We start from the raw sequence: 288,358 nt of genomic DNA on the forward strand, positions 1-288,358 counted from the left end.
TCCTTGCTTTTCAACACTTTAAAGATATCTTGGCTATCAGATTTACCCAAAGAAGTGTGTCATTTGATTTCTTGGCTGCTTTTTCCAAGAACAGCATTGATTGTGGATCCAAGCAAGAAAAAATCCTGGACAACTTGAACCTTTCTCCACATCATGCTGTTACCTATGGTCCAATAGTGAGGATTTTTGTTTTCCTGACATTGAGTTGCAGGCCCGACTGAAGGCCATATTTCTTGATGTTCATAAACAAGTGCTTCAAATCATCCTGACTTTCAGCAAGCAACGATGTGCTATCTGCTTATCTCACATTCTTAAACCATCCTCCAAACTTAATGCCAAATTCTTCTTCATATAATCCAGCATCTCTGATGATCTGATCAACATAAACACTGAATAAGTAAGCTGAGACAATGCAACCCTGTCTAGCACCTTTCCTGATTTTTAACCAGCAGTACTGCCTCTTGGTCCATGTGCAAATTCTACATGAGCACAATGAAGTGTTCTAGAAGTCCCATTCTTCTCAAAACTTTCGGTAGTTTGTCATGATCACACAGTCGAATGCCTTGCATAGTTAATAAAACACAAGTAAACATCTTACAGGTGTTCTCTTCTTTCAGCTACGATCCACCTGAACAGTGATAGTCTTGTCCACATCCTACCCTGAATCCGGTCTGAACCTCTGTCAGCTCTCTGTCAATGTACTGCTGCAGCTGTGATTGGATAATCAACAGCAAAGTTTTACTTGCATGTGATATCAATGGCATTGCTCTATTATTTGAGCATTCTGTTGGGTCACCTTTCTTTGGAATGGGCACGTGTATGGATCTTTTCCAGTCAGTTGGCCAAAATGTATTCTTCTAAATTCCCTGGCCTAGAAGAGTGGATGCTTCCAGTGCTTCAACAGCTTGCTGAAATATTAAAATTCATAATCCATCAATTCCCTGTAATACTTTCAATGCAGCTTGACCAACTTCTTTCAATACCATTGGTTGTTGCTCATGCGCTATCTCTTGATATAGATACATTTCAACTAGTTCTTTTGGTACGTTGACAATGTATACTTTTACTATTTTATTTAGATGCTTCCTGCATCACTCATTATTTTGTCCATAGAGTTTTCCAATGTTGTAACTCAGGGCTTGTATGTTTCTTGTGTTCTTTCATGTAAAGATATGCTGAACATGTTCTTCAGTTTTGCTTTTCTAACTCCAGTTCCTTGAATGTTTCATTATAATATTGTACTTTGTCTTACTGAGCTGCCCTTTGAAACTTTCCAGTCAGTTCTTTGACGTCATCATTTCTTCTTTGCCTTAGCTACTAAGCTGAGAGCACATTTCAGAGACTTTTTTGACATCCACTTTGACCTTTCTTTCCTATCATTTGAGTGACCTTTGTTTTCTTCATGTGTGATGTTCAGATTTCCCACTTCTTTGTGGGAGAACGATGAAGCTGTCTACTTCTGTGAGCAAGTTAGTCTGTCCTACAGGGCAGTTTTGAGTTGGGATCAATCTGATGAAGTATAATTTGGTCACTTCCTAGGAATGTCCAGAAATGATCTGGACATTCAGGTTTCTCTCAGATTTTTTTCTTGTGCTGGATGCTGATTTCTGCTTGTAGGTATTTCCAGTCTCAGTTTTAAGACTAGATGAGCTTTCCAAACAAAATAATCATCGGCTAAAGTATAGGAACAATGAAACCTCTCTACTTTCCCTGGAGAGAGAGAGAAAAAATATTGCATCATATCAGTGCCTGTCTATTTTTTCACCATTTATTTATCTAAAACAGCTCTTTAATTTGTTCTGTTGCATAAATATATAGGTCATAAATACTGCGTTGCTATTATTATGTGGCCATCAGTCAGTTCCGACTCAGAGCACACCTATGCACAACAACAACAACAAAAACAAAAAGCAGTGTTAGTCCTGCACCAGCCTCACTAATTATCTTGTGTTTGATCCCGGGATTCACAGCCACTGCTGTCAATTCATTTTGTCACAGGTCTTCCTCATTTTCCCTCTCTCGCTCGACTTTACCAGGCATGATGTCCTTCTCCAAGGACTGGTTTCTCATGTTTTATATGTGCTATTTTTTTTCAAAGCAGGATTTTATGTGATTGAATGATATCCCTTAGAAATATATATTAGGAACCCTAGCCCTCATAGCTATGGCTATAATTCCATTTGGGAATTTTGTTGTCATTATGTTAAGAGGTCTTATTCCTATAAGGTATGTGTTAACTTAATCAAATTTGAAATGTTAGAACAATACATTTTGCATAGAGAAGTAAGCAGAAATAAAGAGAGACAGATTCCACATTGCATAAAGATTACCAGGGAACCAATGAACACAAGGCTTTGCTCTAGAGACTACAAATGGAAAATAGCCTCTTCTATATCTGGCACCCTGAATTCTGATTTCTAGCTTCCTGCACACATTGCGAAGACATACTCTGCTAAAGTCACCCACGTGATAGCGGTGCTGGATAACTACAATAGTCCTCAGAGTGATGTTATCACTATAAATATAACTTAGGCTTTTATTATGTTTAATTCAGCAAAATCTTGTTACTGTGACTATCCTGGCATGTTTACATTTCTAAATACTAATTACTGTCACATGATTACAAAAACTTCCTTTGACTAGAATTTACATTTCAGCTTGATTTTTTTTTTCCGTTTAGTCTTATAAATGGTTCCGGGATAGCATTGAAACATCCTTAAATAAGTATATCTGTCTAAAAGAGTAAATCTGCCCATCAATGAGCTTGACTTCATTCTCATTCAATTTGTCTTAAATAAAACTCTGATAGTCTGGACTATTGACATGGTGGTCATTAGGGGCACTTTGGATAGTATAACTATGTTTTAATAATTACTAAGGAATGCCAGGTGTAAAACTATCTTTCTGGAGAAGACAGGGTATGCGGTCAATATCATCACTGGATATTGACCGCATAATTTCACTTATGGATTATGGATAGGTCATAGCTCAACCTTAATACGAAGATACCCCAAGAGGGAAGGCTCCTTCAAATAGGAAAATGCATGCTGGAGTGTGAGGGGCAATCTGAAGAGCTGTCTCGAAATGCATCTAATGGAAATCCAGCATATGAGGTGATGAGCGTAAGTCTTACTCACTAAAGACAGTCACTGAACAATACCAAGAGGATGAAGACCTAGTAGAAAAAAGGACCAGGAAGTTTGACAAGGATGCTGATAGGTGTTGTCTAGTGCAGAGGAGAGAGTTGGCTGTAGTCCCTATAGCTGGTGAGCGGGCACAATCAGAAAGGGGCACCTCATTTTTCAGCTTTTTGATTGTGATTTGGGTGCAAGTTTACAGAGTAATATCGGTTTCCATCCAACAGTTCATACACATTGTGATTTGTGACTTTGAACGCAATGGCCCCCCGCCCCCAATGTCACAGTACTCTTCCCTCTGCTTGGTCATTTCCTGTGGTCTTGCATTCCTATCCCGCCTGCCTTCTGAGCTTTATCCCTGGGAAATGCTGTGCTGTGATGTTGCATGGGTCACCATTCCATGGATTGTGTACTTCCCTGGTGTTATTGTTCACTGTAAAACCTGTGTATTATTTGGCTGAAAGTTGAGCTACCAGGCAGAAGGGAAGATTCTAAAAGTGTCCAGCTGTACACATTAAATTGTTGCATCTACTTTCAATGTATTTTTCATCAGCAAGAAAAGCAGTGTTCTTTTCATATGTCTAATGAAGGCTTTTGTTATAGATTGTAACTAGATTGATGATAATCAAAAGTTATGCTATCAGGAAAAGTTTTAGAATATTAAGAATTTGGATCTAGAGTGTCTTCATACATAATATACAACATATGTATATAAATACCTTTCTGACAATGATGCCACCCATTTTACAAGGATATAAAGAAGGATTTACTAGTAAACTGAAATATCACCTTATTGCTGGTATTGAAGTATTAAGTTAAAGTCATTCATTAATATCTTGTTCTGGAAATAATTGCAGTTAGAAAAAATAGTGACCTACACCATCCTTCAAATGGATGCTGTAACATGCACAGCTGCTCCTGGTAGGATTCTTTATGTGCCGATGCTTTAGAAAATACTAGAACTGAGCAAATAGATAACTAGGATGGCTGACCTGGGAGCACCTTTTTTGTCTGTACTATGTTTTTACTGGCCTGAAAAGTCCCTAGGATAGCATTTAAAGTTATGTAAAAAAACACGAGTAATTTTAAACTTTTGTCAGGAGGAAGGAGAGAGTTCGTTTTACCTGCTTCAAAGGGCAAATCCCAGTGTTGGGAGCACCGAGGGTGCAGAAGGAAAATATAATTGTCCCATGAATTTGGCCCTTGGGTTTGTCACTCAACCCTGAGCACTGCAACCAGTCAGAAATGTCAACAAAGTGGCATCTCTAGGACTTTTTCTGTGAAATCTAATGCTCTGTCTCACAGACATAATAGAAAACACTCTGTGCGTCTGCATTATATAACCTCTAACCACATCATTCCATTCTTGGCTCAAACTCTGAAATGTTCCCTGAACAATATATATGTAAAGAAATAATAATAGCATTAAATGTGAAGTCACTCACATTTTAATATATGGGACTTTTACCTTACAAGTGGACTACTCTGGACTCTCTGCTTTAAATAATAACTAATCTGAACCAGCTTAATACAGTTTCTGATAATGTTTCATTTCATATTCAATTCTAGAAGTCTCTGGTTTTTCATTTTCTTTTAAATTTGTGCTTTTGATACTAAATAAAATTTAGAGAAGTGTATTTATTCAACTTAGCAAAGCAAATATTGATTGTGTTAAAAACAGTCACTGCCATTTGTCAAGCTTTCTCATATTAAATATGCTAAAGTACACATGATTTTATTAACTCACCACTGTAATCATATGTTATACAATCAAACCCATTTCTAGCCATCAAATTATCTTAAGGATGTAGAAGAAAATGTTTCTCGTGAAGAATTAATGAAAACATCGAAAATTTTGAAATTTAATTTCACTTGAAATAGAATATTGTCAGTGTCAACTATCTATATGTGAACCTTAATTTAATTAGCTCTCTGAAGAATTTCTTGAGAAACATATTCTATTATTCCCATTTCAATGGAGCCACAGGAGAGAGCATATCTTTTTACTCAGAGTTCATGAACTTTAATTTTGGCTCCATTTTTAATTCTAAAAACAAATAGACTTAAGTACGTTATGAGGTTACTAAGCGTTTTTTGCCTCAAAAGCAGTTGGCTTTTAAGATGCTTAGTCAGATGCTGTCATTGAAAATGACAATGAGAAAGATATTTTGTGTAATAGTAATGTTAATTTCAGACTAGTGGAAATAATGTATTAGATCAGAGATCTAACGAGATCTCCAAAAGTCTCAGCTACCCACATCGATCTTCCGCAGGATTAGGGTGGCACTCAATTACTTGCTCAGACACTGTTTCTGGAGGGAATGAAGCTGTCGAGGCTATTAAACAACCAGGCCATGGGAGTACAGCAATGACAACAACAAAACCTATCCCTCTGATAACTTTTTAGGAAAACCTTGCGATGTAGCTAATGTGCTTCCTTCGCCTTTTCTCCTTGGTTCTGCGTTCACTTGTAAAGTCCTACAATAGTTACTAACGTTATCAACAGGCACTGACATGTACATTTTGAAGCTAATAAATGTTTTAACAGAGAGTAAGTTTAGTTCTGTAATTTTCTTTTCCTAATACATTTTTCTTCAGAAAGTTTTCTAACATTTGCAGGAATAAAACTTGTTAATTTATTTTTTGCTCCAAAGGTAACTTAAACTCAAGAACCATTCTATAATTACTTGAGATCAGGGCATTAGGTAGATCATGTCCTGTTGTAGGCACATTCCTTCACTGGATTTAGAGCATAGAGTTCGTAGTTAGATGGAACAGAATACCAGTTTTATCATTTCTAATTCTCTGAAACCATGGATATGAGTCATCAGTCCAAAGGAAGATGGAGGAAAAAATGCTGAGAAGATGACTTCAGAGGAGAGGGCATTTTTTAAGAATGGTATTGTCCATAACAATTGAAAGGAAGAAAGTTACTATAACAATGGTGGTATTAGCCTATGGACATATATTTATAAGCAATATACTGAAGCTGCAGATGGGCCTTGGGCCTCGGCTCATACCTTCCCTCAATATAAAATCACTTTGTTCTAATAAATTGGCTGTCTGTGATACTTACCCCTCTCCCCACCTACATGATTGCTGCTTATGGGTGTACAAGCAGATGTGGTGAAGGCAGAAGATGGTGCCCAGCTATTCAAAGACATAGTGTCTGGGGTATTAAAGGCTTGAAGTTAAACCAGTGGCCATCCAACTGTGAAGAACCAAGCCCACATGGGAGAAGCACACAAGCTGATGTGATTGTGAGGTGTCATTGAGACTGGGCAATGGGCATCAGAATATTCACAACAAACAGTAAACAAACAAGCAAAAATTAATTGGTGAGAATGGAGGGGGGTTGGAGTGGAGATGCAAAGCCCATCTATGGACAATGGAGCATCCCCCCACATAGGGGGTCACAGGAGGGGTTGAGTCAATAATGGTGAAGTAGAGCACTAATAGGTCACACAATATACCTCTGATCCCTTGAGACCTTCTCACCCCCCACCCACCTCTGACCCATTATCATGACCCCAGTGCCACTTCCCAATCTAGACCAGACGGGAGCGTGTACATAGGTATAGGCAAGAGATAAAACTCATAACACGTGGAACCCAGGAACAGGAATAGGAATAGAGATACCAAGAGGGGCACTGATCACAATGAATGGCACATAACCACACACCCCCATCCAGGGGGAAGAACAACAGAAACCAGAGGGGAAGGGAGACAGTGATCGGTGTGAGATTTGAAAATAATTATCAATCTACAATCTTTCAAGGGGCCATGAGGGATGAGGGGTGGGGAGGAGAGAGGGGAAAAAAAGAGGAGCTGATCCCAAGGGCTCAGTGGAAAGTAAATGTCTAGAAAAGAACGATGGAGTGTCTGTACAAATATGTCAGATACAATTGATATATGTATTGTAACAAGGATTGTAAGAGCCCCCAACAAAATGATTATTCTAAAGAAAGAAAGAAAGAAAGAAAGAAAGAAAGAGAGAGAGAGAGAAAGGAAAAAAGAAAGAAAGAAATTTACTGTAGTACTCACAAGCTGTAAGTGCCTGGGCCAGTTACTTATTCTCTCTGCATCTTATCTCTACAGAAGAAGCGGTCCTTGTTGGCAGAGCAGGTTAGGCATTTTGAAATGATGAACAACATTCGCAAGTATGTCTGCATGTCCACTTCTTTAGAGTCTTCATAGCCAATTTCATCATCCAACATCCAACATACGCTTCTGACTGTATTGAGGAACACAGTTATCAATCCTAGTTTTTAGACTCCACCATCACTTGGGTTAAAGTTATGGATTTTTCTGATTTGCTTCATTAGAGAGCTGCTTTTGAAATAACACGTGTAAATTTCATAAGGACCCTGGGCATACTTCATGAGCGTGACTAAGAAAGAATATCTATCCAGTTAGAATTTACTCTACCCTGTCTCTGACAACCCAGAGGCTGACCTGTCTAAGAATGAACATGAGACATTCCCGTAAAGATCAATCCTTTAAGGATCTTTAATGAAAAATAATATCTCTTCAAATATGTTCTCATTGTATATATTTTAAATTTTATATAAAGTTTAGTTTGGGGAAAAGTTTGGATTTACAATAAAGTTGCAAAGATAGTAAGGCAGTCCTGGAATTAAAAATATTCAACAGAAGTAACAAACTTATATCTGTAGATCCTATTATATTAAAATTTGAGACAAATATAATGGTTTGTATTAACAAATGGATACTATTTGGAAACAGGAATCAAACCATTACAATGGCCAAAGCACATATTGGTGCTTCAGATGTGAGACGTGTTTGGGGGGATATTTCACCTGCTGATCCCCCAAAATGGCACCAGTTTTCTCTGATCAACTCTAGCTTTTGAGATTTAGTACATATGCCATATGCTACTCTTCACTCTGTTTGCCCATAAAAAGTCAGGATCTTTTAATGTAGTGTAGCTAGCCTGAGATGGAGTATATGATGACTTTATTTGAAGTCGTTTCTGTTGTACTAAATATTTAGTTCAGGTTATATATACTTCACATGGTGGTCTTTGATCCAAAGATAAATTTGAACAGGGCACATTACGTGAACTTGGAATTTTCCTCAAGTATTCATTTACTTTTCTAGGAGCTGAATAGCAGGTGGTTCCAATTTGTAATTTTGAAAAGGGCCCAGAAATAAAAGTTACTCTCTAATAAATGAGGGGCCCTGGTGTTGCAGTGGGTTATGGGTTTTGTTGTTAACTGCAGGGTCAGCAGTTCAAGCCCATCAGCTGCTCTGTAAGAGAAAGATGAGACTTTCTGCTTCCACACAGGTTTTCAGCTTCAGAAACCCACAGAAGTACTTCTCTGTCCTATACCGTTTCTATGAGTCGTCATTGGCTGACTGGTAGTGAGTTAGATACAACGAGTAGAGATTCAAAAGTTTTGAAACCCCAAATGAATCTGCCAGAGTTCAGACTCCTTTATTAACATTGAAATGCTCCAGACTTGTTACAAGATGGCACAGCTGCACTACCTGTGCACAGAAACCCTTCAAAGAAAAGTTGGAATTATTCTTGTAAAGAAGAGCGTGGAGGCAACTTCACCTCTGAAACATTGGCAACGAGTCAGCCACTGACTAGTAGATGTGAAAATGGATTCTGAAACATTTACTGCCTAATTTGATGAAGAAAATTCAGAACTATAAACTATATATGAAAATAAATTGCTATGAAGTCTTACATTTTTAACACACTAAATTGTCATCACACCTTCCATACATATATATACACCTTTTCAATTTTGTGTGTGTGTTATCTCTTCTTGAGCTGTTGTCTGGATTTGCAGTCTCCCACTTGTATTATCTGTATATATTGCATGGCCTCCCATACCAAACAAACAAACAACCTTCTGTCACCTAATCCACTCTAATTAATAGTAACTCTAGGACAGAGAAGAATCACCACTGCATGTTTCCAAGCCTTTAAATCTATGAAAGACTGTGGAGTACCTGATGGCTTCCAAGCTCTGTCTTATGACTGGCAGCTCAATGCATAATCCCTTAGCCACTAAGGATCCTTACACAGCTTCCTGAAAAAGTCCCCGAATACCTAATTCTTTTTCAAATATCCCTTACATTTTTGTCTTATCCTGTATTTTTATGGCCCTGAATTATTCTCATACTTAAAATTAAGATGATAAATGAGCAAATTCATAGGACTCGGTACCTGAAAGTAGAGTGGACCACCATTCCAAAGAAACTGGAGTTGGTGTGGTTGATCCGATGCAATTTTCAAATCAGCCACAAGCAACGCCACGAAGGAACCAGAAAACCACAACATGAAGGGGAAAACAATTGAAGGCTGTGTTATTACTATTATCACTCTATTATTGTGTTAAAGAATTTCCTCTTTCTGGACATTTTCATTTTATGTACTCTATGCATAGAAAGGTATGCTATATAATACTATATTCTAAGACAACAGTTGACTAACTGAAGTCAGATAGGAACATTCGCCAACACAGGCAAACCTCCAGTTACTAGGAAATATCTGACTTTTGCATAACCCATAGTTCTAAACTTAAAGCTATAAAGTCTATTGTTGTAGTTACATAATCTGGTGTCAATTGGGAACTTGGTAGGATTAAGAATGAAGAGGAGTCTAGTCTATCAATCAGATCATAGCCAATGAGTCCTCTGTGTGGGCATGAGCTTCTCCTGAGGATTCTGGGAATTCCTGGATTTTCCTCGTTGGAGGCGGAGAGACTGTCTCTCTTTCTCTTCACTCCCTTGGAGATGCTCTACTGACAAGACACAGGGTGCTATGCCCTGGGAGCTGGAGAAGCCACGTGTACCTACCCTGATGCAACCAAACTTCTGAAGCCAGAGAAGCCACGTGGAGACCCCTACCAGCACTGAGATGCTTACAACACCACTGGATGCCACAGACTTCCAACCCACTGGACCGTGCTTGCCCTGCGTATGGCGTCATTGCATGTGTTTCGTGAGTCTGAAGGGGACTTTATAGATTGGCATCGGACAGATGAGCTAATGTCGAACTTATGGACTTGGACTGGACTGGGTTGAGATGCTTTCTTAATGTACAATGACCCTGTATATAAAACTCTCTCTTATACACATATGTGTTTCCATGGATTTGTTTCTCTAGTCTACCCAGACTAACACATCTATCATATATAAAAGTTTGAAGAACATATAAAAATAAATGGGCACTACTTTGTTATGTGTATTAATGATTAGTAGTATCATTGAACACCTAGATTAGGAGAAACCCTGGTCGTGGTTATGTACTGGGCTGAGAACGGCCAGGTTGGCAGTTCTAAACCACCAGCAGTTCCATCGGGAAAAGACTAGGCTTTCTACTTTCATAAGCAGTTACAGTCTCAGACACCTTCAGGGTGTAGTTATGAGTCAGCCCTGGGTCATTGATAGGGAAATTGGTATTTTGAGGCTTGGTGTATCCAGAAGTAGGTTTTTAACGTTGTTCTATACATGGAAAGGTATGCTGTATAAGAGGTGATTTAAAAAAATTATAATGCAAAGAAAAGATAATGAATTAATTTCCACACATTCTTCAACCACCCTCATATACACCAAGACAAACACTTGACAAAACGATGATAGATACAAACTGGGCCTCACTTCGAATTTACATACAAACTAGATTTAATTTAGGATGAAACTAGTTCTCAGTCTGAGGACAGCCTTTATAGAGAGTTTTCCTATACTCTGCCTGTTCTCTCTACTGTTATTAACATCTTGCATGATGAACCATCCATGGTACCTATTAACTAAACCCCCACTTAGTTTAGAGGTCACTTGTTTGTCCCTGTGCTCTTTGTGTTTCAGGACCCCATCCAGTTGTCCCGTCTCTTGAGCCTCCTCCAGTCTGTGAGTTGCTGAGACCTTCCCTATCGTGGAGCACCTTGAGAATGTTAAGGAATACTAGGAGAATGTTTGGTACACTGCCTCTCAATGTGGCTTTGTCTCATGTTTTCTCATGGCTAATCCGGGGTTATAGATTTTCAGGAGGTCTTCTGTTGACTTTTAAGTCCAGGATATATTTTGTCTAGCTGAGGTCGTCAGTACAGAAAGGTGAAAGAGAAAGAAAGAGGGAACAAAAGAAAGAGCCTTTTCTCGAGAGACAGAGACATCATCCTGCTTCTTGTAGTTCCCCTCGTTCAGGTTGACTTAGTGATTGTGATGAAAGCTACCCAGAGAAGTACCAGATGAGCTGAGAGGATGCTAGCAAATAAATATATAAAAGAAACAGAAATGGTCGCCTAGTTCTCTGATTATATAAAATTCCTCCCAAGTATATTTTCCTGAATGCCCCTTCACACGAAAGACAACTAACTGTTCACCACATCTTATTGCTCAGTGTGTTTCTTTCATTTTGTGTAAGAAAAGGTCAACCTGAAAATATACATCAAACTTGCACAAAAACCTCCTCTTTTCCTGGGCAACATATCGGTGCTTGAAGTTTGTTCTTCCAGCATTATTTGTTTAATAGAAATATTTTCCATACCACCTGGTTCTGGCAGAAAGTCAAAATTTGCATTTATATGAGGTAGTTTATCAAATATAACATACAGAAGTCTGTTAAGTACACATTGCATTTTGTTTGTGAGAAAATCTGTTTGTATTTAATGTAGTTTTTAAATTAACCTTAATGAAAGCTTATGAAAATTGTTGTTCTAAGCATTTGAAATATGCGACAAGAACTGGAGGAAGACATAAACATGTTTTCTATTATATGTTATCAGATAGCCCAAAATTACTACAAAAAAGAATGTGGGACTATGTTAAATTAGAAAGATAAGCAGCATTTAGTTAAAAGCAAAGGTCTTTAGAAGCCGAAAGCATCTAGCACAGTTAACCCCAAACAGCTTCTGACATCTTCAGTCAGAGGTATTTCAACATTTTTAACTTAGTATGTTACTGAACATACATGAAAACTAAGGCTGTTTCCACCAAACCCTAGCATTTTTCTTGATCTTAGATTTTTTGTTGTTGTTAAATATAGACTCATCACAGCCTTTCTGAAGCACCCAGAAAGGTAATTTCAAACACAAATCTATTTAACTTGAATGTATTAAGCTAACAATTGAATCACACCTACTTCCCTGCTTTTAATCATCTTTGTGTGATAATGTATTTTTTTATTTTCAAGATACTAAGGCCATTTTCTCATCAATAATTCTTCAACTATGGATACCTTATTTTTAGAAGATCATTTTATATCAAATAGACAGACCCAGCTATCTTTAGAGTTTAGAAAATTATTCCATGAATCTAAGAGGCTAGACAGGTGCTCAGGTAAGTGTGTGGCATCTCTGGAGGAGAAATGACTTCTACTTGATCCCATCCCTCTTCCGTGCATAGCAGAAATGCCCACTGTGAGACTGTGGAAGTTTACAATTGAAGCTAGAAATCCAGATAATGGTATAAAAATCACGGCATTCTTCAAAGTTAGAAACTGACTTGTACATGATTTAAAATAGTGTTTAAACTAAACTAAAATACTGCAAGGTCCCAGGTTGCAATAATGTTATAGTAATAACCATTCATATAAAGTTAACCCTGGAATATGACTACATGCATGAGCAAATATTATATTCCTCTGCACAGAAAGCCAATGTCTGCTTAGAAATAAATAAAATATTACTAGGAGCAATTGTTCTTCAATTCGTATAGCAGTCAACAAAGTCCAGGTTAAGGTCCCTAATCTTATCGCTAGTGACACCTTTGTTCACAAACTTCTTTGAAGATATTTCAGTATTGTTCTGATGTTATAAAAGAAAGAAAGGGGGAAAGAGGAAAGACATCAAGAAACAATGTTTTTTTATGTGATTTGTCACATAATCCTACCTCTGATTCAACTAATTTAGCAGTTTTAGCTTCCTAAGTTCCACTTTTCCTAATTTTAAATTTGTTTACCATCTTTATCTTATGAAATACTAATATCACTTATTTCTTTGCTAACACTATACCCAGAAGATTTAAATCTTCACATATTTGTCACATGACTTCCCTGTTTGTATAAGGTGCGCGTTGATCGAAATCATCGTATTTTTCAGTTGTTGCTTAGATTTCTGTCCAGGTGGCTTAGCTTTAAACGGAAAGGTGAGTGAACCTGTGAATTTCAATTGTAATAATTGTTTAAAAATGTAATCTACAACTAATTTTCTCCTTACAACTATAAAGGGAGGGGAAAGAAAAGACAAATGTAACTTCTCCAAAGCAAGTCCCTTTGAGAAGTTCAAAAGACACTGGGAAGGCTGACCATGAACATGACCATCATCCTTCCTCTGTATAAACCCAGCCAAGGCTTTGGAGAGGGAAGGCTTGAGTCCTTCGCCATGTTTACCACTTCCTTCCAGGTAGCCCAAAGTCAATGTTTTTAACAGACATCCTGTATAATGTGAACAAATGTTTCAGTTCCATTATTAATATTTCTATAATACATTCGAAGTATGATTCAATGGGTTTGCGCCCAATGGTAACAGAAAAAAGAATGCTTAGTGGGGATTTAGGCGTTCCTGTGCTTTAGTTTTATACATAGGTATTTTTCCTTGCAATTTTTTTGCACTTTAAATTCCATTTGTCAGGAATTCCATCTCAAGTAGATGCTGTAGGTAGAGTTGGGAAGAAATTATACGTTTGCACATGTGAAAATGAGTGGTTTGCCATTAAAATGTCTAAGAGATCACATTGAAAATGTATTCATATTTTATTGCAAAGCTGAAGAGTAACAAATATTCAAAGTTACTTTTCAAAATGTAGTCATTTCTTGAAACAAAATTATTAAACTTGGATTGGGCCATATATTGGCTAAGACTATAAAGTAGTGTCATCCAATTTCTTCATTAAATACACATTCAGTATTCAGTAAATGCCTACGATACACAAAGAAAGCATTTCAAAAATGCAAACTTATTTAGGTTTTCATATTTTAAGAGGATCATGCTAATTTGGAGATGTATGTTTCCATACATTTTAATTAACTAGTGCAATTATAGTAATTAACATAACTAATTAGCCACATTGTTTATAGTCATACGAATATAAGGTACAATTTATCAGTCATAAAATTCTTATATCAACATCTTTATTTCTATGGCTGTTTTATAAATAAATTAGTGCTACCTCAGTATAAAAGAATTATAACCATGGGAAAAGGTAAAGACAGAAAATAGTTTGTTGTCAATCATTTCCATGCTCATGGAGTGTGGTCAGTCAGCATGCCTGGGCACAAACACCTGGACAAACTCCTTAGAGGTATAAACCCTATGAACCAGCTGGAACCCACCTTTGTACCATCACCAGGGATAGTCTTGAGCACAGAGAACAGGGGCTGCTGGCCTACATACCAGAATAAACTCATGATGATGAGCTCATACCCTTTCCAATGAGTCTCAGAAACCTTTAACAGCAAGGCGCTAGTGAGTTTGCTGTATCATGGGAAATGTGCCTCTGTAAAGACCAAATTTCTCTGAAAACCTGTTTGACACAGTTTTGATTTTTCGTGAGGCATGCATTTACCTCTATTAATGAAGTGTTGGGTTATTTTTGTTTGTTTGTTCTTTAAATTAAATTTAACCATAATATCTCTCATACCCCATATATGTCCTTAGAGAATGCCGCTTGGCTTGAGACAGTACACATGATACAAAATTACATTTTTGGAAGTTAACTCTCCCTGAGTTGTTAAAGAAGAAATACGTACTATTTAATGATTACTGTTTTTCTCCTTTTATTCTGATTTTTTAAAATAGTTTTACAAGGTTAATAAAGAATGCTTCTAGCCTGCACATCTCTCTGTTTATAATAAAGATACAACCAGAAAATATCTACTAAAGGTATTTTTAAAAGCATATTTTATCCACATATGAAAAATATTGCATAAAATTAAGGACTTAATCTTTTCACACACTGAGACTTGCAAGTAATTTAATAGTTTTATCTGCTTATACGTCTTAAAGTTATTATATAGGACAATTTAGGACTTATATAATTCAAAAGGAAACATTCTCTGTTCACGTACAATAGATATTATACCACTAATAGTATAACCTTGTAAGTTCCTAGATATTTAAAAGTGTTATGGTTTGAAGGTCAAGTTGTCTGTCTTGCTGTAAAAGAAAGGCAAAGAAATGAATGAAAATCAGAAAGAATTAATTCTTCAAAAAGTTTTTACAAATCAAAATCCTGCAGTTTCACACTGAGAACAAAAGAAGCATATTAAACACCAAAGTTTATCAAGACAAATTAGGTCCCAGTTTCAAATTTTCTTTAATCTTTTGCATCTGAACATTTTTTTCCTTTTTTTCTTCTTTTTTGCCTCATGCTGTTTTCCCTAGTTAAATGTTAAAATGAATTCTAGCCAATACCATTGACTTACTCCCTTAAAAATATTGAGACACATAATAAAAAATTAATTACTTCCCCTAATTTCCGTGTGATTCTTTAAAAAGATGTAAAATTCATTTAAAGTAAGTGGTGACTTTGTCTTTGAAGATCACGACAATTAACATGGATCAAAGCTTAGGTTCTGTAACGATGACAGCTTATTAGCATAATGAAATTAACTTAGAGACAAGAATCTTTAATAGGTACAACAAGAACGCTTTAATAATACTTGAAGAAAATTATGTATTTGCTAGAAGTACAACAGTTTCAGATTTTCTATCCAATTAATAAGTTGTTAATTAACTCCTTTTCCAAACAATGCATCCTTTAAGTTAACATCTGCCCATTGGAATACACTATCTATTATACTTCATTTTGGGGGAAAGGATATAATAGTTTTGCCAATGATACTCTGCATATTTTTATTACTAGTCAAATGCAAATTTATACTTCCACCTGTAAAACAAGTATTTTCATCATTAAAATTTCAGAATACTTATTTCATACCCTGGCAAAGTAGTGAAGATGTCCCAGTTATGATTACAGTGTGTTTGGTAGTTTATAGTCAGGCTTTTAATGTTTCAGGGACAAATACTTTTAAGATCTCTCTGGAGTGTCTATGATAGTTGACTCACTACTTCAATACAATAAGAAAACAAGTATTCATTTAAAACAATAATAATTTTGGTTTGGGTGTACATGTTGAGAAAACTTAAATTGATGAGAAAAAAACAGTGCTTATATATATTCCAAGCAGTATGCTTATCGTTTCAAAACCAAATCTCAAGACTTTCTTTTACCCCTGGAGAAATGCGATTGTCATTTATATGTAACGATTCCTTTATTAAAGCAATATTTATTAAGCATGATTATTTATTAAATAATCAAATTGTCAAATCATGAAAAAGAAAGGGTTGTGTTCCTATATGTGAATGATATGTTCATTGTTATTGGTGCTTTTGTTTGAAATAGTTCATTTTTTTCCTTGTCCACATAGAAAGTGGTACTCTGACCAGGTGCTTGTCTTCCATTATACTCAATTGCCATGGTGTTGTTCTTGCTGATACAGTGGGCATATCACAAAAGAAAAAGATAAACTAAAGCTAAACAAAAATAAACCCCAAACTAAAAAGGTTAACTATCAAACAATAGTGCAATTTGTTGTTCATCTTAAAATTGTAAAAGGACTTTCTCCCTATCCTCCTTACCACTCCTACGATTTTATCCCCTACAAACTCTTCCTCTTCCATATCAAACAGGATGTGTATGTATGCTTTACATCCCGTGAGTACATATTAATAACTGCTGCTTGGTGGGGTTTTTGTCCACAGATTAATGAATAGTCCCAGTTATTATGTTGCCCTTATTCCACACCCTCTGTTCTGGTCCCTCTGGTAAACATCAAGTTCCCCAGTTACCTCTCTTTATCACCTGGGTGCCCCAGCCCACAGAGCTGCACTAATTAAGCTTCTTTTCTATTAGCTATGGTCCGAAAGAGGAAACAGAAAAGGTCTCCTAGCTGACAGACAGAGAGAAATGCCAGGAGACTGAGAATCTCAGGCAGACAGTGGTGCAGTGGGGACATAATTCTCTGATGCTTGCAAATGTAGCCCTAAAGTACAATAGAGTCTGCTCTGAGTGAATTCAAGCAAGGCAGCCCTTGTATCCTGTTTCTTTCTTTCTTTTTTTTTTCTGATCAGCTGCTAATTCTCTGTCCTTACCTGAGCCCTAAGGCATTTGTTGTCTTTACTTTGATACCCACAAAATCAGTCTTGTAGTATAGCTATTTGGGGAGGTGTCTTCTAATATCCTTTACGTATAACCTTCTGGGTGACTTATTTTCCTGAAATAGTGCATATTGACTTCTAAACAGTAATACATGTGAATGCCCAGACTCATAGACTTAGCCTAAGTCTTAGCAATTGATAGATATTTACTTATCTCGTACACATATTTTGAAATTTTGCAAGGCTATCAAGATATCAGATATATTTAGGTGTTAGTGGTAAATATGTATTTCTTCTTTTCATTCACTGGCCTTCACTTTGCCAAGAATGAGATACTTTTTCCCAAGACTAGTCTCTCTGACAACCTGTCCAAAGTACATGTGATGAAGCCTCTACATCTTGCTTTTGACAGGATTCAATCTGTCCTCCTGAGGGTATCCCATGCACTGACCTTCCACTTTACCAAGCACTACTCCTAGTCCCAAGAACTCATCACTCCTGACAACATGCCCAAAATCATGCAAGGCAAATATGCCGTCTTCACTTGTAAGGAGTGGCGCTTTTTCCAAGACATATTTGCTTGTCCTAGCAGGTGACGGTACTTTCATCGTCTACATCAATTCTTGTGCCGTCTTCCTCATTCATTGTCCAACTTTCACATGCGTAGGGCGTGATTGGAACTATCATGGCTTGGTTAAGTGATCTTGGTCCTCAAAGTGCCCATTCTGCTCTTAAACTTTTTAAAGGCCTTAGCAGCAGATTTGCTTGCAGCAACATGGTGTTTGCTTTCTTGACTGTGCCTTCTGTGAACTTTGACTGTGGATCCAAATACAGTGAAATCCTTGATAACTTTCTCCCCTTCTTATTTTGCTTTTTTTTTAATAACATTTGGTTTTCTTTACACTGAGTTGCAATCAAAATAAATGGGCGCATTCTTTTAGAGCATATTAAGTAGCTCCGTAATTGCTTTATGCATACCATTTATGGTAATTAGAAACTTTTATTTTAACTTAAATTTGTATGGGGTTGAGTCTAACCTTTCAATCAGATCACAGCCTGATGATGCCTCCTTGATGGCGTGGTCTTCTTTCATGGGGGCCTGGGAACCTCTCTCTGTCTTTCTGTACGCTTTCACCCTCGTGCTTGCTGGAACGCTGCCACTGACCCTTTGAGCAGCCAGCGTCATCTCATGCTTCCACTGACCTTGGATTCACACAACTCTGCACCCACCAGCCTGTGATTTTCCTGCATTTTCCATCATTACAGGTGGCTATGTGAATCTGAAGAAGTATTTATGGACTAGGATTGGACTTGTGGACTTAAGCTGCACTGGACTCAGATGCCTTCTTCATACATAGCTACTTCTTGAAATAAAGCTCTTTCTTAGACATAGATGAGTTTCACTGGAATTGTTTCTGTGGACAACATGGCCTGGTACACCAATGCTATAAAAATACGGAGCCCTGGTATTCGTGTTGGGTAAACATTGGGGCAAGGTCGCCAGTACAAATCTATAAGATGCTCTACAAGAGAAAAGATTTACAACCTCAGAAACACGTGGAGAAGTTCTACTCTGTCATCTGAGGTCATTATGAGCCAGGTCTAGTGTATGGTAGTGAGTTCTTGAGTTAATAACTATTAAAAGAATTACTCCTGGTGACATAGCGAGCTAGGCATTAAACTACTAACCTCTAGGTCAGCAGTTTGCACTCACCAGCCACACCAAGGTAGAGAATTGAGGCTTCTTGCTCCTTTCTAGACTATAACCTGGAAAACCCAAATGGGACCATTGTGTTCCATATTGTCACTCTGGTTCTGAATCAACTCACTGAGACCGGGTTTGGTTGTTATAGTTATATGTGTTAACTCATTGCCAAAGAGTCAGTTGCAACTTACAGAAACCCGATTGGACAGAGTAGAGCTGCTCTTCTGAGTTTCTGAGGCTCTAACTCTTTAAGGGAAGAGAAAACCTCATTCTTCACAGTTTCAAACAGGGTTCTGGTGATACTGTGATTTAGGTATTAGACAGTTATCCTCAGGATACACAGTTCAAATCTACCAGCTGATCCACAGGAGAAAGATGATGTATTCTCCTGTTGACAGTGAGGTTTATAAATATAAAAACAACTCAACAAATTTCAGTTTCATTGACCTTAAGGGTTGTGAAAAATTGTACCTTTGGGGTATTTTTGATCAGTAATTAAAACATTATCATACTTTTCTCTGAATTAAAATAGATTTAGTCATTTAACTTAAAAAACATTTTATTAGGGGCTCATACAACTCTTATCACAATCCATACATATACATATATCAATTGTATAAAGCATATCTGTACATTCTTTGCCCTAATCATTTTTCAAAGCATTTGCTCTCCACTTAAGCCCTTTGCATCAGGTCCTCTTTTTTTCCCCTCCCTCCCCGCTCCCCCTCCCTCATGAGCCCTTGATAATTTATAGATTATTATTTTGTCATATCTTGCCCTATCCGGCGTCTCCGTCATTTAACTTTTTAATTGCTCATTCCCTTTGACTGTAATCTCTTTCCATCTCTGCGTGGCTGTTGCTACTTTTCACTTTCTAAGGTATTGCACAGCTATGTCCTAAATTTGAATTTCCCTTGATGACCCTGTTCTTGCAATGTTGCTATTCTTGTTTGTCTGCAGAATAATTTATGTTTCACACTTCATTTGCATGTTTTTCCTCTACCTTCATGAGTTATTACAAGAATGCTTAAAAAAATCAAGAGGTTGTCCTGGGTAATTATTTTAAGTGCACATTAGCCATTATTCTGCAAGATAAAGATGAGCCTTTCTACTCCTGTTAAAGGTGACAGTCTCAAAAATCCACAAGGACAGTGCTATGCTGTCCTGTAGGGTTGCTATGAGCTGGCATTGACATGATGGCAGTGAGATTCGATTATCATTACTAAATGTATAAAATCCTTAAATTACTATCAGAGAAGCACCTAAGTTAAAAAACAAAGGAGGAAAAAGAGTTGAAATGTAAACTTCTATTCTTATTGAGTCATCCTTCTTGGTCTTGCCAACGGTTGTAACCATGCTGTTAGAGCACTGTTTACCGTGTTACCACTGAACTTTAGAAACGAAGTGCAATCTGATGTCAAAAGACCAATACACAAGCAAATGGTTAAGCACCGATGAAGTACAAGAACAAAAGGGACATGAAAATGCTAGCCATTAAGTGGTTAATGCTTTTATTTTAAAAACACAACTATTAAAATAAATACAAATGCACTAAATGTGTGTGACTGATACAATAAGAAGAAGAATCTGAATTGTCCAGAGATGGCTGTCTTCTGATATCTTCAAATACTTTGTGCAAAGCTGATAGTCTTTTCATATATCTATATATAGTTTGCATAGCATAAATAATGTGTTTACTTTTCCATTTCATTTTTGTTGGAAAATGTCAAACAGATAATGGTACAAAGGATGGCAGTCATTATTTATATACTTATCCTTCAGATTCAGTGATTATTAACTGTTGGCCCAAACTGCTGGATATTGCCATTCTTCTGTGTTTGTTGTTTATGTTGATTTATTTAGATGAGAAATTTGAGAGCAAATTCTAAACATAATTCTAACCATCAATAGTTTAACATGTACTCCTATGAATAGGAAGAAATAAAAGCTAATCACTAAGCTAGTGAACATTTAACTGATAAACTATTATTTAATATCATTACCCAGCCCATGTTTGAATTTCTATAAATTTTTAGATGATGTACTTAAATCAGGATCCATGAAAGTTTTATATTTTAACTGTTAAGTATACTTCTCAGCTTTCATAACCATTAACAGTTGTCCCTCTCACTATTTAAATTATGTTTTGTTCCATTTTGGAAGGTGTGAGTCTTTTTTCTTGTTGAGTTGATCTCATTCTTGACTTGATTATTTCTACATAGTGTTGCATAATCTTTCTCAGGTTTCCTGTGAACTGGCAAGTGGAGTTAGAGATAGGACTCAGAAGCAGACCGGCTCACTGCCATCGAGCTGATTTTCACTAGAGGACAGAGTAGAACTGTCCTTGTGAGTCTCTGAGACTGTGACTCTTTACAAAAGTAAAGAGCCCCAAGAATAAAGAGTAAATGGCGAGCCCAGAAGAAAGAGAGTATGAGCATTTCTATAACTTTCTCATATCACCTCTACACTTAAGAAATACAAGAGAATCTCAGCACAGAATTCTAATGATCATCTCTTTGAATCCTGAATAATCACCATTGATTTTTCCCAAATAACTAAGTGAAAAAATTTAAGAAGCAATTTTTTCCTTTTTTTACATTTTATTATGGGCTCATACAACTCTTATCACAATCCATAAATATACATACATCAATTGTATAAAGCACATCTGTACATTCCCTGCCCCAATCATTCTCAAAGCATTTACTCTCCACTTAAGCCCTTTGCATCAGGTCCTCTTTTTTTTTTCCCCTCCCTCCCCGCTCCCCCCTCCCTCATGTGCCCTTGGTAATTTATACATCATTATTTTGTCATATCTTGCCCTATCCGGAGTCTCTCTCCCCCCCCCCTTCTCTGCCGTCCCTCTCCCAGGGAGGGGGTCACATGTGGATCCTTGTAATCAGCTCCCCCTTTCCAACCCACTCACCCTCCACTCTCCCAGCATCATCCCTCATACCCTTGGTCCTGAAGGTATCATCCACCCTGGATCCCCTGTGCCTCCAGCCCTCATATGTACCAGTGTACAACCTCTGCCCTATCCAGCCCTGTAAGGTAGAATTCGAATCATGGTAGTTGGGGGGAGGAAGCATCCAGGATCTGGGGGAGAGCTGTGTTCTTCATCAGTACTACCTCACACCCTGATTGACCCATCTCCTCTCCTAAATCCCTCTATGAGGGGATCTCCATTGGCCGACACTTGGGCCTTGGGTCTCCACTCCACACTTCCCCCTTCATTCAATATGGTATGTGTATACACACACACACACACACACACACACACACACACATATATATATATATACATATACACACACATATTTTTTTTTGCATGATGCCTTATACCTGGTCCCGTTGGCACCTCGTGATCGCACTGGCTGGTGTGCTTCTTCCATGTGGGCTTTTTTGCTTCTGAGCTCGATGGCTGCTTGTTCACCTTCAAGCCTTTAAGACCCCAGACACGATCTCTTTTGATAGCCGAGCACCATCAACTTTCTTCATCACATTTGCTTATGCACCCATTTGTCTTTAGCAATCCTATCATGGAGGTGTGCAGCCAATGATATGATTTTTTGTTAAGAAGCAATTTTTATACCATTCCAATAATAAAATTTTAAATCTTAGCTAATGAATGGGAAATATCTTTGATTTACTGATAATGTTGCTGTTTGGTGCCATCGAATCAACTGTGACTCTTTAATCTGTGGGACAAGATAAGATTTCACAATAGGGCTTTTAGGCTGTATTCTTTGTGGGAACAGATATACAAGCTTTCCTTCTGAGATTCTAGGTGTGTTGAAAACACCAAAAATGTGTAAGTTGTAGAGAGCTTACATGTTGTAGCATCGGGGTTCTGCTTACCAATGCATTGAATGCAGCAAGCTCTTAAAACAACTTAGAATTCAGCTGAGTGTTTTCTCCATAAAGACTCAAGTTGTGAACACAAATTCTCTATAATTAGAGAAGGTACACTACCTACTACTAAAACAAACACAATGAAAGGTGCATGCCGTTGTCGTTGTTATGTGTTATTGAGTCAGTTCCAACCTATAGAAACACTATGGATAACAGAATGAATCACTGTCTGGTCCTGTGCCATCCCCAATTGTTCCTATGCCTGAGCCCATTGATGCAGACACTGTGTCCATCCCTCTTGTTGAGGACCTTCCTCTTTTTCACTGCCAGTCTACTTTAGCATGCATGATATCCTTTTCCAAGGATTGGTCTCCTGTCCAAAGTATGTATGAGGAAGTCTCTCCATCTGTGTCTCTAAGGATCATTCTGGCTGCACTTCTTCCAAGAAAGATTTGTTTGTCCTTAGGAAAAGTTCATGTCACTTTCACTATTCCTGGCCAACATAGCTGTCCAAAATACCGTGGATGAGTTCAATATATAAGAAGTAGTGATGTCTGGCCATTACTCACAGCTTGATTTATTGAGAATTTCCACTTCAGTGACCTAGTTTAATCTACACACTTCTCTTTGAAGACCTGAAACAGTATTCTTCTGGAAGATCCAAAGATTTGTGTTCAAAATGTGCACACTGATCTTGGTTCAATTTTCTGGTAAATTCATGGGTGAATCTGAGGCATGTTTGAACAGCAGAAAATACTAGACCTGAATATTAATCATCATCTTCAGGGCTGTGCCCACCTTGAAGTGAATACTTAAGGCCAAGGTCACCTGACCAGAAAGTTCATTTACTCTGGTTCTGCCTGAGTGAGACCCACCAATCTGTACTGCACTGTATCACATAGGGCTCAACTGGATGATGTAACATGATATGAACATTCCACACACAATCTGAAAACATAACATTTTTCTTCTGGTGTGTCTCATATGACAGAATAAGCTAGCCTGCAAATTTTGACAGTAACTTACATTCTTAAGAACAAATCTTGTGTTCCTACTGATATCAAATGGGACATAAAATCCTCAGAAGGCTCATTGGGATAAAAGACTTACAGCCTTCAAGTTTTGATGAGAAAAATATAGAGTTCTTGGCCAGAGCCCTGGCCAATGTCAAGTGCACCATTGTGATATCTAGTACTCTTAACCCTGGTGACTTGGTGTGTTACACATTGGGCTACAAACTACAAGGTCAACAGTACAAACCCAGCTCTATGGAAGAAAGGTGAGGCGTTCTGTCCTCAGAAGCCCACAGGAGAAGTTCTACCCTCTCCTCCAGGGTAGGGCACTACGAGTTGGGATCGACTTGATTACAGTAGGTTTTGTTGTTGTTGTTATTGTTGTTTTTGATCACTCACTGGACTGATTATGCTTGTAAAACTATTTTGAAGTCTTACCTTCCTAGTTATAAAAGCACCCCTTCAGCATGTACATCATGCGTCCGTCCCCACAGTTGAGCCGATAAGTGTTCCTCTCTTCCCTTATTTTTGGCATTTATTGGTGGACAACAAAGTTTCACATCATTAACAAAGAACATAAAATGCTATATATTGTTATTTTCAGAAAGTAAAATTGGGGCATTATATTTTTCTACTTCGTTATTTTTTTTTAATTACATACTGTTAATACCTGAGAGAATTATAACAGGTGGTATTGGTAATCCCCAGTTTTAAGTACTTCTTTTATTTAATAGAAAACTGCTGTTTATCAGTACCCATATTTTTAAACTTAATTTTATTAGTCAATAAATTGCAAGCCAGAGAGCCAGAGAACCAAGCTACAAAACAGGTATTGTCCATCAGTTGGGTGGTTTTTTTAAACTCACATAAATGTATTTCAAAACAAACTGGCCAAACTGAGGATTAAAAAGAATGTGGTCAAAGTTTCAACACCTAAAGAAAGCAGGTTTTCTTAATAATTTACAAATAGCAAAGACATTGTGCGAAAGTGTTGAGAAAAATCCAAATACACCTCAGGAGTGGGGTGGTGAAGGAATCAGGAGGCCCAACATGCTAGAGACCTTGAAATAGCCAGAAGAGTTCCACTGTGTGCCAAATAGCTGATATCTACTAACGATGCGCCACCTGATAGAAGCACCCTTCGCACAGTCCAGCAGTTGGAGCTCTACACTGGCATTTCCTCACAGGAGTCCCCATCGACAGCTACAGAAACAAATGAATTCTCACTTTGCTTTTCATTGTAGTTGTCACTAACAATGCCTCCACCTTCTGGCTTAGCAGCTCTATATTACCTTACAAGCATGGAGCAAGAACTTAATCAGGGAATGCTTAGGGATTTACTTTCCAGCAGCTGAGATGCTGAAGGTGAGGTAAGAGCAAACATTTGGTGGTGTGGGACAGTAATTAGGTCCAGACATAAGGTACAAAATTGCAGTGTTAGCTAAATCTGTTTGTAGCTGGTGCCTCATCTCAATTAATGAAAACAAAATATTACACCACAAGAGTGTAACAGGAAGGAGTGAGAGTTATTGCCGAAGAGCCCAGATTGGAGGCATCTTGTTAGCGCTCTGATACCTTCAAAGGTGACAAGTGGTTTGTTCCTGAAGATGCCATTTCACTAGTGCTTTGTTCTTCTTTTTTTACACGCTACCTGACTGTGCGAGCAAGACAGAATCGCTCTCCCACATATCTAGAAAGTTTATAGGCTGTGGAAGGACTATTGGTCACTTAAAAAATGCCAGATAAAGGCGCTTAGGGTCAATTGTCTCCCCAAATGTGGAGACAGACACATGTACATGCTGAAGGATGATTTTACAACTAGGAAGGTAACACTTCAGAATATTTCTATAAAGTGATCTCTTTGAGGATTCACAACGGCAAAAATAGCCACTGTAATTAAGTTGATTCCAACTCAAAGTATCCTACAATCAGAAACAAGATTCGCCCGAGCAGTCCTGCAGTCCAAATGGACAATGCTAATATTCACTGGTTCTATTGCCAAAGCTGGTCAATGGTTCCTCCATGCATCCTTACATATTTCACACGGTAATTCTAGGGGTCAATTAATCTTTTATTAGTGTTTTAAAGAATATAACTTCTAAGGTGAGATCTTTGAGATTTTGACAGAAGATATAATAGTCTATGCCTCATGTTTCTTTTAAAATGTGGAAATCATTGTCTCACTTTAACTTTTGCACTTGCTGAGACTAATTTGATTTCTGCCGCTTACAGAGAAGAAAGACTGATTTTCTTCAGCGATCTGCCTGGCTGACTCACTGGCTATGACTCTGTGAGACTGCAATCTCGGATCGTGCATCTGAACAAAATCTAAGTGTGGATCCTCAGACACTCAGAGCTGAGAAGCATTCGTTAATACTCTCTGGCTGCAGAGAACAGAGGACCCAGGGGGAGCAAGTGTAAGTCTGTACTTTCTGAAGCAGTGCCGAGTCTAATCAAATAATATTATCCAGAACACAATTTACTTCTATTTTAGTTCTTTGGTTTTGTAAAATGTTGCTCTTAAAGAACAGACAAAAAGGGCACTGTTTTTATTTGGTTGCTGTTTATAGCACCGCATATGAAATGTGCAGGATCCCTCAAGCAAAGCATTCTTCCAGTCAGAACCTTCAAATATAACTGTATAGGTTTGTCCATTCGCGTAGAAAACTAAGAGGTCTTCTAACTGAATTTCTATTTGATAGGAGTTTGCATTAAGGTAAGTGGGACTTATATCGTAAGCTTTTTAGAAATGCGATTTTTAAACCATTGAAATCTATGACGTTTATTGTTATTGGGTGCCACTGAGTCACCTCTGACTCACAGTGACGTTTGTGCAACAGAATGAAACTGCTCGGTGCTGTGACCGAATCACAATAGTTGCCCTGTTAAAGCTTTATTGCTGCAGACTTTCTGTCAATCCATCACAAAGTCCTGATTTTGTCACAGTTCACTAACTGCTTCACCAAGCACGAAGTCCTTTTCCACAGATTGGTCCCTGCAAATCACATCTCTAAGGTGGGTGAGACAAAGTCTCACTGTCCTCTCCTGTGAGGAGCATTCTAGATGTTCATTCTTCTGGCAGTCTATGGAATGTTCAAGACACTTGCCAACAGCGTGACTCAAATGTGCCAAGGTACCAGTCTTCCCCATTCAATGCCCGGTTTTTGCATGCATTTACCTTGATTGAAAATATCGGAGACGGGTAAGAAATGTCAACCTTCAAAGTGACATGCTTGCTCTTTAACACTTTAAAGAGATCTTGTGCCCTTGGTTTGCCTAATGCGAGACTTTATCTACTTTTCTTTGGTAAAACCTTTTCCTTGATATTTGGGTGTTAGTTCATTGAGAAAAAGGATTTTCAAGGAAAAAAATACATGCACATTTTGTTTGGGAAATGTATTGCAGTCTCCACAATGTAAGGCCATTCTTCCCACCCCGTTCCTGTGTTGTTAATTCCCATGAATCCTTCTTTTCTTCCCCTCCCCCTTCTGAGTTTTATCCCTGGAAAAGGTTGTGTTTGCATCCCATGTGGTGGATGGTTCTAAGGACTGTTACTCCCTGGTTTTGTTGTTCACCTCATAACACGTTCTGTTGTTTGACTGAAAATAGAGTCCTGGGGTTGGGTTAGATCAAGTCTTAAAGGATGGGTAACAGTTATAGTTTTGGGCAATTCAACCAGATCCTTGAAGGCCAGTAAGGCTGGTCTTTTTTTTTTTTTTTAATACTTTGGAGTTTGTTCTGCATTTGCCCGCTCTACCCAGAACCTACTAGTGTGTTCTCCTATATAACGGTCCATTTGGGAGGCCAGGCACCATTTAGTTCCTCCTGTCTCAGGGCCAAGGAGGCTGAGGTTCACATGGTCTATCAGTTCTTTGGAGTATTTGTTTTCATTCATCTTTGATTGTGTAACATTCAAAGAACCTTCCTTTCTGTGTGGAAACCTTTTCTTGACTTTTTAACCTAATGGTCTCATACAGCATTTGTCCTTTTGTGATTGACTAATTTCACTCAATACTGTGTCCTCTAGGTTTATGTATGTGTGTTTCACAGATCATCGTATTCTTTTACATTACATAGTAATATAGTGTGCTTCTGTACCATAGTTTGTTATCCATTCATCCATGGGTGGGCATTTAAGTTGTTTCCATTAGTGTACTATAGTGAATAATGCTGCGGTGAGCATGTGCATGTATGCTCAGCCCACCGGTTTATTTCTGTAAGATATACACATAAAGGGGTTGCTAGAATGTATGGTATTTCTTATTCATTTTTTTATAGGAAGCACCATATTGTTTTCCACAGTGGTTGTACCATTTGACTTCCACCAGCCGTGTATTAGAATTCCATTATCTCCATACCCTCTTCATCATTTGTTCTTTTTTGTTCACTGAGCTTTGTTATTAATGTGGAAATGCGATGCTATCTTACTGTGGTTTTAATTTGCATCTCTTTAATTGTGAATGACTGTGATCATCTCTTCTGCATTTGTTGGCTGGCCGGCCGCATGTCTTTGGTAACAAGTGTATATTTGTGTATGCCGATACTCATCTTAAATTGGATGCTTCTTCTTGTTAACATGGTGACATTCCCGATAACTTTCAGAGATTCAGAGTAGATGGAAGAGGAATATTAAATTAGGTGGCGGGAAGATAATAAACAACAAAGGCTAGGTGAGTACAAACTGGGACATACGATCTGGATGTTGAGGCTGAAATATGATTCCCCCCCCCCCCGTCTGTAGGTTGTATTTAACCCTTTCATGAAGTATTTTGATGCACATGCAAGTCTAATTTTAGGAGGTTACAATTGCTTAGTGAGTTGTCTGCCGTTGATGTGTTTTAAGCTATATTTAATAGCATAGAAGTGCCATGTATTGTTCTTGTTGTTGTTGTTGTTGTTGTTATGTGTCATCAAGTCTTAATGACCCTATGCACAACAGAATGAAGTGCGGTCCAGTCCTGGGCCATCCTCACAACTGTTCCCAGATATGAGACCCTTTTTGCAGTCACTATAATTCCATCACTTGAGGGACTTCATCTCTTTCATTGGCCTTCTAGTTTACCAAGCATGATACCCTGCTCCAGAGACTGGTCTCTCCTGATAATATGTCCAAAGTATGTAAGACAAAGTCTTGTCTTCCTCACTGTTAAGGAGCATTGTGACCTTCTTTCTTCCAAGACAGATTTGCTTGTCCCTTTGGCAGTTCATGGTATTTTAATGTTCTTTTCCAGCAGCAGAATTCAAATGCATCCATTCTAATTTGGTGTTCATTGTTCAATGTCCAGCACTCACATGCTCATGAGGAAACTGAAAATAGCATGGTTTGGATCAGGTGCACCTTAGTCCTCAAAGTAACATCCCTGTTGTCAATGCTCTAAGGGAATCTTGTGCAGCAGATTGTGATGTCTTGACTACTGCTTCTACGAGCATCGATTGTGGATCCAGTCAAGATGAAACCCTTGAGAGCCTCCATCTTTTCTCCATTTATCACCTTACCTGTTGTGTTAGTCTGGGCAGCCTACAGAAACAAATTCATAGACACACTCAGATGTATATAAGAAAGAGGTTTCTATACAAGAACAATTGAATGTTGAGAAAACATCCCAGCCCAGTCAAGATTAGGTCCATTAGTCTGATATTAGCCCATATGTTCAATACCAATCTATAAAGTCCTCTTCAGACTCACAAATCACATGCAATGATGCTGAATGCAGAAAGGTCACAGACCAGTGGGTGCAAAGTCTTGTGGGTCCAGGAGTAGAAGCATCGCAGCACTGGCAGGGGTCTCCACGTGGCTCCTCCAGTTCCCAGGGCACAGGGTCTATCAGCAAAGTGCCATGTGTCTTGTCAGTAGAGCGATTCTCAGGGAATGAGCAGAGAGAGAGTGAGTGTATCCCACCTCCAAAGAGGAAATGCCACAATTCCCAGAGTCCTCAGGGGAAGACCATGCCTACAGAGAGGCCTCATTGGCTATGATATGATTGCCAGGCAGTACTCCACCCTGACGCTCTTAATCTTCAAACCGACAAATGATCCTATCACTAGCACACCTGTCGATTCAGTTGTGAGGATTTTGGTGTTCTCCACATTGAGCTGTGATCCATAACGAAGGCAACAATCGTTGGTCTTCATCAGCATGTGCTTCAAGTCCTCCTCATGCTCAGCAAGTAAAATTGTATTATCTGCTTATTTCAGGTTGTTAATAAGCCTTCTTCTGATCCAGATGCTGCATTCATCTTTATACAGCCCAGCTTCCCTCATTATTTGCTTAGCACACAGATGGCGTAAATATAGTGAGAGAATACAACCCGGGGACACTTTTTATGATTTTAAACTATGTATTAGTCCCTTGTGTTCACACACAGCCTCTCAATCCATGTACAAATTTCACCTAAGCACAATTAGGTGTTCTGGAATTTCCATTCTTCTCAACGTTATCCATAGTTTGTTATGGTCCACACAGGCAGATGCCTTTGTATAGTTGATAAAACACAAATAAACATCTTTCTGCTATTCTCTGTCCTCAGCTAAGATACGTCTTTCATAAAAAGGTGATATGCCTGTCCTATGTCCTCTTTCTGTAAATGTATTGCTGCAACTTTTGTTGGATCATCGTCAGCAAAATTTTAGTTGTATGTGACTTCAGTCATATTGATCTGTAATTTGAGCATTCTGTTGGGTCATCTTTCTTTTGAATGGGTACAAAATACTCTGTAGGATGGCTCTTAAATTTGTCCTTATTCTTTGTTTTGTGGTCTTTGTAGTTTTGAGTTTTACATTTATCTATTTGATTAATCTTGAGGGTTATATTTAATATGATGAGAGATATGGGTCTTGTTTCATTTTCTGAAATCAAATATCCATTTTACCAGCACTATTTGTTAAATGAACTATCTCTTCCCCAGTTCATTGGCCCCCTTTTGTTAATGTTGAGAATGAAGTTATTTTTTAAAGAAATATTCAGATTAGATATTTATTTATGAACAAACTTGTTTGTACTTAAGCAAGTGTGTTGGGATAACTAAAATTATATTCTCTTTTCTGTCTCTCAAGTTTGATATGTAGTGGGACAGGGAAATATGTAAGAGTTCTCTTCCCGTCAAGACATGTGTTTATTCCTTGTCCTTCTGAAAATATATCAATCCTCAGAATAACTAGCTTTAGTAATGGCTTTACATTATAAGTAAACTAGATGATAAGTAAACTTTCTTCTTGACTTCAAAGTGGTCAGATGAGACTTTAGCAGCTAAACTCTTTGGCAGCCTCCTTAGGCGACCAGCAATCTTGTCTTTTAAACCTGTATATGAAGTATGGCTAAAGTACTTAGCTGCCAATTGACAGGTCAGCAGTTTGAAACTACCAGCTTCTCCCATGGAGAAAGATGTGTAGTTTGCTTCAGTAAAGATTGCAGCCGTAGGAGCACATTAGGATAGGTCTGCTCTGTGCTATATGATCACAGGAGTTGGAACTGACGTGGAAGTAACTTACCTGGTTTTGTTTTCAATGTGCACTATAACAGAGGCCTGGTAATGCCATAGTTAAGTGATCAACTGCTGCCCAAAAGTTTCCATTTCAAACCCCCCAGAGGCCTTGTGGAAGAAAGAATTAGCGATCTGCTCCTAAAAAGATCACACCCTGGAAACCCCATTGGGGGTCCTACTTTGTCCCGTGAGGTTGATATGAGTCCGAATGAACCCGGTGGTTTAATGAACCCGGTGGTTTAATGGGTACCTCCCATGCTGCTGACTGCACGGTCAGCATTCCCAAACCAGCAGCTGCGCCACGGGAGAAAGAGGAGCACCTTCCCCTGTTACAAAGACTTAGAGACTGAAAGCCCTGCTCCACTCCAAACTCTGGGTTCGTATCAGTCAAAGTCCACTTTGTGCCAGTGACTTTCGCTTTGTGTAGCAACACCTACAGAATGCTTGCTCCCATTTCTGATATAGGCCATATCATTTTAAACGTTTAGAAGCACTGGAATTAGGGGGGAGTTCCCTGGTTTTGTTCAATATATCAAAAGAGTAGATAAGGGTTTTTTTTTGTCCAGTAAAAAAATTTAAGAAGTTTTAAATCCTGTAATTTTCCAACTTTTCCCACTAACCATTCTAAAATCGTTTTGTTTTTCCTACTGTTCTTTCATAATAAGGTTAGATCAATGATATGAAGAGAGAATTACCTAAGATAAACATTTAGTACTGGCTTCTTAAATTTAAAAAATGGGGTGGGGGGGAAGCCATTGTCCTTCTCCAGAAGCTTAGAGACATCGACTACCTAGGGCCTGCCGATCATGGTGTACCATAACATTCTGTGGCAAGTAGCAGGAAAAACAACAAAGACTGAAGATGGAGAATCAAGCAGGTTTCAAGAACCACTGGTCTGCAGAGCTTCCGGGGCTGTATGTTCCTTTCCTCTCTGCCTCTATCTCAGCCTCACTTTATTCTGCCGTGACTTGATTTTTCCATAGGTTCTTCTCTTAAAATATAAAGAAAACTTTCGTGACTTACTTCATGCTATCTTAAATACCATTAGCAACAACTTCTCTGCAGGCTTATCCAGTCCAAATTAGCTACTGCTTTCACTCACCCATCACTGCTGCATTGGTTCCCGTGAAAGAGGAGGGTACAAACCTTACTTGAGTGGATTAAGAACAGTGGAACATCAGTTTTCCTACACAAATCAAGTTAACCTTTGCATAATAAAAATGAGAATAAATAAAACAAATATCCACTAAATTCGATCATTCAGAACAATGGCTCAAAAGCTAGGGCATTCCTTATCTTGTATTTCCTCAAAAATAAAAAAAATAAAGTGAAAAGCACAGAGTCACATTTTATTGTCCAAAGTGTTCCTAAATGAATAAACTCCCACCAGTACAAACTGCACCTGTCAGAGTTTTAAACCAAAATAATTGGGAAATGATTCTGAGTGATATTAGTGAGTCTTTTTGCCTTCCTTGCTACTGCCTCTGCTGGAGAACTCCTAGTAATGGTTTTATCATTATTATTATTATTATTGGACAAATGTAGTGGAATTTCTATCTTAATTTGAGCTTGTATCAGACTTGTCATCATTTATCCAGTGTCTCTAATTGTTCTCACTAGAGTCATCGGATAATGTGTTCTAAAAAGCAGAAATCACATTTGGAGGGCCATATATTCTATTTGAAGAATTCTCAATATGTGAGGCAAGAAGTTGCCACCAATAGAGCCAAATTTAAAATGGAGCCAAATATGTTTTGTACCCAGGATTAGGAATTTGAAAACTTCATCATTCTAGTGGGTTTCTAAAATATTTCTCTGATATGCATATTGTGGAGAAAACATCTCTCTAGTGGGAAAATTTTGATAGTAAAAACAATTTGAATTTAATATCATTGTAAAAGGCAAAAGAGACCTACTGGTGTTGTGATAATGCATTGGGCTGCTAATTTCAAGGTCAGCAGTTCAAAACCACAATCTGCTTCTCAAGAGCAAAACAAGGTTGTCTACTTCTGTAAAAAGTTGCAGTCTGAGAAACTCATGGGGTGCAGTTCTACCCTTTCCTACAGGGTCACCATGAGTGGAAATAAGCTCAGTGGCAGTAAGTTGGGTTTTTTTTTTATAATTAGAAAGCAATTTGACTCTTCTTTTACTTTCTAAATCCATATGGATTCAGTTCTTAAATATTCCTATGAACTTTTCAGCATAGTAATTCTCAGGCAAGTTTTAAAAGCATATTATGTTACTGCAAGCTTAAAAAAATTTCTCTACTTTCCTTTTTATCTCCCTGTTCACATTCCATCATCAGCACCAACAGTAATGTTAAGGAAGGGATTAAAACATTATTAGAGGCTGTTACTTTCTTGGTGGAAAGTACTCTTTTGGGTGGCTGTGTGTGGATCTACTTCCAAAAAAGTGGTCATTGAAAGCCTTGTGGAGCCCAGCTCTACACTGACACACATGGGCTTGCCACAAGTCATCAGGAATGACTCCAGTGAAACTGCTAAAGTCTACTGAATCACCTCTTATCTCTCCGATCCCCAAACACTGGCAGGGACTTTAGCCTACTTCCTTCTCCAAACAAAAAAACTATCTGAAGGACATGTATGGCCAGTCCAGTATTAGAATTTTCATGGATTTATTTTTCCATTGTAATTCTTCATAGAGGTGTAGCTTATTCTTATTCATATATATATATTCCATTTACATATATGTGAGAATATATATATATATATATCCCTCAAATTATTCCGAGGAAATAGATGGCTGAATTCAAGGTTTCAGAAATACCGATCTCAGCTCCATACCCCAAACCCATTGCTATAGAATTGATTCCAACTCATGGTCACCTTGTAGGATAGAGTAGAACTGCTCTATCAGGTTCTTCTCACTGTAAATCATTTAAAAAAAGTGGATTGCCTCATCTTTTTACAAAGGAGGGCTGGTGGATTTGAACCATTGATCTTGTGGTTAGCAGGACAATACTCAACCCATGCCCCAAGGTCTCTTTTGGCCATGCCTGCACAACAAATATGGTATCTGACACATCAAAGTGAGTCGAACATGTGGAAGATAGATCTTATGGCTTAGTCAGTTGATTAATGTGAGAGAGAATTCGCGCTGAAAATAGATACCTTGGAGCGTCTTCGGTTTGCTCACTTTGGGACATGATCGTAAGTGTCAGGTTAGTGTGCTATTCTCTAGCATCTAGATTCTGGGTCCTTCTTCAAGAGTTAACGAGTCATTATCCTTCCTCTTTGTTCAACAGCCTCCCTAATATCTCTGCGCCATAGCAAACATGAATAAATGAAAATATCATTTAAAAACAAAATAAGAAAGAAATCTAAAAACCTGTTACCAAAGGTTCCTTCAATACTTGTGACTCACGTGTCCTTCAAATATCTGCTTTCCCATGCACTCCTGCTCACTGAATTGATTTTTGAAGCTGTCCTTGTAAATGGCTTAGAGTCTTTTTTTTAAATCAGTTTATTTTATTAGGGGATCATACAACTCTTATCACAATCCATACATACATCCATTGTGTATAAAGCACATTTGTACATTCATTGTCCTCATCATTCTCAAAACAGTTGCTCCCCACCTAAGCCCCAGGCATCCGCTCCTCATTTTTCCCCTCCTTCCCTGCTCCCCCGTCCCTCATAAACCCTTGATAATTTATAAATTATTATCTTGTCATATCTTACACTGTCCGACATCTCCTTTCACCCACTTTTCTGTTATCCGTCCCCCAGGGAGGAGGTTATATGTAGATCCTTGAAATCGGTTCCCCCTTTCCACCCCTCCCTCCCTCCACCCTCTGGGTATTGCCACTCTCAACACTGGTCCTGAAGGGATCATCCGCCCTGGATTCCCTGTGTTTCTAGTTCCTATCTGTACCAGTGTACATCCTCTGGTCTAGCCAGATTTGTAAGGGAGAACGTGATTATGATAGCGGGGTGGGGGGCCGGGGAGGGGGAGAGGCAAGCATTTAAGAACTAGAGAAAAGTTGTGTTTCATTGTTGCTACATGACACCCTTACTGGCTCCTCTCCTCCCTGAGACCCTTCTGTAAGGGGATGTCCAATTGCTTACAGATTTGGGTCTCCACTCTGCACTTCCCACCTCATTCGCAATGATATGATTTTTTGTTCTGATGATGCCTGATACCTGATCCCTTTGGCACCTTGTGATTGCACAGGCTGGTATGCTTCCATGTGGGCTTTGTTGCTTCTGAGCTAGATGGCCGCTTGTTTACCTTCAAGCCTTTAAGACCCCAGACGCGATATCTTTTGATAACTGGGCACCATCAGCTTTCTTCACCACATTTGCTTATGCATCCATTTGTCTTCAGCAATCATATCAGGGAGGTAAGCACACAATGATATGATTTTTTTATCTTTGATGCCTGATAAGTAGAGGGCGGGGGAAGTTAGTGGTGTTAACAAACCCAGGGACAAGGGAACAACAAGTGATCCAAATCAGTGGTGAGGAGGGCATAAGAGGCCTGGGTAGAGTGTGGTCAAGGGTAATGTAACCAAGAGGAATTACTGAAACCTAAATGAAGACTGAGCCTGATAGTGGGACAAGAGGAAAGTCAAAGAAAATAGAGGAAAGAGCTAGGAGGCAAAGGGCATATACAGAGGTCTAAATAAAGGCATGTACATATGCAAATATATTTTATATGATGATGGGGAAATAGATCTATGTGCATATATTTATATGTTTAGTATTAAGGTGGCAGATGGACAGTGGGCCTCCACTTAAGTACTCCCTCAATGCAAGAATACTTTGTTCTATTAAACTGGCATCCTCTGATGCTCACCTTCCCGACACAATCACTGAAGACAAAACAGGTGAATAAGCAAATGTGGTGAAGAAAACTGATGTTGCCCAGCTATCAAAAGACATAGCATCTGTGGTCTTAAAGGCTTGAAGGTTCACAAGCAGCCATCTAGCTCAGAAGCAACAACACCCACATGGAAGAAGCACACCAGCCTGCGTGATTAAAGGTGCCAAAGGGATCAGTTATCAGGCATCTAAGAACAAAAATCATATCATTGCTTGCTTGTAATCTTTAAAGCCTTTTCTCCTCAACCTTTGCCACCCTTCTCAAAGAACTCACAGATCTATTGCCTGTTTTCTTTACAAGGTGTGTGATTCATGGAGATAGGGTCATTACCTACAGGCAAAATGTTTTCATTGCTCACCATACTCTTTGCTACTGAGTGCCATGTGGACGATAGAAGAAGCGTCGCTAGTGAGATGGGCTTTGTGAGAATAGAGGAAACTCGAATCTTATGCTTTCAGATGATAGAGGATCCAGCAAAGGGAAACCCTGAGAAAGCATCGAAGTCTGCAGTCTTTATATGTGTGTCTGAAATCCCGAATAGGTCCACTTTGGCTTAGTTGTGCAGCTACTTTAGTCTAAACCAGTCACGCTGACAGGGAGATGAGCAAGATTGAAGTATGAGGTGGAAAAAAGTTAGGGATTTTGCTTCCACATATGTTTCCTCTCCTTTCAATGTTATTGTCTCTGTTTTATGAGTTGTACATTTATAAAAGTAATAAATTGATGGATAAACATAGTTTATGAGAGTATCAGCTAAATCATTTCATGGCTTAAAAAGAGTTTGGAGTGTATTTTCCTGAGTAATTTTCTGATAACATAAGTTTGGGAATGGGTTCAAGAGAGTGACAGCTTCTCCTCCCTATTTAACCCCATCCAGTTCCAGTGCTATAAATCTCCAAGGATTTTCCCTTCATTTCTTCTTGCCAGTCGTGCCAACATTTCGCATCATCATCGTTTTCTGTGGTCTCTTTCCTTCACCATCCATCCTCTAAATCAACTTTGTGCAAAGTGTTGAACATAACAAAAAGATTTCCCTCCTTTCAGAGAGAGTTCATTTGACTGAACAAACCTGGCTCCCACTCTTGCTCTCTCTTACACACACACCGCGTGCGCACGTGGAAAGCTAGTTGCACCCTACTCTTTCTGATTCTCAATTAAGGGACATTGGGTGCTTTTGAGGTATGTCCCTAATCAGTGACATTAACACAAAAGACACAGAATCCTTTAAATATCCTGCTCTTGGTGTGAGATACGGTCCAGGGGTTAAACACTTGTATATGAAGTTTATTAGTATTTCTAGCCAAGACAAGGTGAATTTTAAACTTAACATTTGTGTTATTTGACCTCATCCCTTCCCTACCTCTCTTGTGAAGGAGTTGTAATATCTGTGGTCTTATTTCATTGTTGCATTCTGTCCCACAGTGACTTTCATTTAGTAGCCACTCCATGAATTCTTGTGGGGTTGGCAAAAATTGCTTTAAGATAATGCTTTTTACTAATTGTAGACATTAGTGCTGCAACTTTAGTGTGACTCAGAGTCACCTGGAGGATATTTTAGACTGCAGATGGTTGGATCACACCCTAGAGTTTCTGATTCATTCGGGCTATGGCAGGACCCAAGAATCTGCATTTCTGTCATGCTTCCAGGTGCTGCTGATGCTGGTAACCAGGGAACCATATTTTTAAGGAGTGTGCTAAACACTCTTCACACGCACAGAAAAGAACAATAGGAAAAGAGAGGCATGATCCATTGGAGAATTTTTTCTTTCCTTATGAGATGTGGTCATATCTGAATTTTAAAAATCATTTTATTGGGGACTCATACAGCTCTTATCACAATCCATACATCCATCAATTGTGTAAAGCACATTTGTACATTCATTGCCCTCATCATTCTCAAAACATTGCTCTCCACTTAAGCCCCTGGCATCAGCTCTTCATTTTTCCCCTCCTTCCCCCTCCCCACTCCCTCATGAAGCCTTGATAATTTATAAATTACTTACACTTTCCAATGTCTCCCTTCACCCACATTTCTGTTGTCCATCCTCCGGGGAGGAGGTTATATATAGATCCCTGTATTTTAAAGGGAAAAAAACTATTAGAATGAAAAGTAACTGATACAATGGAAAATATACCCTACCCAAATGTCAAACTCACTGCCATCCATTCAATGCTGACACATAGCGACCTCCTATCAGTTTCTGAGACTGTAACCGTTTACAAGCATGGAAAGCTTAGAGTTTCTCCCTCAGAGCTGCTGGTGGTTTCAAACAATCAACCATGTGGATTGCAGCCCAATGTCTTACCACCCCACCACCAGAGCTACTATTATACTATATAGATGTACATTTATCTATCATCTATTTACATATACATGTATATACATACATGGAGGTTTCACAACTTTTATGGGACATTGGAATACAAAATAACAAAATTAATTTTTCCACAAACTTTGTGAATCCCCTTTGTATTTCTTTTCTTTTTATTAATGTCTATTTTAAAAAATACTTTTATTGGGGCTCTTACATCTCTTATCACAATCCATACATTCATCCAGTGTGTCAAGCACATTTGCACATATGCCCCCATCATCAGTTTCAAAGCATTATCTTCCCAATTGAGGCCCTGATATCAGCTCCCCATTTCTTCCCACTCCCTTTCCTGCCCACCCTCCCTCACAAACCTTTGATAAGTTATAGATTATTATTTCCATATCTTACATCGTCTTCCATTACCCTTCACCCCCTTTTTCCATTATTTATCCCCCTGGGAGTGGGTTATAGGTTGATCCTTGTGATCAATTCCTCTTCCCTCCCCCACCCCCACCTTCTCCTAATCCTCCAATATCACTACTCTCATTGCTAGCCTTGAGGGGTTTATCTATCCTGGATTCCCTGTGTTGAGGGCTCTTATCTGTAGCAGTGTGTATGCTCTGGTATAATCCAATTTGTTAGGTAGAGTTGAGGTCCTGATAGTGGGGGAAGGAAGCACCAAAAACTAGAGGAAAGTTGTGTATTTCATCGGTGCTATACTGCACCTGCCTGGTTCATCTCTTCCCTGTGACCCCTCTGTGAGGGGATGTCCAATTGTCTTCAGATAGGTATTGGGTCTCCATTTCATGCCCGTGTCCCCCCTTTCATCTTGGGTATGATTTTGTTCTAAGTCTCAGATTCCTGATACCTGACCCTATCGGCACCTCATGATCACACAGACTGGTGTGCTTCTTCCATGTGGACTTTGTTGCTTCTGAGTTAGATGACCACTTGTTTATCTTCAAGCATTTAAGACCCCAAATTCTATATCTTTTGATAACCAGGCACCATCAGCTTTCTTCCCCACATTTGTTTATACACCCATTTTGCCTTTAGCTATCGTGTAGAGAAGGTGAGCGTCACAGAATGCGGGATTGTTAGAACAAAGTGTTCTTGCATTGAGGGAGTACTTGAGTCGAGGCCTGATGTCCATCTGCAACCTTAATTCTTAACATATAGATATAAATACATATACTTCTATTCCCCTCTCATTATATATATTTACATACGTACATGCCTGTTTGGGACCTCTTAAATGTCCTTTGCCTCCTGGTTCTTTCCTCTATTTCCTTTTACTTCCCTCTTGTTCCACTATCATGTTCAACCTTCATACAGGTTTAGTATTCCTCACTGCTCCCGCCCTTGATTAAGCTCCATTAGACATCCTACGACCCTCCTTCCACTGATTTTAGTTCACTTGTTCCTTTGTCCCTGGGTTGTTTTCCCTGTCCTTACTCCTTCCTTTCTCCCACCTCCCCTTCTCCCGTATCCCACCGGAGCCATTGGTCCCATTCTTTTCAACTCCAAATTATTTATCCTGCCTATCATATCTAGATAGACATGCAGATACATTAATAAGGGAAAAAAAACAGACAAAGCCAAACAAAACAACAAAGGAAGCCCAAACCAAAAAAATAATAACAATAAGAACAGAAAAAAAAGTCACTGACATAAATGGAAAAGCCTATACATAGGGCTAGATCTGTTTGTTGGCCCTTACAAGTGTTTCCAGTCGAGTCTGATGGGGTGCCACATTCTGTCTCCAAAGTCTGTTTTTGGTATTCTCCACAGATTTCATCACTCTGCTCCCCCTGCTGCTCTGCTGTGTGCCCTCAATGTCTCACCCCAGCGTGATGGGGCCAGACCATGCACGTTTCCTGCACTGTGTCTCCAGTGCTGTCCCCACAGCATTATGGTTCAGTGAGTGATGCCCATACCCCATGGTGTGGCCAGCCCTATGGTCCTTTCATGTGTTGTCTGCTTTGAGTGGGAACACCATCCTCAGTGCTTGGTGGGCCAGGATGTCCTCTCCTCCCTCTCCATCCCTTTTCATTTCTCCCATGTGCTCTAATCCAATGCACCCCTCTCACCAAGCTGTAGCCCCTAGTGCTGTCCTCTGAAGTGCATTCTTCTGAGGGGGGGCGGGGCGGTTCACATAACTGGGATTGGGGCCAGCCCCACAAACCTCACTATTGGTTCCCTGGTACAAGCCAGTATGTTCTGTTCATGTCTTGCCAACATCAGGTTGGTCTTTCTCTCCCTCTCCTGTGGAGAGAAAAACAATCTTCCACTTGGGAGGGTTTGTACCCTACCCGTTTGTACCCTACCCTCCACTTACATGTCTTTTTCTTCTCTATCTTTCTTTCCCCCTCTTATTTAGTTGGCTGCTGTATACATCCCTGGATTGGATTTGGCCCCTACCATTGTTGCTGGACCTCACCCCACAGATATATGTATATAGTAGCTTTTCCACTATGCCCTATTTTTTAAAATCATTTTATTGGAGGCTTGTACAACTCTTATCACATTCCATACATCCATCCATTGTGTCAAGCACATTTGTACATTTGTTGCCTCATCATTCTCAAAACATTTGCTTTCTACTTGAGCCCTTGATATCAGCTCCTCATTTTCCCCCTCCTTCCCCTTTAAGCTTACCTCAGTGGACTTACTTCACTTAGAATGATTTCCTCCAGTTCTTCCCATGCAGCAAAGTGCTTCATGAGTTCACCACTGCATTTTAGGTACATGTAGTACTCTACTGTATGTTATGTACTCCAGTTTTTTGATCCATCCGTCTGTTGATGGAAATTTGGGTTGTTTCCAAATCCTTGCAATTGTGAACTGTGCTGCAATGAACATTGGAGCACAGATGTCTGGCCACGGTTTGTTTCTTGCCTCTTATGGGTATATGCCCAGTAGGGGGATTGCTGGGTCCTGTGGTAGCTCAATCTCCATCTGTTTCAGATATCACCAAATCCATTTCCATAATGACTGTACATACCTACAGGTCTACTAGCAGTGGATGGGAGTTCCTATCTACCCACACCCCCTCCAACACTTGTTACTTTCTGATTTTTTCAATCGGGCTAGCTTTGAGTGTGTTAGGTGGTATCTCATGGTTGTTTTAATTTGAATTTCTCTTATGATGATTGATAGGGAATGTTTTCTCATATGTTTATTGGCCATTCAGATTTCTACCCCCGTGAAACTTCTACTCGGGTCCTTTGCACACCTCCTCAGTGGGCAGTTAGTTTTTCTCTTATTGTAAGCTTTCAAATTATTATAGATTTTAGTAATAAGGCCTTTGTATCATGTGTCATTGCTAAAGATATTTTCCCAGTCTGTGGGCTCTCTTACTACTCTCTTGGTGAATTCGGTTGATGTACACAGGTGATTTCTTTTCAGTATACCCCACCTGTCAGTTTGTGACTCCTCTGCATTTGAATTCTTCCCTATTATCAATAGTCTGTGTATTCCCTGTGCCAATGTTCTCATCTTTGTCACAATTCCCGCATTGATGGTCCTAAGAGTTTGTGGTTTTACCTCAAGGTCTGTGATCCACCTTGAGTTTATTCTTGTGCATAGAGTGAGGTAAGGGTCTTCGTTTTTCTGCAGGTAGATATCCATTTTTCCCAGCATGATTATTGAAGAGGGCATCTGCTTCCCATTTGATATTTTTGGGGCCCTTATCAAATATCAGTTGTTGTATGCTAATGGTTTTATATCTGGGTTTTCAGTGCTTTTCCATTGGTCTGAATATCTGTTGTTCTACCAGGGCTGCACTGTTTGACCACTGTGACCAGATAATATGTGCTAAACTCAGGTAGAGCAAGCTCTCCCAATTTTTTCATCTTCTTGTGGAGTTCTCTGCTAATCCTGGGCCTCTTCCCTCTCCATATGAAGTTGGTAATCATTTTCTACAATTCTTTGAAGAAAGATGATGGTATTCGTATCAGGATAGCATTAAATTTATATAGTGCATTAGGCAGAACTGACATCTTTATTATATTGAGTCTTCTAAGCCACGAGCATGGAATATTCTTCCGTTTGTTGAGGTCACTCTTGCTTTCTGTTCATAGTGTTCTGTAGTTTTCCTCAGACAAATAGTTTGTTTTTTAAGTCAGGTATATCCCTAGATATTTCAATTTGTGCTTGGCTATTGTCAAGGGTACTACCTTTATAATTGCCTCTTCTGTGACCTTGTCTGATATGTATAGCAGGCCAATAGACTTCTATAAGTTGATCTTGCATCCTGCTACTCTGCCATATTCCTCTATCTCTTTGAAAACTCTGCCTGTGGAGTTTGGGGGAATTTTTATATATAATACCATATTGTCTGAGAATAATGATAGTTTCACCTCTTCCTTCCCCAGATGAATACCTTTGATGTCTTCTCTTTGTCTTATGTTGTTAGCTAGGACCTGCAGTGTGATGTTAAAATAGGAGTGGGGACAATGGACATCCTTGTCTACTCCCATTTTTCAGTGGGATTGTTTTTTGACTGTTGATGTTTCATATGTAGCTTGTATAATATTGAGGAATTTTCCTTCTATTCCTATCTTCTTGCATGTCTTAAAGAGGAATGGGTGTTGGATGTTGCCAAATGCTTTTTCTGAATCTCTTGATATTATCATGTGGTTCTTATAATATTTCATGTCAATGTGGTGAATAATACTAATGGTCTTTCATATGTTGAACTATCACTACATTCCTGGTATGAATCCCACTTGGTCATGGTGAATTTTTTTTATATGCTTTTGTATTCTATTGGCCAGCATTTTGTTAAGAATTTTTATATCGATGTTAATTAGGGATATTGGTCTGTAGTTCTCAATTCTTATGTGATCCTTGAACAATTTAGGTATCAGGGTTATAATGCCTTCATAGAAAGAGTTTGGGAGTTTTCCATCTTTTCTATGTTCTGGAAGAGTTTGTGTAGGATGGATGTTAGTTCTTCCCTGAATGCTTGGTAGAATTCTTCTGTGAAGTCACCTGGCCAAGGGGGATTTTTTTTTTTTTTGGTGGTAATCCCTTGATAACCTTGTCTATTACTTATATTGCACTCGGTCTGTTGAGGTTCTTAATGTCCATCTGGGATAGTCTAGGGAGGGATTGTTTTACCAAGTATTTGTCCATGTCTTCCAAGTTGTTCAATTCATTAGAGTACAGGGCTTCATAGTATTGTGTAATTATAATTTTGATTTCATTAGGGTCCGTTGTAATGTCCCCTGTTTCTTCCCCTATCCTTGTTATTGAAATTTATCCCTTACTTTATTTGTTTAGTTTTTACAGTGGTCTATCAATTCTGTTAATCCTTTCAAAGAACCAACTTTCAGGTACATTATTTTTTCCATTGTTTACTTGTTTTCCCTCTCCTGTATCTCAGCTCTGATTTTTATTATTTCTTTCCTATTGCTATTAGTAGGATTGTTCTGTGGACTAAGCTCCAAAATGTATAAGTTTTGTGCAGGCGATCAACCATAAGTCTCTCTTCCTTTTTTATGTGTGCATGTATTGCTATCAACTTCCTCTGATGAATGCCTTTGCTGTGTCTCAAAGGTTTTGGAACGTCGCATTTTCAATCTCATTTACTTCTAGAAACTTCCTTATTTCATCTCTCATCTGGGCCAATACCCGCTGCTTTTTCAATAGTTAGTTATTCATCTTCAGGTTGTTTGCCCTTGTTTTCTTCATCATCCTATGGTTGATTTCCATCCTTATGGCACAGTGGTCAGAGAAAGATGTCTGTATAATCTCTCTGTGCTTGAATTTACTCAGGTTAGACTTTTGTCCCAGCATGTGGTCTATCTTCAAGAATGTGCCATGTCGACTTGAAAATTTTTTGCATTTGGGTGGAAAGCTCTGAAAATATCTATCAGGTGAAGTCATCCAATTGTGCTGTTTAGAACTGTAGCCTCCCTGTTTTCTTTCCCTGTGATCTGTCTTTTTCAGAGAGTGGTGTGTTCAATTGTGTACTATCATTGTTGAGCCTGTAATTTCTTTTTACATCTTTTGGAGTGTTTGGTTCAAGAATTCCGTGGGTCTCTCGTTGGACACGTATATATTTATTATCCTCATTGATTCTTGGTCTATGACTCCCTTTAGCATTATATCGTGCCACTCCTTGTCTCTTGTTATGGCTTGTACTTTTAGATCAATTTTATCAGAGATTAAGATTTCTACCCCTGCTTTTTTTGCATAGCTGTTTATTTGGTATATTTTTCTCTATCCTTTAATTCTCTACCTGTTCTTGTCTGCAAGCTTGAGATGTGTTTCCTGTAGGCAGCAGATCAGTGGGTTATGTTTTCTGAGTCCATCTGTTAACCTCTGCCTTCTAATGCCTGAGTTCAGTTCATTGATATCCAGAGTTATTATATCCATCTGTGGACTCTGTGATGTCATCTTGTACCTTTTGTCTTGGGTGTCTTCCTACCTACCTTTCTTATCTGTTTGTGTTGTGTCTGTATGTGTGTTTCCTGGTTGCCTTCTTTCCACTATTGAGCTACTGCTATCTTTGGGGCTGTTTCTCTTTGTCATCCGCTGGGCAGAGTTAGTCTATATGACGATCTCCTATTTTCAGTCAGTAAGTGTTGATCTTCTGCCCATACTAGGTTGGCAAGGCTCTTTTCTAGGGGTGGGTTTCTTTTTATGTGTTCTTTGAGTTGATCATTGTCTGGGAAGACTCCTACTTCTCCATCTACCTTAATAGATAATTTGGCCAGGTATAGTATTCTTAGATATGCATTATTTTCCTTGAATTTTTGGAATATGTTACTTCACTCCCTCTTCTTCATCGTGTCTGCTGATAAGTCTGAAAGTATTCTTATTTGGGTATCTTTATAAATGACTATTTGTATTTCCCCAGCTGCTCTAATGATTTTCTCCTTTTCCTCATAGTTGGATAATTTAACTATTAAGTGTTGTGTTGACTTCTTCTTGGGATATTAGTCTGGCTTGTGTTCTTCCAGCTCTTGAATGGTTGCCTGATTTTCATTTATTAAGCTGGCTCTCAGGTTTTCTTTAGCTTTTCAGATTATCTTATTTGACTGCTTTTCCAGTTTGTTGATGTCTGCCTGGTTATCCTCTAGGTCACTGGTGTGATTCTCTGCCTCCTCAAGTCTCTTGGAAAAGTCTGTAATTTGCTACTGGACTTTGTTTTTTGGTCCCTTAGTTCTTGGATTTCCCTTTGGTATGTTGCCATTATCTCCTTTATTACTTCCTCCTTTTTCTATGTTGCTTCTCTCATATCCCATATGACGCCAGGCAGCATTCTGAAATTTTTTTTCGGTGGCAGGTCAATGTCTGCTTCTTCTATGCACATCACCAGGTTCATGACTTCTCCAGGCATTGTCTACTGTTTCTCCTGCTTTTTTGTTGAGGCTCTTAGGAATGTTTGCTGTTTGTATGCTGTTTTATAAGAGCCCAGTGTCATCCTCCTGAATCGAAGAGAACTCGGCTCTTTCTTGGGAAACTCGTATGCGAGGTAAGGCTATCACTTTGTCTTCCTGTAGTTTAACTCTTACCCTAACCAACCAGTATTTCATTATTTGGAATGTGAGTTGGATAGTGGTTGGATAGCCAACCAGAATTCCATTATTTGGAATGTGAGTTGGACACCATCGGTTGGTTGTTGTCCCATGAGGAATTGCATTTCACTGGCCGATCTCCCAGTAAGCCATAATGGTGTGTCTCACTGGGCTTGGAGTGCCTCAGATGGCATGTGGTGTTTCCTCTGCAACTGGAGTGCAGTGGAGGGCATGTCGGTGTACCCTCCTTGGTGTAGAGTACAGTAGGTGGCAGGTGGAATTACTCTAGTTGGAGGGATCACCATGGAGGTTGGGTGGATATTCCTGCAGCAGTGTGGAGACCACAGATGGTGGGCAGGATTTCCCCCCAGTCACTTGTAGCACCTTGGGGTATAGGTAGGAGTTCTCCCGGCCATTTGAAAGTGAGATCCCCCATTTGCTTAGGGTATGGTGAAGGATAGATGTGATTTCCCCACCTGCAGGTAAAGCCAACAAGTGCACGTGGGCACTCCCACAACTGGGTGTCAGAGTTGCCCTAGGTGGAAAGGAGTGGCCTGGAGGCCAGTAGTGGCTTGTAAAAGGAAAGAGTTGGAGAAGAGAAGAAAAAGAAGAAAAGGAGAAAATAAAGACAAGGGCAAAAATAAAAAATCTAACACACATACACAGAAAAATGCAAAGACAAAACAAAGAGTCAAAATAAAGGAAACAACAAAAGAAAAAAATTGAATCTGCTGAGACTGGCAGGAAAGAGAAGAGCTAGAAGAAGAGAAGAAAAGAAAAAAGAACAAGAGAAAGAATAGATAAAGTGATAGCTGAGCCCTGGGCTGTGCCGTGTGTAACACTGCTTCATGACGTGTGCAGCACTGTCACAGGTGGGGGGGCTGTAGCTCTCCCCACTGGGTGGGCAGAGTAGCCCTAGTCAGAGTGTATGGGGCTGGAAACCAGTAATCACATGTGGAAGGAAAGACAGGGAGAGAAACAGAAAAGAAGAAAAAAGAAGACGAAAGAGTGAAAGAAAGGAAAAGAAAGAAAAAGAAGGGCTGGGAAAACACACTTTGTTTTTTGCTAAGATTGGCTGTGGTGGGAAAGAGAGAAGAAAAAATTAACAGTAAAGAGATAGCTTATCCCTGATCACCTGAACATGGGCCTGGAGGGGTTTAAACCCTGCCCCAAGGTGGCAGCTTGGGGTGCCATTTTAGTGCAGGCTCCCACCGGTGTTGGGCAGAATTGCCCTAGTCGGCCAGCTCACTGTAGGGGGCAGGCTGAGGGTTCCTCAGCAGCATGGAGCGCTGTAGAGGGCTGTCACAGCTGCCTTGTGTGGTGTGCAGCGCTCCCACAGAGGGCAGGCTGGAGTTCCCCCTGCTGTTTGGGTGGAGGTGCCCTAGACGGAGGGTAGCGGCCCAGAAGCCAGCTGTGATGTATGAAAGGAAAGAGAGGGAGAGAAAGGAAACAGAGGAAAAGAAGAAATAAGAAAGAAAAAGAGAAAGAAACAAAACCGGGCCTGTTGAGAGCAATTGCAGTAAGGGAGAGAGAAGAAAGAGAGAAAAAGAAAGAATTGTAGGTAAGGAGATAACTGAGGCTTGATCACCTGACCATGGGGCTGCAGGAGTTCAACCCTGCCTCAAGGAAGCAGGGTGTTTTGCCCCCTTGGTGCAGGATCCCACAGATGCTGGGAGGAATTACCCTCAGAGGCAAGGTCACAGCAGAGGCCAGGCAGCGGTTCCCGCAGTGGTGTTGAGTGCTGGGACCACTGGTATAGTTTCTTTGTGCCATATGCTATACTGCAGTGGGTTGGAGTTGGGGAGGGACTTCCCTCAGCCATGCATAGGCCCCCAGGACAGGCAGGACCTCCCCAGCTGGGTGTAGGATCACTGAGGGCAGACAGTAGCTCCCCTGTTGGGCTTGCAGAGCTGCCTTAGCTTGTGCCATAGCCGCTGATGCCCTAATAGCTCAGTTTGTTTTTTCGCCTTGTCCAGCTTAATGGAATTAAGTTATTCTGAATCTGAGGCTTGCCCCTGGGGGTCTTTGTTAAATTGAAAACCTCTGGGCTCTGTAGCTAACTTCGGGTATTCCTAGCACGGCCCCCTTATTATGCTCATGTATGTTAAAGCACATGTTCTACCAGTTGTCTTGGAGTTAAATAATGAGCCTGGGATTTGCAGAAATTTTAAAATCTTTTTTATATTGGGTTTACGGGGTGCCCTGATTTCCGGGTTGTCACGCTGACCTCCAGAGGAGGAGATCCAGCTTATCAGAGAGGTTGTTTTCTTCTTGACCAGCTGGAACTGAATTCACCTCCTGGGCTTTGGCTTCCTGCTTATGTTCTGCCACAGAGCAATCTGACACAGGTAAATTTCCTTATGTCTTTTTAATTTCTCCAAATCTATGGCTACCCACACTGACCCCGAGCCCCAGGCTATGAGCTCAAGACAGCTCGGACGTGGGGAGCTCTGGTGTGGGGTCCAGTGACTAGCTTTAAGAGGTTCTCCTTGAGTCTGGGATTATGACCCCTTTAGGCAGCAGCCTGGGGAAAGGGCTACTCACTGCCAAACTAGGGTGCTGGTAGCTGCTTGCCAGAGCCCATGTGTCCAGCCCCCCGAACCTAGAGTGATTCAGTGCATTCTCGATTTGCTTTGTGAGTTAAAATCAAAAGAATTGGGATTCAGGACAGACCCTAGTACCCTGATTCTAATTTTAGGACTCTGCCCCTCAGTCTCCTTCAACTTCCTTCGCAATTTTCTGGTTTGGTAGCAGGATCTCCAGGTGGGTAAATCAAACTGGACACCACCATCTTCTTCCATCCCTAAATGTCTATACCCATTTGTATTTCTAATTGAAGAGTTTGTGATGGTTTCATAGGAATATGGGTAATATTTAAATGACATGTAATTTAAAAATCATTTTCTGAAATAATTTCTTATTTCCTTTAGATAACAGTTTTTTAAGTTAGGGGTTGTTGCTGACTGTCACCGAGTCAGCCCCCAACAAGCTTAGGCACAATGTGTCCTGGTTCTGGACGAACGCTCCATTGAAACACATTCAGCATTACAGCAGTGCACAAGTTTACCTGAACCTACGTCCACTGCACATAGGTTCCATGCAGAACACCCCGTCATATGACAGAATAGACTACAGGCTGGCCCTGTACCATCCTCACAAGCATGCCTATGAATCAAGCCATTTGATGCAGCCATGGCCCTGAAACATCTCACCCATCATTTTGCTCATTTTCACTAACTGTGTTTCACAAACTTTGGATTTTTTAAAAGGAGGGAGAAGTCCCTGGAGAAGAGTGCCAGAGATGAGGAAACACTGCCTTCTAAAGTGTATTGACCTAGATATACTACTCTAGAGAAACTATCGCTTCATAATTTGATCATTTTGAAATAAAGGTTTCCACAATAACTTAAAGATTTGTAGATGTATTAAAGATTTGAGGTCTGATATTAAGCAGGATCTGATCATAACTTGCAATAATTTATTCTAGAAGTGTCTCAGTTGACTATAGACTAGTTGCTACCATGTAAGCTTAGCAGAGCAATTTGTAAGATAAAATAAAAACACGGAACCATATAGTTAGGGAATGATCTACCCTTTGGAACCAGTGAAAAACTATGTTACAAGTGGTTACATATTTTGAACTAAGTCCACAATTCTGTTATGAGGAAAGAAACATCAACAGTGCAGCTGTTTCCCCAAAGGGGGAGGGGGACTTTGATTCAAACTTTCCCTACCGGCTTCCCTCCTTTCTTCCCTTCTAATACTTTCCAAAAATTTTTGTAATGTCTGTTTTCTGAATTTCACATTTGTTCAATAATCTCAGATCATATTTTTTGTTTTGTTCTCTAATAGCATGGTATTCTCAATGCCATGTATATTTAAAACATTTCTCTTGTTGACCTTAATAACTCTAACTTGCTTGGGAATATATTTATGTAGTATTTCTAGAATCCCAGTCCTCCTATAGCTACTTCCACTTGTATTTAGTTCAACTGAACCACAGAATATTAGAGACACAAAAAGCTACCTTCAGACAACATTAAGTCCCAAGCCCCTCATTTCACAGATGAGGCAGAAAGGACCCTAGACTAATGGTCAAAATCACACAGTTAGTTAGTGACAATGTTTCTACTGGATCTAAGTTACCCTTAAACCTCCAGGACATCTTTCTTTTCACCCTATTTGGCTACTCCCTTTGGAATTTACACCTTTACCTAGAAAACTAAGGGATATATTACAGCCAAATCAAAGGTCCTACTGAGACGCTGACAATAGTGGGTGGGGGTGATGGGGGGAAGTACAGAACACAAGAGTAAAGAGAAAACATCTGCAATCAGATGACCTACACTGGAATCCTGGATCTGTATTTACTCCTTTGTGAAATACGGAGCAAAGAGAGATTATTAGAGGGTTGTTGGAATGATAAACAGATAGCCATTTCTGCCCAAATGATAATAAATCGATAATAAATATATCCTTCCTCGTGTCCTCTCTTGTTTCATTTCCTTCTGCCTCACCATTCTTTCTGTCCTCTGTGTAATTATTCCATTCCGGGAACGTTCTCTCACCTCAGTGATAGTTTCTTTAATATCTCCTATGCTAGCATTCCATTCCCATCTAGCCCTTGCCTTTTTATTATGGGTAATTTCAAAACTATTTTTTTTGTCTCCTTGACATCCTTTCCACTAATTTCTTCCAGAGCACCCACCCATAATGAGGGGAGGTTTTTACCATGAGAAGAGAAGATCCTAGGGAGATCCTGCTGTAGTTTCCCCCTTCCTGTTGCTATGTGGCTTGAGGGCTTTTTCAACCGGGCATTGCATGTGTCCTTGGTTCCTATTACAGGGTGAACTATGTCCTCTCAATATTTATGTTGAAACCCGAATCCCTGTACCTAGAACTGTGACCCAATTTGGAAATAAGAGTTCTATTCTATTATGTTAATGAGATCATAAAAGGGTAGGATAAACCCTAAACCTAATAGGTTCTTAGTGGTGTACTATAAACAGAGCAGAATAGATACAGATATATGTCCAAAAGGAAGAGGCAACAGGAGGACTCAATTACGAGCAACGGAGTGCCGTGGTTTTCAGGCCAACAGCAGAAACTGGGTGAAAAGCCCACATAAGGAATAGACCTTGATCTTGCCTTACAACCTCCAAAACTGTGAGAAAATAAGTCTCTGTTCTTCAAAGTCACCCACTATGGTAATTTCTTGGTTACGGGAGCCCTAGATCAACTAAGACAGTTCCTAACAGGCCATAGAAAAATAGAACTGGTCATTTATTTCCAGCCTGTCCTACAAATGTTCGAACATCATTAATATTAACTTTCAAATGTTTGAGGAAAACTGTTTTCAGCTGGTATAGTTTCCCTTTTCGGATGTCTTCCTTTTATACCCGCTGCCTTGGAAAGATATTGACACTTGTCCAAATTCCACTTTGACCTCCTACTGATATTGAATTATTACCTTTGAAAGACTAAGTGGAAATAGGGATTTTCTTAACATAGTCATAGAGCCATTCATTTGCAATTTTCTCCATGATTTTGCAACCCTGAGACGCTGCCAGCATCATTGTTAGATTTGGCCTGTGTACACCTGGAAAATATGAGACTTAAATATTTCATGTTAACATGCTGGCTTCACTTCCCCTGGGGGTGGAGGAAGGAGGCTAAACCACACGTGTTAAACCTGTCTCTAAACTGTACTTCAGCATCTGCTCAAGGGGGCTTCCTGGTGGCTTCTTAGACTTTCAAAATTCACTCCCCACCTTTCACCCAAAATGAGTTTATTTAGCTGTTCAAGGATTGGAACAAAATGCCGTCTGGGTCAGCTGTAGCCCCAGGTAGAAAAGAAAGATGTTTATGGGTCATAATTTAAAGGAAGTCCAAAAGCCTCCTACAGAACATATTTTGCCAGTAGCCTTGCAGATACTCCCATATTAGTCACTTCCTTGCAACGAAGCAGTGAGGGCAAAAAGAAGAAGAAAGAAGAAACATTGATAAAATAAACAAGCAATCTAAACATTGCCGCACACATAGAAAGCCCCTTTCATTTCCTGATCAAGCTAGATAATCAGTAACTTAGAAGAAATAAAAAGAGTGTAATTGTGATAGAAAGGCAGAGAAAAAGCAAGGCTTGGAGTATGTCCAAACTTTGAAAGGTTGCACAATTTGAATAGCTGAAAGAATTAATAGAAAGGGAGATATCATTAAAGAAACCCATCATGATCTCAAAATAATCACTTAGGACAAACTCTGATGGGGTTGGTCATTGGTACATCTGTTTCTCTTCTACCCACCCACTCATTTGTTCACCCAACAATCATCTATCTATCTACCTACCATCTATCCATTTTTTAGCTATAAATTCTTTCACCTATCCAGTTAAACCAAAGCAAAGCAAGAAACCAACAGCCATTGAGTTAATTCTGCATGAGAGTGACTCTATATGTAAGAGTAGAACTACTCCATAGGGTTCTGAGAGTAAATATTTATGGAAGAAAATGTCCTTATCTGTCTCCTGTGGAGAATTTCTTGAAAAGGCTTGTACCAAGCAATGAGGTGGTATATAGTGTGCTGGTTAGGTTTTGTGCCAACTTGATGTGCCTGGGTGAAAGTAGGGTTGTAGTCAACCCTATTGATCAGCCTACAGCCTGATGATGCCTTCAGGGTATGGGGGTGTTTTTAATATAGAAATATTAAAGGACTGACGTATCGCTTGTCCTTTTTGCCTTCCCTCTTGCCTGGCTTATGCATGTGGCTTTGGGGTTAGTGGCCCACGGGAGCCATGGCTGCTCTTGGAGCCACATGACTCTACACCCACCTGCCTGTAATCTCCCAGCTTCCTGCTTCACCTTCCTGCTGCAGCTGCATGAGTCTGAAAGTCTCCAGCTAGTATCTGAGCCATGAACTTGAGCTGGGCTGCTCTCTTGATATAAATTCTTTCATTAGATACTATTCTATCTTATACATACATGAGCGTCACTATTTTGTTATTGTTGTTGTTTCTCTAGAAACTCAGCCTACCACAGTCAGGGACTCAGAGATGAAAAGGATTTAAGTCTTGATTCTTAAAGAGTTTACAAAAGAATAAAGGCAGGTAATTAAAATTTATAAATCAGAGTCTTCGGTGTTACATTAGAAATCAACTCGAGGTGCTCCAATAACAAGAGTTAACATTTATTACTTTATGACAAACACTTTTCTACATATTAATAATTAATTCTTCAATAACACCGAGGTGGAGATTTTATCCGGTCCATTTTACAAATGAATAAATGGTCATAGACCTTAGGGAGCTTGCCCCAAATTCTACAGCTAAAAAGAGGCGAGATTAAGATTGAAACTCAGATTTAATCTTTCTCCAAACTCTATTTTCTTAACTCTTTATTACATAATTCTCAAGAGTGCGTAAGAGATACCACTTATTTTCCACATTTACCCCGTGGTAAAAGACAACTTCTCCTTCTCAAAATTGGAACACAAATCCCCTCATAATTGCTCTGTTTCCTGGGTCAATTGTTCATCCTTGGGCCTCTTTCACTCCTGCCATTTCGTGGATGCCGCCTCATAGCAACCCTGTAGGCCCGGGTAGAACTGCCCCCTGTGAGCTCCCAAGACTGTGGCTGTTTATGGGAATAGAAAATCCCATCTTTCTCACAGGGAGCAGCTCATGGCTTCTGTTGACCTTTGGGTTCACAGTCCAATGCATAACCGATACGCCATCAGGGCTCCCTTCCCAAAAGATAAGAGCTAATCAAGATGAATTCTTGCATGGATGAACATGAAAAATATCACAGACATTCTTTGTGGTTGTCTCTACTTGAATGTTCAACTATTAAAAACGGCATAAAAATTCAAATTTAAACATCAAGACTATTCACCAATGAATTGCATCCTCAAGTTTTTATCTTTCTCTCTTTTTTTATGTTTAGGAAGGCCCCCTTGAATTACTAGATTTGGCCATTTCATTGTGAGTAGATGTAGGCATTGGGATTTTCACACATTCATAAAGCAAATAGGTGATAAAAGTATTGGGAGGCGAGTGAGGATTTGTGAGCAAGAAAAATTGTGTCAGAGACTAGGGAGGGGACCTGGGAGACTGTAGCATCTAATTTGATACACTTATAAGCCACAAACTTGTCTAAATGACCACGAGCCAGCCACCACCACAAAATAACCAGGATAGGTCCAGAGTCAGCAGGGAAGAGCTGGGAATAAGGCCAGACCGATAATGAAAGGGGGCATTAGGGTATACATTAAAGTCTCCAAAGGGGAAAAATAAGCAAAATTTCCAAGCCATCCCTAACAAAAACTTGAAGTATTAACATTTTTGCTAAAGTAGCAAAAATGGTCAATTTGCTAGTTCCTCTAAGTCTGTTATATTGCTTCCCCTCCCCTTGTAGTGGGGAGGTGGTAACGCTTTACTTAACAGTAGTAAGTGAGGATGTAAGAGACTTTAAAAAAGTGGTACATCAACCAATTACTTGGAGTTCAGAGGGAGCAGTTTATTTCCCTGGCATGGGCAAATCAGCATATTCGGAGCTGGCATTCAATGGCTTAGCCTGGCCCCTAGAGCAACCTGGGACTCCAGAAGAGGGGCAGGAGCCTTCTCATTTTGTAGAGCAAGGCTGCCGCTGGCACCCCGGGTGCTTGATTGAAATTTCAGACATCTGATGTTGTCAGAGTTCGGATCCCTTTCCTTGGAAAGGCCCTGCTTTCATAACCACTTTAACCCATTGCCAATCTTCCCTGCAAACATGTCTCCCTCTGATTGGGAAAATTAATGAACAGGCACTAGCTAATCTAATTAAACCCAAACACTCCTGATTTCGGTAAACGAAAAATCCACCGCCCTGATTTTCTCTTGACAACACAAAGCCCTGGCATCCCTGAACGATTTAATGATTGAAATGACCTGCATGAGCACCCCGGATAGGGGCAGAGGTCGCTGAGCAGGACTGGAAGTCAGAAAGCGGGCAGTGGCGGACAGAGGGGCCTGCCAACCCCTCGCGCCCAGCTGCAAACCCCACAGGTGTTCGCGGGCATGCAGAGGTGATAGGTAGCCCGAGGGCGGGACTAATTTGCCAGAGCTCCGAGGGCCCGACTGTGCTTGCTCGTTTTAAAACAAGCCCAAATATGCTGCGGCGACCACCACGACATTGCAATTCCCATGCCCTGCCGCAGTCCTCTTTCAGATCCCAGGCATTTTGTTTTTGTTGTCTTTTTTTTTTGGCCTCCCCACGTGCAGTCCAGGATGTAGACAAAAGTGAATTCTGAGTGACCTATGGGAGAGCGGATATTTTTAAAGAACCAAACAGCAAGTCAAAAAGAAGAAAGAAAAAAAATTCTCACTCTTCTTTCCTTTTTCTCTTTGGAAGGAGGGCTTGGGTTTATTTATTCAGAGACACCCTGTGTCTACCACAGAACTCAGTTCTATCCAAGTGTCCTTCCTCCTTTCCCAAATTGCCAAATAGTAAGCATGAGCCCTCTGTTCTAATTTTCTTCCCTGCCCCCCCCCAGACATCATAACTCTAACACTCTTTCTTTCTTTATAAATAAAGATCCCCAACTTCCTATGGTTTGAGGGTACCACTTTCTGCTGGAGATGAGTCGTGTTTTGCCTGAGATGATGGGGATAATATGAGGGGAAGTCAAAGTATTGCTATTAGTACCCCAGTTCATATGATTGGAACAGTTAAACCAATAATTAATAACAATTAATAAAGGCTCTGAGATCAGGGGCCTATGCCACAAGGATTATAGACAAACTGCTTTGTACGTCGCTAAGCATTATTACAGAAAATTATGAAAAGCTAAAGAAACTGGGAAAGGTTGCTAAAGACATTTGCTCCGGTAGATCAGAATAAAAGCTTGATTTTCAAATATTATTTAATTTCTCTAAGTTATTTATACTCAAGAAATTATACATTAAAGTACATTAAATGTATTAAAATAAGCTCATTAAGGGGATATGCAAAATAAATAAGCTCATAACATAGACTATACAGGGTTAAAATGAGTCAGAATCATCTCATTGACAGTGAGATTGTAAATACATATCTGTTTATGCAAACATCTCAGGTGTTCTGAGTTACTTTATTAAGGAGATTTACAGTACCACGGATGGCCTGAATCCCACTTGGGCAGAGGCATGCTCTGCCTTCCTCGCCCTCACCATCCTCTACACCATCCTCCTTCATGCCACCCAGCTCCTACTCCACACCCAGACCTGATGGAACCTGGCATTCCCCTTCCGTGGTATCATCACTTCCCATCTCATACACTCTATTAAAACTTCCTTTAAGGTTGCTGCTATTTTTTATCCTTCTCGTTGATCCCCATTGCTTATGTGTGACAGGAGAAATAACTTGTGATCCATAAGGTGGGCAGATTTTCACAAGGAGACCACCAGGTCTTTCTTCCTCATCTTCCTTCGTCTGAAATCCCTGCTGTACCTTATCAGGGATAGGAAGTGGCTATGATCGAATTACTACCCTGGCCAGGCTGGAAGTCAGATTCCTACGTGGAAGGCGAGAACAGTGTCCCTGCGTGAAAGCCTCAACGGGGACTGCCTGGTAATCTTCTTCTAATAGAACGTGGATAAGGGCTCCCTTTGGAAGACTGCATAATCGAAGGAGTGGGCATTACTACACATGTATATCTCTTTTTCTTTAATCCAAATGGAAGCAATCTGGAGAATGAAAGGGGTGTTGCTCATGACGACACCTGGGTTAGAGGGCCTGCACCTAAGTGGGGGAGTTGAGGCACTTCTCAACGTGCTGTCGTACAGAGAAGGAAATGCTGCCCAGCCCAAACGATACTCAGTAAATGACCTCAGGTTTGCACATGCATAAGAAAACCATATCCTGCCTTTTCCAAACCAGACCACCCTTCACTTATCCCTAGCTACCCACCTCTCTGCAGCTTGATTTCTGAACTCTGTCCGTACTCACAGCTCCCTATGGACTCATTTTAATTTTTCCTGAGACTCCCAGGTAATCTATCTAGAACATATGCTAAATGCATGGTTTGATCAGGGGGCCAAAGCTCCATGTATTTAATAAGTCTATATGGATGTAATGGATATGTGGGCCCCCAAACAATGGTAGATTTTATATTTCTTTGTCATGGTCATGACAATGGAAGGCCATGGGAGCTAGGTGTAACCTTTTCTGAATGGCTAGTTGTTATTATTGTTGTTACTAGATCCTAACAAGGCATCTGTTATTTATGATCCCCTTATGCACAACAGAATTAAACATTGCCTGATCCTTTGCTGTCTTCATGATTTCGAGTATGCTCAAGTCCCTGATTTTGCCCATATGGTTGCAGTTCAGTGATTTATTAGATATGACACATTTAACCATTGTCTTTGTACAGCATATCATCATACAGCTTAGGTGTATGCCCTTGCTTCTTGGTGGGTCTGGGTAAGAAAATGTGGCAAGATGCTGATAGAATTCTAAGATTCAGGTATGCGTGACTATTAACAGGGTTAATTTTGATAATAAACACTTGAAACTTGGTCCATGTTTCCAACTCACTGGACATAAAATGAGCCATCGTGTAGCAGGCTCACTTCCATAAGTCAGGGATGAAGTAAATCCTTTGAACCCAAGGACCGTGCACACTGAATAACCTTGGTCTAGTAAGCAGGGCGATGGCAAGGGAAGCAGCAGAGACCTGGCAGCAGCACCAAAAGCATGAGACAGAGTAGGGGCTCCAAGAGGATCTTCTTTGGGAAGGTGGTTCCCTTCTGGAGGGGGGTGCCTCCAGGCACTTAATCAGGGGCAGTTATGTTTCTTTACCCTGGGAGCTGAGTACCTTTGGGCTGAGGCTATTAGTGGAGTAGTGTGCCCTTTGTGCATTTATTGGCAGTGTAAGGCATCTTTGTAACATTGCCTGAGAAGGGCAGAGAAGTCAAGGACTGAGAGAGTCCTGCTTGTGGGAATGACTGAGTAAAAACGTTCCTGATCAGAACTGTGTCCTGGATTATAACCTCTTAACTTCCCTAATAAACCTTAATTGTAACCTGGTAACTTCCCCAATAATTGTGAATGTGCTCTGTGAATTCCTGTGGCCATTGCAATGAATCCTGGACCCAGCAGAGAAATCACACTGCCAATGAGTTGTTTATTACTCACAGGACTCCTATGTAGGTTTTCCAAGGCTGGAAATATTTACTGGAGCAGAAAACCTCATGTTTCTGCAACCTTGGAGTCAGCAGTTCAATGCTTACCCAACATTGCCACCAAGACACAGTTCATTTGAGGGATGGCTGGTTAAAGAATTGGTTAAGAAGTTTGGAGGTTGGAAGTTGGAGCCAGTCCTGATCTCAGCCTTGGACCCATGTTGAGTTTGACAATCCTGCCTTGTGAGACGGAGGAGGTTAGATGTTAGCCCCATGCCATTCCCCCAGTTGTCAATCCATCTTACTGAGGATTTCCTTCATTTTCACTGGCCCTGTGTTAGCTGCTGGCTGCCTGGAGTCACCCTTGGCTCACAGTAACCCATGTATTATAATATAGAACTACCCCAAAAAGGTTTCCTAGCTGTAGTCTTTATGAAAGCAGGCGCCAAGCTTATGTCCTGCAGGACCACTGTGTAAGTTTGAACTGCCAGCCTTTGTGTTGAACCTGATCGCAGATTTCTCAGACTATCCAGGTGCATTTTGCTGACCCCTGGAGTGCTTATTTTCTAAGAATTTTGCACAGACTAACTTAAATCTAGACAAGAGATTTCCTTGTTCCTATGAAAAATAGATAAATGCTGAATTTTAGACCAATTTGGGGATATATGTAAAATCAGAGGCTAGGCTCAGTCTCTGGTCTCCAGAGAAATAATGTAAAGTAGAGTCTAAGCCCCACTCAAGGAAGAACTTAGAGTCCCTTTATGATGCAGGGGCGACAAAGAGAAGTTAGAATGTGACTCAGTCATCTCAGCGATGTGCAGGAACCAATTACAGGGAATTGGAATGAAATTACTGTTGGGAAAACATCCGAATTTTTCAAAACAAGGTGAGTTTTTCTCCTCCGTTGTCTAATTTAAGATTCCTTTATGGAAAGAAATCCAGTATCTGTAAACTGTAGTTAATCCATTCTTTAAATAGCACTTCACACTGCATTTGGTTGTTTTTGTCCAGAGGCTTTAGCACTGGGCCGAGACTTGCGCTGGGAGGCCTGCGGATTACAGGAAATAATGACCTGTATATATTTAGTTGTTCAAAGGAAATTAGAGTAGCCTGATTTTTATTATTCCCCATTGCCCTACGTTCTCTGGTGTAATAACTTGCCCTGTTCTCTAATTTACTTTTACATCATCGGAAATGTATACCATTTAGTCTAGATTCTCCCATGACCAATCAAGACCTGCTGCTAGCTAGGTTCACAAAACCTTCCTGGGAGTGGCAAGCCTTCCTAATGCAGGCCAGGCAAAGACACCACTGAGCTGATCTTTCTGGAAAACATGTGAACTGGAGAAAGTAATTCACCAACTTCTTGCCTTAGGTAGCTGGGGATCACTGTATGCCCCTGTATTGAAAGTGACAGCTAACCTTTCCAGGTCTGGTGTCATTTTAGATTAACCTTGTCTCATAAAAATGTGTAAGCAATTTCCTTCTGGTTAATTTTGAAAATTATTCATATATCAGTTTATTTCCCGTGACACCGCTTCCCTGCCCTGTGTTTTTGTTTCTCTTTTTCCACCTTTTGCCACCGAATTTTATTTTCTTTTTAATGTCTATATCCAGAAAACAAAATTCATCTGCTTGCTTTTTCTTTAAGCAAAGTGAAGAAAACTTTCTTTGCTGTTATTGTTGTTAAGAATAATGATTAAATATTTGGATTGGGATTTTGTGGAACTTTGCTACCCTATTCACACATCATCTGCATTTGCTACACTCTGGTAAATAGGGAGGAGAGTCAGGAGAACGACAGTCATTTGTGAATAGATAGCATAAAGTTACTAGAATCTTCACTACTTCTTAACCTTTCTTTTAATTAAAATTCTATGTACAGTGTTCATGCATTCTTTGAAATGAGAACAACATTAAGTAATCATGCTAAACAGAATTTTAAAATTTTGTTAAATTTGCTGTGTTTTTCAGGATATGTAATGAATTCTCATGGATTTTCAAAATTCTAGTACAATCGTTTAAGCTATACACTCTTTCACTAACAGGCTTTGGCAGGATTAGAATGAAAAGCAATAGTCGGTAGTTTTAATAACCACAGCTTCTGAAACTCACTCCAATATGATCATATTTTAAGAACTCAATAAATTGGGCCTTCCTAAACTCCTTTTTCATCCTTCCCCAAACATTTCTTTTCACTCTGGGCAGTTGTCTCAACATTAAATAGTTCTCTAATCCAAAACAAACTCAAGTCATTCTTATTCATAGTGCTTTCATTTTGCTTAGTCTCGTATATATTTAATATTAATTCTTGCATTTGTGTTCCCTCTATACCCCTTCTGAACATCAGTGTTCCACCTCATTTTCCTATCTACACTTTCTTTGAAAGATCATTTTTCCTTTTTGATCTTCTATCAAACTTGATTCTTCTGAATGTATCTCAATTTTTCCTCAATTTTCACCAAATTCTCCAAACTCTGCCAAGTACAAAGCTTTGGTTCTGGTTCAAGAGGTAATTTGTAAACAGTGTTATTTTATAGTAACTTTAATAAATGAACCAAGATTTTTATAAATAGCGCTTAGGCAAGTTCTCTCACTAAGTTATTCACTTTGCTCTAAATTCTAATCTGTTTCAATGTTATCTGTCTACACAGGTCCCAGAAATTTCTCTTCTATGCCCTAGTTCACTAACTTTCCAGGAGTCATTGAGCTTCAGGAAATATTTGTGATTAGGACACTTTAGACCTCAGTATGTTTTTAAATGTTAGATGTCATAGAGTTGACCAGGTGCTTGATCCTGGGCTAAGGGAAGGAAGGGGCGGTGATACAAGGAATTGTATCTAGTAGAGAACAGAAATACTGATTATTTTCTCTTCAGTGACAGTAATAGTCAATTAATTTTGCTTTCCAAAATGACTCTATCCATTCCAAAATGATTCCTTACAGAATCAAGAAAAAGAAATTTTGCAAGTTAGGCAAATGGATGACATCTTGAGTTTTCTTGTGATAGTGATATGGATGTTTTCTTTCTGCCTGTTTTACTGCCACCCACACCCCCAATCCTATGATACTAGCACTTTTGTTGCTTTAATAATTTTAATATACCTTTATTTTATATTTCCCATACTATACCATTAACTCCTATAAAGTGTAAAACTCAGTGGGTCTTAGTATATTCCCTGAGTTGTGAAACATCACTATAATTACTTTTAGAACATCTTCTTCACTCCAAAAATGTAGCCATGAATTCAGCCCACATACCCTGACAAATGTCATTGCATTCCAAAGCTAAATAAAATTCACTGCCAGCCACTTGTTTCTGACCATATTTACTGTTTGGACTCTCTAGAGAAACAAAGCAAGGATACTTATAATTATCTAGATATCTAGATATAGATATTTGATAAATGCAGCAGGAAGGAATATTACAGCTAATTAGTCCACACGGCCTTGCAGAGGGCTCAGTACAACTCACTTCCATGGAACAATTAGTATACTTTAAATCCTTCAACTCACGAGGGTCCAAAGTCAAGGAAGCAGACAGCTTAGTCTTCTCTAGGGCAAGGGAGGCAGTCCAGCTACAGGCAGAAAACAGCAGGGCAGGTCACCAACAGTTAACAACTCAGGAGCTTACCGAAGCAGGCCTGGCTGTGATAATGAACTCAAGCAATCAAGACAGCAGGATCCAACAGCCTTAAGCTCAAGTGATGTATAACAGCAGTGTGGCAACGCAGGTCTTGAAGGAACTTCTAGCTCTGGCCACACGATCCATGGGTTGGCTGTTCCACAGGTAGTGTCGCTCACAAGCAGCATGCTGGTCCTATCACCAAACAGCAAGAGAAAGAGGGGTGGGATTTGCTGAGCCATTTATCTCTTTGCCCTCCAATCAAACTGTGACTTTACTAATCCCACATGTTCTCATTGGCCAGGTTGGCACAATAAACCTATCTATCACAGCAACCCTATAGTACAGAGTAGAACTGCCCACTATCAGTGACCAGAACTGTCCATTTTTGTAGGAATGAAAAATATCATAATTCTCACAAGGAGCAGCTGCTGATTTCAGCAGGTCAACAACCCAATGCATACCCAACTTTCATTGTTAAAATACTATTCCATTGTACAGATATGCTGTTTTTGATGTTGTTGGGTGCCATGTAGTCATTTTTGACCCATCCTGACCTTATGCATAAAGGACAAAGCACTGAGCCATTGTCACCATCGCTCTGTACTTGAGCCTATTTTGCCATCCCTGTATCAGTCATCTTGTCGAGGGCCTTCCTCTTCTTCACTGCCCCTCTATGTCACCAAGCATGATATCTTTCTCCGGGGACTGGTCTCTCCTGACATGTCCATCATATAGATATGAGGGAGTTTCAAAAATACTCATGGGAAAATGAAATAAAAACACAATGGAATTTTGCCACATACTTTGGAAGCTCTCTTAAAAGTTAAAACACTTGTTGTCATTGCATTGATTCCAACTCAGCAACCGTATAGGCCCTGGTAGAACGGCCTTTGTGGTTTTCTGAGATTGTAAATCTCTACTGGAATGGAAAGCCTCATCTTTTCCCCACAGAGCTGAAGGTGCCTTTGAAGGACTGACCTTGCAGCTAGCAGCCCAGCGTGTAACCAATTCTGCCACCAGGGTTCAATCAAGAGACCTCCTTATGTATCATACTTTATCAATTGACCAATTGATAAACACCAGGTTGTTTCCACACTTTAAACTACCTTTAATGTGGGCATATGTTTTAATGGCTTTGTGTTACATAGCTAGAAGTGAAATATCTGAGTCAGAGGACCTTGATTAATCTTTTGAGGAACTCCTGGTGGTTTTCCAAGTGGTTTTGCCATTTCTACTCACATAAATTTAATATGAGGGTTTCAACCACTATTTTAAAACAGTTTTTAAATTATGAATTAACTGGGAGTTTTACATTTCCGATCTTTAGTGTTAGATTCAATAATTTAAACTACTTATCAAGCCCTCTACTCCCCTCCTTAGATTCTCTTCTCCCACGTGTGAATTACTGTCTTCCCCTTCACCCAAGTTAGTATTTGTCAATACAATTTTATCCAATTGCTTCATCTTCCCTCATTGGTGTTCCCTCTACCCCTGAAACTTCCAAAGGTACATCTCTTATTTTTGTTCCTTTTTTTACAGTTACCTGAAACAATATGTGCCTCATCGTGATTGACAAACTGTAATCAGCATAAGGTTCATCATCCTTGTCATGAAGTGCTTAGTGGCATCTACATTGTTGAGGTAATTAGTTTATTGTGCCAACCTGGCCAATAAACACATGTTGGGTTAATTGAAGGGCAGAGGGTAAATGACTCAGTGAGCCTCGCCTTTCTAGTTCTCTGGTGTCTTGCTTTGTGATGGTCGGACCAGGGTGCAGCTGTCTTTACCAGATCCTTGCTTCACCTGGCAAGGCTCACTTCCTACAAGACATTCCCGAGGAGAAGCCACATGGACCTAACCTGATGCAACCCTGGGTGCTGGAGCAGCCATGTGGAGACCCCTGCCAACGCTGAGATGCTTACACATTCACTGATTCGGCGTTCTTGCTACAGTCAGTCTCAACGTGTATTTTTTGAGACAGAGGAGGACTTTGTGGATTGGTGGAAGACATATGGGATAATGTTGGACTTGTGCGTTTGGGCAGCACTGGGTTGGGATGTTTTCTTGATGCACACTTAACCTTTATATAAACTCTCTATTATACATGAGTTTCGGTGGATTTGTTTCTCTAAAATACCCCAGACGAACACAATTGGTTTTTTGTGTGACATATAATATTCCATTGTGTGTATGTACCACTGTGTCTTTACCTATTTTGCTGATGGGCTCAATAGCATCTTCCTGCTGTTGGTAATAGTGCTCTGAGTAAACATGGGAGCTCATATGCTTATTTGTGCTATGACTCTTTATTCTCGAGGGTATATACCCAGAAGATATCTTATGGGATTACTATTCCTTATTGTTTGAAGTAGCATCATAATGCTTTCCTCGGTGGTTGTACATACTTACAGTCTCAACAATTTCTCAGCAGCCTCTGTAGCATTTGTTCTTTTCTTTAAAAAATAATTTACATTGGAGCTCTTACAGATATCATAACCATCCATCATTCAATTGGAATAAGTGTAATTGTACAGTAGCTGCCACCATTTTCAAAACATTTTCTTTCTTTTTGAACACTTTGATATCAGCTCCCCTTTGTCCCCTCCCTGCCCCACCCTAGTCCCCAGGAGCCTATATTATATTATTATTATTTTCCCATATCTTATACCATACAATACATCAGTTCTCCTCTCTTCCTGTACCCTCAGGGAGTCATTACTCCCATTATTTTCTGAAGGGTTCTTTATTTTGGAGTTCACACATCAAAGAACCTTAATTATACAAATAAACATACATAGGTTTTACAGATTAATGAGGTGAAAATAACACTATAATAGTAAGTGGAGGAAATATTAAAGAATTAGAAGATATTTATGTGTTTCATCAGTGCTATACTACATCCTGGATATATCTCATCCCTCTGTGTGGCCCTTCTCTAAAGGACTGTCCAATTGTCTTACAGGTGAGTTTGGGGTCTCCACTTTGTCTACACTCTTTTACATTAATCTGATTGCTTTTTAAATTTTTGATACCTATTCCCATCGACACCTCATGAGTACATGGTTTGTTATGCTTCTTCATGTGGACTTTGTTACTTCCCTGTTTCATGACCCTTTGTTTAACTACAAGCCTTAAGAATATATATATATATATATATATATATATATATATATATATATATATATATATATATATATATATAACTTTTTTCTTCTTTCCTCCTTTTCTTTGTTTTCTTTATTTTGAATTTGACTGTCAATGTCAGGTAGCTTCTCAACATTATTTTGATGTGCATCTTCAAGATGGCTAGTGATTCTGATCATTTCTTCATGTTTATTAGTCACTTGGATGTCAACTTTGGTGCACTCTCTACTCATGTCCTTTGCCAAGTTTTAAACTTTTTGTTATTGAGGTATTACAGTTTTTTAAAATCGATTTTATAGAGTTTTCCATGTTGTCATTGACAAACAATGTTCCACTCAATAGGTTTTCTTTCTACTCATTTGACGAAGTTTTTTTGATGCACATAAATATATATTTTTTGCTAGGTCCCAGACATCTGTTTTGTTTTTTATGGTGTGTATTTCCTCTTTTATATTTGATAATATGTTTATACCATAAATAGAGCCTTAATTTCTTATCAATGATCTTTAACCTCCAGGATTCATATTTAGGTCTTTGATCCACCTTGAGCTAGCTTTTGTACATGAAGTGAGATATGGGTCCTGTTTCGTTCTTCTGCAGAAGGAGATCCAATTTTGCCACCACCATTTGTTGAAGACATGTTCTCTTTTCCATTGAATGTTTTTTTGAAGGGCTTTGTGTTCTCCAAATGAATTCCTCCACGTTCACTGTCTTCTCTTTTTTTTATAGCCATCCTTGTGAAAGAGACACATAGTTGCTCCCACTCTAAAGAATGGAGAGCAAATGAAATTAGCAAATCATAGCACCATTAATATCATATGCAAGCACAAATTTGTAAATGATGATTCAGAGATGACTGGAGCAGTATATTGACAGAGAGCTAATGGACATCCAAGCCATATTCCAAAAAGAACAAGGAAAGAGACATACTCTCACTGATGTCAGACAGGGCATGGCTGAAAGCAAGGAAAGCAAAGAATACCAGAGGGTCCAGAAGAGCCTGTGTCTGTGAAAAGACGTTCAACTGTGCAGATCATACCCAATTATGGCGGGGAACTCCAGGACACTTCACTGCACTTATGCAGAACCCACACATAGACCAAGAGAAAGCCATTTGAACAGAACAGGACTCAAAGTTAGGTATGGGTCAGCGTTGAATACATTCCACATATTGATTGCGTCTGTCAGCTGAGCAAATAATCTGAAAAACTGGGCTACACGAAGGAGAAGGTGGTGTCAGAACTGGAGCAAAAATCATGATCAACCTCTAATATGCAGATGACACAGACAAAATAATGAGCACAAAACAAGACAGAGCAAAACAAAACAGCAAAAGAGAACCAAGAAACAAAATGACAAAAATAACAATACCAAAAAAATGACCAAAAAAAAGATAAAAGAAAGGCCTATAAATAGTTTCAGGTCTTTTTGTTGACCTTTAGGAGTGTTTTCCAGTAGAGTCTGATGGGGTACCATGCCCTGGCCCCAAAGTCTATTTTTGGTATTCCCCAAGGACTTTATTGATTTACTTCCCTTGATTCTTTGCTGTATGCCCTTAGCTTGCCCCGGTGTGGTGGGGTCAGATTGGGCACAATTCCCACACTGTGCCTCCAGTGTTGTCCCTCATAGCAATATGGGTCAGTGAGAGATGTCTTGTCTCATGGTGGGGCTGGCCCTATGGTCCTTTCTGTGCATTGACTGCTCTGAGCAGGAATATCTTCCTCGTGATTGGTGGGCTAGGATGTGCTCCACTCTCTCTCCTTCCCACTTCATTTGCTCCAGTGTGCTCTGATAAGATGCACCATTCTCCCTGAGATGTAGCTTCAGTGCTGTCCTCTGTAGTGCATTCTTCTGGGAGGGAAGGAGGGCTGTCCACTATTTGGGATTGGGAGACAAAGGGTATTTATAGAGGTCTAAATACAGGCATGTACATATATAAATATATTTATATATAACAATAGGGAAATAGATCTGTGTACATATATTTATATGTTAAGTATCAAGGTAGCAGGTGGACATTGGGTCCCTACTCTAGACTCCCTCCAAGCAAGGACACTTTGTTCTAATAACCTGGCATTCCATGATGCTCACCTTTCTGACATGATCGATCACTGAAGATAAAATGGGTACATAGCAAATGTGATGAAGAAAGCTGATGGTACCCAGCTATCAAAAGATATAGCATCTGAAGTCTTAGAGTCTTGAAGACAAACAAGTGGCCATCTAGCTGAGAATCAACAAAGTCCACTTGGAAAAAGCACACTAGTCTGTGTCATCAAGAGGTGTTGATGGGATAGGGTATCAGGCATCAAAGACTCAGAACAAAAAGCATTTCAATGTGAATGAGAGAGGAGTGCAGAGTGGAGACCCAAAGCCCATCTGTAGACAATTGGACATCCCCTTACCAAAGGGTCACAAGGAAGAGATGAATCAGTCAGGGTTCAATATAGCACAGATGAAACACAACTTTCCTCTAGTTTTTTAATGCTTCCACCACCACCAGCACCACCACCATCACAACCACCAATATCATGATCTCAATTCTACCTCACAAATCTGGCTAGATCAGAGCATGTACATTGGTACACATAAGAGTCGGAAACACAGGGAATCCAGAACAGATAAACCTTTCAGGACCAATCATGAGAGCAGTGATACCAGGAGGGTAAGGGTAAGGTGGGGAGTGGGGGGAGAAAGGGGAACCAATCACAATGATCTACCTATAACTCCCTCCCAGGGGGATGGACAACAGAAAAGTGGGTGAATAGAAACATCGATCAGTGTAAAACATGAACAAATAATAATTTATATTATCAAGGGTGCATGAGGGAGAGAGGGTTGGGGAGGGAGGGGGAAAATGAGGAGCTGATACCAAAGGCTCAAGTAGAAAGAAAATATTTTGAAAATGATGGCAACACATGTAGAAATGTGCCTGACCCAATGGATGTATGCATGTATTGCAATAATAACTGTATGAGCCCCCAATAAAATGATTTAAAAAAAAGAAAACAAATGTCTTCAAAAAGGGACTGATACCTTTAAGCCTGCCAGTGCTATTGTTACTTAGAGCTGTTTTGGTATGAGTTGGTGATGCTATGCTGTTGTTTTGAGTACATTTATCTTCCTCAGGTTGTTACCTGCTGCTTCTCTTCAACCCACCCCAGTCTGGCTTGTTTCCCTGTCCCTGTACCTCTGATCTTCGTGCTACTAAGTCTGATGGACACCTCTCAGTTCCTGTCCTACTTGATTTCTCTCCTTTATAAATTGATTGTGGTGATGATGGTACAACTCTTCTGGATAAGATTGAAATATCTCATTGTGTGATATATGAATTATATTTTCCAATAAAACCGTTTTTGTTAAAGGGACTAATAAGCAACATCATGATAAACAGAAAACAGTTTAAAGTTACCAAGGAATTCATTTTACTTGGATTCTGATCTGTGGGCAGGAAAACAGCACTAAATAAATTAAAGAACAAATTGCATTGGGAAAAGCTGCTGCCAAAGGTCTCTTAAAATTGTTTAAAACGCAAAGAGGCCACTTTGAGGACTAAAATGAGCTTGACCAAAGCCATAATATCATAGATTAATTTACATACCTGTGGCAGCTAGATAAGGATAAGGGAAAACAAGTCTTTAGACAGGTGGATGGATTTGAATTAAGATGTTAGCCAAGAAGATGAGGCGGTCGGTACACTAGAAAAATGGGATTTCTTTCAAAACTCTAAATTATTTTTTAAAACAAAACAACCTTATTGCCTTCAAAATTCTCTCCATTACACTTAACACATTTGTTAAAACTGAGATTTTGTTCTTGGAAACATTTTTCAAATACATCTGTGTGGATGACTGACAGTACCTGTCTCATGTTTTTCCTCACCTCTTCTATGCCATCTTTTCTTCCCCTCTTCATTTGTAGAAACAAAAAAGCCACACAGAGTGAGGTCAGGTGAGTGATGTGCAAGGGGCAAGAGAGGCCCGACATTTTTTTGCCAAAGACTGACGCCTGGAGACGGCTGTGTGAGCAGGTGCTTTGTTGTGGTGGCAAAACTAGTCCCCCATCTGCCATAAACCAGGCCTTTTTTGTCACACATTATTATGCAATCTTTTCAGTAGCTGTCAGTAGGAAGCTTGATTAACAGTCTGACCGGGTGGAATTAACTCCACATGCACTACGAGCTGACGTTTTCATCTGTTCCGAACAAGCTTTGTCACCAATTGACATTTCACCTTTTTTGAAATGAGAAAACCACTCGTACAATTGAGTTTTCCCCATGACTCTGTCCTTGTAAGCTGTGTTCAACATCACAACAGCTTCTGCGGCATTTTCCCCAAGCAGGAAACAAATTTCACAGTCACACACTGTTCTCTTAAATTGGGCATCACCAAAAAATAAATGAGGCTTGAGCAAAACTGCGTTTACAAAAAATTTCACTGTGCCCAGAGAGAACCTACCCAGGTGACATCACAGGGTGCAATCAGTCAGAGTGAGTTGCTGGAGGCTTGCCTAACAGGGAAAATGCTACTCTGAAAGCTCTGCTCTGCCAGGAGCAATTCCAGTGTCGGGGGCTACTCCTTTGTATCAATCATACCACAGACTGCTTGAACAATGGAAAAATCTGTCCTGAGAGAACAGGCAGAATACTCTTCAGAAGCAACAATAGAGGCGCCTTATCTCACCAGCTTTGGACATGTTATTAGGAAAGACCAGTCACTGGAGAAGGACATCATGCTTAGTGAACTAGAAGACCAGCAACAAAGTGGGAGATGCTCAGTGAGACAGATTGACACAATGGCTGCCGCCATAGTGCAGGACTGCCAACTGCTTTGTTCTAGTAGAGGGTCTCTGCTAATGGAACCAAGGAGAGGCACGAAGCAATAGCAGTGTATGAAGTGACGCCTCATTGAATGTTGCTTTGCATTTTCTGGTGTCTAATAAAGTTAATCATCTTTTCAGGTGTTTATTTTCTATTTGAATGTTTTCTTTAAGGAATCCTGTTTTGTTTTGTTTTTACAAAATCTATATAAATCTTTGGTTCATTTTTAAAGAATCAGATTATTTGTCTTATTATTATTAAATTATAGTAGTCATTGATACATTTTTTCCTTAAGTCTCTTATCAGATATATAACTTGAAAATCTTTTGTCTCACTTTGTGTGTTGTGTTCCGTACCACAAAGCACATGTTACTTCTTCAGTTTTGTTTTCTCTCAGTCTCAGCTTTTCTACTGGGTTCCATCATTCATTGCATTTGCCACACAGAACTCACAGGCAATGCTCATGATTATGAGGTTTATTATGGAAGTTAACAAGCTACAATTCATGTGGAAATGCTCAGGGTACAGTTGTCCAGTCAGAACATTTGCAGAGCTCTTTTAGGGCTGATACTAAATGCCCAAAAGGCATGCCCCTAACTGAAAGCCTTAACCTAACGACACTCATGGGCCAGTGAACCTATCTCCCAGAATCCAGTTCCCAGAGGCACCCAACTCCACAAGTCATTCTTCTGCCCCGAAGCACTCATCTTTATTTGCTCTGTGAGCTGGAAAGTTCACTGCTCTGACTCATGCTCGTACTCTCGGTTCTGCTGCTGCTCCGTTGCCACTCCTCTGATGTGGTATCTGTCTCCTGGATCAAGTAAGTTCACTGTGTAAAGACCTTGTGGTACAGAGGATGCTCTCCACTGGTAGCAAGATCCTACATCCTTCTGAGGGGACCCATTTAACACACAGCAGGATGGCAATCTCAATGAATCCTGTGATCAATTACAGCTGAATCCTTTCAACCTTTTTCCCAAGCTTGTCAGGAAAACGTCTTTGATGAGAGTCTCAAAGACTATGGCTAGAAGACCACAATAAATAGTGAACTATCCCGAATGTTGTTTTTACTTTCTTGAGAGTATCCTTTGAAACCTCACATGCTTTCATTTGGAAGAAGTCGCATTTATCCCATTTCCCCCCATCATTTGTTCAATTGTGTTTTGGTGTCATCTGTAAGATAGGTTTGTGTAATCCAAAATCATGAAGACTCACTTGTACTCATTATCGTAAACAATTGTTTCTGCTCCTTCACTTAGGATCTATGATCTACTTTGAGTTTATTTTTGTACATAGTATGAGAGAGTGGGTTAGGCTGGGTTCTCTAGAGAAGCAAAATCAGTGACCCTTGTATGTCTTGGTCTATACTCACTGCCATTGAAATGATACCACATTCTTAATGGGCCTATAGGACAGGATAGAACTGACCCTGTGGGTTTCCAAGACTACCTGTTTAGAGGAGCAAAAGTCCATCCTACTCCTTCTAAGCAGTTGGTGGTTCGACACTGTTTTCCTTAAGGCTCTTGAGGCTAGCAGCCAAACACATAACCACTACACCACCAGGCTGACACAGCTTCAGAAGGAGGTATATCCAGTCTGGTTCAAGTCAGGCGTCTTGACTGGTGGAAGCTGATGAACAAGAAGCAGGATGAAGAAGCAAAGCCAGTGGGGGTGGGGGGTGAGGGAGTGGGGGGAAGGAGAAGTAATTAATAAAAATTAATAAAAAGTCAACTGAATGAATCAGCTGTCAGGCAGGAGATGCACTGTCAGCAGAAGGTGAAAGGCCTAAGAGACTTTCATTTCACTCTGCTCAGTTTCTCTCTATACAAAAGACCACACACCCAAGGAGGTGTCATTAGGCTGCAAGCTGACTGACGGGTTGGGCTCTACTTCCACCTTTAGCCATGAGTGTCTAGTTGGCAGAATCCCTAAACAACGTAGTTAGGCTCCAGCTTCTTTTCTTTGGCACGTTGTCTCAGCATCATTTTGTGAAAAGCTTATTCTTTTCCCATTGAATTTACTTGTCACTCTCATTGAAAATCAAATGACTACCAAAGTTTAATCCTAGTATTTCCAGTCTATTTATTTGATCTATATGCTTATGTTTATGCTAATGCAGAACAGATCACTGTAGTTTTTTATTATTATTTTTACATTTTTGGTATGCTTTGAAATTGGAAAATGTGAGTCCTTTCAACATTGTTCTTTTTTCAAGATATGTTTTGCTATTCTGGGTCTCTAGGGTTTCCATTTGAATTTTAGGATGTGTATCAAGTTTGGGGGGGAAATACTAGAAATGTTACCTAGAGTATTGATAAGGATTTTTATTTGTAGATTCTGCACATCAGTTTGGAGAATATTTCCTTCTTAACTAAAAATATAAATGATCCCAATTCATGAATAAGAGATACTGTCCTATTCATCTAGGTCTTCCTTCTTTAACTTTGTCAATAATGCTTAAAAGTTTTAAGAGTATACATTTTATACCACTTTTATTAAACTTATTCTTAAGCATTTTATCATTTTAATAGGAAAACTGTAAATAGATTTTTACATTTCACTTCACCCAAGTTACTAGGCATCTGCTCTCAAGTTCATAATTTACTCTCATTCTCCCTCCCAACCTTCTCAAAAAATTCACTGTTATTGCTTGGATTGATTCCTCATGAACATATAAGACAAGGTAGAATTCTGCCTATGAGTTTCCAAGGTTGTAAATACTTACAGGAGCAAAGAGCCTAATTTTTGTCTGATGAGAAGCTATTGGATTTGAGCTGCTGACCTTGTTGAGGTAGTTAGTTTATTGTGCCAACCTGGCTGATAAACACATGTGGGGTTAATTGAAGGATGGAAGGGATAAATGGCTCAGTGAGCCTCACCTTTCTAGTTCTTGGGTCTCTTGCTTTCTGATGGTTGGACCAGGATGCGGCTTCCTTAGCCAGTTCCCTGCTTCAGCTGGCAAGGCAGACTTCCTGCAAGATATCCTTGAACAGAAGTCTCATGGACCTACTGTGATGCAGACCTGGGTGCTGGAGCAGCTGTGTGGAGATTCCCCCGCCATTGCTGAGATGTTTACACTTTCACTGACTCGGCTTTCCTCCTGTAGTCTACATCATTGCGTCTGTTTTGTGAGATGGAGGACTTTGTGGATTGGTGTTGGACATATGGGTTATGTTGGACTTTGGGTTTGGGCAGCACTGGGTAGGGATGTTTTCTTGATGCATGCTTAACCTTCATATAACACTCTCTCTTATACATGAGTTTCTGTGGATTTGTTTCTCTAAAATCCCCAGACTCACACACTTGTGGTTAGCAGCCCAATGAGTAACCCACTACCCCACCAGGACTCCTTGTATCTCTGGTGCCCATCAAATACTATTTCTCTCTCTTTGAAACCATTGTTGTTTTATGACAATTGTCTCATACAATATTTGACCCATTGAGATTGATTTATTGCACTTAGCTTAATGTCCCCAAGGTTCATCCATGTTATGAGGTTTTAGGAACATTCATCTTTGTACTTTAATTTTGCAGAGTATTTCATTATGTTCATGCACCGTAATTTTTTGTCTAGTTATCCACTGACAGGAATTTAAATTGTTACCATCTTTTTGCTCTTGTTAGTAGTGCTCTTATGTCCTGATGGTGTAGTGTTTACAAACTGGGCTGCTAACGGCAAGGTCAACAATTCCAAGCCACCAGGAGACCCACAAGACTTTCGACTCTTGTAAAGAGTTGTAGTCACAGAAGCCCACGGGAGTTCTATGCTGGCCTATAGATCGCCGAGTAGTCATCAATTCAAGGGCAGTGAGTGGGATTATGTTTTTATTTCTAATGTTTTAGAGTAACGCTATACTATTTTCCAAATCTTAAGCTCTCAGCAGTAGTGTATGAAGGTTTCTATTCCTGTACACTCTTGTCAACATTTGCTTTATTTTTTAACTTTCTATTAATCCTGGAGCAATATGATACCTCATTGATTTGCTTCACTTCAAGGGCTAATGAACATTGACCTTTCTACATTTTTGCTGGCTGCTTGAATAGTTTTTTTGGGGGGGTCAAGTGTCTGTACGTGTACTGTGTCCAGTTTTAACTTTAATTGTTTTTGGTTTTGTGTTGAGGTAATAAGTTTTTTATATAAATTTTAGGGATTAGTCCCTTCACCTGTTTTTCCTCCGTCTCTAGCTTCTCCTTTTCTCCATCTGATGAAATCTTTTGATGGATATAAATGTTTAATGTTTAAAACGTCTCAGTCTTTTGGGGTGGTTTTTTTTTCTTGTTTTGCACTTTTAGTTATATTTTACAGGATTTTTCTAGTATGCATTAGGGTCCCTGAGGTTGTTCCTACTTTTTCTTTGATGATTTTTATTTTTATTTATATTTCATTCTATCTTTGGGTGTTTGATCCATCCAGAGTTAGTTTTTGTATATCATAAGAGCTATGGATCCCATTGTACTTTCTATAATTAGATATCTAGCTTTGCCAGCACCATTTGTGAAAGAGACTGTTTCCTGTTTAATGGGATGCAGCCCTTTACTACAGAAGAAGTGTCCATAAGTGGATGGCTTTGCTCCTGGGTTCTTAATTCAGTTCCCCTGTCTCATGTGTCTTGTCCATGTATCTATCTATGCGAGGTGGTCTGGACTACTCAAGCTATGTGGTAGGTTTTCAGAGAGGGAGGGTGAGGCCTCCTAATGTGTTTTTCTGTATTAGTAGTGTTTTGCTTATCCAAGGTTCCTTTTAGTCCATATAAAGTTTGTGATTAGTTTTCCCATCTCTTGAAGAAATGTTGATGAATTCTGGATCCAGATCGATCGTGTTTTAGATGGTTTTGAGTAGTATTGATATTTTCACAATGTTAATTCTTCCTATTTACAGATATAGAATATTATTCCACTTATAGGTGTAGTTTTGTTTCTAGTAGTCATGTTTTCTTGTTTTCTTTGGACAGGTCTTTTAGCCTCTGATTCAAATGACTCCAAAATCTTTCATTTTGTATTTTTTTAAATGTTTGAAATGAACTTTTTTTATATCATTAATGCCCACTCCAAATTCACTTCAGTTTTACTTTTAATACTTGTTTAGCCATTCAGACCAAGATGGAGATCTAAGGGGTAAGGGATCTGGACAGGTGTGCCTTTGGCCAAGGTGTTCATTTCCTGATTGCTTCTTCTGAGTTCTCTGTGTTAGTGTAGAAAACTGAACTGCTTTTCCTATGTTGATCATGTGCCCCACAGCTTGGCTGAGTTTTTCTATTCCATCAGTTTTCTTGGTGAGTCTCTCAGATTTTCATTGTATAGTTTCATATCCTCTACAAAAAGAAATAGTTTAATTTTCTGCAATGCACCTGCTTCTAAGTTCACTTATCTTGTCTTATTGCTCTGGCTATGACTTCTAATGTAACTTTGAATCAGATCAGTGATTAAAAAAAAAACGGTTCCCAGATTAAGGACAATGCTCTCAGTCTCCATTCATTAAGAATAATGTTGGCCATTGGTTTTTCTTTTACCAGATGCTCCTAGTTATGGTGAAGTGTTTCCCTTCTATTACTACATTTGCCGAGAGCTTATTATGAGAAATTAGTGTTGGATTTTTTTGAGATGCTTTTTGGCATATATTAATATAATCATGTCATTCTTTACCTTTGCTTTATGTATGTGGTGACTTACACTGATTGCTTCTCTACTTTCAAACCATTCATGTATATTTTACATGAACCCCACTTCGTCATGATGTTAGATTGTAGCGGAAAGGATTTTGAGGAATGTGGAGTCTGTGGTCATGAGGACATCGGTTCTTTTTCAATGGTGACTTTTCCTGGTTCTGGCATCAGCATTCTGCTTGTTTCATGAAGTGAATTTAGGGGTATTCTCTGTGTTCTGAACAAATTTTTGTGGAATTATTATTATTTATATGATTCACTAGTGGAGCTGTCTGAGCGAGGCTTTTGTTTGTTTTGGAGTTTTTAAACATGATATTTTATTATGGATCTATTTTGAACATTCTACCTTAGTCTGTTAGTTTAGGTAGGCAGTTTACCTTTAGAAATTTTGCCTTTTAATTAGGTTTTAAAGTGCATGATTCTTCATAAAATTGCATGATTACAGTATTTTATGTCAGTATTATTTACAGTATTTTATTTCAGTATTATTTAAGTACTGTTATGATATCATCAATTTTATTGTTTATTCATATGGTTGACACCTTGTACTCTTGCTTTGTTAAAATGTCGAGTGGTTTGTCGGTTTTATTAATCCTTTCATTATTTCCTAGCTTCTTATAAATATAGGTGCGCTTTTTCTGCTGTGACTTTTCTAATCATTAATAGTGTTAGGTTAAAATACTGCCCTTGCGCCTTCTCTTATCCTAAACTCTTTACAGCTTTTATTCCTACTATTTGAAAGGACTCTCTGTTTGCTGCGCGTCTCGTTTTCCCAGCCAGATGACTGCCAGGCTGAGTGCTGATCTTTAAGGCAATCATCCTGAACACAGACCAGACCCCTAAGAATAAGTGTTGTTGCCATCTTCATTTTACAGATGAATAAATAGGTGAAGAAAGATTTAGTCCTCGGCAAATTGGTGGCAGTTCTGGTTAACAGATTTGATCTCCCATGTCAGTAGTTTTTGCTGCTTCTTACTGTATAAGATCTGTGAATGTAATTTTGGTACAGATCTTGGATTACTAAAGCTAAAACCAAAAGATTGTTGTTTTCTATAAAATATAGCCTAAACCATCAGCTTTCATTTTCCATTCTTTCCTTAATTTGGTCCAAATCTACATTTCCACCTTGACTGCTCACTCACGCCACCTTCTCAGGCTCAATACTCTTTCATCAAAACATATAACTTCTCTCAGAAGAAAGATGTAGTGACCTCTTCCAAAGGAACAGCCAGTGAAAATTCAGTGGAGCCAATTTTGCTCAAGCACACAAGGGGTTGCTATATATCAGAGTCCACTATACAGCAGCTGGTTGGGGTTCTGTTTATTATTTTTATCCGACTTAAAATGGTGCTGTTGAGTAAGCACTGATCTACAATGCAAGGTTCAGGTTCCAACCCATCACATGCTCCATAGGACAAAGATAAGGCTATTTGCTCCCAGAAAAATTGTAACCTTGGAAACCTTTTATAGAATTGCTATGAGTCAAAATCAAATGGAAAGTAATATATTCTATAAGATAGATCATGTCCTTGTTGCCCACAGAATGGGTTTTTAAGTACTTTGTTTATTTTTAGTATTCATCTAACGCAACATTGATTTCCATTCACATTGTAATGTAAGCTCCATGAGGGCAGAATCTAAACGTGACTGGTTCAATGTGTCACACTTAAGGTCTAGCTGAGTTTGGTGCTTGACTCACTGTAACTGTAGGATAAATGTTGTTGAATAGACTTTGCTCAACTATTTATATTTCAATAGTCAAGGTGCATTTACTGCTTGTTCTTCAAGCTTATCTTCAGACTTTCTAATAAGAAATATATACTTCTTTTAATTTAGGCATAATTTTTAATTTCTAAGCTAATCTTGTACTTCTCTGCAAAGATATTTTTGTCCATAACATTCCTTTTTACTAGCATTCTCTTCTATGCAGTGGCATCTTTGGGATAGGATATTTTTCCTTGTAGACATATAAGATTTCCTCTGCTTTAATCCCTTAGCAGTTTGTGTATAGCCATCTTGTCATTTCCACCATTCTGCTTCATATATGTATATATCAAAAATACTAGAAAGAGGGTGAGATTTTAAGAATAACAGGGGAAGGAATTTAAAGGAAAAACTGGAGCCTGACTGATAGATAAACATCTTTCCTTTCAGCTAAAGCAGTTAAGTGGAGAAACATATAAACACAAAGAGAAAAATGTAAGTAAAGAATAAAAATAACGTTATACTAAGAAAGGAACAAATTCTTGATTTTTCCCATAATCAGGATTCATTACTGTGTGATGGTAGTTTATTTTCAACACACAGGAATCAGAACAAAGCACTACATCTACCCACGAGTGGTTAGATAGGCAGGTGGAAGAGTTTTGGATTTCTCTACAAGAATCAGAGAAACTGAGAAAAAAGTGTCTTGAGCCTAAGTTAAGTGTGGCATCTTATGACTATAATGCATTGTGTTTACAGATTAAGACATAAGGTCTTGGGTTGAGTTGTTATATATGATTACCGTATATACTCGAATATAAGCCTACCCGAGTATAAGCCGAGGTACCTAATTATTACCTGGGAAACCAGAAAAACTGATTGACTCAAATATAAGCCTAGGGTGGGAAATGCAGGATGTGAATTAACACAGAGACCAGATGGTAGAGATGGAGCGCAGCCACAGACACATCCTTACCAGTTCAGCTGCTGGCCTAAGTGAATCACTACGGGTGCTTCTACGAATTGGAGCCATCCACATCATAGGACAGCTCTGATTGGTTAGATGTGAGTAAACAAACATTCAAAGCCCTGCAGTGCCAGCGGGGCTTTTAATGAACAGCGGAGGAATGGCAATCACCGCGGGATGTTACACCTCGCTGGGGTACCAATGACCCATGTATAAGCTGAACCCCAGTTTTTCAGCACAGTTTTTTGCACGAGTATATATGGTACATCAAAGGAATGGTTCACACTTGTAGAGGTAGTCAAATTCTCAATCCATGGGTCATGTATTAGGCTGGAAGATTCTCCTGACTCCCATAGTTTCCAGGCTGGTGAACCCACGAACACCAGGTCAGAAAACATGTTCCTACCTGCAGAAACAAATGAATCCAAGATTGTCAGGTAAGATGGCAGACTTCTAGAATTGGCAAACAGTATAGCAAGTCATTGGTTCAAGTCCAAAGACCCAGAAGTCTATGAGCCAGATGCAGGTTGGAGACCCAGTAAAAAGTAAGCAAGCTTTTCAACAGCATATATTAGAAGCAGGCTTCACTTGCAAAGATGAATCATCATGGGGAAGTAGTAGTTATTAACTGCCAAATCGCCAAGAATCCTGGCCCAGTCAAGTCCACTCAAAACCTTAATGATCACAAAAGGTTTATTAATCTCAGAACTATTTCCAATTTCTTCCAGCTTATGTTTTTGTCATGGAGGCCAGTTCTGTACCTTCTAGGATGTTTAGTAGCATCCCTGGACTCTACTCATCATTCCCCATACTTGCCGTTAAGGTGATTTCCACTCATGGTACCTCGATAGACAACACAATGGAACATTAGCTACTCCTGCACCATCATTTACACACTAAAATGCCAGTGGAATCCCCCAACTTCTGATAACCAAAAATAATTCCTGACAGTACCAAATATCCCCTCTGGCACATTATAGGCAGTGGACCAAAGGGAAGCTTCTTGAGAGATGCTTACCCCCAAAGTTATTCCAACCCCAATGTGGAATGTTCCTTTGAAGGGGCTCCTCAAGAGGGAAAATTCAAGTATCCCAGTGGATAGTTGGCATTCAAATGTTAAAGAATATACTAGGAAGTGAAGCCAAGAGCAATTCCTTCAACAAACTAGCTTCCAGTTACTGCGGTCAAAGTCTATTTCAGCACAATTTAGGAGCTGATGCTGGCAGAAGACGTAGGTTAGGTTAAATAGCTAAGAAAAGAAAAGAAGCTTGGAAGAGCAGCCCATGTTGGTGGTATCATCTCAGTCCTAGGGTACAGATAGAGTAGAGCTTCATAGAAAATCATCAGAATGCTTCATCAGGGAGGTCGGGAGGCATGGTGGATGGGTCTATGTAAGTAGTCTCATAACTATATAATGTCTATGTTCTAGAAGGCCAGATTTATGAGAAAGGAGAACAAGTAACGAGGGAAGCAAGATATGTGACATAAGCAAAGCTTGCCCCTTATTTCTAATTCTGCTTGAAGGAATCTGAGAGCTGACTTAAACAATGGCTGAATAACTGGGCACATTCTTGGACCTGTGGCATCAGGGAAGCCTCTGTCTTGAAACTTTATGTGATTAAAGGGATGCAAAATGGATTTTGAGTTCAACCCGGAAACCCCGAGGTAAGCAGAAATCACGCTTGGGTGAAATCAGTGGCAGCATTGACTCAGCATGAACAGGATCACCCGCCTTGCTACAGCAGCATACCCCAAGGCACTTCTATTAATCCAGGGGATGTGAGTCCAAAGACACTAACACACTCCCTGTCTGTCCTGATTTTGTAACAGTCTGGTTAAAACACCCAAGATAGGACAAGGCATAGAGAAAAGTAATAGCTTACTGCATATTCAGTTATATACACGCATGATACAATGACCTATGGAATTCCTGTGGGGTTCAAATGGTTCAAGCTCTCAGTTGCTAACCAAAAGATTGAAGACTTATGACCACCTAGAGTTACTTCTGAAAAAAATCTACTTCTAAGAAAGCAGCCATTGAAAGCTCTATGGAGCACTCACGTGCAATAACCTAATACACGTCAGGTTGCCATGCGTCAGATTCCACGTTCTGTGCATTAAAGGAGAAAAAGTTATAAATGTAGCTTAACAGATATGAATATCAATATTTAGAATGCAAAGAAGGATAGAGCAGAAATACTATTTAAGATGTAGGAGAAGAGAGAATTGTGGGTGAGTTTTATTTCTTTATGCTCTTCTTTATCTCTGTGTTTTGGATAGTGAATGTAAAATACAATGATAAACATTCTAATGTATTCTAAAATATGCACTTCCTGTCTCAATCCAGGGTTGATATCAGAATTAGGAACAGCTGACTCTCTAAGTAGGCTGAAAATATCATACCTTGTTATGAAAAGGTCTGATGATGATACCGCCTGAGGAAAGTATGGGAAATGTGGAAAACGTGACTTGCTCAATGGAAATGAGTATCCTCCTACAGACACTTAACAACAATTTAACATGTGTCACCAGAACAGTTTCTTCTTAACAGACAACTATTTGGTAGTTTTGTAATAGGAGGCAAGATGTTTCCTCCTGTCCTATCTCTGCCACTTGCTTTATGGGGTTTTTAAAAAAAAGAACCCTAAACCCTTTGGCCACATGTAACTGCATACTCGGATTGGACTATGGAGTACATGCGGGGTTTGTTTGGAATGATGGATGGTTTGACAATATAGCAAAATCAGACAAGAGCAGCCATCAATCACTTTAAATCAATGATAGACCCTGGGTATGTTCTGTGCCACTTTCATTCATTTTGGTGCCCAGAGAGTTGCAAGGAGCAAACTCGTGACCTCATATGAGCAAAGAAAATGGCTTTTAAAGTTGTTTCCAGGCTCTATTCATCACTCATTCCTGGGTGAGATGCCAGGAAATAACTTTCATGGTTATCCCCCCCTTAACTCATCTTTCTCACCTCAAACGAAGTAACGATGAGCGATATGCCTACATATAAGAGGCATGAAAAAGAGGACACCGCAAAGGTTTTGTCATGGAAATGAATTTTAGTTACTGCTTTTTAAAATGTATGCTAAGTCACCAAACAATATGCTCAGAATTTCCTTCTGTGTTCCTTGTATAAGTTTTTCTTTGGTCATGATTTCTTCTGCTTGGGTCATACTAGATAGAATATATAGAAGATACACTCTAGTCACTAAGACAATAAAACATTGCTATTATATTCATCTCAGCCAAGTCCAGCCATGAGCCTTTTTGGCTTAGGTACTGTGAGTCCCATTCAAGAATTGTGTAGTTAATAATGACATCTCACAGGAACAAGATTATGTAGAACTAGGGGTGGGAGGGTGAGTAAAGAGCTGTCATCTCTTTGATACCTTCCCTCCCCCGCCTTCTGCTCCCCCCAAGAAAAAATCCAAACAAAATCCATTGCTGCCAAGTTGATCCCAACTCATGGTGCCTCCACAGGACAGAATCACACTGCTCTGGAGAGTTTCTGTACATCTTTTCAGAAGCAGACAGGCTTATCTTTGTTTTCTATGGAGTGGCTGGTAGGTTTGAACCACTACATCCTTATCAACTCAATCTATTAGCTTAATTCTGATACATGACTGAATCCTCTTCAATGGTTCTGAAACACAGCAATACTGTGACACTTGCCATGAGTCAAAGTTAACTTGATGGCAGTGAGTTGTTTTATGGTTGTTAGTTTGCTGCCTGCTACTCCACTACCCAACCCTTCTATCTTCAAAGATGAATGGAGAAGAAACAGCCACCAAGTGCTTCAAAAACAGGCCAATTGCACCAATTTTGAGGAACGCTGGGGAAAGGATGTGTATGTGTGTTGGGGCATGGGTAGGTGGGGATGGGGATTTATCTGATCATGTTCTACGTGTTCTAAATACAAGGCTTGCTTGAATTAGTAACATTTTACTTCTTCCCATAACATGTGAACCCCCAAAAGTTCCATTATTTCCCACCTAGGAAAGGAGACAGTTTATTATCTATCTTGTGATACTATCTTACTACTCTTTAAACTGTATCGTCATGTGGACACAATTTCATTTAATGATGAAAACAATTCTGAACATTTTTTTAGTGTCAAGGTTTATTTTCACATACACACTACTGAATACAGGTCAGGGAGATTGCATTTAAATAAGGAATTAGTAAGGCCTGGGATGTCAACACCTCTGGTGACAAGACAACCTGGGAGAAGGAAATTCCCTGTGCTAAGAATCAAAGCCCTGCTTTGACTGCAGATAGGATGCTAGATGTAGGATTACTAGCATGGTGCCAAGCCTCTCCTGCGAGCTACAGATTCCAAGTCTTTTGAAAGAATTATTTGTGTTCTGGGGATTCTGTGTAGATTCAAAACTCTTTCACAGCTGGGTCAAATTCTCCATTTCCCATTTATCTAGGATAAAATCTTGTCTTCAATGACAATTATGTAATAATGAAAACATTGTCTTCGATTTTTCCCTCCCCAGTAATATAGTGTCAAAGAAAATGTGAATATTTCTGGTTAAATTATATATATATATATGTATATATATATATCATGTGTATGTATACATGTAAATGTATGTGTATCTGTCTATCTATATATCTGTCTATATGATCAATAGTAAAAATTATGGATCTAACGATAATATTATTTTTCTCAAGGAAGTCAGCATATGCCAGTGGTACTGACACAAAACGGCCATAATCAATTTCTTGATAATATTATTTAAAAAGTGTCAGGAAGCACTTTCTTTTAGGTCATCAGCAAATTGAAGTGGAATTCAGATTGCAGAACTCTATTTACTCCAATAGAAAGAAAATTATATTTTTGCTTAGAGAAAAAGAAATCACCATCTAAAATTATTCAAACCTGAAAGTTATTTATGAAAAGAGGGGTGTGTCCATCAAGGGCTGTCTCAGAGATGACAGACAATGCAAATGCAAGCCATGTACTACTCAATCTCAGTCCGTGGTGCAAAAGTAAAACTCCCCTTAACATGAGTTTCTTAACTGAAATCTAGTGTCAGGTAAAGAACATAGTTCTGGCAGCAAAAAAAAATCAAGTCGTTTTACTGCTTCCAGGGCAGATCATCCAAGAATACCAAAGTAGATCTATATTTTTAATTTTCCTGTTACAGCAAAGATCTTCTTGTTTGGCTACCAAAATTACTGGTTGTGTCCAGTTCTCACAAACTTCTGGTTTTCATGCACCGAACAGGAAAAGTAATAGCAGGCTGCTCCTTTTACTTGTGGGATTTAGGTATTCTCCATTCTAACATGGGTCATTTTTCTAAGAAACCTGGCAGTTTGAAGACTGGAGGTGTATGCTATCCATCTGGGGGTGGAAACCCCATGAAGAGGGAGGCTCTTGGTCAGAAAGAGTGGGTTCTAGTTCCTTGCCCCCAGATCTCAAGGGCAGGTTTCTGAGTCATGCCCTTACTCTGGCCTAACCCTCCCGTCTCCTCAAGATCGCCAGCATTGAAATGACCACTTCAGAGAAAGATGCCTGGGAACTTTTCCCAAGAAGAAAATTATACACAGCCACTGGGTTTGAAGCTAAGCACTCTGCATATATTTTTCACTCATTTTTAAAAAATGCTGTATTGATAATCTATAAAAGACAATTAGACAAAGTCTAGCAAATACTTATTAAATGCATGATGTCTGGTGTCCTAGACAAGAAGCCTAGATTAGTATAATATAGCTATATTGAAGAAAACCACCACACACAGATATCACCAATTAGTATATGAATCGATCGACATTCATAAAAAGATCGTTGGCTTCTTCTGTCAGTATGCGCCTCTGCTAAGGCACGAGCGGCACTGAACGATTTGTTTGAATGTTTGTCTCTGTGAGAAATCCTGGCCCCAGTGATCCCAACGGACAATCAGGAGAATTTCAAGGGCATTCTGGTGAGAATTGCCTTTTTCGTTTGACCCAACACAAAGCAATATTAAGGAGCTGCACAAATCAACATGGGAAAGAACCTTGGAATTTTGACTCATCGGAGAATTTCTAAAGAACTCTTTTGGCAGGCAGGATCTCTTTTGAAGACATCTGGATTTCTTCAAATTCAATTCATTCATTTTTGTATCTTAAAATATATAAAAAGAAAAAAAGGCATTTCCTTACCACCCAGTCATTTATCTTTTTCATAGATTAAAAAACAATAACAAGGCATTATCAGCTATCTTTCACTTCATATTTCTGGAATAAGAAGCTATTTTTTATACTGCTAAAAGAGGAACTGGAAGAACACGGAGTCCAAATGGTTTCTTCTGAGTGAAGAAGAGAAATTCATCAGTGCTGAGTGTCATTCTGAGGATTTGTAAATATACCACAAGCAGAGGTAGAGAGCGCTATGGATAAGTCTAAACTTCTAATCTGAAGAGATTCCTTGTTTTATAATCCTCACTTGCAAATCTTCTCTATGTGAGTATGCTTCCTCCCCTGGCCTAGAAGATCAAGTTCCTTCTGGGTTTATCACCACCACTGCCAAAATATCCACGGGCTGCGGATTCGAACAATGTAGTGTCAATTTACCACAATCCCGAAAAAGCAATCCATAGTGCTGGCCTATGTACATTATATAGTTTATAAGAAATTACCATCGTGATTTTGTACTCAAGGAGCCAATGAAGATAAAAGTGGGTGATAGGTTAATAAAATTCCTCGTCACCAAAGTATTAATTAAAAACAAAGGAAACTGTATTATAATCCAGATATGCTGATTTGGGTAGCCATAACTAAAAAGCTCACAAAGTTGATGCCCGAGGTGGGACAGAATTTGTGCCACTAAGGTAAAACATTAGCAGAGGACATTATTGAACTGTTTATCTTTAAGATGAACATTCAAACCCTGCATATTTCACGGATTATAAAGTCACATTCCACTCAGTATTTAAGCAGCAAGCAGGAGACATTTGCCCAAACTAAAGCCTTTCAAATTCATGTTTAGAGTTTTCTTTGGGCTATTCTTATACAGAATTTTACCTCAAAATCTTCCCCGTTTTCTTTAGCTATTTTTAAACTTCATAAAACCATTTTCATTGCCTCTCTTTTAAAATGTAGTGTGCACAAGATCTTGCTTAAGGTGAAAGCTCTGATTTTTTGGCTTATTGGGAAAACAACTAGGTTGTATTTTTGTGTCATAACATTTCCAAGTCTCTCCTTAACTGAACTTAGATTTTTTTCCTGAGTATTTATTTTCATAAATAGCTGACCGTGATTGCTTCATACTCACTTTAAAGCAAGCAACTCATGTGAAACCCCAGGTGGGGTTGAGTGACCTCTTCCAGGACGATGCCATCCCCTGGCGCTCGGTGCTTCTCGATGAGGTGATTAACTGATCTTGTTGACCCAGAGTTCCTTTATTTAATCAACAAGAGAGGATTTGGAAGCTGAAATTTCCCTTAAGCAGCTGACGTCAAAGCTGCAGCAGAAGCAGCGCCCAGCAGCGAGCGCTGCAGGTGTGGCCTGGAAATCAATGTGTCTTTCCTTTCTGGGTACACCCTCCAGAGAGCAGGCTGCCTCACCGCACATCTGGTTCATATTAATTGGTTTGAGAAAAAGAACATATGAAGAGTCTGCATGTGTGATTGCATATTTACCAAAATGTCACAAGGTTTGATGGGGGATGGTGGGAGGAGGGGCTATCTCTCTGGCCACTGAGATAGCAGGAAAACGTAAAAGTGGGGCCGCATGTAGTGCTTCCAGTAGCGTCTCCATGCTTACCCTATTCCTATGTGTAGTAGCATGCATGTTTCCACCGTGATCGTGGGAGGAACAGTAAGATCAACCAAGGCATTTCCCTCCTTGTGCCAGAAGGGTCGCAGTAGCTTCATCAGGGAGCCCCGAGCACCTTCTTTGTCCTCCTCCATTGATCCACGACTCAGTCTTCTTGTTGAATGCCAAGTATGATTTGGGCATTCCGCTGCTCAGCACCAGCCATGTCATTTCCTGCAGAGTAAAATTCACATTTTTCGCAAGGGTCTATAAGGGTCTATAAGATGCACCCTACCTTATTGCTCTAAACTAACTTTCCTGTATTCCTTCCTTGACTCCTGCGAGGGAACAAGACATACCTCTGTGAGTCTCAATCAACTTGATGACAAAGGCTTTTAGCCCAACACCGGTTTATCTTCCCCTGTTTCTCTTTCCCCAAACCATTTGTTGCTATTGTTAGGTGCGGTAGACTTGGTTCTGACACATAGTGACCCTCTGGACAACTGAATGGAACGCTGCCCAGTCTGGTGCTGCCCTCGTAATTGCTCTTATGTTTGAACCTCTTGCTGCTGTGACTGTATCAATCTATCTCCTTGAGGACCTTCCTCTTGTTAGCCTCTGAGCAATGTCAAACAACCCTTGCAGTGTCGTGGGCTACAATCTGTATGGTTTTCAGTTTAGAATCCACCAGCAGCCCCATGGCAGAAAGACTGGGCTTTCTACTCCCATAAACAGTGACCAGTCTCTGAAACCCACAGAGAGTCACTCTGAGTTGGTGCTGACTCAATGGCAGTGAATTTGGAGTTTGAAGTTACTTGACCAAGCGTGATAATCTTCTTTAGGGAATGGTCTTACAACATGTCCAAAATACATGAGACAAAGTCTCGCCATCCATGTCTCTAAGGAGCACTCTGGCTGCACTTCTTCCAAAACAAATCTGTTTGTTCTTTGGTAGTCCAGGGTACTTTCAGTATTCTTCGTCAGCACCATTGTTCAAACCTTTAAATTCCTTTTTGATCTTTCTTATTCAATGTCCAACTTCCACATGCGTATGGGGCAACTGAGCATACCATGGCTTAGGTCCAGTGCACTTTAGTCCTCAAAGTAACATCCTTACATTTCAACACTTCAAATAAATCTTACACAACAGATTTACCCAGTGCAATGCTTTGCTTGATCTCTTGACTGCTGCTTCCACTGCCATTGGTTATGGATCCTAGCAAGATGAAAGATTGAAGGTGGACATCGTCAGTCTCTCCTCCATTTATGGTGATGCTGCTGATTGGCTATCTAAAGATAGCCTTTGTGGCTATCTAATTTCCACTTAGCTAAATTATTTTTATTTATAATATATCTTCTCTATCTATAGCATAAATTCAATATGTATAGAGCTACCCAAAAAGTTTGTGGTTCAAACCTACCTGTAGCCCCAGGGGCGAAACACCTACTTCATCAACTTCCATTTAAATTAGAGCTAATAAAACCCTAGGAAGGAATTTTACTTTGCTATATTGGGGCACTATGAGTCAAAGATCCAGATAAAATAACAACAGAAAGGATGGAGTTTTTCTCTTTCCTTCACTGTTGTGAATAGTGCACACCACATAGTAGGTATACAGAAAATGGACACACTGTTCCATACTCCAAGAGAAAGGCAAATTGTGTCCCCCTCTCTAAATACTGTGCACTGCAAGTCACAAAGGTAAGAGGAGACAGATTGCATTGTGTCATTCAGGGCATGGGTTGGAGGGGAGAACATCATTATAGCAAGCACACAACCTACCCAAAGAAATATCGCTAGAAACCTTCTTTTTTTTAATTAAATCATTTTATTGGGGTTCATACAGCTCTTATCACAATCTACTCATACATCCATTGTGTCAAGCACTCCTGTACATTTGTTTCCCTCGTCATTCGCAAATGAGCCCCTGGTATCCACTCCTCATTTTTCCCCACCCTCCCTGCTCCCTGTTCCCCCCTCCCCCATGAACCCTTGATAATCTATAAATTATTATTTTGTCATATCTTATACCGTCCAATGTCCCCCTTCACCTACTGCTCCACTGTCCATCCCTGTGAGGTTATATATAGATCCCTGTAATTGGTTCCCCATTTCCACCCTACCCTCTCTTCTCTCCACCCTCCCGGTATTGCCATTTTCACCACTGGTCCCGAAGGGATCATCGATTCTGGATTCCGTGTGTTTCCAGTTCTTCTCTGTACCAGTGTCCATCTTCCGTCCAACCAGACTTGTAGGGTAGAATTGGGGTCATGATAGTGGTGGGGTTGAGGAGGAGGAGCATTTAAGAACTAGAGGAAAGTTGTATGTTTCATCATTGCTACTGATAAAGTTTTTATTTACTGGGCTGCTGCAAAATACAATGATTTTCTTGGGCTTCTGTCATGCATTTGTTCAGAAAGTTATGATAGTGTAAGAAAGATCTATGTAAGTGATAATAGTTATAAGAGATGTAAAGTATCTTTTAAAGCCAAATAAAACCACAAATATTTGTTTATGCTTGGTTAAATATGCCAGTAGTGGTCCTCTTACAAAAATCAAAACATTTAGTTTTACTAATATTATTTGATTTTGAAAAATATGTCCTTGCTTGTAAAAAAAATCCAGAAGAAATAGTATGTCTGAACAATTGGAGCAGTTTGGGAATATTCATTAAAAATATATAACCAGAGCAACCTGGTCATTAGAAATCACATAATCTTGACTAAATAAATAAATAAATAAATAAATAAATAAGCAATTAGCCTTTAACAAAGGCACGATGCTAATTAAAAATGACAATGTGCTCATGTAAGCAAAAGCTCTGGATCAGTAAGGCAGCAGTCCGCTCTGCTGGGAAGTGATAATGCCATAAACTATGGTCTGAAATCACATCTTTTAAAATCCCCGTTTTAAACTCTTCACAGGTGCAAAGTCCTCACATGCTCTTTCCTGCCAACCGCGACCGACTTACTCTCTGACGGTTACTTGTTTATCTAGGTACGACTACGTCCACACAAACCTTTCTTTAGAAACTCCACGGTGCCTAAGTCAATGAATCTGCAGTTAGCCATGGTAGGAAACCCTGGAGATGCAAAAATCTCCAAAACAAACAAACAAACAAACAAACCACAGAGGTATTTGTAGGAAGGATGTTCAGATCAGGTTATCAGAGAGTATTTTGTTTCATGATGTATCAATTTGTCAACTAGGGAGATGTACAGTACACAGTGAACCAATGTAATGGAGAGGGGCGAAAAGAATTCTTTTTACAAATTCACCTCATTTAAAACCCTCAGGTAAAATGAAGAATACTTTTTAGAAGACAGAGAAGATTGGGAAATGTATGACATGTTCCCTGATTCCTCTATTTCATCATTCTTATAGCCTCCGGGTGCCCTGGTGACATAATGGCTGCGCATTTGGGTTGCTAACTGGAAGTTCGGAAGTTTGAAACCACCAGCTACTCCACCGGAGAGAGGTGAGGCTTTCCTAAGGCAATACAGTCTCAGACATCACGGAGGCAGTTCTTCCCTGTCCTGTAAGGTCACTATGAGTTTGGTTTGCGAGTTACAGTCTCATCGCTTGCCCCTCTCCACCTTTTCTGTTGTGTGATCCTTTGTGTCTTATAGCAAATTCTGGGTGCTAGATTTGTCTTCTATATTTACTCTTCACTTCACAGACATGAGCATGTACGAGGGGCACCCCTCAAAACAAGCAGAATTGGGTGGAGTGGAGCTTTTATACTACACATTTTCCCCTCTAGGTGAGCATTGAGCAACTTTCTCTGGGTTAGTGCTCCCAGTGGAGTCGCCTGAAAAGGTTTTCTGTAGTCACAGTGAATTTTTCATAAAAGCAGTTTTGCTCAAACCTCTCTCTCTCTCTCTCTCTCTCTCTCTCTCTCTCTCTCTCTCTCTCTCTCTCTCTCTCTCTGTGTGTGTGTGTGTGTGTGTGATGGCTAATTTATGAGAACAGCGTGTGGCTGTGAAGTTTTGTTTCCTGTTTGGGAAAAATGACGCAGAAACTGTTGTGATATTGAGTACAGATTACAAGGACAGTGCCCTGGGAAAAACTCAAGTGTACCAGTGTTTTTTTCATTTTGAAACAGGTGAAATGCTGATTGATGACAAACTTCTTTCGGGACATCCAACAACTTCTCATACAAATGAAAATGTTGACTTGTAGTGTAGTTAAATCCACCAGGTCAGACTGTTAATCAAGCTTTCTATTTAGATGTTCTGAAAACAGATAGTGTAACAGTATGCGACAAAAAAGGCCTGATTTCTATGCAGATGGAAGACTGTTTTGCCACCAGAACTATGCACCTGCTCACACAACTGTTTCAGTATGACAGTATTTTGGCAAAAAAGCAGCATGCCTCTCTTGTCCCTGCACCTTACTCACCTGACGTCGGTCTGTGTCATTTCTTTTTGTTTTGGGGAATGAACAGGGACATGAAATGACAGCAATTTGATCAAGTAGAAGATGTGAAGAAAAAAACGAGGGAGAAAAAACTCATCCAAACAGATGAGTTTTAAAAAATGTTTCCAAGAATGGAATCAAAGAGTTGACCAATTATTAAAGGTAATGGAGAGTACTTTGAAGGTGATAAGGTTGTTCTGTAAAAACTTTTAAGTACATAGCTTTGAAAACGAATTCTATGTTTGGGGAGGTACCTCATACGTGTGTGTGTGTGTGTGTGTGCGTGTGTGTGTCAGAAAGAGAAGCTCTGAGTTTTACTGAAGTGGCAAAGCGTCGTGTATTCTCACACACTGCTTGGTTTCATTCAGATAAGGCTGTTTGTTCAGATAAGGCTATTCATTCAGTGTTTCCCAACAAAACAGATTTCTGGGGAAAGAAAAGTGTGAGAGGAAGGAAATAGAGATTGTATGACATTTCTTCTTAGACAAAAAGCCCATAAGCTCTGACCCCATCTCATTTCTGTATTATGTGTAAGCATCGGCTACTTGTGGGTTAAGGTCTGACAAAGAACTACTGATATGTCAGGCAGTTCCGGATGACTGTATTTTGCTGAATGATGAACTAGCAACTGCTGGAAATAATAATAGGCCTTAAGATAGCAAAAATTCTTGAATGACTATATCAGAGAGTAACCAATTTCTGTCATGTGTTGATGTCAATTTTGACCATAGATATTCTCTAAAGGAAAAAGAAATGGATCTTAGACCTGCTCTTTTTGCAAGTGATTTAAACAACATACAAAAGCCCACCTAGACTCAGCGACAAGGAATAAGGAAATGTTAAGAGAACAAGTAACAGAAAATGTGTCAAGTATCATTGTACTACTCTCCATGGCTAAGAGCCCAATAGGAAAACCTTCCATCGTGTGGCATCCCCGAATGGCCTTGAAACTACACATTGCCACTGCTACAAAGCTCGGGGTTAAAGGAAAACGTGCAGACGTGACAGCTCAAGTTGATCTTAGAGAATTCTTCTAAACAGGAACGTTTAGCTAATGTCAGTAACTCTAAGGTATAATTAAAATAATATTTTATAAGAAACCGTGATTTTTGAGTACCTGAATCTTGTCAGGTAGACCGAGGTGGAGATAACATGGTCAAATAAATATTTGTTCTTGTTAATTCTAATGTAGTTGATCAGAAGCCCCAAAGAGCTAAGCTGGTCCAGGAAAAGACTCTATTATTCTATCCTGAGAACTAGATTAGAACTACTGCCGAAGTGGGCATAAGAGCCCCGTGGTACCTTCTCCCTGTTGACCACAATTTACAAACTTGTTCCTATTACCTGGAAAAGGCTCAAACAGTGAATTTCAGAAAATATGGAGTACATTTCAAATATTGCAAAATCAGAATATTTCACATTTTAAATACCAGATTACTGTTTCTCTTGGGGAAAAAAAATTCTGGAGACCTCGGCATCTTGTCCCTATTTGGAAACATTTTGTCCTGAGTCAAAGCTTGGCCTCACTGTCCATGTGGCAGACAGAGCCAGCCTCGGTCACCGTGTGGGTTTCTTTACATCAGATGTGTGTCACTCACTTTTACTGATTATTTGACTTTGAATTGGAGATATTTTACCTAAGCTATATACCTTGGTCTTGGACTTCTATATCTTTAAATATCAATCACAAAAAATAATGAGACTAAAAGAAATTTCCCTTCAAGACAGAAGGGGAAGAGTAAGTGATTCTTATTCCATAAGAATGATGTAATTGTTCCAACTCACATCTTCTCAAGACATGTCCTAACCTAAAACACCTGGAGATAAGAAGGGGTGTTGACATTTATCAAAATGATCAAATGCTGAGCTTAAGAGAAAGAATGAGTGAGAAAGGTAAGATAAAGAATGAGAGAGAGAGGGAAAGAGACAGATGCTAACACATCAGCATTATAAAATATTATTTTATTCCTATTTAATTGTTGTATTAGCAATTATTTTATTGCTAGTATTATGACTTCTACTTTGGGAAAACAAAAGCCCTGGTGGTGTAGGAGTTGGCCTGCTAATAGCAAGATCAGGAGTTCAAAACCACTGGCTACTCCTCGGGAGAAAGACGTGGCTTTCTACTTCAGTAGAGAGTGAAACATCTCAGAAACACACAGGGGCAGTTCTATAGACTTGCTATGAGTGGGAAATGGCTCAATAGCAGTGTTTGTTTTTTAATTTTTGTTTTGTTTTGGAATTTTTAGGAATGAAGCCTAATACAGATGCCACACGTTTTATTCACAACTCACTGAGAAGCTAAGGGAGCTTAAGTATCAGGCTACCTCATCAGCAATTGTTCCTTCCTAGCTCTAGTTCAGACTTTTGGGTCTGTAATGCTGTATTATTTTCCTTAGGCAGGTCCACCAATTTGAATATGTTTCAGGCCTCAAAAATTTGTCACTGTCCATTTCCAGAATTCTGCTTGTTTGGGCCAAATTTATTAGTCCAGGGAATAAAATGAAAAATGTTCATATGCATTGATACCATGCCAAGTATGTGAATTTGTGATGAAGCCAAGCTGTCACAAACAAAATGATAATCCAAAGGTAACTGAATTATATACTGTGGGTAAGTGAACCCACAAACTCAGGCACATGGCATGACTAAAGTGACCGCCCAAAGTCTAAATTAGACTCCATTTTGAGAAAACAAAACAAAACCACACACACACACACACAAACCCGACATTTGGGCCTATCTGTTTCTTTTGCTCTGTAAGGGCAATTCAGCTTCTTGGAAAAGTTTAAATGCTTATAAGTCAAAAGAAACAAAGGTCAAATTTTTGACTTGTGTGAGAAATTATTTGCTGAACGATGTTTGTGGAGAGTGTTTGTGGGACTTAATCCAAGAGGAATGCATTGATGACCAAGTTAGAAAATAAAAATACCAATGCTAAGGGATTGGAGTTTAACCATAGCTTATAACTCTTTGCCATATCTGCTCATCATGACTGTGAGCACATGGTCCACTGTTTACCTCACCTGATCAAAACCTTACTCTATTAGTTCAATTTGGTTCTCTATATTCCTAGAATGAATGTAATGTACTTCCTAATTCCTGGATATCCCAATTCCTTTCATTAAAACACTTTCTTTACTTTTGTTTCAAACCAGGTACAAGATTTGTGATGCTGCTTATTTCATAGAACAGTTTTGCAGTCATTTTATCAGAGAGGAAGCAATTGCGAATGATTACCAATAAACTGTAATCCTATAAAAGACATTTTTTAGACATGAGAAACACTGATCTGTTCTCTCTGTGATTTAATAAAATGTATTTTTTAACTCTTTTTTAATAAAATGTATTCTATGTCATCTTAGACTTGAGAGGAGTGATCTGCTCACTGTATAAACACGTTTATACTTCAGGAGAGTTTGAGAAGATTGTCCCTAAGAAGAGTCATTAAGAAATGAAGTCTCCAAGTATGCTCTAGAACAGTGGTTCTCAACCATCCTAATGCCACGACCCTTTCATATAGTTCCTCATGTGGTGGTGACCCCCAACGAGAGCATTATTTTCGTTGCTACTTCATAACTGTAAGTTTGCTACTGTTATGCATTGGGCAACCCCTGTGGAAAGGACTGTTGACCCCTAAGGGGTCGTGACCCACAGGTTGAGAACTGCTGCTCTAAAATGACATATATCAATGTTCGGACCCTCACTAGTGCAATAACAGATTCTTTTCATTGTATCTTCTTATGGCATATGTGATAGCAAGATATTGAAAGATCTTACTCTTAGGTAATAACATCTAAAACTATGATCTTTGTGTCCACTGAAACTGGAGTCTCATGACTGGAATAAAACTGATGTGAAAGCATCTAGTATTCAGATTAGATCCACTGGTTCTACTGAGTGACAGGTGAGCTTCCTCAGAGGCTTGATGCTATCCGTGCCGAAATCGTTCTGGATTCAAATAGAGAAATTCACTATATTTTGCCGCTGAAATGTAAAATTGGGCATGCATCAATAGTGTGGCCTAAAAGAGATTCCATATGCATGCTTGCTCAGTCAAGGAAATCAGTTCTGACTCATAGCAACATCGCACACAACACAAGAAAACGCTGCCAGGTCCGGTGACACCCTCACGATTGAGGGAGTCCTTATGTACAAGCAGGAAAGAGTGAAGATGCTTTGACTAGAGCCCAAAGAAACAATATTAAAGCAAACACTACAGCACCAGAGGAAATGGTTTAATACGATCCTTTTTGTCAAATATTTAGAACTCCCTCTGTGTGTTTCCAAGACTGTGCATTTTTACAGGAGTAAAAAGACTCATCTCTCGCCCTCAGAGACTAGTGGTTTCTTGTTAGCATCCCAACCGGGAATTCACTACGCTTCCAAGGCTCCTTCAACATATAATATGGTGAGTGATATAAATAGGAACCTAGAAAAGCATTTTATAGAGATGATTTTAATGTGTCCTTCGATATAAATTAGACAGCATATTTTCAATAGCTGAGTTAGCTCTACCTAGAAACTGAGCTGCTCACTGGTAGGTTGGTGGTTCAAATCCACCAGCAGCTCTATGAGGAAAAGTGGCAGTTAGCTTCTGTGGAAGAAGCCCTATGGGGCAGCTCTGCTTTGTCCCATGTGGTCACAACAAGTCAGAGATATTGACAGGAGGCAGCTCAACGTCTCCAGGCTCTCTACTCTCCAGAAAGATTTCAGATGAGGGACAAAATCCAACCAGAGTCACAGAAAAGGGTTGAACAGGAAAAAGTGAGTTTATTGAAGAGGATGGCTTCGGAAAGAACTCAGCAGGACCCAGAGCTCGTCTAAAAGCTTGATGGAATATGGAAGACCTCCCTCCACTGGCCCGCGGTTTGTCTGGTCTCCTGCTGTTGGCCAGGTCCCTGTCGTGTGCCTTCTCTTTCCAGCTCTGTGAGTCTCTGCACCTCTAAACCCCAGACTTCATACTGTGCCCCTGTGTCCGGACACAAAACCCAAGAGTCTATTCGTTCATTGTGAAGGTAGTGTGAATACCTTGTCTTTCTCCACCCAGCCTTTTCATTACCTCTGGTCTCATCCACGGACGAGGACATGTCTTAGCTTCCCTTTACCTTCCTCTGTGCTGGGAAGGCCTGCGGGGACAGGTCTCTTGTATCGGATTCCTGTCACATTCCGGTCACCCTCACCTCTCTTCCCATTGCCCACTTCTATCCAGCTAACAGAAGTAGGAATGACAAGACTTGGTCTCATGTACGTTGCCCATGTTACAGGAAAACCGGCCTCTGGAGAAGGACATTGTGCTTGGTAAAGTTAGAAGACTAGAGTAAGAGGACGGCCTTCCACGACATAGATGGACATGGGGGCGTCAGGGGTGCGCTCCAGCAGCAGCAGTTAGAAAGGTGGTGCAGGACAGGGCAGGGTTTCATCACAGTGTTGTCACAGAGTGACGGAGGCCGAGCAACAGAAGCCAAACTGGGCTGGAGAGAGACAGCTTTGATTTCTTTGGAGTCAAACCTACTTAGAATCCTCGCCAGTTTGAAGACCAAAATCCTCAGGCTCATAGCGCTCCATAGAAAGCAATTTTATTTTACAGCAATTAAGCAAAAAAAAAAAACCACAAACAAACCCAAAATTAGTATATTCAAAAGAATTCATTTTTACACAGTTCTAGATTTGTGCAGTCTTTGCTTATGCGTATGTACATACATAATCACAGGAATACACCAAATTCTTTTTTTATACCAAATTCTTCCCTCAAGATTTTTTAATAAGAAATACATATTAAGGATGAAATCAGCAGGAGTCAATGAAGATCAATGACAAGATCTTGTGTCTATGTGTGTGAATGTATACTTGTGTTTCCTTCCTCCTAATAGTGTGTCTGTTTTGGTATTTCATGGCTGGATTTTTGAGCTGCTGGTGGTAATCTGTGTTGGTTTGGGTTTTGTGTGAAAAGTCATTTTTTATATCATGCGTCTCCTAATTATAACTATTAATTTAATTATTACCATTCAAATTGCTTTTACACAACAATGAATATCTCAAGAAGTGAAAAAACTAAAGGTGAGGAATTTCTTTTCTTTTAAAAAAAGCACGTTGTTCTAAAGAGAGGGCAAGAATTCCGTCTTTGGATAGATCAGGAATTTATCTTTGTCCAATTGTCTCAGCTAAACTAGGTTTCCCCCCATCTTTTATGTCTTCCTTTTTATTGTGTGAAGTCATAAAATATTTAAATAACTGATACTTGGCAGAAACACTTATTCCCACAGTATTTCTTGCCAAACTGAAAGAAGAAAGTTCCAAATATCAAACAAGGGATGCTGTATTTGTGAGATTATAAGCCTGATTTTCCACATGACCTCTCCCTTAAATTAAAACACAGTAAAATAACATAATATAAAGTAATTGGAGCAATGGGGATCCAGAGGACCTTTGTGAAATCATATAACATTCTTCAATCAATGACAAAAGTTGAAAAGTTTAAAAGGTACAATAAGGAATAATCTTGCTCTGACAGTAAGTGGATCATATAACCAAATCATTTTTCAAGTTTTGATATTTGTTCAATTTTTAAAAGGAACAGAAAAGTTAGGACAACTTGACCCATAACTTGTTATTATCTAAATAAAACTAAATGCCTTTTACAAGTTTTCCACTGGGTAGGGGAGCAGAGAAAATCAGAAATAGTGTATAATCCCTAAGCTTGTTTTAAAGAACAAAATTCTCTACTAAGTAGAAATGTCAGTAATCACATTGCATGCAGTTTTCATTTTTGTAAACATCAAATTGGCAAATATGCAGTGACTTTCTTCAAGATGTGCCTTACAAAATTTTACAAAGAACTCACTTTAGTAAGGCCCCTCCATTTAATTATCGCATCCAAATTTTATTTTAAAAAGAAAACAAAAACATTTGTGAGCCATGGGGACTGGTGGTAATTCAGGTACCAGGAAACTAGGGAGATCTGGTTCCAGATGGAGTGGCCTGAGCCCCCTGGCACCTATTACTTGCCAAATGTTTTGTAAAGTAAACATATGACCTAAAGATTTTGCAAGTGTGGGGTCTTCAAAAAAAAAGGAAAGAAAGAAAAAGAAGAAAAGAAAGAAAAAAGTACACACTTGCAAAAAAATATGTTCTTATTTAAAAGTCACTTCTTAATTCCTAACCATAAGTTGTTTTTAAAAACACACACACTTTTAATATTTTTCAGCTGTTGTGCCCACTTTTAGTGAGTCTACATGTGTGGGTACTCCATACAGTCTCCGTGGTGGTGGCAGATGTCCCCTTTGAAATATTTCATCTGCTGCACGGGGTGGGGGAGTGTCACTTTGGTGCCATGAACACCATTCTTTCGGAAGGGCTGACTTGTGGCAGCCCCCTCCGGAGCAAAGGCAGCATGGCTTGATGTCATTCAATCCGGTGCTACAAAAAGCATAGACACACATGACTATGGGAAGATAAAAACAGGAATCTTAAATATTAACATATTTCGGAGGCCCCTTAACAACAGTGAAAGGAGTACTATAAAAAGAATTAATAATTGTTATAATTAAGGCTCTGGGAGATTAAAAATGTACATCTGCTATTTGAAGTGACCAAACCCTATAGACGTATGCAAATCCCCTCCATGAAGACTTGTCTGGTCACTGGAACCTCACATTCTGTCTCCCTGTGCTGCCTTCCTCTAGGAGTTCCAATCTGTACAGCACATTTTAGCACTTAATTGCATACTCTCTTGCTTTTGCCTCTAATTATTTGGGGCTTAGGAATTTTAGGCATTTTTAATCAGTTTGTATTTTTCCTCTTTCAAAATCCTTACTATGCTAGATAGAAGCTACTCAATAAAATTTTCATTGGCTCATTTAGTCATTCAGTACATTTTAACAAGCACCTAGTCTGAGAGCCCCTGGGTGGCACAGACAGGGAAGGGTTGATGACTGGATGGAAGGATAGAAGCTCAAACAGGACAGAGGCTTGGTGATCTGCTTTCAGAAGGTCACAACCTTGAAAACCCTGCAGAGAAGAGTTCTACTCAGCCATACACAGAGCTGTCTGGAATCAGAGTGGACTGGATAGTTGGTGTCTTGTCCTCTCATGTATACAAAGGAGTTTCTAAAAGTGCATGGAAAAAAATCCATTTTTGTTTCATTCCATCTGCCACCAACTTACTGAAGCCCCTTCCGACATCTTTCCAGTAGACAAATGGACATTAAACCGGTGTTTCCAAAGTTTGTGATACTGCCCCTTGGGATGTATGCTGGTACGATCTAAGGGGTAGGTAGCAGCAAAAGCAGACAAAAAACCAAACTCACTGCCATTGAGTCAATGCCAACACATAGTGACCCTAGGCCAAGGTAGAAATTAGTCTGTGAGTTTCTGAGATTGTGTTTGTTTGTTTGTTAACAATTTGGGGGGGGGTGGCTCTTACAACTCATATAAGAATCCATACATCAATTGCATTAAGCATACTTGTACATAAGTTGCCATCATTATTTTCAAAACATTTTCTTTCTACTTGAGCCCTTGGTATCAGCTATTCTTTTTCCCCCTCCCTCCCACACCTACGCACCCACGTGAATCCTTGATAAATTATATATTATTATTGTTATTTTCATATTGTACACTGTCCGCTGTCTCCATTCATCCATATGTCTGTTATCTGTCCCCCTGTTTGGGGTGGGCAGAGGGGGGTTATACATTGATCACTGCAATTGGTTCCCCCTTTCTCCCCTTCTTCCCCCTATCTTTCCTCTTCCCCTCCTTTCCCTGTACCTTCATTATTGTTCTTGAGAGGTTAATCTGTTCCAGACTCCTTGTGCTGAGAGCTTATAGATATACCAGTGCACATGCACTGGTCTAGCTGGATTTGTAAGGTAGAACTGGGGTCATGGTAGTGGGGGGAAGGAAGTATTGAAGAACTAGAGGAATGTGGTGTGTTTTGTTGGTGCTATAACACACCCTTCCTTGTGAACCTTCTGGCAGGAGGTGTCCAATAGTCTACAGATAGACTTTGGGTCTCCACTCTGACCCTGCTCATTCATATTGATATGATTGTTTGTTTGGGACCTTCTGATACCTGATCCTATTGACACCTCGTGATCACACAGGCTTGGGTGCTTTTTCCATATGGGCTTTGTTGCTGCCCTGCTAGAGGGCCACTTATTTAACTTCATGCCTGTTAAGACCTTGAAGAATACATCTTTCAATAGCAGGACATCATAAGCTTTCTTCACACAGTTGTTTATGCACACATTTTGTCTTCAGCGATCATGTTGGTGACACAGAATGCCAGGTTGTTAGAACAAAATGTTCTTGCACTGAGGGAGTACTTAAGTAGAGGCCCAATGTTCATTTGCTATCTTAATACTTAACATATAAATAGATGCATCGACCTGTATCCCTATCATTATATATGAGTATATTTACATATATACATGCCTATATTTATACCTCTGTCAATGGATTTTGCCTCCTTGTCCTTTCCTCTATTTCCTTTTACTTTTTCCTCTGTTCCATTACAAACCTGTATGGGAGTAGAAAGCCCCATCTTTCTCCCACTGCAAAATAAAATCCTATACTTTATCATCGATTATGGGCTATAGTACAAAAGCTTCTAATTCCCAATATTGTAGTTTTGCAATGATGTAGTTTGGCAGTTACATAATGAGGTAATCATCTCAGAGTAAGATTTTATATGATTAGATAATTAATTGAAAGGAGTTTAAGGTGGGATGTAACAACCTTGCTCCGGTCAAAGGTCTAGCATGATATGTTCAGAAATCCCCAGGGGTGTAAACCTGTGCACCTTTTATCTTCCAATAAATAAATGGAGACAAGCAAACAGAGAAAGAGGTCTCCCTTTACCACCAGGAAAAAGGAGGCAGGAGCAGAGTGCAGCATTTTGTACCTGGGCTCCCTGTGCTGAGAACCTCATACACCCAAGGCAAGACTGATGTCAAAATAAATTGAGATCTCCAGGAAACAAAGAGGCCAAAGATGTTGAAAGTAGGCAAAGACCTGACTCCAGAACGGCTACAGAAAGAGACTTCCCTTAAAGCCAGCATGCTGAATTTAGACTTCTAGCCAACTAAACCATAAAGGGATTAATTTCTGTTTGTCAAAGCTGTCCACTAGTGGTATTTGTGTCAGAGCAGCACTGGATGTCTGAGACAGTGTGGAAAGGGAAAGGGGGGCAAAGTGAAACTGTGGGGCTGGGTCACACAGAGGATGAGGTTATTCACACAGGGCAGGTAATAGGAGATGGTGGATATCAGGTAACACCTGTCAATCACCACCACTCACAACAACAGTGATAGGGAAGGTGTTGGTGGAGAAGCTTTGCGATATGCATCCTGATATTCACCATGGGTACCCAATAGCAATTCAAGACCAGGAAACACAAACAGCAAGGAAGAGATGCAACTTTCACATATTACATAGTGTTAATTTTGCATAATGACCTTACCTTTGGAATTTAACCATGTAAATAAATGAAAAATGGTTATAACTACAGAACAAATAGCCTACACTAAGCACAGTGTCATCTTCCTTGGGACCAGAAGAAATATATGATGCCTATCTATCACTGCCAACTTTTCTGATCAGGCCCTGATTGATCAGAAAGATTGGTAATAGATGAACTCTATAAAATAGCAGTAAATAAGGCAAATACACACTAATGTCTTTTTTTTAAGTTTTAAACAAACAACAAATACATATATCCGACTGGTGAGGACTGGAGGATTCCCTGAAACTACGCTAAGATGTTCCTGAAATAGTAACCCCAAATTAGAACCTGTGACCAAATTTTAGCTAAATAAATAGTTTGACACACAAAATAAAACCATCAGTGTGGATTACTGTTCTTCATTAATTTTTAAGGATTTCTTTACATCCGTAAAAATATTTCTGAAAAATAAATCAGAAAAATGTGCCCTACACAGTTGCCAGCCAAAAGATGAAATGTTTAAGAATAAATCTAACCAGAGAAGGAAAGGATCTATGCAAAGAAAACTACAAAAGAAATAAACAAACAAAAAAAACTCAAATATGTAGAATACCCCATGCTCATGGACAGGAAGAATTAACATTGTAAAAATGTTGCTACTATGCAAAACTATCTACATTTACCAAATCCTGATCCAGATTCAAATATCATTCTTCAAAGAGATGGAAAACTCAATAACCAAATTTATATGGAAAGGAAGAGCAGAGTAGATAGACTTAATACTTCCTGATCTCAGAAACCACTACTTTACTAAAATAATCCAAACAGCTTAGTACTGGTATACTTGGAGACCCATGGACTATTAGAACAGAATTCAAAATGCAGAAATAAAACCATTTAACAGCTGAACTTTGACAAAGTGCCTAAACTCATTAAATAGGGAAGAGATGATCTCTTTAACAAATAGTGTTGGCAACATTGGATATCCAATTGCAGAAAAATTAAAGGAAACTCATATCTCACACCACAGACAAAACATGAACTGAAGATGTATTGAAGACATCCATGTAAAACCATCAAAGATGTAAATGTAAAATAAGCAATGAAAGCTGAAATATAATCATAGAGGTTCTTACAGATGCCTACCAAGCATAGTCCAAAAAATTCAAATACCAGAAGACAAACTTGATGACTGGGACTTCCTAAAAATTAGACATATATGTGCAGCAAAGGCTTCACCAGGACAGTGAAGAGAGATCCCACAGACTGGGAATAAATTTTTGCTAACAGCCTGATTTCTAAAATGTATGGAAAACGTCAATACCACCACAACAACAAACCAAATAATCCAATTAAAAATAGGCAAAAATTGTTGAACACAAAGTTGATCATCTGAAGTGTAAATCCCCATCTGACCCACCATAAAAAAAATCTCATTTAAACCATGCACAGGGGACATAACAGACATTCCCTAAAGAAGACATTGAAGAGGCCAAAAAACATTATCACTCACCATTAGAAAAATCAAACTCGCTGTGATGGCGTGCATGACGATTCCTGGAGGCCCTGGGGCAGGGGAGAACCATCCCTGTGGGTTTTCAAAAGTGTCACTCTCAATGAGAGTAGAATAGCCCCTCAATTTCCCATGGGGTTGAACTGCTGACCTTGTGGTTAGCTGTCAAACGCTTAACCATTATGCTACCAGAGCTCATCAGTAGCGATTAGAGAGATACAAATCAAAACAAGAGTGAGACATCATTCTTACGCCAGTATTAATACCAAAGTTAAAAAAAAAACAAAAACAGAAATCAAGAAATGCTGGTAAAATGGTAGAGCTGGCTACCACTGCTGGTGGAACTCTAAAATGTTGGAACCACTGTGGAAAAGGAATAGTGCTTTCTGGAAAAGTCAGAAATAGATATAGCACATGATCCAACAGTCCACGACAGCTCTACCGGAAAAGCAGCACCTCCATGGAGGTATGTACTTCTTCGGATCAACCATCTGTGATCAAACAGACGCCAAGGACACATTTCAAAGGAGAATGAGGAAAGAAACCAGGAAACACAGGAGGAAGTGGAATCAATGGTGTCATACTGTGAAGATTTCGATCAATGACATGAGATGAAATGTGTATGTATTTATAAATTGCCGAATGGATAACTTATTTGCTCTGTAAATTTCCAACAAATCACAATTAAATCTTTGAAAAGTCCATGAGTATTTGAGACCAAATGGTCAACAATGACTTGAAAACTCATCTGAGAATATGAGGAAGGAGAGTCTCTAGATTAATGGAAGCAGCTCAACTGGAATGAAAATTCTGAGGATGTTCACATGATGCAAAGAATGTTGCTAACTATTTAGAAACTATTAAATGAGAACCCCAACTCTTGCATAAACTTTTATAAAAATGCAATTAAAATAGAATTTACATAATAATTTAAAAAACAGACGTCTCCCTTGAACAACTAACTGAGAACACCATGGTACCCATCACCTAACAAGAGGGGAAAACAAAATGGAGAGTGGGACTAGCTTGGGGAGGCTTGAGAATCATTTAAACTCAAACTAAATGTATTGACATCAAGTCTGTTCAGACTCATGGCATCCCTGCAGGATAGAGTAGAATTGTACCTGTGGGTCTTCAAGATGCTAACTCTTTACGGGAGTGGAAAAACTCTTAGTCCAGTGGTTCCAGCTGCTGGCCTTCTCATCACAGCCCAATGTGCACCCCTACACCACCAGCACTCCCTGAGAATCTACTGTTGTTTCAAATCTCACCCCTGAGTTATCAAAGTGTAAGTAACCAATAAGCAACTGGATAGATTGTTATGTGACCACAAGAGATACTTTCTGTGGGGAGAAGGCAGTTAGGAAGTCACCGACCTACAAAGCATTTGGCAAAAGTGACTGAAAAAGTTCACTAGGTAGAGTCCTAAAGGAGAAGAAAAGAGTCCCCAGGAGGAAGTCTATAATTATGTCACACCAGACAAGAAGGGGGCACAGAAAATCAGCCTGCGAACGAGGGGCCAAAGAAGTCAAGTGGAGCATTAAGAAATTTATAAAGGAAGCCCTAAGTGCTCACTATTTTCACACACAAAAAAATAGTCACTAATAAATGCTTTTAATCCAACAGTATCTTCATTGAACTGGTCGTTTGGTACTTTGAATCAGTGTTAAGAATTCAATTTGGCCCATAAGACCTGGAGGATGTTACCCTGCTCCATACAGCCAATGCACAGAGTGGGCCATGTGGCTGATCCCACTATGAGACACAACGTCCCTCGCTGACCCATGGCCCTACCAGGGGACAACACTGACCCGGTCTGACCCTGCAACACCAAGGCAAAACACGAAAGGCATACGGCAGAGCAACAGGGGAGAGCAGAGCAGGGAGCTCCCCAGGGAGTGGAAAGGATAGACTCTGGGGTCAGAGCACGGCACCCCATCAGACTTAACTGGAGGACATGCCTAGAGGTAAAAAAATCAGACCTTCATCTATTAACACATTTTTTTTCTTTTTTTTCATTTTTTAAAATTAATTAATTTATTTATTTACATTTTATTAGGGGCTCATACAACTCTTATCACAATCCATACATATACATACATCAATTGTATAAAGCACATCCGTACATTCTTTTTCCTAATCATTTTCTTTTTTTTTTTAAATCTTTTTATTGGGGCTCATAAGGCTCTTATCACAATCTGTACATACATCAAATGAGCAAAGCACCCTTATACATTCGTTGCACTCGTCACTCTCATAATTCACCTTCCACTTGGGTTCCTGGAATCAGCTCGGTTTCCCCTTTTTTCCCCCCATCCCCCTCCCTCCCCGATCCCACCCCTGGTCCCTTGATAGTTTATAAATAATTTTTTTTCTTTAAAAAATTTTTGATAATTTATTCTTTTCTGGGCCATTGGTTTTCTTTTTTGTTGTCATCATTGTGTTCTTGTTTTTCACTTTGTCTTGCTATGCCTTGTTTTTTGGTGCATATTATTATCTATGAAGATCTATCTAGATAAGATAGGCTGGATGGACAGCCTGGAGGAGGAAACAACAGGACTGGTGGTTCCAGGGAGACATGGGAGAGGGGCAGGCAGGAATAAGGAGGTGGTATTGACCAACCCAGAGACAAGGGAGCAACAAGTGATCCAAAATTAGTTGCAAGGAGAGTGTGAGAGGCCTGGTAGGATTTCAGCAAGGGCAATGTAACCAAGATAAATTACTGAAATGCAAATGAAGGCTGAGCATGATAGTTGGACAAGAGGAAAGAACTAGGTGGCCACGGCTATTTATAGAAGTCTAAATATATTTATATAGGATGGTGGGGAAATAGATCTATGTGCATATATTTATAGGTTTAGTATTAAGGCAGCAAATGGACATTGGACCTCCACTCAACTACTTACTCAACCCAAGAACACTTTGCTCTATTAAATTGGAATTCCATGATGCAACCTTCCTGACACAATTGCTGAAGACAAATGTGTGCATAAGCAAATGTGGTGAAGAAAGCTGATGGTGCCCGGCTATCAAAAGAAATAGTCTCTGGGGTCTTAAAGGCTTGAAGATAAACAAATAGCCATCTAGCTCAGAAGCAACAAAGCCCACATGGAAGAAGCACTCCAGCCTGTGCGATCACGAGGTGTTGAAGGGATCAGGTATCAAAGAACAGAAAATTATATCATTGTAAGTGAGGGTGAGTACAGAGTAGAGACCGAAAGCCCATCTGTAGGCAACTGGACACCCCCTTACAGAAGGGTCGTGGGGAGGAGACTAGCCAGTCAGGGTGCGGGGTAGCAACGATGAAACTTACAACTTTCCTCTAGTTCTTAAATGCTTCCTCCCCCCACTATCATGATCCCAATTCTACCTTACAAATCTGGCTAGACCAGAGGATGTACACTGGTACAGATAGGAAATGGAAACACAGGGAATCCAGGACAGATGATCCCTTCAGGACCAGTGGTGAGAGTGGCGATACCAGAGAGTGGAGGGGAGGTGGGGTAGAAAGGGGGAACTGATTACAAGATCTACATATAACCTGCTCCCTGGGGGATGGACAACAGGAAAGTGGGTGAAGGGAGATGTCAGACAGCGTAAGATATGACAAAATATTAATTTATAAATTACCAAGGGTTCATGAAGGAGGAGGGGAGGGAGGCGGAAATTGAGGAGCTAATATCAAGGGCTCAAGTAGAAAGAAAACATTTTTAGAATGATGATGGCAACAAATATACAAATGTGCTTGACACAATGGATGTGTGTATGGATTCTGATAAGAATTGTATGAGCCCCCAATAAAATGATTTCAAAAAAAGAGTTCAATTGTTTCACCTGAAAACATATATCAAATTAGTTAGGCGATGATTTTCAGTATTGTGTAATTAGTCTCCATTTTGTGATCTGAGGCAAATGTCTTATGTGTTGTGAATCCTAAAATCTGTAGTGGTGATGATTACTGGCAGTTCTATTAATGAGACATGATGCAATCCACAGAATTATCTTAAGTCTATCGCTTCTATATCCCTAAAATGACTGACCAAGGAAGCAGAGATCAGAGGGATTTTCTGCCACCCGGAAAGCAGAGCTGGAAGACAAGCGTGCCCTTTACCCTCAGTCCTTCCATGAGTAGGAACCTCGATCGGTTGCAGGAGAGCTCCCCAGAGCCAGCCAAGAACGAGCAGCTTTCCGCAGAGGCGACTCCCTTGATGCAGAATTTTAGCTTCCTAAATTTTGAAAGAAAAAATATATTTTTTGTTTATTAAAGTCACCCACTTAGGATCTTTCAGATGATTACGACACACAAAGGGATATTTTGTTTTATCGATATTTTGTTTTATCATTAATGTCTGCATGTATTGGCCAGTTTCCTCCCAATTAATAACACATGATTTGCTTGGGAAAATAATTGTCTATCTCTATGAGAAGAACATTAAAAGCACCATGGACTGCTAAAAGGACAAACCTATCTGTCCTTTGGCCAGAGTTCTCTTTGGGGACAAGGAGGACAAGACTTCATCTTACATATTTTGGGCATGTTATCAGAGAGACCAGTTCCTGGATGAGACATTGTGATTGGTAAAAGTAGAGGGTTTTTTAAAGAAAGGGGGGACCCAGCGACTCTAACAATGGGCTCAGCATAGAGCAATTGTGAGGAGGCTACAGGATGGGCAGTCCTTCATTCTGCTGTGATGTGAATTGTAATTGACTCAGTGACACCTACCACCACCACCAACAGAAAAACAATAGGTCAGCAGTTCACAGTGTTTCCTGTTCTGTCTATGGTCATAGGTCACTTTAGTTAGATTCAGTTCTTGGGTTTAGCAGTGGGTAATCAAATGTTTCTTATGTTTAATTAATTTAAAAGATTATAATTCATGAAGAAATGTTTTCATATGTTATGAGTCAATGATTAAAGATGGGCTATTGATCCTGGAAGGATTCATAGTCTTGGAAATGCTAATTCTACTTTATCATAAAGAGTCCCTCTGGGTCAGAACCTCCACTTATCAGTGTGTCATGCTGTGGTGTTTTGTGTGTGGCTGTGGTGCTGGAAGCTCTGTCACTGGTATTTCCAATGCCAGCAGCGTCACCCAAAGGAAACAGGTTTCACCAGAGCTTGAGTCCACAATAGAAACGGAAGCAGCATCGTGCTGCCTGAGAAAAAAATGCAGCCTTCTTATGAAGTTTAAAAGTAAGACACTTAGTTTAGTCATTTGAATACGTGACAATCAAATAAATGCAAAGCAATGATTAACATAAAATTCAAAAAATATTTTGAAGGGAGGCATATGTAAATGAGGTTTGGAGTAATGTATCATTCAGACCATGACAATTTTGGGAGAGAGAGATAGCACTATTAATAATTAAATCCAGACAATAGTAGTGAACAAAGTCTGTCCATGGGCAGTCTTTCAGTTTAATGATGGGTCCATCCATGGGAGTTCCTTATATTTTAATTCATTAATTAACTTAAAATATGATAATTCATGAGGAAATGTTAACTATGTTATGAACCAATGATTAATGATCTAATGGTGGATAAATTTGAGATCCAACTATACAAAGAGCTTTGCGAAATTAAAAATGCTATCTATTTAGTGCTATAGACCTCAAATTAGTCCTCGGAGTAAAGATGAAGAGGGATGGAAGAGAATAACAATCCAGAAAATCTATTATAATTCAGGTAATTGAAATAAAAAAGATTATCCCTACTTCTTTTTTCTCTCCTCAATAACCACAAACCCAAGGATTATATAGTACCAAACATAAAGAGTCAAATCAGTATTTGATTTCATACCGACTGAAGTTGTCCTTATTTCTCTCGTCAATTAAGTGGGTTGAAGGCTTACCCATGGATTAAGTCAGGATCTACAGAACCTGAGAAAATTGTTCAAATGGCTTTGGACTGCCCTGTGACCACTATGGTAGTGTTGAAAGTCAGTTGACTCTTAAGGCTTCCAGGAAGTCATAGTCAAAGTATCCAACCACCTGTAAAGCACAAGAAACAGAGCAATATCCTATAGTCTCCTTGTTGCACTGGCATAACATTTCAGTTATATCAAAACGATGTCTAAACCACCAACGATATGTCTAGGTGGCTAGAATGGTAGGAGCGACCCCAATGGCCTTGTATGTGATTAGTAACGGACCAGTTACGTGAGCAGGCCGGTGTGTTCACAATTGGTGCAACAGATGCACACACAGAGCGTGTAAGGAATAAATGAGCTTTATGCAAGCAGCCCTTGTGGAGAAGACCGGTTCGGGAATTGAGTTGTTAATGGCAAGGTCATCAGTTCAGCTTCTCAAGAGAAAGATGGGGCTTTCTTCACCGTTAAAGATCCACAACCCCAGAAACCCAAAAGGTCACCAAGAGTCAGAAGTGTCTTGATGGCAATGAGTTTTACTTTGGACTTTGAGGTTTATTTGGAATCAAATTGACTACATCTGTAAAAACTCAATAACAGCAACTATACCAAGGCCAGGAGCTGGCTGTGGGATGGATAATTATCAGCTCGCATGCAAATTTAAGTTGAAGATTAAGAAAATTAGAACAACTCCAGATAGCCCAATATGATCTTGCAAATATCCCACTTGGATTTAGAGACCATCTCAGGAATACATTTGACACATTGACTACTAATGCCCAAAGACCAGACTCACTGTGGATGATGTGAAAATATAATACACTGAGAAAGCAGAAGGCCATGAAAAGAAGAAAGAATGAAAAAATCAAAGTGGATGGCAGAAGAGACTGACATTTGCTCTTGAGCATAAAAGAGTTAAACCTATTGAAGTAATCCTTAAGTAAAAGGACTGCACAGAAATGTTCAGAGGGCAGATGAAGTAAACAGTACAGTCGACCCATATCCGGCCTCTTCTGGTGTTTCCAGTCATGAAACAGGGGTAGGACACACCTCCCTGCTCCATCCTTCTTCTCTTCCTACTCTGACTCTAACTGTTCCAGCCCCCGCAGTCTACTTCTATGCAGGGGTGCAATAACTCACTGCGATGGCTACCCAGAACTCGCAGGCAATGTACACAATTACAGGGGGATTTGTGCTAGGAAATATTAGGGGGAATACTAGGGGAGTTCATAGTTTGCCATAATTCAGGGTCAGTGAAGAGTTGAGGATACTGTCATTGGTTCACAGCAATAGTTTTGTTTTGTTTTGTTCCCAGGCAGCAACCAGAACTCCTTCCAGTCCTTAGGTTCTCAGCCACATGGTCCTTTAGATTCTGCCCCTGTGGGCTAGGAGGCCGGCCCACCTGTCACTGTCTCATAGCCCATAGTTTCAGAGCAGAGGAGGAGCAGGTACCTCATGGTTCTGCTCCTCTTGAGTCTTTGTCCTAGTGTCTGGGGCCTCTGGTCTAGGCCTCCATTGTTTCAGACAGAGATCTAGAATGTGCTCTTCTCGTGGCCTCTCTCTGCTGCTGCTTTAAAGATGGTTCGTGCTCATAGCATGGGTGTGCTGTAACACAAAGTCTCTAATCCCTTCTATTAGTGTCCCACATGCCCTATTTGTATAGTCTCGCCAGTCATTTGGTGGCAGATTTGAAACATGGGGAGAAAAGCCATATTAAGAAATGTCAGTCCACCACAGCAATCACAGTAAGGTATTATCATGAAACGTGGAAAGACCTAGAGTTAGAAAGCTGAGGTAGAGAACGTGCGGAGCAATCTCCAGCTGAAAGAACTGAAAAAGAAAAAACAAACCCAGCCTTTCATTGAAATATTAATGGTACATGAAGGAGCAATATTCAACCATTTCAAGATATAGCATATAATCAAGAACCAATAGTGTTGAAGGGAAAGCTCAGAGTACACTGAAGACATTAGGAAAAACAATACTCAAATTAAAATGTTTGGACAAATTGATGTAGCACTGAAAACACTTACTAACCTGTGTCAAGACATTTGGAAGACGGCTACCTGACCAAACAACTGAAAGAGATCCATACGTGCGCTCATTCCAAAGAAAGATGACAACAGAATGTGGAAGCCATCAAACAGTGCTATTAATATCACATGCAAGTACAGCATTGTGAAGATAACTGAAAAATAGTCGCAGCATGACATTGACTGAAGCTGCCTGACATGCTCGATTCAGAAGAGAATGTGGAACAAGGTATATCATTGCTTATGTCAGATGGTTCTTGAATGTAGAGAATGCCAGAAAGACATTCACTCATATTTTCTTGTCTATGTAGTTATTTGATGGTATGGATCATAGTAAACTATGGACAAGATTGTGAAGAAAGGGAATTCCAGAACCCCTAATTGTGCTCATGTGAAACTTATACACAGATCAAGCGAAAGCCATTCCAACAGAACTCGGAGACATTATCTGTTTTATAATCCAGAAAGGTGGGTGTAAGGGTTGCAGCCCTTCACCATATTTATACCATCTGTATACTATGCAAATAATCTGAGAAGCTGGCCTATATAAAGGACCCGGGATCAGGATTGCAGGAAGCTCACTAACAACGTTTGCTGCACACATGACTCTGTCTTGTGTGCTGAAAGCCAAAACGACTTGAAGTACCCAGTGAAGAAGACTGAAGACTACAGCCTTCAGTCAGGATTGCAACTCAATGTGAAAAAAGAAAGAAAGAAAATCCTTACAACTGGACAATAGATAGTTTCATGATAAATGGAGGAAAAAGTTAAAGTTGTCAAGGATTTAGTTTTATTTCTGTCCAGACGAACACTTTTGAAAATAGCAGTTCAGAAATCTAACAGTGTATTACATTGGACAAATCTGCTCAAAAAGATATCTTTAAAGTGTCAAGGAGCAAGTATACCACTATTGCTTCTCGGCCTTTTAGCTAAGATCAAGTGTAGTAAACTATATTCTAGGGGAGAAATGGAACCTAAATTTAAACATAATTTATCAAGGCAGATGTCTTAAGTCCTAATTGGGATAAACACAAGACACAGACAAGCACAGTTCATTGGAATGAGAAAGCCAATCAACACAAAGTCATAATGGACATTGAAACCAGAACAAACTGTCACCAAATCCTGGTTAATCAATACCTGTGGTTGCTGGCACTGTTCCAGAAATAGGAAAGGGAGCACAAGTGGGACATAGCATTATTGCAGATTTGTTAGAAGATCGTAAGATCGGTCGGGGTGCTCTGACTAAGGCAACGTGACCATGATGACCTTTTATTCCAAGTGGCATCAAAGACACACCCAAGTTAATCCCTGCTCAGCCTTCCTGCCAGTACTGGCAAAGGGGGTGAGAGCACACCACTTATAAATATGCGCCTTGCCTGAGGGCAAAGCTACTCACATTGCCAGTGACTTATTGGGGAGATTTAAATGGAAGCTGAATCAATGTGGAGCCTCAAAAAGAGATTTAAGGCTTTCACTGTAAGTCCTAGACTTCTGAAACCTGGAGCTTAGAATTTCAGTTCTAATACAGGTGGGCCTGAGCCAGGACATTGTATCTTCAATCACTTCATATCTATGTGAAAGGTGGACTATAAATTAGGACAGAGTGCAGTGTAATGACTGCCTTTGCATTGCTGTCTTGGGAAGAATGTTGACAGTCCCATGGGCTGCCAGAAGAAACAACAAATTGGTCTCAGAGGAAGCATCTTCAGAATACTCCTTCAAAGCAGGGATGGTTGGAATTGGTCTCATGTACTTCGGACCTGTTGTCAGAAGGCACAACCCCCTGGAAAAGGACACCATGCTTGATAAAGTAGAGGGCAAATGACAAAGAAGAAGCCTTCGATGAGCTGGATTGACAGCAGCGGTAACAATGGGCTCCCACAGAACAGCAGTTGAGAGAATGGCACAGCACCTGACAACGTTTTGTTATGTTGCACACAGGATTGCTGATATAAATTGGAAACAACTTCAGGACACCTCGCAATGGCAACAAACATTTCAACTAACCTGATGGCAGGGTAGGTTAGGGCTTATTTGCTAACTGAATGGTCAGGATTTGAACACATCTATCTCTCTGAGAAGGAACTCCTGTGGCCTAGTGGTTACACATTGAGCTGCTAAGCACAAAGTCAACAGTTCTAAACCAGCAGCTGCTCCAAGAAAGCAAGGTAAGGTTTTCTACTTTCTGAGATTTGACATCTCAGAAACCTTCCAGGGCATTTCAACCCTAGTCCTCCAGAGTCAGTGTGCCAGAACTGACTACGAAAGCAAGGTTTCTTGGCTTTGGTCTCTGGGGGAGATGAAGCAGTGTGTTTCCTAGAGATTACAGCTCTAGAAACAGCATGGAACCATCTTGCTTTGTCCTATAAGATTTCTAAGAGCCAGAATTGACTCAACAGCACTGGCAAATTTAATTTTATATTTGCTGTTGCTAAAATAAAAATAAATTTTTAAGAAAGACCTCAGGTAAGGTCTCTCCCAGAACCTTAAAAGCTTCAACATTATTAGTTTGCTGGCAATCTGTCTCTGGCTATACCCCACGTTTAAATGTACCAGCTATGTGTCTCAGAGTGAACTAGACCTTCATCAGAACTTACTCTTGATGAAAATGCCAGAATATAGACACAATCAGTATATTTTCTGCTGCCATTTACTTTGTACGTGATTCAACTGTAACTTAAATTTCTCTTACTACAGGAGCATGCTGATCTATTGGGGAAGATCAAGGTTGTTGTGCGGTTTGATGCCTTAAAGCTGGTTCCTATGTTCAAGAAACCGATATGCAATAGAGCAAGGCACTCCAAGTCATGTGCCGTCCTCCTAAGTGTTGTGTTGTGCCCATTTTGGCAGCACGGTGTCAGTCCATCTTGTTAAAGGGAATCCCGTTGCTCACTGACACTCCATCACAGAAGGATCTCAAATACGAGTGGGTTTGGCGACTCTATAATAGAGCACAGAGTGTGGTTGTAATCCTCAAAATATGACACAACACCATGCTGAAGGATCATGTTGAAAATATGACACGATGCTCAAACCTAGTGAAGGATAACATAAGTTTGTTGTTTGAATAAATCACCCCCTCCCCATTTAGAGCTCTGCCTTTGTCACACATCTGTGAAATAGAGTAAAATGGGGAAGAGTAAAGTTGAGAAAATAGGGAAGATTTCATATAGTCTCATTCAAAAAACTCACTGCCATTGAATTAAGCAATAGCAACGCTCTAGAACTGAGTAGAAGTGGACCCTTTGGGTTTACAAGGCTGTAAATCTTTATGGAAGCAGCTTCACCTTCCTCCTGTGGAGTTACTGGTAGATTCAAACTGTTGACCTTATACCTATCATCCCAACTCATAACCCACTATGCCACCAGCCCCTTCTGAATATAGTTTTAAAACATGAGGTTTTAAGCCCCTAAAAAAATGCAAACAGGCCTGCTCAAACAGATCTCAGAATAAAAACAGCCCGGTTTCCCTACCATTCAGGATGTTCCAACTAAACTAGAGTCAACAGGAAGACTAGGCTTACAGCACTGTGACTAAAGCCCAATGTTATCAAGCACTGTGAACTCCACAGAGATACTGAATTGAGAAGACAGAGTGTGTGCTCTAGATGTCAGCTTTGAAGACAGGAAAGAAATAAATCACAGCAATATTTTCTAACTACTCTAGGGAAAAATGGAAGACTGTACTGCCAACACAATATCCAAATTTTTGACATATTCTAGATAACAAAATAGAACTATATTTGGCATGAATATTTTTGAAACAAGTTGTATTTAATGAATGACTAAAATTTATTAGACATTAAAGTCCTCCCTTCTTAGCATACCCAAGCAAAGATTTTTTAATTCATGAATTAAAAGAAAACAAGAGAACCGAGAGCACAAGAGAAAGAAAAAAAATCAAACAACAAAATTATCTGCTTTGTGATTTTGACTAATGCCATTACCGTACTAAGTGATTGTTAGGTTATTAACACCGTTACTGACTGACACAATTCTCATGCCTTATATATAATGGAGCTATTAATATCTGTTAAATCTAGGAATACAATAGCATTATGTAAGAGTCTTCTTTCTAGGAACTAGTTTGTAAAAGAAGGAAATTTTGTATTTCATAGTTTAATCATTGCCATTAAATTTTAACTATTATGTTATCATAGTTAACTCATCCAAAGAAGTAAGTACTTTTATATGTCAAATCAAGGCTTTTCCATCAGATTTCATCCTGTTTCTCACTTCCATTCTCTGTTATTTATATTCCCAATTATCAACAAAAAGGATCTTGAGAAGTAACTCCATTTCTACCTCTAGCTACATTGCAAAATATGGAATATTGAGTCTACATGGAATACCCAATCTCTGAACAATTTTCCTGTGGCTCTCACAGGATATATTTAATCGCAGTTTAGAAGAGCAGCCAATATTTTTTTATGGTCCTTAAGCGCTTTGGATGACTGGAAGACCACCAAGGAGAGGAAGACATTTCCAGTTCTGTGCATCTTAGTAGAAGGGATTTGCTAAACCTACAAATTTCCTTCTCAGGTCATTGGAGTCAAAGTCATATATATATATAATCTCTATGTGCTTGCGATGTCATTCCTTTAGGTTATAAACGTAAAAATAAGTTTAAAAAACAATCTACCTTAACTATTTCTTAAAACTATTCAGTGAAAACAATAACTTACAATATGAGAGATCACTTTATGATTTTATTTCCATAGAGATTTTCAAGAGTAACATGAAGTACACTCATTGAAGGAAAAGGTTCACTTTGACCTATATGCTTGTTTCATCTCAACAATATAATTTTGAATTTGTATCTTTGTTCTCTTAGAGGTAAACTATCTTATGTGCACATTATAGGTTTCAGGAGTTCTAATAGAAGATAATATCATAACAATGAAATTTAATTATCAATGGTGAACAAGATATGGAACAGAAAAACATATATTCACATTTTAATAACAATAATAGTTAAGCTCTAAAAACAGATTTGCTTGTACAAGATATTGTGGTAAGCATAAATTTAAATTATCTTGTTTAATTTAATCCTCATAACAATTTGATAAATCAAAGAAGAGTCAGAATTGGGGATTTAATCCTCAGTAAAATTAGAGATTTTCAATGAAAGAATAAAATCTTCATTCTATTTTTCCCTAAAATTCTGCTGCTCAAAATAGGTAAATACATAAGTGGTTCTTGAACTCCGCCACTCAGAGTCATTGCAGTATCAATCAGAAGACTTAAACACCACCATATCTTTTGGAGGCAACAGTTCTATTGCTATAAATTTTATCCTAAGGCAATACTTTGAAATTACGATAGGATGAAAGGCAAGGATACTCATTAAAGTCTCTGAAGAAAAAAATTTTTTTAATTCAGAAATTATGTAAACTATGGAATCTGACAAAAGAAACCATGGCAGATGTATGTGGTAATTTACTACGCATCACTAAAAATTACAGATGACATTGCTGAGCATGAGGTGAGAGTGTTCATAAAATATTGATAACTTCAAAAATGATCCGATGTAGATGGAAACAACAACAGCAAAACCCAAAATGTATGTACTGTGAAGAGATCCTGAGAGAAAACACAAGAGAATGTCACTGTGCTGCCATCCAGCAGCAGTGTCAAGCATATATCCACGACAGCATCAGTGGTGACAAAGAGGTGGCGGCAGCAGAAGACTTAAGAGCAGCACTCTGGTATGACCCTGGATGTTATTCTCAAGGCACCTCCTAGTTCGGTGTTCTGGCCCTCAGTTAACTCCTCTGAAGAAGTCCACATTACTGAAATAACCAGGGGTTGTTTTTGTACTGAGCATCAAGGATCCAGAATGATAAACATATTTCTGAAAATCTTCGTAAAGTCCTGTGTGAAACACAAAAGCTTTGCTCCAAGCCAACCTTCTGGGATCAGACTGAGTAGAGCTTCTAGTCCTGCTAGGTCTCTCTCTCTCTCTCTATCTTTCTCTCTCTCTCCCTCCCTCCCTCCCTTTCTCTCTCTCTCTCTCTATTTTAACTCAGGTCACCAGTTTGGAATAATCAGAAACAGTTACTCCCATGGTTTATGGAATTATAAAATACAAATTTTCTGCCACAAGATAACTTTTGAGAAATAACAGAGACACTGGGAATTTACTAAGATAAAATTGGTCCTGAGGGAATGGCTAGAAGCTCGATTCCCTAGATCTCACCCAAACAACTGGCTGTGTACAATTTGCCTAGTAAAGATACCAATTATCCCACTGAACATAGCTCTTCAGAGGAATTCCGTTTTAACGCCAGGGTGTAGATTCAAGGAAAATGACTCTACAAAAGTCTATGCAGTCAGTCAACAGAATGCAGACCAAGCGAAAGGTTAGAGAGAATATTTTATTATTGCCATTCCCAGGCTGCCAAAGAAGCATTAATGTAAAGTATTTGCTCCAACTACAGAATGTCCTAACATCACCCTAAGATTAATGACCAAGGAGAGTAGATGGACAGATAATTCCAGCAAGCAGAACAAAATAGCAGTCATTTTAGAGTCAAAGAGAACTGATTTCACGCTCAAATCATGTATCCCTGGCAATTCCTACTTCTCTTTACCCGCACTGTAAGTTTATTGAGGCGATCCGATGACCATCTGACGAACGAAGCAAAGCTCAGACATGCTTATACTTGAGGTACATGATATGCTGATACTACCTATGTTAGACAGGGCTCCCTAGAGAAACAAAACCAGGACACTTATGATTTTATATAGACTTATATAGAAAGATAGATACAACATAAGAGATAAACAGCTAATTATAGAACACTACAAATGGCTCAGTGCAACTCACTTCTGTGAGACAGCTAGTACACTGGCAATTCTTCAAGTCTTGAGGGCCACCAGGTACAAGTCAAGGAAGCAGACAGCTGAGTCCTCTGCAGAGCAATTCAGGCTATCCGGCCACAGGCAGCAAACAGCAAGGCAGGTCACCAAGAGTCAGCCAGATGACAGGGTCCGACCGTCCCCAGCTCAAATGATGTATACTCCAGTAGTGTGATGAAACCAGTCTTGAAGGAACCTCAAACTACAGCGACACAGTCCATGGGTTAGGTGTCCCACAGGTAGGGTAGCTCACAAGTTGAGGCAGACAACAAGCTAAGGCAGCTACACACTGGTCCTATCATCAAAGAGCAAGTGACAAGAAAGGCAAATCTCACTGAGCCATTTATTTCTCCGGCCTTCAATTAATCCCACATGTGTTCATTGGCCAGGTTGACACAATAAACCTACTTAACACACTACCCCAAAGTGCAGTGCTGCTATTCTTCAGCAGAACGCAAGCCTGTCTCTGAAGAATGTGATGAACGGATACCCTCTTTCATTGGCAAAATGTGAGCCAGTAAATATTATCTAGTTTTCTTTGGAAAAGAAGCTCCCGGTGGAACAGATATCTAAGCCGTCAAGGGTCATTTGGCTGGTTGGCTAGGAATTGGTATTAGAAGACTGGTGAGCCCTATCTGGCAAAAAGTGACCTGTGTGCTGTGTCCAGGATACAGATAATGATGATTCTCCCGCAGGTAAAATGATCACTGAAAGCCATGGACTATTCAGGAGACCTTCAACAAATCAACTGACAAAATATCCAGACAGCTTATGCCCCCAGGCACTCTAACGCTTATTCAGTGGACCATGTATAAAGGTGGCATGGTGACAGGACCAGAGGTTAATAAGGATTCAATATCATGACCTTCACCTCTGCTCTACCAGTATGACATCATTCCCCTTGTACAACCTCAATGGCCAATTCTGTAGTCAAATGCTCTACCACTGAGCTATACCTCCTCTATCAATGGCCAATTCTTAAACACTTGATGCAGTCCATACCCCTAAAGATCAGCAGCTTTATAAGCAGGTTCATCAGATGAACCTACACCATTTTGGGAAAGATCACTAATTTGTCTTCAGCTAATCTGAAAAGTAATTCTCTATGCTTTTATCAGCATGAACTTAGATTTACGATCATCATAGAGTTCCACAGCACTTTGCAGTTCATTGCAGATCAGAAAGTGCAGTGATGAGTTCACAACAATGGCACTCGCTTGTCTTGTCATGTACCCAGTTGCCTTAAAGTAAGTGGCCTAACAATAAACTGAACACTTACTCATGGTGTCATCTGAAAGACTGTATCCTGAGATTGCAAGGTGCTTTACGTAAGCCACTAGTAAGAAAGCTGTGTCTACCCTGGTCAGTATGCAAAGTCTTGAGATCAAAGGAGTGGAAGTGGGAGTTACTATTTTCCCTGTTATTCTAAATACTAATATTTATGCCATTTTTGTTTCTTGTCCTTATAATTGAAGACAACATGGCTAAGAAAGAAACTCAGGGTGACCAATGATTGCCATGGCTGAAAGAGGAAGAATTTCTGCTTAGAGGGCACAAAAATAAGTTAATGTTAATAGAGGTAAAATAATTTGGAAAAGGATATCAGTAATGGTAGAACAACACAAAGAGTATAATTAATGGCACAAAATAATATACATAGACATTGTTGAATTAGAGAATGTTTTGTTGTGTACATTTTGCCAAAACTTAAAAAAGAAATAATGAAAAGAAAATAATGTACTGTCAAATGGTCTGTAAATGTAAGTTAAGTTCATGTAGGCTTAGGTGGGTAGAATTTCTCCCTCTGTTTACTTAGATGTACCTCTGGTAGCAAGTAAATATTAACTCTGCTTGTTATTTCACTGATTTTTTTTCTTTGTACTAAGTCCATAATCATACTCTGTGTAGTTAGATATTCTCAAAACAGAATGTTCATTTTCAAAGTAAAGTCACCTGTGGAATCAGTCGAGAGAACAGAGAATTTACATTGATTGAGAAGGGACCCTTTAAAATATACATAACAGTTGTAACTTCTTTTGTACTTTGTATGAGCCCCAACAAGGACAGCATGAATACATGTGTCACAGCAGGGGTGGCCAAATTCACTTTAACGATCAGCTAATATTTTCAACTTTCAAGATTAAAAATTAAAAGACTGCATGCTTACAAATCATATGTCCTAAAAGAGAGATAACCTCATTAATGGCGCCATTTTCCCAGTATGTTTCAAGGTGAGCCTATCTCCTGAGTGTGTGAGAAAGATGAGGTGGACTAGTCCTAATGAGAGGTCATCTCAGAATCCCTCAGAGGCCATTCTACTCTGCCCTGCAACGTCCCTCAGAATCAGAACTGACCACATGGAAGTGAGTTTGGTTTTTGGACCTCCTGGATGGTTTGGACTTATCAAAACCAGTATACAGAAAGAGGAGAAAGGGATTTAGCTGCTTATCAGCAGAAAATCAATTCAATAGAAAGGATTCCTTAGGGCTCCCTTTGGAGTATTGTCATGTTCACTGTGGTTGTTAGATGCTGTCACGTCAGCATTAGCCCATAGAAACCCTAAGTCCAGGAGAACAACACATCGCCCCATCCAGAACTATCTCCACAAATGTTGGTGCCAATTGTTGTACCTACTATGCCAATCCATCTTTTAGAGGGGCTTCTTCCTTTTAGCTGGCCAGGCATGGTGTCCTTTGCCAAGGATTGGTAGCTCTCCGGCTAACATTGCCAGGGAATGTGAGACTAAGTCTTGCTATTCTTGTTTCTAAGGAGCATTGTGGCTGTAGTTCTTCCAAAACAACTTAGTTTGTTTTTTGGGCTGATTAGTCTAGTCTAAATATTCTTCACCAGCACCGTAATTCAAATGCAACAATTTGTCTGTGGTTCTCTTTATTCATTGTTTAGCTGTCACATGCATATGAGGCAAATGAAAAAGATCTTGGCTTGGATCTCAAAGGGACATCTTTGCTCCTCAACAAGTTGAAGGGTCTTGTGAAGGAGATTTTCCCCAGGCATTATGCTGTTTGAATTTTTTTTCTCTTATGCTTCCATAGTCCTTGATGGTAGACCCAGGCAAAATTAAACCCTTGACCCTAGCTCCTGGGCCCTTAATAACACCTCTTCCATTGCCCACTAGGACTGGGCAAACTGATGTCTGGGCAGTGAATGAGCCTTATTCAGATCTTCCTATACCGTTCTGGATTCACTGGGTAGTGCAAATGGTTAATGCATTCAGCTTCTTAGCCCAGGATTAGAGGTTCCAGTTCCCCCAAAGGTGTCTGGAGAAAGAAAGAGAGAGAGAGAGAGAGAGAGAGAGAGAGAGAGAGAGAGAGAGAGAGAGAAGGAAAGGCCTCACAATCTACTTCTGAAAAATTAGCCATTGCAACCCTATGAAACAAATTTCTATTCTGACACACATGGGAGCATCATGAGTGGTTCATTTGTTATTGTCATGACCTTTGGGGTAGAATAGTTGGTCCTTCGCTGAAACAATTGGACCTTGATTCTGTTTGCCTCATTTGACCATGACTGAGAGCAGGGCCATCTCAGGGCTTTTATTAAAATTGGTGATGGCCTAAACTAGGGTGCTGGGGTAAAAGCAGTCAGAACCAACAGAATTAGAGTAGAGGAGTTGCGGGTGTACAAGGGTAAGGTTCTACTTTATACATGCACAGGTTTATTCCAAGTTAAATGTATTTCAACATGCCCCTGTGATCAATGGATGGCTGTGGAGCCATTCTTTCAGTGGCATGACATCTTAGTCTGCTTATGAAACCTTCAAGAAATAACCAATCAAAACAAGGGCTTCCAAGGGATCTTCTTTGTCAGATAAATTCAAGATGATCGTGACTGTTTTGGGAACTTCAAAACCAAAATCGATATATATTTCCTCAAAGGGCACAGGAAGATCACAGGGGCTTATTATTAATTAGGATGTCTTAAGAAAATGGAAAACTACACAGGTAAGAAAAAGCTTGGACGTTTTCTATCTTTATTATGGCAATGCACCTATCTGTTTATTCCTCAAGGACTGTTCTGCATGAATTTCATTGAGAAACCTTACCCTGTCTACCCCGCAGTACTGACCTACCCTTTAGACTTCCTTTCCGTTCCTCAAACAGGAAACAAAATTAAAGCACAATTTCAGTCTGTTTGGGATGCCAAAGCTTTTGATTTGATGAATTAATAGGAAACTGGTTATCAGACAGAGAATATTGGAGAGGTGACCATGGAAGATGAAAATGATCATTCGGACTTGAATGGTTATAACCCTGTCACTTGATCTCCTCTTGAATATGCTTTGGGTTTGATCTGGTTTTTAAAATTTTCTGGATTTTTGTTCTTTTTCACATTGGGGTTTATCTTCATTGTGTTTGTCATTGCAGACAGCCTTCCTGGATCTCTGTATGCATTTTGCTGTTTCTCTCTACATGAAACTCAAAATAGCTGAACCTACAGAAACACCACCTAGAAGAAGGGCTCCTGGAGAATGCAGTCTGGGAGGTGTGGGGATAAAGAAGGACTGATATGCAGAAGCTCAAGAAGGAAGAACATGTTTTAAATCGGATTTTGGTAGTCATTGTGCAATACTGCTTGATGTGAGTGAATGATAGAATGGTATGATGCCTGGATTAGCTCCTAATAAAATAGTTTTGGAGGGAAAAACATAGAAGAGAGCAAATTTATTTGGGGAAAATGTTAGAGAGATGGGAAAAAACACTTTCAGAAGTGTATAGACATAAATAGATTATAAATAGATCAAGAAACAGTAAGTTCAAGTTTTAATGCTTTTGTTTAGAAAACATGAAAAATTTTGGAACCATATATGTTGTTTTACTTACTTCTGTATAAATTGCAAGTGATGAAAGGAAGAAGGTGCCTGTTTTTCTACTTTGAGCAAATAAATTACAGAGATGCGCAAGATGGGAAAGGAAATGGAGGTAAGAATAAAAAATCCCATTCGGCATGTATTCATTGCTGTGGAGAGTCTTTTAGGATTGCAAGTGGATTTCACTGGTTGGTGATGCCTACTGGAATCTAGAGATTTATGGGAAGAATCAACCTCCTTCTTCTTGCTTTAGGATTTTCTTTTCACTTGCAATTTTAGAATGGTGAAATGCCAACTTCTTTTCTGTTTTGCTTTCCAAGGAAAAAAAAATTCTCGGAATTACTCACTGACTGCCATTGAGTTGATTCTGACTGACAGCAAAACTGCTGCACAGGGTTGACGGTCCCTTTACATTTCTGAGTTTTTAAGTCTTTAAAGAAGTAGATAGCCCTATCTTTCTCTTCTTTGATTCATGATATTTCAATACCATAAAATATTTGACTGGGTGCTTGTGTTTTCTAAAAATGAGTTTACCTGATTCTGAAACGATGAAAACAAGTGAGAGTATAAACAAGGGAGCCTTGTGGCAAAATGCAGTTGTTTGTTGTGAAACTTGAGAGTAATGGGAAGCCAAATTACTCAACAGCCAACTGCACTTTAACAAGATCTTGGGAAACTACCCTCAGTAAACATTATCTTTCAGAACATAATCAATTGACTCCCTTAGTCTCAGTCAAATTTCATCAGATTAAAAATAGGAGAAAAGTAACCACTGACCTCAGAAAGAGATTCTGCAGTCTAAATAAAAACTCATGAGCCCTTTGCTGCCCTAAGGGATTGTAAAGAACCCAAAACCAAACCCACTGCCACTGAGTAGATTCTGATTCGTGACCCTGTAGAGCACACTAGAACTGCCTCTTTGGGTGTCCTAGACCTGAGAGTTTTGTGGGAGCAGATAGACTCACTCTTTCCCACAGAGCGCCTGGTGGGTTTGAACTGCTGACCTTGTGGAAAGCAGTCAAACTCCTAGTCCACTGTATCAAAAGGGTTGGTTGGAATTTAGCAAAGTTTCATGATCCTATTCCCCACAAGGTATCATCATCATATAAAACTTATCAAGAATTAGAAATTATTGGTCAATAAGAGCAGAATCCCTTTTTATAATATATTTTACACACGAAGGCAATATATACTATATTTAAATGTGGTGGCATGCTATTTTACTAAATTTCATTCATTTAGTGTTCGCTGTTATGTTTTATTGAAACCTTAATTCAAATTCATCGTACCCATTCTTGTGGTGATAATGTCTTCTGAAAGATTTATGAAATGTAACATAGGTAGGAATGCACTCAAATCGCAAATCTGTTCTCTATACTTCTGCTAGATGTACTAAATCTGCAGTTAATGTGCGTGGGATTGCTCTCTCTCTCTCTGTGTGTGTAAGGAATGTATCGTTCCCACAGACATTAAGAAAAAAAGAAATGATAAGAAATAGATTGGGGAATTCCCCTTCTTAAGAGGTTTTATGAAACTGAAGATTCCCATGTTTGTAAGGTCAGAGACAGAATGAATGCACTTAGGAAAAAGAGACCCCCTCATTGATCCAGATTCAAAGTAAGCAGAAGGAACAAAAATGATGTCATCCCTCAAATATGACATGAAGAATAAAGAGTGGGAATTTGCTGGTTGACTACAAGGACCATTCTTTCAGTTTGAGAACATTTCTGGAAAGAACTTGCTCTGAGAGCAGCTCTCTATGAGGAATTATAAGAAAGTATTGAAGACAAAGTTTGGTCATTAACCTTCTTGATGTGGTTTAATCAAGCTGTAAGTGCAGCAAGAGAAAAGACAACTGCTTAGGGAAGAGGGCACTCAAAAGTCACAGCTTTTTACCTTTCCTCCCTGACATGAGTCAGGTATAAGACACGAGTGTACAATAAATCTCTGCCCCATGCCTTCAGAGGCTACGCTATAATAACGATCAACTGTAAATCACAGAAACATGTTACCTTTATTTGGGAACAGTCCATAGCTACAGATAGTACTCACAAAGAGCACAGATGTCCGTGAGATATCAAACCCAATGCTCCCCAGTTGTTTAATGATGAGGAGTCAGGGGTTGGAGCTGATGCATATGAGAGACTAACGCCAGTTCTATTGTTTTGTCAAGTTTCCAGTTTTGCATTTCATGATCTTTATTTTTAAATCCTATTTTCTGTTTTATAGGAGCCCCGGTGGTATAGTGGTAGTACGTTGAGCTGTCTCCCCATGGTCGGCAGTTCAAAACCACCAGCAACTCCACAGACGAAAGATTGGGCTTTCTACTCTGGTCAACAATTACCATCTCAGAAACCCAGAGGGGGTTGCAATACATCAGCCGTGACTCGATGGCAGTGAGTTGTTTTTGTTTTTTTATGTTCTGTTTTAGAAGGTATAACTGGGCCTTGGAAGATTGAAAATTAAAAATCTGTTAAGCATTTCGAAAGAAACCTTGTAAATACCTGCCAACTGCACATGCGTACGTGAGCTGTTGTGTAAATGAGTTTCTGGGACTTTAAGAATAAGGGAAAACTGAGAATCAAGGAGCTTGTACACAAATAGGAGGTCCCAGCAAGGACCCAAGGAGATTGAAGGGAGGGCTTCAATGCACCAGCTGTTCACTAGCGGTGAGCACGATACTCACTGGCCAGTCTCACCGATGGCATTGCCACATCTACCCTCGAGGAGCTGTTAAAAGAACTGCAGCATGACCGAGTGCTCTACCATCCGGTAATGAATCCATGCAGATCATTTGCCCACATAACTGTGCCATTGCTAAGGGGCACAGAATCTTCACGGGCCCGCCCAGAGAAAGAGGTATTTAAACTGAATTACGCTTTAAACAAATTTTTCTTTTTCCTTTCTCTTTTTTTCTTGTTCCCCAGTCTTTTTTTTTAGGGGGGGGTCAGGGTTAGCAGAGAGGGAAATAATTAAGACATTCGATGGTACAGACAGTTGATTTATTAAACTATTGTAAACCTAGAGAAATCTGTCTCATAACTTCTGAGGGTAAAGAACAGAACTCAGTTTCTTTCCTGCAATCTCCTATTTCCTGGGCTTCCACAGGGACATGGATCTTGAGAATTAAGATATGGTGAGAAAGACCATCCTCCTAAGAAGTTCTCACCCTAGCAGGAAAGTACCAGACCAGAAATTTCACAAGAACGTTTGCTCCCATGAGACCCAAGGCCAGCCTTTCAACCATTTTATAAGTTCAGAAGAGCACCAATCAAATCACTTTCAAATTCCTATCCCAAATGACCCCACAGATCCCTTTGAGAGTCACCCAACACCACTTCATAGTTCCCATAAACACTTGGACCTTTCCCTGTGAAAGCTGACAAATTTCCCCCAAAGTCCTTGCATACCACAGTCAGCCCCGCCATGCCAAATATGCTATCTCAGTGGAAACTGCTGGAACTTTCCAGACAGTTTTATGCTACAGGCAAATATACCTCAGTCACTAATGTGCTCACACCATTTCCCGGGATTGACAGTACCTCAGTATTACATATGTGATGTATAAAGTCCCATATTTTTTCCTCCTTGTGTTACTAAATATTGCTTCATAGCACCGTGTGAAAAAAAGTGCCTCATAACTGCAAGTAATTACTGATGTCAACGCCCCTGTTAATATTCTGGAACTGCAAACATTTCACATCAAATCTCCACGTGGAAAAGGGACTATTCACCTCCACTTTGTAAATTAGCTATATGATTTATCTGTGGGAAACATTTCAACCATACAGATTCAGAGAGACATCCACCACATGATAGCATTTCCATATGCCATCTCGTAATTATTTTGCTGTGTGTGAACATGAGGCAAACCGTTTCAGAATTCTCCAAGGGTCAGAGTAAATTATTTCAATTAGATAGATTTCAGAGCAAACATTACCTTAGGGCTTATTAATAATATTACCTGAGAAGGAACAGCTGCCTTTTATGCATAAAAAAGCTGTCAGTTTCTCACTGTTCTACACTATAGAAACCCTTTTGTGGCTTTAAGAAAAGGCAGCCTTGCTCCTGCTTTACCTAAACACAGAACTCGACAGCAGGGACCTGGTTGTAATCCTCAGCATGGGAGCTAGTAGGTAGATTTTTTTTCCCTCAACAAACTCTTGAATAAACCACACCAGTACCCTGGTATTTATTCTGTGTAATGCTAGAAATTGTACACAGATTCAAAAGGCCATGTGAAGGAGTTTTGTAACTTCCTGAAGCCCTTTCACACAAAATCCCTGGTCTGATGTGATTTCGAAAGAACAGGACAACTTAAAAGGAAAGGTTTTTCTATCTTTCCCCTTTTCTCTTTGGAGCCTTAGAATACAAAATTGGTCAATTGGGGCAACATAAAAACAGCAATTAATATGACATTAATTGACCTATATTGAAAATTCAATGCCTGTTAAAGTAGCTTCAAAGATAAATCACATAGGTAGTTCGCTATATTCATAATAATTAAGAATTGGAAATTTTCTCTGCAGATTGGTTGTCACTCTATAAGACATAGATGGAGCTACATATTACCACAGCACATCAATTAAATTTAGCATTATCAGAACTACTCATGTCTGAGCAGGCATATTAAAAGATCTAAAGGCATGGGATTCTATGAGGTGTGTGAAAAAAGAGATTAAATATAATAGTCTAAACTCTGTGTTTAAGAAATATATCATCTTATCCCAAATGTTTCTCACCTCCCACCCCAAAATAATGGCAATGATAATAACGATGGGTTAATGATTTACCTTGGTAGAAAGGGCAAATTATTTAAGGTTCAGGTGTTTATTACTGGTTGGATGAAGATAAGTGTGGTAAGGGGCAGTGGTGATCAACATCAATTCTTCAAATAATATTCAACTCGGCATTGAGGCCCCAGTCTATCTTCAAACTTTGAGAAGACCCTAAAGCAGTGAACTGGTCCACAACTCTCACTCTGAGTATCTCTTGAAACAAACTTAATTTAAGAACTGTGGCTGGAAGCTTAAAGTTCACAGATGTCAAAAATCTGTATTTCATATAACAGCATACAACTTTCCTTTCCACACACATGCATGAAGCCAAGTGTGGCAAAGAGAAATTTCTTACTTGGGATCTTCTTCTGTCTCTGTGACCCTCACCAATGGTCGGGTGGGACCATGCAAATAGGGCAGGCGTGACACCAATAGAGGGGATTGATCCACTGTTGTTACTACCACTCTGGCTATGAGCATGAGCCATTTTTGAAGCAAAAGCCAAAAGAGAAAGCCCAAGACCACCAGAAGAACACGTTTCAGATGCTTGGATAAAACGCCTGATGCAGAGGCCCGCGGCATGGGAGCCTGTGGCACCGAGACTGTTGGACAGAGCAAGAGCGGTGGGGAGCGTGTGGGACTGAGACACGGCAACATGTGGGTGTCCTTTACTGACAGGCCAAAAAGTGGGAATTTGCTGGTGACTGATTCAAAATGGCCAATGGCAGTCCATTGCAGCCCATTAATGGCTAGCACGTCGATCTTTACACATTCTACTTCATATTTGATGACTTTCCACTTTCCTAGACTCATGCTGCACGCATTCCAAGTTCTGATCATTAGCAGAATTTTCCAGCTGTTTCTTCTTCCCTCGAGTCCTGCCCCATTGGTAAATGAAGGTCCCGTGAGCTTTACTGGGATCATGTCACCGTGTCCAACTCCACTCCAAGAGAGCGGAACTTCCGGAGTCACATTTCTTGTGACCACCTGAAGGGCCCATCCTCTCGCCCCGTCTCTGACGACATTCTGCTTCCAGTCATTGGCTTATCAGAGCCTGACAATGCTCTCCAGGAGGTTTTCAGAGACTTCGTTCTTCAAAGCGGACAGCAAGTCCTGCTTCATTGTTTGTTCTTAGTCTGGAATGCTGATGAAACCTGTTCACGTGGGGTGACCCTGCTGCCATTTGAAACACAGGTGGAATAGCATCCGTTATCAACAACATACAAGCACCACAGCATGACAAGTGACAGGCAAGTTGTGATGTGTATACACATACCTCTAGTGGCACTTTTTTTAACGTTTTATTAGGGACTCATACAACTCTTACCACAATCCATACATATACATACATCAATTGCATAAAGCACATCCATACATTCCCTGCCCCAATCATTCTCAAAGCATTTGCTCTCCACTTAAGCCCTTTACATCAGGTCCTCTTATTTTCCCCTCCCTCCCTGCTCCCCCCTCCCTCATGTGCCCTTTGTAATTTATACATCGTTATTTTGTCATATCTTGCCCTATCCGGAGTCTCCCTTCCCCCCCCTTCTCTGCCGTCCCTCTCCCAGGGAGGAGGTCACATGTGGATCCTTGTAATCAGTTCCCCCTTTCCAACCCACTCACCCTCCACTCTCCCAGCATCGCCCCTCACACCCTTGGTCCTGAAGGTATCATCCACCCTGGATTCCCTGTGCCTCCAGCCCTCATATGTACCAGTGTACAACCTCTGCCCTATCCAGCTCTGCAAGGTAGAATTCGGATCATGGGAGTTGGGGGGAGGAAGCATCCAGGATCTGGGGGAAAGCTGTGCTCTTCATCGGTACTACCTCGCACCCTGACTGACCCATCTCCTCTCCTAAGCCCCTCTGTGAGGGAATCTCCATTGGCCGACACTTGGGCCTTGGGTCTCCACTCTGCACTTCCCCCTTCATTCAATATGGTATATATATATATATATATATATATATATATATATATATATATATATACACACACACACACACACATATTCTTTTTTTTTTTTTTTTTGCATGATGCCTTATACCTGGTCCCTTTGGCACCTCGTGATCGCACTGGCTGGTGTGCTTCTTCCATGTGGGCTTTTTTGCTTCTGAGCTAGATGGCCGCTTGTTTATCTTCAAGCCTTTAAGACCCCAGACACTATCTCTTTTGATAGCCGGTCACCATCAGCTTTCTTTGCCACATTTGCTTATGCACCCATTTGTCTTCAGCGATCCTATCTTGGAGGTGTGCAGCCAATGATATGATGATTCTTTTGTTCTTTGATGCCTGATAACTGATCCCTTTGGGATCACTAGCTCACACAGGCTGGTGTGTTCTTCCATGTGGGCTTTGTTGCTTCTGAGCTAGATGGCCGCTTGTTTATCTTCAAGCCTTTAAGACCCCAGTCACTATCTCTTTTGATAGCCGGGCACCATCAGCTTTCTTCTCCACATTTACTTGTTCACCCACTTTGGCTTCAGCAGTTGTGTCGGGAGAGTGAGCATCATAGAGTTCCAATTTAATAAAAGAAGGTATTCATGCATTGAGGGAGTGCTTGAGTAGAGGCCCAAGGTCCTTCCGCCTCTAGTGGCACTTTTAAGGAAACATTGAATAGCCAACTGCAGAGTTGGTGATTCAAGCACACCAAAACATACTTAACTACTTAAAAATAAAGTACAGCCTTTGACACCTTAGACAGGATTGCTGTGAGCTGGAATCAACCTGACGGCTGTGATTTTTTAGCATATAATATATATATGTAGCCTGTGCGTACACATATATGAATGTGTGTATGCATTTATTTAATTACTGCTACCTTCTACATCAGAAACATAAGCTCTATGATGTCAGAGACTGTGTTTTTGTTTGGTTTGGTTTCTGTCATTATGTTCCCAACATAGTCCCTGGGTAGTACAAACAGTTATGAACTAGCCTGCCAATTGAAAGGTTGCAGGCCCAATTAGGTGTCACAGAAATGCATGGATAGAAAGAGCTGATGATCTATGTTAAAAATAGAAGCCACTGAAAATCCGGGAGCAGATGTTTGGGGACATATATGGAGTCACACGGGTCCAAATGAACTGTCGGGCAACTAATTGGGAATTTTTTTTTTTCACCATAAAAGGGCATCTTTATTTAATTATTTATTTTTTAAATGAAATATTATTGGGGACGCTTACATCTCTTATCACAATCCATACATTCATCCAGTATGTCAAGCACATTTGTACATGTTGCCATCATCATTTTCTTTCTTTTTTTTTAAATTTTTTTATTTTAACAATTTATTGGGGCTGATACAATTCTTTTCACAGTTCACACATATACATACATCAATTGTATAAAGCACATCTGTACAGTCTTTGCCCTAATCATTTTTTTCTCTTTTCTTCTTTTACATTTTATTAGGGACTCAAACAACTCTTACCACAATCCATACATATACATACATCAATTTTATAAAGCACATCCATACATTCCCTGCCCCAATCATTCTCAAAGCATTTGCTCTCCACTTAAGCCCCTTGCATCAGGTCCTCTTTTCCCCCTCCCCTCCCTCCCCATTCCCCCCTCCCTCATATGCCCTTGGTAATTTATACATCGTTATTTTGTCATATCTTGCCCTATCCGGAGTCTCCCTTCCCCCCTTCTCTGCTGTCCCTCTCCCAGGGAAGAGGTCACATGTGGATCCTTGTAATCAGTTCCCCCTTTCCAACCCACTCACCCTCCAGTCTCCCAGCATCGTCCCTCACACCCTTGGTCCTGAAGGTATCATCCACCCTGGATTCCCTGTACCTCCAACCCTCATATGTACCAGTGTACAGCCTCTGTCCTATCCAGCCCTGCAAGGTAGAATTCGGATCATGGTAGTTGGGGGGAGGAAGCATCCAGGATCTGGGGGAAAGCTGTGTTCTTCATCGATACTACCTCACACCCTAATTAACCCATCTCCTCTAATTGGGAATTTTTGAGTGATGGACAAGGTTAGTGTGTTCTGTTGCTATCCTAGAGTTTGTGGGTTCACCTAGGGCAGCGGTTTTCAACTTGTGGATTGTGACCTCATTGTGGGTCGAATGACCCTTTCACAGGGGTCGTCTGATTCATAAAAGTAGCGAAATTACAATTATGAAGTAGCAACAAAATAATGTTATGGTTGGAGTCACCACAACATGAGGCACTGTATGAAAGGACCATGGCCTCCAGAAGGTTGGGAGTCACTGCCCTTGAAGCACTTCACAAGAAGGACCTAGAGGCCTGCTTCTTTGCAAAGTGGGGAGCGGATATCAGGGGCTCAAGTGGGGAGAGAATGCTTTGAAAATGATGACGGCAAAGAAATAAAGAGAGAGAGAGAGAGAGAGAGAAGTATGAAAATGATGATGGCGGCGTATGTGCACATGTACTTGACACATTGGAGGAATGCATGCATTGTGCTAAGAGATGTAAGAGCCCCAATAAGAGTATTTTTTTTAAAACTCCTGTGTAGCACAGTTCTCTTCTGACATGTACAGGAGTTGGGATTATTTTGATTTATATCTCTAGCACTTAGAACACCACCTGTGCTATAGTCAGTGCTAAATAAATATCTATTCTCTGAACACTAAGTTTGAAAATAAGGTTGATAATAGGATACAGTATAGAATTCCTACCTTTCCCCATTTAAAACAAAAAAAAGTATTAATTACTACTTAGCTAGCAACTTTAAAACAACTAGTCTATACTTAAAAATAGCTAGTCTGTACTTAAAAATAACTAAAGTCAGTTGATAGTGTATATTTTAACTTGTTAGTGGAGCTGCAGCTTTCAAAATGAAATATTCTTAGTGAATGTCCCTGATAAATATTGAAATCATAAGAATGAATATTTTATTAAGTATATGCATGATATCTACTACATAATTTGTCATTCAACCTAAACAAATTACCTTTGTTTTTACTTTAGTTCCCTCACCTATAAAAATAACATTGCTGTTAGAACACTTATAAGAAATCATCTTAATTTAGTCATTAAGCAGGCACTGAGAGTTAATCTGGCAAGTAAGATGTTTCAAGGGTTCAACACCTGTTTGGGGGAAGGAAAAGAGGCAGGGTTGGGCAGAGGGAAAATGGGGAGCCATGAACACAGGTCTATCCAAATCGTGGCCAAACCCTAAGGGACAGACAACTTATTGTTGCTCATCAAGTTGATCCCCCCTGAGATGGTCCCCATGCTTGTCAAGGAGAACGTCTCCAAAGGGTTTCCAAGGCTGTGACCCGGATTGCCAGGGTGTATTTCTGAGATGTTTTCGGGTAGGTATGAACCATCAATTACCTTTCAGTTAATAGTCTTGAATGTGAGTACTTGCCTACTTGTATCAGCCGGGTCCTTCTCCCAGACCCACTTAAATCAGAGGGGTTGATAGATGGAGGCAGTCTGAATAAGTCTTCCTTATTGGGGAATCTGGATGGCATAATTTCATTTCTTCCATGGTTAAAGAACCATATAGCAAATCCCCTTTTTTTGTTTTATACAAAACAAAAGGATTTGTCATTTATAGTTGCCCCCTTCCTAAAGAGCAGGGGCATAGTTCTATATCTGTGTATTACCATTTGCATCTCATTTCAAGCTTTAGTGGACAATGGAAATACACATTTATATGCCCTACAGTGAAGTGTACCTATTTCTGCGTGTGCCCGTAGACTTCTGTGCATCAAGGGAAGAACTTAAAGTGTGTCCTGAGAAGGCTAAGCTCTATAACAGAGAAGAGTAGTAATCAAATTAATAAATTATATTTAGCTGGATTCCATCTTCTTAGACTTTTCTAGAGCGTTGCTTGTAGCTATGGCCATACTAACCTGGTGGCACGCTGGGTAAGGTGCTAGATTGTTAACCTCGAGGTAGGCACTTCAAATCCACTAACTGCTCCTTACAAAGATGAGGCTGTCTGCCCTCAGAAAGACTTACAGGTTTGGAAACCCTTCATAAGGTCTCTGTAGGGCAGAAACCACTCAATGGCCATGGGCGATGTCTGCATATTTAACTGACTGTGTGTGAATTTTGCACATCTGACACCTCACGTCACCACAAAGCATATATCACCATGCTTCTACATGCAGCAATAGTGAAGTGCATGGGTCTATCACAAAAGTAAACATTCAGCTCAATCAAATGCAATTCTTGACTCCTCTAAAGAGTCTTTGCTATATGGTTTGGTCCATATCATTTTGTCTAGAACTGTTCATCATAGAAAATACTGTTATTCTCTGGCTCCCTCCTCACTTAAGTACTTTAGAAATCATGTGGGATTTTCCCCTCATTTTTCAAAATTATTCTCAGCCAATGCCTTAACCCTCCCAGTCTCCCACACCCACCCCCACCTTTTTTCTTGCTGTGTCACCTTTTACACCTTTTAATACAAGTTTTCATCACCTCTGCAGAAGATATATTTTTTTCTCCCCAGCGAGAAAGATGGATTGGAAAAAGGTCCCACAACCTATAAAATGTTTCCTTTTAATTCAGGCTCTAGCAGTTGGGCCTGGCTCATGTTCAGGTAGTACTCTAACTTGTCTGACGCCCTTCTAAAGAACCCCCTGCTTATGTAGTTATGCCTGAACACTTGGATGAGCCTCTGAATAGCCTTTTTCAAGAGTGATGGGGTCTGTCCACATTGTAATGAATCATGCCCCTTGCTTTTAAAACCCTTAGGTCTGACCTCAGCAGGTGAGTCTCCCTGGAAACGCCCCCCTCCCTCCTCAGGTTGATCGAGATGGCATGTGAAAAACACCAATAGTACCTTCACTCAGAGCTCCCCCCTCTCGTACTGTCAGCTTCTCTTGTTCCCACAGAGTCCCACACTGGAAGTATTAGGAGGCATTTCCAAACAGCTGAAAGGTGAGCCTGTTCAAGCTTCCCTTAAACGCTCACAGTAGTCAGTCTTTATGTGAATCACAAATTTTGCAATAGCGAGTTCCCTTTAAGAAGGGTGATACAATATGCAAAAGAAAAAAAAAACCAAAGAAATCTTTTCATCAGGAATGCCATTTCCAAGAACAGAAACTGATGTTATTTCAGCTTTGATCTTTGTTTCCCTACCCTCCCCCCACTGCTTAATTCAATTATGTATCCTGCTTTGCATAATGCAAGTGCCACTCCTTCAGGACTCCTCCTTAATTACAGACTATTCAAGGAACTTAAATATTCTGAGTTTGAGCCAGTATATTTTGGCATTGCTATATTCAAAATTCTACCAGGTACTGCATGTTCAAGACAATTTCCTTTTTGAAGCCCCCAAATATCAAGCTACGTAGATAATAGCTCATTCAGTAATCAGTAGATTATGAAGTGGTTGAAACTTAGAGGAAAATTAACAGATAGATTGAGACAAAGAGGCTACTTAGATTCCTCTGATGAGATGGTACAGAATCTTAAATCTAACCTAACTGTCAGCTTCTGCCTTTCTCCCACCTATCTATGGAATTGCAAATTTAGTTAAAAGAAAAAATCCAGACCAAATTTATATTAGGGGTTTTGTGAGATGCAGTTTTAAAAATAATTTTTGTACAGGAATAAAGATTTAAAAAGAAAATCACAAACTCTTTTCGTCCTAGTTCACTCCTTTACCTGACAGTACTGGGACTTGCATCAATTAGTCTTCTCATTTTGCGAATCAAAAGGAGTGGCTGCGTTGCTTGATAATGTCAATAAAAGGAAGCAGTAGACGCATTACTAGATCTTTCAGCATATTGTTGGACTAATTCTAACACCAAACGCGTTGCCTTTGAGTTATTTTCTATTTACAGTGACCTTGCCCATCCGCCACAGGGTCTTCCATGGGAATCTTTCAGAAAGAGTTTATCAGAGCTCTATTCTCTATTCCTGCAGGGTGCATTCTAATCACCATCTTTGCCCTAATCATTGAATACAAAACATGGCTTTGTGGAGTAGGCACTGGACTGCCAAACTGAAGCCCAGCAGTTCAAATACCACTGGCCCACTGTAGCAGGAAATGCTCCTGTAAAGACTTGGAGTTCAGGGAGCCCCAAAGGGCAGCTCTACTCTGACTTCAAAAATCACTATTATTGGAAATTAACTCCATGACAGTGGATTTCACGCCCAAGTTTAGGTAAAACTCATAGTATTCTTGAACTGTAGAAATTTACCATGTATGACTGAAAGAGAGGCTATGAACAAATGAAAAAGCAATAATATAGGATTCGTATAAGAATTTATAAAGACTTCAGAGAGTTGTATGCAGCAAGATGATGGGGAATACATCATAACCTAGCTTTTCCTGTGTGGAAGAGATGCTAATTGTGATGACAAGGTAGATGTTTAATTGTTTCATGAACTTCAGCTGGGAGCCTGGTCTGAGAAGACCATCAGAGGATAAAGCTATTTGTTCTGAGCACTGTCTTTCTTGAAGCATCATGAGTCAGCTTCATAGCTGTTACCAAATTTTGATAGCCATCGCTTGATTTTTCCATGATTGGTTCGAAGCCTTCCATAAATTGTAATTACTTCCCACATCACCAAATACAGTTTCTTTGGAAAAGGTGATTATCAGGTATTAAATTCCAATCCCAAAGGAAATTTATGAATTGGTAAGCCTATTTCTTAGGAGGTCAAGAGCAAATCCGTCCTACTCAACTTGTCATGATAACATTGCCTGATATCACATCTCCGTATCTGCTTGCGTGTCTGGAGAAACTTCCTCGAACAAAGACATTCCCTCCAGAAAAGCCCAAGAGCAATTACCTTGCTCTGACTGTATCATAATGGACTTAGATCTTTCCAGTTCTCCTCTGATAATTTTAATTTTTACCCAGAAAAGTAGTGCATACATTTAATTGTACGAACGAAAATGTTAGCTTAAAACAAAAATGTATTTAAGAAAAAAGCAATCAGGCTACAAAAAGTCATTTATACATAAAAATTACACTTTAAAATAAATTGTTAAGAAAAGACACAGATCATTCTCCATTCAATAAATTATATCATTGACTATAATGTGAAAATGGATGGAGTTAGAACTTTTTTTATTTTATCATTTTATTAGAAGCTCTTACAGATATTATAACATTCCATAGTTCAATCACATCAACCAGTATTGTACTATTGCTACCAGTCAGTTTGAAAACATTTTCTTTCTTCTTGAACTCCTTAATATCAGCTTCCCTTTATCCCCTCCCCAGCTCCCATAGGAACCCTTATTTTTAATTTATTTTGCTGCATCTCACATCATCCAATATATCCATTTACATACAATTCTTTTGTTCGCTCCCTCAAGTGGGGTTACACAGTCCCCGGTGCTATTAGTTGATCCCCTTCTGCCCCCCTCAACCCCCCTCATTTCCCCTTCCCTCAGGGAACAGTTACTCCTGTTACTGTTTCTGAAGGGTTATCCATCTTGGCTTTCATATACTGAATAATCTTAATTATACAAATGAATATATATAAGTTTACCATGATTAATGAGGGAAAACAAATACGCACAACACTAGTAAGAACTAGAAGATAGTTATGTGGTTCATCAGCGCTCTGCTGCACCCTGGATCTATCATCCCTTCCATGTGGCCCTTCTGAGAGGGACTGTCCAGTTAACTTGAGGTGGGTTTTGGGTCTCCACTATATCCATGTCCCTTCACGACCATGAGGTTGCTTGGTTTTGAACTTCTGATACCTCATCCCATTGACACCTCATGATCACACAGGCTGGTGTACTTCTTCGATGTGGGCTTTGTTGCTTCCCTGCTAGGGGGCTGCTGATCTAATTACAAGCCTTTAAGACCCCAGAAGCTATGTCTTTTAATAGCTGGGTAAGTGGAACCTGGGATGCAGAACCCTGAAAGAAAGGCAGATTTGACTGATGGATTATAACATGTCCTTTTCTCTACTTAACAGAAAGATATTCATCTGCTCTGTGTCAGGATTCCGATAAACTTGTGACTACTGGTATCTTCTCGCTCTCGCTCTCGCTCTCGCTCTCGCTCTCGCTCTCGCTCTCGCTCTCGCTCTCGCTCTCGCTCTCGCTCTCGCTCTCGCTCTCGCTCTCGCTCTCGCTCTCGCTCTCGCTCTCGCTCTCGCTCTCGCTCTCGCTCTCGCTCTCGCTCTCGCTCTCGCTCTCGCTCTCGCTCTCGCTCTCGCTCTCGCTCTCGCTCTCGCTCTCGCTCTCGCTCTCGCTCTCGCTCTCGCTCTCGCTCTTTATTTGTTTATCTATATAAGATGGGCAGGATAGGCAATCTATGGAGACAGTGACAGGACCAATGGTTCCTGAGGGGCATAGGAGGGGAGGAGGTGGTGGGAGGCGAGCAGTGAGCCAATAAAGGCACGTACAGAGGAATATAGTAAAATGGATGGTGAGAAAACTGTAGCTCTTCTGGTCATGTCTGATCAATAGAAATGTATCTGAGAGAAATTACTGTGGTGAACAATGGGTAAACATAATAGAGGTGCAGGAGGAAAGAAGACAAAAGAAAAAATATATATATGTTTATATATGTACATAAATGAAAATGTAACAAGGAAACAGATGAACTTTGGGCATCTACTTAAATATTACTTCAGTACAAGAACAGTTTGTTTTAATAATGTGGCCTTGTATGATGCTCACTGTGTTAGTCTGGGTCCTTTAGAGAAACAAATCCACAGAAACTCATGCATAAGAGAGAATTTTATATAAAGTGCACATCAAGAAAACATCCCAACCCAGTGCTGCCCAAGCTCACAAGTCCAACATGAACCATTAACCCATATGTCCAACACCAATTCACAACATCCTCCTCCATCTCACAAAACACACACAATGACACCCACTGCAGGAGGAAAACCGAGTCAGTGAACATGTAAGCATCTCAGCACTGGCAGGGGCCTCCACACGGCTGCTCCAGAACGCAGGTCTGCATCACAGTAGGTCCATGAGGCTTCTCCTTAGGGATGTCTTGCAGGAAGTGAGCCTTGCCAGTTGAAACAGGTAACTACTAAGGCAGCTGCACCCTGCCTGACCATCACAAAGCAAGAGACCCAAGAACTAGAAAGGCGAGGCTCCCTGAGCCATTTATCCCTCGGCCCTTCAATTAGCCCCACATGTGTTTATTGGCCAGGTTGGCACAATTAACCTAAACTATCTCACTCACACCTTCCTGACATCATCTCTGAAGACAAAATAGGTGCATAAACAAATGTGGTAAAGGAGTCAGCACTTTTGTGGGAGTGTTCTTGTCTTTGATGTGAGATCAAGAAAACTTACAAATCATTAGGAAGACAAGTAATATGGCTAAAATGATGTTGTTGTTGTTAGGTGCCACCGAGTTGGCTTTGACCCCTAATGACCCTGTGCACAACGGAATGAAGCACTGAACAGTTTCACACCATCCTCACAATTGTGCCTATGCCAGATCCCACTGAGGCAGCCACCGTGTCCGTCCATCTCTTGAGGGCCATCCTCTTTTGTCTGTCCCTGTACTTTAACAAACATGACATCTTCTCCTGGGACTGGTATCTCCTGACAATATGTCTAAATCATGTGAGTCTACATCTTGACATCCTTGCTTCTAAGGAGCACTCTGGCCTTACTTCTTCCAATACAGGTCTGTTTGTCCTTTTAGCAGTCCATGGTACTTTCAGTATTCTTCTCAGGAGCCACCATTCAAATACGTAGATTCTTCTTCAGTCTTCCTTATTCAATGTCCAATTTTCACATGCATATGATGTATGGAGAATACCCTGGCTTGGGTCAGGCACACCGTAGTCCTCAAAGTACCGTCCTTGCTCTTCAATACTCTTCAAAGATCTTGCGTTGCTGACTTACCTAAAGCAATACATCTTTTGATCTCTTGACTGCTGCTTCCAGGAGCATTGATTGTGGGTCCAAATATGACAAAATCCTTGACAGTTTCAAAGTTTTCTCCATTTATTAAGATGTTACCTATTGGTCTAGTTTTAAGGAGTTGGGCATTTCTTACATTGAGTTGTAATCCATACTTAAGGCTACAATCCTTGATCTTCATCAGCAAGAGTAATAATAATCAGATTAATAGCTATATTTTAAATATGAAGTTTACAAAGACTATGCCTTCTTTTGAAGTATGTCTGACACATACAGAAAAATATTTATTCACCTGCTGCAATTTCATCATATATATTATTTGTATCAACAATAAAAACAAAATGGACATAAATTTGAATATAGTACTCTGCTAAGTAAAAATTACACTGTCTCATTCTCTGACCCAAATTGCAGTGATATTAGATAAAATAATTAAAAGGTAAAAGAAATTAGAAAAATGTCTTTAAAAACAATCTTAAGGCCACTACCATTGGATCAATTCAGAACCAGAGCACACTTATACAGGATGTCTCAGGTTGTAAATCTCCACAGGAGCAGACAGCCTGCTCTTTCCCCCACCAAGCACCTGGTGGGTTTGAATGAAGATTTGCAGAGAGAAATACAACCGTGACCCATCAGCACTTCCAGGGCTCTCTTAGGAACTCTAGTGGGAAGGATTAAACATCTTCTAAATAATCTTTATGACCATGAAAGGATACAAATGAACAGTCATACAAGAGACAAAAATCAGTCTTGGAATATTTTTACAATTACATAAGAAAAAAAAGAAAGAAATCAAACACTCAACTCAACACATTAGAAAAAGAACACACGCTTAAGGGAATTAAAAGAAAAACAATAGTGAGGATAATGGCGGAAATTATTTTTTTATAAAAGAGAAAGGTAATAGAAATATTAAATAATGAAGGAGTGTAAGACAACAGAGAAACTCCTCATCAATAAATCTAGGGGGAATGATCATGATAATAATTATAATAATACTACCATGTACTATGTGCTTTTCCCGTAACAGATGTTGTCCTTAATGCTTTGCATATTATTTCAGTTAATCTTTAAGACAACATTGTGTGATGTTTGTTCTTTTCCTTTGTTAACAAATTTGGTGACTGTAATTCAGTGGTCATGGGGAGGGAGGGTTACAATGGCTAAGTACTGTGACCAAGTTCTTTGTGTAGCAGAGTTGAAATTTCACTAAAACAGACACACTGATTCCAAGATCTGTGCTTCTAGCCACTGTGCTGTTTCTAACAAACTGTTTGATAAAATGGCCATAAAATATTAGAATGTAGGAACTTTAACTTATTTTATAAGACAGTTGGATGAAATTGACAATTTTTAGTAAAATACACATTTTCAAGTTGTATCAAGTCTAAAAACATAACCTACATATATGAGAAAACAATGCAATGAATTGTAAGTTTTACCAAACAATTATCCAATCATGACTTTAGGACCAAGGCTTTATTATTTCTGCTTTAACTAGCAAGCTTTTGTTTTTAAATTTTCCAGGAACAGAATTGCCTGCATTCTATTTCCCCCATAATCTCTATTAAAAAATAACATTAAAAGTCCAGGGTAATTATACAGCCAAGAAAAAATAATTCATGAAAGCTAAACAGAAAACATTTGGAGAAAAGGATACCCAACTATGCCTATTCAGACCCCACTGAAATCAATAATTTCGCCTTAAAATTTCCAAATATTGGTGACACATAAGACTTTCTGCTCTCATAAAGATTGATATCCCTGGAAACACCTGTCTAGGACTGATTCAAGTTCTAATCCACTTGGGGGCGGGGGGCGGGCGAGTTTAAGTCCCATTTATATTCAAGTTAAACTACATGTAAAAAGAATACCTGGAGATGGCAATCTCTATGACCCAGTGCTAGCCATCCTCAATCTCTATGACCCAGTGCTAGCCATCCTCAATCTCTATGACCCAGTGCTAGCCATCCTCAATCTCTATGACCCAGTGCTAGCCATCCTCAATCTCTATGACCCAGTGCTAGCCATCCTCAATCTCTATGATCCAGTGCTAGCCATCCTCAATCTCTATGACCCAGTGCTAGCCATCCTCAATCTCTATGACCCAGTGCTAGCCATCCTCAATCTCTTTGTTATCACAAGAATTCATGAACATTTTATTGTGTGCTCACTAGGCACCAAGATTGGTCCAGATGCAGAAGAACTAACACTTAAAAATATTTACACATTTGATATATGAAACCCAGGCTTGATGAACCCAGAGAGAACCCAACTAGAATAAGGGTTCCTGGGGGTACAGGGAGGGGTGGGGGGCAGTAAGGATGGCAGATTTCAAGAAGTTCAAGAATGAAAAAAAATGTTTTGAAACTGATTGTGATTGCAGTTGTACAATTCTATTCACTGTGATTGAACTATGGAATTGTAGGATAGCTATATTACTTCCCAATAAAGTGACTTTGTGGGAAAAAAAGATTTACCCAAGTTTGCATACTGTGAAGCTTGCAATCTGTTGCATGAAGAGAGTCAAGCAGAATGATCTGAATAAACATTATGCTTCGCACCTAAGATGGCCCTGGGTGCGTGGGGGTAGAGAGAAACAAGTCCCCTCATAGCATGGCCAACATTCCCAGAGAATCATTTTCAGGGAACAGAAATAAACCCTGAACATACCTCCCTTTCAAGAGTTCTATGAACCGCTGGCCTCTCGGTGCCCCCTATTTTCTCTCTTTTTCAATGAGATGACCGCTTGCAATGATTCTGCCTCCCACCATTGCAAGGCGGTATACCCGCTGAGTTGGGAGGGGGTGCACCGGTAGCAAAGAGCTTACGTGGACCTCATAGAATGAGCAAAGTCCTAGACTCCAAGGGGGTGCCCGAAGGATACGTGTCTTTGGGGAGTATTAGATAGAATTGAACTTATTTTGCTTGTTGGAAGAATGTACATAATTTATGAACAAGTGACAGAAGATGTAGATGAATGATGTTATAATTCGGTGGGGTCAAATCACTTCAAAGTCAGAGTGAGCCACAGTCATAACCAATCCTATGCAACCATTGTATCAAACTGTTTCCTTCGGGGTGTTTCTGTGTTTGGCTTATCCTTACTTTACAAAGGTGTCTTTGCAGCATAGTGGGCTATGCATTGGACTGCCAACCACAAGTTCAACTGTTCAAAACTACCTGTATGGGAAAAAGACAAAGCTTTCTATTCCTGGAAAGGGTCTTAAAAACCCACAGGGCAGGTCTACCCTGCTCAACAGGGCCACTGTAATTTGGAATCGACTCAACTGTAGTGAATTTGGAGTTTGGGCTTTACTTTACCAAATGTAAGGTCCTTCTCCAGGACTGCTCCCCCTAATAACTAGTGCAAAGTACGTGAGATAACATCTCCCAGCTTTGTTTCTAAGGAGTATTATAAGTGCGCTTTTCCCGAGAGAGATTTGTTCGTCTTCCTGAAGTCCACAGCTTATTCAATATTAATATGGTTTTTGTTGCTAGGTGTCATCCATTTTGTTCCAATGCACAACAACCCCCTCTCTACCAAGCACCCATTAGTCCTGCACCGCCCTCACAGTCCGCCCTACCGTTCAGCCCATTACCACAGCCACTGCCTCAGCCCATCTTACTGAAGGTCTTCCTGTGGTCAAGTTACCAAGGATGATGTTCTTTTCCAGGGACTGCGTTTTCCCGATAATATGTCCCAAATGTGTGAAGTGAGGTAATACGAGCCCATTCTTGCTTCTGAATTTTCTGGCTATATTTTCAAGACAGATTATTTTGTTCCACTGGTATCCCATGTTACCTTGATTATTCTCCGCTAACATCATACTTCAAAGGCACCAAATCTGCTCCAGTCTTCCTTGTCCACTGTCCAGCTTTCCCACACACGTGGCTCATTGGAAAACCCCACGGCTTGGGCTGGGTACACCTTAGTCCTCAATGTGACATCCCGCTTCTCAACCCGAAAGAGGTCGTGTGCAGCAGATTTTCCTATTACAATATGGGCTTGTTTGTTTCTTCAATTTCTTGATTGCTGCTTCCATGGATTGATGTGAAATCAAGTAAAATGGAATCCTAGACAACTTCAATCTTTTCTCCATCTATCATGATGTTTTCTATAGGTCCGGCTATGAGAAGTTTTCTTTTCTTTTAATTAATTTGCCGTATCTACTGAAGTCTGTAGTCCTTGATTGTCATCAACAGGGGCTTCAGGGTCTTATGACACTCATCTTCATCTTCTCCAGCTTGTCAAATTAGTTGTTCAATGTAAAGATGGAATAAGCAAGGCAAAAGGATAAAACTTTGATGCAAAACTTCCTTTCTTTCAAACTTTGATTTGTTAGAACAACTGCTTCTTGGTCTGTGTACATTGCAATTGGTATTCTATCAATTACTGGAGGTTTACTTTTCATTAATGCCTTCAGGCAGCTTGAACTTCTTCATTCAATCTCATTTTCCTGAATAGTATGCTACCCGTGAAATGGTTGACCATTGATTAATTCTCTTTTATATAGTGACTGTGTATTCTTTCCAGTTATTTGATACTTTCTGTGTTGTTCAATATTTTACCCAAAATATACTTTTATCTTCTAACTTTAGGCTTGACTTTAATTCCATTTGAGATATGCTGAGCATGCTCTTAATTTTGGTCCTTTCATCTCCACTCTTTCCTAATTTCATTATATTCTTTCACTTCATCCTTTCAACATGTCCTTTACATTTTATGTTCAGATCTTTACTACTTCATTTCTTCCATTTATTTGAGCTATCCTAACATCATGGGTAAGTTTCAGAGTCTCCTCTGACATCTACTTGAACTTTTGAATGACTTTTTGAATTCTTCATGTATAGTGTTCTTGCTATCATCCCACACTGATCTGGCTTTGAGTTAATAGTGTTCAATGCATCAAATCTATTCCTGAATCATACTCTAAATTCAAGTGGGATATACTTAAGGTTGTATTTTCACTCTTTGAGGTTCATTTTTTCTTCAATGTCAACCTGATCTTACATATGAGTGATACATAGTCTGCTCCACAGTTGGCCCCTGGCCTTAATTTAGCTGCTGATATTGAGTTTCTCCATTATCTCTTCCCTGGATGTCTTTCATTTGGTTTACGTGTATTCCAGCTGATGAAATTCCTGTGGATAGTGCTGTTCATGTTGCCGACAAACAGGGACTTTGTAATGAAAAAGTCATGGGTCACATGATCCCCAGCATCACTTCTATAATCAAGACCGTATTTTCCAATTACTGATCATTCTTCTTTGGTTAATGCTTTTCACATTCCATCACCAGTAAGTATTAATACAGCTTGATGTTTTCATTGACAAATTTCATACTCAACAAGTTTGCAGGATTCTTCAATTTCTTCATCGCTAACTTTAGTGGTTCGCACATAAATTTGAATGATGTATTAAGTAGACTTCCTTATAGCTCTATAGATAAATGTCATATTACCAACAGTGTTGCACTTCAAGATAGATTTTGTAATGTTCTTTTAGAGATGAATATTACACTATTCATTTTCAATTCCTGGCACAGTAAAATCGTATGATTATATCAATCAAATTGGCCCATATGAGACCATTTCAGCTCATCTGTACCAAAGATATCAAATTTTATGCAGTCCATTTTATTTTTTATTACTTCCAATTTTCCTAGGTTCACATATCAAACATTCCACATTCTGACTATTGATCATATTTGCATCTGTTTCTTATCATTTTGAGTCATGCAAATGAGGGTTTCCCTAATGTTTTACTCATTCTACACTACTGGGTTTGATTCTGCTTTAAGGAGCCAGCCCCTGTCATATTTTGTGTCCTCCACCCTGAGGGCTTCATTTTCCAACAAATTATTTGACAATGCCATTCATAGGTTTTCAGCAGCCAATCCCTCAGAAGAGACATCCTATTCCTTTGTCCTAGTAGGTTCTTAATCTGGAAGCTCTGCTAAAACCCAGTCACCTGGGTGGCCCTGCGGGTGTTTGAAATACTGGTGGCACAGCTTCCACCATCACAGCAGCCTGCAAGCCACCGCAGCCCGACAAGCTGCTAGAGGAGTGGTGGAATTTTATGTTAGCACTACATTATTTCCTACACTTCTCATTAAATGGTGGAGTCTGATTTCCTGTCCCTTGAATCATGACTGAAGTTAAGTGGCCTACTTGCGCAATAGAAATACTATTCAAAGACTCCTGAGGCTGAGAGGTGGTCATAACTGTACCGAACTCAGCCTCCACCCCGTTCTCTTCCAACCCTTATTAATTAAGGCCAGAGCTCCCATCTATTCAGTTTGACCACCAAGCTGGAGACATCACCCAGCAAAGCACTCAGAAGAGAGAGAAGCAGGCAGTGGGTATCAAGTAAACACAGCCTCTTATCCATTCATATCTAGGCACCAGGCATGGAGGTTAAATCATCTTGGAAACCTGAGGCCAGTTCAACTATAACTTGAATGTCACCAAGTGATTCCAGTTGATAATATATAGAATTTCCCAGCTGAATTCTACCCTAAATTGTGAGATATAGGAAAATTTTATTTTATGCTGGTTTGTTAGGTAACAACAGATAACCAGTACATCTGTACAAAAATATGAGGTTATCTAGTGAAACTGGGGGCTAAGGAAACTATAATGACCTATTAATTATAGAGAAACACTGAAAAATAAATATGAACCTTATGAAATATTAAATCCCCAGTGTTTGCATGCATGCACACTCACACACACGTACATAAATATGTACATTCATCAGAACATTCAATTGGACAAATGTTCTGAATTTTCAAATAGTCAACATGCATCACAAATGCATAAGACATGTGTAAAAAAACTGTTCAGTGAAAATTGTAAGAGGCAAAATTAGAAAAGATTGCCTTGTTTTTAACCTCTCTAGAAAATTATCTGTCAACAAATAAAAACAGAATATTCTCTGTCTTTACAGATTGCAGCCACCACTCTTCTTGACCCTCCGAGTGGAAAATGTTTTTCTTTTCCTTTTCTGACATGTTTGCTCCCTACAAAGGTCTTTCACGGTTTGTTCTGTATAAGTTTGTTACTGAATAAGTATTTGTAATAATAAAACATTGGAGTCACTCCTGCCTGTAATAGGTATTTTAATTGTGCCAACCTGGCCAATAAACACATGTGGGATTAGTAAGGTTGCAGTTTAATTGAAGAGCAAAGAGATAAATGATTCAACAAGCCTCACCTTTATGTCTCTTGCTCTCTGCTGATCAGACCAGTGGACTGCTGTCTTAGCTAGTTCTGTGCCTCAACTTGCCAGCTACACTACCTGGGGATTCTCAATCTGTGGACTGTGTTGTTATAGTTTGAGGTTGCTTTGAGACCTGCTTCATCACACTGCTGGTGTATATAGCTCTTGGGCTGGGGACTGTTGGACTCTGCCATCTGACTGACTGTTGGTGAACCGACCTGCTATTTGCTACCTGTGGACAGACTGCCTGCATTGCTCTACAGAAGACTCAGCTGTCTACTTTCTTGACTTGCACCCAGCAGTCCTCGTGAATTGAAGCGCTGCCAGTGTATTAACTTTCTCATGTATTAACTCTCTCAGTAACTTGTACTGAGCCATTTGTACTGCTCTGTGGCCTAATGAGTTGGTTATTTCTTCATGTTATCTCTGTCTCTCTCTCTCTGTCTCTGTCTCTCTTATGATTATATATAATCATAAATGTCCTGGTTTTGTTTCTCTAGAGAACCCCTACTAACACACTGCCCAATATAAAATTATTTCATAACGAATTTAGGCCTGAACTCCCATATGATCAGTTTCATAATTCCTGGTGCATAGTGTTATGCAACAAATAGAACCACTGGAAAAATAATTTAAGAATATTTAATAACAGAAAATCTACTCAAAATATAAAGCTCAGTTCAAAAAACCAAAATTGTTGTGAAATACAGACAATTTTAGCAAAAACAAGCTAAAGTTTGAAATACAGATATAATTTGTTAAAGATGGAAACTTTAAAAATAGATATTTTTAAATGTTAGTAATATTCATTTGTGGAAAATGGCAGTAGACTTATTTTTAAATTTTTTAATTAATAAATCTTTTTATTGGGGCTCATACAGCTCTTATCACAAGCCGTACATACATCAATTGAGCAAAGCACCCTTATACATTCGTTGCACTCATCATTCTCATAATTCACCTTCCACTTGGGTTCCTGGAATCAGCTCGGTTTCCCTTTTTTTCCCCCTCCCCCTCCCTCCCCGCTCCCCACTTCCCCTGGTCTCTTGATAGTTTATAAATAATTATTATATCTTATCTTACACTCCCCGGCGTCTACCCTCACCCACCTCCCCATTGCCCATCTCCCAGAGAGGAGGTTACACATAGATCTCCAAGATTGGTTCTCCCTTTCTACACCCCCTTCCATCCTGGTGTCACCACTCCTACCGCAGGTGTTGAGGGGTTTGTCCGTCCTAGATTCCCTATGTTTCCAGATCCCTACTGCACTGCTGTACATTCTCTGATATAAACAGGTCCGCAAGGTAGAATTGGGGTCATGATAATGGGGAGGGGAGGAAGCGTTCAGGAACTATAGGAAGATTTTGAGTTTCATTGTTGCTACACTGAACCCTGAGTGATTCATCTCCTCCCACTACCCCTCTGGAAGGGATGTCCAGCTGTCTACAGATGGGGATTTGGTCCCCATCACGCACTCCCCCTCATTCACGGTGATGTGATTACCCCCCCACCCCGCCTTTGTTGTTTGAGACCTGGTCTCCTCTGCCCTTCACGATCACCCATGTTGGTGTTCTGCTTCCATGTGGGCTTTGTTGCTTCTGGGCTAGATGGCCGCTTGTTTGCTTTCAAGCCTTTAAGTCCCCAGATGTTATATCTCCCAGTAGCCGGGCACCATCAGCCTTCTTCAACACACTTGCTTATGCACACTTTCGTCTTCAGTGGTTATGTGAGGAAGGTGATCACACAATGATTGTTTTTGTTCCTTGGTGTCTGCTACATGGTCCATTCAACACGTTGTATTCATTTAGGCCATGTGTTTCTTCTCTGTGGGCTTTGTTGCTTCTGAGCTAAGTGGCCGCTTGTTTGCCTTCAAGCCTTTAAGACCCCAGACGCTATATCTTTTTGATAGCGGGGCACCATCAGCTTTCTACACCACGTTTGCTTACACACACGTCTGTCTTCAGTGATCATGTCAGGAAGGTGGGTATCATGCAATGACCGTTTAGCAGAAAGGAAATAGAGGAAAGGAGTGGGAGGCAAAGTGCATACAGAGAAGCCTAAATACAGACATGTACATATGTAAATATATTTATGATTATGGGGGCAATAGTCTTATGTGCATATATTTATAGGTTCAGTAGTAGGGTAGCAGATGGACATTGGGCCTCCTCATGCATAATCCCCCAATACAATAGCACCTTGCCCTGCTAAATGGTTATTTTAAATTTTTTATTCATACTTCGTTATACCAAAAATCTCTACCCCCCCATTTAGTCTAAGTGGGGAAATAGCATGTTGTGCTTTCATAAATATTAGCAGCCTTATCGTGTCTGTCTGACTGTCCATGTACTCTCTTCTATGTGGGCTCTGTGGGTCAAAATCAACTTGGTGGTATCTTTTAAAACTCTAATCCTTACTGACTTAATAGACTTATCAGGAGCCTTCAACACTGAAGAGAAGCGCTAACATTTCTCTCACCGCTGTCTTGTTTTATGGTTGGTTCACTTTTTATATGTTTGGTGTGAACAGTGCTTGAGTTCGTGTAGGAGGATAGGTTACTTTTCATTTTTTTCCAATTCCGTTGCATCCTAGGACAATGAAAGAGTTAAACCCCCTGCAAAACCATCATGGAAGAGCAACAGCCTCCGCAGGAGCCTAAGACTTATGATTAGATGATGTGGGCCCTCGTCAGGGACGAGCTCTGAGCCGACTGGCAATAGCAGTGGAAGCATAGTTGTGGAGTAGCCACCACAACTTGAATTGCCAGGACACAAAATTAGCCTTTGGTCTTGGCACAGAGTTCGCTCCCATTTTTTTTTCTATGCTACTCTATTTACTTCGAATGAAAAACATTCCAACTCATTCGTTTATGGGGCTTTCAACCAAGAGTCTAAAAATTTTTAAATATTCATTTGTAAGCGCCTCGATACTTCTTCTTCCCCCTAGTCTTGTCATACCCCTTATCCCCACCCAAAAAGGAAGGAGAAGGTACCTGGTATTTAACTGGGCCTGAAATCAGAAGGACCCAAGTACCACAAGAAAGACTGTTCTTTTGATATTTTTGGCAAGATTCTGGAGTGGATGTTCTAGAAATCTGGCCAAAGTTTCAACCCGATTTTGCCAACTAACTTGTGAGGTTATAGCATTTGGAAGGAAACAGATAAGCAACTCAGCATCATTTATTGCAATAGAAGTGAAACATTTCAAGGTCTTCAGGGTCAACAAAGGTGACATTTCGAATGCTTGCAGTGTCCCATTGCCTTGACCTCATCGACCAGTCTGAGGTGAGCTTGTGAGCAGCGCCCATTCCCACACTAGAGGACAGGCATACCACAGAGCTAGGGCAAGGTTTGGGAGGTAAGTCACTCGGGTGACTTCTAACCTCCACAGCAGATATTTAATAATTCTGGGCTACCTTGCTTTGTTTGAGGATAGAACTGTGAATATGACTTAGCTTCTAAATATAACATTCATTTTTATTAAACAAGTAAATCTTTGTTAGCATAACTTAAGTCTAAGGAACAAAGCCAGCATATAATATAGCTGTTTATATAGAAATCACATTACTGGTCATCTCTAAAAAAAGAGGAAATTCGCTGTTTAAAAACAATTCTACAACATTTTGCAACGTATGCATTTAGTTTGAAAGAAGGAAAGGAGCAACCTAGTGCTCTTTCACACACACAACTACCACACACCAAAAAATCAATTTTAATTAGGAAAATGGGTGACTGTCCACGTTGGTGCATTGATAATGACTTTTCATAGTCCTACCCTAAACATCTGCCTCACAACTATCTTCCCATGCCCACTTTCTCATAGAAACACAACTTCACCACTTGGTTTTTAGTTACTACTCTATGCTATGAATGTTTCTCTGGAAATGAATATTTAGGAAAGCGACTTAGAAATCTAATCTGGACTAGTTTTTCCAGAGGACACAAGGAGTGGTGCACAGAACATGTAAGATGCTTCCATTGTTTCTTCTTTAAGGTGAATTTTTTTGTTACTAAAGACTCCAAGTCCATTTCAATTTTACTTTTCTTCCTTTTTTAAAAAAAAGTTGTAAAATGTTCTAGAATTATTTTTTTAAGTTGCAAAGTGTTCTTGCATTGAGAGAGGGCATGAGCAGAGAGGCCCGAAGTCTGTCCTCTACCTCAGTGTGTTGCCGTATCAATATATGTACCTAGGTGAGGTAGTTAGTTTACTGTGCCAACCTGGCCGATAAACACATGTGGGGTTAATTGAAGGGCAGAGGGACAAATGGCTCGGTAAGCCTTGCCTTTCTAGGTCTTTCGCTTTCTAATGGTTGGACGAGGATGCAGTTGCCTTAGCTAGTTTCCTGCTTTAGCTGGTAAGGCTCACTTCCTGTAAGACATCCCTGAGGAGAAGTCACATGGACCTACCCTGATACAGTCGTGATTGCTGGCGCAGCCATGTAGAAACCCCTGCCAGCGCTGAGATGCTTACACATTCACTGACTCAGCTTTCCTCCTGCAGTTGGCATCATTACGTCTGTTTTGTGAGATGGAGGAGAACTTTTTGGATTGGTGTTAATATATGGGTTAATGTTGGACTTGTGGGCTTGGGCACACTGGGTTGGAATGTTTTCTTGATGCGCACTTACCCTTTATATAAAACTCGCTCTTATACATGAGTTTCTGTGGATTTGTTTCTCTAAAGTGTCCAGACTAACACACTAGACCATATGCCTATTTTTATAAATCAATATATTTACATATGTACACACCTATGCTTATACCTCTATCCATAGCTTTGCCTCCTAGATCTTTACTTTGTTTCCATTTACCTTCCTCCTGCCTACCATCACACTCGCCCTTCTTCCACCTCTTAGTAATTCCTCTCAGCTAGATTGCTGTTGCTCCAACACTCCCAGGACCTTTACATCCTCCTTATTGTTGATTTTAATTCCCTAGTTGTTCCCCTGTCTATGGCGTTGTTTGCTCACTGCTCCCTTCCCCTGCCTCCTTCTCCCCCAAGTCCCATCGGGACCATCAGCCCCGTCGCTTTCTCCTCAAACTGCTTCCCATACCTACCTTCTATAAGTAGAGACCAATAAAAAGAAAACAAAAGATTGAAAAAAACACACATAATCCCAGATCTCTCTGCTGACCTTTATGACTATCTCCCCACTAGTCCTAGAGGAATTCCGGGAACTTCCCCTCATAGCGTGAAGTCTATTTTGGGGCTCCTCAGGGGTTTTGTGGCTTTGCTTTGCTTCTATCGCTGATCTGTTATGTTCCCTTCTTGGTTCACCCACTTTGCTGCTCCGTGCAGGGATGTCATCCTCAGGGCTTGGTGTGACTCAATGCAAGAACACTTTCTTCTAACAAACTGGCATTCTGTGATGCTCACCACCCAGCAAAATCACTGAAGACAAAATAGGTACACAAGTAAATGTGATGAGGAAAGTGGTGCTGAGCTATAAAAGGATATAGCATCTGTGGTCTTAAAGGCATGATGTCAATCAAGCGGCCATTTAGCAGTGAAGCACACAAGCCTGTGGGATCATGAGGTGTCGACAGGACCAGGTAACAGGCATCAGAAGACCCAAAACAAACAAACAGAAAAACCTATTGATGAGAATGAAGGGGTAGGAGCAGACACCCAAAACCCATCTCCCAACTGTAGACACTGGGACATCCCTTCACAGATGGATCACAAGGAAGGGATGAGTCAACCAGGGCACAGTAAGGCACCAATGAAATGCACAATATTCCTCTGGTTCCTTCAGGCTTCCTTACCCCCACTATCATGACCCCGGTCCTGCCTCTCACTTCAAGATAGATCAGAGCATGAGTATAGGTACAGAGAAGCTAGAAGAGCTCAGGACACATGGAATCCAGGAACAGGAAAGGTAGGGGTAAAGTGGAGAGAGCAGGGGAGTAAGGAGGACTTATCACAGTGATGGACACATAACCACACATCCCCTCCTGGGGTCAAACACCAGAAACCATGAGGGAAGGGAGATAGAGGTCAGTGTAAGATATGATAAAAATACTAATTTATAATTTATCAAAGGGGGCCATGAGGGTGGGGGCAAGGGAAAAAGTGTTGATTCCAAGGCCTCAATAGAAAGTAAATGTCTAGAAAATGATGATGGCAACATATGTACAAATATGCTTGATACAATTGATATATGGATTATTGTAACAACTGTAAGAGCCTCCAATAAAATTATATATATATATATATTTCATGCCTCTTTTCTGGAACTGTTCAGAAGAACTCAGGAGCTGACGGTCTGGTTTGGCCATTGGGGGTTTCTAAAGAAATTTTGCTTTAAGCTTCTGTAACGCTATCAATTACTTAGAATCATGCTTTTAGCTCTAGTCTTTGTAAATCCCACCAAATGACTAGGTAAGACTAGATAAGGCAAACGTGAGGCGCTCGTGGCCCATCCAAGAGACTGAATGGAATAGCTTGCTGATTAAACAAGGTACATGGCACCAGCATGCAAATGAAGCCATGTAAATAAGGTCTATGGAACCTTAATGTGGACAGACTGATTAGTTTTGCTATCCGAGGTTGCTTCAAATGAGCCTTCTCATAGTTTAAAAATGGAATCTCCCTACCACGCAAGAAGGAGAGGCAGCAGCGGAGTGCATTTGTGGACCCAGGATTCCAACGCTGAACCTCCTAGACCCAGGAGACAGAGCAGTGACACTAGGGATGGCAAGAGCTGATGAAAACTGGTGGCGGGTAGACAGAAGAACCAAGGGTCTGCCAGAAGTAGTGCGATGACTCTCCACCTACGCTGGGAGAGCTGTTATGCACTCGGTCAAGAGGCTTGCTGATGGAGTGCAATGTCTCCAGGCACTCGAATCAGGAGGAGCTAGGTTTGCCCACCCACAGAGCTGTGGCCCAATACTTTCAGGCAGAGGCTCACTGGCCAAGTGGGTTCCTTCCGGACCTGCAATTAGGAGAGTTGAAAGGTCTGTGTAGCACTTGCCTGTAAATAGGGCAGGAGCCAAGATGAAGGGCCGAAGGGTCAAGAGCTGAAGAAGCGTGTGCCCAGAGGCCCAGCTGAGAGGAGACTGCATCCGGAGTCATTCCTGAATGTGAAATGTATCCTGTTATCACTTGCTCAACCCATAAAGGTGAGTGTGAGTTGTGCGTGGCCATGGCAACCTGTAATTGTACCTAACAGAGAAATGAAAAGTGCCTCCGGAGTTAGGCTTGCTGTCAGAATTGGGAGGAAGTTTGGAGTGCGGGTGGGGGTAAGCATATCTGAGCACTCTTTCACAGGGATCAGCCTTGAGTGGCTGCTGATGATCATGTTCTCTCTCCCTTGTGAAGAAAGAGGAGATCAGATACGCTCTCCACACCATGAATACACCTCCTCACCCTGTGCATAACCAAGTGCATAACCAGGAACCAAAGAGAAGGAGGTGTTTAGGGATTCTTAGTGGGTTGTGTTCTCAGAGAGCAAATGCCATTCTGAATTGGTTGGAAGTCAGGGCAGAGTGCACAGAATGTCATTGCTTATGTCTAAAACAAATCTTTATGATGTGATGGAAAATGTTTTCAGTTACTGTAACTTACTTTTAATAAAAAGTTCAATGTGCTTTTATTTCTTCCAGGCACTAGATAAAAGGCTGTCATACAAATATTGATTTAAAATCCTAGCAGGTTTTCCCCTTTTCTAAATCTTCTTTTGTTATCTGCAGAAAAATACATACTTTCATGGACTCTTTTATAAATGTGTGCACTAAGATTACTTTTTGTCAGGAATTAATATAATTATTAATTTCTATTTTTAGGAAAAGCAATACTTGTCTACTCTAATGTGAACAAATGACTCATAACAATTCAATGTAGGAAGCACTATGATTAATTTTAAAAAATGATATATAAAGATGATAAAATTTCCCACAAACTTTTGAGGTATATCTAACTTAGTAAAATTACTGTTTATTCTTAGACTTAATAAAAAAGCATTGCCAAACGCAACATGTCCCTAGAGAATACGTGCTAAGCAGAAACCACAACATATAAAATTTTATAACTTTAAATTTACTTGTAAATAAGATTTAAGTGAGAATATACTTGATTTAAGAGGACCAAGTTAATTTTACAGGTAGGAAAAAATAGTAGCAGGTAGACTAAATATAAAAACTTACTCAAATAAAAAGGAATAAACTGCACTCCTTAAATAATTAAATTTTAAGTTACTCAAATTTCAAACAGTAGCTAGCACTTTAAAGTTAAAGTTAAAATGTAAGGTGCTAATAATAACTACAATAAATAATACACTAATGAAAAACTCATAAGTTACCCACTGAAATAGTAATTTCATTCAAGCCTTTTCTGACAGCTTGCTTCTCTGTGGTATATATTTCCACTTAATACTTCTAAATTAATTCTGCTAATATATCCTCCAATATATTTTGATTTTAAATTTAAATATAGTCTTTGTACTAAGCACAGCCTGCTTTCATTAATTATTGAGGTCTCTTTACAAGGTCCCTGCCTCTATTAACCTAATCATCAACCTCATCCCGATCTGGTCTGTCAGATACTTACAACACTTCTTATATACTGGCAAAAAATGAACCATAATTTAAGGTTTGGTTTACCATGTATAGGCTTAGATGTGCACCAGGGTTGTACCTTCTCGTCATACATAGTCAATCTGTATGCTGAGCAAATAATTGGAGAATTTAGACTCTAGAAGAAGAGCACCGCATTGGGAGTGGAGGATGGTTTATTAACAACCTGGAAGTTGCAGATGACACAGCCCTTGCTTGCTGAAAGCAAGGAGGACTTGAAGCACATGCTGATGGCATTCTAGAACTGCAGCCTTGATTATGGATTACAACTCAAGGCAAAGAAAGCCAAAATCTTCACAACCGGACCAATAGATAATATCAAAATCAACAGCAAACTTTGAGATTGTCAGGGGTTTCGTCTTGCTTGGACCCACAATTGATAATCATGGAAGCAGCCGTCAAAAACTCAAACAACATATTGCATTGGATAAGTCGGCTGCACAAAACCGTTGTGAAGTGGTGCGGTGCAACGAAGTCACTTTCGGACAGATGTGTCCCTGACTGATGCCCTTGTATTTTCAATGACTCAGATGCATGTAAAAGCTGGACAATGAGTCAAAAAGATGGAAGCAAAATGGATGTGGAGAATTTGGGTGGTGGTGAAGAATACTGAAAGTACCATGGAGTCCCCGAAGAGCAAACAGATCTTTCTTGGAAGAAGTACAGCCAGAAAGCTCCTTAAAAGTGCTTTATACAATTGCTGTATGTATGGATTGTGATAAGAGTTATGAGCCCCAAGTAAAATTATTTTAAAAAGTGAGGATGGTGAGACTTAGTCCCATATACTTTGAACATTTCAACAGAAGATACCAGTCCTTGGAAAATACTACAATACTTGGTAAAGTAGAAGGGAAGTGAGAAAGAGGAGAGATGGATTGACACCGTGACTGCCAACAATGGGCCAAAACATAGGAATTTTGTATGGCTAGCACAGGATCGGGCATTGCTTTCTTGAGTTACACATAGGTCACTAAGAATTGGAAATAATGACACAGCACCCAACAACAACACGCCTAGATCAAAGTCAGTAGGTAGGTAGGTAGGTAGTCATCCAATAGACTCCTACTCACACAAACCTTTTGTACAACAAAGCAACATGTTTTCCAGATCTAACTCATCTTCATAATTGCCGGCATGTCCCAGTCTATCATTTATGCTACTGTGCAAATCCATTTACCAAGGGATGCCCTCAGCCTGGCTGAGCCTTTCACTCACCAAACAAATGCCCTCCTTTGGTAACTTATAACTTCGGATCTAAGGAAGTGAGTTGTACGGTGTTCTTTTGTGATCTATAAGGTTTTCCTTGGCTCTTTTCAGATATAGATTGAAAGCCTTTCTTCCCAGCCTCTCTTAGTCTGGAAGCTCTGATGACGACTGGTCACTATTGGTCACCCTGATTACAGTTGAAAGGTTGGTGGCATCAAAGCAACACCAAAGCAACCACAATACAACACATTGACAGATGAATGGGGCACATTCCAGGCGTATTTTTTTCCCATTTGAGTGTAGGGGATTCACATGCCATGTGACCTTTAACCGATGGGGAGTGAGTCATGGAGATGTGGTCTCCTCTGCACCGATTTCAGGTGGACTATCCTGTGGAGGTACCCTGCACGACGTATCAGCATCCTCCCTGTAACTGAGCCCCCATTGCCCACAGTAGGAGCCCTCCTAAATAAAGTGCTTGAAAATCATTGGCTTCAAGTGCTGCTTTTAGGGAGAACTCGGGATAAGCAATTCTTTCAGATCAATATCAACGCATGGACCTTACATTAGCCAATGAAGGTACTTCTGAAAGTTTGAGTAGCATTTAAATTTGCCTAAAACAATGCCACGTTTATCTAAATGCATTCAAATTTCAGAAGTTTCTTATCATTATTTTTTATGAGTCTATAATTTGCATAAACTTCTGTCACTTTAAGAATCCTAGCATAGATAACTTTAACTTCTTTTTTTTTCACCTCTAATGATCTGTAAACTAATATATAAGTCTATTAGAGTTTATTTTTCTATTTAAAGTAACTAGTTATGAAGGGAAAAACCTTTTATCTAGTAAAAATAAATTGCTTATTTGATAGCATGTCTTTTCCTAACTTAGTCTATAGTTTTATTTGAATCAATTTTGTGTAAACTTTATGCCTTAATATGGGTAACCTTAGCTCAAAAAATACCCTCATTTCTTTAGTAATGAAATGGCTTCTTTTTCCATTTCTTAAGTATGCTAAAGCATGCTAAGGGGCTTCAAAAGTTACTAGAAAAAAAGGAATTGAAAGATAATTGAATTTTTCAATGAAGTTTTTGGAGCCTTGTATAGTATAGACACATTCATATTTCTCTTTTTTAACTGGTGAAAAAACAAAGTATTTTTCTTACACTGTGCCTTAATCCATTAATCTAGATACTATGTGTGCTATTAATTATGCTTAAACGTACTTTGCTTATATAATTTGTAACATCCAATAACTCAGGGTTTTCAAATTATTTGTCTTCCAATGTAGACATGTTGATTACTAAAACATTCCTAAAGCTAGATGAAGAAATAATAACATGGGATTAAAACTATGAATCACCTCTTGATTAAACATTCAGCAGACTTTGTTAGTAAATCTTCAATCAGAGAATAACTCCAAGTCTGATTGAAATTTGTACATTTTAATTCAGTATTGATCAATGTAACCTGGTAGAAGCAATTCATAATCTTTCAATTCATTGTTAAAATTTAAACTGGATAGAGAATAGTGAATTTAGGGATTTTACAGTCAGAGAGGGAAACACATATGTGAAGAAGCCTAGGGAAATCATAAGGTTGGTGGATAAGAGCCAGAGTTCGGGACCTGTTGTTTCTGCTCCTACCAGGGACCAGGAGGCATGGGAAAGGGAATGTATCTTGGGACCAATTACTATTGCGGGAAATGGGGGCTTGGTTATAGTGAGCACTCTGATAAGTCATGCAGGGTGCCCCCATGGAATAGTCCACCTGAGATGTTCATTGGCACCATCAGGAAACTTCCAAACAGAAAATTCAGTGTTGTCACCTAGCTGGGTTGCCACTTTAATCCATCTCTCTCAGCTCTCTCTTGGCTGGGGGACAGCCTTCTTTTTTGTTGGGCATAGTTAATAAAAATTGTTTAAAAAATTGTAACCCATTGACTACACAAAATGAAACTATACTGATAAAAATAGTTGAATGTTTTGCTTTATTTTATCTTGTTTTGGGGCATATTATTTTCTCTGAATGTCTATCTAGATAAGATAGGAGGGATAAACAATCCGGAGAAGGTGGTTCCAGAGTAGACACAAGAGAGGATAAGGCATGGGAAAGGAAGGGCAGTGGGGTGCCAACAAATCCAGGGACAAGGGAACAACAAGAAATCTAAATTTGATGGTGAAGAGGACATAGGATGCTTAGTGGGGCTTGATCCAGGGCAATGGAACCAAGAAGAATTACTGAAACACAAATGAAGGCCAAACATGAGAGTGAGACAAGAGGAAAGTAAAAGGAAATAGAGACATGACATAAGAGGCAAAGGACAATTATATAGATGTAAATACAGTTGAAAATAAATTTGTACATAAATACAGATTTATGTACATATGTATATAAATATGTTTATATATAATGATAGGGAAATAGATCTGTGTGCAAATACTTATATGTTAAGTATTAAGGCAGCAGAAGGACATTGGTTCTCTACTCAAGTACTCCCTCAATGCAAGATCACTTTGTTCTAATAACCCAGCATTCTGTGATGCTCACCTTCCCAACACTATCGCTGAAGACAAAATGGGTACATAAGCAAATGTGGTGAAGAAAACTGATGGTACCTGGCTATCAAAAGATATAGCTTCTGGGGTCTTAAAGACTCAAAGATAAGCAAGCAACCATCTATCTGAGAAGCAATTAAGCCCACATGGAAGAAGCACACCAGCCTGTGTGATCATGAGGTGTCAATGGGATCAGGTATCAGGCATCAAAGACCCAGAACAAGCAATCATATTGATGCAAACGTGTGGGGCAGAGTGGAGACCAAAAGTCCATCTGTAGACAACTGAACATCCCCTAACAGAAGGGTCACAAGGAAGAGGTGAGCCTGTCAGGGTGCAGTATAGCATAGATGAAACAGTCCTCGAGTTCTTTAATGCTTCCTCCACCACCCTCACTATCATGACCCCAATTTTACTTTACAAATAACACTAGACCAGAGCATGTACATTGGTACAGATGAGAGCTCACAACACAGGGAATCCAGGACAGATAAACCTCTCAGGGCTAATAATGAGAGTAGTGATACCAGAATGGTAGAGGGAAGATGGGAGCAGACAGGGGGAATTGATCACAATGATCGACATATACCCCTCACCCCAGGGAAATGAACAACAGAAAAGTGGGTGAAGGGAGAGAGTGGACTATGTAAGATATAAAAATAATAATTTACAACTTGTCAAGGGTTCATGAGGGAGAGAAGGTATGGTGGAAGAGGGGATGAGGAGTTGATACCAAGGGCTCAAGTAGAAAGAAAATATTTAGAAAAACATCATGGTAACATATACACAAAAGTGGTAGACACAATGGATGGATGTATGGATTTGTATAAGAGCTGTAAGATCTCCCAATAAAATGATTTATTAAAAAAACTTTAATATACCAATCTTGATGAAGGGCAAATCATCTGGAAAGAAGCTCAATAAAGACTCAGAAGAACTAAATAACACACTTAACCAACTCAACCTCCAAAACATATACATACTCCTTCCAATAGCAGCGCAGTATACATTCTTTCCAGTACACAAGAAATATTTTGTGGACTAGGCCACAGGTTAGGGTATAAAATAAGCCTTAATACATTTTTAAAAACTGAGATTTTACCATCCATTTTCTCAGACCACAATATTATAATATTAGAAACAAGCCGTAGAAAGAGCAAGGACAAAACAATTTTTAAAACATAGAAACTGAACAATACCCTACTTAAAAATATCGGACAATTGATTACATAAAGAAATTAAAAATTGAAAAACAAATTAACAAATGTTTACAGGTGCTATTTGACTTCATCTTACATACTTTGGCCATATTTTCAAGAGAGACCAATCCCTGACGAAGACCATCCTGCTTGGTAATGTGGGGAGCAGCAGAGAAAGAGGAAGGCCCCAAGAAGATAGACTGACTCAGTGGCTGCAACAAAGGACTGAAGAACAGGGACGATTGTGAGGACCGGACAGTGTTTCATTCTGTTGTGCTTAGGGACACTTTGGGTCAGACCCAGCTCACTGGCATCTTACAACAAGCACATGTGACACTGGGAGAAAGATGAGACGTTCTACTCTCTACAAGCTAGTCTTGCAAACCCTAAGGGTCACCTCTACTCTGTCCTATTGGGTCAGTATGTGTCAGAATGAACTCAACAGCAGCAAATATTATTTACTTAATTTCTTATCTATCTATATGTCTATTTTATGTGGCAGGTTTATATCCTTCACATGTCCATGCTATAAAAATGCAGACTTTATTGGATAAATTATTGATGTTATCACCAGATTGCCTTATATGCCAGGGTGGTGATTGTGTGTGTGTATCATAAAATGAAAACAAAACCACTAAAGTAAACCAGAGTCATCCATAATCCATGGACAAGAAGATGGATTCTGGCCTCCAACTTAATTCTAGACCCAACACAAGAACAGTTGGTTCTTATAACATGGCCCTATTCCATACTTGCCTTGATGGAATGATCAGTGAAGATAACAGTGCTATAGTAAAGTGTGGTGAAGAAAGCAGATGGTGCCTGGCTACAAATTAGAATAGTGTCTGGGGTCTTAAAGACTTGTATTCAAACAAGCTGCCATCTCAGTGAGGCATTAACTCAGTTCACATAGAAGAAGGACACCTGCCTGTATGATCCAAAGATAACCAAAACAAAATCCAAATATGATGAAAGGAAAGGTATCAGAGCTTAAATTGTTAGCACCCAATTTGTAGAAGGCTGTTGGAGATCCAAACTCCATTTGGGAGTCCCTACTTGAATTTAGCCTCTGGCAGATGCCCACTGACTACAGTCAAGGGATGAGAACAATTTTGCTATCAGACAGAGATTGTTATAAATTTGATTATGGTGCGTGGAATTATGGTTTAATATGACACCTGGTCAGTTGACTTCCATCTTGAATTTTCTCTAGGTTTAAGTATGTCTCATTTGTTCTACAACAGAAATGTTCTGTTTGACTTAGTTTAATATTGCTGGTAGTCTGCTTTCTACCTCTTTATTTTTAGTCTATTATTATTTTCTGTTTTGTTTTTATTTATTAGTGTTTCTGTTATATTTACCAGTTTATGAAATACAGAAGGAGTGGATGCATAGAGACAATAACTGATGCAAAAGTTTATGGGGGTAGGCGAAGGGAGTTTGTGAGGAATTGAGGAGCTAATAATGGACACCAGAGGTGGGGTGGGTGCATGAAAGCTAATTGTGATCACGTATACAATTCTTTTAAAAAGCGACTTAGCTATAGACGTGTATGTTAGATGAAGTTTATATCGGTACAATTGTGGGAATTATTTTTAATGGACAAATTAACATAGGTATACATAAAAATATGCAAACGTACAAATGAATTTGAAAGTAAACTTTTCTCTGAAAACACATTTTGGGTACCAAAACCAGAAAACCAAACTCACTACCAGTGAGTGGATGCCAACTCATAGTGACCCTACAGGACAGGGTAGCACTGGACCTGTGAGTTTCTAAAAGTTCAACTCTTTACAAGAATAGAAAGTCAGGTCTCTCTCCCACAGAGCAACTGGTGTTTTTGAACTTCAAGTCTTACATATCGCAGCCCAATGCATAACCACTAAAGACCTTTTATCTAATCTTGATGCCACATCCTTATTCATATAATCCAGTGCCCAGATTATTTGCTCCGGAGACAGAGACAGAGTCAATAAGTGTGGTGGTGAAAGGATCCAACTCTGACACACGCCTTTCCCTGGTTTGAAACCACTCAGTGCTCCCTAGTTCTGTTCAAGCACCTGCCTCGTGGTCTAGGTAAAGCAGGACTGGGGAGCCTTTTCCTATCAGGGGTCACTGGGATATAGAGAGCATAATTCTTGGGCCAAATACAATTATCAATTTAAAAATTAGCCTGCTGTATTTGGTGTAACATTGAATTAATTCACCCCTAATGTGATGGGTGAAACTACTTCTCTTTGATGGGACATGTGATGTTAGCTGGTGTTGAGGACATAACAGGCCTTATATCGCCCCCTCAGGTCAAAATTCCCCCGCCCTCCTGATATACAGATCATACAAGAGCACAATAAAGTGTTCTGAAGTTAGCATTACTCACAATTATGTTCATAGTTTGTTATGATCCATTCATCTAATTGCTTTTGCATAATCAGTAGAGCACAGGGAAACATCTTTCTGATACTCTCTGCTTGCAACCAAGATTCATCTGACATCAATAATAATATACATCATCCATCTCTTTTTCAAAATCCATCTTGCATTTCTGGCAGTTGAAATTCCCTTTGATTCCCCTGCTGCAACCATTTTAAACTTATCTTCAGCAATATTTTACTTACATCTGATATTAACAATATTTTCAATAATTTGCACGTTCTGTTGGGTCTGTTTTCTTTTGGAATGAACACAAATTTCTTCCCAAGATTGGATTGAGCAGGCTGATACCTTGCAACTTTCTTGGCATGGGTAACTGATTATCCAGCCCTGATTCAGTTTGTTGAAACATTGCAATGAGAATTCTGTAAATTCCTGGAGCTTTGTTTTTCTGATAATTCTTTCAATGGAGCTTGAACTTGTTTCAATATCATCGGTGCTTGATGACATGCCATCTATTGAAACGTTCGAACATTGACTCAGTTGAGGGGACGGGTACACTGTCCTTCTGTATTCATTTTATCTTCTTCTGATGTTTCCTGCAGCAGGCAGTATTTTTCCCAAAGAAACCAACAGTGTTGCAGCTTGAATCCATTGGCACCATTAAGTTGAATGCTACTCTGAATAGGCAGTTCTTCCCTAGACTTATTCCTGAGTGCCTTCCAATTTAAGGGACTCATATTCTGACACAATATCAGAAATGTTGTACTTTTATTCATAATATTCCCAGTGGTTTCTTCGAACGTAGTTTACCTCTTCTTCTTCCTAGTCTGTCTTTATCTGGAAGCTCCACAGAAGCCTGTTTACCATGGGTGACACTGCTGGTATTTGAAATACTGGTGATGGGATCCCAGAATGATAGTAGCATTTTAGCCACCATAGTCCTAGAAAATGACTGAGCCGTGGTTGTGGCTACTAGTGACAAACTCAAAACACTGGAGAATTAGAATGAGTGGTGTCACTGAAGAAATAAGAAGAGGAAAGGAAATTTTAAAATATTTATACATAAGTAATAATTTCACCGATATTCCCCTCTGTTCATATCATTGGACTTGCTAAGTGGTTTTGATGGGAGCATTTGCCAAGATTTTATAGATTTGAATAATTCCAAAAGAAGGGAGATAATAGGAACATCACATACTTATTAAGACCTATTCTTGACTTTTCCTGGGGTGAGCATGCAGAATTACATTGTCCTTCAGTTAGTCCTAAGGATTGTAGTTGTGCCCCTGAATAGAAGGATTGGTCAAAATATAATTTAAAAAAATCATTTTATTGGGGGCTCGTGCAGCTCTTAGCACAGTCCATGCATACATCCCTAGTGTCAAGCACATTTGTACATATGTTGCCATCATCATTTTCAAAACATTTTCTTTTAACTTGTACCCTTGGCTTCAGCTTCTCATTTTCCCCTCCCTCTCCCACTCTCCATGAACCCTTGATAATTTGTAAATATATTTTCCATGTCCTGTACCAACTGCTGTCTCCATTCACCCCCTTTTCTGTTGTTTGTTCCCCTGGGAGGGGGTATTATATGTTGATCATGGTGATAGGTCCCCCCTTTCTCGCACAACCTTCCCTCTACCCTCCTGGTATCGCTACTCTCATTATTGGTCCTGAGTGGTTACTTGTCCTGGATTCCCTGTGTGGCAAGCTCTTATCTGTACCAGTGTACATGTTCTGGTCTAAAATGGGATCATGACAGTAGCGGGGAGGAACCCTTAAAGAACTAGAGGAAAGGTCTATGTTTCGTCAGTGCTGTACTGAAGGCTAACTGTATGGTCTCTTTCTTGTGACCCTTCTGTGAGTGGAGGTGCTCAGACAGGATCATAGGCCAGCCCCACCACAAGATGAGACATGACATCCCTCACTGACTGTTAGTACTCTGGGGGTCAACACTGGAGACACAGTGAAGGAATTGTGCCCAATCTCACCCCACCACAAAAGGGCAAACACTAAGGGCATGCAACAGGACAGCAAGGGAAGCAAAGCAAGGAAGTCCCCAAGGAATCCCCCAAATAGACTTCAGGGGCAGGGCATAGCACCATATCAGCCTTGACTGGAAAAAAAACTCATAAAGGTCAACAAACAGACCTGGGATTTTTAATAGGCTTTTCTTTGTTGTTGTTTTTTATTTGTTTTTGTTTTTCTATTGCTTTGGTTTTTTTGTGTGTGTTTATTGTTTTCGCATGTCTATCTAGATAAGATAGGCGGGATAAACAATTTGGGGTGGGGAACAATAGGACCAACATTTCTGGGGGGCATGAGAGAGGAGGAGTTTGGAGAAAGGAAGGGGGGAGCCAATAAACACAGGGACAAGGGAAAAACAAATGATCTAAAATAGATGGCGCGGAGGGCAAGGGATGCCTGGTGGGGCTTAATCAAGTAAAATGTAGCCAAGAGGAATTAATGAAAGCTGAACGAAGGTTGAACATGACTGTGGGACAAGAGGAAAGTAAAGGAAATAGAGGAAAGACCTCGGAGGCAAAAGACCTTTACAGAGGTCTAAATACAGGCATGCACATATGTAAATATTTTTAAATATAACAAAAGGGAAATAGATCTATGTGCATATACTTATATGTTAAGTATTAAGACCACAGATGAACATTGGGCCTCTACTCAAATACTCCCTCAATTCAAGAACACTTTGTTCTAATAATCCGGCATTTTGTGATGCTCACCTTCCTGACATGATCACTGAAGACAAAATAGGTACATAAGCAAATTCAGTGAAGAAAACTGATGGTGCCCAGCTATCAAAAGATATAGCATCTCAGGTCTTACAGGCTTGAAGGTAAACAAGCAGCCATTGAGCTGAGAAGCAACAAAGCCCACATGGAATAAGCACAGCAGCCTGTGTGATCATAGGTGTTGATGAGATCAGGTATCAGGCAATGATCCTATCGATGTGAATGAAGGAGAAGGCAGAGTGGAGACCCCCAATTTTTTTTACTAGAATTCCAGTACATACTTCACTGATTTCTTCCAAGCAAAATGAATTTGGACCTGTCACTGCTGTCAGTAATACACTTGCATTAGTCTCAGTTGGGTGCCTTCAAAAAGATCCAATCAAAACAACGACTTCCAAGGGGAGTACTGTGTCAGTTAAGCTCAAGGCAGAGAGGTTAGCTCAGAAGTTTACGGTGAGTGGTTGTTGTTGTTTTAATTCCAAAGGGTAATGTTGACAGATTTTTTTTCTAAAGACTTGGTGTGATCATGGGGGCATTCTTCCAGAGAAGGTTTAAGAAAATTGAAACAGCACTGGTGAGAAAAAGAGCCCCCAAATATATATTTTTAAATTTTCCATCAAGACAATGCATGAGGTCATCATTGTTGTTGTTGTCAAATGCCATAGAGGCTGCTCTGACCCATACTGCCCCTGTGCTTAAGAGAATGAAACACCATCCTCACAACTAACTGTCCCTACACTTGAGCCCATTGTTGTAGCCACTATGTCAATCCCTCTCATGGAGGGCCTTCTACTGTCCCCAGAATGTTGTTCTTCTCCAGGGACTGAGTGCTGGTGACAGCACATCTGAAGTACATGAGACAGTCCCTCCATCATTGCCTCTAAGGAGAACTCTGGCTTGCTTCTTTGTTAAAGGGTAGCAAAGGCTTCCTCTGAGGATGTCTTTGAGAAACCTTACCCAATCCACACTACGAATCAGACTTTTCCCTTTAAGACTTCTTTTGTTCCCCAAACTCAATGATCATTTAAAGCAGTGGTGTCAGACTGGTGGCCCACGGCCGCATGTGGCCCCAAAGGTGATTTTTAGTGGCCTGCAATGCTCTGAAATAAAATGAAAACAGAAAAAAATGGTATGAAGAAAGTAGCACTTAGGGGAGATAGAGGCAATACCGTACACACAATTCCCTCGTTAACCCTTGAACTACTGAAGACCATTCCACACGTGGCCCAGTGCCTTTCCTGGGGGCCTGTAGACGCGTATAAACACGCTCAGTTGCGGCGACATTTGGAAGTGATGTTTGCCACTCTCCGTGTCATGTAATGGAAACAGATCCCAATAGCGAAAAGGTTAAAAAGAGCCCTCTGGGTTGTGCTGTTATGAATCATACCTAGCGGCAGCGCTAGTTAACACTTTTAGACCGAAGCCATTACGATTGTGCATCACGTTTGTCAGCTGTCCAACATTTTGTGTTTTTCATTAGTTACTTTGTTATATTTTCCGGTTACAACATAAGTGGGAAGTGACAACTAGTAGGAGGGAAGCGCAGGCAAGCTTCAGGTAAAAAAGTATAATCTTAGTTTTATATATACATTAAATAAAATAAGTGTTTAAATAAAAGCAATTATATAGTGTTTTAATTATCTTACCTATATTCCTGACTCCTCACTTCAAAATAAAAATTGAACAAAATTTGTGTGATGTGGCCCGCATGAATCTTGCCTGGCGCACCCAACAGCCCGTGAGGAAACGCAATTTGTGTCCTTCATGGATGCCAACGCCGCCTTCCGATTGAGCAAGGGAAGGCACGGGACTCTGTGAGGCGGCTGACGCAGACGGGAATACCACTGCCAGAAGAGGACTGACCTCCAGGGGGGATTTTATGAGGAGTAATAGCTTTACATTTGGATATTTTATCTAATGAAGGTTTCTATGAGTGAACAGCAATACGTTTGGACTTACCATATACCCTTAAAGGCATCAAATCAAACGAAATGAGAAAATTTGACTTATTAAAATGAGCTGATATATAAAATGTATGTCTCATGAAAGCAAAGCTGTCTTCATAGCTTTTTCATTTTTAAAAATTGCAAAGGCAGAACAAGTTCCTGTAATGACAGTAAACAAGGGGGAAAGGGACAAACTAAATATGGGCTCTGTGATCTTTGCTAAAGTCTGCTTTTTTTTTTTGCTGCACTTCACATTGTCTACTTTATTAATGTCAATACTACCAATACTACCACAGACTCGTTTTATCATAATTAGATCTTTTGGCTGAGACTGAAGTGGTATTCACCTATTCATTTCCATGTCTTCTAATAAGCTTTTGCTGATGGACTCTACAATGTTAAGAATCCCCAATATGAATGAATATTTAATACTTGTTTTCCTTTTTCTTCTAAGATATCAATGCAAGAAATGCATGCAAGAATTAAAAGACACGAAGTTTTCTTTGCCCAGCAGAGAAGAAGACCCTGGAATTATTCTTAACATATCAGCATCCATATCAACATTTAGGATTTGAACTTTGTGAAATACAGCCTGGAACCTATAATAGCACCTAAGGAGAAACTACTCAAGGGAAAAGAATGGTTATCTCCAAAGGAACATGCTTTCGGTAGCTTGGGACACAGCTATTTGCTAGAACAAACTCAATGTGAGAATTACCTTTCAAAAATAGACAAAGTGTTCCTTTAAAATTTTCATAAAGCAATAGAAATGTGAAGGGAAGTTACTTCTCTTTGTCTACCTTTCTCTCTGAGATGAAAATATCAGGTAATTCACTTAGAAAAAACCAAACCACCTTGATGGACTTTCTCTATTGATTAAATTACTACCTAATGACTCAGTCTTCCAACTCAAAACTTCTTCTTGGCCGTGGACTTTCAACTAAATTCAAAGAACTGAGGAAAAGAAAAGTAAAAATATAATTGGTCACATAATATTTACTTGATACATTTTTGTCTGCTTATGATTTACGGAATCCGTGGGTATCTCAAACAGGTCAACACTCAACTATGAACAGTAAATTTGGTGGTATGAATCTACCTGAGGTTACCTGGAAGAAAGGTCTGGCAATCTACTTTGGAAAAGCCAGCCACTGAAACCTCTCTGAAGCACAGTTTTCATCTGACACAAACCGGATGTCCAAGAGTCAGAATTGACTCAACAGCAACTGGACGCTATCCTTTTATGTCACTTGTGTTCAATATATATTTAATGTTTTTTTCAGTATTTTATATTTTATAGTATTTAATGAAGCTATGCCATGATGACTACAGTCTTGTAATAACTTAACATATTTACCCAGACGCATCTAAACAAATTAAATCAACAGTGGAGGAGAGAAAAGGGCCATCTTTGGGTGCTAAGTGATTTATAGGAAACACACCTCTCTGGGTCCCATTTGCTACTCTCTGCATCATATGACGGACTCTAAGCATATCATTTGCTCACAGATTAGCAGTCATGCAACAATCTCTAGGGGTTGTACAGTATATCTTTATAGAATCATTGAGTCGAATGATAGTTTCCTCTGTTAATCTACAGGTTATGTAATTTGGAAAATATGCATCATTTCTAGATTTCATTTCCCATAATTCTCTCTCTCTCTCTCTCTCTCACACACACACACACACACATACACACACACACACTCACTTCTAACACATACAAGAGAAATATTCTCAGGAGTCTCAAATTCTCCCTTCAGCAACACACATTTAACCTCCATTTAGGTCAATGAGAACTGCACACAGGTACAGTGGCCCAGGGAGTAGGAATTTTTAGTAGGCAATTGGCACTGAAACACCTCAGAGAAGGATCAAAGGTGAATTCACCTCAAATTTGTGCTTTGAGCAAAGAATAAAGTAAAGAACTTAAAACGCCCTATAAAAGAGATGACAAATTACACTGAGAACGAAGGACAGAGAAAGCGTCTGAGTCTTCTCCGTTTCTCCTTACAACCTCACATAGTTATTCTCAAGATATCTTAATCCCTCCATATTAATCCATTTCCCAAAGGGTCTCAGTTATTCTAAATAAAGATATTTTTCCTGAAGTATTTATGTTCAAATGTCACTCATAACCACAGTGGCATAGCGTCTGTGTTATTTAATCTCATCAGATAATGCTTTAGAGATATATTAACTGGTAAGACTAGAGAGAAAAGAAAAGTTTTACTTAACATTGGTCAAACTGTGTAGTTATCAGTCAGTGATAGATAAAAAAAACAGCTAGGATCTTTGCTGATGGAGCATGTCAAAAATAGTAGCCTTATTCTTTTATGCATTTGTATTTTATTGATCTGTTTCATTCATGAATTTATCAACAACTAATAATCAAATCCTAGTTTTCAGGCAATGAATGAAATGCTAGGGATTGAGCAATGAACAAGATAAGGTTTCTGGCCTCATAGAGTATATGTTTTCATGGAAAAGATAGACACCAAATACAAATGAGCTGTTATTGTACAAATACATAGAGTGGAATGATACTTTGAAATGTTATTTCATGTCATTTCCATGTGTTTCCTTGGATCCTTCAGATTCTTCTTATTTCATTAATTAATGCCTTCTCGGTTTTGTTTGTTTGTTTCGCCTCAGGAAAGAATGCCACAGTTCAAAGAGCAAAAAGATTACAACTAATAAGTCCGTTGTTGGCTTGATCTTTGCGGGAAGCAAGGAAAAGAATCTGAGGTGATGGAAAAGTCATTAGTCAATGAGTTAGAAACAATCGACGTACCTTAAGCTAAAAAGTATGATTTTCTCAAATTCTCTGAGACACACTATGAAAGCCGACGTATGAGTATGTCCCTAAGAAAGATTCCCTTCTTATAGAGCCCGTATGGCACAGTGTAAACCTGTGCCTCATTGCAGAAATTTGTGATAATCTGCTTCCATAAAGAATTACGGACTTGGAAACCCTATTGAGCAATTCTGCTCTTTTGGGTCCCTGTGAGGTGGAATTCAGTCCACAAAGGTAGATCTCCCCTGCCCCTTCCTTTCTCCATGGTCAGAACTCAGGAGAGGAGAGAAAGACACCCCAGTCTGGCTCAGGAAACTGTGCGTGATCTAACTGGGCCCCCTTTCCTATATGGTTAGAATCCAGGGTACAGAAGCACTGCAGATTACAAGGGGTGCAAGGAGCAGTGGATCTGAGATGACAGCGATTTTTGGCATCCTCGGACAATAGAATAATTTCCATGTGCTGCAGTGTGGAACATATAAGGCAAAAGACCTCTCAGACATCCCTTTGTCTCCAGTGGCCATGGCACTCACAGGATCTTGTCCAGGGACGAAGATGAGTCCGAAAAGGAAAAGAAAACAACCCATATCTAATGGACTCACGGACATGACCCAGAAATGCCCTCTGTGGAGGCAGAGAATGGTGAGGACCAGGGCAGTGGACATCTCTGAGCCTCTCTTCCTGCCCAATGATCCTGACCTCTGTAAGCCTCAGCTCTGCATAAACTTCTTAGAAATAATCCCATTTGGGGTTATTGTCTGCATTCACTCAATTTTATACGTTCTTTTCTTCAACTACCTAAAGTTAGCCCAAGAGATTGAGACATTGGACCTAAAACAAAAAAATTCCTCTTCGTTCTAAGAAGCTTATCTAATGGGCAATAGGGCAGCTTGGCTCTTATTCGTTGGTTTTCCAAATGTGCTTGCCTATGCCCTTGGATCATTCTGCTTCCCCAAGGAACACGATTTTGAAATTCAAACGCCAAATCTGTATTCATTTTGACTGTGCATCTGGTGCATTATCCCTTCCCTGCCTTTTCCGGGAAGGGCCAAAGTTATGAGGAAATACAAAGAAAAGCATCAGTTAATATTTCCAAAATCTTAGTCTGTCACACTATTATTTATGTACATTGTGTTGAATAAAATTACAGGATGGATGGAGAGTATAAAATAGGATGAAGTAGACTCAGTGTATGAATGATTTAAAAGGAAAGAGGAAACTGGAAAAACAAAAACGAAGAAAGTATGTACTCATTTTCAAATAAGTATGGATAAAAGGGTTATTTTCTTTGATTGTACATTGGTACATAGTATAATTCAAAATATCTCCTATGAAGGGATCTGAGATCAACCTTAGTGTCGGAGAAAGACATGAACAAAGCCATAGAGTCATTCTATCACCGAATTTATTTTAGAGCAATTAGTATAGTTAAGATGCATATCAGTTTTTCATATCATTCCAAAAGGACATTTTAATCGCAACTAATAAAATTGCTGAATTCCAGAGCAGACAACTTCACTTCAACTAACTTCTAAAAATTCCACGAAGGGAAAAATCAGTCACTGTTTCCATTCCAATCATCTCCCAGGATCTTTTCCCCAAAGCTCATTTAGTGACTTGGTCATAGCATCTAGGCAAAGAGCGAGGTAAATAGAGTCATTTCCCTTTGGTAAAGGCAGCAATAGTCACAATAGAACCACAATACTCAACAAGGACACACCAGCTAGTCCCACAAATTTCTCTTTATTAACTACCGAAATTGTGAGTGACTAGATAACAAATTAAAGACAGAATCTGGACTATTCTCAGCTGACAATTTTTTTGGAGATTTCTTAAAGGGAAAAGATAGCAATGTTTTTACATTTCAACTTTACAAAGAAAGAAACTTCCTCCCCTACCACACAATTACCAGCAATTTTTTAGAATTCGTAGTACATATTTGTATATACTCCTCTTTGCCTAGAATCTAACAAAACCTACAATCTGAATTTACCTTTCATATCATCAGTAAAATACAATATTCGTATCTTTCCTCCTTTGTTTCCATTACATTTTCTTATGATAAAATCGATAGTTACAGCTTGGAAATTGGAATTGTGGATCAGCTACGAACTAGAGCAAAGGTGAAGACAACTCTAAGTATTTTGAGAGCATTTTCGGGAATTCCATGAGCCTTCCTGACCACGGGACATTCTGCCCCCACTGCATCCTGTAGTATAATGTTACCTACCCCCAGTCCATGATGCGACACAGCACAACGTTAAGGAATGGTGCTGCCCCCTTCTTTTTCCTTCTCTTTCTATTTTAATTAAAAGATTTTTCCAAGCAAGTCCAATTAATAGAACATTGGCTCCCATGCCATGAATTCATTAAAGCAGTTACTGGTTCTCTGAAGCTTAGCTCTATGTGGCTATTGGATCACATGCCCCCTTTCCCTGCCATGCAAGAAGAAAACATCTCTGAATATAACTATTAGTTAGCTTTGTGGTGTTGGGTTAGTGTGCCAGTCTGAGGTTAGAACAGAGATGGGATCCCAAGCCCTGGCCTTTGTATTATATAGTATTGTATTTTTGATGTTTTACTTCAGGGTCAATTACAGTTTCCATTATAAACTCTGTTTTTCAAAGGTTTATAGCTCACCAATTTTCATTTGGTATGCAAACTGCATGAATATACAGGTTTTAAAAATAGCTTAAATTGGGTTGTGCCATTTTTAGATATAAAGCAGTAAAGTACAATTTTTATTGGCTTCAGTTTGTTTTCAATTTTTCCAATCTAAAAGTTTATTCTATCTTAACATGCAAAAAAAATAAGAATGCTAGTTTCCCCATGCATTTCATAACAGCTTTGCATAAGAAAGATGGTAAAAGACAGCCAGGGAGGATATCAAATGAAACTTAAGAGGGGGTTATGTATGGTTTTTCTTGTGAAGTTTTTCAAAAGAATGTCATTTTAGTCAATGTTCTTAAGACTCAAGAAACGAATCAATCAGCATTCTCTCAACATGAACATTCTTTCATGTCCAATAAAGCAGTTGATGTTGAGAACCCAAAAAGTCCCTTCCCCCAGAATACTTAAACCCCCAGTTAGAGAAAAGTGCAGAACCAGAAATATTAGGAATTATGCGCATTAAAGTGATAAAGCATGTGGTCAAGATTTTTAGTTGAAAAACAAGGCCTCTTGATGAATTGTGCAACAGCCTGCTCTCCCCGAAGGAGGACAACAGGTTCCAGTCTGGGGGCAATGGCCCAGACACGGAAATGTGCCCGTGTAGGGTTATGAAAGCTTTATAACTCTTATGACTGGCCATAAGATTTAGAAAATCTCTACTTAGGGAAAAGCTGTTTTCTCGACGATTCTGAATGTTTCCAAGTCATATTAGCAAATTCCCTCTTCTCTGTGTATCAGCGAAACTTCTAAAGATGGCTGCTGTCTACACCAGCTATTCTCATTCTATCACCCAATTCTCACTCTTCACTAGATTCCACTCTCATGCCGAGCAGCCCCCTATTTACACCGTTCTGGCCAGAGGTACCAATGACCCACTTGTTGCTACTGCCAACGAAGAAGGCTTTGCTTTTATCTTCTCTCCAAATTTATCTGTGGAGCAGATGGCCACAGTTGTCTGGCTTCTTTTCACATAATGGCTCTTTGTCATGTTGTTGTTGTTGTTGTTCTATGCAGCATCCACTTCGTTCCCATTCCTAGGCTTATCTCCTAGGGAGCTTCAGAAACTCTGGGGCACATGGGAGTAAAAGATAATGGGTTTTTGTCTCATGCATTTTGTGGACCCCTCCTCTTGCTTCCTTGTTAGGACATGCCCCCAGGAGCGGGATGTGATTGGAAGGTAATAAGTGTAGCCAACATCGAAACTGAAGGAAGAGAATTGTGTTCTTTCTTACTTAGCAGGTTTGGATAGGTAGAGTTATAAACTCCCTCCGACCCCTGCAGGTCCCGTTGTATTACATTCCTTATATGCTGCCCAGTTTTCATAGCTCACTGAGTCCATAACGCATGTTCAAGTCTGGTTTGCCATATTCTCTTCTATTCTTTCAATAGGTTCAGATGTCGTTTAAGATACAGAGTTCATCTCTCTTGTTTACAAAACACTGTTAATTTGAAATACCTTATAATTTCCTGTTTTTAATCCTTTTTATTGGAAGCTCTTACATATCATAATGTTTAATCACATCAAGCAGTGCTGTGCAATGGCCACCACAATCAGTTTCTCTATCTATTGTTTTTAATCATTTTATTGGGGGCTCTTCCAGTTCTTATCACAATCCATCCATCCATCCATTCATTGTGTTAAGCACATTTGTACATATGTTGCCATCATCATTTCTCCTGATACTTTTTACTGTCTCTTCTCATGTCACCCTACTAAATGTCTACCTGGGTTTTTCAACCATTCTTTTTCCTTCAATGACTTTCAAATTATACTTACACCCATGAATTCCAAATCTATCTAACCATTCCAAGTCTATCCTCTGATTTTAAAATTTACTTATTCATGACATCTGTTCCTTTACTTTTTCTATCAATACGTAGTGAGAATCTTTCTCTTATACACCAGACACTACAATAGGCATTGTAGTGTCAATGTAACAATGAGACACATCAAAGTCAAGGTGTTCACTTAACAGGGTTTTGTCTGGTGGGGTCCATAATTCAGTGCATGTCATAAACTCCACAGACATTCCATCTGAGGGGTTCTGTAACCTCGTGGATGGCATAGACGTCATGCATTCTTAGTTTTATTTTATTTCCCCAACAGATATATTGGTGTCCTAGTCCCTACTACCTCTGAATGTGATTTTATTTGGAAATGGGATTTTTGTAGCTGTTATTTTATTAACATAAGTAAGAAAGGAGTAAACTGGGCCCTAAACTAATGTGAACTGTGCTTTTTCATGGTGAATGGAGCAATGACACAGACCGCCAGAAACAGAAGGAAGGCGGCCACGTGGAGACTGAGGCAAAGATCACAGTATGCTGCCACAGACCAGGAGTGTCAAAGATTGCCGACAGCGTCAGCTCTTAGGACAGGCATGGAGCAGATGATCTTATCTTAGAGCCTCCTTAGGAGCCAATGTTGCCTATACTCTGTTTCCGGACATGTAGCCTCCAGAACGATGAGAGAACAAAGTTTTGTTATGTCACTCAGTTTGTAGAAATTTGTTCAGAGAGCATAAAGAATGGATACAGCATGGAATACTGAACAGCTCCACATGGATACCTCAAAAGTGCTACACATCTCCTCGCTTTCTCTCTCTTCCGCACCCATGTATGTATTCCATCGCCTGGAATCCCTGCTTCAATTAAAATAATCAGTTACTAATGACAGGCATGTTGGCATTACTCTAAAATTTCTACCTTACCCAATTCCCACATACATAGCAATCATTAAAGCCTGTTTGTTCAACTCTCTTAATAGCTGTAGCATCCCTGCACTTCCCTCCTCGCGTCGGCTGCCCTCCACAGAACTGTATTCCCTCTCTGTAGGGTCGGTCGCTTAAGGATTCTTGACGTCAATGTCCAAATTGCTTTGAGAGTGAAACTCAAACATTTTTAATGAGTCCTTTTTAAGGAGAACTCATTGAGGGCTGTCTAAAAGTTTAAAAACCTCAGATTCTTGGTAAGTGCTTTCTGTTCTCCTTGTTCGTGTTTTTAACCCCTCACTTATCATTTTGCACTCTCTTCGTTCTTCTCATCTGAAATGCTCTCACATCAATAAACAATTTATCTTATATCTCCCCTCTTCTTCTTGCAAGGCTTTCTCAATCCCATCCCACTCTAGCCAGGCCAACTCCACCCACTCCCCAGGTATTTTATGGTCACTAGACTTCTCTTCCTGTCTATGTCTAAAGCATCTTGCTCTCTCCCCATCCTAATATTCATTACTCCATATAATTAACTGTCCTAAGTTATGAGTATACTTCACTCTGCTGGAAGACATTTGAAGTAAGAAACCACATCTCCCAATAGCTTATATGTTAAGTCTGCATGGCACATAGCAAGCAGGTGGTCAATAAGTATTAGCTAAACAAATGGCTGAGAATTATTGCTCTTCACACCACTAATATCAAAAGCCTGCTTAAGACTATAGAAATATTTTTTCAAGACTTTAAATATTTTGGACAGGCTTTAATTTTCAGATAGTTATACCTAGCTAAAATGTCTGGCTTTGTAAATTGGCTTATATAAGCATTATGATGAAGTAGTAGCACCTTACAGGTACATACTTAGTGAAACCTCAACCATACCACATAACACAATACCAATATCCAGTTAGCCTTAAAACTCATATGATTCTGAAAATAATTTAGGAACTTCGAAGAACCTGCATAGGAGCCCTAGTATCTCTGGGGGATAAAAATTGTGTTGTTCATTTCAAGGTCACTGACTCAAACCCAACAGCCACTCCCTAGGAGAAATATTAGCCCTTCTGCTCTCATAAATATGTGGAGTCTAGGAAACCCCAAGGCAGTTCTATTCTGCCCGATGTATGGAATTGAGTTGCAATCAACTTGAAGGCAGTAGGTTTGGATGTGGGTTTAACCATCTCTAATAAACAGATGACACAATCTGGCTTGTCAAAAATGAAGACAACTTGAAGCATTTGCCAATGAAGGTCAAAGACCATGTCCTTCAACAAGGATTATACCAGAACACTAAAAAGAAATAAAATAAACTGGAAATCCTTATTATTGGACCAACTAACAACATGATGATAAATGATGCAGTTACTGGAGTTGTCAAGGGTGTCTTTCAACTTGAACCAACATTCACAACTATGGAAGCAGCAGGCAAGTACGCAATTGATGTGTTATATTAGCCAAAGGAACAACAAAAATAGGGTCTTTTTAATGCTATAAACAAAGATGTCACATGGATTACTAGAATGAGCATGTCCTAAGCTGTAGTCCTTTCAGCTGACTTAAATGCATGCAAAAACTGGATAATGAAAAAATTTCAAAGAAGAATGGGTGCATTTTATATATGGCACTGGAGGGGGGGTGATGAATATGCCCCCAGACAATTGCAGCAATGGACAAATTCTATTGGGAAGAAGTACAGACAGTATATTCCTTAAAATTGAGCATGATGAAACCTTGTCCTGCTTACTTTGAAGATGAAACACGAGAAAACAAGCTGCTTTTGAAAGAACATCCTATTTGGCTCAGGAAGGTGAGGGTGGGCAAAAAAGGAGGGGAGCTCCCTGCGAGATGCGTGAAGAATGGCGCTCCCCCAAAGCGCTCACGCTTCTCAAAGACGTGAAGAGTTGGAGGCCCAACGACACTTCATGCAGCTAGACGTCAGTCCGAGTGGCCAAGACAACAGCTAACAACGACCGGATCAGCTACTTCCGAAGGATTGCAGAAACCCTGAGTCTCGGCTACATCATTCTGATCCTGATTGAAAAAGCAACCCCCCACCCCCACCCCTCGCCAATATTCTGCTCCTTTGTTTCAAACATTAAGAAAGTCACCCTAAGAAGAGATTTGTGGTGAAAAATCTATCTGCATGATGGCTCAGCCAGGTACAAAATGATCATTGACGTTATCTGAGCGCTAAGGTGTCACCGAGTCCCTCCCAGGTGCTTGTTGTCATACTGAACTCCTCCTGTGGGGGCGGCGGGGGCGGGGCGGGCATAGATAGACACTTGATTTTGCTCAGCGTTTTACACTCACTGGCAAAGTGTTAGGAGAAATCTGTTCCTGGGAAAGGACATCATGTTTGGTAAAGGAAAGGACAGCAGAAAAGAGGACGCCCCTAGACAAGATGGATTGGCACGGTGGCCTCTACAGTGGCCTCCAAAGTAAGAACCAGTGTGGGATGGCGCAGGAGCTAGCAGTGCTTTGTTCTGTTGCTCATAGGAGAGCTCTGAGTCGGATGGATTCCATGGTACCTAACAATAGCAATTGCAACAGTACAGTGATGCTAGAGGGTACATTAGGGTTCCTGAGACTCATATGCAGATTTTCCAAATCAAGTTTATTTGTATGTTAATATTAAGATGTTATTTATCTTCCCCACTCTTATTCTGTCCTGAGAATACAATGGAGTTTTCTAAATGTTTTATACTTGATGGGACAACAGATGGCAGAAATAGAGACCCTATGTGTCTCTTATTAAAATAAGCATTAAAATATTTGCTGGCTACAAAATAATGCCATTCTTTTTACTAATAATGTTTTTGCTGTGGAAAATAGTTATTGCTCATGAAAACTTACTATTTGTCTCAACATGTGGATCTGTTTAAATCTTTTAAAAAGTGAAATAAACTGATATTGTCATGTATGTTTTAATTTCTAGTATGATAAATATTAGTAGAAGTAAATTGTAATTATTGAATATCCTCAATGATTTTTAGGAGTATAACAGGGTCCAATAACAAGCATTCATGAGTGCCTGACAGAATGAAAACATCATGACAAGAGATGTCTAACGATTAGTGATCTGGCACGGAACGCCAATGGAGGGAGAAAAGACCCAGCTGCAGATGACGATTGAGTTTGGTTCAGTGCTTCATTCTATCATCTCTCCATCAGTGTCCCAGGTGCTAGAAAAAACAGAATCATAACCAAGGTCATTGTGCCTAATGCATGCATGTAAAGAAAGGCGTGTTTTACGCTTCGTGTGGGTCATTGAGCATAACTCCAGAACGTCTTCTTTTCTAAGATCCTGTATCCAAAGAGCATCATTGTTTCAGTCTTACATACAAGATTTCAGTCTTCAAATAAGATCACTCTATTACACATATTGTTCTAGTACATGAGTGTTGGTTGGGGAAAGAATGAAATAAGAATATTGGAGCACCACGCTTTCACTTCTGTCGGCAGGTGTCTGCTTCAACTTGCTCTCACCAGTTGGGGGAGTGGTGGGAAAGTGTAGGAGTGCAATTAATACCTGTTAAGTAACTGACTGATGAATATTTGCCTAAATTTCCACAGAAAATATTACTTTATTCTTGGGAGGCAGCCTTTTTAAGGATGTAGCAATAATTTTATGTACAGACAAATTCAACTATCCTCTCATTCAACATGCTTTATATTCAGAGAGTGTGAATACAAGGTCAATGCAAGCGTTCTCAGTGCCACAGGACAGAATTGTTAAGATTTCTCTTCATCGTTGACTTTTTCTAAGAGCAGCAAAGGTACTATAAAAAGAACAATTAAGAGAAACTAACTTTTTCATTACAAATACTTCAATCTGTATGTTCTTTTTTTATGCTTCTCAAAACCTGTCTTTTTAAAAGTTTGGCTTGGTCATATACAGAAATAATCATAGAACTGATTGCAATAGGAGAGGAATAATATATAATTTTTAACCCCAACTGATAAAAAGAAATGACTCTGTTTCCAATATGGTAATATGAAATGAAGAATTCAGACCAATCCTTATGTTGACCTATAATAAATAATTACCAGGCAGAGGTAAAATCATGGATAATGTTAAGGTTTCTACAATACCTCAACTTAAGTCAGTGAAATCCCAGATTCTACTCACTGCTATCCTCACTTGCGTCTCCAGCCACCACCCGCCACCCCCACCCCTAGGTATACATTTGTACCAGCATGCAATTAGCAAAAGAACAGTCCCAACCAGCTGGCGTCAACCCTTTTCATTTTGGGGTCTGCACTCATTGATTGCTTAAACTCAGATCATGTTGTTGTGAGAGGCTACACAGGAAATTCCTGTAAAGCTATCCAAGTCTCCCTCATTATCCTTTATGGGCCGTGCAGAAAACATCTCCACTATGACATATTTAAGTGGAGTGTAGGAGAATGGTTTTGCTGCCCCTCCCTATTTCTTGTGTAAAAACTCTGTTCATATTCAGTTTCTGGGGTTTTTTTTTGTTTTTTTTAATGACCCTCAAGAGGTTCCTTCCGGTCCACTTCAGTTCCCTTTTTAGTGTCCCATTGATTTTCCAGACTTGAGGAACTTGTCCTAAGCCATCTGCTTTCCCATTGGCTCCTTCCAGTGAATGCTAAGGGAACACTTTGTGACTTCAAACATTGAGACGGGATATCTTGAGAACTAACACGCCATTTATAACAGGACAGTTTACAATCGCATTTCCTGCCAAAAGAAGGTGCTTCTCTGAGAGAGAGAGAGGATGATGTCTGCACCCCATTTATTTTCATAACTATAAGCAACACCCTTGTTTCTTGTCAATAAAAGGAAGATAAAATAGAATCGCAATCACAATGCATAAATGATATTATTCATCCCTAGAGTATATTGCATATAGTAATTCACCCAAAGCCCTTGCATGAATTATGAATGGCAGGCTGGCACAGAGAAGGAACTTCTGTACAGACCCTCTCCATGCTGATATTCCTATGAGCAACCTTAAGGCAGAGAAGCGATGCAAACTTTGTGACTCCTCCTCTTCCCTAATCTGCATTTTAAAAGATACGGGGATGCTACAGGATCTGTGAATCTCAAAGGGAAATATTGAGTAATTTAACATTAACTATGTTAATAAATGCAAAGAAACACCCACTGTGGGAGTTCCCCCAGAACAGCAAAACAAAAAAGTAAAGGAAGAACAACAGGAAACGTTGAGTCCTACACTATCTGTGGACGGGGCAAGCAGAAATATAAGCTCACAGAACACTTAGCGTTGATGTAGCCCTTGGTAAAGTAATGGTGTTCTCTGAAGGACTCTGCCCTGACCTGAAACTCGGGGCAAAGTCATTATCGTTTCTGGTGCTGAGGAAAGGGGTATTCATGTTGTAACATAACATACTGTTATAACATCCCGTTCTTTTTTTAGGAGCTGTAATAAAAAAAATTGTAGTCATTCTCCACAGAAAATTTATGGAATGATCAGATCCTAAGCTCTATAAATAAAAATATGTCATAGACCTTCAGTCTTGTCTCCGAGTATAGAGTTCATGTTAGCTAGTTTCTTGTGTGCTTCAGTCTTTTCCTGAGTTTCTTTGGAAGGAAACAATCAGAGGGAGATAGAGGGCAATAGAAGGAAAGAAAACTTGTCGAAAAAATAATTCCGTAAGAGATCATGATAAGAGATAAAAATACATAAGAGAGTCTTATGTACACACACAATGCACAGCTATACATACACACACACACACACAAATCCAAAAGGCAGTAGTCGATACTGAGTCACAATTACAAAGTATGGAAGTGGGTGTGTGTAGTAGGGACAGGGAAAGAGCCTGAAGGCAATGTCTCATCTGAATGCCTCTAGTTAAGGGCCTTACCAAGGAGCCAGCTTAAGTTAGCTTTAAACTGGTAGGTTGCCTTGCTTGGCTGAATTTGAATTGAATGTTCCCAAAGGAACATTTCACAAATCAGGATACCCTTCCATTTCACACTGCTCCTTCTCAAAATAGCATCAGCATTTAGCAATATTTCATATCAAGACAATTACAATGTAGAATTATTGTACTCTTAGTGCTTCATTAAAATTAAAAAAAAGTTAAATCCCTGTTTTGTTGAACACAAGAAATGAACAGTAAATATTGATTTAGAATGAATGCAAACATTTCCCTAGGAGTGGATAATTACTGCCTTTCTATGCAAAACACTTATATTTGAAGAAGCACTTCACTTACTTTGCATTCATGCGGTATACATTCTCTAGTACGTTTTAAATTATACGTTGTCCTGGACAGTGTCTGCTCTATAATTTCTTGTGTCTCTACAACAGAGTCAGTATGTAATTTTAAACTACAAAGTTTCTGCCAACTAGAAGAATAAGCTTAACTCTTTCCCTTTGCTGGGCTCACAAATCTTCCGAGGTCTTGGAAGCCATGAGAGCAATGCGCTCAGCCTTTGAGCAGTTCAGTTTCTTTCGCTCTCTTTCGGCTAACTGAAATGCCAATGGGAACTAACCACAGATTCATAATGCAGAAAGTAAATGGAACTCAGAATTTATATATCCAAGTCAAATTACCATGCATCTAAAACATGTATTGTCATTACATCAAAAATTAATGAGTCATAACTGGTTTGAGTGCTTCTTATAGAGAGGCCCTTTTCAACAAGGAACTGTCACCGTTTGGGAAATGTCTTTGCTTAAAACTTCAGGTCATCCTAGTTTTCCCCAATCCTATCACCAAGCCATTGTGAAATAACGCTGTTTAAATTATAGAAAAGACTACATTTTAACCATTTCAGTATCAGCTATGTTGATGGTGATTTATTTCAGAAGTTGAAGTTGGATGCTTTTTAACAGTCCCTAAAATCAGAAATATTCAAAAGGCAAATTTATTTTTAACGGTTTTATTGGCATTAAATTTACATATCATAGAATTCAACAGTTAGGTCATCCAATCATATCAAGAAGAGTTGTACAATCACCGCATTAATTTAGAAACATTCTCTGATATATCATGATAAACACCACCCCAAAACCTCCCAACTCATAGTGGCCCTTTAGGACAGGCTGGAACTACCCTAGCGAGTGTCAGAGACTGTAACTCTTTAGGGGAGTAGAAAGCCCAGTCTTTCTCCCTCACAGTGGCTGGTGGGTTTGAACTGTGGATCTTGCAGTTAGCACCACCAGGGGTTCTCCATTGTTGCATAAATTATAAATCAATGTCATACAATTATCCTTTATTAAAATCATACAAGCTCTTGAGAATAAAGCTTCATGATAGAAATTTTTAAAAAAAAAACAGGAAGAAATAAAAGCAGAGAAATGTTAAATGTGAAGTGAAGTTCGTCTGCAGGAGATAAACAAGGCCAAGGGAGTGCTCATGTGTTTGGATTTAGAAATCTCCTTCGCTTCCTTAGGATCTTCATAGTTGTAATTTATGTGATTTAGTCTTACTCGCTCTCTGGTTTTACAGTGCATATAGCATTCTATCCCTTGAATATATTACAATCAACAAATAGAAATGCTAATTTAAGCAAAATTGTGATTATACCAACTACAGATATCTTTAGAAAGAGAAAGCTTAAATCCATGTAAAGTTGTGTTCGACCATTTGTGAACATCCAGATAGGGAAGGCAGCTTCTGTGAGGAAGTAGACAGACAGTCTTCTGAGGTTTTAGAGTTGTTTACCAATGAAACTTGAAGCCTTTGATATACAGGCCTGAGGATGGTCGATTCTGAGTCAGTCCCCGGAACATTGGCACTGAAGTAATTTCACCATCAGTAGAAGGACCATTGTCTCTCTCAGATGAGACAATGAATAAATAAGCACTTATTGAGAAAGATCAAAGACTATAGCCTTCTTTATGGATGACGCCTCAATATAAAAATAAATAAATATCACTGGACCGATTAGTAGGATCGTAATAAATGGCACAAAGATCCCAGTGGTCAAGGATTCCATTTTACTTGTTTGTACCCACAGTCATGATCCATGGAAACAGCAGTCAAGGAGCCAACTGGCATATTCCACTAGCAAGAGAGCTCGTTAAAATGTTAAGAAGCGAACATGTAACTTTTTCTTTTCAATAGCCATATATGCTAACATCACTGAAGAAGAATCCATTCCTTTGAGTTCTGATGTTGGCAGAGAATATTAAATATACAATGAACTGACAGAAGGCAGAACAAATCTGAATTGGAAGAGCTAGTCAGAATGCTCCTTGAAAATAAGGATGGTGAGACTTGATTCATGTAACTTGGACACTTTTTCAGGAGGGATGAGCCTGTATAGAAGACTATCATGCTGGTTAGTGGAGGACCATCATAAAAGAGGAAGACTTTCAATGAGATTAATCGTCTAGCGACTCGATATTAAGGGACTATCACATTGAGCTCATATATAATAAAAATTGTGAGAATGGTATAGGACCACACAGTCTACATAGAGTTTCTAGGAACCAAATTGATGGCACCAACAACATAGCTCAGAGAGCAGATCTTAAAGCAAGTAGATCCTTGGACTCTGGGATTCTCTCTTCTCACAAAGAACAAACTCTGCTAAAGTAACTAAAAAAAAAAACAAAAAAAACACAGTAAATGCCAGGATTTTTGAGCTCTGGATAGTGTTGATTGTTTCTTCCCTTTTTAATATGTTAGCTTAAATAAGTTCATCTCTTCTCCACCAAAATTGATATATATATCATTTAGTGCTTGGAAAGTATACCATGACATAGTCACATTTGGATCAGACTCAGGAGGAACCTGTAGTCTTCAAAGATCCTGAACTTGGACCTGCAATGCAGCAACAGTGTTTTTTAATTAGTGTCCACTATTTTACCTTTCTAGTCTCTAAGAATCATTTCAATGGCTACACAGAAACTCACAGGCAAAATTCATGATTAATTTATTAAGGAAGTTAACAACTTGCATTGCCAGTGCCAAATGCCCAGGGTTAAATTGTTTACCAGGACATCTTACAAAGCGTCAGGCCTGCTAATAAAAGACCAATGGGGCATACGCCTCTGCCCCGGAAGCCTCAGCTGAAGGCATTCTGCCTAAGTGCCACGGCTCAGCAAGTCCGCATTTCCCAATTAAGTGCAGAGGAAACCCACTCCCCAAGCCAGCCTCCTCACCAGAACGCTCCGCTTGACTTTCACAGAGGTTGGGAATTTCCACCGCTGCGTTTCATGCGCTGACTCCTGGTTCTGCTGCTGCTCTTCTGAGCGCATAGCTGCTTGCTGGTGCCAGGTGGGGTTCACTGCATAGGAATCTCAAGTCCAGAGGACAGACTCCACTCCTGGCTCTTTGGCTTCTCATTTTATACACTGCAGGAAATCACTCCCGGGACGCTGGTTCACAATTACCTACAGGTGCATGCGATCAGCTTCTTCCCCCACCTTCTTACCAGGCCCATGCAGGGGAAGGTCATATGGTGGGAGTTAGAGACTTTGGCGAGGAGCCACATTAAATAATTCACTGCCTCTACAGGGGGAAAGTTGGGTGTGCTTCTCCTTTGGAAAGGGTGAACATGTTTATAGTATCCAAAGGGCTGCAGTAGTTTAGATAAGGGCCTTTCAAAATTAGTCGCCTATAAAGAAGAACATATGCGGGGAAACGTGGGCCACAAATAATATTTTGATATATGCATTCATTGAAGTATTTGGGGTGGACTTTAGCATTCACCTTGAGAATTGTCTCTACAGCACAGCATTTTGGTATTCATCCTCTGGGATAGCTAGCTGCATGGACATATGCTAGAGGGCATATTGGCCACCCTGTGGAGACAGCTGACTTAAAATAAATTAATCGTTGAGAAAAATCAATTTTGGAGAGGGAAGGGAGATAGGGTGTGTGTGTGTGTGTGTGTGTGTGTGTGTGTGTGTGTGAGAGAGAGAGAGAGAGAGAGAGAGAGATGGGGAGAGAGTAGAGGAAGGATGGGAGAGGAGAGAAAAGGGTTGGGGTTCAGGGTTAGGCAGAGAGAAAAGGGAGGGAATGAAAAAAGAAGTCAGGGCCATACGTCACAGAAATATGAGAATTTTTAAAAATTTGAGATAGTGTTCTGTGCTATCAATTAATGCTGATCTCTTTAATATAGAATAAACTGGCATTTGATTAGGTTTCACACGTCTTGGTAAGGAGGGTTCAAATACAAAAAAAATTCATAAATGAATGAATGTGACAAAAGAAAGCAGATTTTTTTTAACTTGCCTGTACAGAAAATGAACTTTAAATGTACCATGATATACCACCAGGTAGCATCTTGCTAAGGACTTATGAAATTCTTATTATGTGCCAACCATTGTGTACCATTATGTCGATATCTATGTTAACTCTTTAAATAATTTAACAACCAAATGCTATAGGCTAGTTTGGTTTTTATTCCATTAAACAGATGAAACAATGTAGGATTTGAGAACATGTCCACTTTACCCACAATCACTCCGCAAAGTGGATTTGGACCCCAGACTCTTGGTCCTTAATCCTTTTTGCCCTTAACTACCCTCCTCTCATTGGGACAAATAGAGCACTTCGCAAATACAAATTCAATTCATTTCCCTTTCCCTGCTGAGTCTAGAATAAGTCAACAACAACAGCAATGTCCCCCTTCTCCCAGCAGTACCGCCAACATTGCTCCATTGGCAATATTCAGCAAATTGCTCTCATGATTTCTACCTACGCAAATACTTTCCCAACACAGCTTCCCAACCAGCACAAATCCACCTAGCAATAGATCAGCGAGTTTAAACGTAATGGAAGAGTGGGGGTTTGTAAGTATGAAATCCACTTCAAATTTTATTTCAAGATCGAACTGACTCCACTTCAGTCCTGTGCATGAGAACGGGGATCGACTTTGCCTGGCTGTTCCCGTGGGATGGAACTCCAACTTATCCTGCTGCAGTCCTGGGGGCGGACACCATTTCAGCAAGCTGAGTGTTCAAAGGAATGTTTCTTCCACAAACGGCATTCTTAATGTCAGAGGATAACGCAGCACAGTTGGGAAACTCGTGCATCCACCAGGAAAATATTCATCAGCTTATCCACTTGATCACTCACTTCCCCTCTGGCTATTTGGACCTAGTTTTCTATGTATTAAAATACCCAGGAGATCTCCGATCTTAATTATAAAGCCTGAGAAAAAATGCCCGGGGAAGTTATTTTCAGGTATAAAATTAGAACTTCTTTGCCTCAAGATTTACGTAACTGTGCGAGCGGAGGCATCACATGGTAAAAATACAAGGTACTAGAGATTCGAAATGAAAAGCAAACCGCCTGCCTGCCAGTTTCTTGCTACAACTTCCGGTGGAGACCAAAAATCCGCATAGCTGAAAGAAGATGTAGCAAAGAGAGAAAACATCGCCCAGGATTACAAGGGAGAGGTTGCCAGCTCCTTCTGCCCTCCGCACTGTTTGGTTTCTCACATCAATGAGCTAGAAAAATATATGGATCCCATGATCAAGCTGGCAGACACCATGCTCCCTACCTGGATGCTCGCAAATTGTAAATCACAACTTTACAAGGATTTAACTTTTCCCTTTCCAAAATAATCAAATGTTGTGGTGAGGGGGACACTAATCATGACAAAAAATATACTGCAAATTCTTTCTTTCGGTGCCAAGTCCAATAGATTCTCTGAGTGAAATTAAATGCATGATCTTAGTCCAAACCACAGCTTCCCCTGGGGGTGAGCAAATCCCAAGTGGGGGCTGAAAGGCCACTTCTATCAAAGCCCAGGGTTGCACCCATTTTCTTAAGCTTTTTTCCCCACTTCCTTTTTTAACTACTGTCTGTTGGTCATAAGGCATCAGGCTCCCTTGCTTTCCAATCCTTTACAATCAAATCAGCGTCTTCATACTTTCCACATTCTGTCTCTCAAAACTGGGCCAGTCCCTGCCTTTTCCTAGTTTCTCACAGTTTTTGTTTATTTTAAGAGATTCTTTGCTGAGCTCCAGGGAAGAGGGGGGGGGAAAAAGTCGAGAGAAATATCCGTTATGTTGTAAGCAATTACTGGCTCCATCTCTTAGATCTGCGATATCACAGGAATTAGAGGTGGAAAGACCCATTGGGTCACCCTGCACACTCTGTGCCAGCACAGTACTCTTCCCTACAGTAGATGAGATCTTCTGAGAGGTTTCCATATGTTTAAAGGGGAGCCAATGAAAACATTCTTTCATTTAATTTCTTTCTTGTTTCTTTTTTTCCCATCCAGTCTGCAGCATGTCATTTCTAAGGATGCTCTAGGGTGACTCTTCAAAGGACATTTTTAACTGTCTATGAAGAAAGAATTGATATTTGTGCTACACAATAACTATGTTGCCTCAGTTCAACATGGAAGCATTCAAAGAAACAAATTCTTAAGGAGTCAACATTTAGGCCCAGGGATGAAAGTAGGAAGTATAAAATCATTTATTTCTTTATTCATCTATTTTCAAACAGTTTTATTGGCATATACTTCACATAACATCCAATTTAGTACTAAATTCAATCATATTAAGAAGAGCTGTGCTGTCATCACCACAATCAATTTCAGAATAGTTTCTTCTCATACTCATTGTGGTTAGCTCCCTCATTGTTTTCTGCCGTGGCCTATCCAGTTGCCATCTATCTACATCTACCTATTCTGTATTGTACACACAGAAAATCATACAAAATACAAACAGGAAGCAAAGAAGCAAACAAATGAACAACAATGAGTAGCCAAAACATTTGATAAACCTCAGTGGAAGAGAAAGCTAAAATATCTTAAAAATGCAACATTTAAATGAGTCAAAAGAAAGATCAAATCATAGGGTATTATTGCATTTCACCTAACTACATCTGTCATAATTGACTTTAGAAAGCTTTCTGTCTGGTAGCAAAGCTATTTATATACCAGGACAACGGTCAGATGGGACTCACTGGAGACTTAATCTATGTTGGGACCCTGAAAATAAATGGATTTGGTGCTTCCACTGTCATCAATAGCGTTTTGCGAACCCCAAACCATTTTATTTAGACACAATCTATCTATCTGGTAGGTTATACTACACATATAGGCATATGAATGTACACATACATTCACACAAAGCGCATACAAATAATCATCAACATCCCAGAGTGTCTCTGTTCCCTAAAAGTTGTGCCAAAAGCTGCATAATTATGAAAATGTGATCTAAATATTTAAGTCTATGCATCTTTCACAATATTCTTTTTATCTCCCTTAAATCACACATTTTATTTTTTTTATCATTTTATTCAGGCCTCATATAACTCTTACCATAATCCATACATACATCAATTGTGTAAAGCACATTTGTACATTTGTTACCCTCATCATTCTCAAAACATTTGCTCTCCATTTAAGGCCCTGGCATAATGTCCTCAATTTTCCCCTTTCCCCCTCCCCTATCCCTCATGGACCCTTGATAATCTATAAATTATTATTTTGTCATATCTTGCCCTGTCCCACGTCTCCCTTCACCCACTTTTCTGTTGTCCATCCCCCAGGGAGGAGGTCACATGTAGATCCTTGAAATCATTTACCCCTTTCTATCCTACCCTTCCTATTCCCTCCCAGTGTCACCACTCATACCACTGGTCCTGAAGGGATCATCGCCCTGAATTCCCTGTGTTTCCAGTTCCCATCCGTACCAGTGTACATCCTCTGGTTTAGCCAGACTTGCAAGGTAGGATTCGTATCGTGAAGGGCGGGGTGGTGGGGAGGAAGCATTTAGGAACTAGAGGAAAGTTGTATTTTTCATCGTTGCTACATCACACCCTGACTGGCTCGTCTCATCTCCTTCCCAGACCCCTCTGTAAGGATATGTCCAATGGCAAGCCCCCCCTCATTCACTATGGTAAGATATTTTGTTCTGATGATGCCTGATACCTTATCCCTTCGATACCTTGTGATCGCACAGGCTGGTGCGCTTCTTCCATTTGGGCTTTGTTGCTTCTGAGTTAGATGGCTGCTTGTTTACCTTCAAGCCTTTAAGACACCAGATGCTATATCTTTTGATAGCTGGGCACTATTAGCTTTCTTTGCCACATTTGCTTATGCACCCATTTGTCTTCAGCGGTCGTATCAGGGAGGTGAGCACACATGACTTGAATATTTGTCCTTTGATACCTGATAACTGATAACTGATCCTTTCAGCACCTCGTGATCACACAGGCTGGTGTGCTTCTTACAAGTGGGCTTTGTTACTTCTGAACTAGATGGCCGCTTGTTTACCTTCAAGCCTTTAAGACCTCAGACACTATATCTTTTGATAGCCGGGCACCATCAGCTTTCTTCACTACATTTGGTTGTTCCCCCTCTTTGTCTTCAGTGGTTGTGTTGGGAAGGTGAATATCATAGAATGCCAATTTATTAGAAGAAAGTATTCTTGCATTGAAGGAGTACATGAGTGAAGATCCAATGTTCTCCTGCTACCTTAATATTAACCTATAACTATATACACATAGATCTTTTTCCCCATCCTCATATAAAAATATATTTACATATGTACATGTCTTTATCTAGACCTCTATAAATGCCCTTTGCCTCCCAGTCCTTTCCTGTATTTCCTTTGACTTTCCTCTTGTCCCACTATCATGCTCAGTCCTCACCTGGGTTTCAGCAATTCCTCTTGGTTACATTACCCTTGTTCATGCCCAAACAGGCCTTCTACACCATCCTCACCACCGATTTGGATCACGTGTTGTTCCCTTGCCTCTGGGTTTATTAACACCACTACCTTTCTCCCCACTTCTCCCTCCCCCATGTCCTCGTGGACCTTTAGGTCCCGTTGTTTTCTCCTGCAATTGTTCATCCAGCCTATCTAACTTAGACAGACCTGCAGACATAATAACATGCACAAAAACAAAATAGAGCAAAACCAAGTAACAATATACAACAAAACAACAACAACAAACCAATGACAAAAAAAGTCAAAACAAAACACAAGAAAGAAAAGCTTGTAGTTTGTTCAGGGATTGTTTGTTGGCCTTTAGGAGTGCTTTCCAATGCAGTCTGTTGGGGCACCATACCTTGGCCCCAAAGTCCACATTCAGCATTCCCTGGGGATCTCACCACTCCATTCCCTTGCTGTTCTGTTGCACCCCCTTAATGTTTTGCCTCGGTGTGGCAGGATCTGATAGGTGCAATTCCCACACTGTGTTTCTGGTGTTGTCCCCTATACGGCTATGGGTCAGTGAGGGGCATCATGTCTCAAAGTGGGACAGGCCATGTTGTCCTCTCTGTTGACTGGCTACTCTAATTTGGAACATCATCCTCACAGTCTGGACGGCCAGGATGTGCTCCACTCTCTCCTCCTCCCCCTTCATCTGCTCCCGTGTGCTCTGATCAGATATGTCCCTCTTCCAGAGCTATAGATTCAGTGCAGTCTTTTGAAATAAATTCTTCTGAGGGGAGGGGCAGGTGTCCACTTAGTCATTGGGGTTGGGGACTGGCCCGCAAGACCTGTCCACTGGTTCCCTTCTCCACATCGGCATTTTGCATTCAAATCTTAGAGAACTGGGTTGAAGTCTGGTCCCTCTTTTCCTGTAGAGGTATAAATAATACCCTCCCCTTGGGTGGGTGAGTGCTCTGTGACTCCGCTTCCCTTTTCTTTTTTATTATTGTTATTTTTTTCCTTCCCCAACCTCCTTTTTAGTTGTCTACCATTTGTTGCCCCATGTTTGATCTTGTCCTTGCCATATTACTTGGTCCTCACCCCAGGAGTGTTTGTATACCGTAGCTTTTTTCTTATGTCCCTTTTGAATTTTTTTTAAAGCTTACCTCAGCAGCCTTTGAATTCTTTCCATCTTAAGTCATCACTGTCTTGAGATCTGTTTTCTCTTTTTTGCCCTCTGGGTGAGGTTGTTCTATGTCTATGTCTATGTTCTATGTTCTATGTCTCTTATTTATGCTTGGTGAGTGAGTGTTGTTTTCTGTCCCTACTGGGTTGGCAAGGATCTTTTGTAGTGCTGGGCTTCATCTGACATATTTCTTGAGTTTTTCATTGTCTGGGAAGACTCTTACTTCTCCATGTATCTTGATCGATAATTTGGCTGGGTAGAGTATTGTTTCGTTTGCATTGTTTTCCTTCAATTTTTGGAATATGTTACTCCACTCTCTCCTCTTTTTCATAGTTTCTGCTGGTAGGTCTGAGCATATTCTTATTTGGGTACCTTTATATGTGATTGCTTGTTTTTCCCTAGCTACTTTCATGATTTTCTCCTTTTTCTCAAAATTGGATAATTTAATTATTATGTGCCCTGGTGACTTCTTCTTGGGATCCATTCTAGCTGTGTTCTTTCAGCCTCCTGAATGGTTTCCTGGTTTTCATTCATTGAGCAGGGGGGTGTTTTCCCCTAAGCATTCTCACTATTGTTGTAGATGACATCTTTCTTATGCCTTCCTCCAGTAAGCCAATAATTCTAATGTTGTTATGCTACATAGCATCAGACATAGCTCTTAAGTTTTCTTCAACTTCTCTGATGATCTTATTAGAGTTTTGTTCACATTTGTTAAATTCTGCTTGGCTGTCCTCCAAGTCACTGATGCAGTTCTCTGATTCCTCCAGTCAATTCTCAAGGTCCATGTCTCTGCTACTGGTTTTTGCTATCTCCCCCCTAAGCTCCTGTATTTCCCTTTGGTTTATGACTTTTACCTCTTCTATCATCTCATCCTTTTTCTGTATTGTTTCCCTCATATCCTGTAAGACTCCAAGTAGCATACTGAAAAGTTCTTTCTGTAGCAGCTCAGTGTCTACTTCTATGCATATCATTATGTTCAGGTCAACTGCCATTGCCTTTTGTTTCTCCCGTTTTTTCATTTTTTCGTTGAGGTCGTTGGGGCTGATGGCTGTTTGTGTTGCATTGTTTTAGAAGAGCCAGGTACCTTTTTCCAGGGAGTCAGAGCACTGGCTCTCTCTGGGAGACTTGTAGGAATGTGACTTCGAACTGCCTATAGCTTATTTCACTATGGAATTAACCTACCACTTTATCCTCCGGTGGCTTCCCTCTCAGGGAGTGACCCAGAAGACTGGTGGGTTGCCTGCTTTGGTGTTGCAGAGGTTGGGCAGAGGTTCTTGCAGCAACTTTGAACATTGAGGAGTATTGGCCAAGCTACCTTAGGAACCCAGGCACACAGTAAGATTTTGAGCAGAGTATCCCCTGGTGGAGGTCAGCAGGGCCTTCCCCAGCCTCGGGCCAGCTACACAGGGTAGAGCTCACCTCGCTGGGTGTGGCACAGGCGCAAATGCCCTAGGCCAAGGGGAATGGTCTGGAGGTTATCAGTAGTGTGTGAGAGACCATGAAAGAGACAAAGAGGAGGAAAATGAAAAAGCAAGCCCACTGAGCCTGTGGGGTGTGGGGGGAGGGAGGATATAGGGAAGAGATTGATCCTCACCAGTGGAGCTGCAAGAGTTTAGTCCCTTCTCCGAGGCAGCAGCAGCAAGCTATGGCTGTGTTGAGAAAAGGCCCCTGCATAGCCCTCCAAGACCAAGGGGGGTGGTGCACAAAGATGAGATGGAAACAAGAGCAACAATGTGGCTGAACCCTGATCCCTGCCGGTGGAGCTGCAAGTGTCCAGTCCCTGCCCTGAGGTGGGTGGTGGCAAACTGTGGCTGTGTTGAGACCAAGCCCCCCTACAAGCTCCAAATGGTCCCGGGTCTGATAGAGACAGTGGCGGGGCCAAGGTCAAGCCCTAGCCAGCCTCCACTGAGGTACACCAAAAGCCCCCAGTGGCTCAAAACCCCATGGGTCTGTGCCTACTTATCTTTATGATGCTTCTCTGAATTCCAGCAGTGTTGAATTTCCCTCTAAGCAACTCTCCTGGGCTGAATTCTGCGGAGTCTCTCTGGTGTGTGAGTCACAAATCTTAAAAGTCAATTTGCACAGGGAAATAGTTCATTTCAAGGATACTCTTCTATCAGGAAGCTTTCTAACTCTTCACTGAAAGCCCTTGTATTGCTTTCTTTCTTCTTATCCTCAAACAGGGGGTTGATTCTCTTTATTTTTTATATGCCAAGTATAAGTATCCCAATTGACATGTTCTTAGGTACCATCAAGGCAGCTCTAATGCATAGTGAGCTTAGGCACAAGAGAGAAATATCACTGGTCTTGCAGTAGCCTCCGAATGTTGCTATGCCTGAGCCCATTGTTGCAGCCACTGTGTCAATCCATCTCCTTCTGGACCTTCCTCGTTTTCACCACTCCTCAACATTGCCAAGCATAATGCTTTTCACCAGGACTGGTTTCTCCTGACAACATGTCCAAAGTATGGAAGGTACACTCTGGCAGTACTTCTTGCAATACAGATTGGATTTCCCTTTTAGCAGTCCATGGTATTTTCACTACTCTTCCCCAGCACCATAATTTAAATGCATCAATTCTGCATTTAAAGACTGGAGAGTCTTTTTGTTCAATGTCCAACTTTCACATGCATATAAGGCAATTTAAAATACCAAGGCTTGGGTCAGGTGTACCTTAGCCCTTGCTTTTCATACTCAAAAGAGTTCGTGTGTGGCAGCTTGACATAATGGATGGCATCTTTAGATCTCTTGACTGCTGCTTCCATGAGTGTTGACTGTGGATCCAATGAAAACAAAGCCTGGTCAACTGCAGCCCTTTCTCCATTTATCATGATATTCCCCACTGGGCCAATTGTGAAGAAACCTTTTGTTAGACCTCAAGAAAACAAGCATATATCAGGGCGACCTATAAAGTAGAATAAACACACTACTGTGTTCTTGAATGGCTACCCTCTTCATCCATTGTCTTTGAAGAACACCTATAAGAGATCAATAAATGTTACTCTATGGAAGCATCCCAGCAAGCATTCCACGTTGTGATCATAAGATAATATTTTCTATCACATTATATGCTAAATCATTTAGTAACTCTCCAGGTTTAATGCTGAATATATTTTTCTTTTTAAATAAATTTGCCCACCTCAGATAGACATGTTAAAGAAAATAAGTTATCATTGTTCTATCAGTGATGTAGTAATCGGGAGTTTCGTATTTGGGTCACCTAAGTCTGAATTATTGGCTCTACTCTTTTAAAGTTGTGTGATAATGAGCACTTCTAGTTAACTTCTATGAAAAATTGTTTTCCAATTAGTCATCATACTTCAGAGAATTTAAGATTCCATGGATATTTAAATTTTATAATTATTTTGTGTGCACACAAGAAAGTGCAAGAGATCTCTAAATGATGACAGGATATCTGTATCAACTTAGAATTTTCCACACTAGCAATTGATGTGCCCACAGAACTTTGATGCTGGTTCATGTCTTTAAGAGTACTACATTATTGTCTGTCAGGCATTCCCCATCCCCCTTTTAAAATACTCAAAGTTACTCTCAAACTTTTTAATTGCTAATATATAAGGACATGAAAACAATACCAACCAAGAGTTTTGAGAAAACAATCTGAGAATAATTTTAAAATTCAATTTTTAAAGAATTATAAATTTCACATATGCAATCATATATATATTGAATAAAATTACACTCAACAGAGGTCCTTCAAAGAATGCACATATCCCTCAATTGAAGTCAAGCAGTATGGTCATTTGAAACCAATTGTATGCTTTTGCAATCAATACCAACTCTGCCATGACTAATATTGTGAGAAGCTTTCAATGATAAGATACAACATCAGAAACACGTAAATGTTAAGGGGAAAAAGTGGGGGCCCCATAAAATTAAACATGCTTTGCATCTTGCTCTGTCAAAGGGGGAGTAGGGATAAGAACATGTGGCATCGAGTAATTGAGTGAATTAAACACATCTCGAATATTATTTCAGCATAAACAATGGCTATAGACATAGACCTAACCAGATGAAATGCATAGGACTCTAATCTACCATATATTCAAAAAGAGGCAATAGCTATGTGTCAACTAAAATAAGCCAGGTGCCAACTATATAGCAGAGCAGCAATTGCTCATATGTAATTCTTGAAAAAAAATTAAACTAAAATGCACTCTGAAGTATACCCCACTGGAAGCTATAGACCATCTCAAGAACAGAATCAACACATTGAACACTAATGAATGAATGCCAGTAGGATGGTATTAAGAAATCATTTGTGAAGAAACTAAAATTTCATTTTAAAAAAGAACAAAAAGTTTAACATGATGTGAGGAGAGACTTACACTTGATCTTAAACACTGTAGCTAAAGTGAAAGAAAGAAATGATAAAGCAAAAAGCTAAGCAGAAATTTTCAAAAGGCCAATTGAGGAGACAAAATAAAGCATTCAAATGTGCAAAGACCTGAAGATAGAAAACCCAAAATGAAGAAGGCGTTCAGCATTTCTCACATGGAAGGAAGTAAAAAAAGAAATCAAATCTCAAATTTCAGAACCGAATGATTTTACAGGCAAAATATTGAGTGATGCACTAAGCATCAAAAGAAAGGTAAAGGAAAATACAATAACCTTACCAAAAATAATGGTTTATATTCAACATCTGAAGAGATAACATGTGATCAAGAACCCATGGTATCCAAAGAAGAACTCCAAGCAATACTAAAAATATTGGCAATAAACAATGCTCAAGATTTGACAGAATACCGAGGAAATGTCCCCACGAATTGATGTAGTGCTTCAAGCACTCATTAGTCTGCACTGAAACAAAGCTGGTAATTAGCTACCTGGCCAACAGACCAAAAGCAGTCCCCATCTGTGCTCATTGCAAAGAGAAGTGACCCCCCCAAAATGTGCACATTATCAAGCAACATCATTACTATCGCATGTAAGTAAATTATTGCTGAAGATAATTCGGAAATGACTGTAGCAAGGAACTGCTAGACATGAATACGTGACACATTAGTGAAGCAAGATGGGTCTGGGCTGAATGCACAGCATAAGAAAGATGGTTATTTGTGTTTCAGGCACTATGGGAAACATCGTGAAGGATGGGAGTCCCAGAATAATGGTCCACATACAGAATGTATGCAGATGCCAAACGTCAGTCACTGAGAGTGAATGAGGGCTAGAGAATGGTATGAAGGGGAGCTGCAACAGTGTAGGGGGGCAGTGTTGAGGGTTGCTAACTGCAAAGTGGAGAGTTCAAACTCACGATCTGCTCCATGGAAGCAAGGTCCCCATGGAATGTGATCGACTCCATGGCATTGCATCTTGAGTGAGAATTTGTGTAATCAGAAAAAAAAATTGTGTGTCACCATTGTACTCTTTAACCATACTTATGCAATTGTGCTCAGCTAGGACCTATACGCAGTCACTGGAACAGAACAAAAGGATACTACATGGTTTAAAATCAAGAAAAATATCTGTCAGGGTTGTACCTTTTTACCATCCTTATTCAGTCTGAACTCTCAGCAAATAATCAGCGATGCTGAACTAGAATGTAGATTCAAGATGGGAGAAAGGCTCGTGAAAACTAGCAATATGCAGGTGTGTTCATCTGGGTAGACTACAGAAATAAATCCAGGGAGCCTCATATGTGTATAAGAAAGCTTTATGTACAAGAGAAATTGAATATTGAGAAAACATCCCAGCCCAGTCCAGATCAAGTCCATAAGTCTGACATTAGCCCATATGGCTGATAACAATCTGTAAAGTCCTCTTCAGACCCACAAAATACATGCAGTGATGCCAAGTTCAGGATGATCACAGGCCAATGGGTGGGGAATCTTGTGGATCCAGTGGTGTCATAAGCATCTCAGCACTGACAAGGGTCTCCACGTGACAGCTCCAGCTCAGGGCACTAACATAGTTCTATGTGTCTTGTCAGCTGCAATGTTTCCCAGGGAGTCAGTCAATAGAGAAACTGCCTCCCACCCCCAAGGAGAAAACATAGGAGTTCCTGGATCCTCAGGAGAAAGCCATGCCCACACAGAAGCCTCATTGACTATGATCCAATTGATAGCCTAGACTCCACCTGTTCACTCTTCCTCCTCTCAAGTCCCAAACTGTCACCAGATTATGTAACTACCACACCTTGCTTGATATAAACCAAGAAGACTTGAAGCACTTACTTTTAAAGATCAAAGAAAACAACCTTTAGTATGAGTTATAACTAAATGTAATAAATGAAAGGAAATCTGTGAAGCCAGACCAGTAAACAAGACCAAGCTCAACAGAAAATTTTAAAGTTGTCAAGTATTTCCTTCTATAATTGACTCTTGTGGAAATAGCTGCTAAGAAATCAAATGACAAATGTGTTTCAAAAGAATTATTTAAAGTATTTAGGAAGCTAACAACAAGAGATCCAAATCAGTGGTGAGGAGGGTCTAGGAGGCCTGGTAGGGCGTGATCAAGGGTAATGCAACCGAGAGGAATTACTGAAACCCAAATGAAGGCTGAGCATGATAGTGGGACAGGAGGAAAGTAAAAGGATATAGAGGAGAGAACTAGGAGGCAAAGAGAATTTATAGAGGTCTAAAGAAAGGCATGTAAATATACAAATATATTTATATATGAGGATAGGGAAATAGATCTATGTGCATATAGTTATAGGTTTAGTATTAAGCTAGCAGAAGGACATTGGGCCTCCACTCAAGTACTTCCTCAATGCAAGAATACTTTCTTCTATTAAATTGGCATTCTATGATGCTCACCTTCCCAACACAACCATTGGAGAAAAAGAGGATGAACAACTAAATGTGGTGAAGAAAGGTGATGGTGACCGGCTATCAGAAGATATAGTGTCTGGGTCTTAAAGGCTTGAAGGTAAACAAGCAGTCACCTAACTCAAAAGCAACAAAGCCCACATGGAAGAAGCACACCATTCTGTGTGATCATGAGGTACTGAAGGGGTCAGTTATCAGGCCTCAAAGAACAAAAAATCATATCATGTGTGCGCACCTCCATGATATGATCGCTGAAGACAAGTGGGTGCATAAGCAAATGTGGCAAAGAAAGCTGATAGTGCTTGGCTATCAAAAGATATAGTGTCTGGGGTCTTAAAGGCTTGAAGGTAAACAAGCAGCCATCCAAATCAGAAGCAACAAAGCCTACATGGAAGAAGCACACCAGCCTGTGTGTCGAAGGGATCAGGTATCAGGCATCATCAGATCAAAAAATCATATCATAGTGAATAGGGGGTAGGGTGCAGAGTGGAGTAGGCCACTGGACTTCCCCTTACAGAAGGGTCTCGGGGAGGAGACAAGCCAGTCAGGGTGTGATGTAGCAATGATGAAACATACAACTTTCTTCTAGTTCCTAAATGCTTCTTCCTCCCCTACTATCATAATCCCAATTCTACCTTAGAAATCTGGCTAGACCAGAGGATGTACACTGGTACAGATAGGAGCTGGAAATGCAGGGAATCCAGGGCGAATGATCCCTTCAGGACCAGTGGTGTGAGTGGTGCTACTGGGAGGATAGAGGAAGGGTAGTTTAGAAAGGGGAAACCAATTACAAGGACCTACAGGTGACCTCCCTGGAGGACAGACAATAGAAAAGTGGATGAAGGGATATGTGGACAGGGCAAAATATGACAAAATAATAATTTTTAAATTATCAAGGGCTCATGAGGGAGGGGAAATATGAGGAGCTGATGCCAGGGACTTAGGTGGAGAGCAAATGTTTTGAGAATGATGAGTGCAATGGATGTAGAAATGTGCTTTACATAATTGATGTATGTATGGATTGTGATAAGCATTGTATGAGCCTTTAATAAAATGATTTTAAAAATTTAAAAGAAAATGTCAAGCTATGCTATTTTCAATCAGCTCAAAAGCATGTGAAATCTGGATGGCTAATATGGAAGACAAGAGAAGAATTGATGCATTTGTATTATGGTGTTGGTGAAGAATACTGAAACTGTGAAGGACTGACAGGAGAACAAGCCAATGAGACTTGGAAGAAGTACAGCCAGGTTGCTCTTTAGAAACAAGGATGGGGTGACTTTGTTTGATCCATTTGGGACACGTTCTCATGAGAAACCGATCCCTAGATAAAGGCACTGTGTTTGGAAAGTAGGGGATCAGAAAAAGGGATAGGTCCTCAATAAGATGGATTGACACGTTGGCTACTACAAAGGGCTCAAACCTAGGAGAGATGCTGAGGATGGTACAGGAATGACTAATGTTAATTCTGTTATAAATGCAGGGAACTGGCTGGTTAGCACCTAACACTAACAACACAACACCATAACTAACATTCAATATGGCTTTAAAAAGTATTGCTTGCAATTCTGGGTAATGATGTGGTAAGTATTTAAGGAGTGTGTTTCCTAAGGAACTCCCTGGGACTACATTTTGTTATTCTCAACTAGAAAAAGAGGGAGACAATTTTAAGCATGGAGTTGGGTTAACTACTGCTTTCAATTGGTACTGCTTTCAATATGTACCTCCCTTAGGAAGGAAGAATGGGTCCTTGCAGGTCCTCATTGTCAAAAAGTTTCACTACATTTTACTACTGTCCCATCCATATTTAAGGTAATTGGTGAGTAAGAAATAATATTTTGTTAATTCAAGCAGACAAATTTTTCAAGTCAAGAATATGCTAATAATCTGTTGAGTAACCTAGACAAATATACTACTCTCCCCGGGCCTCATTACAAAATAACTTACTGATATAGTTTATACAAGTATAATATTTAATAACATAAAGTATACAATGTACTTTTCATGATGCTTAACTAATCTATCTATCCATTCATCCATCCATCCATTTAGATGAACTATTTTGTTAATGAATCAAGAATCCATCAAGGTCATTATTAAGAGACAAAGGTATTTTAGGGGAATGAGGCAGCAATTGAGGTGATATAATGTTATATATACATATAGAACAGAGAATAAAAATGAAATAAATATTCTTTCCTAAGGTTTTTTCCATCATTTTTAAACAAACAAAAGAGTATTTCATCATTAGGGACCAAAAGCTACATACTACTTTTCAAAAGAATCTTTCTAATTTACCTCCAACACAAAATCCACCAATAGAGGAATTTGACTTACTCTATGTGGTTAAATAGGAACCCTAGTGGCACAGCCAGTTAAGCCTTGAGCAACTTACTGGAAGGTCAGCGATGCAAACTAACTGGCCCTTCCATGGCAGAAAGCCGACGTGTCAGTCTGCATCTGTAAAGATGGATAACGTCAGACATCCTTTGCCACTGGTCTGCTTTGCCCTCTGGGATTGCTGTGCATTAGAATTTGTTTTGGTTTTGTTGCTATTTGTTTGTTTTCAAAATAGTTTAAAGGAGAGATTGAAATTGGAGAATATTAGCAGAATAAGGTTAGAGCGCCAAAGGCCGTCAGGCTCTTCCTTACGGTTGTTGGTGAAAATCTTTGCACGTGTTCTTTCTCTGTGCAGGGCTCCTCTCCTAGCTAATTCCTCGGCGTCTCTCTTCCCGTCAGAGAGCCCTTCTATGACTACTGTGGCTGGTGGGGGTCTCCATCAGTCCTCTACTGAATCCTGCTTATTTCCTGCAGCACTTCAATAATAATTAATAATAATTCAATAATAATAATTAATTATGGTGGTGTTTGTTCATTCAGTTACCTGATGGTTTAGTGAGTGGCATGGAAATAGAACCATTTTATCTAGAACCATTTTATCTGGCTTAAACCCCTCCTCTAGCACTGATTAGCCACTTACCCTTGGAAGTTACTTGTGTTTTCATTCTCAAATGGAAATGGAGAAAGATAATTTCCTCTTTGCTGGTTTGTGGTAGATAACAAATAAGTTAATGCATATAAAGCACTCCGTAGCTGGTATACAGAATGACCTAACAAATTTTAGATGCTATTGTTTTATTATTACTTTTCTTTTCATTCCAACCAATAAATGCACGTTAAAGAAATGAAAGAGTTCATACTGGAGCGGTATCTTTCAAAAGAGAGAACTTCAACATCAGAAAAGGTTGTTCTTTGCACTCACACCTCTCTCCCGGCCAATGGTCTGCTGAGGGAACACTTGGAAAGATCTCAGAAGAAACCTGTTGTTGAATGGAAGTCACAGCTAGTTAATTACTAAGCTGTCTTCTAATTGGAATATTCTGATATTAATCTATGGCAATGCACTAACTCCTTGGCCTCTTTGAATTCTGGTTTCCTCAAGGACAAAATGAAAGGGTTTGTCTACATATTTTTTTCTAAGGCCGGCCCAGCTCTAATATTATTTGATTCTAAATGTGAGCTAATGTTATCTGATATTATTATATTTTCTCTACAAAAATTCCCAAAGAAGAGTATTTCATCTGGTAATTGAAGTCGTTGACTCACATAGTATCTGGGACAATTATTCCACACTAGGGTCAGGAGCCCTGACCGTGGATTCTGTGGTCACCAATATTTGGTGACAAGAATAGTAATGGCATGTTTCCCATGCCTCCTCTTTCCCTGCGCTAGTCTCCTTCACTTCCCACTTTCTACGGGGATATAGCATTGCCTTGTGTACTTCCAAAGCAGATGCATTCCACCCACTCACCACTGCAGAAAACAGAGCCAGACAACTCCATTAGGTCATGCAGGTCTCACCTCGTCCAGAGCAGGAACACTATCCCCTACTGATAGTCAGCCCACCTTCTGCCTTCCAGATATGGTCCTCTTTCAGTTTTTCCCATAGATGAATGATTTGAATAACAATTTAAAAACAGTCTGGGATAATTTGAAATTAAATGATTCATATAAAATGATATTGTTATTCTGTTTGATATAACGTTTAAAAAGAAATTTTCCTAGGAACAGTCACCACATGATCTCTGAAATTAGAAATTGTCCTCTCAAGCCTTTTCACCTGATTGGTACCCAAATTTTAGTCACCTGCTCAGAACCTGGCTGATCACTGCTCTGATGGTCCTGCCATAGATGTGCGAGGAAAAACTTAGTTTTTTAAACAATTAAAATATTATTTAAGGTATTATGTGCTAATTACTGCTAATATATTTGCTCACATTTCTCACAAGTTAAAGTATACATTTATTTATTGTCAATGTAAATTCTGTTTATTTTAATGCTTTCTTGCCTTTGGATATGAAGGCTTCTAACTGTTAATTTGTTAATCATTCAACATGTAAAAAATCTGTTTGCTTGTTTCATTGTGCTGAACAATACAAACCCAACTTCACATTATTCCAGGTGACAAGAAGTCTAACTGATTAACGTGAATGTAATACACCACTAGGGGCGCAACTCCAATCTTTGGGTACTGTCCAGGCACTCCTCTGGCTCCAGGGAAATGTCATTACTTGTTTGTATTAAGGAAGGGGGGCCAGAAAAGAGAAGCCCTAGATGGACTGAGTAGCACTTTTTAGGTTACCTATTGCTGTGCTCTTTAAGAGTGTGGGCAACCAGAAGAAGCTAATGGTCTTGCTTACCACATATAAGTACAAAGGAACCATACTGCACCTACTTTACAATTTGTGGAGAAATAAAGCAACTAACGGACCATGGTTACTCAAGTCATAGGGACAGAGTAAAGGAAGAGTCAGAATTCATCTTTTCTATCGTAAACCAGGATTATAGTCACAAGATGACATTTTATTACCCAATCACTGCTAATAGGAACTGGAGGCACTCTGCAGAAGTGAAGGTGCCATAGTGATACATTTGTGAATTAATTTCTTTGTTTGTGTATTACCTGCAACTATAAGAACAAGAACTATTTTAATAAGTAATATTAAGTTAAATATATTCTTAAAAATTGCTATTATTTAAGAGGGTGCTTAATTATGTGACCTTTTTAAAGCTAAGTATAACTTCCTGATTTTAAAACTCTGTCCCAGGATTTGAAATAAATCTGCACCTCCAAATATTTCTGATGAGATGAACAAAGTCTAAAGAGGAATACAGACAGATATACTCTATGTAGAAATTTCGAATGTCAAGTTTTTAGCTGCACTACGCCAAAGCTTCAAGTAAAAACAAAGAGGAGGCTCAAGCGATAAATAACTATTTGGAATATAGGCTGGTTATAAACAAGTAGAACGTGTTTTATGCTATAATTAATAAAGGAGCCAAGTAAGCAACAAAAAGAAAACAAGGGAATAAGCAATTTTAAACCATAATGGTGAAACACATGTATGGAAGAATGTCAAAATTTCCTTAAAAAGAAGTATTTCTAATAGGGTTATAAGCACTGATTGCAATAAAAGAAAACCAGTAATTGTCATACTGACCACTATATCTATTCTTTATCTAGCTCTCTACTGTTACTCATATCTGCCTTGTTAAAGTTAGATACTATTTCAGAGAGAACAGCATTATTAATCTAGAACATTTGAATTCTAAAGAACATCCAGGGGCTAGCAGGGATTGACACCAAGCTCTACTAGCAATAGGAACATGAAATGAATGAAGCATGCATATAGAAAAATACAAGTGTCAAAAATAAAATAGAATGCATAGTCTAAGTATTAATGAACAGAAAGGGATTGGTACTGGCCATTTGGAATGATACTGTAATATAATGTAGAATGCTCTAAATTGTAAATTAAAGGGGAATTATGTCATATTTATCATCACAAAGAATATCTCAAGATCTATCTTGAAGTACAGTGCTGTCAGTGACGGGATAGTAGCCATGTACCTAAAATGAAAACTGGTTAATATAACTATTATTCAAACACACACACTAGTCACTAATACCAAATATGAAGCAATTAAAGATTCATGCCAACTTCAGCAGTCTGAAATTGAATAGGGATGCAATAAAGATGCACTGATAATTACTGGTGATTGGAATACAAGAGTTGGACACAATCAAGAAGGATCACCAGTTGGAAAATATGGCCTTGGTTATAGAAAGAACCCCAGAGACTGCATCATATAAGTTTTGCAAGACCAATGAGTTATTCGTTGCACATATACTTTTCAACATCATAACAGCAACCATACACATACACTTCACAAGATAGACTATAAAGACATCAAATCAAGTACATTTGTAGGAAGAGATGATGGAGAAGCTTCATATCCCCAGTCAGAACAAGCAAAGGGGTCAACTGTGGAAGAGCTCATCAATTCGTCTTGTGCAAGTTTAAGTTGAAGCAAAAGAAAATTAAAACCAGTTAACAAGAGGCAAAGTATGATCTTGAGTATATCTCATCTGAAATAAGAGACAAGGCCAATGTGGTAGTTACATGATCTGGTGTCAATTTGAGACTTGAGAGGATTAAGATTGTGGGGGTGGGGTTGAGACTGTCAATCGGATGGATCATAGCCAATGAGGCCTCTGTGTGGGCATGACCTTCTTCTGAGGATTCTGGGGAAATCATGATTTCCTTCTTGGAGGCCAAAGACACTATCCCTCCCTCAGCTACGTCCTTGGAGACTCACAATTGACAAGGCTGACTTCCTGTGAGACATCCCTGAGGAGAAGCCACATAGACCTACCCTGATGCAGACCTGGGTGCTGGAGAAGCCACGTGCCAATGCTGAAATTCTTACACCACGACCAATGGATCCGAAGACCCACTGGCCTGTGATCATCCTGCATTCTGCATCATTGTGTGTGTTTTGTGGGTCTAAAGAGGGCTTTATAGATTGATATTAAACTTATGGGCCAATATTGGACTCATCGATTTGATCTGGACTGGGCTGGGATGTTTTCTCAATATTGAACTGCTCTTGTATATAAAACTCTTTCTTATATACATATGAGTCTCCCTGGATTTGTTTCGCTAGTCTACCCAGACGAACACAGCCAAGAATCAATTTGCACGATTGAGCACTAATGACTGAAGACCGGACACATTTGAAGATAATAGTTATCTAAGACATCATAGATGAAGGAGCAAAAAAAACCATTAGAAGACAAAAATGGATGTCAGAGAGACTCTGAAACTTATTCTTAAATGTAGAATAACTAAAACAAAAGGAGGAAATGAAGAAAAGAGATGAACAGCAGACTCAAGAAGACCAAGTAACATATTATAATGAAATCTGCAAAAATGAATCTTAGGCAGAAGGAGATCATATAGAGAAATAAAAAGGGAAGGGGGAATAATTGGCCCAAGTCTGTGCCTCTTTGTAGAATATAGATCTCCTGATACCTAGTTCTGCGCACTTTCAGCTACTGCATTCCAAATGTTAATTATGTGAAATTCTGTAATCTCCATTTCTGATGTACTAATACCAGAACGTCCCTTAGTAGTGAGGATGGCAAGACCTCAGCTCACTTACTTGAAACACATTCTTGTGCAAGTCTCATTTCTAGAAAAGACCATCACCTGGTAAATTAGAGGACCAACAAAAAGAAAAGAAATCCATCCTTGGTGAGATGGATGGACCCCAACTCTCCAAAACAGTTAGCTTAAACATGCCACGAATCGTGAGGATGGCACACGGTGAGGTTTTGCTTTGCTACTCATGAGATAACTACAAATTGCAGTCATGTGGATGTTAACTCCCAAAGACACACGTTTGCAGGCCCGCAAGCCTACTAATTTAGGTTGTGTATTCCTCCTCTTATTCTTTACCCTACATAGGGTTATGTAAACATACAATCTCTCATCCAAGGCTAGTCTTCAGTGCCCTGGTGCAGTAGTGGAAGCAAGAGGGCCAAGAACCCGAGGAGGAAATGGCATGGATGGCTAATTGTCCCTGGGAAGAACTGCCACCTTTGTGAAGAGAACAGAATTGAATGGGGCTTGGTGATCATCACTGAACAGTTTCGTTCAAGATAAAACAAACTCCCTCTGCCAAGGTGACACCCACACATACCAGCCGCCTTTGATCTTCCAAGTCTAATTGTTGATGGGGGTAGAAAGTCCGGGCTTTCTCTCTCAGAAGAGCTGGTAGCTTCAAACTGCCAACTGTGAGCTTGACAGCCTCGCTCATCACCTCAGTGCCCTTGGGGTTTGATACAATAATTCTGATCAAAAGAGAAGGAATGCAGAACAAGTTTAAAATTCTCACAGATGCCAGACCTTTTGGAATCATGGGTGCTGGATACACTCCTGCAACTACTGCCCTGATATAACCTTCAAACCTAAATCAAAGCTAGACCTGGTAGTCTTCTTAACACAAGCAACAGTTTGTTCAGTTTAGCTAGTACAGAATGCCTGCCTTGGCCCTTAGGCTCTTTCAAGATCTCTCTGTATGTTATTAGTGAGTGAGAAACTGGCAAGCGGAGAAGACATGATAAGTGGAAGGAAACTGGCAGGGGTCTTAAACACAAAAGATAGGAGACAGTTTCCTCACACACTCTCCTGCACAAAGGAAGGTCAAGGGCACAAAAGAACATGTTTTCTTCTCAATGGAAGAATCTTAAGATATTGGAGATATGACACCAGGTGGGGGAAGAAAGACCAGATATTCACAATCCCCCAAATAACTGACTAGAGTAGACTTGTTTGAGTTTGGGGGTGTGCAACAAGAGCACAGCATGAAGTCTGGGGACGCTGGGTTGATCAACTCCAGAGTCACTGCCAAGGGGTCAAAGCTGACTCATAGAGATCCCTGTGGATTTCTGTGACTGTAACGGCTGACACGAGTAGCAATCCCAGTCTTTCTCCTTCAAAGATGCTCCTGGTTTCAAACTGCTGACCATGCAGATTGCAGCCAAAAGTGCAACCATCAGAATGTACATAGCTGCAAGGAGGAGGGACTCCAGAGGGCCAGCTAAGAGCAGAAGATCCACCAGAAGGCCAGTCTTTGGTGGGATGTCCCCCATTAGCCTATGTATGATCCAGCATGATGTTTTGTGGGGCCTTTTAGACTTGCCATGGATCCTTTTCCCAAGCATCTCCTTCATTAAACTTACTCTTTCTGTTCAAAACGTTTCTCAGACTCTTGTCTGAAATTTGTCCTTGGCATGAAATCTTTCTTGCAAGCAAGGCAACAACTGAGGAGTGGAGAGGCTGTACACGCTGAGCCTCCTCCCTGTGGCAGTGGAAGAGATCGAATTCACAATAGCCATTTGTAAGATTAGACACGGGGCAGTGAGTTCATGTTCACAGAAGGGGAAATCTCAGAAAAGGAGGATGAGAAGGGGCGCATGCAGCAACTGATGTAATTCCTGTTCCCGAACTGTTGGCTTGGTGTATGTATCCCCAAGCAACAACTTTGCTTTCGAATTTGAAAGAATGCCGTCTGATGAAATGAATTTGTACATTTTACCACCATCACCCCCCCAAAAAATTGTAATGTTTAACCAAATCCTTTAACAGTTCAAGCTCCTACTTTCTTCATTTTTGAATACAGTACCATTTCTTCCTAAATTCTCCTTTTTTTCAATCCAGTAAGTGTATTTTATGTATTGCCATTGATATGTCTCCATTCTTCATCTTCTCTTTCTCCATTTAGAGACTCGTATGAGCCATAACCAACTTAAACCAATTCAGAGTGACACTGAAACTAGTGAAAAAGAGCGGAATATTGATACACCAACTTCCTATAAAATTGCCCAGCAGGGTGCCCTAGTATAATTTCAGATCACAAATCAGATTCCCCTAAAATGTATAACAAAAATTGTAAAATATTCACTAGTGCAGCACTTGCCAATTGTGATGATATCTAATAAAAATTAATTTTCAAAAACCCAAGGAAATGTTTCTGATAACCAAATAGTGGTGGTAATTAAAGTACTTGAATGTTGGATATCTGATAGGTTTACTAATATAAAATAGTCAAATCCTAATAGATTCTGTTCCTCACTTAAAATTTCCTTTTAAAATAGATTTTTCTTAAATTTCACCTTGCCTTCAGGTATTTTATTTCAAAATTTATAGCATGCACTTCCAAAAACCAAAAACAAATCTTTGGCGTACAAGCATCCTGGGGAGGAAACACAGAGAAATCTTGAAAAGGAGTTATAAAGATGTCTATGTACACTCGGATACTAACATCATCTTTTGGAACTGTATATGCTAAGCCTGTATTGGTGAATTAATGCCAACAAACGTATTGCCTTCTGAAAATCCTCTACAGACTACCCTTCAAAAGCAGTGTGGAGCGGGGTAGCCATGGGGCCGATTTGATGGTTCTAGTTGCTTCTTCTCTCTTGCTGCCCATTGAGGAGTGAAGTTGGCTCAGGTGTAACCATTGTGGCAGCATGGGCCCTTAGGGAACCATGGAAGGGCGCAATGAGGGCTCTATTTACCAGTTTCATTATTTCAGAAGACCTGAGGGTCTTTTGCACCAATAAAAAGCATACTCAAACTAGAGTCTCCGAGTGGCAACCACCTATGTGTTTGATTAATAAAGCTTAAAGGAAAAACAGATGAATTGTTTTCTTTGGATGGTAATATTTTTCAAAGCATGGTGTCCCAGTGGTAGAACAAAATCAGAGGAGACTAATTTAAATCAAGGGTTTAATGTCATTTAATAAAAGATTTAACACTGATGATATAATAGCTAAAATGCAGAAGCCACTTACTAAGTACCAAATGCTATTTTATATATTTTACATAGGAGTATATTACTTTAGTCAATCATCACAGCTACCATATTTGGTAGACACAATTATCAGTCCCAAACCCATAAGCATCAAGTCAATTCTGACTCCCTGTGACCCTGTACGACAGAGTGACAGTCCACTGAGACTAAATCCCTGTGGGAGCAGGTCGTCTCATCTTTCTCCTGTTGAGCAACTAGTGACTTGAAACCACCAATCTTGTGGTTACCAGCCCTACACGTAATCACTAACCTATGACAGCTCCTTTTATTCCAAAATAGGATTATACAAAAACAAGTGAGAAGATAAAAATGGAGGTTGTCAAACAGCATACAGATAGTAAATTCTGAAGATGGAATTTGCATCCAGGCTACTGTGAGACATCAGAATCCATGCCTCAACTCCCTACAGGAATTTCTCTGGTTAAGATACCATCGTTTAATTAAAAAGGCTAAAGAACATAGAAGCTTGCCCATCTGTAAAATGGAGAAATGCATAGTAGTTTCCTCAAGGATTGTTGTTTAGATTAAATTAGTATTCTTTTTGAAATTGTTTTAGAACATACAATACACTATAATTCTTTTTATGCAACAATATTTGGCTGTAGTGGGTAATTGACCTCTATTAGGAGTTTGCCAATATTTATAATAACACTTTCTCAACTATACAATTTTTGTCTGTCTATGAGGAAAATTGGAGTCCCTGGGTGGTACAGACAGATAATATACTAGGCTGATAATTGAAAGGTAAAGAGTTTGAGTTCAATCAAAGGCCTCTGGGATGTACGTACTCAGAGGCTCCTGGAAACCAGTAATGTACCCCGGAACAATCAGACATTGAGAACTCTGAGGTGCACCCACAGAGTCCCCCAGGACTCCGACTCAATGGCCTGGCAACTAGGTTCGTCCCTGTTGCTGTTAGGACAAATCAAGTCCATAAGCCTAACTTCTCCTCTGAGCATAATCTGGGCAAATAATGAACTTCCAAAATGTTTTTTCTCCTGTCTAACTAGCAATATATGAGAATTCAATCAAATTCTTTAAAAAACAAAAACACAACACGAGGAAAATGAACCATGAGCTCACCAAACTGGTCAAAGTTCGTCATAAAGACTGCTTTCTAAAGTCAGGAGGGGGTTGAGGTGGACAGACGAAGACAAGTCTTGTAGAGAGATACAGGCAACTAAGGACTTGGACTTTGCCAGAGACCCTTGCTGAGTTTTTTCTTTTCTACTTCTTCAGAAACACCCCCGTGAGACTGATAATTTACCACTAAATGTATATGTATACAGGCCGCCTCTAAAACTCTAACACCCCCTGTGATGTGGACATTCCTAATAAAAGCATATCACTGCCTAATAATGCTCGCTTTTAATAAGAACCCCACCCTTTGAAGCTCTGTTGTGCAGCAGAGCACTTCCATGGTGGCTTTGAAGTACACGCCCCCAAATAAAGGGAAAAGAAAAGCCATGGTTTCTTCCATGACTATTTAAGAGTTAATGAGAGATTTGCACCTGTACAGCTGTTGTGGACTGAAACTAGCTTGGAGTAAATGTGTTTTCTGCTGGAGACAGTTGTAAATGCCTTGAGTAAAAACACTGAGGACTGCTAATGGATAGGTTTATTTTAAAGCATGCCATCTGCTATCAATCACAGAGAAGTATAGGAAGCAAGTTTGGCTGCGCTCCCTCCTTGTGAGCCTGATAAAGACAGGGCTCCGGGACTCGGGAACATTGAGTCCTCAAGAGAATAAAACATCAAACCTACTCAGCAGCTCCACTAACAATAATAAAAATGCCTCTGCCTAAAGGTGACATTCTGAATTTACGATTATTTGTGTCTATAAAGTGTATTCTTTGGCTCCTGACTCATTCTGACTGTCTCACTCTGAGAACAATACATTAAGCCTGCCTGGAGTAAATGGAAATACTATCCTTTTATTAAACCAGCAGCCAGTACCTGAGACGATCTAATGCCCTGTAGGATCACAGAGAGATTTTCAGCTTAGTCTGTCCCTTATTTAAGATATTTAGGAAGAAAATTGCAAAGAAAGACTATCTCAATGCACCTACCTATATAAATGAAGGAGACAAAATGTATGCTACCTAAAAGGGATTTTAAAAAATAATAAAAGGAAGTAAAATGAAATGAAATATTGGATTAGAAGTTTTCCTATGAATTTTGTATCATCATTTTGGATATATATATATACACATACATATATTGGGGGTGTGTTGCCATAACATTTAGAACCAGTCGCTCAAGATTGTATTCTTTAAGCTGTATGGACCAAGCGTGTTTGCAAGAAGGCAAACCTGATTTCCTCGGGAAGCTTTCAGCTGTGGAAACATAACCAATATTGCTTTCAAAAATGGATCCCAAAGAATTCCTTGAAAAATACCAAGGCCACTTTATTAAAAGTGCTGCCTGCTGAAACCCTCAGCGGGTGAAAGGAGTTGGGTTGGCACTGGGAGCTTCTCCAGCTTCGGTTAGATTCCACCTCAAATCTGTGGCTTCGCTTCATCCTACAGCTAGCCTGAAAAACAGAGTTATGAGTATTTACAGAAAACCCACCTGGCCAGTAAACTCATGAGCCCAATTAAAGTTAATAGAGAAATTAAGAGAGGAAAACATTGGCTGGGTAGTAGTAAGAAGAAAAGTAGCAATACAAATTCAGGGCAAGAACTTCTATATTTGTATTATGGATTTATTAGAAATGCTTCTTGCTGTAGATGTCAAAAAGTACTGGCATTATTTGACTTGCTGTTTATGGTGGGAAATGTGTTACAAGGCTATACATTATTTAGGTGCTAAAGAAAACTAATGGCTTAGGTTACATAAGAAATAACTAAGTAGAGTGCCCGTGCAGATCTGCCGTCTGCTCCACCCTCTGCTTGGCTCTGTACTATTAGGGTAGGAAAGGCATTACCTTTGCCTTTGGTGGAGAACAAAGTCTAGCACATGCCAAGGAATTCTAGAGCCATCTAACTGGGGTGAATTTGGCTAAATTCTTAGCTAGAGAGAATGCAGCAATGGGTTTTAAGAGAGATTCGCAAAGACTTCAGCAACCAGCTTCATGAGACATTTGAGGAAGTCTTTCATCATTTCCTTAAAAGCACCAAATGATAAGCTAAATGTGCAGAGCCTTCAATACATCACACTTAAAGGAATAGAATAGGAATTTACCCATTTGCAGCTTTAACAAACTGCCTGATCAAATGTGGAATTGACTGACGAGTCAACTTTTCATGAAACCCCTGGAGCAGAAGAAAGTAAGAGCAACAAGTGCATGTGTCGTTGTTGCTAATTGATGCTGAGTTAGCTTGACCACGGAGGTGAAGCAGGTATCATTCAGAACTAGACACTGCTCTGTCCAGCAACGTCTGTGTGATCATTGGTATATTTGAGCCCATTCTTTGAGCTATTGTGTCAATAGATCTCATTGAGGGGTTCTCTTGCTTTTTCTGATCTATTACAGGAGAGTTATGTGTGAGGATTCTATCCTTTCAACAGTGTTATTTAATCTGTATGCTGAGAAAATCATCAGAGAAGCTGGTTTACACAAAGAAGAATGTGGCATCAGGATTGACAACAACTTTCAATATGTAGAGGACACAAGCTTCTTGCTGAAAGTGAGGAATACACCTTAATGTAAAGCAAATCAAAATCCTCAAACCTAGACCACTAGGTCACATCATGATAAATGGGGAACAGTTGGAAGATGTCAAAGATTTTGTCATGCTTGGAACCACAATCGATGCTCATGGAAGCCACAGCCAAGAGATCAAAATATGAGGCACATTAGGTACATCTGCCGTACAAGGTTTCTCTAGAGTATTGAAAAGCAAGGATGTTAAAAAATTTTCAATGGCCTCATATGTATGTGAAAAGTAAACATTGAATAAAGAAGACTAAGAATCCGTTCATTTGAATTGTGGTGCTGGAGAATCCTGAGTACCATGGACTGCTGAAAAGACAAAGCAGTCTGTCTGAGAAGAAGTAAGGAGAGTGTTCCTTGGAGGCAAAGATGGCAAGACTTCGTCTTATTGGACACGTTTTCAGAAGCAACCAGTCCCTGAAGAGGGACATCATATTTAGTCAAGCAGAGGGACAGCGAAGGGTAGGAAGGTCTCCAGGAGACGGTTTGACACCTTGGCTGCAGCAGTGGGCTCAAGCACAGTGTCCGCAAGCATTTTGAGGACAGCCCCAGATGAGGCAGTGTTGTGAATAAGGTCACTGTGGGTTGGAGCCAGCTGCATGGTACCTCACAGCAACAGCCTTTGACAGGATGTCTTATTCTAGTGCCTGGTCTTTCATGAGCATGCCCTCAGAGTAAATTAGCCCAAGTCTCGCCATCCTCACTTCTAAGGAATATTCTGGTTGTATTAGTGCTTTAACAGGGGTCAAAATCATAAACATCTACCATGGCCAATCAGGAAATATAGTCATTAAGCTGTGAAATGACTGTCAGAAGTAGAATATGGTAAATGTGAATTGGCACATGCGTACAGGGCATATGTCACCCTGTACCTGAAGATGGGTGCTATGTGAGAAAAAGACCCCATGCTTCCAGATTCTCAATTCCGTCAAATAAAGTTTGACTCCCGGCTTTTAAGTGACAGTTCTCAATTTTTAAGACGACTTGAAAGTCAAAATAAAAACCTATTCTTCTATGGGACAGATCTGTCAGTATGGTTTCGGGCTTTTCCGTAGTTCACACCATGGAGAATTCTGCATCTTTTCTTCGAGGGATACTGTAGGTTGGTTTTTTTGTGTTTTTTTTTAACAATTTATTGGGGCTCATACAATTCTTATCACAGTTCATACATGTACATACATCAATTGTATAAAGCACATCTGTACAGTCTTTGCCCTAATCATTTTTTTCTCCTCTTTTCTTTTTTTACATTTTATTAGGGACTCATACAACTCTTATCACAATCCATACATCTACATACATCAATTGTATAAAGCACATCCATACATTCCCTGCCCCAATCATTCTCAAGGCATTTGCTCTCCACTTAAGCCCCTTGCATCAGGTCCTCTTTTTTTTTTCCCCTCCCTCCTCTTTCCCCCGTCCCTCATGTGCCCTTGGTAATTTATACATCGTTATTTTGTCATATCTTGCCCTATCCGGAGTCTCCCTTCCCCCCCATCTCTGCTGTCCCTCTCCCAGGGAAGAGGTCACATGTGGATCCTTATAATCAGTTCCCCCTTTCCAACCCACTCACCCTCCACTCTCCCAGCATCGTCCCTCACACCCTTGGTCCTGAAGGTATCATCCACCCTGGATTCCCTGTACCTCCAGCCCTTATATGTACCAGTATACAGCCTCTGCCCTATCCAGCCCTGCAAGGTAGAATTTGGATCATGGTAGTTGGGGGGAGGAAGCATCCAGGATCTGGGGGAAAGCTGTGTTCTTCATCGGTACTACCTCGCACCCTAATTAACCCATCTCCTCTCTGAAACCCCTCTATGAGGGGATCTCCATTGGCCGACACTTGGGCCTTGGGTCTCCACTCTGCACTTCCCCCTTCATTTAATGTGCTATATATATATATATACATATATACATATACATATATACATATACACACATATACACATACATACACACACTTATATCTTTTTTTTTGCATGATGCCTTATACCTGGTACCTTGGCACCTCATGATCGCACTGGCCGGTGTGCTTCTTCCATGTGGGCTTTTTTGCTTCTGAGCTAGATGGCCGCTTGTTCACCTTCAAGCCTTTAAGACCCCAGACACTATCTCTTTTGATAGCCGGACACCATCAGCTTTCTTCACCACATTTGCTTATGCACCCATTTGTCTTCAGCGATCCTATCATGGAGGTGTGCAGTCAATGATATGATTTTTTGTTCTTTGATGCCTGGTAACTGATCCCTTTGGGACCACTCGATCACACAGGCTGGTGTGTTCTTCCATGTGGACTTTATTGCTTCTGAGCTAGATGGCCGCTTGTTCATCTTCAAGCCTTTAAGACCCCAGTCACTATCTCTTTTGATAGCCGGGCACCATCAGCTTTCTTCACCACATTTACTTATTCACCCACTTTGGCTCCAGCCGTTGTGTCAGGAGAGTGAGCATCATAGGGTTCCAATTTAATAAAAGAAGGTATTCATGCATTGAGGGAGTGTTTGAGTAGAGGCCCAAGGTCCTTCTGCCACCTTAATACTTGACCTATAAGGGCATTCATGGAGGTCTAGACAAAGACATGTACATGCAAATATATATAGGAGGATGGGGAAATAGATCTATGTGTCTATATTTGTAGGTTGGTTTTTAAAAGAACATCTCCTAGGTGTCCTTCCATACAGTGCTTTTATTTAGTGCTTCATTAAATGAATTTTGTGAATTATTTTTAAAGGGCCTATTTGTTTCTTAAGACATTGTACAAATGCTGAAGATGCGTGTGTTTCCTAAACCAACTCTCAAGCCCAACCAAAGAGGGGGTCACTAGAGAAAAAACAAAGCATTGCACTTTCTCCTTTGGCTGCCATCTGAAAGATCAGCAGTTCAAAACCACCAGCCACTCCTGGGAAACTCACAGGGTCACTTCTACTCTGTCATATAAGGTCGCTAATGAGTCACCATCGACTCAATAGGAGTAAGATTGGCTTTTTGGCTCCAGCAAGGCCCATGCTGATCTGATGAGAACGCAACACCAATAGCAAGAAAAGTAATAACCAAAGATTAGCACACTGTTTTTAAAAGCTTTCTTTTTCTAAAATCATTTTATTGGGAATTCTTACAGATATTGTAACCATCCGCAATTCAATTAAATCAAACATAATCATACAATTTCTGCCACCCTCAATCTCAAAAAACATTTTCTTTATTCTTGAATTCTTTGATTCACCTTTACCCCTCCCTCCCCCATCCTACCACCCAGGACCCCTTATTTTGTATATCTTGCCATATCTTGCAATAATTTGTTTTTCTAAACTTGAATTACTTAATCTCTTTTGTTAAGGTAAGTATGGTCTAAGAATATGGTTTAATAAATAAAACTATACTTGTGAAGTGATTTCAAAGAAAACTGTAGCATCTTCATTGAAAAGAATGATCGTGAAAATGTGTTACATGCCATCCTGACAATGGTTATTAGGCTGGGACTCAGTGTAGCAGCCACTGTGGCACAGTTTCTCATTGGCCCTCTACTTTGCCAAGCAGGGTGTCTTAGAAAAGGATATGATATTTAATAAATACTATTCAGAACTCATTACCTGGAATACTCACTACTTAAAAATTACATATGTTTACTTATCAAATTGTAAAAAGAGCATAATACCAGATAGGAATGATGTGATGTTTCTACAGTTTATATTTGTAACATAGGACCTGAACATTGGTGAAAAGGAGAGTTTAGACAAAAATAAGTCATTTTATGTGCTTCAAGAAATCTCATTTAAGGAAGGATCTCGGTGAATTTGAAGGGAGCTGCCAATTCTAACTATATATAACTCTATACCATCAGAAATGTGTTGTATAACACATTGCACATTCATTCTTTTAATCAACAAGTACTTATTGAATTCCAACAAAGTTCTGTACTTGAGGCAGTAAACTTTCTAAAGGAGTTTGGGTTACAAGATGGCAAATTATTTGGTTTATTTTCTTTAATTTTTATCAGACAGCCCTTAATTCAAAATAGTCTATCTTAAACAATCAGATGCCTAAAGAGAAAGAGGTTTAAAGACAGAAACCGTTGTCACACGCCAACCCTTGTCAGCTGATTCATGCACAAGGTGCAAGACTGTTGTTGAGGTGTGACAGCCTTTCAATTCCATATTTTAATCATCCGCAATATCAAGAGACAGGTGACCATTCTGAGGTTGCTATGCCATCCCAATAATCCAAAGTGAAGTCATATGTAATGACTCAAGTGTAAACTAAGAAAGACAATAATGCCGTATGTGTGAACAGTAAATTTGGGCTAGGAGAGGCTATGATTTTATCATATACTAACTGTTATCCCAATAAAGAGCTGTTACCTGTCCGTGGCTAGCATTTCTCACTTGTGACAGTAGAGCGTGGAATGAGCCCTCTGTCCTCTCTAGAATTTATCTTGTTTTAAGACATTTTTATTTTGGGGCAATTAGAACTTTAAAGCAAGAATTATTTTAATAAATATGTCTGAACTATGAATATGCTAATAATTTGTATGCACAATACAATTTTTAATTTTTATGCCTTTAATACAATGCATTTGTTCTCCTTAATAAAAAAGTTTTATCTCCCTGTATATAATTATCTATGTACAAATCTCTTTCATATGTGTGTGGGTGTTTCTATCCAATCTACCCAATTTACTGATGCATAGAGATAACAAAGGTTGCAATTCTGATGTATTTCCTGTTAGTCCATTATTCTATGCAGTCATGCATATATATTGATACAAAGGTATTATTGGAATATACCCAGTTCTTATTTTTATTTTCTATCTACTCTATATAACTCAAATACCCTATCTAATATCACTGGATAATCTTTAAAAGTGGATCAACATAATATTCCATTCGGTGGACACCACCATTGTTTATGATCAGTGGTAAACCATTCTCCCAATGATGACCATCAAACTTTTTTCCTCATTTTCTTTTTCAGTGAAAATTCTTAAATCTTTGTGTAGAATTGTGAATATGCCCTTACTATCAATTCCTAAAGTTTGAATAGGCAATATATTTGTAGCTTTTGATTTGTAGCATAGCTCTGCCAACCAGAAATCTCATCAATCGATTTTGCCGCCACCATGATGCACATTACATCAATATGGTAGGTGGCCCATTCAAAGACATTTTATGTTGCTTCCTAGGAAGCAGAGAGGAAGGAATGTGACTATAAGCTCTAAGTTTCTCAATCAGGGTCTTTGAGTATTCTTGAAAGCTTATGGCTAGGCACACTGCCCATCCCCACCCCCACCCCTGCCCCCGCCCACACACACACAGAGCCCCTGTGGTCATACATGTAAGATGAACCTTCTGATGACAGCAAGCAGACTCCACTGCCATACACAATCAGGGAAGGGAGGACTTTTCTGAGACCATTTGGTAATAAGCCAGCTGTCAAGGGGCCATAGATAGTGAGAGTGAGTCTACAGGGGCTCCTGCCTTGTTGAAAACATAGTTTCTAAGACTAGAAATGTTGTGTGATGGAGATGGAGAAACCGTTCCCTTTGTCTCCTAGAGAAAGAAAACTGTTGCCAGGGAATGAGGTATTTTCAAAACCCAGCAACAACAGAATTTTAATTTTTAAAAAAATTTTTTGCTTGTTTTGCCAGCTAGCCCAAGGAACTCGGCCTCCAGTCAAAAGTCTCAGTGTCCAACCCAGAACTGGCTCCACTTTAAAAAAAATGTCCCTCTTCCAGTCTTCAGCCACCTCAGTGCCTGTTGAATTAGGCAAGAAGCCAAGCTGGGGTAGAAGCACTCTCTCACATGAAGTGTCCGTTGGCATTTGGATCTCTGTGGCCCTTTCCCATGTCATGGTGAAAAAATGCTTCCTCTTCTGGGATGTTTCCAGGAGGCCGTGGTCAGAGGAGGAAGTCCGACCCACTGTTCAGAGGGCGTCCATAGGAGGGAAGCCACAGCTTTGCACAGTCAGAACCAGGCTGTCCATGCCTTTGAAAAAAATGCAAAACTATTCCTCGCCCACTCCTACCCATGGTTTTGATGTTGAAAGAAACCTGTTGTGGTTTAAATGACTCGGTCAGTTCTTTTGGGATTTTCCAAAGTTTCCTATAAAAAGAAATCTGTGGGAAATGAATGATTGTATAATCACTAACATATGCCAATTCTCTATAAATCTGTTATCTTTTTAGTGTTCTGGATTGCATTGTCCCAAATAGTGAATTGGAATCTTTTAATAGATGTATCTTTTAAGTGGTGCAGATTGTATCATTTCTAACACTTTTATTTTGCTTTTAATGTTTTGAAGGGTGTCTAGTTAAAGAAAAAGGGGCAAAAGGTAAGTGCTTATGAGGCAAAATTAAAAGAACAGGAGGATGAAGAGTGTGAAAATAAGACCATTATCCAGATAAGTGGTGGGTGGAGGTAAAATTGTATTTCCTCAATTATCGATATACCTTAAACAAAGTTATTTTTGGCCTGACTTAACAACAAAAAAGTCTCTACTTTGGTAGTGTGGGAATGGCTAATCAGTAAGATTATTTGTCTCTTTTTCTACCTACAGTAGACACAGCCTTTGTTTACTTTTTGTTGAAAATAAGAAAATAAATAATTTCCTAGAATGAGAAAGCCATTTTTTAATTAGCAAAAAAGAGAAGACAAAGTTTAATGACCAAAGCATCATCAAGAAAAGAGCTGGTAAAGGAAATAAAGGGGATACCTTCTAATTATCTATGAAAGCAAATATTTATTACATGAGTTATAAATGAAGAATTCCACAGACAGCTGTTACCGAATATGGAGTAGTGGAAAAACACGGTTTAGACTTAGTGCCAGCATCAAAGACCTTACAAGAAAAGGGATGTTCAAAAACAAACTCATATATATATATATATATATATATATATATATATATATATATATATATATATATCAGTGATCTTTGGTAAGTGGAAAAGCCCAGTGTAGTACTGATGGCTGACCAGAGGGTCAGCTAAGGCTCCACTCCTGGCATTCAGGCTGAGTAAGCACTAGCAGTTCTCAATCCTGTAGAATTTTTAAAATCCATATGCCTTGGGTCTATTCCTCTCCCAGTGAATCAGATCACAAGTAAGCGCTGTGTCAAGTATTTTTAAAGGCCCTCATATGACTTCAGTCGAGTCTTGCCCTGGGTTGTCAATCTCTGTCCTAGACTGTAGACTATTAGATTGTTGTTACACTTCAAATACACAGTCGCTGCAACTGTCCTAGAAGACATTTAGGATAGGACACGATCACTCAAAAGAAACTTTTTAGAACTGCTTACTGCTTCACCTTTTCCTGAATCCTGAAGGAAATACAAAATTTGGTCTTTGGAGAAAAAAAAACAACTGCATGAGCAGAGACTGAGAAGGCAGCTCATGTGCTAAGCATTTTGCAGAATGAGAGAACTAAAATTCCACTGAAGGATATCTAACCCTGCTCCCTGCTTTACTGAGAGAACTTGTCTACAGCAACCCCGCTGATTCAGAAACATGTTTAAATATGTCTTGTTTATAATAAACTCATGCATTTATGAACTAGAAGCCTACTAGCAATACGTTGTTACTGATGTTAGGTGCCGTTGATTTGGCGATGACCCGTATGCACAAAGGTAGGAAACCCTGCCTGGTCGGACACTGTCCTCGCAACACTTTCTGTGCTGGAGGCCCTTGTTGCAGCCACGATGTCAGTCCATCTCCTTGAGAACCTCCCCCTTTCCTGGGTCCCTCTAGTTTAGCAAACATGATGTCCTTTTCCAAGGATTGGTCTCTCCTGACATGTCCAAAGTATATAAGATGATGTCTCACCATTCTTGCTTTTAAACACTACTTTGGCTGTATTTCTTCCAAGACAGACTGGTTTGCCTCTGCAGTAGTCCACGCTTTCAATAGGTTTCAGCACAAAATTCAAGTATTCCATGTCCAACTTACATACATGTGGGCAATTGAAATACTAAGGCTTGGATCAGGCACACCTTAGTCCTCAAAATTATATACTTGCTTTTCAGTACTCTTGCGAGTGTGTGCAGTGAATTTACCTAATACAGCTCATCTTTTGATCTCTTAATCTTTTGTGTTTTTACTTACTCTTTAGTAGCCTTGTCAGATCTGACATCTTACTCTTTTTCATCCTATATTTATTGACAAGAAGGAAATGTAGTAGGGTTAATAACGGTTATATATAACTGGAGCTTAGGGTACTAATGATGTGTAGTCATAATTGCTCCTGGAGTTTTTTCAGGTGTGCCTTGGTAAGAATAGCCCATTTTCCCCTCCAGTTATGGAAGTAATCATTTTTCTATGACTGAGCATTATATGAAGTAGTTGGCCTATATTTAAGAACCATATCGCAGAAACAAAAAAAATCTTTAAAAACTAGAATCACGCTCAGCCTGACAAAATGATAAAGCTAAGAGATGCATGGAAACTGGATACTTTACATGAACCCAAATGGCAAGGCACATGCCAATTGAGAAGGTGAAGAGAAGCATAACCTAAGTTTTTGACGAATACTCCCTTTCTTTTCTGTTTTTAAAATCATTTTATTAGGGGCTCATGTAACTCTTATCACAATCCATACATACATCAATTGTGTAAAGCACATCTGTACATTCTTTGCCCTCAGCATTTTCAAAGCATTTGCTCTCCACTTAAGCCCTTTGCATCAGGTCCTCTTTTTTTCCCCATCCTTCCCCACTTCCCCTTCCAAATACTCCCTTTTCTTATAGCTTTCTGGGTCCTCTGCCTTAGATTCGGCTTGCCAAGAATATAGAGTTATTTATGCAAGACAACTTCTTTTCTAATGGAATGCAACTTAAGGCATTGGATCCATATCAAGCTGAGAAGAAGCGTATATGACATGGTATGCCATGGGCTTCTGTTCTCTCAATTCTGCGCAAAATTCTTGGGAATGACAAGGATCAAGAAACACAGTAGGAACTGTTATGTTTGTTTGTTTTATGGTAACACTTTTTGAACAATGGATTCATATACAAACAGAACCTGACCTTTTAAAAATGTGGCTTCAAAAGAAGATGATATTTACCAGAACTAAATATAAAGTTGTGGGTTTAGGTGCCAGTTAAGATCAGAAGGAAAAATACCAAAGCTCATATGAAAAAGATCACATATAAGAATGGGCCAACAGTCAGAGCTAGAGGGTAAGACACGGTGAAGCACATGACTGTGAACCTAACTGTTGGCAGTGGGAACTCAACCAGGGGCTCCTACAGAAAGAGGGCAGCGTGCTGTGATTTTTTAAATAAAATTTTAGCAAGATTTTATCAGTAGCCACTTCAATAGTGACTACATTAAGGTAAGTGGATGATTCTAGTAGCAGGTTAGGACTCTTTGGAAGAAGTTTAAGAACCACTGGGGTCCATAATTAGATCATCTAATTTAGTTGAAACAAAGTAAAAATTCTTTTTTTTAAATCATGAAAAACTGAAATGATTCACACTCGTAGGAGCAGTTCCTGGAAACCCCCAGGACTGGTGGGGAGACAGTCATAAAGGTCACCAGACAAACCTGGGATTACGTATGCTTTTTCAGATTTTTTGGCTAGTTTTTTGGCTCTCTTTTTATTCAATCTTATATTTTCTTTTTGTTTTGTCTCCATTATTGTTGGTTGACCTACGTATATAAAATATGCATGGAAGCAAGCCCAAGGAGAAAGCAATGGGACCGAAAGTTCTCAAGGGACTTGCGGGGAGGAGGAGGCAGGGGAAGGAAGTGGTGAGCAAACAGTGCCATAGACAGGGAAGCAACTAGGGAATTAAAATCAACAATGAGGTATCGACAGGATCAGGTAACAGGCATCAGAAGACCCAAAACAAATATGCAAACAAAAAAACCCATATTGTTGAGAACGAGAGGGTGTCGGAGCAGAGACTCAAAATCCATCTGTAGACAATGGTACATCCCCTCATAGAAGAGTCACAAGGAAGGTTGCAGAATAGCACTGATGAAACACGCAATATTCTTCATGTTCCTTGAGGCTTCCTCCCCACCCACAATCATGACCCCAGTCTTGCCTTTCACTGTAGGCTAGACTGGAGCCTGTACACTGGTACAGAAAAGACTCACTACACATGGAAACCAGGTCAGAAAACCCCCCCAGGAATGGAAATGAGAGTAGCTATACCAGGAGGATAGGGATAAGGGGGTGGGGAGGGGGAAGGAGGGGAAGAAAGGGGAACCAATTGCAATGATCGACACATAATCACACCATATACACCACCACCACCACCAACATCACCACCACCACCCACAGAGGGACGAACAACAGAAACCAGGGCACATGGGAGAAAACGGTCAGTGTAAGACATGAAAATAATAATGATTTGTATTTTATCAAGGGGTCACAAGGGTGGGGGCGGGGAGGGAGGGGGGAAAGAGGAGCTGACACTAAGGGCTCAATAGAAAGTAAATGTCTAGCAAATGATGCCAGCCTATGTACAAATGTGCTTGATACAATTGATGTGTGGATTGTTATAAGAGCTTTAAGAGCCACCAATGAAAATGATCTTAAAAAAATAAATGGCCACTACCATTTCATTCTACCTAACTAATGTCTAGGACATCAATCTTCATGTGTTCCAAACTCTTTTGATGTGTCAGTACAATGGTCTAATGCTCCTCACTGCCATCAGGTGGATTGCCACTCCTAGCAATTCATTGAGAGTGAGGAGAACCACCCCTTTGGACTTCCCAGGCTATCAATCTTGACAGAAGCAGAAAGAGCCTTCATCTTTTCCCACAGAGCCACTGACATCTTCCAACTCTTGACCTTGACATTGACAGCCCAACATGAAGCCCAGTAGGACACCAGGGCTCCTTTTAATATCATGTAGACCCACGCATTTTCAAAGGACTAGAACGACCTGCTGGTAAAAATCAATCGTTTCTGGAGAGAGTGACTTTCTTCGTTCAGGACGTGTACTTGCTGCACACAGTTCTAAAGCCAGGAAGTGGTGTCTAATAATGTGAATCTCTCCTTTCTGACACTATTGGTCCAATAGCCCGAGCAAGCTCATTCTGCAAATTTGTCAATTAAAAAAAACAACAACAAAAAAACGCTTGCTACTGAGTTTATTCTTACACAGGGGCTCCATCTGTGTCTTAGTAGCATTTTGCTCCATAGGGTTTCCAATGGATGATTTTTTTTCCCCAAGAAGTAATTCACCAGGAGTTTCTTTCAAGGCAACACTGAGTAGACTCAAACTTCCAATCCTTCATGTATCAGTTGAGAATTTTAACCTACTTGCACCGCCTCAGGACTCCTGCTAAATCATTCATCTGCTCGCTCAGAACTGCTAACTCTCTAGCCTGTGGCGAACCAGAGTTCATACACAGTCAAACTGGTGCTGCTAAGGGTAGAGTCAGACTGAGAGCAAAGAGCTTCGGTAGGTGATTTTCCCAAAGAAGTTACAGATATTTCTCTCCATGTGTTTTCCTCTGCCAGATAGAACAGCATTCTTCAAAATAAGAATAATAAGAGTCAAAATGCATGTTATGTTGAAATTTCTCACTGCCGCATCATAAAAATGCAAGAAAAATAGATAATTAGTTGCTATATTTTATTAAGCCCAGTATTTCTGAAATATTTTCAGTCCAAAATGTAATCAATATAAAAGGTGTTAATGAGGAATTTTACTTCATTTTCTTTCCTACCAATTTATAAGTCTGGTATATATATATTATACTTAGAATAATAAAGCTCAATTTGAACTATATAGTAACATTTCAAATGTTCACTAAGCACTTGTGGCTAGTGGCTACTGCAGGATTAGACTATCACACCAATTGAGTTCTGCTGGTCTTTCTTTTCATCTGGACCCCAAAGACTGATCTTCTAGGACTGAGTTTTGTTCCTGGGACACATTAGAATTACTATCACGTTTCCTTTCATTAATAGGAGTCTTCCTCATTCACTGGTGAGATAGTTAAAGTTTATTGTGCCAACCTCGCTGATAAACGCATGTGGGGTTAATTGAAGGGCGGAGAGATAAATGTCACTGTGAGCCTCGCCTTTCTAGTTCTCGGGTCTCTTTCTGATTGTCAGACCAGGGTGCAGCTACCTTTGCCAGTTCCCTGCTTCAGTTGGCAAGACTCACTTCCTGCAAGACATCCCTGAGGAAAAGCCACATACATGGACCTACCCCGATGCAGCCCTGAGTGCTGGAGCAGCCGTGTGGAGACCCCTTCCAGTGCTGAGATGCTTACACATTCACTGACTCGGCTTTCTTCCTGCAGTCAGCGTCATAGTGTGTGTTTGGTGAGATGGAGAAGGACTTTGTGGATTGGTGTCAGACATATGGGTCATAATGAACTTGTGGGCTTCGGCAGCACTGGGTTGGAATGTTTTCTCGATGTGCACTTACCCTTTTTATAAAACTATATATATATATATATATTACTTTCCCTGGTTTACCCAGACTAACACAGCTGGTGATCAGGTAACTTTGCGTTGTGAGTATCTCATACCTACCATATGCTTAATACTTATTGAGAACCCAGTAAATCCTCAATCAAATGGTGAGGCATTGTCTAACACATTAGGATTTCATTTTAAAGTCTTAAAATAGCCTTTTAAAGTGTGTGTGTGTGTGTGTGTGTGTGTATTACTGTTCCTAATAGCATGAGGTACTGACTCTGGTAGCTGAGCTCTGGCTTGTAAATACAGTACAGTGGAGCTCACTCATTCCCAGACATTGGGGTAAAGGCTATTTTAAATGAATATTATTTTACTGGGGTAGTCTATTTAAAATTAATATTATTTTATTGTGATACAAAAACCACTTCACTCCCATAGTGCATCAGTAATATTGAGGAAAAATTAAAAAAATTTTAAAATTACAGTGCAACCCTTAACCAATATTGTTTGAGGGCACTTTAGTTTGCACTAGGGGGACAAAGTAGCATATTCAGGTTGCTCAGGATCAACTTTCCCTTCTGAATTTACTTGTGAACTAGGTGGGAGGAAGCATAAAACAGACTGATCATGTCAGAAATCCTTGCAAACACTAACCTGCACTGTAGTCACTGCCAGAGAGACTGATGGAGAACTGTGGTTCCCTATGGGAAGGAAGGGGACAGGACAAGGGGATAAGAGGTGGGCGTTGGAATCACCAGGGAGAGCTTTTAGAATGTTCTCGCAGGAGGAAGAGTGTGTTCCATGTGAAAATATCTTCAAGACCACTTAGAAACCACCCAATTTCTTCTCTCAAACCAAGATCAGCCGTGGGAAAAACTGTGCTGCAGTGGAGAGTGTATAATTAATAAGAGTTCCTCTGCTTCCAGGACTCCAAGGGCTCATGCTGTAGACCTTGGCCTCCTTCCAGCACATCTCTAAATCCTCCAGCACCATGTAGTAGTCATTTTTTCAAATAAAGGTGAAATAATGCATCCTTAATGTCCATTTTAGCTAAATACATCCCTTTAGACCTAGTGTGAAGCACATATCTAGATTAATGACCAAAGGCTGCTAACTATGAAACAAATTACTGCTACCATTACTTACTACCTAATCTCTTCTGGCTTTTCTTGAAGACAGTATTTTTTTCTGGGTAACACCTGGTATTCATATCCTTTTGACCCTGACACTTAACTGTCTCTAGCTGAATTGGATGAGTGGGTATCTTACAAAGGGTTAACTCTTGAGAAAGCCAACATTAGATAAGTCTTTGTGGGGCAATCTATATTTGTTTCCTCATGGCATTTTATGTTCCCTGCTAGATGTCATGTGTTGAGAAATAATCCAATAAATTGACCAAATGCCTGTGAACTTATCAATTGGCATCATCTTAATTCTCCTCTATAGCTGTAGTCCCCTTTCTGAGATTCACATTGCCTTGCAGTGATCTGGACACTATAGGGTTAGTTCCATAAATATATAAAGACATTTTATAAGCAAAATAGTTTAAGTGTATTTCGAAATTATTTAAAATCATAAAAATTCTTCGGTTTTAATTGTTAGATATTTTCATTTTCTTTCTCAGGTGATAGACATAGAGACTCCACCTCCCAATAGATTTATTTTTAATTATGACTATTGGTTGATTTAAAAATTAAGTCTAATGGAACACAATAGATAGACTGTAGGTTAAAATGCCTCAATTCTTTTAAGTACAAATTTAAAATTCAGACACCTAGTGTTACTGAAATGCACTCAGGTTTTGGTGGTTTAATCACAACATCTGTTTTGGTTTTTCTACCACAAAAGTGCGTTTAATCTGTTCTTCCTTTAGTTGAACTTTTCACATCTGCTTCGGCTCGGTTCCCATAAGCTAAAGACCAGATTTTTTCCAAAAGTAGGAAGTCTACCTGTACCATTGTTGTTCCAACTCAAAAGATCTGTTTTTAATACCAGCTGAAGATTTCAAAAGAATAACAAAAATAAACTCCTTACCCACAATGCACTTCGTATGGTTTTTGGCTTGTATCGCCCCATTTGGTTATTTTATGAATGCAGCGCTCTGGAAGTCTTAAAATTCAAACAGTGAATTGTCAACATCACCGAGACACAGGTACCCCTAGCTTTTTAATCAAGAATGTAATCTATTAAGGTGATTATTTGGGGGGGGGGGGCAGAATTATACCAAGGCTGGACCATGGCTTACAAACCTCAGTGGTTTGTTTTGGACACGGACCTAATGAGTATCTGAGTCCCTTGGCTCCTGAAAAGTAGGTCAGAAAATGTTGTAAGGACAACATTACTTCATAGTTTTTCCACAATTGTTTGCTGCCTCTGAGGCTTCAGCTCCACTCTGGCTCCTGTTTATAACAAACTCAAAGAGCCGTACCCCAAATCACTCTCCGAAGCCAGACATTTAGAAGCATCTTTGAAGCACAACCAAGGTGCAGAGAAGAAACAAATTTGTCTTCACTTATGAATTTGGTGGAGAAAGTTATTGAATAAATGAGTGTCTAGGTTAGATATGTGTTAATTGTTTTTCTCAAGTGGAAGGATTAACTCTCTTTAACAGCATTTACATGAGATTGAACAAAGCCGAATATTTAGCCCCTATTTGGAGAAGATTTAATTGATATCAAGTTAGTCCAATTATTTTATTTTAGAAATTTATTTTGAATATGTAAGATGCACATAATTAAATAATTTTGTAACACAAGATTGTATAATTATATTTGTCCTGTTTACAGGACAGAGTAACACAGCACACTGCAATTAGTAGGTGTTCAATCCATGTGTGGTGAATGAGGCCTAATGAGGCAATATAATGGAGAGAGCCTGGTACAGTACCTTTGTCTATGCAAATGAGAGGATTCCGTGATTTGAATAATTTTCTAATGCCTTACATAGACAGACACTCTCAGTGGGGATGATTATTCAATGTAATTCAAAAATATTTATTGATTGCATGATATGTGCAAGTTATGAGATAGACACAATGAGAGCGTTAAGGATGAGTAAGAGCTTTATAAATTTGAACCATAAGTATGCAAATTATTTTTTAAATTCTTAGCTGGCTAACAAAACATCGCTGTGGCGGAGCTAAGGCTCTGGCGGTTCGCTGGTACAATCGTTGCCTTTCACGTGAGCAACCTGGGCTGGATTCCTGGCCAGCACACCTATGCACAGTTATCCCCTCTCGGGCAGGGGAGGCCCCAGTGCTGGGATCATGCCCCAAAGGTTTCAGAGGAAGCTTCCAGGTTAGAAAAGAAAGGCCGGATGTTCTGCTACTTATACAACTTCACCACCGAACGCCCCATGGATCACAATGGTCAGACCTGCAATCAATCAGGAGGATGGCACAGGGGACTCACGAGGTGGAAGCCCAACAATGCTGGTGGGGCGAGCTAGCATTTGCGACAGGTTTGAAAGGAAGGGAATGAGGATTTTGAGGGATCTGAATAGGGAATGAGCAGGAAATGAAAAGTGAGCATGGGAGTAATGTGGTTAAAAAAAAAAGCAAAAGATTTCAGGTGCAGAGAACAGGCTGAGGAAAAGGAAGAGCGACAGCCTTGTGGTCTGTCTGGAGCGCAGGCTTCCCGAGAGAGGAGTAGATGAAGATCAGGAGAGAAAAGCAGCTCCAGTGGCGCCGGCGGAATGCGTTCGATGCCATGCCAAGGAGCTTGTACCTAACTCAGGAGAAAATGAGGACCTGGAGCTGCCAAACAGGTTTGGAAAATCTATTATTCAAAGAAGTATCACAAATGTTCAATCATTTTGCCACAATAGATGAAACAAAAGTTCATGAGGAAAAAACCTTCTTTGGGCTAGAGAATAAAACTCTAGACAATGTGCAGAAATACCATGCTTGGAACTTCTTGCACCCAAATATCCCAAACCATGTGTTCATCCTCACTGAAAAGGCTAACAGCAATTGAAAATATTCATGTGTTGGCAATTGCTCAAATGACAATAATGTGCTTTTAAATTACAAGAAACAAGTGGAAGCAGATACAAAATAAAACAAACTTTCCTATTGGGGTTATTAGATCTAAGCACGTCTAGCAGCTTCACAGATTCGATACAGTCTTGGAAACTCACAGGGACAGTTCTATTCTGTCACATAGGGTCACTATGAGCTGGCATGGACTCAAAGGCAGTGAGTGTGTGTGTGTGTGTGTGTGTGTGTGTGTGTGTGTGTGTGTGTGTGTGTGTGTAGGGCAGGCTTGGATCACTTTATGGAGACTCACAAACGCAACGCTATAAAAACACTCAGGTGAACTGTTTCTTTAACTTAAATAGGCATGATCGAATGTTTAAAATATTTGCTTCTCACCAGTATCTGTCCGTCTTTCTATATATCTATCATATATTTATCTATCTGGGCTATATCTGTATCAACATATTTAAAGGAAAGTATCTACTCACGTTGCTTGCTACTTTGAAATAAAACAAGAGAGTTTGGGTCATACTCTTTGAACGATTGATACATTCATTTACTCAGATATTTACCTTGTAATAAACCGTAGCCATGTAAATGAAGTTTGGAATATAAAGGTTAAAAAGAATCACTGTGCCTTAAACCAAATTACTACATTTATCCTGATCTCCACCTGCACCTTGAACCTCTTCTAGTCTTCTTTCTCAGCCATCCCAGATTATAAAGCATCATTCTTGGTTCCATCCTGTCTTCTTCCCCCATATCCAATCCAATTTAATGCTCTACCAATATTACTTATCATATATCTCTCAAGCAAATTCTACCATTAGTTGATGATTTTTATTTATGTGTTGGAAAAGAATATTGAATATATTGTAAACACTTTGAGAAGAAAAATCAAATATGTCCTGCAAGAAACTCAGCAAAGACTCTTTAGAATCAAAGATGGCGAGACTTCATCTCAGGCACTTTGGATGAGTTCTCAGGAGGAACTGCCCTGGAAAAGGATCTGATACTTGGTGAAGGAGAGGAAAATTGGAGGCAGTGTTTCATTTTGTTGTACATTAGGCTACTGTGAATGAGAATGACCTTGGTGGAACCTAACAGCATCCATCCCCATGTACATGACTATATTAGCTTAATACCTGGTCTACTTGTCATTCTCTTGTCTGTTCCCATTCTACACCCCCCTCCCAGGTAGCAGGTAAAATTGATATGTCCTTAGCAATACTCACTCTCTCCCTGTCCATTGCTTATAGGGTTCCATTCATTGTTAGAGCCCCAGCATTTAGCCAAGAGCTGGATTGAATTCAATTTAATCAAGGATGTGATCACTCTCATGGGATGGGAAAGAATGGTAGAAGTCAGGTACGTGATGTCATTGGAAGCATAGAGATGTGGGTAATTTTACTTTTAATCCCAGAATCCATTTAGTTTCACATAACAAAGAAATCAAATTTCCTCCACCAAGATAGTATTATATTCACTTGTTCTTAGGGGTCTGATGATTAGTCATTGGTATGGTATTTTGGAGTTGGTGGACTTGTTTCAGAACAGGAAAAAATAAATCATTTAGAAATAAAAAGCAAGTAAAGAAAAAAATTTCCCAAATATTTCTACAGCCTGCCATAAAAATCTCCCCCATTTCATTGGCCACAAAGTCTCAGTGTTATTGCCTGAGATTTGGAATAGGGCTATTATTACAGAGACTACTCAAACCCAATTCTCAATTTATATTTCAAATGTACACAATGTGTTTTTTTTTCTTTTCATAGACGATTAAAACCATATCATGATAGAACAATCTGTGAGAATCATGAGGCTTTTAACAAGTAAGAAATGGATTTAAAAAACACTTTATGCCTTGTTAAAGAAATCTCCTGTTCCTCAGTCACACTTTTTAAAAAGCACCTTACTAGTGGCATTAGATCTGATTGACATATTGACCAGTAATTTGAACATTCGATAGATCTTTTTCATTTAGAACACAAAGGGAATATAAATTCTTGACTGTAAACTCAAGAGAGGGAAGCTCCAAAATATTTCTTTAAAATATCCCCTCATGATGCTAGTTTCCAGGTTATTTAATTAATTAGTGGCCAAAAGTATAGCTAGTAATAATCCATTACCTTTATTTGTATTTGCAAGTCGGCCAAAATAGAATGGAATGTTAAATAAAAAATGACTTAAAATGCCCACTGTTTGTGCATTCCATTAGGAAATTCTCTACTCATAATCACAACATTACTAACTGCCTTTTGTTATATTTTGGGGCTTGCTCATTTCCAGTTTCAGCTACTTATACATAAATGTTTATCAGTATGGGCACCATATTCTGAGAGTGATTCACTGTTTCACAAGTTGGATATGCTGGGTTATTACAGCTTATTCTAAAACTTCCCTAAATAAAAAAATCAAATAAACCTAGATTTAACACATTAGTAATTTATAATTATGCAAAACAATTAGCTCTACACACCCCCATGCATCTACATAGCATATGTAAGTAATTCCTTTGTAACTGTATTATTAGAACATCTCATTTTCTACATCACTACCAATATTTATTACCAACTTGTACATTTTGGTTTTGTTTTATTGCTTAAGACATTAGAGTGGGAATTAGCTACAGTATATAAAGAACAATACAAATGTGGGCATTTTAAAAGTTGTTTATTTGTTAGTTTATTGCATCCAGGAGAAATCACAAACCAGCAGACCATGGATGTTGTATTCATAGTCCGAACACAAAGACACAAGTTGATTTTCTGTAAATATAAGAAACAATAATTTCTTTATGGTATTGTGGATTTATCACCTAGAAGTTTAAGGCCGTCCATTTCCAGTGGTATTGATCTTTATTTTGCAAATGTTTCAGCAGCATTTACTATCACTGAAGTAGTGGCAACATGTTCTGCTTAAGATCAAACAATCTCCCGGAATCTGGCAAGATTTAACAGAAATTTAAAACAATACTTTCCAGGGAAAATGCTAACCATCTGCAACTGTTATTATGAACACTACTGTTTTCTCCTTTTTCTTCCTATAGTATTTGCACTTCCTGGTGCTTCTCAAGCTTTCGAACTATCATTAGCAATTAATCAAAAACCAACGGTTGAAGGAGATGTTTGTATTTAGGATTTTTCCCCCCAACGTCAAACAAATCACTATCTTGTTTTAATTGCACAAATTTCCATTTTCAGCTAAACTGGGTCCTTGCACAGGTTGGCCTGAGTGCTAGTAAGAACACTCCAATCTCAGAGCACAGAAATGCCTGAGAGCCGGGGATCAAGTTGTAAATCACACTCTTGGAGTCCTTGGACTCATTGGGGAGTAGTGGGAAATAAACCGGGGGAAACTCCTGAACCACGTTAATAAGAATTACTTTGAATTAAAAGTGTAAACTTCCATTATTTAAAGCGAGAAAATGGCACTTAGATATACTTGTACAGGAGGATAAATTTGCAACATAAAAACCTATCTCAGTTGTTTTGTGTTAATATGGCCTAAGCACATAAGCCTGGCAATACTAGAGGAAGCTCCCTCGAACCAAAATTTGGCGTTCGGTCTTGTTGTCACAACCATCAGGATCCAGCACCGATGCCACCCACTTGTACCCCTGCCAGCGTCAGTGCCGAGTTTCTTGTGCAACTCTGCAGTGGGGATGACTCTTTGATGTTGCTCAGCCACCATTTCCTTCCCTTGCACTTTTATCTCTGTCCTGGCACTCGTTCCTGCAGCATCCTCTCCTCCAGATGGTCTCCATCTCCCCTTCAGAAGTGCCCAAAATACTCCAGCTTCCTCCTCTTGATCTTCCCCCATCGGCAGCCACATTATCCCTCAGGATTTTAATACTAAGTTATGCTCCATTGGAATTTTTTTCCCTCCCAGATTGTTCCTATGGAAGGAAAGACTGCTAGGAAAAATGACCAAATCTGCAGAGAATAGTGTTACTTTGTTACATGAAGAACCATCTTGTGCTGTTGTTATTTTTCCCTGAGGTGCTCCCTGGGTGCACTGATTTCTCAACGTGGAGTGAGTGACTGCCTACTGCGGTTCTTCAGAGGCAAATATAAATAAAGCATGGTTCACGAAAGGACGTAAATATGGTAATGGAGGAATGGACAAGGTATGGGGGGAATGGCACTGCGAGCCCAAGGAGAGAGTACACACCAACCTATGGGGAGAATGAGGGGGAGAATAAATAAAGCTTCCGAACTTGGGTCCTTGAAGCATGAATAGGAGTTTAGCAAGCTTACAGTGAGTACAGGGCACTCCATATAAAGGAAAACATATAGAACCGGACCTGGGTGGAAAACATTTAAGCACTAAGAATTCCCACAATGTGCTTCTAAGGATATTGGGAAGTCCAAGACAGAGGTAATTAAACCAAGAGTTTGCATGTCCTATGTACGGACTTGTCTGGAAGGGCACACGTCATGGAAAAGTTTTCAAATCACAGACATCATTAAAAGATCTGTACAGTGACTCAAATTGCTAACACATTTGGCCACTAACTGGAAGGGCCATGGTTCAAGTTCACACCGAGGTACCTAAGATGGAAGGCCTGGGATCCAATGATCAAAATCAGTCTTTGAAACCCCTGCTGCTGCTGTTAGGCGCCATTTGCTTTAAAAATAACTTGCTGCTTAAAAAATAACTTGTTGGTTGTAGCCTCTTTGATAAAATATGTGAATTAAAAAATCCCACCAAGGTATTTGAATTAAATATTTTTCTGAAACAAAGTGATTCACAGAGTGTTAGAACAAGAAGCTATATAGAAAACCTGTAGCAGTTATGGTACCACGGTCACTTCGAAGAAGACATTAAAGTCCTAGAGAAATTCAGTGGCACAATAACGTCAACCAGAACATCAAAGGTTGAGTTAGAACCAATTTCTACTACAAGTTTATTGCCATGCCTTGTTGCCTTACCCTTTCAGAGTCCGAATTCTAGGTATCATATTCAACCGAGAGGAAGATATTTGCTGAGATTTAGAATTATCTCAATAACGCTGATAATGGACACTTTTTCTCACTAGCACATATAACATTCTACTGTTTAAATAGACACTCTTCAAAGATCAACTTGTACCTAGATTGGGCTATATTGCATAATGTGTATTATGTGGCCTGATATAAGAAGTTACAATTAGTTTTAATTTTCCCCAGGAAATAGACAAACACACTTACAATCAGTGGAAATATTATAATAGTGGAAAGGTGACAATAGCTGATTTTGTGGCTGCTACGGGTCTTTTTACAGCTAGTGGTAGACATAATTAAAAAATTTAACCATCCTTCCTAATGAAGCAAAAGCAAAGCTTTTCAGCCTCAATCCACTTCACATCTTTTACTCCCGTCCTACTGGCACCATAATTTCAAAATCACAGCATTATGCAGTGCACTGCTTTCTCATGTCAGGAAAACAAAAGCTTTATTGAATAAATATGTGTGAAAACGCCGCAAACAAAAACATCTCCACAGGCGCCACCTGACTGGCGCACAGCGATGCTCGCCTTTGTCGTCTCAGAGCACAGCTAGTAACTTCCTAGCGTCTCAGGCTAATGTCCTTTCAAAGTTGTTTGTCTGTTAAAGAAGGAATCAAACGAGGAGAATTAAGAAAATCGTTTTCTAGCCCAAACTGGAAGTAAACTGTACTTCTCCATTTCAAGGGGAAAAAACTAGAAAATATATTTACATGAGCCCTTATTTTCTTCTGCACTTTCATTTGAACAAAATGTTTGTGTGACTGCCGCTGTTTGGAAAATATCAGGTGTCAACGCCAGGAGCACGCCCGGCTGCACCTGTTCCCGTGCACATCTCACAAGCATTTGTCGTCTACACGTTAGAGAATTATACACTGCCCCCCCCCCCGCCCCTCTCCCTGTGGCTCAGGTACGACCGCATTATCACAAAACTCAGTGCCACTTTGGTAGCAAAGTCAACGGCAACAAAAATTATGTTCCGGTATCTGTGATTCCCAATTTTCTGTAAGTTGTCCCTCTGCCCCTGGGGCAGCTACTCTCATGGGGGTTTAGGGCACTACTATCTAAAGCCTCCTTAGTTATAATTAAGTTAGCTTTTCTGAACCTTGGTAGTTGTGCAAATAACCAAGCCCTGCGTTCACACGAAGGGCTTTCCAAACTTTTTCTATGAATTTTGACGCCCCCTTGTACATAGATTTAGAGTGGACCCCAACTGCCTGCAGGGTGGTGCCTCTGGCAGAACCTCCCACTGTGTTCACCATACGTCCAGAATGGCTTTCTGTCTTTCAAGGAGGGATTGGTGCCTCGTCACTCTCTATACTAAACAACTCAAGAAATAACTTCAGAAATTATCCAAGAGAGAAAAATATCAAATAAATATGCACACTTTTTTCTCTAGTGAATTATCAAACGAGATTTCTTAACTGCAAAAAAATCTAACTCTGAAAAGACTCATTACAGTGCTTCATGCATGATTATTTTCAACCCCTTAGACACCTTTACAAAAATTTACTAATGTATTCAAAAGAAATACTTACAATCTTCCATCCAAGTTTGGAGGTCAGAGCAGAAGAGTAGTCTAAGTTGGGCAGAAATTTAATACAAGGAACTGTGATCAGGTGCCTCAACTGTAGCAAATAATAACTCGTTTTCAAACATGTAGATTTGTCTGAAAAGATATTCAGTTCATGAAATGTATGCTAGCATGGATCGAATTATCCAGCCAGCAATTTGTGTGTTCAGTAATTCTTTCCACTCAGAAGTTCACTGTCTTCGAGGTGGTGTTGACCCTATAGAACAGGTCTACTAGAACTGCCCCATTGAGTTTCTGAGGCTGTAACTCTTTACAGGAGTAGAAAGCCTGGTCTTTTTCTCACCAAGCCATTGGTGGTTTCAAACTGTCAACCTTGCAGTTAGCTGCCGGACAAGTAACCCAATGCAACCAGAGCTCCTAAACATCTAAAATGTTTCACGGGAAGGAGTTCCTGTGGCATGGTGGGAGAAGTGTTGTGCGGATCAAAGCTCAGCTGGTCTGCGGGACAGGTGAGACTGCCTGCTTCTATGAGGGCTTTACCATCTCAGAAACTCCAATGGGTAGTTTTACTCTGTTCCGTAAGGTTGCTATGAGTCAGAATGGACATGATGGCAGTGAGTTATAATGTTACAGAGTCTGAGCACAGAGCTGGGAGCATAACAAGAAAAGCCTGGTCTCTGAACTTCTCATACTTCTGGGAGATGCAAACACTAAGCCTCTTCTAGATATATTAAAGGAAATATAGCATTAAGAACCACGAAGAAAAACTAAGTAGGCTAGAAGGGGACCGGAGATACTATTTTAATAGATGACCAGGGAAAGCTTCCTAAAAGAAGTGCTCCTCGAATAGAAACTTGGAAAATGAGCAGCCTGCGCGGTTCAGCTACCATAGTGGAGGAACAGGAGAACGCACGCCGCACAAGCGAAATGAGATCAGAACGTTTGTGGAACACGGAAGACAGGAGAGTAGAGACATGTGAGAAGAGATTACCTATGTTTGAAACAAAGAACCTGGTAGGCCATAGGAAGGAATTTAGATTTGAAAGATAGTGGGTCAAAAAGCCCCTGGAGGATTTTGAGCAAGTGCAAGGCAAGCTCTATTAGCAAATACACGTGCACACATATGTCCACACATAGAGACCCACACAACGAGCTGTCAGACCATCCTCGTTTCCAACACAAGAAGATTTGTTGGCAACTCCACTCTTCATGGACTGCCCCTGTAAGCACCGGCTGTTTCGAATTCCCGCCTTCCAATCCATCAAGTATCTGTCTCCTACAGCAGGGAGAGGACAGAAACGTGCAGGCGTAAGAGAAAAACTATCGAAACCATTTCACTTGTACACGTTTCTCACACACGCTGCCACTCGGATCCTTTCAAAGCCCTGTGAGGTCGCGAGGCAAACTGGTTATCTTCGTTTTACACTGGTTCTTGGCTAGAAGGCCAATCATTGATTGGTGATCCTCATTTTAAATCTGAAGACATAGAGAGTTGACTTTCCTCAAATAAGGTCACAGGAGTGGGCAATGTAAAAACCAAAGCTGCAAAGTCCAAGGCTTGTTCCCATACACAAGATTCTATTATTAATGAGCAAGATCTAATCAAATTATGTCATTTTTCCTTTCATAGCTTTGATGCAAAAAGCAAAAATAAAATTTAGTAAGAAGTTGAAGAGTGTAGAAAATTAGAGAAGGAAGAAGTAAGTTATACATAAGAGTATCCAAGTAGAGTGGAAAAGAGAAGCAATTTCATTAGCTCCTTGTTCTTCAGCCTTACTATATATGATGATGCTTTGCCAAATCCTGGGCCACAAAAGCAAAGAAGCAAAAATACCCACAGGACTAAAAGATAGAGGAAAGGAAAATGAATGAGAAAATGCTATATCAAGTGAGCAAAAAACATCCATCATCTTCCAAATCTCCTTTGTGTGTTCACATAGCTCGGAGTTTCACATACTTAAAAATATGTCTCCATATATACTTCAACCTTACGTGGTTGTCACATTGGTTTGGGACAGGCTCACAAAACTCTATTTCAATACAACTTTCTCATATGAAACGTCTACAGTAAAGTCTACAGTGAAAAAGTCTAGTCAGAGTAGCTAGCCAGCTCTCATTTGAGTTCTCCATCTGTTAAGTACTGGTCGGAGAAGCCGTAGATCCTATTAGCTATTACAAGTAAAATACATCGGTCAAATACCCTCTACAGGTTGCAACACAAATGTTTAGTACTTTTGGTAGACAGAGCTCTGTTTTAAAATTAAATTTATCAGGAGAGAAATAACATGATTTTGGACCCATGTCAGTAACTTTATTGACCGTTCCTTCCCCATTCCCCACTCAACTCATTTCCAAAATCTTCTAGCTCATTTTGCTCCTCTGCACCTGCCACTATCCCACTCCTACCTTCCCATCTTCCATTTACACTCCCCCTGAAACTTCCCCCTCTCCCCCCTCCCCCCAGCCCCACCCAAAAAAAAAAGGCAGACTGGGAAAAGAAATCCTGTGAAGCAAATAGATGTCACTGCCTGGGCAGGTCCATCACACACCAACTGACGAAAACATCAAAGGCAAAAACACAAAGCCACAACTCAGCCTCTCCTGAGCGCTCCATCGGAGGAGGCAAACCTATCAAAGAAAGGCCGCCAGGATCCGCTACATCAGAGGCCACAGGACAGTGTCCCGCGTGGAAGAGGACACGGTGGTTCAAAGGAGCGCTGCACTAGAAGCCAGAAGACGCGGACCAGCAGCTCCTCCAAAGGACTCGCTATTCTGATAGTTTAACAATTCTGAAATCAGAATACGGGATCATTGGAAATGACTGTCTTAATATTTCAATTTGTGGGGAAATAACTGACTTGGTGAACATCATTTGGACCAGAGAGTTACAAGTACCCTCACTTTGAAAGTCTTCTCTCACTCCCACACACGGCGGAGGAAGCGGAGAGCGCGGAGTGCCAACGTTAACCTGTCGGTGCAGGGATAAGTATGGTCCTAGAGCACAAAGAATATCTGAACAAATGAAACTTGAACAGGCCGACATTGATATTGATGGAAGTCGCTCTATATTGAAATCCCACTTCTGCGTGATGAAACTGAAGAAAATAAAGATGAAATAGAAATGCTTTCTTGAGACGAAGAGGCATACTGCTATTGGTAAAAAGGGTTCATAATTATCTCTTAAATTTAGCACACAGGGAAAAAAATTGGATTATTTGAAGGCAAAATAATCAGAAGAAAGTGTTTGGTTTTAATTTATCTCCACCGTCTGGGCATCTCACAGATGAATTTCTCAGTGGCTGAAAAAAATTTCCAAAAAAATTCATTTGCCAACCAAGGATTGAAACACCTGGTCCGTCAAAACTGAATATTTTTAAAAGACCAAATTATTTTCTATAATTTAATCAATTTTGTTAACCTTTATTATATTTGTTATTTTTAATAATATATTACTGAATCAATTTAATATGCTATGTTAGAGTCAGAAGGTGCATTTAACATTTAGGGTTTTGTAGCTTTAACTATTATTTAATACTTTGTCACATATTTATAAATGTTTATATTTGAAATGCATTTAATATTTACTTACACTGGTTTTTATTTTAGAATGTTGGTTGCTGAACCCTTTATTTTATAAAATTCTATTGAGTAAAGTAAAATTTTGTACAGTTCTTTTGTTCCCCAAATTACAATTTTCATGAAAGTGAAAGAAATAGATGAAGTGATGATTTCAGTATAAAAAGAGGTCTCCTTAGAGCAGCAATTCTCAACCTGGGGATTGCGATCCCTTTGGGGGTTGAACAACCCCTTTACAGGGGTCCCCCAATTCATAACAGTAGCAAAATGACAGTGATGAAGTAGCAACAAAAATAATTTTATGGCTTGGGGAGAGGGGGTCACCACAACATGAGGAACTGTATTAAGGGGTCGTGGCACTAGGAAGGGTGAGAACCACTGGCTTAGAGGCTAGTGGTAGTGCCGAAAAGGCAAGGGCATTCTAGTATATTAATAGGTTCAATACACTCTTACTGCTGAAGGCCAGTGCCAATGTCATGGAGGTCTGGTGGCCTCCTGGGTTATGCCGGGGGCTGCTAACTTCACGGGCAGCCCTTTGAAGCCACCAGTCCAAGCTCCCAAGAGAACCTTGAGACTGTCTCCTTCTGTTGAGATTTACAGTCTCAGAAACACAAAAGGACAGTTCTGCTAGGTCTTAAGGAGTGGCTATGAGTTGTAATCCACTTGATAGTGGGCTATTTTATTACCCATGTCATAGCAAACATATTTACATACTGCTACATTTCACAACTCAGGGTAACTTATATATAACCATGTAATATTTGAGCCGTGCTGCAGTTGTAATAGGTTGACTAGTAAATAAAATTTCGGTTCTGTATATATTTAATTTAAACATCTATTCTTTTCCGTTTCACAACTTTTTTGTTTCCTCCTGCTGGTTGCTGGTCTTTCTGTTAGGCCCTGGTGAATCCCATCTGCGCTTTGCCTCCTTGTGCCCTTCACCTGAACTCTTATTTCTCTCGAGTGTTTGAATCACACTGGGAAAGGTCCTTAGGAGATGACAAAGATGACTCTTCAGGGATGACTCACTGAACAGTGAGCCAAAATGATCAGCAAGTTCGGTCCAGAGAAAAGGAACAGCACAGGATAACTGAGAAGCAAGATGTGCACAGATCACTGTAAGCCACTCTGTGCTGTGAAGTGAGGTCGTCTCCAGAGTTTAAGAGGGGAAGACAGCTAGGGAAGGCTTCGTATGGGAAGTTTTGGACTGCCTCCTGGGAGCGCAGCTCTTGAACCATTTAGTGCAGTGAAGTGGTAAGGCTAAGTGCACATTGCATGTGGGTTGGCTTGGCAACTAAATGAAGATACATTTTAAAAGATCAGAAGGCAAGGACATGAGTTAAAGAGCTATCAAGAAAAAAAAAGAGTTATCAAGATATTTTAGAACAATGGTCTCCAAAGAGAGGCACATAGAACACAAGGCATTTTTTCAGAAAAGTCCAGGAAATTATATGCTAGTTCTAATGATTTGTATGTCATCCTTCACCAATTCTCTACTTTTAGCATTTATATTATACTGTACTCAATAAAGTAATCTAGTAGTTCATTTATAAATGATGTTAACTGGAGTTCAATGCTCAATTACTGATTTTTTAATATATTTTTTAATACTGGAAAACAGAAGTTCAGAGTCCCTATTGTTCTGCTAAAAGTTGTAGAGGTATGCTGCAAAGATGTTGCTTTTTTATGAGAAATTGAATGTTTAGGAGCTAACATCATCAGAGTTGGCTAGTTACATGGATCTCCAAGAGATATCAAATGTATGCATATGAGCAATCCTGTTTGCTAGTCAGAAAACAAAAGTTTGAGCTCAGTCAAAGGTTAGCAAGTGGAGCCTGTAAAGCAACGTTGCAAAGGAGCCATTCGATTAGTGGAAGTTGGATATTTTAGTAGCCAATTAAAAGCAGATGGGGAAAGACATGTGAAAATACTTTCCGTTGTAAATCAAAAGTACTTTAAAAATATTGAAACAAGAAAAAAATGCTCTTGAAGAACAGCATAAAGAATTTGGGTTAGCTAACAGAATGAACTTTGTTAATGGTCTGTGTTGAAAGCTGTGTTCACGGAGGTCCTCGTTCCTGTTTGCGATGGTTCCAAGTTTGATCTTCGATCTGGGCAGGAAACACACTAAAACCTCTACTCTTGGTAAACTGTTATCTCAGCTATCAGAAAGTTTATATAGTAGGTTTAATACTTCCTCAATCACAATCTTTCTACCACAATTTATTGCTCATAGTATCTTAATTAATTCTTGAATAAGTCACCCTCACATGGATACTTAAAAACTAAGGAAGAAGACAAATCAACTTGAGGGCATTGAGTTATGGTTGGGTTAAATAAAAACAAGTTTTCACTATTACAGTATGGAAGATTGGATATTTTGAAGAAATCACACATGTATTTTGATTCAGTTATCAAAAAAGCCAGTTTCAGTAGGAATTAGGCTAGGTTTCCAAGCAATAATAAACACTCTGATATCATCAGAGTGAAAAATACAGGCTGATACTGATGTGATTAGTAGAGTTAGATGCTTCCCCTCTGATTCTGTTAGAAAAATTAATCACACGCCCCAAATGCATTCCCCAGTGATTTGTTCTAATATAGCAGACCATTCACATTACCTAGGATTCTTTAGGTAGAAAATAAAAGAGCAAGGCCCTGCTATGCTTGAGGTTAAAATATATGTTACTGTGAAAGAGAAAAAAAGGCCTTGGAAACTACTTTCAATCTTAGTCTTTGTCCTAGCATTCAGGTCAACCTGTTACAACCTTGAAAGGCTTACAAGCCCAGCCTTAGACAGATAAATATGGGGCATTAACTCAGTCAAGCACCATAGAGTTGATCCTGACTTTTAACAACTCCATCAGATAGAATACACTTGCCCCTGTGGGTTTCCGGGAATGTAAATCTTAAAGAGAGTAGAAAGCCTCACCTTTCTCCTACAGTGCTGCCAGGGGTTTCAAACTGCTAACCTTTCTGTGAAAAGCCCTATGAGTAACCCAGCATAAGGAGCTAGGGTAAGCTAAAGAAAAGTATTTCCTCTTTCTAGACAACAGCAACCAGAACAAACCTTGGGCCCATTGTAACTTCCTCACTCAGGAAACCCCAAGCCTGTAAAGACTGGAAAATTAGCAAGACTACACAAAGATGTATGTTTACGTCGTAGAAATTAAATGGAGAACACGGTGTTCTTACATCCTTCTTGTGACTTTGTACTACTTCAAAATCACTCTAATTTCCTTTAATATCATTTTAGTACAAGTATTAATTAAGCACCTAGAGACCAGAGTCTAGGATGAAAGTTAATTTCATTTCCCTCAAAGTTATAATCCCAAAAAGTTGTTTGTAAATAAACTTTAATATGGTAAAGTGCATGCTTATTAAATATACTTATGGGGAAACTTACAACTCAGAAATAGTTAGCATGGATTTAATATGACATTTACCAACTCTTGGAAACATAGAGATGACTAACCACTTGCCAGGGATCTATATTCACTCCACTTTCTCCTCTTATTCTCAAAAACAACAACTACAAAACATCATGCAGGAAAGAAAATCGAGGTTCAAAGAAACAGGTACTCTACAGATAGAAAGCAGCACAACTGGAGTTTGAACCCAGGTCTGAATGGTCAAAGATCATTCTGAGATCCACCATAGAACAGTTAACTTTGTAGCTATTGTCCATATCAAATATATTTACGTCAGACAACTACAACATTGACATAGAATGAGCTACAATCTTCAAGGAAATTTAAGCCTGATTGAAGAATACAAATGTATTATATTAAATAAACATGCCCATACAAATTATAAGTTTGAGTTGAGAGGACAAAGGGGCCCATGATAAAGGGCTAAAGAATTTGAGAAGTTGATCTTTTCCATAGCAGACTGTGGGTATATTTGGTTAAGTGCATAAGCACAGATTCCTAGACGTGGAGGCATGGTAGAAATTAGCTCCATTCGGGCCAATCTAACAGATATGTCTATTAGTGGGTCAGTTCTCCAATATAGTAACATATTCCCAATTGTGTCAATGTAATCTTTCAGAAAAACATATTCCAAGCCAGGATTTGTCATGTCAGAGTGATGATGGGTAAAATGAGAGGATATAGAAATAGGCATAGGTGATTATAGGCCAAGAGGCTGACCTGATAACTGTCAGGGGGAAATAGAAGAAAGGAAGGTTGGTTTAGTAAGAAGCACTTCAGACAGGAGTGAAATTCCCAGAATGGGAGAAGTCCCGAGTCGTATAGAAAACAATCAGAGCTGTCCAGGCCTATCGTTCTCACTTACAAGTGGGATCGGCACTGAGAGTGATCCAAGCAAAATGAAATCCTCTTGAAACGACCATGAACTGCCCAAAGAACCAACAAATCTAGCTTCGAAGAAGTACAGCCAGACTCCTTAAGGTAAGGATGGCAAGACTTTGTGTAATATACTTTGGACATGTGTTTAAGAGGGACCATTTCCTGGAGAAAGACATCTTGCTTCGTAAAATAGTGAGGCAGCAAAATAAAGGAAGACCACCGACAAGATGGATTGAAAGAGGGGCTGTATCCACAATCAACACTCAGGGAAGCAGCAGTCAAGAAATCAAAAGACACGTTGCATTAGGCAAATCTGCTACACAAAGACCTCTTTAGAGCTCTGAAAAGCAAAGATGTTACTTTGAGGACTAAGGTGCTTCTGACCCAAACCATGGCACCTTCCATTGCCTCATTTGCATGTAAAAGTTGGATATTGAATAAGAAATACCAAAGAAGAATTGATACACTCAAATAATGGTGCTGGAGAAAAATATTGCAAATACCATGGACCACTAAAAGGACAAACTGATCTATCTTGGAAGAAGTGCAGCCAGAGTGCTCCTTAGAGGCAAGAATGCCAATACTTCAACTTACATACTTTGTATGTATTGTCAAGAAAGACTAGTTCTTTGGGAAACTAGGACAAGGACAAAGAGGAAGGCCTTCAAGGAGACAGAGAGACACTCTGGCTGCAACCACGGGCTCAGCCAGGGATAACTGTGAGGATGCCTCCGGACCAGGCAGTGTTTACTTCTCTCATTCACAGGGTCACCGTTGTTTGGTGCCCACTCAATGGCACCTAACAACAGTGAGGAGAGCACGGAGTACATGGACTCCAAGGCCCCGGTTTCTCTTGAAGGAAATCTGAATTATGCATCTCCATGATGCAACACCTAACATCAGCATACAATGAAAGTCTATTCCAAAATGTCTTTATTGTCTCAGTGTACTCAATGGTTTCTCTAGTTGAAAAAGTAGGCCTACAGTAAGATCGTCTCATCCATTTGAAGCTAGTTACCTTTACTTGTTATAATATCTAGTGTACATTTTAACCATGAAAATATTCTTGTTTGTCCCTTGGAATCAAAAGATCTTCAGAAACAAAATAGATGCTAATGGCAGAAGAGAGCACATATAGGAATAAACAAAGCAATGCAAACACGATGGGATGTAAGTGCTTGCTGGCCAGGCAGGTAATTGAGCTGTATATTGGCTGACCCATACCTTGGGGAATCTGCTTGTTCAGTGCTAAATGAGGTCTGCCTGGTGTCTTATCAACACATTATCATATGCAACAGCAAACCTACATTGATTGGCTATTGATTACCCAGTTTCTGCTCTAGACCTGTGAATTCAATGAGGTTACAGTACCCATCCTTAATACTATTAATCGTAACAACCCACATTTGTAAGCTTTGCAGTTAACAGGGCCTTTTCAAATACTTTACAAAGGCTGAAAATTTTAAAAGAGGATATATAGCTATCGATGCTTATATGATCGATAAAATTTGATGGACACCCTATACCAGACAATGGCCCAAATATGCTATAATAATTGCAACATATAATCAGCATAACAGTACTACTGTGGTGGTGGTGGTGGTGGTGCCATTGAGTCTGGCTCAAATCATAGCAATTCTGCTCAAAAGAATGAAACACTGTCTGGTTCTACCCCGTGTTCAAATTCATAGTTCCCTGTCAATGTATTGCTGTAACCATTTTTGGACGATCTTCAGCAAAATGTTACTTGAAAGTGATACCAATGATATATTTCTATAATTTAAGCATTTGGCTGAGGCACTTTTCTTTGGAATGGGTTCATATATCTCTTCCAGTCAGTGGGCCAAGTAGATGACTTCCTAATATCAGGATATCAATGAGTGAGTGGCTCCAGTGCTTCATCAGCTTGTTGAAACATTCCAATTTGTATTCCATCAATTCCTGGAACCTTGTTTTTGGCAAATGTTATCAGTGTAACTTGTCATCTCATCTCTTCGTTCAGTACCAATGGTTCTTACTCATATGCTACCTCTTGAAATGGTTGAATATCAACTAGTTATTTTTGGTACAGTGACTCTGTATTCTTTCCATTTTTAAATGTTTCCTGCATCATTCAATTTTTTTCCCATATAATCCTTTGATATTTCAAATTGAGACTTGAATTGTTTCTTGAGTTCTCTCAGTTTAAGGAGCTCTGGTGGTGTTGTGGTTATGCATTGGGCTGCTAACTATAACATCAGCAGTTTGAAACCACCAGCCACCCTGAGTAAGAAAGAAAGGGCTTTCTATTCCCTTAAAGAGTTACTGTCTTGGAAACTAGCAGAGGCTGCTATACCCTATCCTAAAGGGTCACTATGAGCTGGCATCAACTAGGTGGCAGTGAATTGAGTTTTCAGCTCCACATGCGTTAAGTGTGTCGTTCCATTTTGGCTTTGTACCTATGGGCCTTTGCACACTTAATTACCATATTTTGCTTTGTCTTCTTGAGCTGCTTTAAAAATTTTTCCGTTTAACTTTTCCAAATCATCATTTCTTCGACGTACCTCACCTGTTCTATGATTAGCAGCAAGCTTCAGAGACTCTTCTGACACTCACTTTGATATTTCCTTTCTTTTCTGTCTTTTATAAAAAACATTTTATTAGGGGCTCATACAACTCTTATCACAATCCATACATATACATACATCAATTGTATAAAGCACATCTGTACATTCTTTGCCCGTTTGTCCTTTAGCTTTCTTCATGAATGATCGTCATATGTCATCTCATCTCTCATCAGGTTTTCGGTCACTAGTATTCAATAAGTCAAAGCTTTTCATGTGGGATAAGAAAAGTTCAGGTGGCATAGACTGAAGGTCATGTCTGGGATCTCATGTTTTTAATTTTCTTCAGCTTTAACCTGAATTTATATATGATAAATTGATGGTCTGTTCTACAGTCAGCCCCTGACTAGCTTGAGCTACTAATCTGACTTTCTTCTTGTGTCTTACCACGTTTTGTTTTGTTTGGTGGGGGTTCCCCCTCATAGATCAACAGCTTGTCATTGAGCATGAGATTTATTGGTTGGGAGTTGAACCAACTCTCCTAAATGGAAAGTGAAAATTCTACTAATGTGTCAACAATGCTCTTGGTATTCTGGCATTAGTGACTTAGCAATTTCTAATTATTATACATTTTAATGTTTTTGTATAAATGCACACACAGGGATTTCAAAAAGTTCATGGAAAATAGAAATGAAACCTAATGGAATTTTTACATGAACTTTTTGAAGTGTGTATATATGTTATGATGAGGTGCCATTGAGTTGATTCTGACTCATTACAACGGTCTGTACAATAGACTAAAACACTGCCCAGTGCTGTGCCATTTTCACATCTGCTGTCATGTCCAAACTCAGCCGGGCAGTCACTCTGTCTTGTCAAGGGTCTTCTTCCTTTAGGTTGCCCATCTCTTTGACTAAGCATGCTTTCCTTTTTCAGGGATTTTGTCTCCCTTGATACCATGTCCAAAGTACATGAGAAGTGTCACTATCCTAGCTTCTTATGAGCATTTTGGCCAGGCATTTTGCAAGACGGATTTGTTGGTTATTTTAGCAGTTCCTGGCAATTTCCATATTCTTCACCAGCACCATAATCCAAATGCATTGCATCTTCTTCAGTCTTGCTTATTCAATGCCCAACTTTCACATGCCTATGAGGTGGTTGAAAATGCCATGGTTTGGGTCACAGACACCCGAATCCTCAAAGTAATCTTGCTTTTCAAGAGTTGGAAGAGGTCTTGTGAAGCAGATTTACCCAATATAATGTCTTTTTATCTTTCGACTGCTGCTTCAATGAGCATTGTTTGTGGATCACAGCCAGATGAAACCCTTGACAACTTCAAACTTTTCTACATTTACCATGATGTTACCCACGTGCCCATTTGTGAATGTATTTGTTTTCTTTACATTGAGTTGTAATCCACATTGAAGGCAGCAGTCCTTGATCTTCATCAGCAAGTATTTCAAGTCCTCTTCACTTTAAGCAAACAATTTGTCATCTGTATATCCCACGTTATTAACAACACTTCCTCCAATCCTGCTGCCATGTTCTTCTTCATATAGGTCAGTCTCTCTGATTATTTTCTCAGTGTATAGATTGACTGTGTTGAGTGAGTACAATGCTAACACACACTTTTTCTGATTCTAAACTATACAGTCTCCCCTTCTTCTGTTTGCATGACTCCCTCTTTATTCATGTACAGGTTCTGGCTGGGCACAATGAAATGTGGAATTCTAATTCTTGTCAATGCTTTCCATAGATTCTTATGGTCTGCAAAATATAATGGCTTCACATACTCAATAAAAATGATTAAGCATATTTCTGGTATTCTCTACTTTGAATCAATGTCCATCTGATAGCAGCAATGATACTCCATGTTCCACATTGTTTTCTTAATCCAATCTGCATTCCTCACAACTCCTATCAATGCATTGATGCAACATTGTTGAATCAGCAGCACCACCATTTGTCTTGCATGTAATATTAATGATATTGCTCTGTGGTTTCGGTATTCTATTGGGTCACCCTTCTTGGGAATGGGTATGAGTGTGGGTCTCTCCAGGTGGGTGGTACAGGTGAGTGGATGCTTCCAATGCCTCTTTATCTTATTGAACCATTTCTATCAGTATTCCATCAATTCCTTGATGCTTGTTTTTGGAAATATCTTTAATAGAGCTTGGAATATTTTGACAATTCCCCACTACTATTCATGAAGTTTTCAGTATCTGCCAAGCTCTGTTGCTATTCATATTTCAGTGGTTAATTCCTCAGAAGTAGATCCTCTATTTCTTCTTATTGTCTGTTCTTAGCCTGCATACTCTGCTGAAACCTGTTCACTTTGGGGGATCCTGCTTATATTTAAAATATTAGTACATTACTTCCACCATTACAGCAACATGCAAGACACTACAATATGAGAAACTGAGAGACAAATGGTGTGTGGGTGTGTGTGTTTTAGTTTCATATATGTTATCTTAATTAGACCTTCAAATTCATGGCCTGAAAACTATTGTGCCAAGTATATGTGTACTATTCAGAGAGATTAAGGAACTTGCTCAAAGCTAAATAGCAAACCAGTGGTTCCGCCAAAATTCAAACCAGATCTTCTGTAAAACCAACACTCTGTCTAATGCAAGGAATGACCAACTCTCAAAGCCATCTGTAAGTCCACAACCAATGCAGCAAAGCAAGCCAAGGACATTGGGCTACTTAGTAACCAACACAGAATCCATAAAGAGAAATTGGAGCTACAGTAGGGGTTACCATTTTGAACTCTGAAATATCCACAAAATCTTGGTATTTCAGTAGATGCTGTCATATAAGAGAACTGGTGAGGAGGGTGTAGGAGGCTGGGTAGGGTGTGACCAAGGGCTGAAAATGATAGTGGTACAAGAGGAAAGTAAACCAGAAATAGAGGGAAAAAAACTAGAAGGCAAAGGGCATTTATAGAGGTCTCAATACAGGCATGTACATATGTACGTATATTTATATATGATGATGGGGAAATAGATCTGTGTGCATGTAATTATAGGTTTAATGCTAAGGTAGCAGAACTACTCAAGTACTCCCTCAACACAAGAACACTTTGTTCTATTAAACTGGCATTCCATGATGTTTACCTTCCTGATGTAATTGCTGAAGACAAAGTGGATGTGTAAGAAAGCTGATGGTGCCTGGCTATCAAAAGATAAAGCATCTGGAGTCTTAAAGGCTTGAAGATAAACAAGCAGCCATCTAGCTGAGAACAACAAAGCCCACACGTTAGAAGCACACCAGCCAGTGTGATCATGAGATGTTGATAGGATCAGGTATCAGGCAAAAAGACCCAGAACAAAAAATCATATCATTGTGAATGAGGGGCAGTGCAGAGTGGAGATCCAAAGCCCTCTGTAGGCAACTGGACATCCCCTTATAGATGTCGTAGGAAGGAGACAAGCCAGTCAGGGTGCAGTAGAGCATCGATGAAACATACAACTTTTCTCTAGTTCTTTAATGTTTCCTCCCCCCACTATCATGACCCCAATTATACCTTACAAATCTGGCTAGATCAGAGCATGTACACAGGTACAAGCAAGAGCCGGAAACACAGGGAACCCATGAAAGATAAACCCCTCAGAACCAAAATTGAGAGTAGGCACACCAGGAAGATAAGGGGAAGTTTCAGGGGAAAGGGGGAGCCAATCACAATGATCTAACTATAACCCTCTCCCAGGGGAATGGACAACAGAAAAGTAGGTGAAGGGAGACATTGGTCAGTGTAAGACATGAAAAAATAATAATTTATAAATTATCAATAGTTCATGAGGGAGGGAGGGAGGGAGGGAGGGAGGGAGGGAGAGGAAAAATGAGAAACTGAAACCAGGGGCTTAAGTAGAAAGAAAATGTTTTTAAACTGATGATGGCAACAAATGTACAGATGTGCTTGATATAATGTATAGATGTATGGATTGTGATAAGAGTTGCATGACTCCCCAATAAAATGATTAATAGAAAACAAATACTTTTTTATGGAGAGAACTTAAACTTCTAATATTTTTATTTGGAGAAATATAACAATTCCTTAAGGAGACAAACAAAATAATATTTTCCCTATAATTCACTTTCCCAATAAGAGATATTACTAAAAATAATGAAATATTTGTGAATATGATCCTCAAGAAATCACTAGATCTCAGTCTCTGCTCTTGACAAAATGCAAGAGCTACATAATTTTTAGACAAAACTTGCTCAATTGTTCTCACCAATCTTATTAACATATGACTAAATTTCTTCAACACTAAGTTCAATCAACAAATAAGTGTTCAGCAACTGCCAGGGAAAAATTATTGCTAAGTGTTCTGGCTGGGGAAGAGGGCTTCAAAGATTAATATGGTATAGCCTCTCACATCTAGGAGTTTTGTAGTTGATGGGAGAGAAACCTCCTTTTTAAATGAGAGAGAGAAAAGGTAAGGAAAAAGGCCAAGTTTAAATGTTCATTTAAATTATTAGGCACATTATGGGTCATGGAAACTGACTTGAGAAAGATACTTATAGGAAGATAATAGGGATGACAGTTTGTGCTAGACCGTATGCTTACAGAGATTTAAACATACTCTTGGTAACAACATCTTCATTAGTTACCTATTGGTGCCATATTGCAGTGTGCAAATATGCTGTTCAAGATCACTTACGCGTGAACATGTCACACTGAGGACTAAGGTGCGCTTGACTCAAGTGATGGCATTTTCCATTGCTTCACAGGCATGTGAATGCTAGACAACAAATGAGGACGACTAGAGAATAATTAAGAGTTTGAGTAATGGTGCTGGAGAAGAACGTTGAAAGTACCTTGAACCGCCCCGAGAACAGACCATTCTATCTCGGAGGAAGTATAGCCTGAAGGAGCCCTAGAAGCACAGATGGCAAGACTTTGTCTCGTGCCTTTTGGACAGGCTAGCAAAAGAGAGCAGCCCGAGGAATGGACAGCATGCGTGGTCAGGTAAGAGTCAGAAATCAAGAAGGAGGCCCTCGCCAAGATGGGCAGACACAGTGGCTACAACAATTATAAGGATGGTACGGACGAGACAGTATTTGAAGCTAATTTATATGAGGTCACTGTGAATAGGAGCAGATTCAACCATGCCCAACAAAGAAGTAATTAATAACTCCAAAAGCATTCTGGCTTTCACAATTTTTATTATCACCGCAGTTTCTGTCACAAATCTAGGTATGGCTCCACTGGTTGCTCCTGCATTCCAACTGATTGAGATGTCTTCTGGAACTGCCGTTTCTTTGGCTGAATTCACTGGGGAAGGATCTGCTTCCACAACACTAGTGTGGACATTAGTGTGCTTTTGTTATTCTTCAGTTCTGGAATTAAGTTCAAGGTCCTCATTGGCCATGGGTTGAATTCTACCCTCATTTATTGCCATGTGGATCTTCCCATTGGATAGATTATGGCACTTGGCTTCTCTTGGAGTAAAAACGCAAGAGAGTAAGAGTAACCAAGATGTAAGTCATAGGCTTAATGATTTTTGTCTATTTTAATAGGATTATTTGTCTTTTTGTTGTCCATGCATTGAAATTTTCGATAAACTGTACAGATTAGTCTCTTGTCAAATATATCAGTGACAATTGTTTCCTTCAATCTGTAGGTTTGGTTTTCTCTCTTTGGGTGAAATATTTTGATACTTAAGCGTTTAACTTTGGGGAGATCCAATTTGTCTGCTTTGTCCTCTCCTGTTTATGTCTTTTAGTTATGTTTGCTAGTGTTTATGTCATGTTTTAGGACCCCTGAATTTGTCCTTTCTTTTTCTTCATTTTTTTGGTATTCTTTATAGTTTTAGGTTTCACATTTAGGTCTTTGGTATATCATATGTTTGTTTTTGTATGATTTGTGTCAAGAATGGCATCACACCTTTTTTTGGTCATATTGTGTTCATTAAAAAATAAAAATCACTAGCTCCAGTTGACACTTGAAGGAGCAGGAATTAAGACATGGCACAAATACCATGAGGCAGGATCACTGAAAGCAACTCAGATGCTACGTACACAGAGGGTTCACGTTTCAGGTGGATATGCACGCATGCTGAGGTGCAGAAGCTTCACTTGTAGAGCAAGTAGTTACTCTAATTTGGTGATAGTTTGAGTACATAATATATATGAGAAAACAAGTGTTTGTTGTTGTTGTAGATGCCATTGAGTCGGTTCCAACCCATAGTCACCCTATGCATAACAGAACAAAAATGTTGCCCAGGCTTTCCCATCCTCTGAATTGTTCTGTTTGAAGCCGCTGTGGCAGCCACCACAGTAGCTCACGGTATCGCAAAGAGACATCTCCTGGAGGACCTCCCTGTCTTCTGCTGCCTCTTTACTTTAGCAGACATGATGTCCTGCTCCAGAGACTGGTCTCTCCTGACAAGTTATCAAAAGAATATGAGATAGAATCTCGCTGCCCATGCCTCTAAGGAGCGCTCTGGCCATACTTCTTCCAGGAAGATGTGTCTGCTCTTTGAGCAGCCCACGGTACTTTCAATATTCTTCAAGATCATCACAGTTCAGACACATCGATTCTCCTTCAGGCTTCCTTATGTCCAATTGTCCCATGCATATACGGCCCTTAAAAATAACATGGCTTGGGGAAGGCCCACCTCAATCCTTGCTTTTTATCAAAAGTAAAAGTAGAAAGTAACATCCTTGTTTTTTAATACAATAATGCCAGGTTAGCAAGTTACAAAAAAAAACAAAACCCTGAAGAGTTGGTTATCATCTAGTGACCTCAGAGTACAGCAACCCTGTGTGTGTCAGCGTGAACCTGCCCTCCCTAGGGATTTGATGGCTGCATTTTGAAAATCAGATCACAAGACATTTCTTCCCAAGGGCCCCAGAAGGTACTCAAATCATCAATCAGGAGATTAGTCACCAAGGACATAACCATGTATACCACCCAGGGACTGTATAGCTTAGACCTTTATTGTTTTATGTAAGGGAATTCTGATTATTTTAACATCCCTGTCGCCCAATTAGAAGTGTTCTTCAGGAGAATGAACCCAGAATTCCTGTAAAGGCTAACATTTAAGTATAAGACAAGCAGGCGAAGGCCATGAGCACATGAGAGGAAACTCTCCCCGTAAACAAAAGCAGGTCCCAAACAAGAGTGGTAGTGGTGGGAGCAGAAGAAGGGATCTTAAAATAGCCAACCTTATGCTTTCTTGCAAATTCTCGTAAATGATTTTTCTTCAACCTCTGATTCTCAAAATACCTAATATTATATGGATTTTCAAAGGTGTTTCATTTTCTATTATTCTTTGCCCTAACGCTTTCATGCCCTGCTTCAGGGCAACTGCTACCTATTGAATGTCATGCTAGCAAAAACATTTGATCTGAACCTGGCCCATTTGCCCCTACTACCTCAAAGACGGAAACATCTGACCTGTCTTTGATCATGGTTTTTCCCTAAAATGAAAACATCCTTCGATATGTGATTCTTATAAAAGGTGAGTGTTAGAATTCTAGTATAAACCACATTTAAGCCCAGGGACTCAGTTAAAAGTTAATGAAAACGCATTTAAATGAAGAAGCGGTTGAAGGTTTGGTAGATATTCAAATCCTTTGCAAACATCAGAAAACCTGTCCAGTCTCATCATAGACAAAAGCTGGAAACAGGACACAATTAGTAGCAGTTTCTCAGCACTTTGTCCAATTATCTAATAAAGAAAACGAGAACCTCCGTACATAAATTTGCCCCATTATGGAAGCAACCTTCGGTGAGTCGGCCAGTCAGCTTTATTATTCAAATCACCAATGTGATGCTTGCAAAATGAAACAAAGGCAGCTCTTTAATGATAAATATGACAATGTAGCTACTCTTCACATATGTTTCCACACACACACATTGCGAACCATTCGCTGAAGTGTAAATAAGAGACAACAAAGTGACAATTCAGACACAAGAAAAATAGACAAAGCCCCAAACAGAACGGATCATCCAGTTACCACTCTGACATTATTGCTGCTTTCAGGGAACAGCTGAGTTTAGTCATCAATTTCTATCATCTGCTCGAGTTTCTTTTGCAGACTTCTGCTACGGGACTTTTCACAAAGGAACCTGGGTGAAAACCAGAAATAGATAAATGTCTGGGACACAATCTTTCAAATTAGCTCCCTCTCCTCTTTAATTTCCAGAAGGGATTCAGTGCTGAGGAAGGTACAAGCGTTGGCAGAGGGCTCCGCAGCAAGGACACGGGTATCTCGGGAATCAGTAAGGTCAGCTCCACGGTCACCCCTTCACAAGTCTCCTGTATTGCTGCAGGCGCCGAGCAAAAGGATGAAGGCCCAGAAACGGCTTAAAAGATAAGCTGTTAGGAATAAAGTCAGGGTCAAGGCTTCTGGAAATGTAAAAACCGACACATATCACCAGAAGTATTACTGTGAGGACTACTCACAAATAGTTTTGTATTGGTCTTGTTACTTTGTGACATGTTTGTTGTTGTTTCCTTTAGAGCACAAAGCACAAGTTGTACACATTCCAGAGCCATGCTGCAGCCTGATTTACCGGATCTAAACAGACACCTTCTGCAGAATTCTAATATGAACACCTCCATGGGAATCTCCAGGATGCACACCCAACTGAAAAAATCGACAAAAAACTCATTGCCATCCAGTCAATGCTGACTCACAGCACCGAGTCTGTAACTGCTTAAGGGAGTAGAAAGCCCCCTCTTTCTCCTAGAGGTGCTGCTGACCTGGGGGATTGCCCCTTAACCCTAAACACTGCACAACCAGGCCTCCTCACAGACACTTTGTGTTCCCCCAAATTTAGACAACTCACTGCCTTGAGTGGATTCTGACTCAGATATTGTCATAACAATAAACATCTAGCATCTCCCTTAAGTAGCCCTCAGGAGTCCTTCTTAGATGCATATAGAATGCTACCTTCCCCAAAAAGGGAGGGGGATTCATTGAGTTGTGCCCTACTCTTTGCATACACTGATGATGTGAGGAAGCTAGTTCACTTTACAGCTGAATTTGGAGCCTGCATCTACATTGTGGACTTCCTGTCATATCAGTGCTAATGCCAAGAGCCATAAGTAGTCTGCCAAACTTGAATTCATTTGGTCTTTTGGATTCATTCAGCATGCATCCACCAGCCTGTGGTCTTCCTGCTTCATCTTCCTACTTCCTATTCATCAATCTCCCCACCCCACCCCCACCTCCAGTTAAAAGAGTCGGGAAAAGCCTTCAGTTTACCCCTGACCTGCAAACTTGAAATGGAATTAGAACTAAGAAATGGACTTACCCATTTTACATTGTGTGTGGCATTTCTTGATATAAATCTCTTCCAATATACATGCATACCTAGGAACCATTGGTTTTGCTTCTATAGGGAGTCCAACCTAAGACATCCTGTATCTTTTTTAATCTAGTCAATACATTTGGCTAACATAAGAGATAAATTAACAGGGACAGGAAACAGACAGGGGTCACAGGAATGGTCATCTGTTTTTTGCTTTTTTTTTTTAATTCCTGGCCCACATTCACATAGACATTTTCATAAGCATGGCACCCTGTTTCTAAGGCACATTTCTTCCTCACAGCTCACATATCATCTTCTTTTGAAATTTCTGGGTAATTCTATTACCTAGCAGACTAGAAGAAATGGTAAGGGTAGTTCCTTGTGGGGGACAAGCCTCCACAATGAAATGGGCTCAAGGGGACAGTTGTGTCATTGAGAGGTGGATTAAAGGAATATCAGACAAGACACACAGTACTGCTTTCCCACAGTGACCAGAACCGAAGTGAGGGAATGATGTATTCTCTAATAAGCTTATATAATCTTGGACATGCAAGCCACGCCATACGCATCCATAAGGCATTATACTAGAAGCATGCAAGTAACAGGAAGGGGACATACTAAGAGCATAAGATAACAGGAAAAGGGCATATTAGGGGCATACCCATGTCAAGAAGGGACATATGTAACAAGATGGGTGAGTTCTAGAGTTAAGATATCGGCTTCACCTTGGCCATCCCTGAGCTGGCATGACGTAGTGTCCCTGACCTCTTCTCCAGGGGAACAACCTATTATCCTTATCAGAAGGGAGTGGGCCATACTAAAGGTGGGACAAGTAGCCTTTAGGCAGTTAACCTTCAGGTGTATATAGTAGCAACCATGTACTTGCAAGCAATACTTTAAAATTGGCATTATTATGCATGACAATGTGGGTAACAACTTTTACTTTGGAAAATATGATTAGGATTCATCTCTACCCCACGAACATGAAGGCTACCCTCCGAGAGAATCCTGACCGCCCAGACTTCTTAAATATGAGCGTAGAGAATTTGTCTACATGCATTCTCCCTCTAGTTCTGTTTTTCAAAATTCATCTACACATGAATTTTTGTTTCTCAAAGGTAATTTAAGAATATTTTTTTCTCAAAGGTAATTTAAGAATTTCTTTCAAAGTCAGCTAAGATGTAGTTTTATTAAAACACTGATTTTTTTTTCTTATTTTCTTTAGATCAGAAAAGAAAGTTACAAACAGGTCTGTATTAGGAAGAAGCTCAAAACAAATATAGACAAAATTTTCACATCTCCTAAAGTATTATAGACGTCTAAACTACACTGAAAGCATTAGCAGAAACAAGGCTCCAGGAATTGATGGAATATCATTTAAGGGTTTCAGCAAGCCAATGAAGTCCTGGAAGCATTTACTCGTCTATGCCAAGAGATTTGAAAGAAAGCTACTTGGCGAACTGACTGGAAGGGATCCATACTTGTACTCATTCCAAAGAAAGGTAACCCAACAGAATGCTCAAATTATAGAACAATATCATTAATATTGCATTCAAGTAAATTTTTTGCTGAAGATCATCCAATAACAACTGCATCGGGGAATTAACAGGGAGCTTCCAGAGGTTCAGGCCAGATTCAGAAGAGGATGTAGAACAAGGGCTATCATTGCTGATATCATGTAGAGCTTGGCTCAAAGTTGAGGAAAACAGAAAAATATTTACTGGCATTTTGTAGACTTCACCAAGGCATTTGAAGGTGTGGATCACAGCAAAGTATAGATAGCTTTGAGAAGAATGGGAATTCCAGAGCAGTGAGTGTGCTCATGTGGCACTTTTGGATGGATCAAGAGGCAGGTGTGCAAATAAGAGAACACTGTATGGTTTAAATTCAGAAAAAGTGTGTGTCGAGGATGCATCCTCTCATCATATTTATTCAATCTCTATGCTGAGCAAATACCAAAGAAGCTGGAGTATATGCGCTAAAGTGTAGCATTGGGATTGGACAAAGGCCTATTAACAACCTGATATATGCAGATGACACAACTTTGCTTGTTGAAAGTGGGCTGTATAGCCTTGTTATCAGACAAAGGTCACTGTAAAGTTGATTATGGCAGATGTAGTAAGGTTAAAATGTAATACTTTATCATTTGATCTGCCTTTTGACTCATTTTAAAGTTGTTTTAGTTTTTAATAATTTCTGCTTTCTTTTTGGATTGAAGTTTTCTCTTGATACTATTTATTTGCTTCCTGTTTGTGTTTTACATGATTTTTTTATATGTGACATCCAGGATAGATGGATTATTAGAGACAACAACTGCATTGAAAATTAAATAGAGGAATGGCAAGAGAGGATGGAGGGAAACGAGTATAAGAAAATGTTCCGAGTTCAATTGTGGTGATGATTGGACACATCTTGATATGATTTTGCAAATAGACTGTATGGCATGTGAAGTATATGTAAAGTGTACAACTCTTTTTTCAAAGAACATGAGGAGGATGTGCAGCAGTTGCCAATCATGATTAAGGATTTCAGTCTGTGGGAGTCACACAATTTCATGTCAATTTGATAAATATGAATAAAGGGGTATCTAGCTTGTCAATCAGGTCACAGCCTGGTGATCCCTCCTTGTGGGCGTGACCTTCTCATGAGGATTCTGGTCATTCCTCTCTTCCTCTTTGGATGTGGATAGACTCTCTTTCTGGTTCACATTCCTGTTGACAAGCCACATGGAGCTACGCTGATGGCAGTCAGAGCCCTGGTGATGTGTCCACTGCCATTGGACCCACAGGACTTTCCTGTGATCTTCTTGCATTCAGCATCATTGCATGTGCTGTATGAATCTGAAGAGGAATTTATAGGCTAATATTGGATTTACAGGCTGATATAGAACTTATGGGCTTGATCTGGATTGGTCCGGTACGTTTTATTGATGCATAATTACTTCTTGATACAAAGTTCTGTCTTCCATATATGAGTGTCTCTGGATTTATTTCTCTAATCAACCTAGACTAACACACAGTCATCAGTACGGATTAGAGTTCAATGTAAAGAAAACAAATATGCTCACTAATGGACCAGCTGGTATCTCTGTGATAAATGGAGAAAAGATAGTTTCAAGGATTCATCTTGCTTAGACCCACAATCAGTGCTAATGGAAGCAACAACAAGAGATCAAGAGATGTATCTCATTGGGTAAATCTGCTGCATGAGACTTCTTTAAAGTGGTGGAAAGCAAGGAGGTTACTTTGTCGACTAGGATGTGCTGACACAAGCCGTGGTATTGTCACTTGCATTAAATGCATGTGAAAATTGGACAGTGAGTAAAGAAGACTAAATAACCATCAATGCATTCAAATGATGATGCTGGTCAAGAATATAAAAAAGCATCATGGCCTGCTGGGAGAACCAACACATTTGTGTGGCTTTTTTTTTTTTATTTACCCCATCTCCTTTTCCTTTACCCTTCTCTTTTTTAAAATTTATTTTCATTATCTTTGCTTCTTTTCCTTACCTTGTTTTTTTATTTTGCCTTATTACATTTTTTATTTGGCTTTGTTTTGTTTTTACCTCACTAGAAGAACCTAGAAGCATGCCTTCCCTACCTAGTCATATCTGCCACTCCTGCCCCCTACCTGCAGGGTGAGTGACACCACCTGTGTCTGTACCACTTAACTGATGACAGATGGAAGTCAAGGGCAGTCCAGCCTGCCCTAAGTTGCTCTACAGTAACAGTGAACAGAGAACACATTCCCATACTGTACCAAACTCATCAGGACACAGATGATAAATACCTAGGTATGACCAAATGAGAAAACAGCATAGCATACCCACACTGAATGTATGGATATATTAAAGCAAAACAAATATATATTTTTAAGACTTGGAAAAATACATCAGCATATAGTCATCAGTTAAATACAAATATAATTTTTAAAATTGTCTCAGAGACAACAAACAATATCAATACTCCAAAATAAACATAATAGAAGAGTTCAAACGAGTGACCCAAAATAGTCAGAAACCATTTCTAAGTAGAAAATGTTATTGGAAATACCTGATAAGAAATTTATATGTAATTTATAGATTGGGGAGGGTGATAAAGGAAAACACCTGCAAAATCAAAGAAAACACTAGGTTAATTCGGGAAAACAAAATAAAAACAAATTGACAGAATATTTGAGAAATTAAAAATCTTACAAAAAACAAAAATAAATTCAGCAAGTCAATACTAAGATTTCTGAAACACATTAGAAGTCCCCTTAGTAACACATCAGAAGATAAAGGGGTCAAATTTAATTAATGGAAGATAGCGTTAGTGAAGTTGAAGAAAATATTCTCACTACTAATGTTCAGAGGACCATTCTTAAAAAGGAAAAAGGATAAAGAAAATCTGAGAATTATGAGGGATAACTTCAAGAAGAATAATTTATATATGATCTGACTGCATAAATACTATGAATTACAAGAAATAAGACTTTACTCGAATCAAATGAGAAAGAAAACACACCATAACAAAACCCTTTGTTCACAGCAAAAGCAGTGCTTACAGGGCAATTCATAGACACAAATGCACACATCAAAAAAATAACACAGAGCCAAAAATACAGCTACTGGGGAAAATTATAAGGTACAACCTTCAAAAGCTGGAAAAATAAAGACTAAATGATGCAAAGTTCCACAGTATATATCCTGCAGAAAAGAAAGTCCTGGCAAAAACAAATACATGCAAACCAGTGTTCACTGTAGCACTATTCAGAAAGCAGTAAAATAAAAAAGAAACAACCTCAGTGCACAACAACAAATGAATGGATAAACAGACTGTGGTACAGATATACAAGGGCATACTATAGAACAATAAGTAATACTGATCTATGAGAGGATGCTTAGGCCAACATAAACTGAAGAGGTATGGGAAGGTGATTGAGGCTATACCCCTGAATATATGTTTTAGAGATATGTACTAAAATATGCTGCAAATGATTACATCATTATAGCAGAATATATATGGTGCAAAGTTATAAAAAAAACTTCACATCTATAACAAATACCTTGAGGGGATGAATTCTGGCCCTGAGGCTTAGGACCATATACTCAGAGACATCAAGGTCACCTGGTACAACATAGTCCACAAAGAAAATGTTCTACATTCTACTCTGACAAGTGGCAAGTGGGTTCATAAAGACTTGTAGGTGCCTAATTAAGATGCGACTATTGGTTTCTCCCTGCCCCCCCAAAAAAAAAGAGAGATAAGAAGCACAAACAAACTACGGACCACAAATTTCAGCCTTCCCAGCAGCAAGACAAGAAGAACTAGATGGTGCCAGCTACTACTATATGAATAAAGAGGAAGAGTCATTAAAAAGACAGGGAAGATATAAACAACACCATACCCTTGGGTAGGTTAGTGTCCTGTGGCCCCATTGCCCATTTCTTTTTTATTATTTTTTCCTTTCTCCACCTCCTTTTTAGTTGTCTACCATGTGTCTCCCTGTATTTGATCTGGTCTCTGCCATATTACCTGGTTCTCACCCCAAGAATGTTTGAAGGTAAACAAGCGGCCATCTAGCTCAGAAGCAAAGCCCACATGAAAGAAGCACACCAGTCATTGTGATCACGAGGTGCCAAAGGGATCAGGTATAAGGCATCATCAAAACAAAAATTCTTACCATAGTGCATGAGGGGGGAAGTGCAGAGTGGAGACCTAAAGCCCATTTGTAGGTCACTGGACACTCCCTTACAGAAGGGTCTCGGGGAAGAGATGAGCCAATCAGGGTGTGATATAGCAACGATGAAAAATACAATTTTCTTCTAGTTCCTAAATGTTCCCCTCCCTCCCCACTATCATGATCCCAATTCTACCTTGCAAGTCTGGCTAGACCAGAGGATGTACACTGGTACAGGTAGGAACTGGAAACACAGGGAATCCAGGGTGGATGATCCCTTCAGGACCAGTGGTGAGAGTGGTGATACTGGGAGGGTAGACGGAGGGTGGGTTGGAAAGGGGGAACCGATTATAAGGATCTACATGTGACCTCCTCCCTGGAGAACAGACAACAGAAAAGTGGGTGAAGGGAGACATCAGACGGGGAAAGATATGACAAAATAATAATGTATAAACTATGAAGGGTTCATGAGAGAGGGGGAAGTAGGGAGGGAGGAGGAAAATGAGGAGCTGATGCCAGGGGCTTAAGTAGAGAGCAAATGTTTTGAGAATGATGAGGGCAATGAAGGTACAAATGTGCTTTACACAATTGATGCATGTATAGACTGTGATAACAGTTGTTTGAACTCCTAATAAAAATAAATTAAGAAAAGAAAAACAAAAAAAGAAAAGGCAAAAAACAAAGAAAAGACGGGAAAGAAAGAAAAACACAAAATGGATGTCAGAAGAGACTCTGAAACTTGTTCTTCAATTTAGAGAAACTACAGTAAAAGGAGAACATGAGCAAAGAAAGCAGAACAGATTATTCGAAAGGGTTGTGTGAAAGTACAAATTAAAGTCCTATAATGAAATTCATTTCAGAAAGTAAGGTATGATGAAGAACCAGTGGTATTGATGGAGGAACTCCAAGCTGAATTGAAGGTATTGGTGAAAACAAGGTTCCTGGAAATGATGGAAGACCAATAGATATGTTTCAACTAACTGATTCAGTGTTGACATCACTCATTCTTCTAGACAAAGAAAACTGGAAGATAGGTATTTAGTCAAGCCACTGGAAAGGATCCATATGTGTGTCCGTTCCAAAGAAAAGGGGTCCAACCAATGCGGAAATTATTGAGCAATACCATTAATGTCATATGCAAGTAAAATTTTGCTGAACATAATTAGATGGTTGTAGCAATACATCGACAGAGAGCTGACAGAAATTCAAGCCAAATTCAGAAGAGGGTGATAAAGGATTATTATAATGACATTAACTGGATCTTGGCCAAAAGCAGAGTCCTAGGCAGATGTTTACTAGTGTTTTATTGATTATGCAAAGGCATTTGACAGTGTGAATCATAACTATGGATAACATTGAGAAAAATGAGATTTCTAGAACACTTCATTGTGCTCATCAGAATCTGTACATTGGCCAAGAGGTAGTCATCTTTGAATAGTGTAAAATCATAAAAGCTATGCTTTAAGGCTACATTCTTTCACCAGACTTACTCTATATTCTGAGAACATCATTGGTGAAACTAGATCAAATGAAGAAGCATATATCATCAAGATTAAAAGATTTATTAACAATCTGTGATACAAAAATGATACAACTTGATTGCTGAAGCACATAGCAAAAGAATTGAAACTGAATCGATAGACAGCATAATGATAAATGAAGAAAAGACTGTAATTTTCAAGGAATCAATTTTAATTGAATCTATTGTCAGTGCTCATGTTATAGCAGTCAAGAAATCAAAGGCTGTATTGCATTGGGTAAATCTGCTGGGGGAAAAAAAACAACTCTCTAATGTTTTAAGGAGCAATGATGTCACTCTAAGACTCCGCTGTTCCCAACCAAGCCACGGTAGTCTCAATCTTCTCATATGCATGTGAAAGCTGGAAAATGAATAGAAAAACAGAGAAGAATTGATGGCTCGGAAACATGAGGAAATTACCACTACTGTCAAAAGATCAAAAGGAACCTTATTAGGAATGTCCATAAGCATTGGGCTGTTAACCACAAGACATGGTTCAAACCCATCAGCCACTCTACAGAAGAAAGGTGAGGCTAACTTCTCTGATGGATATATATATATCCTTCAAGACCATATCAAGACCATATCAATCACTGACTTCTATGTGACAATGTGTATAAACCAAAGATTGTGATTAAATGCATTATATTGGTACTCTAACATAGACAATCAGTACTTAGAGAATGAAAACTTATTTAAGCATCAGTGAGAGGTTTCTTAATCAGAAGAATACCTGCCTTCCTCATTTTTGCTTTCTTTCTACTTTACCAAGCGTGATGTACTTCTCCAGGGTTTGTGTCTCCTGACAACATGACCAAAGTAGTCTCTATCCTTGCCGAAAAGGAACCACCTGGTCATAATTCTGAGAAAGATGTGTTTGTCCTTTTGGCAGTCCATGGTACTCTTGGTATTCTTGACCAGCACCATAATTCAAATGCATTCATTCTCTCCAGTCTTCTTTACAATGTCCACCTTCCACCTGCAGATGAGGCCATTGAAAACACCATGGCTTGGGTCAGGCACACCTTAATCCTCAAAGGAACATCCTTGCTTTTAAAGAACTCTAAAGAGGTCTGTGTAACTGTTTTACCTAATGTAATACATCTTTTGATCTTTTGATTCCTGCTGCCGTGAGCCCTGATAATGGATCCAAGGGAAACAAAATCCTTGGCATATTCAACCTCTGCCCCATTTATCACGATGATACTTATGGGTCTAGTTGTGAGGATTTTGGTCTCCTTTCCAATGAATTGCAATCCATACTGAAGTCTGCAATCTTTGATCTTTATCGATAAGGGCTTTAATTCCTCCTCGCTTTCAGCAGGCAAGGTTGTGTCATCTGCATAGCACAGGTTGCTTGCATGCCTTCCTCCAATCCTGAAGTCACAGTCTTCTTTGTATAGCCCAGGTTCTCTGAGGATTTGCTACTAGAGGCGGATGCTTCTTAATCACATGACAATTGGAAGTTGGGAGCTGAAGATGTACTTAACCTTCAGCAAGTCACAGGTAGGTATTCTCTTTCCATAAAGGTAGACTATCGGCATCAGTGATTCTCAGTCCTGTTTTAGCAAAAGTTCCATTTCACAGTTTAAGTTAGTTTTGAATGAACTGTGATCTAAATCTGTCTAGTGAGGACGCATGTGGGGAACTGAGGGCCAATCTTACAGAGAACACATTTTTAACTCCCGTTTCCTTACCTCCTGAAACATCATATAATATTTTATAGTACTATTGACTAATATACACCGAGGATCATTGTTTGTCAGGTCCACACAAGTAATATCACTGCCCCTATTTTATAGAGGAGGAAGCTCACACTTTGAGAACTCCCTGGTGTAGTGCTAGAGTCAGATCCACCTCTTTCTAATCAGAAAGATAATATTCTTTCTCAGGTCCTTAAAGAAAAGAGAAGTAGCATAGTACCAACTATTACATTTCTCTGCCCTTATCTACAGGGAATTCCAGACTTAGCTTAATTTTTTTCACATCTTTTGTCAACTTGAGCCCTAATAAATTTTTCACAAGCAATAAGTATGAACATGCACACAGACAAGCAATAAGTATGAACATGCACATAGACAGAAACACCCCACACACACAATGAATGTATAAATAAATTTGAAGAAACAAGAAATAACTGCATAAACAATTGGTATTATAACACTGACATGAAAACTGATTTTTGAATACATGTGAAATATTTGGTGTAGCGCTGGGTATTATGGCTGTAAAAGCCATATGTAGACCTCACAACTGGAACTGATAATGTTGGCATGGATGCAAAATTAAAAGGATATACAGACACACATGCAACACTATTTTGAGCAAATACTCATATTAAAGGGACGTTTTAAGAAAATCACAGGATATATGCATTTTTGTCAGTAATTAATGCAATGTGAATCATGGAAGTTGTATGTTTAAGCTGACAAGTCAATTTAGGCAAGTCAAGCTTTTCCAGATTTGTAGGAAACATTTGGAAGCCAAGGTATAATGTCAAGAGCCCTTTAGGTGGTGGGAGAGAGATGCTGGGGAGGGAGACAGGTAGAGAATGCCGTCTGAATGACGACTTGGGAGTATGTGCAACAGACAAAGTGGGTGGTGAGGAAGTCTGCCTGCTAAGAAGTGGAGGAGGCATTTATTATAAGCAAAGGATATGTCAAAATTACCCTTTTTAAATAGATGGATTAATGCTCAAACCCATAAAGGATCCAATTTACTGAAAATTATTGAGTCGCTTATGGAAAGCCAATAGCAATTACAACTTACAGAGCTGTCGTGCTATAGCCTGGTACATATATGCCATATGTGTTTATCTTTTTCACTAGCCTACTTACATGTGATGATAGTACAGCAGCTTTCAAGATGAACACTTGACAAGCCAGCTCACCGCCGACTGACACCTCCATTTCAGCTGGCCTGACATACATAAAAAGAAACTGAATGTTTATCTGTGAGCTTTCCGGAATTGACATATGTGCTATATAAGAGTTACAGAAGGAAACTTCAGAAAAGAAATGAAGGAGTGTACTTGTCAGTTTATTAATCAAAGTTTACCTGCTTCACATTACACAGAGACAAATTAAGCCAGCGACTATGGCACTCTGGAAACATCTGCTAACAAAGTCAGAAGTAACGATAAACAAACGAGCTCCCTTTGTGGTTGATTTTTATCCAGCTGCATTTAATTATAATAGAGCTATCAAAGAAAGCTCCCCATTAGCTGTTAATTCAGAACGACTTCAGAAGAAACTCTCAGAGCCTCTAGTGATATCTCTCCAACTCCAATAACTTCCTAAACTGTCAGGGTTTGTAAAGAGCCATATTAAAGAAGTTTTCTTATTAGGCCTGGCTAATACCGAGTACTGAGGTAGTATGAGTTATTTGCTTCTCCCCAGGATTACCTTTGTAATAATTTGACAAAGTAAACTTTATAAATGGCAAAACTTGCGATATCATATTTTGGATTTTTTAACCATAGAATTTGACCCAAAACTGCCTCTTAAAAAGCAAAGAACAAATGACTCTAATGCATATTTCAAGGAAAATGGGGCCTCGACCATGCTGCTAATCAGCCTCCACCATAGTTAAATCATGTTCGAGTAAAAACATATACAAAACCCCTTACAAGCATTCTACTTCTACCCAACTCAAAAATCTATCACCATCAAGATTTGCTTATTGACCAACGTGGTTTGTTACAAACTCCAGGTATCTTCAGGCATATCCTCCTGTTAAAAGTGTGCAGCTTGACACAGTGAGCAGCTCCATTGCCACTGATGCGATTCTGACTCGATGCGACTTGAAGCCGCTCTCCAGGAACGAATAGAACGATTCTCTGGCTTTCGGAGACATCAGGTTGTTCCAGGAGCAGGCAGCCTTCTGCTTCTCCTGAGAGCACCTGGCGGCGTCATCCGTCACCTGGTGGTTCACAGCGCAAGGCATAGTCCGTTGTGCTTCCAGGGTTCCTCGCTTGAGACAGAAGAGTGCAAAAGCCAATGGCAGCCCTTCTCCTTCTCAACTGTTCCCAGACGCAGCATGTGGGAAAATGAGTCCGCACCCAAATCTTGCGTCCGCACGACCAACACATGAAGCCCACTTTCAATGAGTTCATTCTGACTTTTTTTTTATACCGTAAGACAAAACAAAACATAACGCACAGTCATCGAGCCGATGCCAACTCATAAGGAACCTCTAGGACGACGTGGGACTGCCCCTGTGGTTCTCTGAAACTACTCTTTAAGGAAGGAGAGAGACCCCTCTTTCCCCCGAGGAGCAGCTCTGGATTTCGAGCTGCAGATCTTGCCGTTTTCAGCGCAGCGTGCAACCGTTATGCCACCAGACACGATGGGATTTAAAAAAACAAAAACAAACCTGTTCCATAGGGTTTCCCAGGCTGGAAATCTTTATGGACTGCTTACTTTTCTTCCCAATGCTTAACCCACTCGGACACGCCTTGATGAGCTGGCTCGCAGGCCAACACAAAATCACATGTTTGCCTGCAAAGCACAACTGTGTCTAAATCTTTGCTGATCTAACCTGAGAGCATGTCGTAGGGTGGGCGGAACAATGTGTAAGGTAAAGGTGAAGTTCAAAAACCTGGGAAAGTATCACTGTTCATTTGATGCTAATCTTTGTAACAAGGCAACAAGTCACAAGCTGCGAAGGTTCATTAAGAAACTAACAACGCAGAGTAACCCAAATGGGGAACAAGAGACATTTGCCAGAGTTGGATCTGGCCAGCTTCCAAGCACCCATGTCGTAATATACGTTCCCATAAACCTACTGTCATTTACTTGGTCATGGGAGATATATGAGAGTGGGAGAGAATGGAGGCAGTAGAGCCTAGTGAAAATATTGAGCGCTGTAGGAGTTTTTTGTTTGTGTTTTTTTCTCTTGTCTGAATTTTACAAAAGAGCACACTATCTCTAAATTAAAGTAATACTTTGACTTCTGATCCTCTTAATCGCAAGCTTCCAAGAGCCAGTGGTGTTCATGTGGGTTCCTTGACTAATCTGAGGGGAACATAGAATTGGGAGAAGACACAATTCCTTTTAAGTTTTGTGGAAACTTTACTTCCAAGTTTTCACGGGGCTGAGCATATGACATTAATTCCCCCCTTGGCACAAGGATCAAATGATGTTAGCAGTGTCATTGTTCTGTTTATAACAATATGTGTCATGACTTGAGCCTTGCTGTCCTCCAACTGGCTTAGGAACAAGGATTCGTCTTCAGTGCTGGTTTCAGAAAGCTGGGCCATGTCCTCTTGCTAAAAGAACGTGAAGGAATGAGTGTGGTCGCTGCTGCCAGTCGAAAGCTCAGCCTTCTTTTCCCAACGATCCTTTAGAAGGGAGACTGGAAGAATGTCCAAAGACACTCTTTGAAGAAACAAGTCTCAAGTCTAAGAGCGTGAGCAAATGCAAGCATGGGATCAGCTTTTCACAGCAGACCTGGTCTCGGTTTTCTTTTCTATTTATTTTTTATTATTCATTGGTCTTAATACTCCTATCAAATCCTTCCATATTTCCATCGCATCCAGCACAACTATACATTTGCTACTTGAATGAGTTTCCCAACATTCTTTTTTCTATATGGACCCCTTGATATCACCCCTTCATCCTGCCACCACCTATATTGCCCCCCTCCTCACAAAACCCTGTTGATGCTATAAGTTCATCAATCCTGGTTTTAATACCCCCCAAACAAAAAATGTACATAAAAATTGCAAGAGGGTGACTCCCAATGACATAACACTCGAAGAGACCCCCTAATATGTACAATCCAAAACTAAACAACATGATACAACCCCAAAACATAAGATTTGGGATTTAGATCAGAGCTAGCATGCATCCTAGGGGGATTTTCTGACAAGTTTTAACTGTTATGTTTTACAACAGAATCAAAATTTTGGAGCATGGAATCCTTGTGAGAGGAATCTTACAACTTTCTATGTAACAAGCCTTCAGACTAAGTTATTATGTCAGTTCACTATTCTAATCATCAGTCTCAGTGTCTTAATTTTAAAGAATGCTCATTTTAGAATACTAATATAGTGCATTCTAATAAAGACCCAATGATTTTACAATGATATATATACATTACTAAATGGAAAAGAAAAGCTCACCAAAGAAGTTCCAGAAAGCAAAGGGAGCCCAGAAATAAAGTAGACATGCAGCAGAGAGTATGATGGGGCTCTTCAAAAAGTTCATGGAACTTACCATTATTGTTTAATCCCATTTTTGGACAGAATTTTTGAAGCTCCATCATCAGATGCATTTGCATCTGTAGGATGGTGAGTGGGCCACTCTGTGTCCCTAAACTTTGTATCCCTCCAGGTATAGAGCTTAAGCACACAAGTTGTTGTTACATGCTGTTGAGATGATTACTCTTGACAGTGAATTTACAGATAGAGCGAGGAAACCTAGTGACACTGTGGGATAAGCCTTGGGCTGCTGCTAACCACAAGGTCAGCAGTTCAAACTCACTTGTCACTCTATGGGAGAAGGACGAAGCTGTCTGCTCCTGTGAGGATTAAATAAGGTTTACAGGTTACAAACTCTAAGGAGCAGTCCCACCGTGTCATACAGAGTTGCTATGAATTGGAATCAAGTCAATGGCAGTGGGTCTGGGTTTGATATGAAAAAAGTCACATTGTCCCAGAACATTCTAGGCTGTAATCTTTATAGGAAGAGAGCCCCGGGTCTTCTTCTCCTACAGAACAGTGGACCTGAACTATTGCACTCCCAGGGTTCCTTAGCATACACGTGATCCAGAAACATCTCTCACTGCCAACTGGTCCATTCCAACTCCCAGGGGCTCTATAGGAGAGTGTGTACTTTTGAGACTGTAACTCTTTATAGGAGTCGAAAGCCTCATGTTTTGCCTGCATTAAAAATAATAATACCTTAATCACATTTTTCTTTTGTAACCTTACCTGCAAAAATTAATTTTAAAGAGTATTTTGCTCTCTGCAAGTGAGGAGCTTTTCATTGTAAAATAGCGAATGAGATTGCAGGATATAATGGAAGCGGTGGTTGACATGGAGAGATCTTCTACTTGTATTGTGTCAATGTTCAACGCTCTAGGGACAGTTACAAGTCTTTGGAAAAGCTGAAATTTTAACTGACAGCTCCCTACATTGCCTCTCTAGTCAAATATCAGTTTTATCTGTCCTGAAAATTATATACAAGAATTTACTGTGGAAAATGTCTACTGGTAAAAGAAGAAAAGAAAATATCCTTAACTTGTGCAATCTCCTAGCTTTCTAGAAAAAAAAAAAGGAAAACACAAAGAAAGCTAAGTGACTTCCCTAAATTCAAACATTCAAACATGTAGCAGTAAGAACAAGATTAAAGCATGAACAAGATTAGCATGCCTTCTGCTTGTTAAATTCAATGCTGGCTGTTTTGTGATAGTTCAAAAGAGAAAATGACATTTGCTTATTATGTTTAACCCCATACCTAAGTGTTATTAATACCTATCATGTTATCGATCCATAATGATTGGACACTGCCAAGCATCCTGCTCCTCTTTTAAACGATTTTCTTGACCATGGGAGTCTGCAACTATTCCTAGTCCATCTATTTGTGGACTTCACAATACCTTAAGTTTGCACGTTGCTCTCAGAGAACGGAGAACAATTTGTTTAACTTATTTGGCATGGTGCTTATCACATCAATATGTAAATGTGATTGCTTAATAAATACCACTTATTGATGTTGAATTCATCTGCAACTTCCATTGCAACTTAAAAACCAGGCTCAAAATTATTCTAAGTTGTGAATTTATTTTCACAGTAATATCCACCCAACAAATACTTCCTAAATACTCCCTGTGTAAAAATAACTGCTAACCCCCCCCCCCTGACTTCACATTGAGTATGAGAGAGACAAACACATGTGAAATTATAAATATAAAAATGCTATTGGAGTTCAGATGAACAGAGATAATTCCCAGCTAGGCAAGTATATTCTGTGTAAATGGTGGCTTTGTGGCAATCCCAGAAGAGGGGGTAGGTGGTATAGCTACATATATATATATATATATATATATATATATATATATATATATATATATATATATATATACTGCAGCAATGTTCCAGTAACCAGGAAGCCCGCGATGCCCTATTTTCCGACACCTCTCATATTTCTCAGTCTGTGCCCATGTACCTCGGCTGTATCTCTCTCCCAGTTCCTTTGGATTGATGCCTCAAATAGACTGGCTGCCAGGGACACTATCTTTCAGATCACCCCAAAGATGTGCTCCTCTACCAAAAGCCATGTACACCAAGCCCATGAACTTCAGACCTTCAACCCAGCACCATGTTTTTCCAAAATTATGGCAGAGAATGACTTGTGAATAGAAAAATAGATTCTGCAACGATCCCTAATATACATTCTAAATTCCTCCCTTAATCACAACCACTAGCTCTGTTCGGTAACTTTTCTTTTCCTTGTTCTTTGAAGTTTAATTCCACAGCTTTCTGATACTTTTCCATAATGAAAACTCAGTGAAGTTCAAAACCTTAATCTCACATCCAATTTGAGACCTCCCTTTCTTCTACCTGAACTATGGCACCCCTTCATACACGTTCTCTCTTTCTCTGCCTGCGTCTTGCTTCTCCTTCTGCTATTTGTGGGGGCCCCTTAGGGCTGTGTATTCTTGGACCCTTGTGCACAAGAACAACAACAAAGGGGACAGGAATGTGACAAACGTCTGCTGATCCTTTCACAGTTTGTGGATTCCTTAGCTCACTCCCTCCCCTAGAGGTCCCTGCTATGGAAGACGCATTCCATAGCTGATCTCTTGTGTCTCTCCCTTCCTGTTTCTGGATGCTCCCCAACTATTTCCTACTCATGCAGTTCCCATGACACCAGAGCCCTCTGCGGCCTCCACTTGATCCGTGGAATAGTCACACATTTTTGCCATCGAAAGCACTGATGGCGCAGGCCCTCCTGAGACTGAAGTCTTGGTTTTTTCCTCCCCTTGGGTTGCAAATGTTCCAGCTGTTTCTGCCTCAGAATTTGCATGGAGGTGAGGGCACCAACCTCTAGGTTTAAATTATGCCGAGAAAATTCCAATAATGCCTGAGAAGCATTTCTAAAAGCTACCTTGCCTTCGCTTTCTCTGGCATCTTGTCCAATGGCAGCCTAGTGTCATCTACTTCCTAAAATTCAAACGTTTTCCTAGAAAGAGGAAGGGCTGAGACTCTCGGGGTAGAGCTATACCTCGGTCCTTGGCTCCACGTGAGAAAGAATTCATGCCGAAGCTTGGTTTGTGATCCAAGTGCGTTTGATGAGAGTCAGAAGTTTCAAGTTTACACAGGCACCCGCAGGGCTCCTCCTGAACATGTAGCCTCCCTAGAAGCTGGTCACAAAGTCACGCGGTCAGCTCGGGACTCCTGCCTTTTCAATTATTCCACGGGGATTTGAATTCACCTGGCCTAGATGGGCCAATGCAGGTGCAGCACCCAGCCAGGTGTACCTCCCCTTCCTGGAGGGGAAACCTGAACCTCTGAGCATGTGCAGTGTGCCACTCCATGTTTCTGTAGCTCAGACCTCTGGGCATGTGTAATGGATGGCCCAGCCCCTAAGCAAAACTATCTAACATTCCCCGCTGAAGAGATAGGACCCAGATCTTTGGGGTACTGGGCAATGACATCTCTAGCTACTTCCTGCAGACAAAAGGGGTGAGGTGGAATTTTGGGTCCATACAGTTCCTACTCTGTGGGAAGGGGTTGTCTATTCAGGGCCCAGGATGGATAAGGTTGAGGTGATCCAGGAGATGGTGGTCCTGGAGCTGGCACACTTGTTTCAGAGGCCTTGGTAACCTGAGAACTTCTGGAAAAACAAACAAATGGACAAACAGGTCAACCATTTAAGTGAGACAAGGGTAAGATTGTGAGGCGGCAGTGCCCTTGAAGTTAGGATAGTGTCACAGGAAATCAATAGAAATCTTAGGACTAACAGGTATGAGTGTTTTCTCACTGTAAACACAGAAACAGGGCAAAGGTATTCACTGGCCTAAAGATTGTGAGGGGTCTGAGGTAGAATCATCTGTATATCCCTCATCGGTCTTAGGGTGATGATCAAATGCCATCCTCAGACCGTCCAGTGGCTCACAGGAGTATTCGTCTGCAGCCTCTTTCTCAGAGGGGTCAGATGGCGATGGTTTCCAGGGTCTCACCCGTGTATGGTGGATCCAAGCACTCTTCCCTGGAACTTTGACGGCAGTGGGTGTAGAGAGAATTACTGGCAAAGGTCCCTTCCAGACTGACTGGAGCTGGGAATTAAGGCACCCATCCTTCCAAGTTTTTATAAGAACTAGCTCTCCTGGCTGGCACAAGGGTGGTAACTTTTCCTCCCCTTGGGTCTGAGTGAGCTCAAACTGATGGAATGCCTCCTGACATTGGGCTACTTTGGCGGCATATTGCTGTATTAAGGCTACCTCAGAGTCTATAGCTGGCTCTGTTATAAGAAAAGGCCACCCATATAAAATTTCATAGGGGCTCAAACGTATAGATTGCCATAGGGGAAATCCTAAGACATAACAGAGGTATGGGTAGTGCATCTTTCCAGCTCATCTGAGTTTTTTGTGTCAGCTTTCTAAGGGATAACTTCAGGTGTTGATTAATTCTCTCTACCTGCAATGAAGACTGAGGCCTCCTGGCACAGTGGAGATGATAAGTTATTTCCAAGTGTTGGGAGACTGCCTGAGTGATTTGGGAGATGAAAGCAGACAGCATGGGGCCAGCCACTGGAGCCAGAGTCCTGCAGAAACCAACAGAGTGTATATGGGCACACCCAGCCATCCAGCTGGCCGGAGCACAAAGCAGACCACTGAGACTCGAGAAGGCTTTGGGAATCGCAATCCTCCCACCCTGCAGGCCACAGAAACCCAGCCCCCTCCCAGAACTCCAGCCTGGGGAAGGCATGCAAGTTCCCGGGAAGGCAGGCACAGAAAGGCAGAAGTAAAACCACACACACCAGGAAGAACAGGCGAAAAGGGACACAAAAGGATGGGGCTGTGGTAATTCATTGTGAGTGTCCCCATGAGCCATCCACCTCCACATGTTTTGTGGAAGGAGTTCAGCCTGGCTTCCTTTCTCGCTACGCGCCATCTCCCGAGGGTGGTGAGGTGAAAAGAGTCCAGAAGATGACCAAAACCCATGAGACCAGGATGGAAGGGCCCGCTCCTGGAGCCGGCTTACCTTATAATCCGATTCACAGCACCACTTACGTTAGATCTCTCAGGGTAGAGATATACCTCAGTCCGTGGCTCCACACGAGAAAGAATTCACACGGAAGCCTGGTTTGTGATCCTAGTGAGTTTGATGGAGTTAGAAGAAGTTTCAGGTTTACACAGGCACCCACAGAGCTTCTCCTGAAACTACAGCCTCCCTAGAAGCTGGTCACAAAGTCACGCATTCAGCTCCAGGCTCCTGCCTTTTCAATTATTCTGAGGGGAGGCATGGTGGATGACCCTGGTCCACCCCATTGGCTGAATTCAATTCACCTGGCCTAGGTGGGCCAATCCAGGTGCAGCACCCAGCCAGGTGTACCTCCCTTTCCTGGCGGGAAACCTGAACCTCTGAGCATGCGCAGTGTGCCACTCCTTCTTTCTATAGCTCGGAGCTCTGGGCATGCGTGATGGACGCTCCAGCCCCTAAGCTAAACTACCTAACAGAAGATGTTAATTCCCATTTCAGCTAAATCCTCAACATCTATAAGCAATGTTCTCATAGTCTTTTTCAGTAGATTTTATAAAGAGAGGAAGATGATAAATTAAAAGGTTATCCTTCTAGGTATACAATTAACCACCATTCGATATAGTCAAAGTTCTCGTTTTCTGCTTACTTTGACCAGACAAGGTGGCGGAAGCACATCCTTTCTGGGAAATGAGAGAGCGAGAGGGATGCAGGTTGCTTATTTATCTAACCCTCAGGATTCAGACAAAATTCAAAGACATCAGACAACATGCCATTCTAGTGTTTACAAGAGCATCTGTGTAGGAGGCTGGTGACAAGGGCTCCGGTTCCGGTTTCTAAGGGGGGTGAATTTCACTCAAGAATCTTGGTGTACAAAGAAAAGCTTTTGGTGAATGCAATACTACCATTTACCTTTTATTTTATTATTTTTAATAGATCTTTTTGTTGGGGCTCATACAACTCCCATCACAATCCATACATAGATCAATTGAGCAAAGCACCCCTGTACATTCGTTGCACTCGTCATTCTCAAAATTCACCTTCCACTTGGGTTCCTGGAATCAGCTTGGTTTCTCTTTTTTTATCCCTTCCCCCTCCATCCCCACACCTCCTTTCCCCCTGCTCCCTTAATAGTTTATAAGGGAGTCTCCCATGCTCTACATGTAGAAAGATTCTTAAAACTGAAAAGTAAGTGTTTAATGGGGTTTTTTTGAAGAAGTATTTAAATATGGTAGCCATTTTTTTCCTACACACAAGACACATCTAGTTCTGTTTATACTCAGAAGGTGAGATGAATGATCTTTGTGCCTGTGCATCAATGTGGCTTACATGGGACCATAAAATATGGAGGAAAGGATCTGTGAAATACATTAGCATGTAAAATTCTGAGCACTGAATCTGTTGCAGGCTAAGGTTATTGTGAAAACCCCAAAGTTTTTAGTCTCCACATAAATTCAGATTCCACTGTATTCTTTCTAACTCTTAACCAGCATCATGAATAGCGTTGCCTTCAGACAGAGTGTGTTTGAAAATGGAATTCTACCACACACCTAGCCAGCCTGGGGAAGACTCGCCTGGATGTGTCCTTGATTGAAGTTAGCATATGAAGACTCGCGGGGTCTTCAGTCACACGCTGGCCGCCTTGTTTAAAGGATCCTGAACCAGTCTTGTAGACGCTAGCATAACATACATGCCCCATTCACGGTGTCATCCCATCCCCACTCTGCAGGCCCAGGTGCAATCATTATGGATGAATCTGTTGCAGCGTGCCTTGTACTCCAGATCCCATTCAGGGGCCAAGTTACCGTGAACCCTTGAATATCATAATGGTCTCATTTCACTTGTCTTTGTCTTTTTAAAAACTTGATAAAGGTGTCTCTATAAATGATGTTTAGATACGGGGTCCCCTTTGTTCCATGCAGCGGGAGAGGGCATGTGTGATGTTTACTGTCCTCCTTGTTTCTCTCCCACAACAAGCGAAGTGTTTCACAGGTCACACGGTTTATGACTACTCCTGGGCACTGTGTCGTGGCGCAAGCACCACACTACATGAAGCCTCCTGCCAATCTGCAATTAACATTCAGCAAGAGCGAAAATAAAGCCTGGGAAATTTAGGAGTTGCTGTCGCTACAGCATCACCCACCTGTCCTTACTGACAAAATAAGCATGCACATGGTTTACACAGGAGTGTCATGTGGCGCTGTGCACTTCAAGTCCCCAAATTTCCTAAAATTCTGCACACTTTCGCCAACCCTGTGCACACCAAAGGAGTTTTGGTTCCCTTTTTTATAGCCGACAGGAGCCCTCGTGGTTGCACTTGGGATGCAATCTGCAAGGTTGGAAGTTCAAAACAACCAGCCGCTCCAAGTAGACTGGGGGCTAGCCGGGTAAAGGGTTCCTGTCTCAGAAACTCACAGGGGACGTTTTACCTGCCTCCTCGGGTCGCTGGGAGTCAGCATTGACTCTATGACAGTGAATGGTTTTCCTTTAACATTCTCCTAACTGTTTAAATCATGCCATAAATTTGTCTCATTTTTTAGCCATAGTTTTCATTTTTCCTTGAGGAGTGATGTTTACGAGAGTAATTATGGCAGAGATGCACAACGAAAGCCGGACTCTAAATTCGCAGATCCTCCACGATACTGTCACAGACTTAAACAAGAGCAAGAAGCAGAAGCATTTGTCTAGGCAAGAAAAATGAGTGTCCACTTCTTTGGAGAAAAAATGGAAAGAAACCTGAAAAATCTGGAAAAAATATTAAAGGAAAGTGAATAAAGCACTCAAGAAATAGCCACAGTTATGCTAGACCCAACTTCATATCTTATAAATATCCTATAATTCTTCTATTGGGTTAAATTATTGGAAGAGATCTCTTGAATGGCACAGACATTTAGGAAGTAATGTTATTGTGCCAGGGTCTACTGGTAATTAAAGGGTGTCTAAATCACTCCTCTCCAATGGGAGCCACTGTAGTCTAGGAGAGAATAAAATAGAGGATAGATACATAATCACTTAAACATAAGTAAATTTGCCATCTAAAAATCAACGTAGGCATAGACAACTTTTTTAAATGAAAAGGAGTCTGAATGATTAAAATCAAACATTTTGTTCAGAGATACCTTGAGAATCCTGGCCTCAGTGTTTCAACCAAGAGTACCTTTAAAAAAATTATTAGCCAATTTCAAAGCAAACATGTCTTGAAAAGTCGTTATGTATAACGGGGTCTTGCTTTATATCAAATGCTGCATAATCTCCTGCTCATAAATTTTGAGTAACTTCTCAGTGCAACAAAACTTAAATTTTATCTTCATGTTCTTGTCAATTGCCATCGAGTTTACACTGATTCTTACAAGCGCTGTGTACAGGATAAGTCAAAACTATTACTACTGAGGTTCCTGTGCATATTTACATGGGTTTATGGCCAATGCAATGGATTTATATGTATTCCCACAATCAGTGATTGCTTGTAGACAAGTTCTTTCAACATACATCTGTCTTGGTCTCGTAAAGGTGCCTTGCAAAAAATTGCGAGAGAACTATGGATTTTGAAGGGATCTACTGGGATCATTAAATTCATAGCAGAGATTATACAGTTATTCTAATGATATGAATATTTTCCCAGAATATTTTAAACCTTGGCCTCTGGAAGAAACATGAGCATACCGAGTGCATTCTTTTGATATCTGTTCAATAGAAGAAACCCCCTTTTTTTCTATGCTGACAGTTTGTGTTTGGGAAATAATCAAGCCAGTTGGAGGCAGGTCTAACAGTGAGATGGATAATTAAGTTTTATAAAACAATATTCAAGAAGAATAGGCTAGGATAATACAATGACAAGATTCATTTGGGAAGAGTAGTTGATAGTTTCCTTATGAAGAGAAGAGTTTGAGTAAAGTTAAGCAAAACTCCAAACCACACTCACTAGGCCAACTCATGGCATCCCTTCCCACAAATCCCTAAAGTGGACCCAATAGCATGTGCTCCCTTCCCCCTTTAACTCTTCTTGCAGCAACCTCAGCTCTGCCTCACAGGGCGTCAGTGCATGTGGTCCGGGCAGAGCTCTTTTCCAGATGCTAGGCATGGGCACGTGGACCAGCATGAAGTGGGTCATATGCTCACTCCATGGTCACAACAATGGGTGAAGCACAAGTGTAAGGTGCCCAATCAGAGAGAATCTCAGCATCAAGTCCTTTATACCCATGCCCAGCAAAACAACAGCAAAACGTTTTGTTTGTTTGTTTAATATGGAGTTGTGAGACACGGATTGACTGGGAGAGCACATTTGCACCATTTAGAAGCTCAGAAGGAAACCAAGACATAGTGAGGAGCAGGCTGCAGTGAAGGGACTTAAAAAGACTTGATTCTGAGACTTGGTTTGAATCCTGCATCAAAATAAGACTGATTATGATAAGGTTATGATAGTGAGTCTATTTCATTACGTGCAGAAAGTGTCGTAAATTGTGCAACTCTGAAGGAAACGAAAGGTAACCCCCGATTTATGATGTGCTTCAGTTATGAAGAGCAATCTCATAACTGTCCCATTTAGTGTTTGTTTTTTTTCCATAATATCATAATAATTTTATAGTGGAAGGATTAACTGAATTTTACTCTAAGACTGTAACAGAAACTTCAGATGTTTGCAAACCTGGCACCAGACTCCGATCATTTTATGGTGAGATATCTCTGTAAGATCATGCAAGAAGGGGGGACAGGGAGGATAAAAAGAGAAGGGGGAGGAAAAAGGCCATGCAGACTAATCTCATTAATTTTCTGACTAGTAAGGTCATCCCATTCCCGGATATAATGCAGATAATCCAGAAACTTCCACAAGAGCCTTTATTACCCAAACTAACAAAGGCCAGCATTGTCCACATCTTCATCCTAGGAGGCGATTTTGGTGATTTGTGTGATTTTTTGTAAGTATGCATAGAATAAAATATATTTGTAAGTTTATGTGCAATGTGTTCAACCTTCTAAAACAAATACAAACTATTTTAATAAAGGTAATGATAGTAACAAGAAATGATAATATAACTTTAAAAAAGAGAAAATTAGGTATTTTAGTACATTAAGACTGAGTAGCGATGAAATAAAGAGTGCAATTATGTAACAAATGGGGGACTACTCCCTATAGAAGCTATACACTAGTGAGTTACCTACATTCCTGTGACCATTTATCAGGGTCTATCCATCGCTAATGATTGTAATATTATTTCAGTGCATAGAAGAAATAGAATGTCTGCTTGGTCTAATGCACATGTAGAAAGTTGTAAAACAAAAGCATGGTATTATGACTCCCAAACCCCAAGAATTTCTGACTTCCATGAACTTAATCTCTGTCATTTCCATGTGGAATTATTTCATAAAAGGTGACACTGACAGGGAAAGGAAAGAAAGAGAAAGCAAACATTTATCACATAGTTAATTTTCAGTCTTTAAACAAGTCAGTAAATTAGGCATACATTCAGGGTACATACAGGTATTTTAAAGAATATAGGTAAATTTATAGGTGAGAGCTATAACTAGATTCCCAAATACCGTAATTTTTGCTTTTGAAAATCAGCTTATCTGGGTAATTGGAGACATGGGTAAGTATTTTAATCTGATATTGTTTTAAATAGGACTTCAAAACACCATTCAGACTCATCCTTTGTATCTCTCCAGACAAGATCATATATAATCAGACGGTTAAAGTGATACAAATCCAAATAAGTAAATCATTTAACATAATATCCAATAAACCAGAATTGTTATTATATCATGTGAACTAGAATGTAAAATGTCAAAACCGCTAATATTCATTTCTCTCAGAATGCTAAATATAATATCAGCAAATTGCTGCCGAAAATGTATAAAATTCACCCTAAAGCTTGTTTCCTGTTCAAGCTGAACAATCTAACCTATTGGGTTTTCTTCATCTCTACTTCCAGTGATGGAAATTGCACTGCCTTTTGATATTAAACCTATATCAAAATTAATTTTCACACATACAGTAGAGTTATATTAACAGTTCTTTTTTCTTCTTAATTTGGTTTCCATTTCTTAACACGAATGCATTATAACCAACAGCTTACAAACAAGAAACATAATTTGTAAAAGGAAAACTGACTTATGAACGACTTAAACCATTATTAATAAAGTCTAATACTATTTGAAATCACACACTAATACCAACATCAATTTATGAAGCAATGAATAAGAGTTTAGCAAAAATTTTCAATTGAGACAAATATTCCTTTCAGAAATACCATTATTCCTGCAATTAAATATTACATTCTTTTTAAGTAAATATAAAAGCAATAAATAAAACAGGTAATTTTATGCATTTTAATAGAAACATTTATGTTCTCCTTATAATATAGAACTATTTACTGCAATCTCTTAGTTAAAATGACCAAGTAGCTCTTCTTGTAATTGTTCTGCTCTGTTTTTGGTTCTGTGTTTTTGGCTGCTGCTGCTTTTAATTTAACAGGTCTCAAATTTCCCATCCATAGAGTTGGGTATGAACATCCAAGCCTGATTTCTAGTGCAGGCCTCGATTGGGCTAAGCCATTCAGCGTAAATGCACTCCTCTTTTTGTTTGGGACAGATTGGGCCCAGGGGTGGTTCTATTAGCCAGTAGAACCATTCAGGGGGATGTGTTTCCCTGATCACCTACTTCCTCTGGTCAAAGTGGGGCAAGTAATTTAAAATGGTACAATCAGAGTAAACTTAGGATTTTTCTTTTTCTTCTTTTGAGTGTTTGGAAAAGTAAGACATTTATCTTTATGGATTCAAGCAAAGAAAAAACATAGGAATTTCATTTCTGCAATTGCTGTAAATTGAAACATTTACTTAATGCTGCAGGGATTTGGATTTTTGGTACTATTTATACAATGACAAGGAAAAAGGGCCTCTGATCATTTCAAGGTGAATTTGAAAATGTATTTGTCAAAAAATAAATAAACCTTGTGAAATGAATAATGAAATATTTTTCTACTATTTTAGGGAGCATGGTGTGTAGAATGAAATTTAATGAAAGTAATGGTAAATTTTGTACTTGTCAAACTTAGAATGACTATAACATTCATTTTTATCTCTTATAGTAAACAATTGACTCAACAATTTGCATTGTTCTTAAATAGTCTTGTATATTTTTTTAAGAATTTAAAACCATGTCGAATAATGAACACACAAGCCCACACATACTTGGCTTTGTTAACATTCCCAAGCTTTGTTCATACCATGTTCTTTGAAAAGATCTCCAGCAAGTGTTGCTGTAATCCATAGATTCCAATTCTGTGCTCATTAAATACAACCCCTGGATATTTTCGTGTGGGACTAAGTGTTTCAAGATAGATAGATTTCTTCTGCATGAGATTATTGTAAAGATTTTAACCATTGATAAACCTTCAGTATGAGGGGACTCAAAGAGTTCATGGGTAAATTTATTATTATTTTTATTCCATTTTTCCACAGATTTTCTGAAACCCCTTATATTTTGGCTTGATAACAGAAATAATCTTGTGGAATACAGAATTTATGATAGGCTGCTTTAAATACTCCAGCCCTCCTGCCCTTCCTTAATATGAACTCAGACACTCACAGCAGAGCCACGTTTTAGGTTCTCTAATCTTTCAGGATTATTCCGCCAAGTGTCTTATCACCTCTCTATTTCTCAAAACATGAAACTCTTTAGGCTTTCCATTAAGCCTCTCACCTCTGGGATAATCTGTACTCTTGACAAACATAAACTATTGGGGAGCTTGTGTTAATAGGCACCTGACATCGTTTTCATATGTTTATTTTGACACTAAGTTTTAATCAACGGGATGGAGATTGAATAAGCCTGTCGGATGTTTCAACAAAATAGAAAGGAATATGTTATAAACCCACAGAAGTACATTGATTGTGGCTACAAAGATATATAATTAAAAAGTATAAATCAAGGACTGCTATTTTATACTTGACTTCAGTTATTTTGAACACTTCTGACCTAGTTGTGCTTATTGTTAAGTATATGATTTTATGTGTTTAGAGTAAATCTACTGTAAGCAATTTTATAGTTTAATGAAAATAATTATAGTTTGAGTAGTATGAAGTGTGTCTGATTCTATTTTCCTAAAATAAGCTATGATAGAAATTATTATGATTTATTATGGTTATTCTTGTAGTTATGTTTGGAGTGGATTCTAGCAAGCAATGATGATTCTAAAATTGTAAAGAATCACATTGAGAGGTATTTTTCCTCAGATCTCATCTTTAATTCCTCTATAAAATTGATACAATTTCCACTGTGGTACAGTACGCGCTCCTGTGAAGATGGCATGATTGTGCTGTCAATTAGACAGCTTACTTTAATTTACACCATTTGGTAAAAGAATACATTTTAAAATCTTTTTTAATGTATCATATGCCACTGCCGCTACTTGCTCTTCATGCTTCTTAGTCTCTCAAACAAAAATGCTGGGTTCCAAGGCAAAGCCGTGCATTGGAACTAGACCGGCTTCAGCTGCAGGCTGCCATGCTCATCTAACTCTACTGCCGGGGGCAAGGTCGGTGTGCTGCTGGGTGTCCTCAGGGGGTGTCAACTCCCAGCAACCCTGTGACAGACTAGAACTAACCCTGGGGGTTACTAGGCTGTCACCACCATGAGAACAGGAGTGATCGCCAGGTGGGGATCAAACTGCCAACCTTGGCACCTTAAATATCAAAGTAATATGAATTTCTCTGTTTCTTTGTATATTTATTTTTAATAGACACCATTTTCAAGACACCCTGTAATTGCCATATACCCGAATACACCCAATTGCTCCTTGGAAGAATAGAATGGTCACTTCCCGAAATGATAAGATGTAATTATCCTATGAGCCCCTAGAAGGGTAGAAGCAAAACAAGCAAGCTGCTTTGAACACAGGAAAGAACAGAAAATCCAACATTTAAAAAGCAAAAAATGTGTTCAATTCCATAGTTCCAAGAATTTTCCTTTCCCTAATTCTATCAGTTCACTTTGAGAACAAAAACTGTAAGAACCAGGCAGACTTTTGTTCATGTTAGAAACTGCTGATGGCGACTCAGATGAAATATGAATTGGATCAGGCCTTGGTAGAAAACGATGAGGCAGCAGCAATACTAGAGTATAATGAGTGCTAGAAACAAGTACCATAAACGATCCTGGACAATATGAGGAAGAGATAGTACATGAATTGGAGGAAGACTCATTAACAACCTGAAATATGCACAGGACACAGCCTTTTTTTCTGAAAGGGAAGAGGACTTGAAACATTCACTGATCAAGATCAAAGACTGCAGACTTCGGTATAGATTTATTTCAATGTAAAGAAGACAAAAATCCTCACAACTGGACCGATAGATTGAAGTTGGCAAGGATTTCACTTTACGTGAACCCACAATCAATGTTCATGGACGCAGTCGTCAAGAGATCAAGTGGTTTGTTGCATTGGACAAATCTGTTGCGCGAACCCTCTTGAACGTGTTTTAGTAAAAGATGTCACTCTGAAGACTAAGGTACGTCTAACTCAAGCTACGGCATTTTCACTAGCATTATATGCGTGCCAAAACTGGACAGTGAATAAGGAAGACCAGAGAAGAATCAATGCATTTCAAGAACAGTGTTTGAGAAAAATATTGAAAGTTCTCTGGAATGACATGAGAACAAGCTGATCAGTCTTGGAGGACTGACAGACAGAATGCTCTGTGGAAGCAGGAAAGGCAAGACTACGTCTCCCTTTGGATGCTTTCTCAGGATGGACTAATTCCTAGAATGGAAGATCAGCAACAGAGGAAGGCACTCAAGGAGCTGGAAAGCTTTGGTGGCAGCAACCGCGACTCAAACATAACATTTGTGAGGAGGGCCCAGGCAGCATTGCTGGGCATTGAGCAGACTTGGTTTGCACCTCAGACCAACAAACAACACATGGCACAAAGCACATCCTATGGCATACCAAAAGAAGCAAAACAAAGCTTACTGCAATTGAGTGGCTGCAGACTCATAGCGATTCTACTAACTGTTTACAGGAGTAGAAAGCCTCTTCTTTCTTCCTCAGAGGGGTTGGTGGTTGCAAACTGCTGACCTCTTGGATCACAGTCCAACATATAACCACTGTGCCACCCGGTCTCCTTTTGTAATTCAGAAAGTTTGAATCCCAAGGCCACAAAACCAGTCTGCATCTAATTAGCTTCAAAATGCCCAAAGAGAGTAAAAATGTTTTGTAAAAATACTTTGAAATAACCAACCTTATATTTCTTTCCCATTACACTTGTGGAACATTTTGCCCTTTCTGTTTCATTTTAAAGCTAAACTTACCTATCTTGTTGTAAAGCTACAGAAAAATTACAAATAAACCACTCTGTTTATTTTCCTTTAAGGATTTATTCAAAGGTCATTAAAAAAATACCTGATTATATGGATCTTATTCATCACAGAAGCCTGTCTTGGTTTATTGGAGACTTTTGAAACTAAAAAAACACTGGGGGGAGGGTATGCAAATCACCTAGGGTTCTTATTAAAATATGGGTTTGATTCAGTATATCTGAGGTGAAAAAACAAGTTCTTTGTAGGGTGTTGAACCACAATGAACTAGTTCAAAGCCAGGGATATTTGTGACGAATCTGTTCATTTTAAACAGGAAAAAACTTTGAACAGAGGTTCAGAAAGCTTCTCAAGCCCTCATACTTTGAGGAAAAAAATTAATCAGGCTTTATTTTCCGTTTTGTCATTCAAAGCCATACATAATAGAAAGGAACTTTGCCAATTTACTTCTGAAAATGAGTAAGTACAAGAATATTTGCTTGGGTTTTTATTCTGTCACTGAGTCTTGTGAGAAGTTCCACTCTTTGAGATTGTGACACTCACAAACTCTATGAACAAAAGTCAGGTGCGGTGAAGATGTGCCTTTTAAGTCAGGTCCCAATATTCTATAGGATTATAATTCTGATATCTAACCATTTGAAGCCCCCATTTCACAATTTCTAAAATGGGCAGAAAAATTCCATACCCTAAAGAGTGCTGGGAAGATACAAGAAAGTGCCTAGAAATTGCTTCATGAATGACTATTTAATTTTAATCACCAAATTAATGTCAGGGAGTGGCTAGGAAAAGCTATGTGCTAGATCTATCGTGGCAATGCCAGGACTCCTTAGTAAACAGCTGACATACACATGTCAATGTCGTTTGGTTACTAGCAAAGCATCAGAACTAGTACCTTGATTCACTATGCCCAACAAATGCTAATTATATCATTAACATTCGCAGGGAAGCTTTAAGTAACTCCAATATCTGGGTTTCACCTTGATCCCAGGAAATCAAAATCTTTGAGATGAAGCAAAGAACTTTATAGTTCAAATTCCTCCCCTGGTGATTTTGATGCTAAACCAAGTTTAGGAACCACTGCATTAAGTGACCCATGTCAAGGTTAAGTACAGTGATACAAGTAATACCTTCCTGTTTAACCTAGTTCTAAGATGTTAGTACAATAGAATGACCTTGATCTTCCTAAAGAGCAATTAACTCCTATCTGTCTTTATTCATCCATAAAAAAGGGGCAGCAAAAGATAACACTGGGTCAGTTAAGCACCCTTTCACAATGCTTTTCTTAATGGGCTATTTTTATGTCAATTTGCCATCATCTAAAAACCTTAAATGTATTTTCCTTTATAAAAAAACAGTTGGGATGTGGAATTTTAATATACTTTCTATCAGAGGTGGCCTTATTTACCCATGGTTGCAATGTAAAGAACGATGCCCTGGTGGTGCACTGGTTAAGCACTCAGCTGAGAGCTGAGAGCATCTTGAACCCACATGACACCTGATGGAGAAAAGGGTGGCAGCCTGCTTCCTTAAAACTTCCCCTGGAAGTCCCACAGGCTGTCCTCCTCTGCCCTTTGTAGTTGCCAGGAGGTGGAATGAACTTTATGGCAGTGGGTTTCTGAGGTAGGTAGTTTATTGTGCCAACCTGGCTGATAAACACATGTGGGGTTGATTGAAGGGCGGAGGGACAAATGGCTCAGAGAGCCTCGCCTTTCTAGTTCTCGAGTCTCTTGCTTTGTGATGGTCAGACCAGAGGGCAGTTGCCTTAGTCAGTACCCTGCTTCAACTGGCAAGGCTCACTTCTTGCAAGACATCCCCGAGGAGAAGCCACCTGGACCTACGCGGATGCAGCCCTGGGTGCTGGAGCAGCCGTGTGGAGACCCCTGCCAGCGCTGAGATATTTACACATTCACTGACTCGGCTTTCCTCCTGCAGTCGGCATCATTGCGTCTGTTTTGTGAGATGGAGGAGGACTTTGGGGGCTGGTGTTGGACATACATATGGGCTAAAGTTGGAATTGTGGGCTTGGGCAGCGCTGGGTTGGGATGTTTTCTTGATGCGCACTTAACCTTTTTATAAAACTCTCTCTTGTACATGAGTTTCTGAGGATTTGTTTCTCTGAAGTTCCCAGATTATCACAGTTTTGATGTCGTGGAAAAGGAGGCAGGGTAGCCTGGGTTTGAGCAGCCACCAGCTCAGCCTGGCCTGTTGCTACAATCCTGAAGAGGTATGAGCAGAGCTTCTAGGCTAGGCTAGACCAGGAGGAAGAAGCTGTTGGCAATCTATTTCTGAAAATAAGCAAATGAACATTTTATGAATTAGGAAGGTTCTTCTGCAATAGATTGTGAGGCTGGTCCAGGCCCAGTCATTGTTTCTCACTTTGCGCACAGGGTTGCCATGAGTAACGGGCCGACAACCCATAATATGGGGGCTTGTGGGGTTAAAAATACAGATGCATAGGATCCGGTCACTGCCAGAGATGTTTATTTGTAATTGGTCTGGATGCTGACTGGGAAGCCAGCTATTTGAAGTTCTCTGGTGATTCTAGGGCGGTTCCCAGTCAAGAATCAAGGTTGTTTTGATTGGCAATTTACCACAAAGCTGGTCCGCTTCAAGAGCAATACTTTGCCTTCACAAATCAGTGTGATCTTCAAACTCTGCTGGTCCTCAAGACTACTAAGAAAACTTAAGTTCCTGAGAGGCAAATTCAGTATTTTCCTGTGTCAGGTGGTACTCTTACCCTTTTGTAGATATTCATAATAATTTAATCTTTAGTGTGGATTGTTGATTGTCACTAAGGTTAGTGAGCCAGAAGCAACGTTGTCCCCATTTCACTGAGAAACCAAGTTTCTCAACATAATGCAGAGAACTAGAGGCACATCCAGAGTTTGAACCCAAGCTGTCAGAACAGGAGTCTTTTTTTTTTTTTTAACATAACCCTGTGAAGTTGGTACAGATGAACTTTATCGGTGAAGAACTCATGTGGAACAAAGAAGTTATTTGTCACCACCATTATTAAGCTAAATATAAACTCAGGGCAGGGTTCCTGATTAGTGTTCCTAGCTACAAAACACACGTGGCCGCTGCAGGTTCATCTCATTCACTGCCAGTCCCTTTTCTTCGATCTGAAACATCCCTCATGGTGGAGGCCCAGCGGTTCTGGGTTGTTTTCGAAATAAGCTCCTTTCCCTCATGTTGTATGCAAGTGATGGCTCTGTGTTTGAGCTAATTGGTGCGTTGCTTTCATCCCTTTAGTACGTTTACGCCTAGCTTTAAAAAAAAAAAAAGCACTAAAGGAAAAAAAAAAGAAAGAAAATGATGAGGGCAAAGAATGTACAGATGTGCTTTATACAATTGATGTATGTATATGTATGGATTGTGGTAAGAGTTGTATGAGCCCCTAATAAAATGTTTAATAAATAAATAAGTAAATAAATAAACAGCTGTCATTCTTTTCATGTACATATAATATAGGTATGAGACCAGTCTCTCAGATGAATTAATTATGAGTTCTTTAAAATCAGAACCCATATCCATGTTATTTCCAATATATGGTGCTGTTCAGAGGTAGTGTCATTAAACAAATATCTGGTGGGTGAATTCATAGATTATGAAGCCAGGAAATTGGGGGGGGGGGTGGTTGTGCAACTTTTCTCTGCTGTTCCATGCTCAGAATCATCTCCAAGTTACAAGTCCCCCTTAGATCACTTACCACTCCTATTGAAACCAGCCTTTAGGTAGGTATAAGGTCCAAAACAGCAACTAAGTCAGAAGGATGATTTTCTCTAGAATTTCTGGCCATTTTTGCGTAAATGATCATTAGCCAATAACTGCATGTCTTTCTTTTTGGTAGCTCAAGAAGGCTAATGCTGTGCTGTTCCAACATGCTAGGTGCTAGCCGCATAGACTCCCTAGGCAGTGCAAACAAGGAAAGCAACTTTTAACTGAAAGGTTGGTGGTTTGAGCATACATGGAGTTGCCGTGGAAGAAAGGCCTACCCGTCTGTTATAAAAGGTCACAGCCTTAAAAGTGTTGTGAAACACAATTCTACCCTGCAAGGATCGCAGTCAAGATAAGTCAAAATTGACTCCATGGCAACTTTGCTTTTATTTAGATCCGCCGAACTGGGCAGCACTTGACATGTGACTAACTCAAAATGGCTTTTGACATAAGTATAAATGCACACTCAATTTTAATGACTTAGTATTTGAAAATGTCAATTACCTCATTAGTAATTTTATATTGATTCTGTGCTGAAATGAAAAAAGAATATAGCCAATAAATGATATAATTGAAATTAATCCCATCTATTTCTTTTTAGTCTTTCAGTCTGACTAGAAATCTTAGAACTATGTATGTGAATCGCATGTCTATTGATGTTTCAATGGTTCTTCTGGCAAATTCTGAATGTTCACTATGTCATTCATTAGTCATGATTATATAACCTGCCCAATGCTACTATTTCCTAGGCTTTCTGTAGAAAGTACATTCTATGATGCTTTCAAGTTCCGCAAATAAAGGTAGGCTTCTCAAATATCTTTCCTTACCACGACGTCCTCGTCCGTCCATGCCCAGATGAATTAAACACTCTGGAGGCAAAAGTAGTTCTTCGTGAGGAAAGGCACAACTCATCCAAACTGAAAGCGCACCGGAAAGATTTTAATCCTTAAACTTTTCCAGCCCACTCTATTGACAAACTCTTTTAACACTGATATTGGATAAAATGTCAGTTCACTCAAAATTCTAGTTAATAAATGCTCTTTGATCGGGTGATCCAGTCAAAGATTATTGAACCATGTGTGTTGAGGAAGCATGGATTAAATTGAAATCAATCCACCAATCAATTAAATATCTGAAAAATCTTTAGGCAGAAGAATTTCAAAGAAGCAAATGAAAAACAAAGTATCACTGCAAAATTATCAAATTCAAATGCTAAAGGAACTTTAATAATTCAGTTTTGTTTCATGTTAGATTTACAAAGAGGACATTATTTTTTAATCAGTTGAGAGGACAAATTCTGTGATAGTTAACTACCTGACAAATATAATTTACATTTATTTATGATCTTCACAAGAAGTTTTCTAGTCTGTCTTACTCTAAGTAAAATTTCATACTTTTGATAAGTGCAGTCAGTTATAATGTTTGATATTAAAAGCCAGGGTTGAAATGTGTGAAATTCTGTATTTTTTAAAGTCTGCATTTTATAGTGGTGTTTTTTATATGAACAAGAAAATCAGTTTACCGTAATTACACAGACACACTAAAGAATTATTTAGAAAAAATGCAAAATCAAACCCATAAATCCATATTCCTTAAAAGGATTCAAGCAAACTACCATTTAGTTACAGCTGTTCTCAACCTGTGGGTTGTGACCCCTTTGGGGGTCGAACAACCCTTTCACAGGGATCGCCTGAGACCATCGAGAAACACATATTTCCGATGGCCTTAGCAACTGAGACACCGCTCCTCTATCCATCTCCAGGCGGGTCCGCCCACCTGCAGATACGTCTACTGATGAATCCCCGCTATGAAGACTGTTCCCCATGCTACACCATGCTTCAAGACAAAATTTCACTTATTTGTAATTAGAAATAAATATTTCACAATATATAATTACATATTATTTTCATGAAGAATCACTGTGCTTTAATTTTGTTCAATTTGTAACAATGAAGATACATCCTGCATGTCAGCTATGTACATTACGATTCATAACAGTGGCAAAATTACAGTGATGAAGTAGCAACGAAAATAATTTTATGGTCT

This window comes from Tenrec ecaudatus, chromosome 13, assembly GCF_050624435.1.
Source record: "Tenrec ecaudatus isolate mTenEca1 chromosome 13, mTenEca1.hap1, whole genome shotgun sequence".
Classification (NCBI taxonomy): Eukaryota; Metazoa; Chordata; class Mammalia; order Afrosoricida; family Tenrecidae; genus Tenrec; species Tenrec ecaudatus.